This window comes from Myripristis murdjan, chromosome 9 (assembly GCF_902150065.1).
Source record: "Myripristis murdjan chromosome 9, fMyrMur1.1, whole genome shotgun sequence".
Lineage (NCBI taxonomy): Eukaryota > Metazoa > Chordata > Actinopteri > Holocentriformes > Holocentridae > Myripristis > Myripristis murdjan.
In genome coordinates this window covers 25,752,104-26,038,332 of record NC_043988.1, presented here as the reverse complement: position 1 = coordinate 26,038,332, position 286,229 = coordinate 25,752,104, and the positions used below count along the sequence as shown (strand labels likewise).

Genomic DNA, 286,229 nt, shown 5'->3' with positions numbered 1-286,229 from the left:
AGTTTCTGGGGGAGGCCCGTCTGAGGGAATAAAGTGTCCAGTTGCAGACTTACTTATGCATTTCCCCTCATATGCCACTCCGATGGATCTGCCAAGAAGACAGGTAGCTCTTCTCAGGTGACAGGCACTGGCATAGATGATCCCATCGTTTCCACACAGGTACTGCTCAGGCGACGTCACCTCGGGGCAAATCCGATTACACGTCACACAATACGCGTTATTGGTCTGGTCCACAACGCATGTGGAGCTGCCAGGGCACAAGACGTCACGGCACGTTTCTGTCAAGTCAAAGAAATTGAATATTTCTGTTAACAGAACCTGAGATGCCAACACCTCGATAAGCACAGAGCAGCAGTGCACATCAGTGGAAACGTTTCTGAAGCACCCAGTAAAATCTCACAGGAGAAAAAAATCACATTTTGCGTACTTACTCTTGCACTTTCCCTGGTACTGCACATCCAGATCGGGATGACCTTTACATTTCGACTTGAGGAGTGCGCACTCGTCTTTGTAGGTCTTCCCATCGGAGCCGCAGACCGGCCCTTTCCATGTGATGTTGGAGCAGTCTGGCGCACACACGCAACGTGGTTTACTCCTTCTGTTCATCTTGCACCTCTTCCCAGGCCCGCAGTCAACATTATCGCAGGTTTCTAAAATAAAAGTGATGTGTTATACCTTCATGTGACGCCAGTAAACGGGTTTTGGGCGTGTGCCTAAGATCACCATGACGCAATTGATAAAAATAAATAAATAAATAAATAAAAATAAGATTATGTAGCCCTAAGAGATTGATTTGAGCATGTTTATAATAACAAGAGACTAGACGTCACTAAATTAAGCAAAGCGAACTAAACTTCATGGCTGAGTTATTTAATAAATGTAAAATATGTGGAAACGAAGGGATTTGAGTGCACCTCCACCTTTGCAAGGTATGCAATTGGGGGCTCCGCCATTGAAGATCATCCACCTAAAGAGCGTACTGTTGGGGACGTCCTCTTCGGTCCAGGACGTCCCCAGCCTTCCACTTCGACAGCACTCCTCCCTGCTCATGCCAGGCATGTAGAGCACCTGGCACCTCCCGTTCTTCCCCTGCTGCAGCCAGCAGTTCCCAGCTGTAGACACACAAATAAAATAAAAAAAAAAAGCCTACTATCGCATGTTGAACGTCTGAAAGCGCTGACCCAGACGCACTACACACGCAGCCTGCATTATCTGAGACGCGCCCACCCTCCCCTCCTCGCCCTCCCCGCAGTATTTTGTCTGATTTTGTGCGAGACTGTGTTAACACTTGTCTGCCCCATCTGTGACTGACAGCCCTTACAATACAACCACAAACCAAAAGTATAGGAAGAATCTTTGGAGGGGAGGGGGGGCTGTCCTTTATTCTCCTCGCCTGCTTGTTATCACTGGACAGAAAGTGGAGCGTCTAGACAGTGTTAAATAGCAGCCTATCTCTTTCAGAAAACCACGTCTTTAGGTGACAGGGCTAACCACACCGCCGTCTTGAACGCTCCAGAACAATGTGTCTATACCACACATTAATTTGCCCACCAACACACCGGCGGTAAAGTTTTACCAAATTATCTTTAAGAACAGGACTTCTCCCATTCCTATGCCACACTCATTTATTTTGGTCTAGACATAAAACCGACACAGACACACAGATGACCAAGTGCTCATGAAGTGAAGCAGTGGTAGGCTTCTTAAATGAAAGGAGTTTTTTTTTTTTCTTTCTTTTTTTTTTTAAAGCCATTTGGGCACCAAATGCTCCAACAGATAAAACAAGTTTGCAGCTATTTTGTGAGAATATTTGTTCAAAACATTAAATGGGGGAAAAAAAGCAGTCTTTACACACCAATGGGGGTGTACGGGATATTTATAGATAACACACCCATAAAGTCACAGTCTATATGTTGAAGTTTGTTACAGCCTTAACCAGAACATCGCAAGACAGTAAATGCACATACATGAATTAAGTGGTTGCGCTCAGGTATTATGGAGAGCTGACGCAGCCACCAACAACACGGGTTTGGCGGCTTAAGTCTGTGCGCCTTGCGAGGGCTGCAAAACTTGCCATGCTAGTCTATCACTTTGAAGTGTCCCATATGGCACCTGTTTTATGGACACTTTACGCACGCACTGTCTGATTGAGAGCAAGTTTTATCAGTGGGTAGAAAACAGAAAGTCACTTTAAAAAGTTTGTCGCTTCCAGCAGCCTGAGTATCCGACACTCTCATGCCCGCTGGGTGGCTGACAGCATGCCGAAGTTTTCCAAAACGTAAAAAGAATAGCAGAAAATGATGAGGAGCTTACCTTGAACTTTTTGATCTTCCATGAGATGACAAAGCCATATCAATAAGAGAATAATGCCCGGGTGGAGATGGTGTTTCAGCATCCTAAACATGATGGAGAGGCAAAGTGAACCACGTATTTGACACAGGCAGCGCAAAAGTAATCTGCTTAAGGTGGCAGTGTTGAATAAGTGTCAGTCTGAGAATGCAGCCTCTCTTTTTAAATCTATAAGGGGTCTCGGGTTGACTGTCTCTGGTGGGCGGTCTCCTCCTCTGTGGGGGTGGGGAGATTTTTTTTTTCTTACCAAAATTCTTTCAATCCTAGTCAGGTGACATCGTCAGAGGCAACTTTCTCTTGCCACAATAATTTAAGAATATGAAAAATGGATGAAATTGAAATAACCGACCCTGCGACGGACTTGCGGTGGCTTTTTGCCCACACAAGCAAGCAAAAGAGATCAGACAAAATGCGCCAGAGCTGATATTATTCTGTTCAATTCCAAACGTTTCAGGACATTTAATTTACTAACCACGTTATGGCAGTGTGGGATACACAGGTCATTTTTTACGCATGACTCCTCTGGACATGGAATGCGCCTTAAAACCTAACATGATGAAGATGACGATGAGGCTAATAATAATAATAACAACAACAACAATAATAATGATAATAATAATAACAATAATAATAATAATAATAATATGTGTCTTTTCAAATGTATTAATTATAATTAAATAGGCCTGTAGCCTACATATCTGTCCGGACATCAGTCCCTCAAATTAAGACTACTTGGTGATAACTGATATTTTTTCCACCAACTGCAGACAAAAGTGTTAATCTTTTGATGAGAGTTGCCTATTGGAATATATCTGAGCACAGACAATAATAGAATTCATAGTAGCCTGCAGCCTTACTACTAATATTAGAACAGACAGTTGTTTGGGTTTCTCTCCCGGGTCAAGCTTTTAAATATAATCAAACCTGTTTCCGAAGAGGCTTCAGACAGAGGAGCGGGGTGTTACGTTTCATTGAATGAAACACACACACACACACACACACACACACACACACACACACACACACACACACACACACACACACTCACGCACGCACGCACAACTTCCAGCTCCACTCAGTGATGCACAGGCTGAACTCCTTCAGAAGTCCTTGCGCGACCTCTTCAGCGGAACATTGGTTACAACTGGATTGAAAAGACCAGCCGGTGCAAAGTGTCTGCTCTGAAACTGGCACAAGTCACTCAGGGACGGGAAGGTTGTAATCTCTCCTCACCCGGCGGAACATTGCTCAGGTAACCCAGGACCTATAAATTATGAGACCACAACAAATCTTAACCACATCATAATTTTTAGCGCGTAAATAATAACTTTGGGGTGCTTTATCTTATTTAAAGGTATTTAAATTTTTTTTTTCCGATATTCCCATAGACTAATATTTTATCACAGATTTGTGGTGATATTTGCACAGTCGCGTCCTTGTGAAATGTATATTGTGGGATTATTAAGATACAAGATTATTGTTGTTTGATAGACCATTGAGAAATGTAGTGGGGTATGAGCTGTGTGTGTGGTTGGTAGGAAGTTAGACTGCACTTGCCTCTTGTGGTTTCTTTTTCACATTGTTTTCAATAGAAACACTAATTTACAAGACAGACATTTATCATCCAACCGCAGAGATAATCCATTAAGACACAACAGGGACACCTAGACATGAAATATGGTCATCTTTCAACGCAAAATGGATGTTTCTCTCCAAGAGCCACTCATTTCCAACACCCCTCAGAAGAAAAAAACAAAACAAACAAAAACAAAACAAGATATCAAGCTACTCTGACATGTTGCACGTAAAGCATTAAACATACAAATCACAATGAAAAACATAAAGAAAATAGACATTTTCTCCTGCAAATGGTGGTGAACTTTACCCCTGTTACACATTTCTTATCAATGTCTCTTTCTCCCATCTAATATCACCAGAGTTTTGGCTGAAGTGGAGACTTTAATTTATGGTGTTGGACTAATTGCATGCTTGTGCAAAAACAAGAAGTTCTTGCAGTTTTATTTGCTTTGGGCGTGGAGGAGCTCATGCTCTACAGAGTCAAATGTTGTCCTCAAGAAAAAAGAGGAACAAGCCCTTTCACTTTATTTCATTTTTTTCCTGAACCTGCATTTAGGGGTTTGGTAGGGTTCTTTCTAAATCGCATCTGTTACATAATAGTGATTACCTTTAAGTGTTCAAAAGCATCTATCAAATGATTAATGTTCTTACAAAAGCTACAAGCCTTCACTGTTTTCACAATCAAGGTCCTGTGATCTTGGATCATATAAAACAAAACAAAACCAAAAAATCTGTTACTCCTCTGTGCTGAAGGTTTGAAGTGAAAGTGATTTTGTAGCTTGTTTGAAAGAAAGCTTTGGACCTGTGAAGATTTTGTGTCACTGCCAATACTTCCCGTGTGAGTGACAACATATTGCCAAAATATCTAACATTGTTTGGATAGGACATGAGTTTTGAATGAGCAAACATTTGGAAAGGGATGTCATATCTGAAAGCCCACGAGGCTGCGACCAGTCAAATGATCACTCAAATAGATCCATAAACAAATGCCACACATGAAAAGGGCTACAGCTGACTTCTTCTTTTTTTTTTTTTTTTTTTAACTTTAGCAAGCACACTATAGCTACCACTTAGGTCTTAATCTTGGCAACTGTTGTCCATTTTCACAGCTCATTGACTGTAGAAAATGGAAATGTGACTTTTTTTTTTTCTTGTTATCAGTCTAACCTTTTCCCAAAACATCAAACCCATAGAAAGTAAGTAGGCTTTTTCTTCAGGGTAGTGACACAGTGTAATAACATTTGTCCTTGTACTTTTTGTCCTTGTGGCTTGTGTTATGTCTATGGATGTACTGTGGAATTTCTGCGCTAATGTCATAAAGATGTGCAATTATTGAACTTGGCCATTTCTGAATTTGAATGAGTACATGATGCTATCAAATCAAAACTTGCATTAAATCTTAAAAGAAGTAAGTTTTTTTTTTCTGCCATGTGGCTCTTGTGGGCCATGAATTATTGATACATTATTAATTGGGTGGCAATTCAGTATTTGATTAATTCTTTAAACTCATAAATGTTCAATTGATGTTAAGTTTCAGTCATCAAATTATTTTGAAAAGGAAAATCAGTGAAATGTCTTTGAAGAGTCTGAGGGTCTTTGAAGGTTGCAAAACACTTCCTGACATGTGAGCATGTTGTTGTTCTGCTGTATCTGCTTTCAAGTGCTGGCTGATGTCCTGCAGATATGACTGGCATGAACAGCAGAACAACCAGACCCTGAAGTCAGTTTATTCCAAAGGGGCCCACACAATCGTAAATCAATGACTGATTAGCACACACTTGTTTGAAGTTCACTTTAATTATAATTTAGCATACAAAATATTCACCAAAAAAGATACTCTCTCTGAGGGAGAGCAACAGAGCCAAGGCCGGGCATTAGTTGAAATGGTTGCACACATTTCTGATGACATGGGAAAATCTGGGTTGTGTGTTATCCATTTTGATACAAAACAGCCTAAAGTTTATACAGTAATTCGATGGAATGCAGCTTTTTGCCCTTTGAACAGACTGTAACAAACACGCTGCATAGAAAATCTCCCCAAAACATGCGTAGCAAAATGTTCAAGTTTTCAATTTAATTCTCGAGCACAACAAAAGAAAAAAGGAAAGAGAAAAGAAAAACAAAACAAAACAGTGAACCACCACCATCACAACTTGTCGGTAATTTGTGAAATAAACAGAAACCAATGCTATGCAACGAGACGGAAGAAATTATCCTGAAATTATAGTGAGAGCATGAACTTAATGCTCTAAGATTTACTGTACAGGCTACTCTAAAGGCTTGACAAAGTGCAAATAAAGGTCAGTCTTATTTGAGCTGTCATCAGATAGTAAACCATGAGATCAGTTTCAAATTTGACTTACGAAGAATATTGCAGCAATTTGTGAGCAATCTTCCCACTGTGGTATGTGCTGAGTGTATTGCTACATAACTGCCAATCTTCTGCAGGAACCCCAGAAGGACAAGCTCACAAAGGTGGTCAAACACTTCCACTGCATCTCGTTTCGTAAACTATTTCCACATTGTTCCCTGTCCACACACTGAATCCAAATGCTGTTTCTCAACACTGTAGTGTATCGAGAATTGTGAAACGGAGTAGTTTAGTCATTTATCAAATACTATAATTCTCCCCAACAAGAAAGACTGGAGTGTGGGGTCCCAAAAATATGCTACTTATTAGGGACAAATAGTAGATCCCACCTTGCCAGGAATGTATGCTAAAGACTCTGCTGGGTGCTGGAGTTGGCTTCTTGAAAAGAAAAACATTCAGAAAAAACATTCCAAAACAGTCAAGGGAAGGATTAACCCAACTAAGGGAGAGCACGACAGTCAAAAATGTGACAAAGAAATGAATTGAGTTAGGGGAAAAAAACTTAAATTGTATTGATTTTTGGAAGGATGTGATCCAACTAGGGTTCCGAGCAAGGTTAGGCTTTCCAGAGGTATTCCAGCAGGAGAGGAAAGGGGAGAAAAGGAGAGAAGAGAGGCGAAAACAAGAGAGCAACAAGAAGAACTCAACAGCAAATACCATCTGAATGATAAGTAAACAAATGTGTTTGATGCCCTAAGCAAAGTAGATTTTGAGTGCCACCCACGTACAGCAGCATAAAGATACAGTCCCAATATGTGACTTATATCATGCTGCCACCTTGTGGTAGAATTGTGCAAATACACCCAGATGCAGCGGCATTTGCATGTACCTAAACCAGGGTTAGGCAAGCATGAAGGGCATGGAGAGTCCACAGGTTTTCAGTTCCAGCCAAAGGCCACAAGTGTTGATTTCACCGATTAACCTTCAACCAGAGATGAGGAACCAGCCAGCAGAATGAGCTGCTGTCTTTGGTTTCCATGAAAACCTGCAGACTCTTGTCTGCTCTGTGGCACACGGTTGCCCTTCACTTGCCCAGTCCTGCTGTGAGAAACAAAGGTGGGTGAATTTATGGAGCACATTACCCTTGTAATCACTGCATTAAGCAAGGCATAAATAAATAATGATGGACCATGGACAGATGCAGTGCCGAGTGTGAGTTTTTTCTCTTTTGTGTTGCCACCCTATTATTTAGTCTGTAGTTGCCACCTTAGATCCTCATGCAAAAGGATGAGAACATATCATGTAACAGTCTTTGCAGTTGATCTCCATTTTATCTCCAATCAACTACATTATAGTTTATATAATTTTAACTATACTACAAGTTGTTTTGTTTTAACAGCTTTTTGCATTGGTACTGAAACAGCACAGGCTCCTTTTCTTGCATCCACTGGGTCAATAACATAACAGGGAATGCTTGGTGAGTCAATTTAAACAATTAAATTTTTCTAATTTTACAAGTTAAGGACGTACCACCTTGTTAAGGTGCTTTCAGGCACTTAGTCAGGTTAACTTTTCCCTGACGGGCCTGAAGATGTGGCTGCAATCCTTCTGCCTTTACTCAGGTCTGGAGGCCAGAGTCTTACAGGCAAGTACTGCCAATGTGAAAATTTGGAGGATGTCAGATTTAAGCGTAATGTTTGAGAACTACAACTATTTTAATCTATGCATGTCAGTGCAGTTGAACTGATGAATGTCTATTAAGTTTCTAATGAGCTGATTTAAATCCTGATGCAATGGCTCCCTCTGTGAGCTTTTACAAAACAAAAAAAGACATTCAAGGGATGTCAGTCGATGTTAAAACCAACATAGATCAAATTTAAAAACTCTCTTTTTTCTGAAATTTGTTCTGTGCGTGCTGAAGACAGCAAAGGGACACACCACAAGGACAAAAAACAATACTAATGTTTACACAGAGAACTATTGATGATCATAAAATTCCATCCTTGTTCTGCCTACCATGTCATTATACATGGTCAATACAAAAAGTTGTTTGAGAATGTCATACTAGGGATGGCAACATCTGCACCAAAATTGTTACAGTAATATCAAACCATGGCCAAACAAATGTTAAGGTATTTTTTGGCATACTGAAAAAAAAAAAAACATTTTTACATTTATTCAAATTCAGTGCATAACAGCCGTCTCTCAATGTACAATCCAGAAGACAAAAGTTAAGACGTACCACAGTCCTCTGTAAATTCAACAGAAGATTATCCTCAACCTGCAGGATGCTGACCAGAGTCAGAGGTCAACACTGCTGCTATGGAAAACTGTTCCCATTTTACTAAAATGCCCAATCCCAGTGATTGAGCTACTGTCCATTCTCAGTTTGCAAACTGGAAATGGCAGAATCCACTTTGATAACATCCGTCACAGAGAGAAAGCTGGAAGTCCTCTCCTCAGTTCACAGCACACCGTCGTCAGGTGAGTTGTCTTCGCCGCCATCGCCCTGAAGCTGCTTGTACTTTCTTTTGAAAAAGCCAAACTAGAAAGTGAACAGATAATGTTCAGGTAATCAGTTCTTGTATGAATGAAAAAAACTTTAAAAGTTTAAGTGCTGCTCTAACTTTGACTTGAAATGGCTTTACTATGTGCATGATTTAAGGAATGGGACTCAGCACCATGTTACTTGACTTGACTTAAAGGTACACGCCTTGATTTTGGTTATATGGAACATTAGCGCCCCCAGGATGTACATTTTCTGCCCAAACAAGGTTTTGTAACTGTAACTGAGGTAGGAAAGAGCAAAGACAACCGATAGGGGTGCTTGTTCTTGATTTCAAAGCCAAAACAACATTTTTGTACTGTTTGCCTCACACATAGGGGCCCTCTGGATGAAAATCGAGGTGTGTGCCTTTAATTAACGTCTAAAAACCCAGCTCTTTAGGGCACACCTTCTCACCTAATGGATTGTGCTATCCCCCATATAATCATAAAACTAAAAATCTACCTCTATGCTTTCGTCCTCCCTCGATTCACTTTATACACTGTCTTGAACTCCCTTCTGGCACCTGTGCCCTTTGGACCAGAACCAGAGCTTTATGGCATTTGATGCCATTGTTCTCTCCTGAATTCCCCTTGCGGTGTATAAAAATCTCATATGTACATCACTTTGGATAAAAGCGTCTGCCAAATCTGAATTGTAATTGTACTTGCGGTCTCTTACAGGGCTTTCAGACCAGTGGGTTACACAGATTGTTCCCTGAGGTGGAGTCATGTTCTTAGTTATTGGAAAAGTGTGCCTTCACAGATCTTATTGTTGAGGTCCCCTTGCAGCTGCACTCAGGAAGTAAAGAAGTGCTTATGGAGGGCTTATATAGTAAATCTGTGAAGAAGCACTTCCAGTAGACCTCAAGAACACATTTAGATTGCTTATATGGCCAATCTGGGCAACCATAGTAACCATTCTGAATGGTAAAACTCCTTGCAAAAAGTCTTTATGCTACATATCAACAGACTTTCACTACAGTAATTCAGGGGTGATGTGGACATCTTGGTGGCCCAGTATGTCTACGGCATGTACCGAGTTACTGTGGGTCTTGTATCCAGTCCAGGGACCGCAGCCATGTCACCCTCTAACCATAACCATCTCTAATCTATGGCTAAACGTAACTCTCTCTAACCAAACACTTAAACTTATCCACTTATTAGTGCATCCCGAGGACAATGAGGTGGGCAATCAATGACAAGGGGCTGTAAGACCTTGTTAAAAAAAAAAATATGGTGGTCATGGTGTTACAAAATTAGTTACAGTCTCTTTTTACAAGGCCTGATTTACAAATAGAAAGTCGGGCAAAATAGTAATATTTACATTAAATTTGACACAGCCGCGGCAGGTGCAAAGAGGGTTTATGTGACGTAGCTTCCACTTACTGCGCAAACTTATTAAAAACAAAAGTTACGGGCATCTTGATTTGATCATTTTGGTTATCCAGTGTGTCTGCTTTTATTTATGCAAACCTTTAGAGAATCTGGGCCTTCTTGCTTCAATTAAATTAACTAAAAGGAGAATTTACTGCGACTGTATAACATCAAGCTGCACATGTTCGTGACAGTACAGATCAGTCAAATGTTCATAATGACAAATACTGATCGAGCAGCCCTCAACTATGGACATAACTACCTACAAATCCTTAAATTACTTTTTACTCCAGTCTAAGTTGATTTTCCCTCTAATATTGATGAATGCTCACCTTCCACAGTAGTCCGACAGCCAGTGCCAGCAGCAGCAGCCCTCCTATTATGCTGCCCACTATCACCCCCACTGGCACATCCGCCGTCTCTCCAAGCTTACTGACTGTCACCACCACCTGAGGGGCAGGAGGGGACGAGAGGTTATACTGTTATACTGTGGCCTGGGGTATTTCACCTCTCTTGTGGCATACATTATAATTCACTCTCATCATTAAAGACTGTGATTTGATTCAGTATGTACTGCCAATGAAGGCCATCATCAGAGTCTGTCTGATAATTGTTACCATAGCCAAAACTGTATCAACAATGATTTTGCATCCAGAGATCAACTTAAGTCACATTGCATTGGTTTTTGAATTGAGTTACAGATTAAAGTTATTTCAGTGTTATATGTCTCTTTTCCCTCAGCATCTTTCTATACTGGGCACCACAGCAAAACGTTAAAATGAAATATGATCGTACCGGTAACTGCTTGTGGCCAATGACGAGTAGATCAGGCTGGGAGCTCTCGATGTCAGCGCTGCAGGTCAGCTCAATGGTCTGATAGGTGGCCTGTGTTGACCAAAAAATTCATACATATTACAGTATTGAAGCAAAAATATTAGTGAATGTGTAAATAATGAAAATGAACTACACACTCAGGTCTATGAAAAGCACAATGCTCATAACCATTATTTGAAAATGAGGATTATCATTGAGCATATTTACCACAGCAAATGTGCCGCTCCATATCCTCGTTGTAATGTTCACAAAGTAGTCACTCTTTAGTTCAATGTCTTTGAGATTACATTTAACATAGTGGCACTTAGCACTGTCACAGTCCTGTGAATGAAAAAAAAACACAAATAGATTAGATATTAGCTAAAATGCTGTATGAGCTGATGTGGAAGTAGATCCAGTTTAAAAAAAAAAAAAAAAAAAAAACACCCGCATGAGAATACACAATGCTGGATCCCCAACACAAATTGAGAAAGAAAACACTGAATGAGATGAAAGTTCAAAGACTATACCATGCAGAGTAAAAAATGTATTAATGAAAAAATAAACTACTGCATTAAGAGGATGTGGAAACTAAAAGCAGAGGAACATATTGAGACAAAGAAACAAAATGAATGGGAAACATGTGGCGTGCTATAAAAGATCAAATTCTGAAATACATGCATGTTGCTGTGAGGAATTAAAAATACCAAGGCTCATGCATAATAATAGTGACAAAATTAGAGCAGGAGACTATACTGTAAAGAAAACAAAATATGAAAATACGCAGGATGTGCATTTACAGTATTTAATGTGGGTAAGTATGCAGAGGAGCAATCTTTCTATTGTAGATGCCTGCTGGTGGTGGTAGAAGGAAGGTCAAACAGTCACCCAGATTGCTAGATTTCATCCTCTAGCCATCATGAATGTTGTCACAAAATTTAATCTCTCACAACCACCACTACCACAGTTATAACATCTTAACCTGCTGGTGGCGCTAGAGGAAAGGTCATAGAATCACTAAGCTGCCAACTATCATCCTCTAAACCAGTGATTCTCAACCTTTTTGGTGTCAAGGACCCCCAAATTGATCCACATCTGGTAAGAGATAATCTCAGGGATCCCCATCTAATAAGATTTAGTTATTTCATAATTGTCTGCACTGTAGATTGGCAGATTAACAGTGACAAATAACAGTGAAATTAAAATATTCCCCATTTTTCACCAGGTTGAGAACCACTGCTCTAGTCAACACGAGCGTCATAACCAAATTTCACAGTGATGCACCAAACAGATTTTTAGGTCTGCCACTCTGGCCTGAAGGACGGACATGGTGATGTACAGGCCCCAGTTAACCAGCGCTGCCTTGGATATGTGCATTGCTAAGTGATGACCTCATGTTTTATTTCCTGTGCAAAAGCAGGGGAAAATATGTGAACCAGTAAGCGACTGACCAGCTTCTTTATGCCTCTGAGGCTCTCTTCAGTGAAGGACGCTTTGTAGGGCTTCGTGCCAATCTTCAGCGGGTCAACCAGGCTGCTGGAGTCACAGCTTACTGAGCCTCCCTGCAGGATGTGACAGCGTAGCTCGATTATAAACTTCCTCCCAACACATCACACTCCAGAAAGAAACATTCATGCCCATCGCGATACTGTATCCTCTAATATTGTAGATATAGATACTATTCGATGCAGTGCCATTTTTTTGTGTTAAAGCAAATTTTAAAGCTCTAACAAACAGCTGCTGGAATTTGGTGTTTGAATACTCACCGCTTGTGTGTCCAAACCGGTGACATAGAGCAGCGGATTTCCAGCTTTGGTGGTCATAGGTAGAGCTATGGTCAGGTACAGGAGGCTGACGGGGAAGTTACCTGTTGAAATCTTTAAAAAGGAAAAAAAAAAATCAGTAAATATTCCTATAATATATGGAATTGAATGTGGCGATGTTTCAGAGGCAGATTCAGTTGCTGTACCTTCAGGGAGAAGTTAAACTCTTTCCCAATGTCATCTAGGGTTTTCACCATCGTGACCACTGGATCGGTTTTATTTGCCACAAAGTAATTGGTATTTGAATGCCTAGGGCAAACAAACCATAACAAGTTAATATTGCAATGCTTTTGCCATACATATAAATCTTATACTTAACAATTACTGTCAATGATATACTGCATGAGTAAAGCTATATAAAGGAAAGTTTATGGTAAAAAACAAAAACAGAGGTGCAGCGCCTGACAGGTTCATGAATTACCTGGATATAACGACCTCGGCATCATATCTGACAGGAATGGATATGCTCACTTTGTTGTCTGCAGGTCTGTCCTCTTTACCATCACTAAAAAGGATCAGGGTACATTATTACATATTCAGAGTCACATATTATTGATGAGCAGAATCATTTTTAACATTTCTCTTTGTTTCGGCATACCTTTGCGCCTCAAAGTTCACCTCAGCTCGATTTTGCAACTGAGCAAAGTTGTAGTCAAAATTGATCCCGAATTTCACCTGCAGAGACACAAGAGGAGGCTTTGCATTACGGCAAGTGTTCAAACAACAAGACGCTGTGACACCCAGGTTCACATGAACGGACAAACACTGTGTTTATTCTTGCACGTACCTCTTGGTCTTTTTTTAAAGCCGGGTATCCCACTTGGCAGGTAACATGTGTTTTCTGTGTAGAGGCGCATTTGACTGTTGTACCGTCCATCTGTGAATTTACAGTTAAAGATAATATAGTTTTACATGACTGCTTGATTGATATTGCATTACAATTTAGCTCAGGAGTATTAGACTCAGATTAGGTAGTGGGCCACATTCACAGGGGCCAGGTTATTTTTTGCTAATGTCAGCATGACTCAAAGTCTAATTAATTCATCATTATTTTATCAAATGCCCATAGAAACCTCTTATTTTGCTTATTACAGAGAGCTGATGATAACTGGATGCAAATATTTCAACTAACTTTTTTTTCTGTATCATATCAGTATCAGCGTATATTATGAACCAAGAAAATGAAAATGTTTTTGCAGTATTCAGAAGAGATATTTTTTATTCTTTATCTAAGTGGTCAGCAATTGACTGATACTGAACGTTACTGGTGTTTATTTAGCTATTAATTTATTCTTCATTCTCTCAGTGTTCATTTGTAGAATTGGTTTACAGTGTATAATAATGCTGAATATTGTATAATAAAGTTATTTGTTTGAGACAGCGGTTTCTGACCTTTGCACAGTCATATCTGTACAAAAGCTTCAGCTTAAAAATTCACTACATCAGCTGCCATATTGGTAATCAGTAATTTATCTTCTTCGCCTCTTAAAATAAAATCCCCAAAATCCCATACTGGTTGAGTACTAGTTTAAAGTTGTTATTTTGTCATCATTCACAAACCCTGATGGCAAAAAGTGTGGAAACATTTTGAACTCCATGCTGTTGCACTAGGCGACTGAAAGTAACAGTAAACACTCAGTGGCCACTTTATCAGGCCCACCTGTAAAGTCTAATGCAACAGCTCTGCAATAAATTTTACCTTTAAGAAAGTTTATAATGTCCAATTTTTGTTGACATTGTGGAGAATGTTTTAATTTAATTCTGTGTTGTTTACTGAGGTTGTAGTTTGCAGAGGTCTTGTACTGGACTACATTATACTGAAAGGTGTTTCTAATTTTTTGTCCCTATTTATAATACATGAGAGGGACAGAAAAGTGGAAACACCTGAATGAAAATTACTGTGGCAAAAAGAAAACCCGAGCATTACAGGCATCATAAAAGTAAACTTTATAACAGAACAGTTGTATTGGATTGTATTAGATTGTGCAAGTGGACCTAATAAAGTGGCCACTGAGTGTAGTATGTACACTTTGGTGCATCACAAGTAACAAAGCTATGGTGACTAACAAACTTGGTTTAAAGCGGTTAGCTCTAAATTGTTTTGATAGAAACAGAAATTGTTATGCGCATAGAAATGACTTCCTTTAATAAGGAAACTAGTACATTATACAATAGGGCTGAACAATTAATCAAAATATCAAAATCACAGTATGACCAAGTGAGTGCTATATCCAAATCGCAGGAGCTGCAAGTTTTGAGGAAGGTAAAATGTGTGTCAAACCATTGTTGTAAATAAAGTTACAAAGGCGCCCCAGCCCACAAATTGTATTCTCCATGTATTCTCCATTTTTCACTTTCTCACATGAACCAACACCAGTGAGTCTTTCATTCAGGTGCTGCTACTCACAGGAGGTTTGATGGAGGCATAAAAGAGGTTGCTGGAGTGCGAGATCAGCAGCTGAGTGTTGTAAGCGTTCTCCTTGTTGTTCTTCACAGCCACTTCAAACGACAGCTCCTGGTTGTTGTTGTTGACCAGAACGGGACCTGAGCTGCAACACAAGAGTCATGCTTACTGCATTCTGCCGCACCTCACATGTTAACCTGCTAAAACGTGGGGCTTATATTTTGAAAGGTACACATTTAACCTTCTAAATCAAAATTTCTTTCCAAAGTACTTTTAACTGGCATTACTTTGGCCTATGAAGATCTAAAGGTCTAAAAAACAACAGTAATTGAAAAAAAAAAAATACAAAAATGCAAAAAAGGTGGTTATTTAAATTTTATATGGGTTGCTTTTAATAATTTTAAGACACAAAAAATGTCTTAGGCCAAAGTAGCAATTTTCAAAACATGTTTTTCAAATAACTAAAAGGAATTTTGCTCAGAGGGTTAAATAACACATTTCAAAATAAAAGCCCTATGAAATCTATGAGATCATGAGTTTCAGATGATTTAAAGAATTTCTGCTCTTGCAATTGTAACATCAAGAAGAATACTGATTGCATAGTCAATATAGTCAGTTCAAAAGTACAGGCAGCAGAACAGCTCGAATAACAAAGCTATAAAATGAAAGCTTAAATTGATTTAATCCCTTTTTCCCACTGCACTCAAAGGAGAGATCTACTGTAGATTATTGTCCTTACTTTTTTTTTTATGACGTCTGTATTCTCAAGGGAAATACATTTTTTTTTACAACAACAAGCTTGATGCTGTGTATTTCCCCACCTAAAAATGTGCTGTATAAATAAGAATGAATCCTGACAAGACAGACTTGATAGAGGCTTCACTAACAGGCTGCATCACCACCACATGTTTTCTGTTTGCTCTTGCTTCACTCTGATACTCTGACATGGCAACTAAGTTTAATATCTAGGGGCACAAAAACGACAATGAAAAGCAGTTGCAAAACCATATGTGACCAAAAACGTTTGACTGCGAGAGAATATTTTAAGCAATGCTGTCAGGTTCTTTGCAAATGTCTTTACCATATTCTTTAATCTTTCATCTGAGCAACTCACCCAAACATTAGAAGTTTTTTTTTTTTTTTTTTTTTTCCAAAGCTCTGTTGCAAAGATTGACCCACCCTTTTAATGAGCTATGCATTTGCTGTATAAACTGAAGTATTCTAATTTGTGAAGTTATTTGTGCTTGGCAGACTCATAAAAAAAAAGATTAAAATAGAAACATGCTGTCATGGTTGTTTGGGGTTGCCAGGGTGTGACATTTATTCAAGAGATTAACCAGACTGTCACGCCTAGTCCTCGCAGAATTATTTCATTTATATCAAAGGAATGTGGGCCTGCATTTACCCTATGCAATGCCTTATGTTGTATCACTGTAACCATTTAACACTTTGCATATTAATATTATTATTACAATGACAATATCCGATTATAAACAGTGTGGTGATAGAAAAAAGTCACTACAGATATTTCACAGCTGAAGAAGGACTGTGAAACTCTACTACTAAATACTATACTGCCTATTTCAAATAATGACAAACTATAACTGCAAAAATTCATTTAAAAGTGACAAAATGTTGAGAAAGCCTCACCTGTACCTGATCCATCACATGTAATTTTGTTTTAATTTCAACCTCAATTTTAATTTTGTGACCGCAGAGTCATGTAAGCTACGTATCACATTGCAAGACAATAGACCAAACTAAAAATGTTACTAGTACTTTTTACTCAAAGTATATATAAAGTATTTATATACATTATAACTAAGCATGTAAAATTAGTTTTCTTATAGGATGACTTTTACATGCAATCAAGTATATTTTTGGATGAGTAACTGTACTCCAATATCGTATTGTGTACGTGGTACTACTCATATGTCGAAGCTACTCACCTGGGCACGTCTGATACCGTCTTCGCTGCCAGCACCAGGTCACTCACACACACCTCGTCAGAGCCACAGTCTTTAGAGAAGGGGACCTAAAACACGGTGGAGAGGAACAGTCACTGACAGACGAGCTTTACTCTTCAGGAACTCTGTTTTTAATTAATGTCAGGCATTTTTATCTTATTGTTGTTTTTATTTATCATTCTGTTTTCAGAAGAATATTATGGAATGTGAAAGAGGAATATAATGGAAAGTGCTAAAGAAGAAGTCTGTTATTTATTTACTTATTTAATTTAATTTTATTTTAAGTTTACTATATGGTTACTTCCTTGCATGAACTTCCATCATGTTGTTGGGGACGAATTAGCGTCCCAGTGGGGTGTGTGTGTGTGTGTTTGTGTGTGTGTGTGTGTGTGTGTGTGAGAGAGAGAGAGAGAGAGAGAGAGCCTGCGTGACACGCTTTGCTTTTGACAGCCAGTAATCATGAAAATTGGCAGTGTGCACACTTTGTTATTTTAAATCACTGGACGAAATAACAGCTACATGTTTGAAGTTATCTCCATCTGACCTGTTTCCTGTCTCACACACTCCTGTCTCAGGCTGAATAGGTGACGAAAACTTTAACCACACAAACCACAGGAATCAAAACGAAACAAAAACATAAAAGTACAAGGCACGAGCCACATCATCTGAATCAGACTTACAAAGAACTCCCAGGAATTCGGAGAAAAGGCATCGAGGACCGGGTTTGCATCTGGATTCTGCAGGCCGATGCTGACCTTCAGACTGATGGAGTTGACAAAGTCTGGTGCCTCCTGTTGACGAGAGCACAGACACATCAGGACAGCATTTCTGAAATGCCTACCGCCTATTTTGAAACAAATAATGAATCAGGTTCAGAAAAAAGTGACAGAGGCAAAAACAGAGCCAACAAAATATCTTCAGCATCAAGTTGTTGTTTCACACACTGATGACACTGTATTGTACCTCTTTATATTGACTTTTTTCTACCTTTTTTGCACTGGTCAGGGGGTGCTTGGCTGAAAAAGGGGGTTTATTATTGAAAAACGTTTGAGAATCACTGCCGGGCCCAAATCGTCACTGCTGACACAATTTGAGCAGGAGCTTGTATCATCAATCACACTAAATAACACAGGCTGTGCAAGAGGTGGGCTAATTTGGTATGCAGATGACAGGGCACTTCAACATTTCCTAACAAAAAATCCTCTGTGTCATTGCTTAAGCTGCTGTGTGCCAAAGAGTATACAGTCTGTAAAAGTCTACAAAGTCCTACAAAAGACCATCATTTGTTTTAATTTGGTTCTGTTAATCACTTAATAGGAGCAGTTGTGACATTTTTCTCATTCTGAAATGAAATAAACAGGAACGATGGGACCTTTGTGGCACATGCTTATGAGTTCTTCTGATCACATTAAGTTACCCCCAGTAAGTTACTCCATACAATGCACATAATCTCCATTAATTACCTGAACATGGACTTGGTAGTCTTGACACACAGGCTTAGACGATATTCGTTCATTTCCAGAGAGGAAGCGGTCATTGTTGCTACTGAACAGTCCTCGAGACGTCACTCGAGAGGCCTGCAAATCAGCGTCCAGGGTCAGGTTGTAGGATATGTCTGAAAGAAGTGAAAACAGTACATGACACTCTTTTGACATCCGAGATTTTTTCTGGGTTCACAGAGTTTGCGTATTTAAAGCAACAGATAATTGAAATACATTAGAGACTCCTAAGATATTGTTATCTGTAACTAAATTTAGAGTTAGTCAGATTTACCAACGGGTCCGACGGGATTCTTGGGCCTGAACGTGGCACTGAAGCAGAGTCTGGTGTTGAAACAGGAGAACTTACGTCCATTAATCACACAAGCCTTGTTCAAAATGCTGATTTTATCAGGGGTGAAGGAAGCTTTAGCTGTGATGGTAGCCAGACCACGGGACCTGGAAACCAAGTGCAACAACATAACAAGCAATTAAGCGATATACTTCATAATTTGACATGATTAACATCCAAGTGAAGTGTTTGTGTCGATAGATCTGATGCAATAAATATAGTACTGTCCATTTTAGAAGCCATCATTAACAGACACAAATGGTTATCGCTGTTTTTGCTACATCCTTCGTTGGCTTAACTCACCAGAGCTGCACCACTTTACCATGCGCCCCGACTGAGATGTCAGGGATGGTATCGCCATTCAGGTCTACATAGCTGTCAAGGGACCTTCCAAAAAACTGCACATTAGGGTCCAGCTTGGAGCCAAGGATTCTCTGGAAAAGATGAAAAAACAAGGCAACAATTTCATTTTTTACACTTTTTTACGGCTATATCATAGTAAACGTCCTTCAGAAGGTTGTCATCAGGATGTGAAATGTTGATGATGATGTTGATGAGGTTATAGCAAAACCCACAGAGAGAGAGAGCAGGCCAAACCACGGCCACTCACTGCTGTTTGAGACATAAACACAGAGTGTAATACAGTCTTTTGGACATTGGGGGCAGTGCTGAGCACTTGATACAAAGAGTAGAGTAGATGATCATCAATGCAGCTAAATGCTTTAAAATGATGACTACATTGATTCTAAAAATTTATGAGTAACTGGACTATTGTCATTGTTACACAGCCAATAATTATAATGAATACATAATTATAAACTGACGTAAAATGGATGGTTGTAAAAATGTGGAAATTTAAGATTACCACTAGCACCGAGGATATATAGTTGCATAACCAGGAGGGAAAAAATGCCTAAATGGTTTCAGATTTCATTCAGCTAGGCACATAGAAATTTTATTGTCTTGTTTTTTTTTTCTCAAATCAAAAAAAAAAATTTTAAGGGTAAGGCCCAAGGAAACCCCATATTCCCTAAATTTGACATATTTGACATACGAGGGACAAAATATTCTTCGCATCAAGAGTTTGGTTGATGTGACACAAGACCATCTGCACCAAGAACTATCAAACATGTCATACACGTGTTGCGCCACTTTTAGGCTTTCTTTGAATTGAGCGAAACTGTTTTGCTCCCTACCTGTGAGAACTGTTTGTGTAATGTCTTCTTTTCTCCATTGTAGATGTAAATGACCCCCCTCTCCTGATCCTCTAGTGGGGCTCCAACGACCACATCATTGAAACCGTCAAGGTCGAGGTCGGGCACCGCGGAGATGGCCATTCCAAAACGGGCGTTCTCCGCTGGGGAAGGCCCACTGAGGAAGCCCTGCTCATTCAGGATCCCCTTTGGACGGAAAATAAGACACAGAGAATACTGTGTGTGTGAGAGCCAGCGGTCATGCTGAAGTGGATTTACATGCAGAGGAATGTCTAAATGGAGTCCATTTAGGGCTGGCTGATGACAGCAGTAGAGTGCAGATGTCCAACAGCCCTGTGCCATTGTCAAGATATGAAATTTCCATGTCACACAGTTGAGCAGCAGTTGACCGATGCTGTTATTATTTTCCTCTGATCATCATCAAACTTACATACATTACTTACCTACTTACACCAAACATACATAACTGTTCAATAAAGCTTATGTATGTTTGGTTGAGCCTCTAGTTGTGGCTGAACTAGCTGGTAGTAACAGAGCAGCTAAAACAGTCGAGAAGTTCAAGTTATATTTTTTGTAATATTTGGTTTGATGGATATATTAAGTGGATAATTTTGTGACAAACATCTTTAACTTGTTAGAAAAAACTCCAAGCCACTTCCCACTTGATGATTTCAAAGTGAGCATTTCAGTGTTTTTTTTTGTTTGTTTGTTTGTTTGTTTTGTTTTGTTTTGTTTTGTTTTTTCACTCCGATTTATATTTCTCATATACCTTTTACTGAATTTTTTGCCTTTAATGTCCAAACCATTTCACATAACACTGACAGTCAAGCTGGGATATTTAATAAGTTCAGAAAACTGCATCACTTCACTGTAGTGGAGCATTTAAAACCAGGATGAGGCAACACTTACAATATCCAAAATCTTTGACTTGATCCTCACCTAATGTCTTAAAACTAGAAAGGCCAAATCACAGCCAAATGATGCGTCTTTCAGCCTCAGAATTGAGGTTTCTGACTCTCATTTGGGTGTGAACCACTGCTGCTAGACTTTCTACAGCAAATCATGCATGGAAATAGTAGTTATAATATTTATCCTTTTCAATTAGTGGCCCAAAATCCATCAGATTTTCTAGTAATCACCATCATCGATATTCTCTCTCTTTTTTTTTTTTTTTTTACCATAAACCATTCATCCGTATGACTGAGTGAGAATAATGATGCTCTTTTGCCCAGAAAGTCCACACTAACAAATGTTCCCGTAACGACTGGACGTCCTGCTCATGTTTACCTTGGTGATGGAGAAGAGGAAGACCCTGCCCTGCTCTTTCTTCAGCTCGCTCATGAACATGGGCGCTCCGACCAGCAGGAGGTCCGACACCCCGTCTCTGTCGACGTCCAGGGAGCACAGGACACTGCCGAAGTACGAGCCGATCTACAGCAAAGATCGTGCAACTGATGAAGAGCTCATTTCACAGGCGCTTCTCTGTTTGAAGGGCTTCCCTCCTGAATGTCACATCTCAAATTTGTGTAAAAAAAATTGCCACTTTTCAGGAAAAAAGTGCAACCTGTTTTTCGTGTGGCTCTAATCCCTTTTATTATATGATCATGCACACAAAGGGGAAAAAGAAGGGTTGTGCTCAGAAGGTGCATGAATCACTTCTGGTAACTAGAAAAAAAATGAAAAAAATTCTGCGCTTTGCAACATAGCAGGCCAGGACAAAATATACAATCAAAATTATTTATTACATGGAGAACAAGGCACTTTTTTCTATAAATACTTAATTTTTCACCTTTCTCTGCTGGACACTTCATGTGATAAATTTGTTTAATTAAATGTTTTGTCCTTGCCTTCTATTGTGCAGGGTGCAGAATTTTTTTTTCCTAATTATACAATCGTGTAAAATCCAAAGGACTTACAGATGAAATAGAAATTGTATGGTGTCAGTGTTAACAGAGTCAGAATGAAATTTGATGGTCTATGGAATCTGACTTAGATTTTCAACTATTTAGCTATATAACACTAAGTGACAGGCAGAAAAACAAAAAGAAAAAAAAAAACAGGAATAATAAAAATACAACACTGGAGGGCAGCAACAGCTGTAGTGGCAGGGTGGGAGAGTCTTCAGTACCTGTCTTCCTCTTTCTGAGTCTATAATCTTGAACTGTTTCTGGGCGTTGATGGTGTAGACGACCACCTGTCCAGAGTGGTTGGAGCGAGGTGCACCAGCCACAAAATATTCTCTGGAGCCATCGCTCAGTGAGGTGACCGAGTAACCTGGAGGGACGACAGAAGACGAGTCAGAAGGTGCCTGGACATCAGAATGTGTCACTTATGTTACTTAAATAAAAGTAACACAAATGCAAAAAGGGTCTATTGCCTAAGACATGCATTGTATACCCTGCATGACCATTTCTCTCAGAATCAAAACTGGAACAGAACTACAGGTAAAAGCATAAATAAAAAATAATGTCCAGACACTACAATACCATCAATCAAACTAAATGTAAATAAATGATTTTCTGCTTCAAAAAACATTTGAATCTTATCTTTAGTTATATATAGAAAGGCTTCATCTCTGTCTCTGAGCAACAACAGTGCCATCATGCAGCTGAATCAACTTCAAAGTGAACACATTTTAGAGGTAAGAAATGCCTTCGGTCGAATCAAATAACTAACATAAACTGAGGGCAGCATTGGGGTGAAGGTGGCACCACAGATTACACTATGCTCTCATTTCTGCACTGCTTCTTTAATGAAAAAAGCTAAGGCAACAAGCAACCACATATTGGGTTTGGTCGAATACCAGCCTCAGATGCAGAGGAACAATGCCAGTGCCTACCCAGTAATGAGCTGTGGTTTCTGTCTTGAAGGGTTCCCTCAAATGCAGAGGAAGGGAGGATGTCTGCTTTGGATCCTGTTTGGTGAACGACAGTCCCGCTCCACGCGTAAGCCCCCACCGCCCCGAGCATCATCACGTTCTGAGACAGAACAAAGGTAGAGGGTCGATCACGAGAAACTTAAATGATTCTGGGTCACAGTAATCTGGGTCTCTGATCTGCATGCCAGACTGAACAGCTCCAAGAGCCAAACATACTTTCAATCTCACAAGTTTTGGCCTGTTGTCAAAAGGGTTGCTCAACTGATGGTGAATCCCAGTTTAATTATAACAAATAATTAAGATGGAAGCTATGATATTTCCATGGACAAAGCAATGGGGGTGCATTTCTGTTATAGTGACAACACCAAAAACGAGCAAAAAGTACATATAAAACCATTATCTATAGTTAGATACACAGTGAGACCTGTTAACATATAAACTGTAAGATACACAATTGCTTTCTTGCTAATGGATGAAGTGTAGCTTGTTTCAGTCAAATCCAATAAGAAAAAAAAATGTTTTATGCAGACTTAAATATGCTGAAAACCTCCATCAACAGTGCTGTGCTGTGAAAACTGAAGGTGAATTTAAGCATCAATATCTGAAAAAAATGATACTATAAAATATCTCCTATTTCACCGTGACAATAGAGAGACATCCAACAGGAAATCTATTGGAACTACATGCACACCTATGAGGTTAATGATTTTATAAAACTGCAAATATAAGAATGTCCTCGTAACATATCAGTGTCTAATCTCTAAATCTGACGGAGAGTGCAGGTTTTTCTCATTCTGGCTGCATACTGTTCCCGTAATCTGCTGTAATTACTGTAGTAGCAGTGCAACCGAGTTTAAACTCCAGCTCACTTGACCACAGAGCACAGACAGTGGAGGATTATGGGTACTGGGTGAGGTAAGCCGTGGCAGCATGCTCACTCACCTCCATACAACAGCAACACACACTTCAAAGAGATGTTTTCAAACCTCAACTATTCATATAGTTATATAGCTGCGATTTTATTTTTGAATGTGACATAATTACTGAGGTCTGGTGTCGGTCTCGGTGTCCTAATAGATACTTCTCTCCACCATCCAGTGTGAATAAAGGCATAACAAAAATGATAAAATACCATGTCAGGTATACAGTTTGGGAGATGTTCAAGGCAGCTAACTTTGTACCTGTTTGCTGGCGTAGTGAGCACTGAATCCCACCTGGGACATCTCCATCTGAAAGTTTTCGCCCCCTTTCCCGGTGCCTTGTGTGAGAAGAGCATTGCATCATCACCGCAAAACAGAGGTAAACAAGCAGGTAACATATTTCAGACAAACTGCAAAAGCTGTAAGAGTGAAAGAACGCAAACATCTTTAGATCTCGCTTGGGATCTTCCACAAAGACGGGCTTGTTTTGACACGCCTGGGTGAAGCGTTGCATGAACACGCACTGTCTCACTCCAGTAAATTACATATACAGCACATACAACAACAGGAAGGCCCAAGGAATAATATGCACCTTCAATGTTGAAGATGCGGTTCCCCAGTGTTCCAACGATTGTGGAAAGGGCAGCCTCTTCAGACACGTTGAAGAAGTGCTTCTCGACAGGCGAACTGGCAATGGACTTGATTTCCTTTATTAGGTTTTTAGTGTCAATGTTGTTTCTGATGTAGTAACCCAGGACCTAAGGAAAAAAAAAAACAAACATAACAAAAGGGAAAATCAATGTGAATTCAAGATTGTAAGCAGGGATTGAGGTCAAGAAAAATCATCAGTACATTAACACTCCGACCTTGATGATTGATGAATGTCACTCAATTCTTAAAAAAAAAAAAAAAAGTAACCTACAAAGGGCTCAGGAGTTCAGGACATCTCTTTTAACCAATTATAACCCAAAATATGAGAGAATTTGCTCCATCGTTTATGCTTTTGTGTACATTTGACGTCAAAATATTTCTTTCAAGAAGGGCATTTTAAAGCATTTCATTAATTCTGTGGGTTATTGGTGTTGGCCTGAGGAATTTTATCCTTCCTCCGCCTCACTTGTTTACATTGGCAAACAAGTGGTGTGCCCTCCCATTTGAAACTGCGTAGTCTGCATTTAAATCACCAGAAATGTGCACAAAAGGACGGTTTAGGTCAAGGCTATCTTATCAGAATGGCTCACCACTTAAAAAATTCTGGGACGCAAGTTTTCTAAGATAGTGTTAGAGGGTTGTGCAACCAGCCACCTCATAGCACTTGCTGACAATGCTGGTACAAGTCAGTGGATGAAAAAAAATTCCCTCACTTAAGCCACAGATTAACTACTATAAGCTGTGGTAACTGTGAATAAGTGACAGTGTGAAAGGCCTTTTGCAATACAGCTGCTTACAAATACTTTCAGTAGGCTAGTGGTAGCTTCTCAAAAAAAAAGTACAAAAAAATAACCATGTATTTTTTTTTTTAATCTTCTGAGAGGCGATGAGTGATCAATCACATGAAATGCAGAATCCACTAACGATTGCACCCAAAGCCAAGGAAAAATGGGTGCTTATACCCATCACCACTTACAGCAATACCAAAGCGGGTGATTCCTTGTCTCTGACATTCTTCAATGACTGAGTCCCTCTTGTCCACATCATGTGACTCCCCATCTGTCACAACCACCATCACCTTGGCGGCACCTTTACGACCACCATTACTCTGACTGAAGCCTTGCTCGCTAAGAATGGAGATAACAGCAAGATAAATGTAGGCAGACAGGCCAAAGAATAAACACATATATAACACACATACACATACATGTATACGTGAAGAACAACATTATTGCCATACCAACCTGGCATACTCTATTGCACGGAAGGTGTTGGTGGAAGAACCATACATTTGTGAGATCACAGAGGCTGCAGCAATCACTTCCTCTTTGGTTTTAAATTCATTTAGTCTGAATTCAAACTTGGGATAAACTCCATACTGAATGACGCTGACCTGTTGTGATAGAGCAAACAAAGATGTCATCAGTTACAGGAAGACAAAAAAGGAAGGTGTGTGAATTAGATCAAGTTTAGCCACTCAACCCTAGACATATCTAATCTTAAATTTCCTGTGGAAGTGGTTGAGCTGTGTTTGTACACAGCTCAGTGCAGGGTATCAAGTCTAGCCTCTCAAACATGTGGTTACCTGCGTGTTTTCAGGCCCGATGTCTAGTGCAGGTATTAGTTTCTGGAGGAAGTCAGTCATCGGACCCCAAGGATAAATGCTGTTGGAGCCGTCCAAAACTATCACAATGTCCATCGGTCCTCCGCATTCTAGAGATGTCATAAGATAAGATTAACTTTACCGATCAGCATCAGGGGAAATTTACATGCACAGCAGCTCACAAGAAATAGTTAAGAATGGAAGAAAAAGCTTGATAAATGATGAAAGATAAAATAAAAAACTATGACCAAATATGACCTTACAATTGTTAATACATACATGGCATGTAGCATTATATTGCAAAAATATTGCACTACAGGACAGTAGTATTGCACTTTAAATTGCACTGTAAATTCAGGTGCCCTGACATGATATATGCACTTTTCAAATTATACAAATATACAAATATGACTCTACAAAGGTAGTACACATGGTGCGTAGCATTATTCTGCAAAATTTTGCACTGCAAAATAGTGGCAATGTGCCTTGCACTATAAATTAAGGTAATTGCACACAGATATTATTGTTGCACAGGATAACTGCACACAAAGATGGTACAAAGTCTTATTGCACACCGGTGTAACACAGAGATGAATACGATGTTAAATAACCTACAAGCGAATGCTGAATGGAGATAAGAATAGAGTGATAAGATAATAGAGAGATCAGGGATTTCTTACTCTGGACGGCGGGGGAGAAGGCAGGTTCAGGGGTGAAGAAGGGGCTGATTCCTGCACACACTCCTGGGTAGTAGTCCTGACTTCCGCACTGCTGTGCCCAAAGAGGACCACACGTCTGCACCAAAAGACCAGAGGAACAGTGGAGAGAATTGCGGATTTTCTGTGTCTTGTGCTGTCCCTAATGCTGCCTTCAAGGACTCACTAGTTCAATAAACAAGTTCAATAGTCCTAAGTACAAGGTTTTGTGCAGTATAGTTGGTTGGAAATAATGACACAATGGACTGTACAGCAAAAGTATCTAGAAATCAAGCGGCACAAAGCTTGAGAAATGAAAAACAGGCAGTGTAATCAGTGTTACTGATGCTTTATTTCATTTATTAACAAAAAGTTGTAAAGCTCATCAGTTTTAAGCTTAACACCCCTCACACCTCAAATATCAGAGAAACCCGTGATTTTCCTAGATGTATTCACTTTCCTGGTGGGCCAGTAATGTTCATCCATCTCATAATTACTAACACTTGAAGGCTGTATTCTAGTTACGATACTTGTTTTGAGGAAGCAGTTGTAATGTGGAACAAAACCCACTGCTAGTCTGTGAAACTGCCTTCCATCCAAGCGACCACCAACACCCACACCCAGCCTTACCATCAAACCACTGATTGAGGGCATCCGTGTGAGAGTCATACCAAGACTCATGTTCACGTTGATGTTTCTCACATCAGGAATACTGACAGAATCTGTGAATGTCCACAACAAAGGCAAGGAATATACAGCATTAATTATATTACAATTTATACACACTGAGTTTATGTTTGTTGTTTTATGTTTAAATACATTTTAAATACATTGGAGCCCCAAACTGGAATGTAACCAGCATTTAAAAACATCACAAAGTATAACTGAAACTGTCGTAAAGTGTCGGATGGTGTGGAAATATCGTAGTTAATCAATTTTAGAGTGAAAAACATCTTGATGAGTCAAGTCATAAACAAAGCCAGGAATTGGGCAACAGCGTTTCAACATGGGGCACCGTTTAAGTTTTGTTTAGCCACGCTATACACTGGTCTAATGTTTGAGAGAGAGGTCAAAGGTTACACAATAAAAGACCAGACCTTACCCTGAAGACTGAGCTTGTCACAGCTGTTCTGGGACCCTGAGACGGGACACTTGTAAACATCCCCTTTCCTGTTTGAACTGAAACCACTCCAGGGAGCACCGACCACAAGCCTAGAGAAAACAGAGCAACACTAACTTCTTCTTCAATCCCATAAACGCTTGTCGTTTCTGCATGATTTTGTGTAAAATGCACTGCGCACTGTATTTTGCTTAATGGGGCTCGTGCAATGTTACTTGGCGTAAAAAAAATGATTACAGCACCATCTGTAAATGCTGTATATATGCTGCTTATAGAAAACTCCAAACACGATTCCACACAAGTTCAGAGAGCTTACAGATGTACTGTTGAAGCAGGTGATGTCAAATTAATTACATCTGACTACAGATTAATCGCAAGTGCAAACACAAATATGAAACTGATACAGAGGTTTATGTAAATGCCAGCTAGTATGAGTACGCCACTGTGTGTGTCTGGCACTATTATGATTAAGGTGCAGGGGGTGAGGCACATTACACTTTTATATCACAGGAGACAGGAAACAGGATTTTGGACGTTGAGCAGTCATACATTTCATCACGATATTTTAGTGTTACATCTCTCTGTCGTTTACTTAGTTATAAATGTGGTTATTAGCTACACATCCCTGTTTGCGCAAACAGTTCTTATCTCCAGACAGTGACTTACTGTACATGACTACGTACATGACAGTGACTCAGACAACAAACCACACAGTGTTGGGAGGTTCAGTTACTGTTTAAGCAGAAATTACAATGGGTAAAATGTATAATCTAAGAGACCTCAAACATGGTGACGTTGCCAGTGCGATGACATAACACTGGTTAAAACATCACAGGAACAGCTGAGCGCCTGAGATTTTCCCAGTGTCTAGAATTTACAGAGAGGACCACGATAAGCAGTCAACAACAAAGGCCCTGTTGAGCTGAGGGGTCAGAGGAGAATGGCAAGATACACTTGAGGTAACAGGTGACTCACAACTCCGCAAGTAACATGTAAGCACAACAGAAGTATGCAGAAAGGGGCATCTCAGTGCATACGGCTCCTTGAACCATGAATCAAATGGGCTGGAGCAGAAGATCGTGCTGAGTTTCTGAGTTTCACTCCTGTCAGCTGGAAGCAAGTTGGTGAAGCTAAAGTGGGCATGTGATAACCACAACTGGATGATTCAGGTGTGTAAAAACATCGCCTGGTCCAACAAATCCTCACTTCTGTTGTAACATGCCTATGGTAGGGTGGGATTATTAGATCAGTGCTGCTTGGTGTGCATGGTACAGGCTGGTACTGGTGGTGTAATAGTATGTTTTATGGCAGAGATGAAGTGTGTCTAAAAACTAAATTATTATTGACCACCTCCTAATTTCCACAGCCTTCCCTATTTCAGAAAGACACTTCCAGGCGGAAAATTTCCAGTTTCATCATAGTTTCAAGAAAGTGGCAGTGACCTTAGCTTAACCTCAGCCCAAAGCAGCATCTTTGGGATGAGACAGATATCTGCAGCATAAGTGTGCTTATCTGCAGGAAGTCTGCTGTATAAATGTGCATATCTACAGGAACTGTGCGATGCCTCTGAGCTTGTGTGGAACATGATCACAGTGGAGTTTTTTACAGGAAATTGTTGAATTCATGCCTCGCAGAATTCAGGCGGCTCTGCAGCCAAAACATGGGCCCTGTGAGACTTATGCTCGGCGATGCATCGATATTACATTGATGTCATAACATGGGGCTAGATATCATCCTGGATTTGGGATGTCACGATATGGTGATATGGCATAAATACTGTCTTTTCCTGATTTCAAAGGCTGCACTTCAGTAAAAAGATGTAATTTTCTATACTTATGAAACTCTTCTAGTTGTTCTGATATTTGCCTCTTCTTGTTTGATAAAATCCACATAACTAATGACTGTTACTGAGGTATTCAGTCAAAGAAATTGCAATATTTAATTCTGTCTGTATCACCCAGCTCTACCTTGTCCTAACTTGTTGTACTTAATAAAGTGGCTGCTGAACTTATGCACTTGCTTTGCTTTTGGGCATATTGGTTTTTACTCACTGGTGGGGTTATGGTGTGACGTTGACTGTTATGCAAAAGAAATATTAAGCAAAAACTGATTACCTAACCATCCAAAGAGAGAAAGCGTAGGACTAACCAGCAGATTTGCTCTAACTAACGTGACCAGGGTTAAAAGAGCACATTCAGTCAGAAAATAAAATCACTCTTCCTTCACTGAACTGGAAGTGGGTGATGCGCCGCACTTATTACCATTTGCCTTGATGATTGGTCATTTGCTGGATGGTGTAACCAAACTCTTCCCCTGCTGGTCCACCGAAGATCTTGGCATCTGCAGTGCCAACGTTGAAGGACTGTGAGTAGCAGATTCTGTCAGCTGGAGAGGAGAGATTGTTTGACCATGACTGGTAGCTGAGCTTTAGAGCAATACTTCAATAACTTCAGGTTGGTGTCTTTAATACAGGGGTCACATGTTTAAAAAGCCCTCTCAGGATCATTATTTGATATTTAGTGAAATCTCATTTGGAGAATCTAGCCAAAACTACCCTGATTTCTTTTTTTTTTTCTGTGAAGTAAGACATTACCATGTCAAAATTAAAAGCATCCTCAAGGATTCTATATGATGAGGCAAAAGGAAGTCATTTCACAATCAAGATGTGTTTTGATCCTGACCTCATGGAAGATTTCAGGGGAGTGGGGAGAGGTGTGATGCTTAACTCCCGCAGCCAGCCTGACTTCCCCCTTTGAGTCAGGGGGTGTTTTCTGCATCTGAATCACGTAAACCTTTTATCACCATGGTCTGAGTCATGAACGCTGCCCACTGAAATAGCCACAAAACACTTGAAATATACACTATTCACTGACTGCAAAAGCCTCAATCAGTAGACGTAATGGGAGAGTCTGTTGCCATATGCAACCAAAACTCAAACACAGCCCTCCGAACCCCTTCAAGTCTGGAATTCACCTATCCCTCATGAGTGTAACTGCACTAGACCCACAAGCCCGTACATGCAGACTTCAGCTACAAGCCAGGTCCTCTCGCTATCGGCAGGCAGAGGAATGTCTTGGCCACTGGATTCAGCAGCCTTTCACTTGCACAGCCTTCTGCCACACCTTTTCTTTGTACCTGGTGTCAATCAGTGAGCACAGCACCAGAGAGAGCTGCTCACTCTCTTCCTACTCTGTAAACTCCATAAGATAAATGCTTAGAAATGTTTCATTCACTTGCAGAAATATTACAGAATGTGCATTAAAGGTGTCTGGGTGGCTGCCTCTTGAAAGCGTCTGTGCTGTAAGTTGTGGCTAGTTATTTAGAGTGGAGTTAAGCTGTGCATGTTTGTGATTTTTCCCCCTATACAATACACAGTAAACTGCAGTCCTCTTCTTATTTAATCCATATGGTTTGACTGGTTCATATATTCAACAGCAGAGGAGGATATGCATATATAACCACTGCAGCACAGCAGGGTGATGTGAAATCGAACTGAAGATGACAGGCTGCTCAGATCCACTGAGTAAAAGGAAAACATGTTACTGGTTTTATACTGTACTAATACGCACTAATGTAGCGCCCTGAGCCTTAATTAAAGATGCCGGCCTCTGAAAACATGCAACACGACCATCATCATCCACTTGTGCATTCAAAGCTGCACAGCGACACAGTCATAGGCCAAAAAACCCAGACCCAAATCTGCACTTATCGCACAGATATCCTTTATTTAAACAGTGTAAAACCACAGCTTTAGCGCCATGGGCGGTATTTGGAGCATTTCTACTCAGTGCCAAACACAGAAACCTGCGTCAAAACAATGAACGGAGCGCATCATGATGAAAAGCAACAAATGTGATTAGTCGAGTGTGATTTTTTCCATTCCAAGAGAAGTTCAGTACTTACTTATGACAAACATAATGAAAAGTATATTCCTCCCGAAGTTCTCCATCTTGGCTTTTATTCCATGTGTGTGTGGTAAATAAATCGCGCCGCACTTGTCAAAGTTGTGTCTCCACAGGCTTCAGCCTCACTGCTGTAGTGAGTAGCGGTGCGCCCTCTAAATAAGAACTTGCGCTCTGCTGGGCACTTCCTTGTATTACTAGGAAAAAAACACCAGGCACTCAAATCCGATCCAAACTCCGACCGATACTTTCTCAGACTGTGCAGCTTGCAATGAAAGTTGCTTTCATCACGTGATGAATCCAACTGGGTAAGAGATTTTGCACGCTTGAAATCCAGTTAACCCACAGACCCGGGCCTTATAACAGGTACACTGCATATTTATGACATGACATATTTATTCACATCAACAAGACGCCAGTGCAGTGCAATGCCATGCAAAAAAAAAAAAAAAAAAAAAAAAAAAAAAAAAAAAAATTATCAGTGTTAATTTAACTGTGAGGGTGCACACGATGCCGGTGTTGACACAGTCTAAATCCACACCCATCAGAGTTCATTTAACACGTTTAGATAGTTTTGAGCAGCCGCCCCAGTGCCACATCAGCTCTGCGAGGGAGCAGTCAACACTTGTTCACTCATAATATTTGTAACTAAAATCAAAACTGTTTGTTGTGTTTGTATCATCTCTCCTTTTCCTCATATCTCTAATTAAAAGCCCTTAGTTTCTGCAGTCACAATTAGTTTTAGACAACAGATTTATAGCTGGGATAGGCTAATTTAGAAATAAATATGCCAAAAACATATAGTGGGCTATTTATAATCATTAGCTGAATAGCAGTTACATTGGACAAGGAAAAATAAGGAGGTGCATAATAGCCTACCATAAACAGGCTGTTTATGGTAGGCTGTGGGTGGGTGGTGGGATATGGTTTCAGAGAGTCATACTTCTCTGGAAATTCAAAAGGAAATTATGAAGATTTCTTGATAGGTTCACTGCAAAGACCGGATGTTGGAAACAATTGGGGGAATTTTTTTTTTTTTAAATCTGGAATGAATGGTTTCCATGCAAACAGCCATGTATCCCCTTTGGGAAATAATGTTTGTGGATGTGGATGTCCACTGTTCAGTAGTTTAAAAATCACAGGAAATTACATTCTCTAAACTCCTGCTATTATGTGACTCTGTAATTCTATTCCATAACTAGAGTAGTTTTACTTTCAAAGCAGCGATCATTTTCATCAGACAAGGCTTCCCATTTTTCAAAAAGTGGGCGACCGTCTCATTTTTGCCTTTGTCATTAAACCATTAAAATGTTGAGTTCAGTGTCTGATTGTAGTGATGTTGAGCTGCTGGTAGACTGACACCGGGGAATGACAGGGTAATTATCATCTCCTTGACCTAATTATGGAGGCACCCAGAGTCTGTGGGAGATCACAAGTGACAGCACAGTAAAGTGTGTTCTGGGTAAAGACTGGACATCTGACACAATTGTCTAATAGAAGTGAATTTATTAATCCAAAATGATTTGATTCACCTGTCAAAAAAAAAAAAAAAAAAAAAAAAAAAAAACACTGCTCCCTCAAGATGAGAAAAGTATATACTGTGCTTTAACTACATAAACACAAGTGAAACAATCTGTAAACAGGGATGAGCTGAAAATCCTTCGCTATCATGGCTTTTTTGAAGCAGGTCAAGTCAGACCTCAAATCACGATGACTGATTGAATTATACTCTGCAAACTGCCATAATTTGGGTCTTCCATAAAATTTAAGAATGGCCTACAGTAGCTAGCTATAGTTTTTGAGATCGGCTCATTTCATTTACAAACTACTGTACTGGACTAAGGCCATGCAGGCAGCTGAGAGGCACATTCAAGGCTTGTGGAGCCACTTTCTTAGGCTAAGAAGCTTCTTCAGTTCATTCACACTGAAAAGGCTTCTTGGACGAGAAGCAAAACATCTTCAAGAAACTACAAACACGGCCAATTGCCTTGCATAACCATGAACTGGATGTCTGAGGAGCTTCATAGACTTCTATGTGTCCTGAATCAAACAATTTCCACTCCAGCTGTTATTTAAACATAAATGAATTATCCACTCATTTGCTCAGTGACTCGTCTGTCCAGTCATGTAGTGGGCTACAATACTTGAAGTGAGATATTTCAACATTTGGGAATTGGTGAGCGATTTGGACCTACCCCCTAAGAGCAGTCATGTACACTGACATCATCAGGAGGGCAGGTAGGCCACAGATCGTCTTTGTCCAAGAGTTCATTCAGACAAGTGATCTCTCAGGACTCCTAGTAATGTGATTCATTTGACTTGCCCGGCAGAAGTGATTCAGCAACCGTGGGTGGCCTGAAAGAAACAATTTGCAAACTGATTCAGCAACTGAAGGGCTAATAATGTCTTTGCCTAATGGCCAGTTTGCTGAGTCATGACTCATGTTTAAGTCATGTGGTGGGTTGGGCCACCTTGAGAATTCAAAATAAAGCAGTTTAAGTGTTATTAGTGAGTGATATGGAGCAGCTTCTGGGGAGAGATATTTCTGCTGATATTAATGTTGATTGAAACTCTAAAATCTCTAGAATCCACAAAAAAAAAAAAAAAAAAAAAAGTCAGCATTTGGAAACTGAATCAAATCACTCACCTGTGAACAGGAAAATGATTCATCTGTGAGGGGGGCATTACTACTTAGTAATCCAGTCCCATCAGTCATCAGTCCCTACACACTGTCCTTGTCCTTGGACTGTTATGACACAGGAAAGGAATTAAAAGTAGCATTACAGATATTACAATTAAAACTGGCCTGGCTCACTCAAAAACGGCAGGTTTGCAGCAGGTTCTTGCTCTGCAGCATGCGAAAGAAAAAGTTACATCACAATACAAACTAAAAACAAAAACAATCACAGACACAAAACAGTTAACAGCTCATAACAGCAGGACAGACACAGCAGGGGAGAGTACGGAGTGAGTAAAGTGGTGTGTGTGAGTAAGCTGATATCAGTGGCTACAGGTGTGTCCCTCCAGAGATAACATTTATGGGCCCGTCTGAATTGTGCAATAAAGGTTATTGATCTAACATAATGGGCGATCTTGTTCCAGATTTTGTTCATGTTAAATTGTGTTGTGTCTTGGAGGTAGGGCAGTGAGTGTTGGAGTTATTGCTTTCAATCAGTGGGGAGATTATTAGTGTAATAATTAATATTTAGAGTGTTATTATCACATCACATTATATTAGTATTAAAAATCCCCGCTCTTCTAACCAAGTACATTGCTTCATTCATCTGCAACCCTCCTCCACATGCCTGTGCGTCAGGAGAGACCACCCTGACCGCACATTTCCCTAGAATATTCACTAATTACTTTCCCGCCAAAGAAATCTAAGGACGAGTTCAAACAACAGGCCGACCTATTTTCAGCTTGGCACCTATCATGTTGAGGCACAGGCATGTCATTACAGTCCAAACAGAGAAAACACAGGCACATCTACATCCAGGGCCTGAGTACAGGAAAGGCTCCTTTATATATTTTTTACACATACATTATTGTTTTACACATGCATTTTATACACTACTCACAAAAAGTTAGGGATATTCGGCTTTCGGGTGAAATTTCAGGATGAACCTAAAATGCATTATAACCTTTCCAGGTGAACTTAATGTGACCTTCTGTAAACTTTTGAATGCACATGTCCAACTGTTCAATGTTTCAGTACTTTTTGCACAAGTTGCTGTTCTCTAACAAGGAGTTTAACGGCAAAATTCACATCAGGTGTTTGATGCTCCATCTCATCGAGGTCGTATCATTAGGGAACGGCTGCTGGAGACTGGGGTACCTCAAATGGAGTGGCCTGCACTTTCCCAGACCTGAATCCCATAGAAAACCTATGGGATCAGCTGAGTCGCCGTGTAGAGGCTCGGAGCTCTGTACCCCAGAACCTCAATGTCCTGAGGGCCGCCCTTCAAGAAGAGTGGGATGCCATGCCTCAGCAGACAATAAGTCGACTTGTGAACAGCATGAGACGTCGTTGTCAAGCTGTAATTGATGCTCAAGGGCACATGACAAGTTATTGACACTGACATTTTTTGTTGTGGTATATCCACCACTGTTGTTGGCTTTTGTTTCAAGAAATTGTTTGAGATGAGGAAATCACCAGTGTATGCTTCTACTTAAATGCTCTGCTTTCATGATATAATATCACTGTAGCGTGAACTTTTTACATTTTCCACAAATTTCACCCAAAAGCCAAATATCCCTAACTTTTTGTGAGTAGTGTATTTACATACAGAATAAAAAAAAAAAAAAAAAAAAAAAAAACATTGCGAGCTTTGACAGTTTTGTCACCCCAAAGGTTGCCTTTTGGGGAGATTCCCGGACAAAGAGCCTGTCATGGCTTGAAATATTGTGTTTTTTATTCTATATGTAAATAAATCTCTGAACCAGTTCGGGAGCGCTTACAGTGTTGTGAGTTTTCCTATTTAAGCCCACATGTCATTACAATGCACTTTGTGACTCCTCTGAGGCAAGCTGGAGAGTTTGGAGACATTTTATCATTACAGATTATGCCCAGGTATTTACACTATTCACATTAGATTTATCAAAATTTACATTTAACTATGATTCGGTTCATTAAAACTCCGCTAATCCCCTCAGAAACGACTAATTTGAGGGCTAACGTAAACATAAACGGTGTGCTTCCCTATAGAAGACTATGCACAGCTTTGTTTTGCAAAAATAACAAAAAACAAACAAACAAAAAAAAAACAGCATTAAAGCTTTCCAGTGTTAGTTTTCTTTGATTTTTTTTCTGTCACAAACATTCCAGCAGTGCATTGAATGTTATTGCTGCCAGTTTGTCTGATTCTATGCAGCATCCTCTGAAACCTAAGCCTCAGCCTCATCTTCATACTGTGGCAGACTCTGTGAACATAACAAGTCGTGATTTTGAGTAACTTATTTCACTTTTGTTCCCATTAAATAGAACAGGAGGATATCCAGGAAACCAGAATTATAAAGTTAGAGATAACTGTGGAAAGGATTATGGTGTATACAGGTGATAGTGATTTGAATCTGTAAAACAAGGGCTGAATTATAGATTTAGAATAATGATCCAGTCACCCCCGATGACGGTTAATAATAGTTGAAATTTCACAAGATATTCAATGACACTTGTAAAAGTCATCCTGCTAATCCTGCTTCGTGGAATACGCCTCAGTGGGAAACCATATGATGCACCAAACAAATCAAAACAACAAAGAATACTGTCACTATTGCATTAGTAACAAGCACTTCAAAGCAAGACATGGACATAAAATAGGTGACTACTAAGTTGAAATGTGTTTCAAATTTAGCTCTCTTCCTCAGGTCCCTCCCTTGTAGCTTATCAGCTGTTTTTTCAGTTGTTTCAGCTGTGATTGCAAATATTTTTTTGTGCATCATACAGTTTCACACCAGTTCTGTTTCATGTACTCTATCCTACTGGTACCTATTTTTTCCTCTTTTTTCCTGTGGACTTCTGTTTCTTCGCCTTGCAGACGGATGCATTTCTGTGTCGAAATACATGGCCCACATCAGAGTTTTGTATTACGTATTAAGTAAGTTAAAAATCACAGCATATGTGCAGACAGATGAATACAGACACAGATGGAGACAGAAACACACACACACACTCAGTTTGGACTGAGTGGATCACAGGAGCAAGATAATCCCTCTTTCACACCCATCTGCTGACCCATGTGAATCTAAGGCCCTGGTTTCCCCTCATGTATTGTGGGCCAGACAATCACATCCACCAGGCTCAGAGGGGCTCACGAGTCAATGGCTGCACACAGAGACAAGGTGGTCATGTGACTTAGGTGAAGGTGCCATCCAGTCACATGACCAGACATCAGCCATGCCTTCGCCAAGCTCACAAATCTATTAAGATTGATCTGCTGGGAATATTTACAGCCTCCTCCACCAAAGCCACACACACACACACACACACACACACACACACACACACACACACACACACACACACACACACATAGATTTGAAAATATGTTCTTATATGCAAATGAACATATTTCTATACTCAAAAACAGCAGCTTTATCATAAATATAGTGACTGAGTGTGTTGATGCAAATATTCCAGTGTCGGGTGTAGAAAAGTGTAAGAGCTGCTCAAAAGCAATAAATTGGAGCCAGACTTTGTGGACTCCTAGAAATACTTGTTCCCATTTTTGCACCCAAATTATCTTTCATCTGTAGCCTTACCCACTGGCAGATGCTTACAATTTATTTAACCTCATCACAATTCCACGGCATCAAATTCTGAGGCGTGATGCAGTGAGATCGAAATATGCTACTTTACAAATACAAAGGGACAAGCGTATGAAAACATCCCACCCAGCTTCAAATGGTGTTCCCATCACTTTAGTTATCATTTTGGACATCCACTATAGGCATATACACATCACTGCATTAATATAAAGGGTTTAAATCATTTTCATAATTGTTAATCCTAACCCAAGGTCATGGTCTTTGAACGTTGAACTGTTGAACATTTAAAGACTGTGACCTTGTGTCTAAACACTCTACATATGTTGAAGTTCAGCATATGTTTAGCGTTGAGATTTACAGAACAATAGGGCCATGTAGCGAGAAAGAAAATAGCTGTGGCTGAGAGAATGCTGAGTGACTGTTAGTCATTTTCCCCAGAACCCTATAGTAACCGCTAGGAATTTTTAAGGCCGGTTTACTCCAGATGACAAATGCGGTGCCCATTTCTGACAAGACAACGAGGAAGTTCCCCATCTTCGCTTCATGTGGGAGAGGTGGTGGGACAAACCAAGGAACGGAGCGGGGGCTGGTATTCTTCTGCAGCCTTAATTTCACCCTTAACATCAGTGGTGTGAAGGTCAAAACACAAGGCGGTGGCAGACACATTTTACACTGTCATGTGAGCTCTGAATGTGTGGAGTGCAGAGCTGCAGCGAACAATTACTCTTATTATCAATTAACCTTGCAATTACCTCTCTAGATAAATCAATTAATCATGTCGTCAAATCAGCATTTATTTTATATTGATATGAATCTGAGGAAAGCAAATAAATCCAGCAGTTGTGAAGCTGTAACCAGCAAATGTTTTGTATTTTCACATGGTGACTGAAATTGGCAATACCCAATTTCCCCTTAGGGACTAATGAAGTATTGAAATAAGTGATTTCTTATTCTGATCTGAAATTGATTATTGAAATTATACCTCATTTTTGGCCACCTATTTAGTTTTATTTGCTGTGTTTGTCTTGTGCAGGTTTCATACTCTTATACTTATATTTTAGTGCACACATTATTGATATTAAAATGTATTCCCAAAACATACAATAAAATAAAATAAAATGAATGCAGTTGTTGTATTGAATCTCTGGACCCTCTGGGCAGGGGAACTCAAGAGTGACTGAAATGCCAGTAATCATCAAAAACAACTGTTAAAGCAGCCTTAAGCAAGGCAGGGACTCCATAAAGGAGGCAGTGGAGCGGCTTGTTGGAATTTTCTATTGTTTTATTGTTTCTGATGGATCATGGTGTCAGAGGATGCATGCTGAGAGTACATTTTCTGGGCAAAGAATGCTTTAAAATCAACACTAGACCGCAGCCTACAATGTCACTTTTTGAGACAGTGAATAACTGTTGATGCTCAAAACTTTAAACGGCCAGCAGGTGGCAGTCCAGGCAAAAATACACCCTTTTTTTTTTTTTTTTTTTTACAGCCTAACAGCTTTGAACTTTATGATCATACTTCATAAGTGATGTTAGTCTTTTGGAATATGAAACATCACCGTTTTGTAATCATTTTGTTTTGAAAATGCCTGACCCCAGCTTTAATTACCTTCCACCTTAATTCAATTGACTGAACAACTACTTTGCTGCAAACTGTGTTAGATTTAGGGGAGAGGAGCATGAAAACACCACGTCTGATGTCAATCAGTGTCCCAGTATGATTTCATTCCCAGACATATAACATTGGCTCACCCAGGCTGTCTAATGTTTATGAAGAATGAGTCATCGCCTGAGGGTGAAGAAGGGATGTGAGCCATCATATTTCACAATTCTTACACTATAACTATTATCACCATTATTCTGAGATTGTATTGCACGTCATATAACTTATGTAGTATACAGAGATCCACTATTACATTGCTATGTGTTCTTTGTTACATGTTGTTTGTTCCTAGTTGCCAAAAAAGGGGAAAAGGAGTGCTCTTTGTCCACACATACTTTTTATGTGGAATTACAAAAAGCATTGAGATGTGACTAATGCACTCTCTGAATATAAAGCATAATTCACAAGTATAGTTTAATTTAGCAAATTATTATCAGTAACCAAGGTATACCATTAACAGAGATTTTTTTTTATGTTGAACCAGATGCTTGAGGTGCTTTTCCAGAAAATGCACAGAGTCACAGCCAGTAGATGATAACTGAGATGTTGTAATCATCATCATAAACTCCTAAATAAAGCTGGCCTGCAACATCAAGAAGCCAATTTAAGTCAACACTAATTTAAAGCATTATTGTTTACTTAAGTGAATATGTGATTAATAACTAGGACTTCTAAGTATTTCACTGTTTATTCATAGTATCCTCAAGATGTAGAAGACATTTCCAAACATGGTGCTGTGTTGTAGTTATGGCCATGACTTTGTAATCACATTACAGGTGATTGTAAACAGGTGCTGTTTTTGCAGAATGAGATGGGCCCGGTGTGATGCAATGCAGCACGAGCACGAGAAGTGCAGCGATGTCTAAGCAGAAACTGCTGCACAGACACAAAGTCGCCAGATGATGGCAGAGTTTGTATAGAGAATTCATTTGGTTTCTTGGCAGGGAATAGTGCCGCAGGCTAAATATTCAGGGGGGTAGGGAGGATTGCTTTCAGAATACAGTCTGTTACAATTTACTGATTACCTGCTGGACATCTTGTAATATAATCTGATTACTTTCAGTGACTTTGCCTCCAGCCACTTCAGAACTCCTTAAATGGACGATTTATTCCAGTTTACCCAGTAAAATTTCCAGTGATTTTATCACAATTTATGAGCACTGATCACCATAATTTCAAGTGGAGTAAAAAGGTGATCATGATCTCAAAATTAAAACGCCCTTTTCTCTTAAATGAGGGGAATCCAACCAAGTACCTTCCTTTTAAAATATCAGAATATTTATTCTGTTGTACAGTAGTTGTACTGTTTAGTATATGTAGCAGGGGAAGATTTAAAAAAAAAAAAAAAGGTTTAAAGCAGTGGCTAACAAAGTGGGGCCTGGGGACCCACAGGGGTCCTTGAGAGAATTCTAGGGGGTCCAAGGGAAATTACCATTAATTTAATGTCACTGTAATTTCTCTGCCTGGAGGTTAGTACAATGGAAGTACACATAAGGATGATTATTTTGCTTATGTTTCACTCTACACTCCGCTGAGATCAACTCACCTCCTGTCAGTTGATATAGTGATGAGATTCATATGGGTTGTCATGTCATAAGGGTTTCTGTAGGAACTTTTTTTCCCTCCTTAAATGAGGTCTGTGGTCTAATGTGGATCTATTGGGTGGTCCTAGATATGGAAAGGTTTAGGAACCCCTGATTTGAAGGACTGAGAGTTACAGTTGACCTGGACAAAATAATTGAAACACCACATAAAAAAAGGAATTCAGCTTTGAAGTTAACTAAATCACAATTACAAAGGCAGCTACATAGACCAATCATATTAGTTTGGAATGCCAGTTGGCAGTATGTGCCAGCCATAAAAGAGGTCACACAATCATCACTTGTGCATGTGAAAGTTAAGAGCAACATGTGGCAGCTAACAGGGTTCCTGAGGAGGCCAAACAGCTGGTGCCTCAATAGCTGGTGCATTGCTCATAAAAAGTGCTAAATTATTGTTGCAGGAGAACAGATTCAGAAATCATGGCAGCATGTGCCAAACATGGACAAACAGCTTAAGCAGAGGAACACTTGTCCCAAGTTGATGCCCAAGAGAACAGATGGACTTAACAGGATAGGGGCAAAACACCACAAAACTACGGCCTCAAAATTCACCACAGAATTTAATGAAAACTGACAATCTCAACAAAAGCTATACATTGTCGGTTTATGACGAAGGCTAACACATAAAAGTGCATAATCAAGTGTAAAGAGCACAAAAACCTGGAGTCCTGAGCAATGAAACAAGTAAATCGGTTGGATAATTGTGTTACACCCTTTTTACTACACAGACAGGTTTATATTTGGAGACAGCTAAAGGATCCCTGCACCCCACCGTATCTATTGCCAAGTGTTAAACCTGTTCATGGATCTGTAATGCTTTGGGCAGCCATCTCATTAAGCCTGATGATTGCTGTGCACAATTGTGTAACAGCCACATAAGATGAGGCAATTTTACACCCTATGATGAAAATGCTGCTCCCACATTTCAAAATGCCAATGTTCCTATATTAGTTTCATTATCACCAAGATGAAGTTTAACATGCTCCATGGTCGTCAGGGTGTGTATGACAGCTCTCCAAGGAGGACTGTAGCTTCTCTGAAGGTGAAGGGCAGCCCTGCTTGTAACATGTAGATGCTTCTGTTCTTGTTTTTCCCCCATCACTTATAGAATGATTCAGGGGACACAGCACTGGTGTGGGCCCTCCTTGTGCTCCTCGGTCAGTTTCAGTGATTAAAAAGGATGCTCTTCAATGGCATCAATCAAATGTATTGACAAGGGATGTCAGCTGTTTCAGTGGTTTCGCTTTGACAATAAAATGCACACAGGTTAAGCAGGTTAAGCAAGAACTGAGTCACATTAGTTCAGTTTTATTCAACAGTATATAGAGTAATGCAGATGTTCTCATTCGCTCCCAAAAAGACAGGATAATATAGCTTAAGTGGTTGCTTGCTTAATGGCTTTGGCACTGAAATCTGAAAAGGCTGGCATTGCCTAATAAGACTATGGGAATAAAATCAAAATGACTACTTAATGTAATTCTGTACTCACCGGGATTGTGCCACAATGTGTCTGGAGACAAAACCTTAGTCTGGCCCTGCCAAGTAGCTCACTGTACACTGTACTCCTGCACTTATGAAAAAGTTCAAAAGGCTCCAACACAAATATCACATTAGAAAGAATTTATTGCAGGCAAACAATACTATAAATAATATTTACAAACTACAAAACAACATTCCTTTTAATGGGTTCCATAAATTGCTGGTAAACAGTCAAAGTCTGGAGTTAAAATCAATCCTCATCGCAGTAGAGTATGTCACACTGACCGTTTATAAAACTGCAACGTGGGCAGATATTTAAAGCTACATTCAGGAGACAAATTGGATTCAGATGCAGTTCTCAGAATTGTCAAACATGTCCTACCAAATAAAATAACTTGTCTCAAAATGTTAATGCGAACCCCCAAAAGGAAGAGCAAATAAGGGTTTGCCTATATTTACTGGACAGTTTGTTAACTGAATGTGTTTTTGTTAGTTCTTTTAACAGCCATTCAAAATGCATAGCCTTTTATAGGGGTCTTGACCACTTAAGCGAACTACAGCCAGATTTACAATGAACAAAAAGCCTTGAACATGGGGCTGAATATTGGCAACCAAAAAAAGAGACAAATTCACACCACTGGAGATAAAATCTAGCTGTATATGCACTAAATCAAGGAAAACAAGCTGCTCTTCCATCTATAGTGCATCTGATACAAAGATTTTCCATCTCCAACATTTTGTACCGGTGTCCCTTGTAATGACCCCCTGATGTAATCATCTGGCCCTAAGTTATTTTTGCTTCGGAAATAAAAGCAAAAGTTAGTATTAAATTATGCACACAATTGATAAAACTTATATTATCTCATATCTCTCATATATTCAGAAAAAAAAACCTCTCAAACTGCACAGCACACAGCTTCCCTCGTGGCAATAGGTTTAAGAGTGAAGGAAACAAGTGTTTCTGAAAGAATTAAAAACAACAAAAAGAACTTCAAGTCAGAAAAAAGTCTGAATACTTCAACACTGAGAATATTGTCTTGCTGATTGTCCCCCATATTCTATGCCACTTTTTGCTAAGATCGCCGGAAAAACAAACAAACTAAAAGTGTCAGAAAGTGTAAACTATACACAGCTCTTCAGTTAAATTGCTTGCAGTAAAATAAAAAGCATTAATTTATCGAATGCTAGTTTTCTTTGATTCCCCCCCCCCAATCACAAACATCCTGGCAAGTTGAGTAGGAAAGGTACAATATGTGCCTGTTCAGTCTCTCACAGCTCTCACTTTCATGTCATTGTCGCCGTTTCCTCTCTGATTCTAAACAAAAACTCTCATAAGCTTCTTCGATCTCAGGCTCCATCTCATCTTCAAAGTAGCATCTGTGAACACAAAAAAGAGTGATTTTGAGCCACTGATGCCACTTTGTCACTTGTTTCTAGACCCATCAGACAAATGTGTTGCTGTGTAGGGATACACTGCACTTTTGATGCTTTTTATAACCTAGAAATACGTTTTTTATGAAAGCTATATGCAGAGAAATGCTGCAAAGACACAAAAACACATGCATAGAGACAGAAACACACAGTTCTGAGTGAGTGGACAGTAGGAGCAAGCTAAGCTCTCTTTCACACCCATCTGCTGACTAATCTGAATCTAAGGCCCTGGTTGCCCCTGTTGCATTGTGGGCCAGTCAATCACATCCACCAGGCTCAGAGGGGCCCGCAGGTCAATGCCCGCACACAGACACGGTGGTCATGTGACCTGCATAAAGTTGCCATCCAGTCACATGACCAGAGATGTCAGGCCAGGGAGTTTAATTTCTATAGGTTGCGGTCAAAATGAAACCATGACAGTATGATGAACAGGCCAGATAATTCATTGAGGAAAAAATCTGTGGTAGCAATGATTAGCATTTACTTTTCCATCCAGGAAATGAGAAGATCTAGGCCACGAATGAAAACTTTGTATTTAAGTTTTATTTCATTTGGCCATAACCAGCACATGACAATGGAATCAGTTAGCAAGTGACCTTGGTGACCCTGAAGGCATTACCAATTGTCTCTGCAGAGTAGCATTATACAACCAGGCCCACAAATGGGGGGTGGGAGTGGGGGGTGAATGCCTTTGCAATATACACAGACTACTAGAATTATCCCAACTCATCACTCTGATGACACGTTTAGTGTGTGTACTCACGAGTCGTTTCCATTTTCTTCGTAAAGGTCAGGGAAATAGTCCTCCCGCTCCAGGATCTCTTGGTATTTCTCTGAATACTCTGCAAAAGAATGAAAGGCAAACATGCATGTCTGAAAATGTTTTCTATCTAAAGCAACGTTTTTTGGTCATAAGATTCATTTAATTGAGACTGGATCAAAGTCAGTCAAAAGTGCCAGGCAAGCAGATACAGAGGAAAGTATGACTAATCCTAACGAAAAATATCCAAGCAAGGACTAAGTGTATTTCCTAATCATAACGAATAGATGCTGCCTATATGGGGAGATACTGTGCATACAAATGTAAAACACATTAAAAATTAAAGGTTCTTGAAACTTCAAAGATTGATGACAACAGTTTCCACTCTTCCTTTATCAGCCCCCTTTCTTTTGTGCACCATCAATATATGACTGTTATTAAAATAGTCTGACACACTTCATTTGAGTGTTAAAAAATAACTATACTTTGGAAATGCCACAGTTTGAAATTGGTCAAACCATCAAGTGGATTTTAACCTGATCTTCAGTATAAAAGTTTTGCGCATGAAGCTCCTCATATTGTAACCTGGTTTCATACCAAATTCTTGATCTCATTTCTACAACAATCATACACTGATCACACCAGGACATCATGTGTAACACCAGCAACACATAAAGTACATATGCAAGACTTTATTTGTGCCCACACTGGTTCCTTTTCAAAAACATTTTAACTACATTAAAAACACATTTTAATTTAAATTAAAATTGAAATATTAAAATATGTTAATATGTGGCATTTTTGTTCATCTTTCCAATCAAATATTGATATACGTACTGTATATATGACTGTTTTTCTACCTATCCTAGAAATACACCCTAAAATTACAACTCCATAAACCTTTGAGCCACTGTAGGGTATCTTCTCTATTAACTAGACACTGGAATCACCATGTCTTGAATATGTTTCACAGCATTATCACTCACCTGGGTCTGCTGCAGTAAAAGGAGTGCCATCTGCTGTGTAGAACGTAGGCTCATTCTGAGAAGAGAAAATAAATGAATACATAACACTATCATGATAATGAGAGAAATGTACTAAATGGAGAACATGGAGCGCGTCCCACTCACCATGAAGTAGTTGGGGTCGTTGTCTGGCGTGGCGTTGCTGGCTGCAGCAGCAGTGTGGACTCGGCCCCAGTCACTGGATCTCAGCTCCACTAGTTTAAGAAGCATCTGTTTTACATCCCTGAGGACAAACAAGTAGTCCTATCAAAAAATTATACACAGAGTTCCTATTAGGGTGAGACCTGTATACCAGACCAAAACTGGCCATTTATTATGTATCGGATATTCAGTGGTTATGCTGCCCACAGTTGCTTTGGTGGAAAATCCCTGAAAATAGCTACATTAAAAACAGTTGGTAAAACCTGAAATGAAATTTCTTTTATTTGATTTTATAAGTAAACTCAATTGTTTTGGCCCTTATGTATGTAAGCGTTTCCCATCATTGGCTCATGGGTGGGAGTTACTCCTTACTGCCTCAACAAGCTGGTAAACCGAAAATTAATTTAAAAGCTATGTTTTAGGAAGATTTTAACTACCTGAACTACCTGTTTTGGTTTGTGTGCCACATGATATGTAGTGATGATAGCTGGGCAATGTTATTGTCAAACAGGTCATTAAATTATTTTACTGAAGTTTATTCCTCTCATCAAGCACCTTAAATTAAATAGCAGTAGGTTTACAACACTATAAATTGTGCAGTCATGTTTTTCCATACTTAATAACATGATTACTCCTCAACATCCATCTCTCTGCGACTGTAAAACCTTAAGGTAACAACTAGTAGCTGCACCGTGCTTGATGTTGGACTTAACTTCCAAGCAAAAACAACTCAGCAGTTTCACAAGACACAATCACATAGACAATCACAGACCTGCTGCAGGTGCCATCCAGAACAATGTTTTCTATTCTCTGGATCAGTGCTGACATGTCTGATGTTCCCTTCTCTTTCCACGCATCCTCCAGGACAGAGCCTGTCAGCTGCAAAGCAAAAACACACTCATCACCTATCCAGGCTGAGCAGTCAAACTGAATGGCAAGCCAGAAGTATCATGTAAACTGTGACTATAAGTGTTGTAGGCAGAAGCTTTTGTAACCTTAAGTAATTTGACAGCACAGATGAGGTTTGCATCCACAGGACTGGAGAAAAGACAATTCAACAGGTCTTTCAGTGCAGTAAGGAGGATGTCTGCTCGATTCGGAGCCCCTTTTCCACTTTTCACCTGCACAAAGACAGCTGTTCTGAAACTCGTCCAGTGACTGACAGACACACTAGAAATGTTAAATTAAAAAAATTAAAAAAAAAAAAAAAAAAAAAGAAATCAGTCTTACAGAGAACCAGTCAAGTGAGAGGGGCATCTTACCTCCAGGTTAAGGTAGAGCTCTCCCAGGAAGAGCACAAACGAGTGAAATCTCTTCTGAGTGTCTGGGTCTCCTCGCACTGCCACATCCCTCTGCTCAAACTCTGTGCGACACCTAGAGCAGACACAGTGACATAATTAAAAGTGAATGATCAATATGGAAGTGGAGAAAAAGGTAAATTAAAAAAACTTGTGATGCAGATAAGCAACACATAAATTAACCTGAATAAAAACCTTTAGGGCTGAAATAATTCCTCGAAGAACTCAAATAATACAATTTCTAAAAATTCTTGATTCAAATTATCTGCCTTGTAGCTTTGTTTCACGTACTGAACTCTAATGGACACACCAACAATAATTACTGTTACACAAACATAAGATTTGACGGCGTGAGTTGCAAACTGTGGTGGTGAGATGGAGGGAGGCACAGAGAACATAAGTGAAGAGCAAAAAGAGGCAGGCTCGTCTAGAAAACGGCAGAAAGACTGTAAAACTGTAAACACCACCTTCCCCTTGATCTGGAGGATTTTGGTCCTTTTCAAGGGCAATCTGGACTATGAACGTACATTAGCAAATAACCATACAGCTTTTACAACTATGAGTTGTTTTTTTTTTTTTATTTTTAATCAAAACAGTCCACACTACACTCTTAGTGCTGGAAACTTGTGGTGTTTTCCACCCCTTGGTTGTTAATTTTTTTTTTTTTTTTTTTTTTTTGCACCATATTGGTTGTTTTGTTTTTTGTTGGTGCAGCAGTTTGCATGGGGTCAGCATTTTCCTCTGCTGCTGCCTGTATGGTGCCAACAATTTTTACTACTGCAGGCTATATACTCAAAAAAATAATAATAATATTTTCTTCTCATCCGTTTTGGATCCTTGACTTTGAATTTCACATGCAATTTATCAACTGTCAAAAGTATTTTTGCTCCCAGTCCTGTTTACTTTTGACACACATATGGAGAAAACTGGTCAAGTGTGAAAACTGATAGAAAATTCACCTTTTCAGGAGCAGCTGACGGAAGTTTCCACTCGGTGGGCTGATAGTAAGGTGAAGTGACAGGTAGTTACAGAGCCTGGCACCCGTGTAAGAGAAGTTTGGAATGGCAGTAGACTGCAATGAAAATGAAATATAATACTCAATGAGTACATTATTCTACTCCTTCTACTTCATGTTAAACATTCTGTCAGAAATATGAATATTTGGAGGCTTTATAACACAAATTAATCACATTTTTTAAAAAAACAATAAGCAAAATCAGTCCAGAAAGTTTCCAAACCTGTGTATAGATCAGCTCCACCAGTTCCTGCAGCAACTCTTCAGTAGTAACCCAGGAATTGAACATGCTAGCTATGTATTCAATGTCCGACTCAAAGGAACCTGGTGAGGAGCTAAGGTGACCAAGGAAGTCCGCCACCATATCTGCCAATGTCATCTCACTGTAATAGTTCTCACCGTCATCATAAACAGTGGGGTCCTGAAGAACGTGGTGATAAAAACAGAGAAAGAGGAACCAGATGAATACAGATTTTTATAAACATCAGATTTATATAAGTTTCCATCTTTTTCTCATCTTTCTGAAAGCCACCACATTCACCACAAACCCAGCTTTGACTCCAAGCTGACACATCAGAAGGTGTGGGAGAGCCTCTACCATATAATGTGGTTTATGTGGTTAAAAATAAGGACAAAGAACAGTAGCTGTGTCTGAACAAAACCAATGACGGCTGAGAAAGTCTCCTTACTTCATAACTGGTAAGTCCAGAGGGGACAAACTCTGGAGCGTTGGCTGAAAGTTTTGATGACTTGACCAAGGAATCCACATTAGACACTTTGGATGCAGACGAACTGTTGCTGTATGCACTTTGTTGGGGTTTGCTCTGTTTTCTAGCATCTGGAAAGAGGAGAAACACAAATGTGCTTTTTGAAATATTGAGTGTGATACCATCCATCCCCAAATTGGAAATATGTCATTTGACTTGCCCCTTGCACAAACGGGCCAGCTGCAGCACAGCACCCCTCAGCCCAGGTGGGAATCAGTGTCTTCCCCGGGGACAGCTCAACAGAGGCGGGCTGCTGTCACAAGGCTCTGAACCCGGTTAACCTGGCTGCGAACCACCCCACTGCAGACACCTCCGCCCTACACTCACTATGTCCCGTCCACATGCAACACACTTGACATGGAAACTGACGAGTTTGCAATGACTGACAATTTCAATTCTGTCCCCTCTGCTCCAGGCACTGCATTGCTGTTAGCGAGCTAGCGTTACTTAGCCAGCGTTAACTCTATAATCTCAGGTTTGTAGAGAACAAGCTAGTGGGTCACTGGGCTGACAGGCAAACCAGCTAACCGTGTGACATTTTCAGTGAGAGCTTTATTTAGATGCTGCAGTGGCTCACGCCAACCAACAATCCAACAGGTGCATGTCGCAAGGCCAAAATGCTAACTAAGGTTAGCTAGCGCTGTCTAGCAGGTTAGCATATGACGTTAGCGTCAAAATGACAGATTTAAGGCACCACCAGGTTAAACGCGCAAATTGCCAGCATGTCTGCGAGAAAGAACACATTTAAAGAAATTGACTAGTGATTCTGGATGAAGGCCAACATCTGTTTGTGTGATGCTAGTGCTGCCAGTAGACAGTAAACCAACAAGCTAATTCCCAAAATAGAGAAGCGAATGTGAAAGTAGCTAACGTTAAGGGTACCATTAGTTGACAGAGTCCCACCTCCGCCGGCTAAGTCGTTAGCCGTGCTAATGCTGTTCTCGGCTAAAGGCGGTGAGGTCCGCGGCTGTCTCAGCGGTTCCCTCTGGTTGAAAACTGTGGCTCTGCTGTCTCCATCTCCAGCTCCTGAGAGGCCGGGGCTGGCAGGATGTGAGCGGATCCTCCCTGCCCCGGGAGCTCGGTCGAAATTCTCGTTCATGACTGCTGGTTTGTCAGGCGCTCAGTCGGGGTAACGTAGGACCGACAGCAGCATCTGAAAACGGAGGACTCCTGTCAACGTTAAGTTACCAAATCCCTCTGTGCTCGGCGGGCCTGGCTGGTGTTTTACCACAGCACAACGCACCCTATCTCTCTTTCATGTTGACGTTTTCCTGGTCGGATGTAGCGCTACACCGTCCGCTGTCGGTGTACACAACTTTTTCTTTTTTTTCTTTTTCTTTTTTTTTTCTTTTTTCTTTTTTTCTTTTTTCTTTTTTCTTTTTTTTTTAAAATAAGGTCTACTTCCTTTGACAACAAATCTGTTGTCATATTAGTGTTTAAAGTCCAGGTTGAGCTGTCGACCTCTAGTGGCAGGGAGTGGGACCTCACAAGCACACTAACAAATAAAACAAATCCTAAGAATATTTATATTTTTAAGAAACTCATATTAAATCTCGTGTTATTATAATGTTTTGCTATGGCATGGAGAGTGAGGTGATTTGGTTTAATAGATACATCCCTGCACGCTGATGGTGGAAACCACCGGAGATACAATATTATCATGATACTTGAGCCACGATACAATAGTAATGGGATTTTAAACGTTGCAATTTGCTGAATATTGTGATAACACATATAACCTCCCATGTCAGGGGTTATAATACTGAAATTATAAGGAAAACTTTGTCAACATGTTTTATAAAGTTTTTGTTATGTTAATTTCAGTTCAGTCACTTTTATTGCAACAAAATATGATTGTCAAGCAGTCAGACTGACCAACTCTGTCATAAAAAACTATGACAAATAAATGTTGCATCGATACATGGCGATGCAGTATCGATACAACATTGCCATAGAAAATATCGCGATACTATGCTGTATCGATTTTTTCCTCCCACCCCTACTGTCCATTGTAATTCTAAAATGTTTATTACAAGGGCAGGGCAGTCATGCATTTCATGTACACACACACACACACACACACACACACACACACAAGAACACACACACTCATGTATCTCGGACCAGATTCAGGACCTGGTGAACCCCTCAGAAGTGCCTCTCTCCCCCAGCTCACTCAGTAGCTGCCCACTACAAACATGTGTGTTGCACCAGACCTCTCGGTGTAAGTATTCATTAGTTGTTTTTAGCCTCCAGTCATTTTCCACTTGTTTCCAAAGCTGGATCACATTATGCCAAAGAGAATTCCCGTTCCAGAAATGCGGAGACCCACTTTGATAAAAGATTACTGCACCTATTTTCTGTTATTGCCGTTTTTTCCCCTGAACCAGTATCTTGGAGGAAGTTCAAACATTCACAAGTCTTGGGAATGCAAAGGATGACAAATGACAATAGCTTTGGCATTAGGGGGGATACAGGCCATACTCAGCACCACAACTTTTACAGACGGTCAGCAACCTATAGTTTCACTCTTGTGGAGTAGGCTACTATTATGTTCCTTGGTAGACATTATGCATATCCCTGTTGATTTAGGCTACATATAGAGCAATTAAAGACAAATCAAAGGGGGGAAAGTGTTCTCCCAACTTTCCTATTCTTTTACTTCTTAAGAAAATTTTACCCCAAAAGGTGGGATTCTTGCAAGCACAATTGTCAATTTTATTTTCTCAACGATTTAACCTTCCATTTGTTTTATGATGGTTGAGGTAAAAGTTTGTTTGGTCTTAGGTAACTTCCAAGAATTTTGCAAATCTGGCCTTAAAGGTGCAGCAGCCTCAATCTCACCGTATTGCACAACCAACCATAGAGAACACATAATAGTCAATACCAGGCTTGGTGCAGAGCCCGAGTCATGAAATATGTTGCCATGAGCCCCATCTGTCATGGTGTAATGCATTGCAGCTTTCCATAGTATCAATCATTTGTTACGGCGATTCCCTAAACCATCATTAAAGGGACAATATGAGTACACGGCTTATGGTATAGCAAAGTGCTTTTCTGATCTCCTGAATCCTATTTTACAGTAGCTTCCGGTGTTTTAGCTCCATATGACCAGGAATCAGAGTCTCAGGCCAGCTTGGGAGTGTTTGGGAATGAAGACATGGCCCTGCCCGGAGCCTCTCACCTTCTCTCCTCACTCTCCCAATTCTTCATGCCCTCCCTGAGATAGATGCTCAGGGAGAGGCGGGATAAGAGAACATGAGGCCCGGAAGCCTGTGGTGTTAATGTTCTCCCTGTGGTCTTTTGATCTGGCATCAAGGCAGCTGTCATTGATTAGTGCATTTGTAGATGATTACTGAAGGAAGTGGGTGGTCAGACACAGGTCATATCACTGATCTCTCCCCTCTACCCCCTCCCATCACCCCCAACTCTCATACTCTCTCTCTCTCTCTCTCTCTCTCTCCCTCTCTCTCTCTCTCTCTCTCTCTCTCTCGCTCTCTCATTTGTGTCCAACACATGCAGGACTCCGCCATGACCAAAAAACAACATCGCCTGTATTTCATTGGCATTTAAACAGGTGCCCAGTGGTTATCTTTCCATATGCAAAGACTCCTGCCACTCAGGAATGCTGCAGCTACCCAGTAATGGGGTGATAGTAGGAAATGATGTCAGCATCTACAGCCCATACCAGGGAAGTTACCTCCCTCCCATTTTGATGTGGTCGGTCTGTATGTTTCCCGTTTGTTTGGGAACTTTAATCATTAGCGCAATGGTTGCCACATGGAATATCTGTTTAGGCATTAATGGTTGCCTTTTGTCCCCTGCTACCTCAGAGAGCCTGATAAGAATAGACTCACCGTGACCTGAACCAGTCACCAGAGTTTTCTTGTGGCTCGTGAGAAAACTTGGCTTCCTCCTGAAGTCGTTTGTCATTATTGTGGTGCGGTAAAAATCGGTGTTCTGTGCACAGAGGAAGTCAGAGGACCGTGTTGCAGAGGAGAAAATGGTAGTTTTATTTTCACATAATAGAGTTCCTATAAAAAGTAGAGAATGCAAAGGAATGCTTGCCTTTTAAGTGTTTCCCTCCAGTTAAATATTTCACAAAATAAATAAATCATTTCAATACAGTCAAAACACAGTGGTTAAGTATCAAACATTTGCTTTAAATGTGTTGTATTCACTATTGTTTAATGGTTTCACGATAAGCTGACCAAGTTATTTTCTCCATCTTATCCATTTTCTGGCCCTCTCCTTTATGTTACAGAATATCTGGTTTCTCACATGAGAATCTGGACTATAAATAACAGCTTGAGACAGTTTTGCATCTACATAGCTATGACGCCACAGTTCATCAACTTGGACTGTATCTTACATTTTGTCCATATTACACACACATACTCTGGTCCAGTTACAAACCATTTGGCACAGACAAAAGGATAAATATTGCATCCTGTGCCACAGAAAACACAGATACGATCTTCCACACAAAGAACATGATCTCAATCAAAGTCAGGAGCAGAGACCACTTGTTTTCTGAACAGTGTTAGTGCCTTATTCCCAAAGGAGAAATGTCTCTCTTTGTCTTTTACAGTTTGTCAGTGTTCAAAAACTCTCTGTCCAGTGCTGAATATTCTCTCTCTCTCTTTCTTTCTCTCTCTCTCTTTCTCTCTCTCTCTCTGGCCAGATCCAGTTTTCCAGTTCACACCATGATTGGTAAGAAGTGGGTGGCTGTGTTCTTCCTGCGGGTTTTCTTCCCTCTCAGTGGCCTCCCATGGACATTCAGACCCACAAACATCTGCCGCTTCTTGTTCCTCCACTTAGCTGATGCATACGTGTTGTAGCCGTTCTCCTCGATCCGCTCCTTCAGGGTGCAGTCGACGCCAAACTCCCTCTGTGAAGGAGCAGATATCATATTTCAGTATTATAACCCCTGACATGTGAGGTTAGTCATAACATAGATCATTTTCCCATGCAAATCTATTGTGGTTACACACAATGTGGTGTTAATTTCACACTTTTTAACCTTTATGGCAAACTGACTGGTAGCTTTGTGTGCGTACAAACTAGTGTGTGTGTTGAATTGCCGTTCGCTTCTAGTTTTTCATGTGTGTGCCCCGGCCTGGCTATGATCCAAAGTTGACCCAGAAGCCACAGGAGTAGAGATAAGGCCTTCTTTGATAAAGACACAAGAATCTAACACTATCTCTCTCTCTCTGGAGCGTCCAGATTGACCTCTGACCCGGATACTAACCGCTCCATACAGCTCTCCCTTCCTGCTGATAGCCAGATAGTAGTTACTGCTCAGCCCTTTGATGGCCACCACTCCAACGTCCACCGAAGTGATTTCCAGAATACCTAAAACACAGAAAAAGCAATGCATTCAGAATAATCACTGGAAATCTCACGTCATTTCTGCTAGTAAACAGTTTTAAGAATGTCATTTTGAATGCCTCAGTTGAGTTCAGACATGTATTGTATGATAAAAACAATAAAACGCACACTGACAGTAAAAAAAAAAAAAAAATAGTTGAAGAAACACAATGATGCATAAAACACTGCATTAAAAATCAGTGCAAACACATAAACTAGGCCTATTAATCCAATAAAAGTTTGCACAATAAGCAGGGATGAACAGCTGTAAAATGCAATGTACACAAAGTCCTAGAATGAAGTGCTAATTCACAGAAGTGGGAATTCTCATTTTGTGCTATCTTGACAGAATCAAATCCAAAAGAGGAAGAGGACAGAGGAAGTAAAGGGCATAACATGTTTTCTCGGCCCATAGTCACTCCAGATAAGATTGTGCAGAACAATTAACACTGGCAGCCAGCGGTGACAAGCCAACCACCAGTTTTAGATATGGACTTGGCTAAAATCCAGTAATGTTTATGGACACTGCTGACTAACTGGCAACATATTGCGTTCTCCTTTCAGGACATTTACATTAGCGAACACACTGGGTGGGAGATCTGTGTAATGTCACAATTATTCCTGGTGCACATTTTTCATCTCAGTGATATTATAAAGTTACTTTACAACCTACACCTGTGTAACAGATTCCAGCTGTGCAGGTCATTTAGCTTGAAAATTAATAGGTGGATACCAGACAAATTCTCCAGCTGTTTATGTTCTGTTTGGTATGTAGGTTACCAAGTCCCAATGCAAATAATTCAGGTTTCCCAAAGGCTATTAGAAGGGCTAATTTATACCCCAGTAACAAGGGCATGCTTTTGCTGCAGACAGCTATGGTTATTTGTGTGGTCTCAGTATCAGAGGTCAGAGAGATATAACTTCCTAGTGTGTCCTTTGACCAGAGAACCCACTTGTCTCATCTGGTGCTTGTGCATGCATGTGTGTGTGTAAGTGTGTGTGTGTGTGTCTTTGTCTATGTGTGCATGTGTGTGTGTGTGCTGTGAACCTCCCTGGTTCCCATGGCATGTTTGATTTCATGCCTCCCTCCCTGACTTCCTTTCCCCACTTCCTGTGTGGTGTCGTTATTTTATCCTGATAAGCGCACATATGTGTATGCACGCACAGACATATATACACATGCACTCACACACACACAGACACACACATAGACACACACACTGCAGCACGGGGGTGTGAACTGCAGGGAGATGATGACGTGCTTTGATCAGATGTCCCTTCCCTCCTCCGTCTGATGACTGTTTGTGTGGCAGCCGGCTTTACTGTCAAGCCCACTCTGCTGTGGCTGGGGGGCCCGCCGGAGCTGCCAGCTACGTGGACAGTGGAGGATGCAGGTGTGTCCGCAAAGAACAATCCCTCTCTTAAGAAATACAGCGACTTCTCTGCACGTCCGTGAGGTCTTGACTGTATCAGTTTCTAGTTCAAACAGTGGCACCTCGGGGCAGTGAGGTCTGAAGCAGCAAGGCGGCAGTGGGGACTGTGACACAACGGCCATTGAAGATCTGAGAGGGGCTGGTTTCTGTAAGGGATCGGGTGTCGGGTATGGAGTGAGGATGTAAGACAATCTATGGCAGTCTCTGGCTGGTCTGTAAACATGGGAGGGATGAAAGGAGGGAGAACAGAGGAGGACAGAGGAGCCATGACAGTGAGACTGGGGGTGGAGTGAGGATTAGAAAGGCTGTAATGATCACTGATCAAAGTCAGCCACCGGAGGCAGGGGCGAGACAGGTTGGATATACACGCGCACACACACCATGCACACACACACACACACACACACACTACTACTACACATCGATGCACGCACACACTCTCAGTTAATATTGCAGCAGGTGAATGTGCACTTGCACACTCTCAACCTGGCTGTGAAGCTACAAAATATTCATTCACCCTTCCCTGCTTAATCCTGGGCTTGGCCGGTGTGTGCCCGCAAGCAGACAATAATGAGCTTTTTACTGGAAGTATGGGAAAATGCTGTAATAGAAAATATGCTCTTCATTTAGCATGTTCCAGATTACAACAATCAGCCTCAAATGTGACAACGGTGCGTTCCATGAAGGTAGTTTTCTACAAACCACATATGTACGATATAGCCTGAGGCCAGCCAGGCTGGTCCAGCTGTTTACGTGGGGAAACAGCAGTTTTTCTTTTGCATGCTGGTTGCTTTTTCCTAATGTGTGGCTTATTTGATACGCTCTGTTTGGAGTTACAACAGTAAATGGTGCATTGGTTGTGGAATGGAGGCACACAATGCCAGTGAGAATTAAAGGTGGTTTTTCCACAGTGGGATGCCAAAAACCATGTGCTTTGCAGCTTGTATTGTTATTCTTAGTTACACATGGCTTACTCCTTTTTAATAGATGTTCAAAAGCAGTGCAAAACAGCATTTGGACAGATAATGTGGAATGTAAATTTTGAGTTGCGCCATATTCACGTTGTTATAAAAGTGGAAGGAGCGGGGCGTAAATCAGGATATATAGTAATAACACATGATAAGGACCACACTGAGTGTATTTACATAAAGGGGATATTCATCCTATTCCCACCTCCATGAAAACTATACATCTCTCTCCTCAAACCTCCATAAGAGCACCATCTGTTGTTTCCCACGCAAAAGTTGACGACTCTGATTAAAGGAGATGTATGCACATGCACACACATGCGCGTACACACACACACACACACACACGCACACACACACACACACATACATATATACATTCACACTACTTGAGCCACGTCCAGAAGCATTTTGCACACATGGCCCGGCCCCTACAGCGCAAAAACACAACTGGTGGGCTGACACAAACACACACATAATACACACACACACACACACACGTGCACGCACACACACACAGACATAGACACACTAGCACACACACATATATACACAAGCACAATCTTGACAGGCTCACCCTCTCACACCATCACAGCCGTGGGTAATTAACCAAACTCTCTTACCGCCAAGCCTTCCACTGGGTCTTATTTAGCCGTATTTCACCAGTCACCCAGAACTGCTAGTTGTGTATAAATTAAAAAAGAGAAACATGTACTCCACAAATTCAGTTGTGAATCATGGATGTTTTAATTATGTACTTAGGCCCTGTGGATAGCTAGTTAGCTGACTTTTACATAATCTCTCTCTCTCGCTCGCTCTCTCTCTCTGTAACCTCAGCACAAGCTCCCAGCGGGTTGGAAAGCCATGTGGGACAGTTTTGCGCTGGCATCCCCATAAATCTGTGGGAGGCTGCATACTGCCTCTTTAACAGACAGTGAGCAGGGTCCTCACAGGGCCACAGGCAGCACCCAAAACCAGCAACTCCACATCTCACACATATCTTAGATAGAGAACATTAAATATAGAAATACCTATATCCTAAAAGTTTACAGAGCAGTGTGTTGTTGCCTTGCAATTTCTGGCTCAGGACGAGGCGAGCCGCCCTCCACTCATCGCCAAATAACTTGATATTTTGTCACTTCAAGGGAGCATCGAGGGTCTACAAAGGACCTCAGCCCTGGGATCATGTCTAGCCCCAGGGGCCAGAGCAGACACTGGAGCTGCTCTTGTGTAGTATCCCTTACCGTGTGAACCTGATATCAGGGCACATAATCCACACACAGTGTCCCCAGACCCCCTCAGGACACAGCTTTTTGATGGCACCACCATTGATACTGAAGACGCGCACCTTTGATGTGGCCACAATGATGTTCAGCCATGTCATTCATGAACTTGTACCTCTAGACTCTCCCCTCTCTCTCCTCCTGCCATCACCTCCCTCCCTGATACGCAAACAGACCCAGGCAAGCTTGTTCGTCTTTGAGAAGGTAAATATGCTCCTAAAAATGAGGATAAGTTGTGAGCCAATAAAAACGGCATCGCTAAATCATCCTCCAAACCTACATAAACCTCGGGGAGAATTCACACCCCACTATTATGATGAACCGCGCCAGTCTTTCTTGTGCTGTTTCGGTTTCACAACTTAAAAGAAACTAGTAACGAAGATGGCAGTAAAGACATCACAGTGTAATACGCTCGGTAAATAAAGTTGTTTCTGTCATGACCTTGTCAAAACAAACATCTCCTTTGACATTCTGCCTCCCCTTGCCATTTCCCCTGAGTCACTTTGACTGAATGTGTGGTTTAGCACTCCCAAGAGGAGCATTAAACGGTTCCATATACACACACTATATGAGGTTGGGGGACACAGACAGAGCGGGAGAGTGAGCGAGAGAGAGAGAGAGGATTTTTGTATGTGTGTGTGTGGTAGCAATAAGTGAGCACATGTGTCGTCGTTGGTTGCTATATGATCACACACCCACTGGAGCATGTGAGTGCCCGCTGGCTGATAGGCACACACACGTAGCTCAGTGGAAATGCCTGCATGGGAGACTAATGAGAATGCCATTTTCCTGACCGATATGCCGAAACGTACAACATGTAATCACTCTAAAGACGTGTTTCTTGAAGAGAACACGTCAAACTGTTTTAAACAAATGTCTGATCTGTGACTGAGGACATGTAATTTACTTGACACTGGCTGGCAGGCGGGCTATCTGAGTGGGAGAGAGAGAGAGAGAGAGAGGGAGAGAGAGGGAGAAAGAGTCTGAAAGCATCAATGAGACTGACATCCATATCCACCCCCCACCCCTGTTCTTCTGTGGCTGTTATCAGCGCTGTTTACCCTGGGCTGTGAAGACTGCCTGATAATGGCCGGGTTATCTGTCCCAGCTCCTTTTTAAGCCATCTGAGAGCTACCATCATTGTGCTGAATGTTTGGACAGGAGAGATATCAGTAGGATGTCTGGTTTAAAACAAAAAGATGACTCTAATCAGGAATGCTTCATCTAAACTACCAACCAATAGGCACACTATTTGCGGGCCGGTGGTCTCCGGAAATTAAGGAAATAATTGTTTATTCTATAAATTCTGTGATATAACCAAGCAAAGAATTGTTACATGTTAATACCTGTGTATATATGTTGATATCATGTATTATCTAACTTGTGCTAGAAAGAGGGATGAGAGAGACATTTTTTTTTTTTTTAAATAATCAATACCTGATTTGTCAAATTAGGAATAACCAAAAAATTTAGGAAGGCTATTTGGTACCAGAAATGTCCCTGCTTACAGCAATCAACAGGTGCTTCTTGTAATGGAGACTACAAGTTTTAAAATCCAAAGAGACTCCGAGACAGTCTGTTGTGACAAGAAAAGTTAAAAGACTTGATTTTACACAGGCAATTTGAAAAGTTCAAGCTGTCTGACATGTCTCAGCTCAAATGAACCGTGGTCGGGGTCACATTTATCTTTTGCAGCCACAACAGAGGGTCCCAGATCCTCTTTTTTTTTTTTTTTTTAAACTGGTTATTCTTTTATTTTTCTGTGTTATTTTATATTATATGAGTTACTTACTGAGGGGGTCGTCTTTGCTCTTGGTCCCATTGACTGTTCCATTCTTATCAATCCTCAGGAAAAACTTCTGGAAAGAGAAGAGCTTCCTCCTCCGTATGTCCCCTTGTAGGTGGTTGTAGCTGCGCACATGCCTGCCTTGCGGCCCACCAGTCCGACCTAGGGGACCCCCAGTGGTCCCGGGCCTAAACTCAACCTCAGTCTCAGAAACATTCAGCGGGACCCTGAGAGCTCGCGGGATGGAAAGCCTCTGTCTGTCTCTGCGGGACTGATGGCAGACCGCCCCGGGCAGGGAGAAGGAGAAGACCACCAGGGCAAACAGGAGAGGCAAAGCCAGGGAGGAAGGCAGTGTGGACGACTTTAGTCTGGAGCTTGTCCCAGAGCCAGAGTGAGCCCCTAACCTGGCCCCGGAGCAGGACGAGGCAGAGGCAGCCTTACTCCCTCCAGCAGCCCATCTGATCATGGTAGTGTGCTGTGTGGAGGACTAGAGGCAGCCTCAGAGCCTGGGACATGCTGCTGGGGGCGAGGGGAGGCTGGGAGGGCAGGGAGGGGAGCCCTCCAGGGTCCGGGCCGGGGTGAGATATTCCCCCTGCACAGCACAATTGATGTAGCACCTGTATGAAACCCTCAAATTTCCAATTGGCTTATTTTTGACAGTGCGCTTACTTTTCAGCAAGTCACTGTGTTTCAGCTGCTTGTAGGCTGATGGCCAGATATCTAGTCCAGGCCACCGAGTCTTTCTTGGAAAATAAATCAGTCTGGATGAACAATGATTAGGTAAAAAAAAAATTACAGCGATTACTATGCGTGTGTATTCCAGTAACAAACCTGCTTTCCTTCTGTTTTCTAACTCTTCCTAAATTGTTTGTGAAATGTTGACGTTGTTTCTTGGCCGCTCCAGCGTTGACCTTTGTTTGTTCCAGACAGTTACTCACATGAAAACTCCAAAAAATAAAAAGTTCACTGATATCCAGGAGGAAAATTTGCCATGTGTTAAACTCCTTAGCACCGCCGCCGAAATGGAATAAGGTGCACCGCAATGTACTCACTACCTGTTAGAAGAGCAGCTCCACTCCATGTGTGCAAGAAAGCATTTTCAGATTTCACTCTGAAGACGAAAACCAGGATCCGGGACTTAAAGTGGAATGTTTGTCAATCCAAGTGCATGTCAGGTAATCCCTCTTTCTTATTCTCTTCCCCGGTTCCTCTCACTCTCTCCTCATCTCTCTCTCTCTACCCTTCTCTACCCCGAAATGACTCCACCTTCACAGAGCACTGAGGTAACAGTCTGGGAGGCAGAGTGGACTCTCTCTCTCTCTCTCTCTCTCTCTCTCTCTCTCTCTCTCTCTCTCTCTCTCTCTCTCTTGCACTCTCTCTGAGTCAAGTCAGACTTGGTCTCCTCCTCTACCTTGATATTAGGATTCCTGATCTGGTCTCTTCACCTGAAGGGTGATCACAGAAAATGACTGTCTGAGAGGCTGTGTGTGTTTTGTGTAGCTGTGTCACTCTGTGAGCTATTTGATCCCTCCCTCCCTTTTCTAAACTCCCCCTCTCACATATGGGAACAAGTACTGCTCCGTGTGTGAGCGACTGTGTGTGTCTGAGTGAGTGTGCGTGCGTGCGTGCGTGCGTGTGTGTGTGTGTGTGTGTGTGTGTTTAATCGTGTGCATGTGCATGCCTACAGTACATGCAAGCAAATCTAACTTATGAAAGCAGGCGGAGGGACACAGACTTGAGGTGAAAGGGGATATCAGGGTTTATCTGCATTGATGATGCAGGACAGGAAGGAACAGTCTTTGGAACAGTTTTTGATCAGTACCTACAGCTACAGATCGTACTAGTGATTACTCTGTTGGTTAATCAAGTTGTGTGCCGCAAAACAAAACAAAACAAAACAAAACAAAACAAACTCTCTCTCAATGTGTCACTTCAGTGGAAAAGATCTTGTTTTTCTCAAAACAAGTGAAAAAATCTGTGAGTGGGATGAGATAATCCCACTTGTTTGCAACGCTTGTCAACTTGTTTTCTGAATTTTCTTGAATCAAGTCTCAATTTCTTGATATTAGTGGGTTGATCCGCCTTGCTTTCAACATATTTATATTTGATTCCAGAAAAAAAAAAAACTGAAACGAGTGAAACTTCATTGGAAACAAGTGACATTATCTCATCCCACTGGGAGATTTTTTTTTCTTTTATTTCAGGAAAAACAACTGACAGACTGACTATGAAACTAAATGACTTGTTAAGATGAAGTTTTGTTTTGCAGCCTTTATTGTATGGGGCTGCCAACTTTGCAACCATATACACATGTGATTACTGTATTTCAGTGTGTCCAGTTGTATCTGTAAAAGTCATTGTATGCTTATCGGTGTGTTTTTTTGAATCTGTGAATGTGTGTGTGTGTGTGTGTGTGCACGTGCCCGCATGCTGGTGTGTAAAAAGGATAAGCAACACAAATTGAAATGGATCCACTTGTTACTCATTACGATGTGATAAGTCTGACAAGTGGCAGTCCTTCCCAATCTCTTCAGATAAAAATCATATTAAGTTACTATTGCCGGTTTTAGTCTGAAAGAAGGCTTATCACGGGCATCCTGAGGGCCTCTCTCTTTCCCTCACGCTCCTCTATCATAGTGTTTTATCTCTCCTGCGGTGCTGTAATGCAGTGGAGCTCTCCAGTTTCACTCACCAGACCTCTGCCTTCCTCTGTGACTCAGGTGTCTGAGTGGCCTGCAGCCAGCGAGACTCTCTTTTACCAGCCATGCATCATGGGCCCTCAGGCCAAGACAGCCACAGGACGGACACTATTAAATGTGTACCCAAAAAAAAAAAAAAAAAAATTAGGAACTCTTTTTTTTTTTTTTTTTTTTTTTTTTTTTTGGTCATGAAATACACTGTTGAGGTGAATCCAGGTAAAAGCCATTATTCCCCCTTGTAAATCTACACTTATCACAAAGGAGGAGAGAGCACAGATAAAGAGAAGCAGAACGGTTTAGAGGGTTTTAAAGCTTTGAGGCACTTGAGATGTGTCTTTAAATGTCCTTGTGTGGATGTGTCAATTTTAGCCCCACAAATAGCACGGATTGGATCAGGTCATTGACGTTTTTTTTTTTTTTTTTTTTTCCAACAAACCAGCGTGAGAAACGAAACGTGCCCTGGCTGGATGTGTAAAACTCTTATCTATTTCCCCTGATCCCAGCTTTCTCATCTCTTTCATGCGGGGAGCCTGTGCTGTTCCCTGCTTGCCTGCTGCCTTTAAGTCCTCATTTTTACTGCCTGCTTTAATGTCTGTCAACGATGTACGGCCAGAGCTGTGGTCTGGTCTCAGGTCTGGTCTTCACTTAGCTGCCTGGCTTTATCTGGGGAGGGGGGGTTACAAACAAAGCAATCTTATCAGCGCTTCCTTTGTGGTGTCCCTTCCCACTGCGATAACCTGAATCAGCACGGAGGAAACAGAGCTGGGAGGAGCAGGCATCACTTCTATTGATTATTGTTGCAGCAATAATAGTGATTCCAGATTTATTTATGTTATTGGAAATGATGTCCAATAAACCTATAGTCTATTAGAGCTGCATTTTATACATTTTTCTGTTTTGTTTGCTTTCCCTCTAGTTGCTGATATAGCTTGACAACGTTGTCTATGTCTGATTGATCCAGCCAAGTTATCTATGTAGGCCCAGTTTAGGTATTTCTTTCCCCTCCTGCATGTTACTTATTTTTTCTGTCTGTACATGCTCTTACAGTGCAAATAAATGCTCAATATTACAGTACTAAACGCTGCACTGAAAAATGCACATTTTAACAGTTAATTTAATCTTCTTTTCAGTTCTGGTATTTTTCTGCAGTTTGAGTTGTTCCATCCATCTCCTAAACTCTTTCTCTTTCTTTCTGAACCAATGTGCACTGGAAACAAGTGAAAATAGCTCAACAAATTGGGTTATATTCTCATTTGTTTTAAGAAAAATAAGATTTTAGAGCTCAATATGACTGGTTAAAATGCACACTTTCTGCAGTGTACATTTGCAATAAATTCTCCTCTCAGAAATCCGTTATTTTCTGCAGCGCTATGCCTTCCACAGACAGTATGAAAGCTCCCTCTGTATTTACCACCCAGTTAGATACATCAGGAATGTCTTGACCATATTTCGCAATCACAATCATATTCTGCTGCTATCCGGTGCCAGATCACCTTTCAGAACAGAGTGCAATCTCTAGGACTGTGAAGATATGTCTTTAGTTCATAGTGTTCTTTCCACTAAGACAGTAATGTCCTCTGTTGGTGCCTCAGAGGGATGTGCGCTTGCACTGATGCTGCGAGACTCCAAAGATTTGCAGGATTTCTTTAGAGGCCGAAGAGCAAATTCTTTTTAAATGTAACCATGGCTGTGTTTTTTCTTCTAAACGCAATATAAGTGAGCTTTGCAGGGACTGGGGATGGTCTCATCTCCCTCCATGTTCCACCGCTTTAGCTTTTAGTGTATCTTTATAGATCTATCTCGCTGAATTGCATTTCAAAGTTCAAAACAATAGGCAATAGAACAGACAAATGTGCTGCTGATCCCTCGCTACAGGCTGTGGCTCTAGCTGGATTATTATGCTATTCTCCAAAACAAAAATATAATTATGAATAAGGCGGCGAAAAGTCAAATACCGGAAATTCATATGCAACGGCGGAGATGTGATTTCACACAATGCCACTTGCCAAAAACGAAAATGAACCAAGGCGAGACGCACAAAATGAGATTCTTTTTTTTCCCTCCACATGTGGTTAAAATACAGGAATCATCGGGTTCACTACTAGAAAAAACTCCTTTCTTCTTCAAGTTCAAGTTTTTTTTTCTTTTGATTTTTATGGCACTTTCTCAAGAAAATAAAATAATGTGTCAAAAATTTGAAAGATGAATTTCTCATCAGTCAAATTAAAAAACAAAAACCATGCTGTGTTAGGAGTAAAAGTCTGTCTGCTAGATCAGTTTTACAGGACTGTGTTAAGAGAAGCAACTATAGATCAGACATCAGATGGGAGCAAGACGAAGATCTGCAAAAGTGACTGGTGTTATGGCAAAGTTTGATTGTGTGAACACTGAGGAAGAGTCAGGGTGGGGCAGCATGATCAGAGTGGCTCAATTAGGTTTGAATCTGAATACTGGAGTTAAAAGTTAAAAGAGTATACCCTGATATCTGATTTCATTTTGCTAATATTTCTGATATAAGCAATCACTGATGCTGTGTTTTTGCATTGCACTTCCCACAAATCACTCGTCAATCAATTTATGAGCCCTTTTTCCTTGAGATCTTCTGTTGATGGACTTTCTGTAGATGCTTTTCTTCTGTTAGCTCAGTCACGATGGCTGTTGCTGCTTATTCTAACAAACCAGCTCCTCTTCTATTTATTACAAACAAACCGCTGTTGCTGTTGGAAACATCAGACGCAGAGGATTTTCATTACGCTCATTGCAATCCATGAATTAACTCCTTTTACAATCACAAATCATAATCGGACACTTGAGAAGCTGCACCTTGATGCACCGACACCCCACACCTTTTTGGCCTGTCGCTGTTACATTTTAGCATGCGGCCCTCTATACCAGAGTTTGGGTTAAACCTGATATTTATTTTGACAACAGGTGGATCTAACTCTGAACAGCGTGCACCGTGTTGCTCTGCGTCTGCTCGCGGTGTCAGCATTCACAAGTTCAACTGTGGTAAAACCTTATTCACCTTAGTCACGTCATGTGTGTCTGATTTTGGTTGGCCTCGCTGCGAGAATATCGGTCCCTCCCTCTCGTACACTATCATTAAGCAGATGTTTTACGAAGAAAAAAGCACCTCACTCGGCGTTACTTAAGCTCATATCCGTATGTGGTCTATGAGGGAATCAAACGCACAGCTCACAAACAACAAAACTGACCTATGGGAACCATGTGTGTGTCTCTGTCTGTGTTCCCCGGGGCCTGAGCTGTGTGTGTTGGGTCAGAGGAGGCCGAGGCTTTAATAAAGGAACAGGCCTGGTACAGGGATGCCAGTCTGACTGCCGGGGGACATGCAGCCTGATGGGGTCCAGATGAGAGCCACCACACTGGACTTTGTGCTCCAAACCTCCTACCAATTGGTGGACAGATTACGACCCACACTGCTCTCTGCGTTGGGATTTAATAGGTAAGAAGTCAGATTAAATTAACACTCTCCTTAAAGCTCTTCAGGGAAATGTAAAATGTGTTACCTCAAGTTGCAGAGATAATTTGCAAAACACATGCTTGGCTTGTAACCAGTTTTTTTTCTGTTGGTCATCAAATGTAAATATTTAATGTGTCCCTGGCCGTTGAGTGGAGGGGTGTCTGGTAACCCAGATGAGGTTGCTGTTTCCTGCCGTACGGTGAGCAATAGATGTTTGTCATGTTATCTTTCTCATCCTGAAAAGGCCCTTACATCATCCTCTCTGCTGAGTGTCAGTTTCAACAGGGCAGGGGAATTTATTTACAGGTCAGACACTGGAACAACTTATCCACAATGAACTGTCCTCAGCCTTCCTCAGGGCAACATGAGGTGACAATGCAGGAAATATTACAACTAAATATTACATTTTTAGCACCAGAAGGAGTGGTGTGACAGACACAAGGACTCTCTGTGGTAAAGAAATTAAAAAAAAAAAAAAAAAAAGTCAATAATGTGCTATAGTGGTCATAAAAATGCATCATTTTATCATTGATTGTGCTAATGGGACAAATCAGATGACCTCTGTTTTAAGAAAGATGACCTTTTATGAAAAGTCTGTGTTTCTGCATCAGCTAGGTCTCTGGAGCTGTGTGCTGGCTGAGTTGCAGCATCACAAACTAATTTAATGTATGATAACTGATGAACTGGGTATAATAAAATTATATTTAGAATAAAGGAACCTATATTTTAAATTTGCTGGTATTGTGTTGCACAAGCCAACTGTAACCATAGATGAATACACTGGAGAATAATCATTTACCCTAAATTGTGTTATTCAATATAATTATTTATAATTAATTATAAATAACTATATTTATTAATTATTATTATTAATTATAATTATAATTATTCAAACCAGGATTATTAACAACAGAAAAAATCCTCGGAAAAAAAAATGACCCAATAAAAACAAGTGAGAAAAATAAGCTATTTTCCAGGCTACTTCCAGGCAAATAAATAAGTAAGTAAATATGTATATAAGTAATTAAGTAAATACTATCTAGCAAACTCAAAACTGTAATGCCTAAGCAGAGAAACTCAGATTTCTTCTTTCTCTTTTGGGAAAAATCTTGCAGTTTGCTTAAGTTTTGGAAGACAACAAAACAGGCAAACATTGATAACTGGCTGAGGAAATTACAGTTTTACCAGTACCAACACCAATTTACAGCCTGCTGGAAGAAAATTACATCAAGGATATAATTCTTGGAGGAACTCTTAAATCAGTTTAAAATCCATCAAAGTTTTAATTGGAGTTCAAAGTTTTTGAGCTACAGAGTTGAAGTTAATCTGGGTTTAAAGAAGAAGCTTAACTTGCACTTACAGGAAGGTTGAAGTTTAATCAGAATCAGAATCAGAATCACTTTATTTGCCAAGTGTAAACTGTACACAGGAATTTGTCTTGGTGCTGCAGTGCAGAGAAAGAAGAAAAAAATTTAAGTTAAAAGCAAAGAGGTCAACAAGTTAAATACAAGAATTATATGCATACCTGCATATAATCCTGCACCTTTCAGCAGGATTTCAATTCACTGATCAATTCACGATTTATTCCAGATCAAAAGTCTTTCACCCATCCTACAGTATGGATCAGGAATGTGAGGACACATTAAAACTCAGAGAGAACATGAAAGCTGAAAAGATGAAAGGACATATTTTACGTCACTTCCTGGTTGAGGCAATAGCCACTGCAAAGTCATAAACTGAGGCATTTTCTGATATTTTCAGGCTTTTCATGAATGTGAGCTCAATAAAGTGATGGTTACACGCTAAATATGGGCTGAAACAACACAGCAACCCACAGGCATACTTCCCCTGGTCTGCCTGTGGAAAAAAGTGTCATATCCACTGTGTATGGTGGAGGTTAACAAGCCAGAGGAGGAAAAATAAGATTCTTTCCATTGTGCAATGACGACTCTGACACAAACACCAGTAGACAGTTTCAAATGAAGCAACACTCAGTGACATAACGCAGAACGAGAGATGTGGTTAGGTAATGCAACAAGATGGAGTTTGCTTCGTCATGAGAACACACACATGCACGCACACACATGCAAACACACACTGCACTTAGGACATGATGCTCCACATTGGCCCAGTGTTGTGTTACTCCTTCCATTACTGCTGACTAACTCTTGCTCTGGGTTGAATGACAGCAGCGGGGCGTGTGGAGCGGAGCCGCGTCCGTTCGTGTCAGGTTATCTGGCACACAGGAACCTGGGAAATCTGGGCCAGCTGAACCCGATCCCTGAAACAGAGCCTGATGCTGCTGATTCTGGTGTTACACATCCAGCAGCATCTGGCATTCGCAGGTGAGAATGACTGTCGACCTCCAGGGTCATGACGCAAAACACCAACTTCATGCAACACGTTCAATTCACACTTTGCTATAGACCGCAATTTGATTTAAGAACAAATTTCCTTTATTAGGAGATTCAATTTGACCCAATTTTGAAAACTAAGATTCAAGTCAATGATTCGATTCAGGGCTTCTGGCTAATAAACATGTGCACTAATATAAGACTAGACTGAGGAGTGAAAAAAATCCGACAACAGAATTATTTTAGTATTATTTATTCTAAAAAAAAAAAATATATGAAAAAAGTTGCAGTCCATAATATTTCACTAGATTACAACAGGGTTTGGCTTTTTTGTTTTAAATCATGAATGATTCGATTCAGAGGATTTCAGAGGAGGCTGGAGGCTGAAGCCTGAGGGATTCAGTCCAGTTCATTTCCTTTTATCAGTTGAATCGTCACGCAATGAATGAATCGTTGTGCCAGTAATTCAAACAATTTGAATTTTACAAAAAAAAAAAAAAAAAAAAGTCACAGTCACAAAGCACTTATGACACAGAAATCTTACATCATAACATTTATTGCAGGGGACATGTGGAAGACAGCTCAGTCAAGATAACGCACAGTATGTATGACAACAGTAATGCCTGTACAAAATCATATAAACAACGCGGCCATCTTCAGTGGGGCCTGAGAGGGATGACCTGCAACACCTCATTCTCATTGGTCGGTTTTATAAAAGAGGAGGAGCACCACAGGTCGGACCGCAGAACTGTGCAGGTTCTGCAGCCCAACAAATGATCATCGACAATCACAGCACGCTGCCCGAAGCAGGAACTTGTACCCAAAATAGTGTAAACACAGTGCCAGCTTCTCACAGAACAATATATGTGTACAGTATAAAAACATACAGATTATTATCAACAGTATATTGCGATCATTTATTTACACGATGCACGTACCAGTTCACTTGGAAAATAATAGTAAACATATAAAAAAAAATTAAAATCTGGAAAATGTTCAGCTGTTTCTTTGTGAATCATCAGCACCACAGATTGAAAGACAAGCACCATGAACCGTCAAGGAACAAATAGACCGTAATTTCTTTTTTTCAACTTGGTAAAGATGGTACAGGACATTGTGGTATAAATTAATGTATCCACTAAGAGTCCACTGAAAACTTTGCACTCCTGCTATGTTGCAATGCAATCCAGACATGGGAATCATAATATCATTACCACACATATTGTCCATCTGTAAAGTAGTGCATTCATGTAAGAGTGATTACAAACCAACTTAAAGGAGCATGCCGGTTCTACTTTGACTTCAACACAACAGTCGTGATCCTTATCTTTCTCCTTATCCTGATTCACTCCCATCCATGTTCAAATAATCTGAAAAACTGCTCTGTTAAACTTGTAATTTGCTACCCATCGGTAATTCCATCTTATGAATGCTTGGTCTGCATGTACTTTCACTAAAATTATGGCAAATCCATTACAATTTGTGCACCAGAAAGGAACTATGTTTGTATGTGCATTCAGATTCATTCATTCAGCACCTTGGAGGGAGGAAGTCAACAACTGACTGACTGAGAGCTGCATTGTAGACCGAGGAAGCGTGTTCCTTACACGTAAACTAGAAACAGAATCAGCACTCACTATTCGGCCTAATGTACGGCTAAACTAAGCAGCTATAGTCCCTGCTAGGTCACTTACGTCTCCAGCTTTCAGTGTGGGACACGCTTGGTATTAATTCACACACTGTAAGCGATTATAATAGAGTAAAACAGTCATTTTAGAGATTGTACTAAGTGTACACAAGATGGAATTACCAATGCATGGCGACTTTCAATTTCTCGTTTTTGAATGTGAGTGACGTGGGTGGTGTTAGCCTTGACTTTTAAGCTGCAAAACCAAATTTGTGACACATGAGATCACGACCGTTAACAGAAAGACAAAATAGGGCTGGTATGCTCCTTTGAGGGAAGTTAATTAGTGAAATAAATGCTGCAGATTAGAATTGGATCTTTTTCAAATGATAAAGAACATTTTTAATGAGACAATTAGCACCGGATCAGTAATCCGATATGTGTGAATAAACCGAATATCTCCAAGAAATGTTTGTATGATTAAAATTTTAATCTGCATTTGGCAGGGGACTACAGCAGTATGCAAGGTGTTTTACGCTCAGAGAGAAATAATGAAAGCAGTAATTTAATTATGAATAACATTTGTTTTTTTTTCTGGAGTGCTCACCTCGTCATGGATCGATGAGCAGTAAACCTCTAAAACTAGCTGCACTCAAAATGTGTATTGACCACCAGTGTTTGGAATTTTCTCCAGCTTTCTTTCGCAATTATTGTATGTTTCCTTGCAAAATATTCCTTGGAAAACAAGGAGAATGATGGAAGAAAATTCAGTCGACCCAGTTTATTTTGTGAGGATTACCAGTGTTGAATGAAGTTGTGGTGATGAGGTGGTTGTTAGCACCTTTGTTTAGAGCAGCACCATGTGAACATGAGCTACTCTGTTTTTGGATGGATGACTGTAGTGCTGCATGAGAGTAAGTATTATTGTACATTGAATGTGTCCATGGTGGTGTGTGAGGGTGTGTTACCCTGGCTACGGCCCGCAGGTGACACAACACTGTCTCTGGACCGACCTGAGGGAGCAGCGACCCAACAGCTTCAGCTTGTCACAGAAGCGAGAGGACATGCTGTTCTTTCTGCACACTGGACCTGTTCGAGAGGGAAACACAGCTCAAACCAGTTCAAATGCCCTGACACACAGCAAGAACGGCTGCATGTCAACTAAAGTGTATTTATGGAGTGCTTTTGACAAACATAGGAAGCAAAGGAAACAAAAACAAAATGTGTGTGTATGTATCAGTGGTCAACCAACGTGGGTTTTTCAATGGCTGATGCCGATGTTCAGAGAACACGGCAGCCGATGGGCCATATACAAGGCCGATACCATGTTTTTTTTTTTCAATCTGATAAAATACAACAATTTGATAATAATAACAAATGAAACACAAAATTGCTTAACTTAAATGAAAATGTATTTAATACTAATGTCAGTGTCTGTATTGTCTGTTTGCTTAAGAAGAACTGCACTCTGTCTGCAGTGCATTTACTTTAAATTAAAAAACTTACTTTAAATTAAAAAATATATCAAATAATAAATTTACACATGTAATCCTAAAACTAAACTTTGCAAAAAACAAACAAACAAAAAAAAAAACGAAAAAAATAAGAATGAAAAATAAGTAAAGTTTCAGTCAGTATTAGCCAATACCGATTAGCTCAAAATGCCAGATATCGCCATAATTGGTTGACTGTTAGTGAGTGTGTGTGTGTGTGTGTGTGTGTGTTAAAATGCATGCATGGGTGGAAGTGTAGAGTACAAGATCTGGGCAGTCTGCAGTGGTAAGCAGAGTGCAGATCACAGTAGAGAGACAGTGTTGAAAATGATTTTGCTTTTAGGAGAGAAGGGAAGGCAGAGTGCTGCATGCGCACCTGTGCTGCTCTTGCATTCCTGCATATTGCACTTCCTGAGTGTTTCTGGTTTGGAAATCTTCTCACAGAGGCTGTTTGGCATTACAGCCAAATCCCCCTTACTCACACAGTTGACTTCACGCTGCTGCTGACCCCCACCACAACTCACAGAGCACTGCAAAGACACACACATGTACACATACACACACAGATAACTTACGCTGCTTCTATGACTACAGCCTAGCAGTTCATTTTGCATAACATTTAAAATATCTTCAGTGTCCTATGAAAATCTTGGGGATGTGTCCCTGACCTCCTCCCAGTCCTGGGGCTCCCAGTTTGTGCAGGGCTTTAGCTGGCATGGCTCTGTGCTGTTTGGCCTCCGCGGGGCGCTACAGCGCTGAGGCTCTGGGCAGTACACCAGCCGCTCCCTGACTCCCTCGCCACAGCTCCCAGAGCACTGAGGACGACAAGAAGACTCATGTAAGGTATGTAGTTACATACAAAACAGTTCAAATCTCTCCATGTTTACATTTACACATTGTATCTGTGTATCTATGCATGCACCAAAGGGAAGACAGCATTCCTCAAATTTGGGGGGAGGTGAGTGCAGATGGGTGGGGAGTAGGGGTGGGGTGGAGGGGGCTATGCATTGGTAATTCTCTTTATTGTCCTATCCAGTGATAACACATGCACTGTATGTGGTAGTGTCCCATTTTTGGCAATTTCTAAAATACAAAAGATCAAATTGAGTGTAACTTGTGGCTACACTGGTGAAATATATCGTTCCTTGATGTTTAATGTACTAATAAATGGGCAACTTGTTGATCCAGTGTAGAAAAGCAATAAAGGCCTTTGTTGGGAATGTGGACTGGATGAGGGGACTGGATCAGTGTGGATCATGCTACAAAAAAGAAGTGAATTGTGAGAACAGCAATGCACTGTATATTGCTTTAGATTGATGCCTCTGATGCCTTGAGAGACATCATGTTAATCAGGTAACATGATTTTTTGCCTTATCCAGTGAGCTGCATGCATGTGGCAGAGACCTGAGCACATCATCATGAGACATGGGGCCCTATCTTGTGCCACCCGCTATCCGCTGCCACGACCCGCTACCCGCAAATTGCGGATTTAGGAGCTTCCACTATCCCTAAACGGTATCTTGCGCCACCCGCTACCCGCTATCCGTTATGCCGACTGCATCATTTGCGCCTGGAGGTGCGTCGTGGGCGTGTTTCATGCGCTATCCCTAAAGTTGCTATCTTGCGCACACACTTTAGGGAAAGCGGATAGCGGGTGGTCAGGACCGCCCGCTATCCGCTTTCCCTAAAGTGTGTGCTGTTAGGAGAGCGCGCCCAGGCAGCTTCAATGCGCGCCCCGACGGAGCCTCGCCACACACACGGTCGGACTGATACCGGGACGCCGCCGGAATGGACTGAGTATATTACTCTTATAGACTGTTTAGAGGAAAGACTGTTTTAATTGGACACTTACGCCAGCACGTTTTATTGTTTTATCATAAGCCAGCAGCTGTGCTATATTTTTATTTTTAATATTTTATTTGCCCAATCTACCTTGTCAATAAATTAGTTTACACATAGTTACACCTCTGCCTCTTGTGTGTGTGTGGTGTGACCCGGGGATTTTACTCAATCAGTACAACCTTGTGACAGTACAACCTTGTGACACGTCCACTTGTGACACGTCCACTTGGACACTTGGCTCCACCTCCCGAATTAACTCGCCTATAATATAATATATCATATGTATATAAAGCCAACTTGCTTTAGCCTCAGTAGAAGCCCTGAGAAAATCTACCTCCCTCTCTCCATCGCGGGTTTAGGATTTAGGATTTAGGATAGCGCAGCCTGCCCTTAAAGGCAATGGCACCTGGCACATTGATTGGTTTAACTGGCGTAACGCCCAAAACATGCCTATGCATAATATAGCGGGTAGCGGAGGTGTTTTGCGGATAGCGGGAGGTGCACAAGATAGCAACTTTTACGGGGGAACGCCTCTTCCTAAATCCTAAATCCGCAAATAGCGGGTTTAGGGAGTCTGGCGCAAGATAGGGCCCATCGTGTCACTCAGGTAACATGACATCTGAGGAGAAATATGCACATCATGTTGAAATCTGTTCTTCTACATATCTCACTTGAGCTTCAGTCCCAAATGAATGAGCCACATTTTTGGGCAACTTAGCAGAATCTATTGTAACACAAATAAAGAAAGCAATATTCAACACGTGAACCCTACCGGTCCCCAGGGTGACGTTCTCCAGGTCAGGCAGGGTCTGAGGGGGCAGGACATGGTGCTGGGGGGTCTGCTGGACAGGGCCTGGCAGTGGAAAGGTCTGAGAGGGCGTTTATTCTGGGAATCCACACACTGGACATCACGCTGCCTCCTTCCCACCACTGCACAGTCCTCTGGACACTGAGGACGTAAAGAAAGTTATACTGGAATGTATGGCTCAGAGAATGAGAGGGTTATTTAACCCTTAGATGAATAAATGAATGGAACCTACACTCTTCCATAAGTGTGTTAAAAATGACCCGTATTATTATATTCAATGTATTTACAATAATTTAAGCTGATTTTTTTTTCATTCTTTTTGATAAACTATATTAAATAAATAAATAAATAAATTTTATAATTTAAAATATGGTTATTTGTATAACACATTTTAAAGTGTATTTAACTAGTGGAAGATAGATATTCTTATCATCAAACCAAAAATTAAAAAAAAATATGTATATTATATTGATAATGATATGATATAGTATTGTATAAAAATAAAGTGTAAAATAGTCTTGAAAAGTGATCACACTGCTGACATGTGAAGTCTGCTCAACAATAAACAGGCTTTATACTTGATAAGGATCAAATGCTCTCATGAGATTCCACAGGAAATGCATACAGGTTATTCTTGACCGACTTAAGGAAACTTGGGGTAGTGTTACAAAACATCTGTTTTCTTAAAAAGATCAAAAAGCAAATAATAAATTTGAATGGGACAGAATTAAAACCAACATTTCTGAGGAACCCCTTGACCATGAAAAGATGAAATATTTTCATTGCAAAGCTTTTGCAAGAAAAAAAAAAAAACACAGATCATTTTTAACCCATTTATGTATCTAAGGGTTAATTAAGACCTAAGCCTGATTCATTTCATCATCTGGAAAACTGACAAGACTCTGTCAGATTCTGTCACTGCGGGATACCTAAGGTTACGGACCTTGCTCCAGTTGCTGCTTAACCACGTGGCGCAGTGCCGTAGGTGGCAGGTACGAGCCGGCTCAGGTTTCTTAATGTTGGCACAGTCCTCATCATTCTGGGAGCTGCACATGACCGTCCTCCATACCGCACCAATCCCACAGGATGTAGAGCACTGGAGAGAGGAGAGGAGAGGAAAGAGGAGGAGAGGAGAGGCAGGTTCCTCATTGCAACCTGAATTGTGTTTATGCAGTGACAGACTCAGTAAAATGCAAAATAATGCAATATATTGTCGTGACATGACATAAACTTCTCCAGAATTTCGAAACTTACCACCAAACATTCTTAGAGGGAAATTCCACCCTCAGACATTCCCGTACTGTTACTGTACAACAACCCTTAATGTTCAGTGCATTCTAGCGATTATTTTGTGGTGACGTGTTGTGGTTTCACCTTTTCGTTGCACCCACCCTCCCTTAACTACTCTATTTCAGTTAGTGGTATCCTAAATTTCCCACCCTGAATGCCTGTCAACACGCCTCACATGCTGATCTGCAATCTGTTTGCAACACATGTCATGGCATCGTGTTCTGGTTCTACTGTCAGGGCAGAAATTAGTGGGCTATCTCTGCCTCTTCTATAATGGACTCCTCACATGATGATGTTGTTGAAGCACTTGATTCTTAAGGAGGGACATCCAAGCCTGATGTTCACCTTTTAGACATTTGGATCTATGTTTGGCCAGTTTTCATTGAGAATAAGACAAATACACCACCAAACAATTAGGGATATCGCAAAAATAATAACAGTCAAATTTCATGACACTCGATATCTGACAGCAAAAACAGAAAACCCGTTGAGCACACACTCCTTTGTATAAATAATAACTAGTGAACAGAAACTTGGTGTTTCAAGTATTTTAGCATACATGTAATGGTTACATTAGATTAAAAGCACTGAAATTACAGTGTAACGAACCAAGCTGCACCCGTACCTGTGCTAAAAACACTAGTATTAGCATTGTTTTCAAAATTTTGGTATGCTATTAACTTGGTGCCTAAATATCAATTTTTGTTTCATCCCTACAAACACAAAACACAACAGAAATGCAGGGCGCATCACCCATAGTTGTTTTTTAATAGTGTGTCAGGGTGTTTTGAGGGAATTTTTCCATCTAAGTTTGGACCCACCTCACTCCAGTTTCCAGTTATCCAGAATACATCCATGCTAACCGTCTCTCTGGCCATCAGGTTGCTCTGGTCACCAGTGGCGCTGACCCCGGGGCTTCCTGCTCTCTGGTTCTGGTTCTTGGAGCGGTGGGTGGGGCTTTTGGAACGGGGGGAGGGCTTTTTAGAATGAGAGCTGTTTTTTTTGGGATTGTCGGCGAGTTTCTTCAGTTTGATGATTTTCACTGTGGACTGGGGTGCCGCCGCAGTGCTGAATGTCTTTTTTGCAGTAGTCGGGGTGGGGGCTCGTGTTGTGTGGTAGTGAGCTTTTGCCGGGGCGGAGTGCTTTTTGGGTGTTGGAGTGGCGTGAGGAAGTGTCCAGCGGCCGTACGGACTGATGGAAGGGGTGGTGTTAGGGTTGAAGAGGGGATAGTGGCGTGTGGTTTTAGCCCACATATCTGTAGTGGTGTGTGGGGTGGAGTAGGTGTGTGTAGTGGGTGCTCTGGTTGTGTGTGCCGTATGTGGGCTTGTCTGTAAAGCAGGGGCAGTAATGAGTGTATGTGGTGATGCTGTGGTGGTGAGCGATTTAATGGGTGTTCGGAGGGAAGTTGCCGTGGTAACAGCATCCAGGTCAGTAATGCCGTCCTCCTCTGTTGTCCTATCTTCAACAACATAGTCATAACCTGGAGTGTACACCACAACATTTGGTGTGCTTCCATCCTCTTCCTCCTCCTCTTCCACTTCTGTCTTTCCTGCATCAGTCCGTTTTACATCTACCTCATCAGGGAAAGAGTTTCCTCCCTTATCTTCCTTAGTTTCCTTTCTTCTCACTATGACATTGAACTCATAATCATCTGCGTCTATAATTTCAGGCGTTGTGATCTCAGGGGTTGTGACAGATGTGGTTGCAGGGATGAAAGCAGCTGTAGTTTGCCTGCTGGTTGTTTCCTCCCTCACGGTGACAGTGGGTGTAGGTGTAGGTGTAGCAGTGGTGCTCCTGGGAGCCCAGGTAGGTGAGACAGGACGCCTGGTGGTGGTGGTGTTCCTTGGTGGATAGATGCGGCGATATTTCGGCGGAGGCCCAGGTCGTCTGCGGAGACTTGAGTTGGGGCAGCTCTGCAGAGCGCACAGTGATCGGGACCGGGGTTTGGTTGAGAGGTCGCAGGTTGATTTGGGTGCTAACGTGCAAGTAACTGTCCGAGAGCGAACGCCTCCTCCACATGATACTGGGCACTGAGAGGGAGGAAGAGCATTGATCAGGGATCAAGGATGCACGGATATGTTTTTTTGAGGCTGATGTTCATATTCAATATTTTCCTACCACAACAGCCTACACTATTGCTACTATTGTAAGAATCATAACACAAATTCTTGTGCAAGACAGGTTAAGCTTCTCATACAGGCCTGTTTTATGAGAACTGTTTTTAAAACAAAATATTCTTAGTTTTTGTTATTTAGGGAGAGAGAGAGGGAGTGACATGCAGCAAGGAGTGACACACTCCTAGAAAAAAAATCCTATAATTGTCAGTGTCACCTATCAAAGTAAAAATAATATTGGAATGATATTGCTTTTTAAAGGTTTTAACGGTTGTTACCAATAGACTGTCAATATCGGCCCATGCCGGTTTCATACAATAACACAGATACAAAGAAATGCATCGGGACTGGATTGGAGACAAAAATGCAAGATAAACGGGCTGATAAGAGTTATTGAGGATCTGTGGTCTAAGCAGAAAGCTTACCTCTTCCCATAAACCAACAGCCCAGTCCTGCCCGCAGGGAACATCTCTGTTGCATGGCACCAAAGGTTTGGGTTTAAGGAGATGCTTGCATTCCACCGGGTGGAGCACCCTCTCCTCCCCTGACACCGTTCGAACACAGAGCACCGTTCGCTTTCGCACTCCATCTGAGCCACAGGTGGCTGTGCACTGCTGCCAGCCCCCCACCCACCACCTGAAAGACAAGAGATGGAGACGAAGAAAAAGAGAAGGAACAGGACAGAGACATACACACATAGTAAGCATTATAAGGCAGATGAAACCATCTACTGATGTCTGGAAACAGCAGATTGGAGTTGGCGCTGCTCTGGGGGAAGAAATAATCTAACTGGCTGAATTGAACCTCAGTGGGCATAGCTTAAATTTTTCTGGCTAAGCTGTTCTAATAAAGGAAGATGATGCATTGCAAGCTGTGCCAATGATATGAAAAAAATATGTATGTCCTGTCTCTTAGTAAGCTTGGCTGACCTTCCAAGTTCACATCAGCCATACTAACCTGTGGCAGCTGAGGGAAGTTAGCTAACTAACCTGCTGACCCTCAGAATCTATAAATGTTATAATCAAGAAAGAACAAAAAATATGCTCTGAAAAAACATGATGCTTTTATCACTGCCCGGTGAAGTTTCACTTAACCAGCATGCCTCTCCAGCAGCTCTGCATGATGGTGAACGAGCAGGTAAGTAAAATAATGTTTTGAGAGTTCAAACCTTGCAGGGCATTCCATGTTCTTGCACTTGCGGTGCCGGTCCTCCGGGCGACTGTCTGGGTCACACAGAGACTCATCCACAACACCCACATCCATCTCAAAGCAACGCACCGGCTGAAGCTGCTCACCTGGAAGTAGACAAGGCAACACTCAGGTCCATCGAAATGCTACCTTCAGGTTGTATAACACTAAACAAACAGAAAAACGCAAACACAACTGCGATACCTACCAAGACCACACGTGGTGCTGCAGTCTGTCCACGCCCCGTGTCTCCACCCGTAAAGAGGTTCAATGACCTCATTTCCTGTCTCTCGGCTCTTCTTGACGACATACTCGTACTTTATACCTGGGTTCTTCTCCTGATACAGCAACTGGACCACGACAAAGAGTATCATGTGAGGTGTGTGATCTCCTCAAGATTATCACCAGGACTGGGATTATTCAGGACTTCATATTCCAAGTTGATGACATTACCTGGCATCTATGAAACATCCAATAATTGCCAAGGGTCAGCTGAAGTGTAGACATCACTGACGAAAAATGTGGAACAATCATGGAATTTGATGTAATTTGTGCGTGCGTGGTTCTCATCTTCTAAAGATAGATTATGTGCTCATGTAACATTTTTGGCGAGTTGAGTATAAACAGCTCTCACTTTAATCGACCCTTGGCAATTTTGCGTAGAGCACCTTTAATGAAGAATGTTTAGATATTTTGTCGAAGAATAATCTAAAATGCAGTCGTTCTTATTCTCCCAAGAAACACACTGGCTGATCTGGGGACTTTACACAAGCAAAACAAATTGAAAGACGCTCTGATTGGCTGACTGTCCTGGGACTCCATCCTACTGGCCTTGATTTGGCTTAACTCAAAGGAACGGTCCACCCAAACACAATATATATATATATATATATATATATATATATATATATATTTTTTTTTTTTTTTTTTTTTTCTCACTTAACCCTTGTGAAATCTAGATTTTTTCAGTGTGATTTGGTGTGATTTTTCCCTGCATCCCAATACAATGGGGCTGAATAGGTGTTTATTTGTGGAGCTCAAACTGTCCAAAATTTATAAGTGAAAATTAACACTAACACAAATCCCCGACATAATCCACAGCCCTCAGGTGCAAAGAGTGTTGTTGGGAACTATTTTTTCCTGCCAAAACACCAACAAACTGTATCTATCCCCGCACCCACCCCGACATATTAGGCATAAGTTGGATAGATAGAGTAGACAGAAACAATCTGGAGGGACAGATTACACTAGGTCCAAGTGGGGAAATATCATTTTTTATATTTGTGGGTGAACTGTTCCTTTAAGTCCATCGTCTGTGTAGCCACTGAGGCAGAATCTAAGTTGCTCCTAAAAAGCTACGATTTCATATTTTTAAACTGCTACTTAATATTTTAATATGCTGTATACACTTGAAAGTCACGTTGACTCCGAGGCTGTCAACGTGCACGCCTACCTGGATCACGACTGGGTGTTTGGTGGGTCCAGGCGCGGTGAGGTTCTCCATGTTCCCGCTGCGTTCGTAGAAGAACGTCGTCCCGCCGGCCTCATACTCCCCGTTCCACTGGATGATGTAATTACCGTTGAGGAAGTAGTCCTCTGACTCCTGACTCCTCAGAGCCAGGAAGTTACCTGCCTCCTCCACTTCCTGCACCAGGATGTCTCGCGCCCCCTCAGGTATCACACCCACGTCCACGTACCCTGAGAGAGGCGGGAGGGGCCAGAGTCAGAGCACGGTAATGGATGGCCCACCATGGCTGCTGCCACACTCACAACAGCATCCAGACTACCAGACAGTTTCTCTCTGATCTTTAATAGAGGGTGGGCTGGGTCTGTGGGGGTGGTTGGCATGTGTATATGTGTGTGTGTGTGTGTGTGTGTGTGTGTGTATTCGGCGTGGGGGGCACTGGTCTGTCTCTGTTTTTTATAGTATGTGGATGAGGGGCTGGATGGGGGAGGACGAAAACAGCTATGAGTAGGTCTCTGGAGTTTAATGATGTTTGTGGGAAGGTGTGTGTGCGTTTCTGTGTTTGTGCAAAGGAGGGGGGAGATTTGCCCTTAGTCTAAGCCTTTTGAAGTCTTACACATCTGGGCTGGTTATCTGGAAAGGATGCTGTGAGGGGCACACACACACACACACACAGAGAATGAGAGAAAGAGTGAGGGGGAGTAAGGGAGGAAAGAATCTTGATTGTTTTAGAGTCTCTTTCTCTATCAATTTGTCCTTAAGGTTTGTTGATCCTGTCATCTTGTGGGTGGGTAATTCTTTTCCAAACATGTTTTGACAGTAAAATGGGACAAATGGGATTGATATCTTTCCACAAATGCAAACACAGGCATGCACACACACATAAACACACACACACACACACTCGCATGCACTCAGCCAAGTACAGCAGGACAAACAGCTGCATGGTCTGGACAAGAAGGCTGCCATGACAACAAAAAAACAACACAATGGCGTAATGCTAATGAACTGTCCTGAAATGACTTGCAGTGCGTAGAAATAAATTTGAATTATGTCCCTTTTTCACAGCTTGCTGGTGAGGGGGTCAAGTCTTTTCTCAGAAGTGGCTCATTTTTTGTAGAAGGTGTAATGTGTTGTCTGTTTTTTGTTACTACGACTGGATGTTTATCTCCGTTAGAAGATAATTTCTTTGTTTTCCAGCTGAGCATAAATAGGTTCTTTTTTCCACACCATTTGCTTTTTTGCTCGGTGTCAACACTCACCAAAGCTTTCTCCTCCATCGAACGTCTTATAGACCGTTTCACAGCTTGTCCCATCTCCCAAACAGACTCCGCAGCGATCTTCTACTGCATTTGAATCTATGCCATAGTCACAGCCTACCTCCTAGAGTCACACAAAACACAAAAACATCCACAGACACATGATGCCTCCCATCTTGAATAATGGTATGACCCAAAAGGGGAGATTAAAGGTAAAAACAACACTAAACCTTTAATGTAGTTCAGGCTTTGTACACTTACTGGGTTTCAACGAGTCTTTCATGACTTCCCCAGAAATTTCAGCTCAATTTCTATTAGCAAAATAAATTAATTTTATATGACTTTGTTCACGTCTGTGTATCTTTCAAATACTGTGTGTGAGCTTCTCTAGGAAAAACTGAGCAACAGACCTAGATTGGTTTTTCATTTTTAAATTCCAGTCCAACTGAAACAAAACAATCTGCAGTTGGTTTGACTGAAAATGCAGACAGCATTTACTTGCGGAGATAAAATGAGCTATTTTCAACTATCTTCACACAAACTGGTGCATGAACACGCACTATGGAAATCCTAAGATGTCACCACAAGTGTTTAACCCTCTGTTATTTATTTTTAAATGGCCAATCAATCTTTGAGTTAATAATTAAAGATTGATTGAGTTAATACTGCATTAATCCTGAGTTAATGCTTAAAATTTTCTTTGAGTTAATACTGCTTTATTCAGATTTCCAGGACATTTACCAAACGTTTTTAAAATTATTATGTTCCATAACTTCTCAACGATCTGAAAGTTATAGTTTCAAATGTGCTGATTTTGTTTCAGGTTTTTCTCATGACCCTTAGAGTTACACTGCAACACATCTCAGATCCCGCTTCTAACCCTACAACCGCCCCCCCCTCCCAGTCTCTTACCCAGCCACACTACCTTGCACACTCCGTTGACACAGATGTTTCTTGAGTTGTTGTTCATGAAGCATGGAGTGCCGTCTGTCACAGCGTCAAGCATCTTCTCCGAAAAATACTCATTCACCGGTCGACAGTGCAGCTCACAGGGGCTCACTGAAGAGGGTTGGGGTTGCAATTTTAATTCCACTGAAATGCTCGTTGTAAGTATATGTGCACAAAACCACAAATAATGTGAAGCTGAACTGTTTCAGTGACTAAAAATTTGGAAAGACACATATTATTCACGGTTCTGTATACTGTGATTAATATTACAACTAACAGACAGAGATCATGAATCCCGGTATATCAGAAGTGTGGTGATCTCTTCAAACACAACAGTTACCAGTATTGAAAGGATGCCTTTACTTGTAAGACACACAGTGACAGTGCAACACTGGTGTCTTAGCAATGTATATGGCGCCCCCTGTTGACTGACAAATATAATCACACCTACTCAAGTGTAAGCATGCAATGGAAAGCAATACTAGTTTACACATCTTTGGACTTTATATATTTGTGCCATTGAATGCTGACCTGGATTAGCCACAGGGATCCACTGGTAGAGCTGATTCTGGTAAGGAACGGTGTCAAACTCACTGCACAGCATCTCTCTAAAGGTGGGCTTATTCTGCTGGCACGGCTTTGTGTTACAAGTGCGATAGCGCTTCCTTTCCCCTGTACAGTATTTTCCTCCAAACTCCGGTCTGTGGGAAACAGTGGAAAGACTTCATCATCGGTGTGATCGGATCATCGCTTAGTATCGTTTAACAAAAAGAAAAGGATGTCATGTTGTCTTAGAAAATGCAAAACCTCACAGGAAAGAGAGGGAGAAAAGTTGAAAAACGGTGTGTTGTATGAGACAGATTTAGAGTCAGTTCTTACTTGGGGTTGTTGCATTCCCTCTCTGCTGACTGGACACCGGCTCCACATGTCCTGGAGCAGTGAGACCAGGTGCTCCACTGTCCCCAGCCTCCATTCACCGTCTCTGGCAGCTTACCCACAATCACACACTCCCCTGAGATGCACCACTGAGGGAGAAGACACTGATGAAACTACTTCATGTTGAAAAACCTATTTATTCTCACTCTGTTATAACTAAATGGTGGTTTCTGTACATATAATATGTGTTGCATGCGCGTAGATGTTTTATGCATGTATGTGTGGCAAAATTTTTATTAGGATATGCCCTTTGAGATGTGCCATCTTGTTTTATTAATTTATTACATTTAGTCACATTCTACTGTTTCCTCCTGTCCTTGTAAGGCATGTTGAGACAGCTGTGACTATGCACTTTAAATAAACTTACTGTCTTACTCAAAGGAAGTTAGTGATACACTGAATGCTCAGCCTAAGACTCAGACCCATATCCAAATTGCAATTCATAACCCTCCCCAGGCAAATGCAATTCAAATCCAAACAGAACTAAGGCGACTGTAAGCATCCACCTTCTCAGGTCCACAGCGAGTGCCGTCTATCGGCGAGTCCAGTTTGGAGCGACAGGAGCCGTTCACCGAACACCAAAGGATCTGGCAAACGTTCTGAAATAGAGACACAGAACCAGTGACAAATGAGCACAGCACTGTTTGTGTATGTGCGCGTACGTTCATGATACTCACATCAACCTCAGGGCAGAAGGTGGCGTTGGGGCCGTACTGTAGCTGGCACTGGTGGTGCGTGGTGTAGCGGACACCAAGGCGTGCTAACGGGGTCGTGAGGTCCCGCTTGGAGGGACGGTCATCGAGACAGAACCCCCAACCACGACTACGACATGAGAGAGACAAAGGTCTGAGGTTGGATGGGTGACATGTTGACAGAGATGAAATGAGGAAAGGGCAAGAAGTACGAAAGGGACTTGAGAGGGATGGGAAAAGAGGAGCTTTATATTTCAACAGAAAAAGAGCTGTAATATAAACTCTGAGTCTTAAGGCAGGGCTTCATACTCCAGAAAGAAGTGATTTATCAGAGAAAAACAACTTCACTCTTGCTTGAGTTTCCTTTGAGCTTGACATATTTGTCTATCATTCATTACTGCGGATGCTGTGGCCTCATTTGTTACAATTTTGTGCTTATTCAGTGTCTTTTGTATCTGTGCTTTGTTGCTCTCTAAAGCTCTTTGTGACTAAACCTGCTTGAAAGTGTTTTTCAGAAATATATTTGACTTGAAAAAGCAGCATGGGAAGTTCATGTCATTTTTCATGCTCAACTTTTTTTTTTGTATCTTTGTTTTCTTCCATTGAACACTAAACCCATTGTGTTTGATTACTGGACCGTTCAACCCACTCCATTAAAATCTACGCCTGCCTGCCCATTCATCTGCATTGAGGAAGAGTCATTCTGGTGCTGAATTGCCCTCATTTTCCCAGTGATTAGACAGCCATGCCAATTCACACATCTTCCAGACTACTTGTGAATTCCACACAAAGAAAAATAGCTGAACGTGAGTGAACTGTGTTATATTTTCTTCCAATTAATGACTTCAGAGAAAACTATGAGTCTGGTCTTACTCTAGAAAACGTGTGATGTATTCCTTGGAGCAAGGCGACCAAGTGAGAGGGGAGCTGTCGTACATCAGCTGTCTGGACATGATGAAGGGATGTCTCCCTTCCAGCTCACAGTCATTCCCCTGGCCATCGTGATGGATACCAAAACTGCATTCAAACACATAAAAAATGATGGGCTGAAATAGTATCACAACATCAAGAAAAAACATTTATGAGAACAGAGGACTTTTAATGTGACATAAGAAACCCTCTGGCAGCCATAGTGGAGTTTCTCAGCTCTTGCTGGGCAACAGCGCCTGTGAGCAGCTGATTATAGTTGTAAACAGTGGTAAAGTTATGTGCTTTGTGAAAACTGGTATTTTCCCATTGAGTAGTTTGATGAATATTGTGTTTATCTGATTTGCATGCTAGATAATCTATCTTGTATACATTTTTGGCCAGCAGTTGCATGCTAATATTGATATAAACTGCTTTGATAGATTATCCTGCTGGATTGTTGAGCAGCAAGCAAAGCCAAAAAGCAGCTCTGCTTGTTTGGATTAACTGAGATGATGCATTTCAAGCTACAACTCGCAGAGCACTGGAGAGACTAAGAGCAAAGAGGCTACTGCAGCAGCTATGGAGGCCTGCAGATCTGACACCATCTTCTCTCGCCCATCTCCACCGACTCCCCAGCTGATAACCTCATGCCGAACCTCGAGCGACACTTTAATGACCTAAAGCCCCCTCCTGCTTCCCTTAAAGCATTCCTTGAGGTCATAAAAGCAGCACTATTGGCAAACTCTCCATTCAACTTTTGCACAAAGAACTCAGAAAAGACACTAACACAAACACTGCAATATGATATGTGCCTCAACTGATTCCACATTTTCAGTTTAGTCTGAGTTGTATTTGAATGAAGTTTGTAATAATGTATTACTAATATTATAGAGATTAGGGTAATACCTCAAGGCTGGGTTAGACCAAAATTTGTCATGTTTGATATCCTCTGACAGTATAAATCATGACTGTTTTAAAGGAATCACTTTCAACCAAGTACCTGGTATTGTTCTAATAATTATAGTAGTTATAAACAAAGAATGAAAAGGTGGTCCTTCAACTTGAAAGGACAAGTGTCTTGGAAACATCCCTTTCCAAGAGAAACTTTATTCAGGTGAAGCCTTTGTCCAGGCAGTTTAGTTCTGCAGAAAAAGAGCAGAGAAGAGGAAGGATCAAGAAGAAGAAGATTGATCCTGCTATGAGGAAGTGATGACTGATTATAATTGACTGGCCAGAGATTTGCTTCAGTGAGATTCATCTGCTGCAGAGATCATGACAGAGAAACAAGCTGGTCTTGCTTCTCTTTCCCCTGACGGTGTCCCTCCTCCACTGCCAGAGCCAACATGAACAAAGGAGATACACAAAGAGTTAGTTTGCCCCAAACTGGACACCATGGATTTGTCCAACTCTGCCTTCCATATCCTTATCACTGCATCCCAGATGAACAGAGCATCCGGAACCGATTTGAGATGCCCAAGTCAGCTCCACAATGCCAGAGCCACTGACCTGCTCTCAGTCTGCAGAGACAGACATCGGCTCTGTAGAGTGGAGCATTCTTCAGTAGCCTAATAGTTGATCTGTAGGTCTGACTGAACATTACTGAAGTCAGATTTATTCCATCTGTGCTGGCTCAGTCGCTGATCACATATCTTGCTCTCCCACATATTTCTCTACTGAGTGCTTTTCCAGCATCGGTTGACTTCCACCAGTAGGATGTGTGTGAAATCTCCAACCCAGTCCACTGCATATCTCATTTAATCATATTAAGCACATATATATAATCTGATGTATAATATATAAATTTTGCATGACAGGGGTTATTTGTCTTTTGTGTGAATTAAGGTTCTTTACTACAAAGGTTACTAACGGTCCCAAGAATGACAATGTGGTGCATGTCTGTTTGATGGTATGAACTCCCAAACACATATTCGCTGCACTACTAATCTAAATTGTCAGTCAATTCAATGACATTACTGAATGATTTTCCACCCATATCAAAACAATCTTATCAGATATCTGTCTTTTATTGCCTGGTTGCTCGATATGAAGTCATTACTATCATGCAGACAGTTTTGAACTGGGTATTCATAATGGTACCAACATTGGCTGCAAGGAAATTAATCATGCAGCTGCAAAGCCTCTATAGCAGTGGTTCCCAACCCGCTCAGGCACTTTCCTCCTGTAAGTTTTTTTTTTCTTTGGCAGCTATGTTTTTGCTCGCTAGATTGGATTACAGTCTGTCACGTCTGCCACGTCAGGTAGATCTGCTTCTTCGGCCCAGCCAGTCAACATCAAGTTCATAACTGGATCAGGTACAAGCTGATCTTGAAAACTAAAACAAACAAAAAAAGAAACTGCAGGACAGGGGGTCCCGGGGGACTGGATACGCATGCACGCACACACGCACACACGCACACACGCACACACACCTGTGGCCCATTTCATGAGCGATGGTGAAGGCGACGGGGAGGCCTGAATCCTCATTGATGTTGCAGCTGCGGTGTGGTTGGCACATCCCAGACAGGTGAGACAGTCCCAGGGTCTCACAGGGCTGGTTCATTCCTGCACAGATGTCTTTCCTGGGGGAATACACACATATATATACACACGTAAACACACACAAAAGACACACACAGACAAATACGTGTGTACATACACACACCATCAGATGTAGAGCTTTTAGTGCAAATTGTTTGGCCATCTCATTTCAAAGCTTTCTATTAAATGTAAATGATCTGTGTGTGCATGTGTGTGTGTGTGTGTGTGTGTGTGAGTGTGTGTGAGTGTGTGTGTGTGTGTGTGTGTGTGTGTGTGTCTGTGTGTGTGTGTGAGTGAGTGTGTGCCTCACCTGGTGACCAACACAGCTAAGTCATGATGAGCTGGATGTGTGTCACTCTGTGGGTTGAGGTTCTTCTGCCAGGCACAGAAACTGGCTAAAGTTGTGTCTGCGTGGTGAACAATCTTTAACCCTTTCTGCAAGAGAAAAACTAAATTATATTACAAAATACCCTCATGCATACCTTAGAACAATTTCAGATTCAATCTTTAGGAGAAATTCAGCTGCAGTGTCAGTTGCAGGACGGCACCCTGTAACTGGCAGCTATGCCATGTCTTGCTCAAGGGAACTTCAGCAGGATGCTTTCTGTCTCAGAACCCAGGCCATCCAACTTAAGGACTGTCTCCCCACTAACAGCACCATTATGCTGCCCCTTACAAGACAAGGATATGGTTTGTCCAAGCAAAAATATTCTACCGTTTCAAGTTAATTCAGTTAAATGTATATTCCACAGTTTCAAGGGTATTTCAGAGCATTACATATTCATTATGGCCGTGTCGCAAGTGAATGTTACCTCTTCTCCATGTAGCAGAATGAGACGAACCAGGATGATGTGGATGGCATTCCCAATACTGGCATCATGAAAGATCCCAGCTACCTATCAACAGAGAGATCACTCAGTACTAAACATATCAGCAATCACTGTCTTCTTATGCCTAAACATTTAATGACTGAGCACCCATGTGGAACCTGAACTCTACCAGGGGCAGAAAAGGTCAACAGGGTCTTAATGCTCATGTTAGAGACCCCGTTGACCTTCCCAACTCTTTTCAGACAAAGCGGGGAGGAGAAAACAAAAGGCGCTGGCAAATAAATACCAAGTATTAGGAAGGCTGTGAGCAGTCTTGTGAGGCGCAACTACTCACAGACCTTTTGTTGTGGCTTCACGGTCCTAATTTTGTGTTTTTTTGCAGACTCTTTCTCATACTGAGTGAAAAGATGAGATGTCCATCTTTGAAAATGGAGCTGAAAACATGATATGACATACATGGTGATGTGATCAGCCTGTGACAGGATTTAAAAGTGATGGACAGCCAGTGCAGCCAATCAAAAAATTGGCCGAGGTTAGATTAAAGAGGACAGGAAAATGCATTTTTTAAAAATAAATGTCCCCAGACCTCAAATCAAACTAGTTTTCAAACAGACCTATTCTCATCAGATTAGATTTGATTCTGACTCATGAGGTCCTGATGAGATGTGACACGGATTTTGATTCAGTTTGGTTCCATGTCAATTCTGTGAGGAGTTTTTCAGTTACAATACCAGTACCACCTTGCATATAATTTTGCTTTTGTTCAACTCTTCTTTATGATCACATTTTTTAAAACCCAAAATGCATCAATACGTCTCAGTTTCCTTATGCTTGTCATTGAGCAGACATCTGCAGCATGAGGCATGCTACAAATAACATTCAGCAAAAATCTTCACACATCCACTGCGAAAAAAGGCATAGATTAAAAAGTTTATGCCATTATACCAAGATATACAATCTTGGGATTTTAAGAATCGCTATTAGAACATTCATCTGATGTCTGTGAATAATCAGAAAAATCAGTGTTTTAATCCAGCCCCGCTCACCATGTTCATGATGGTGAAGATGTAGGACTCCACGTTGTCGCTGCCGTGGTATTCGATGAGTTTGGAGTCGGCCACCACCATGGTCTCCACCCACCTCTCTCTGCTGACAGAGCGCTGGGTTCGGGACTGAGGCTGTCCCACCCCTTGCTGCTGCTGCTCCCTCTCCCACTCCTCCCTCTCCCTCTCCACCTGGACTGAGTCTCTTGGAGCATCTACAGCATAAAGAATGGAATACATCACTTAAAATACTCCAGTGGCTTACCCTCGGCTGACATTGACGAGGACAGAGAGAAGCATTGAATTGCAATTACTCAAACACATGCATACACACACACACAGAGAATCAGAAATGCACACACACACACCTTTAACTCCACAGGGGCTGGGTGTGTCCTGGGTCTTGGGGCTGCGTTTGTGTCTGTGTGTTTCTGTAGTGACTCTGGGGTAGACTATATGGGGCTCTGGGGTCCCGACAGGATCACTAGGAGAATTATGGACCGGCTCAATGAAATATTGTCCCTCTGGCAGGGTGAAGAGGCCTCTCTGTTGAAAACAAGCAAAGAAAAACACACTGAATAGAAATCAACGGGTGCATTTATACATTTATAGAGAGGTAAATGTACCTCATTGTGGAATAAGAGACTTATAGAGGGCCTATACATTCTTTTGTCTCCATACACAGTTACATGTAGTACACAATTTTGAAGGATGCGAATAAAACATGGTGAGCAAGAGCAAATAATAGTGTGCAGCTCTGTTGCAGACCATCAAGTCTGGTACTTGATACTTGAGGGCGATTCCAATTTTCTGATCCCAAAGCATTTGACACTGTCAAAGGTGAAATACCTGCCTCTACTGACGAGGGAGCATCCTTCCCTCTCTCCTGAGGAAAGGTCAATAGTGCAGCATGGTTCAGTTTCCACTCTTATTGAGCAGCGCAACAATTTTCTGGCCCTAGAGGTGGATGCAGGACTTAATTCAAAACATGATGAAGTACAAGGCTGACACTCTTTACCATATAGAAGCCATATGATTATGTTTCGTGCTGATTAAAGACACACAAGGCAACCTTTTGCATTGATGGCCACAAGTAAGAGCAAGAGATTTTTGCGAGCTCGACGGATTTCATTACCCAGGCTTAATGTAACATGACATCAGTAAATTGCACATTCCTCTGACTGAGATTTCTTAGGGGCTGCTGGGTGTGGAAATGGTGGGGGAAAAAAATCTTTTTGCAACTTCTTAAACCGTCATCGTTAAGTTTAGCTTGGATACAGTGGTAATTCGCAGCTGTTTGGGGAAGAAATTTGTATTTAACTGGAATGTGGACCATGTTAGAATAAACCACAATATGATTATATGTAATATGGATATAATTGAGTGGTTTCCATTTCACGAGTTTGCTGAACCAGCAAATTACATCCATATATGACACAACTGTATGCATCATGGTTGATTCTACATAGCCGGCATTCCAATTTTAGTGGATACAGCTTTAACATTTGATTAGTTACCTTCTTTGCATTGAGATTTTTCACCAGCCACGCTGCTCAACACCTGAAATTTTATCCAATATGGAGAATCTGCAGCACCTCAGTTAGTTGGGATATCACATTCTCATCTTCTTGCAACCCCAATTTCTGAATTTGACTTGATAAAAGGGGTGCATTTACTCACAAAACCTTGCCTTTAAGTGTCTTGTGTAACATAATTCATTACCAGGCTAGGACTCCAATGGAAAAGTGATTGCCTACTGGATAATGTGACAGTTTGTTCTAACATTTATGAGCAGAACAATGAATCCATCATGTAAACTCTTAAAACAAGACAGTAATATTTCAATAATTTCCAGCCCAGTGGGTTAGAGGGAAGAAGTTCCCTTGTTAAAGCCTGCAGAGAAGGTCACCACTGAGTAATTTCCATTGGAGTGGAATCTATAATTGGCCAATAGACCTGAATATGAACCAGGGCATCCTTCCCTCCCTCCCTCCTTCCCTGGGGCGCATTCTCAGTCTGCAGCAGCAGTTCTAGAGAGTTCTGAAGTATGCCATGCATGTTCTTACTGGTATAGACTCTTCCCCTGCTGATCAGAGAGGTCTGCTGCTGAACACACACATAGACACACTCATATGCGCATACACGTGCGCGCTTCCACACCCACACACTATTACACACACGTGTGCATGCATGCACACAAATACATGTACAACGAAAAAATGATTGAGTTCTTTTACCTCTCCGACTTTGATGTACACCCACATGCATTATGAATGTTCTCCCTCCAGCTCAATTTTTGCAAGTTCTCTTACAGTAGTTATGGTGATGGTGTGTGTCTGTCAGCGTGTGCATGTGTGTCCGAACAAGCCCAGGCGGTGCATGGATGAACCCCTCCCTCTATCCCTAAACCAGCTTGCAAAAGAGGGAAATGAGATGTACAATTCTTTTAAGAGCCAAACAGATGGAAAAGGGAAGGTCTGCAAAAGCACAGCTGGTTGCAGGTGCACTTTTACAATATTCATACAGATGCATTCATGTACTTGAGGTGAGCAAAAAATCACTTAACATGCACATGTATTGAGCATTATTAAGAGTTTTGAAGACATCTAAGTTAACAATAAAGTTTTTGTGCAGCTGACTCTTGGATTTCTGTCTTTAGGTCAAGGAGCCAAGCACAGATGTTAAAAATCAGGTCGTGCAATGCTTACAGTTTGTCCAGTTGTGATTCCAAGGGCCTGTCCCACTGTTTACTGCAGCGCCACACTGTTCGGATTACTAGGTCATGCTGACATGTTTTACACATGTCTTTTTCTTTACAGGAAAAAAAAAACAGCTACTCTCCAAACACATTCATTCCGGACTCTCCAGAGCTCTGGATGGGTGTCTTGTTTCTCCATACAGAGAGTTCACAAAGTGCAAATCTAGAGCAGTCGTCCCCTTGGAAAGACCATATTACTGCACCTGCTGCAGTGACTCTCACAGTAAGCAAGTAATCAATATAAAAATAATATTTTCTGTCATACCAAAGAAATGGTCACAACATGAGTAGGTGTGGGAGATGAAGGTACGATTGCTAACTTTGGAGTGTACCATTACGAATTCATCTCTGACTGGTGAATTCAGGATTGTCTGTTTATATCAAGCCACAAGTAGAAGAACAACACAATCTGCACAGATTTTTTTTGACTGGCAGAAATGTGTGTTTGACTTGGCTTGGGTGATTCTTGTCCTTGTTCAAACTTAGATTAGCTGCTTGAGATAAGAAAGGGTTCTCCCACACTGACTCATTGTATGGCCCATGGCCACGGATCCCAGGGCTGCGGTGGACTCATCCACAAAGCATGTCCTCATGTACTTGTGGTCAGTTGGGAAAACTTCCCCAAGGCTCTGAGCAAAAACATTCGGGTTATTTCATTGTTACTCTGAATCTCATTGTCATTTATTACTTTGTATGACGAGTCAGCATCAGGTTTATCTCTCTGCATTGTATCATTTCACTACTGGCACAAGCAAAAACACATTTTGCACATCATGGAGACATCTTGAGTGGATTCTATAGTATTCTCTGCTATCATGTCTCTCTATGCGCTCCTATATGTTTTCCTGAATGTTATACTTTGGACCGAATCCCAGAAGACAAAACCAGGTGGTGGAGGGCAGATCAACCAGGAAGGAATGCTACAGAGAGGCCCAACTAAACATTCAGACCATTGCTCGGCATGATCTGTATGATCTGCATACCAAATGCAGTCCCGCTGGGCAACACTGCTGCCTGCATGGTTTTGCTTGCACAGTGTAGTTATGGTGTTACTCATGATCCCTAAATTACCATGTGCAGATCCTCTGTGATGTCTGTGCTCAAGAAACAGAAGGACATGCAACTTGAAAGGACGGTAACAAGGGCTTTGCTTTTCATTTAAAGGTTCTGCTGCAAAATTGGGGGATTACTCTGTCCCAAATTTTGCACTCTACCCCAAGCAGAAACAGCTCTGGGACGAAGGCCACGGGGCACTTTCGCCACCACGTCTCCCTCTGCCTCCTCCTGCCCTTCTCCTCCTCCTTCCACTAATCCCCCTCCTCTGACCTAGAGGAAGCGTGTTGGGGTGTGAGGTGCCAGAGCCAGGGGAGGTTACCATAACACAGGTCTGTGCTCTAAATACAGCGGCCATGTGGAACTGCTTTACTTCTGTTTCCTGCTTCTGTGGGTTTTGTAGTGCAGGCCAACTGGGTCTGTGGAATAAAGTGACTGCTGTTACACAGAGCCTGTGGCCTTAGCAGCAATTACTAGGACACACGAGGTGGGGGGCAGAACGGTTATTACTGAAATACAATTAATCACATCACTCTTGCACCAAACTGCGCCCTGTGTTTATACTCAGGCAAGAACAACTCAAACCAAAACAGTCGGCGATAGCTGTGGGTCTCGCTGCATTTGTTTGCATTTAATTTTTCATCTCATTTATCTCATACCTTTAAGGTCAAAGACGTTATCGTTTTTCATCTCAAGAGTGAGGAAATATGCATTTAAGCAAAGAAAATACCAAAATAATAGGTCTGAACTTGCACTCACTCGCTCTGTGTTGTGCCTCGGGGGTTAACAACATCTCCATTGAAAAAGCTTAAGTTTTGTTTGAATTGAAAGGTTTCCCACAGAAACAACAAGAGACCCTGACAGCAACCTCCGCCCAGCTATTCTTTCCTCTGTCCTTGCAGTTTCACTTAAGTTCCCAACAGTAAATAATGAGAGTCGGAAAAAATTTGAACTTTGTCAAGACATGATCACCTGCAATGTAGAAACAGCTGACTGTGGTGGAGCTCTATTTGTTCGAGCAAATGAGATTTGGTTTTGTCAGTCGGTGAAATGAGACCATGTAGAGGTGCTAATTTAGCGGCAGGGACCACATTGTGGCTAGTTCAATAAGCATGTAACCGGTCGTCGCCTGACGCCTGGATTGACTCCCATTCCACGCCAAGCTTCATTCAGTCTGTTCAGCCCACCAATCACAGCTCTCAGTGCAAGGGGAACAAATCAGGCTGTAGACAAGGCAAACCCTCTCACCCCTCCCCAACTGGAGGTCAGGCAGGTATGCAGCTATTTCCTAAGCAGTTGTGTTATGCAAACATATAGCAGGGTGATCATCCTCACCGACGAAGGCGGTGCTTACAAAAGAGAAATTAGACTGAAAAACTATGGGCAATAAGTTTTGTACAACTCGAGACAATCATTGGCAATTATCGCAGTTGGCAATTATCGCATTATTGCAATTGGAATAAATTGTTTAACGTAACATTTTCTAGATTTTTGAGGCAAAATAATGCAAAGGTAAGTGAAAGTAATCAGAATACTTTACCTAATTTGTGAATTTTATTGGATTACAATAACAGGAATCTGCAGTGGATTTTGGAAGTTGCTCTGTCAGCTCTCGTAAAGCGGCACATGCTTGTCGTCTGTGTCATTGCATGTTTTATATTGTACTTTACTGTCTGTTTTTTCATCTTGTCACTGCCCTTTGAATAATGCTCAGTAAATAAAGTTTATTATTGTTGCTTCATATTTTGAAGCTGTATGTCTCTATCTGCATCCCTGAGGGTGACTGACCTTAACAGCAGTTTCCCTCCCACATCTGGCTCGCTCTTTGCTGTTTAGCGGCCTCACTGCTATGAACCTCCTTCCACAGAAGAGAATAGCACTTTGTTAGGTTACTGTGGTTTCCCTGGTCAGTTGGAGCAAAGGGACAAACTGGAGCTTTACAAGATTGCAGAAAAATCCTCAATATAAGTTTTAGATAAGGGAACAAAACTGCTGCAGGAATTTAGAGTGACGTAACATATTTTCCTCTGAGGATTACTTGAGGGCATGTAAAGTGGGTCAGTTATACACAACCACAGGACTGGCAGCCGTTTTCATCTGTTTGCAATGAGTCAGACGACATGTACAGTTGCAAGAGGCAAGGCCGTTGCAGCAAATGAAATTTATTCACCAGATCTGTCAGACAGAGGCACTGCAACCCAAACAAACAACACAGACAGGCGGGAGGCAAGACCCTGCAGGAGAGGCATTCCTGCTGTGACAGAATCAAATACACCAAGACATTCTTCATGGCTAAAACTGACACGTCCGATCATTTCAGAGGGGGAAAGTCCTCCTTTTTCCATATATTGTCTCTGACTTGTCGGATTACTACAACAAATAAAGTAATATTTACCCATTACTATCTTAAAGTAACGAGTCAGGTTTTCAAAAACACAAATGGATCCATTCTGAATATACTACTTTTGGAAAAGGTAAAGGCTTTACAATGACTCAGCATTAAAAACTCTGTCAGCAATATATTTCCAACAGTCTTTTTTCATATAGTGGATGTCTTATTTTGGAATGAAACTGTGTGTTTGATTTGCTGCTCTCTCATCTCTCTGCTGACCAGCTGTATTTCACTCCTTTGTAGTTGAAATACTTTTTTGATGAGAAACACTTCAGTAAAAAACCCAACACTCCGAGAACAAAGCCTAATCATCTCTATCTATAAAAAATATGTCAAAGTGATTTACTGTAACTTCAGTCTGACTTAAAATCTAAGCGCAGAACAAAGTAACACTGCATGTTCAAGGATGGAGAGGTTTCAGAGTTTATGGAAGAAAAGACACTGTAACCTAGATAGAGAGAGGGTGAGTCAGTGAGTTAGTCAGTGAATGAATGAACGAAGGGATTAAAGGGTAGAAATAAAAAACAGTATAATATTAAAGATAAGGAAAACAGAAGGGGTGTCGGGGCTGGCTGAGAAGAAAAAGCCATTCGTGGATCTGCAGTGAAGTCGCTCTGCAAATAGTCTCAGGAAGTCTTTGAAGGGCAAACTAACAGACAGGGCACTGTCAGTGGGAGCGGTTTGCTTAGCAGCCTGTGACTGACTAAAGCACATACCAGCTTCCCCAGAGTGATGCCCCTCTCTCCTGTGTCTTAAAAAAAACACATCCTGTGAAAAGGTAATTGAACTTTTCATAGAGGTGTGCATGCTGCTGCAGGTCCCAGGGAGGGGGCTGAACGTAAAATAAAGATCAGGCTTCACATAAATCACAAGGGTTAGGTTGAATGAATGGGACAGAAGTTAAAATTGAGCCTCTTGCCTTGCTGTAACATAATGTGACTCCTTACCAGTCCTTGACAAGCGCTGATGGCAGCAACTCCACGCACATCGGAGTCTGCCACGGTGCCAAGGAGGTGACAGGAATTCCCCTCGGAGCGACGATGCTCCGTCCTGTTCGCGCTCCCGGTCCTCCTCTCCAGGATGTAGTCATTTGAAACCAGGTGACTGTTTGCTGTCAAATTGAATATTAAAACCCGACCTTTGTAGGTGACCTTGTAATAAACCCGTCCCTCTAAATCCTGGGGTCGCAGGTCACGTTTGACTCGCCCACCAGTGAAGTGGTGGGACAGAGAGTGAGAGATGAACTGGCCATCTGCGCCGATTTTCACTGGATGGACGATGGACAGATCTGACTCTGGAATAGAATAGAATAGAATAGAATAGAATATTTAAGGGTATGCCCATTCATATGCGTTAAGGTTTAATTTACTTTTGGTGCATGTCGCTGTGCACTAAATAACAGTCTCATGTGCTCAAGTGATGAATTAACCTACATTCAGCAATGCACGGAAATGCAACTCCCATTAAAACTGCAGCACACTGACCTTTTTCTGCAGAGGGGGAGAGAAGTCTGCCAGAGTCGGAGAACTCTTCGTGGCCGGCTGCCAGAATGAAAACAAAATGTAGCAGAAAAAGAACCCGGCTCTCCTGCGAACATTGCATATTTCATCTAACCAAACTCAAAACACTGGAGAAGATCCTTAGGCATTGGAGGTCCAGTTGCGTTAGAGGCGGCCTGGCGACCACTTCGGTCCTGCACTGCCCTGTGTCATGACATGAATAAGCTGAGAAATCTCCCCTCACGAAGGGAAACATGCGCCGAGGAGGACTGGGAATCACAGAACATAGCCGAAGAGGGGAGAAAGCTCCGAGAGTGCGGAGGAGGGGAGGAGTGTTGTCGGCCCAGTGTCTTGTTTCCTTTGCAGGAGCGCTGCTGCTGCAGGAGGAGAGGAGGACGCCTCACTCGTGACTGGTCACGTTTGCTTGAATGATAACAGTGATGTCTGCAACGGTGTGTAACAGATCGACACTGAACGCCTCCAGCAGTGCATCATCAAGTTAATTTGTTGCCAGTAAAACCTACCGCAAAAAAAGGATCATTAAAAAAGTGTCTCAAACTTGGATCTCTGAACCACCAGGGGCCACTCATTAGTCTCAAGGGGTCCTCAGCAAAACATGGGATTTATACATTTATTTATTGTCCAATGTTGTGGCACAGCCTGCACAGCAAAGTCATGCTCATTTGATTGTAAAAGTTTAAAAATCAGCACTCTGCCCGTGAGATCACACCCATCACCTTTAGATAGATTTTACCAAAGCACTTCAGCTCTATGAGAGGACAGACACTCCGATCTAACCTTGATAACTGGAATATTTGCCTTTTAGATGTTCAGCAGGCCCACGGTGAGATATAGGAATGACTGTTTTGATCATAGGTGTTAATCATATCGCTGTAAAGCAGCTGCAGTTCCATAAAGTCTGTCATTCATTCCTCATATTCAACAGCCTCTGGACAAAATCTCTCTAATGGGAGCCTCATGTAGATCATGTAGGGAGGGCCTTGGCATGGAAAAGCCTTTAAAGTTTGTGCACCACTGACATTTTACATATTTTACTGTTCTACAAAATGACATTTGTGTGTGTGTGTGTGTGTGTGTGTGTGTGTGTGTGTGGGCGCGCGCGCGTGTGTGTGTGTTTCAGGGCTTTGCAAAGTAGTTTATTCCATCAAGGTGAAAAGGTATAAAGGCCAAAGATAAATCTTACAGTGTGCAAACACATTTGAGCTGAACTGCATCACTGACAAATATTTATTCATTCCACACGCTGCTGTTCATATTTATTTTATTTTTTTGTTATTGCTTTTGAATGATGTTTTCTACTCAAAATTGATTTAGTTCTTTCTTTTTGCCAACAGAACTGACTGAACTGCATTCATTCCAATGTACTGGGTTACAGGGTGCAGAATGCAGAATAATATCTTCATACACAAGGCACACTTTGTGGCTGAGTTGACCTCTATTGTGAAACAAGACCTCCACATGAGAAACCCATGTTTTTTAGATATTTGTGGTACCCCCCGGGAAAGATTTCTCTCCAGGATATTTATTGTTTCCAGACAATGTTTGTGAGCCCCCGTGAAAGATGATATAGTGCCTACAGTTTTTCTAAGTAATCTTTATCTGGGGCATTCAGGCCTGTCCTCTGGAAGCTATAGCGTTTCTAAGACAGTAGAAAAGCTCAGTAATGCACTGGTTAGTTGTCTGATAATTATCCCTGGAGTAGCTCTGTCTGTGACTAAATGGCCACTGAGACTTGACACATTCCCTGCATTGTCACCATCTAGGCAGACACTGCAGCAGGCTTGTTAAATGTCTGGAGTCTAATGGCGTCTCCAATTTGCTCTCTCTCTCTCTCTCTCTCTCTCTCTCTCTCTCTCTCTCTCGCTCTCTCCCTCCCTCTTTCTCTCGCTCTCTGTCACTTTGTGTGTTGGCATGTGTGTGCATGTGTATTTAGGCATATGTGGAAATGGACCCACCACAGATTTATCTACCGCAGCGCTTTTCAAAGACCTGGGCAGAGTCCCAGGCGTAAGTCAGGGAAGGTTTGAATTAGTTATTTGTAAAACAAAATATTTTCGAGACTTGCAATTTCGCGGGCTAGCAGCTTTAAACAAGCAAACAATTGTTAGACTATAGGCCACCCAATCTCTTAAAAATGATTGTAGTTGGGAGGAAATCATTTTGAATATGTGGATCCCCTAAAAATAACTTTGCAAACCATTGATAGCATGGTGCACAGTGCCACATGGATTATGTCAGCTGAGTTTTGTTTGGACGACCCCTCCTCCTCCTCAACAAAACCCTCCCTCCGCTTGTGGACAGAGTGAGAGCAGCAATAACAACAGGGCCTTAGTGTCTGCACACCCCCACCCCCCATCCCACCCCACAAATGGGACCAACAAAAACGTTCAGCATAAGTAATAAACACTCTTTGTTGGGCCTTTAACGTGATGACAAATATAGAAAACAGCAGCTATTTCGGCATCGGGAAGTAATGCCTGGCTGGAGCCACCACACCCGAGCACACCCACAGCACAAGGGCAACATTAAGGGACAATTAGTGTGCTGTTAAATAGAGTCTTACTTTCCATCTGCCATGTCTATATAATTGTTGTCAAACTGCAGGACTGGGCAAACTATCACATTTGTTTACAGTGAATAAAGACATAAATAGACCCCTGATGCTCACAATAGTCAATCAATAAAAAAAGAGTGATTTTATTTTTTGGATAAGGGGATTTTGTCCAGATGAATGTGCACATGAAATGTGATATATATTTCTATATGGTGGCTGTGGCAGGCAGCCAGCTGGATATGACATCCTGCTGAAAATGCATGCTTTGCCAAGCAGCCAGATTGCTGTCCTGAAAGCTCCCTGGATTAGGTTCAATCCCACATGAATTCTTCCCTTATCATTTCCAGAGAAATTACCCAACTGACTCCCTGAAGTCCTCCCGTTACAGAAATGTGCAACAGACTGTGAAATGTGTGATCGTGGAAAATAATCAGAACCTTTTGTTAGTCTTAGGTGGGACAGAGAGGCTTTGACATTGGGAGAGAGTTGCAGCATTGCTCATAAAGACTTCCCTTTGTTGTGGAAAATGAGATGTCTGAGGGGTTCAGACACTGAAGTCATTTGTGGCCGCTATAATTATTTGCCAATCTGCTTCATTTTCAGGTCTCTTAGCGGTGGCAGTCGGCTGGGCCTACCACTGATGCTGTCAAGTGATAAGCGAAAGTGAAAATTATTCCAATATTACCTTAAATAAATAAGTCTTTCACAGTTTTTCATGTTCCAGCCCCCCCAAGTTGACTTTCATTGAGCCGTGGAACCCCATTTTAAGTAACTGTGCCCTACAGACTCTGATATGAAAAGATAAACTCTCTGCTAATTATTAAATTGTTCCGATGCTGTACTTGCATACTGACAAATAGATTCAACGGGTGAGATTAAAACATGTTTCAGTAATCACTAACACATTTCTTTCCCATTGTCAACAAATTCCTGGTGAATTATATTATTATGAAATTAGATTAGGCCTATTTCTTATTCTGCTGAGCCCCTCAAGACCTCTGGGGATCCCCAAACCACACTTTGAAAACCACTGACCTGGAGATGAAAATTTGGCATAGAGAAGGTTTCTTTCCCCCGTCACACTGATAATTACTGTGACTCACTCCTGTTTACTCAGCACAAATTCCATGTCGGACTATTGTAAGTTTTGAGTGTACTGCGTCCTTTTTGTATGTCTTTTCTTTTCTTTTCTTTTTTCTTTTCTTCTCATTTTAATGGTTCATCACTTCCACAGACCGAGGACAGTCACATGTTATGGTGATATCGTCTATCTGTGTATCTGCCTCTAATGGCATAAACTGAATATACAGTTGACTCTCCAATACACTGTACAAAAATAATATCTTCCTTATGAGTGTGATTATGAATATTGCGCTTGATTGGACTCTATCCCTGGTCCACGTGTCGATGCTTCCCTCTCTGGACGCAGGGAGGCGCTGTTGAGCACCGGGCGGTGAACTTTGGTCTACAGCTGCTCTAAATGGGCGTGTTTTCTGTCTCTTCTGCCGAGTCCTGAGAGTTGATCTTCAGGAAAGAAGGCAGTGTGCTGAAGGTGGACAGGTAAGGTGATCTGCTTTAACCTAATGATAAAGTGAACAAACGAAGAGGGCTAACACAAATCTGAAACTTAAAGGCTTTTGTTGTACAGCTGGTAGTCTGTCAAGTGTGTTTATTTATGCAGATGTTTGAAATGACAGGGTTTCTTTTACTTACTGATCGGCGATATCCTTGTGGGCGGAGCCTGTGGCTGCCCTGAGACGTGTACTGTAACCTGTTAACCTGCTTCATTCCCTTTAAAGCGCTCAAAGTGTTTACTGAAGTTAAAAAGGCAATATCACAATGGACAATACCCCAGTAATACTCCAGTAAAAATAAAAGTATTTAAATGTCACTGGAGTAAATGTATTAAAGAAAAAATGTTTATTTGTCAAATAGAAAACTAGTCATTATGAAGAGTGCAGTGTTAAATGACTGATGCATTAACCTGTAAAGAATTATTTTGATGGTCTATATACTGCTGGCTAGTTTCAACTCTAGGAATATATCTTATTTTATGTTTTGGATGTTAAAGCTTATTCTGCAAGGTAGCTAGTAACTACAGCTGTGTGATAAATGCAATGTAGTACAGCACAATATATCCCTCTGAGCTTAAAAAACAAACAAACAAACAAAAACTCTCATGTTAAGTTCCAGTGCTTTTGTGCTTAAGTACACTATTTTGAGTAATGTGCTTACTTGCCACCTCTGCTCCTGATATCTGTTTTCCTACAGTAACTATGGGACTGCATGGAGCCTACAAAGCGTGATAGGTGACAAAAGGAAAAAAAGTATCCTTTTTGTCCTTTCCCCCCTCAGGCACAAGGTTAGATTTGCTAGAATTTGGCCACAGGGCTGCATTTGCACACATCTTTGTTGCAGAGAGTAAAGTGGAGATGCAGGATTACTGGGCCTTGGCCCTTTGGGGGCTGAAGATCTGGCTCTACCTCATTGTTGCCTTCATCATGGTGCCAGCCATGTTCGGCTTCTCGCTGGGCATCTCCGAGACCTACATGACCATCCTGGTCAAAACCTTGGAGGTACTGTCATTCACACTCATGTGTTCATCATAGATATACATGCACTAAACTTTGTGTATGTTACATATATATATATATATATATATATATATATATATATATTGAACATGTTGAACTGAATGTTGTTTTTATGTGTTACTGTGTTTTATTCATTATTAGCATTATTATACAAGCCATTCACCTTGCCATTAGACATATTTCCATTAGTGTTTGCATTTATAGACAGCAACGTTTTCAAATATTGACTCTTATTTGATATTCTGATCCTGCACATGGGGAAACATTATATATGTACAACATGTTGCATACGCTGTCCATTCATATTGAATACTCTTGTATGAAACATATTAAATTTTTTACACATTTTCATAAATAGACATATAATGTATGTCTAACATATATGACAAATACATGTATCCTTTTCAATTTTTTGCATCGGTAGCTGCTATTATCAATACATACGCTGAGCAGGTACGGGTATAGATACAGTAAAACCATTTAAGGAAAATATATCACTTTCATATGTGCTCATACTGTATATAAGTTACATAATGCTGAACATGTATGGGCAACACATTACATCACCATATCCAGATGGGGGACATATATATTTGACTGATATATGACTAAATATATAGCATAGGACAACATTTCTCTTGTACAGGAGCACATACACTCAGTGGCCACTTTATCAGGTCCACCTGTACAATCTAATGCAGCTCAATGCAACAGCTCTGCCATAAATTCTACCTTTTAATAAAGTTTATAATGTTCAGTTTTTGTTGACATTGTGGAGAATGTGTCAATTTAATTCTGTGTTTATTATTGAGGTTGTAGTTTGCAGAGGTCTTGTACTGGACTACATTATATTGAGAGGTGTTTCTAATTTTTTGTCCTCCCCTATTAATATACATGAGGGGGGCAGAATAGTAAACACCTCTCCATAAAATGCAGTCCAGTACAACAGCACCACTAACTATGAGCTCAATGCTAAACTTAGAATTGAATGAACACCTCTATTACTGTGACAAAAAGAAAACTTGAGCGTTATAGGCATCATAAAATTAAACTTTATGGCAGAACAGTTGGATTGGATTGTGTTAGATTATGCAGGTGGATCTAATAAAGTGAAAATAAAGATTTTCCTATGGGTACTGTCCACATAAATATGAACACCTCCTGTTTATCTCCTCCTGCAGTGGGCCACTCTGAAGATACAGAAGGCCAATGCAGAAGACCGTGCAGTCAAAGCCTCTGCATCTAATGGTGAGGAGAAGAAGAGGGTCTGTGGTTTTCGGATAGAAAGATGGATAAAAAGCTTTTGAGTTGAACGTGCTTTTCTGGTTAACACTCTGGTTCTCTCTTAAGAAACCAAAGTGTTTGTCACATCCTCTTGTTGTGAAATATCTGGGCTGTGCTGGAACATTTGACTTCGTTAGATATTACAGGTCTGGACAAGCCTGGTGAAATGATACTGCTCTGCATTGTAGAGTAATTGATTTGCCTCTACACATTTTTGGCATGCAGATAAACTGCTTAGACCTCTACTCCCCTGTGCCCTGAGGTGGATTGTTTTAGTGTTATATTTGGTGGTGCTTTGTGTTGCACCATGCCAGGGATCCTGTGCACAGAGCAGTCTCTGCATGGTACTGGCTCTCAGCAACACGAGAAACTTTATGACTGGCAGCAAGGTAAAGTTGCTCTGGGAACTCTGCCTATCTGACAAGACATAAATTACTCAACACTTTATCAGTCAGTAAGCTTATAGTCTGACCCACATGGATGGGATTCCTTCTATAGACCATACAGCCACTGGTTGTGTCAGCATCAAAGAAAGCTCCACAAAATCCACCATATGTCGATGTTATTTTGTTTAAATATGGCGAGGCAGTAGAAAGTGCTGCATTTATCAGGCATCATTATGAAAGTTTTGACCGAATATTGAATATAGAGTAGGTCATTCCAGGTTTTGGACTTTGTCCACATGCTATCAGATAATGTGGAGTCTTCCCAGGTGATGCAAACTCAACTGCTCTGAGATCTGTAAGGAGGGCAGTGTCAGCTCTCTCAAGGACCCACCCTCATTACTTAAAGACTGTTGTATGGTCAGCTCAGCTCTCACGTTATCCTGACGTATTTCAGGAAAAAAAAAATCACAAGGCCATGCTTTGGTGGGCTGTTGACATATTTGCACCGAGGTGATTTTCTTGGAAAGTCTTGGGAAACTTTTTGGTATTTACAGCTTTGACTTATGAAGTTTAATGTGTCGTGTTTGTTATCAGTGGACCATGATACATGCACCATGTATCATGGTGAAAATGGTCAGTGCAGATGGTTCCACCTGCCTTGCTAATTTCCAAGTGACAAAAGTTGTTATAGTGCCTTTTATTCCTTAACAATGTTTTGTTGCTCTTAAATATTTGAGTTGGAACTTTTTTCACATGTGCAACTCAGGAATGATTTCACTCCTTGTCTTGTCTCATTTGTTTTACTTTTATATTATTTAGACAGTGTAAAATGTAATCTCCCTGAAGAAACACATTCCTGAATGAACTTTTTGCCCCTGTAAACTGAAAACATTCTGTCTACTTACAGTACCAACAAAATCTTAAGATGTGCCAAGGCTGATTTATCTTCTAGATTACAACTGAGATAATGACTCCTGTCCTATGTCTGGGTTGGATTTAGGCAATATTTCATCTCTTCTTTTTATGGTGTGTGTGTGTGTGTGTGTGTGTGTGTGTGTGTGTGTGTGTGTGTGTGCGTGTGTGTAAGGCCTTATCCAGAGGGACCATGGCTCAATGGAGAAAGAGTTGGAAGAGCTCAGACGCAGTCGCCCAAAACCAACAGTGGGCGGGGATTTCACCCTCAGTGACTGTTTCTATTTCTGTCGTCGGGGCATTGAGAGCATTGTGGAGGATGAGGTTCATTTACGTGGTTTATATATATAGAGAGAATAAGAATAACACTGTAACAATGATGATGAAGTTAAGTTGGGTTGAAATCCATGTGTATCCATCATTAACGATGAATGTACACATATTTTGTCTTTGTTTTGATTGGCTTTAGGTGACCCAGCGGTTCACCTCGGAGGAGCTGGTGTCCTGGAACCTGCTGACTCGCACCAACAACGACTTCCAGTACATCAGCATGAAGCTAACTCTGGTCTATGGCCTGGGCGTCTTTGTGAGATACTGCATCCTTGCACCTCTCAGGTACAGAGATGCTGCACGTGACTGGCAGACGGGAAAATGCAGTTTTCTTGCAGGCAGAAATAATCCCATAGGTTTAGTTGAATCTCAGTGGGGGCAGGAAAGAGCAGCAATTTCAGTGAAGTTGGAAGTTGGCTAATATTATGAAGCATAATTTTATTGCTATTACCTGAAAAATGTGTTACAGCCATACGTAGTTTTCTAGGTTAATTAGTTAGTGTAGTTTCCAGGTTCAAGCCTGCCATAATGGCCTACAGCTGACTCTGTAATCTAATTAGAAATAATCACAAAATGTTATCATCATAAATGAAACGTGAAAACGGAGTCTTTGCGATTCATATTTTTATTTGTCTTTGAAGTTTGGGAGTTGCCTAACTTGTGCACCAAAAGCAGTGGCACTTTGGCTCCACCCATTGAGGTTTAATGCTGTGTTCGATTTAATTTGGAGATGGGAAGTCAGAAGCTGAAATTACGTCATTTATGACCTCATTTGAGTTACACCATGTCGGAAAAAAAGTGCATGCCACTACATTTGATGTTTTTGCTTGCTCTGTCCACCGATTCCAGTGTTATAGGTTTATAAAACTACTGTTGTAACATGTTAAGTGATCCAAAGCGTATCATGCTGAAAATGCAGTTAAAGTCAATTGTCAGAAATAAATATTTTCTTACTGTGCACTATGTGAGTAGTCAGGTTGGTATGATGTCAGATAATTGAGTTGGGGGAAAATGGGGTTGAGAAACCCTGCCTGAGTTCCTGACCAGGAAGTTGAGAGGGCGCTTTTTTTGCATGGGAGTTCCAAGTTTTAATCAAATGCAGCATTACTCAACCAGTAAGATCATTTCTGCCCTCAGAGAGATCTCTGATGAGTTCAATATTGGATGCATTTCCTTAAGATAAACCTCTGACTGAACCTGAGTACTCACTATTTCCAATTATCTACATCAGTGGTGTCCAGTCATGTACCATGAAAGGATGAGAGTCTGCAGGTTTTCTTTCCAACCAGCCAACAAATCAAGTGATTTTCCTGGCGATTATTACCATCAAACAGAGAGGAGGCACCAGTCAGTGAAATAATCTGGTTCAGAGTTTGGTTGGAAGAAAAACCTTCAGATTCTTGATGGCACATCGCTGGACACCACTGATGTTCATCAATCTTGAATTTTACAGCAGCATGAAGAAACAACCTGCATGTGTATTATTGTCTTCTAGAATAACCCTGGCCTGCATCGGCCTCTCTTGGCTGGTCATTGGAACATCTGCTGTTGGACTTCTCCCGAACTCGAGGTGAATACAGAACATATCTTGCAATAATTATCATGCTTTTACCATTTTTTAAAATCATTTACACTTTGACACAGATTTCTCTTTCCTTATTTGTGTTTGTTTTTATTTTGCATACATTTCTATTTTTAGGATTAAGTTCTGGCTTAGTGAGTGGGTGCACGTCATGTGCTACAGGATCTGTGCCAGAGGACTCTCTGCCACTATCCACTATCACAACAGGTAAACAAACCTTCTCACCTTATTTATACTCCAGCAGAGATCAATAGTGAGCACGTCCTCTTATACTGCCTGATCATTGCCAGTTTTGTAGTAAAACAGAGCTATCGTTTCTGGCTTGTCCTGCTTCCAGACACCTCACCATGCCACTGTGGTAACATAAATGTTTATTTTCTAAAAGCAAAGGCCTTACAAAACTCAAATTAATAATAATTTTAAGTTAGTCAGAGTGCTTAAACGCTTCCCTGGTTGTACTAGATAAATAAAGGAAAACCACATATAGAATACAAGACAATATACAATATATAATTTCCACATGTACCGATAGACATTTAAAATATTCTGCAAATATAAGTCAGCCTATTTAAATTTTAATCTAAATGAATATAATTGTATTAAATGGGTCTAACAATGTATTATCTTAACTGCAGAGAAAACAAACCCAAAAAAGGAGGAATCTGTGTCGCCAATCACACCAGCCCCATCGACATTGTGATCCTGTGCAATGATGGGTGTTATGCTATGGTATGTGAGACCAGCGAAAAATAACATTTTACATTTTTGCATCATTTTATACTTTTGTTTTTTTCCGCTAAACCATATTGTGTGTCTGTGGTTCTTACCGTGTGGTTTCCAGGTGGGCCAGGTGCACGGAGGGTTAATGGGAGTATTGCAGAGAGCCATGGTGCGCTCCTGTCCTCATGTGTGGTTTGAGAGAGCAGAGATGAAAGATCGCCACCTAGTGACCAAGAGGTCAGTTTTCCACAGCCGAGCCTCAGCACACGCCTCTCTGCATGCTTGCAATTACAAGCCTAACAGGGAAATGACAGATTTATTTGGCCAGCGTCTCTTTCTGTACCCTGCCCCTCTTTTTTTTTTTTTTACTGTTCTGACATGAAGAGAGAGATGATGGCATTTTCCTGGCAGTGAAATCTTCTCTAGATTATTGTCGTCTCACATTACACAGACAAGCACAGATATGCCACTGGAAAGTTGCTTCTGAACACTGACTCATAGAGTTTGAATTACACTATCACATTTCATATCTCCTCTCGTGCCAAATTTTTGATTTATCTTTAAAAAGTACACATTTCAAAAGTGCCATACAGTCATGCTTCATGGTACTGTCAATGATTTCCGTCCCCGTTTGCATCACTTCCAGGTTGAGGGATCATGTTAACGACAAGACAAAGCTTCCCATATTGATATTCCCAGAGGGTAAGTGTAACCATGCACACCTCCAAACATAGATCTAATAACACTTTAATGTTCGGCTTTATGTCATCGAGGATGAGAGGCTTAGATCTGTGCCTAATGGCAGTCTGGCCTCTGAATGGTGACAAAGAGGCAGCTATCGTTTTCTGTGATGCTGGACAGGGCTCACAGGACTCACCTGGTCTCTGGTTTCCACAGGCACCTGTATCAACAACACATCTGTCATGATGTTCAAAAAGGGAAGTTTTGAAATCGGAGGAACGATATACCCGGTGGCCATTAAGGTACGTCAATTTGATCTTCCCTTATTCTGACTTTTTTTCTTAGCCTATGGCTTGAAAAAAAACTGCTTTCTTTTGTACTTATTGAACTTTTCTGCATTTTTTTAAAACTTTTCCTCAGTATGATCCCAAGTTTGGAGATGCTTTCTGGAATAGCTCCAAGTACAGCATGATCAATTACCTGCTGAGGATGATGACCAGCTGGGCCCTGGTCTGCAATGTCTGGTATCTGCCAGCCATGCATCAACAGGTGTGTGTGAGACATATGCTGACACACAGAAACACATGCACACACCGCCGTCCTCCCATAACCCTCAGCACACACATGCACACAAACACATACACATAGACAATAAACTCAATTGATCATTTATTAAAAAATGGCAGGAGGGGGAGGATGCTGTCCAGTTTGCTAACAGAGTTAAGTCGGCCATCGCTCACCAGGGAGGGCTGCTAGATCTGCAGTGGTAAGATTATACTTCCTCATTTTTGTGAATTTTAATCATTTCTGAATTATTTTCCATTCCAGTAAATAATGAACTCCACATCCATATTCTCACTATTGAGTGTTAACTTATTATCTACCAAATTTCAGCTTTTAATGAACTAAGAAAATGCATTTTTAAAGACCACATAATCCTTCAACTGAAGTTAAAGCCTGAAAATCACCAGAGTTACATTGTGCAAGGTTTATGCATTGCCAAAAAAAAAAAAAAAAAAAAAAAGATATATAATAACATTTAACACTATGCTCAGTGTCACCGTGTGTCCTCACTGCACCTTTGTGCCTCTGCAGGGATGGAGGTCTGAAGAGAGCAAAGGTGAAGGATTCGTTTAAAGAGCAGCAGCAGAAGCAGTACAGCAGTATGGTGGTGGGAGACGACGCCAGCAGCAGTGACTGAAACAACCCCCTCGATGAGCACAGAGCTGTAGCTGAGTAGGAGAATATACACTGGAACGAGCCTCCAGGTGGTCTGACGGGACCAGATATGGGACTACATCTAAACCTAAAAGGAGGCTGAGTCACACATCAGATTGGACGACTGAGAGGGGGCGATCTCACTCATGCACAGAAAACACAAGAGCAGCTGAACTTCATAAGAGGAGAAGAAGAGGAGCCGAATGACGATGGCACATAGAATAGTTTAATTTTTGCAGCTGCTGTAGCTACTGTTGTAATTGAATGTAAAAAAAAAAAAAAAAAAAAGTTTGAAATGGTGACACTGTGAATGACTTTAGCTACTGGGGTTTATAACACTGGAAGTTAAATGTAGCCACTGGAAAGAAAAACTGGATTCATTACTGTTTCTTTTAACTTCATGTTATTGCGATCCATTCACAAACAGTTCAATCCCTCATGCACTGATTATTTTTTAAATAAACAATAGTTTACAGCTGCTGTGCCCATGGTATGATTAAGCAAGAGCAAAATACTTTTTCCAGTCTTAAATTCAGTTTTATAATTTTTCTCTCAAAATTATTGCAAAAATTTAACTACTTGTTTTATATACTTTGCAGTATTTTACCGCAAAATGATTTAAGTGTTTTTTTTTTTTTTTTTAACACTGATAGGCACTGTATAACACAGTTGTCAGTTTTTCTAAGAGAATCTATATAAGCAATCTTTTCCTCATTGAAAAGATGGTAATAAGCCCTTTCAATTTTTTACACAACACCTCATTACTATTACAAAGGTGAAGGGTGAACACAAAGGAAGGGCCGCGAGGGTTTGGCACTTGAATAATACATTATGATATTGTGCATTTAAAGTGCCATGCCTGAGAAGTCCACGTGAGATGCGAGGGCTTTAAAGGAGAGCACACAGTCGAGACTTTTTAGGTCTGTCTTCACCGGATGGCTGGTCTGAAGTGTCATGCCCACTCTCTCCATTCTTCTGCACGCTCTTGTCTTTGGCTCCTTAAACAAAATCGAGGGGATAAAGGGATTTATTATGGATTACGTGCATTAAAGTAATCCTGATATTGCTTTTCATTTGTTGTCCAAATTCGCAGAGCCCTCACCCTCAGTTTCTTGACTCTCACGTGGAAGATTGTCATCCTGTGTGGCCATAAAACAAACATCATTTAATCACATAAAGACATGGGAACACACATTACCGGGTTGTTTCCAAGGTCACTGCAAACGCTTTAAATTGATCAACCATGTTTTTATCAAATGACGATAACAACACTTGCCTCCATTGGTTCACTTTTCAGTTTTCTTCTCTGTGTGGTTTCCAGATACCTGCAGGAGGGAAGCCCAGTCATGTTTATTTACAACAAAAGGAGAATAAGAGGAATTATTCTTGGTTGTTGTGACAGTTTGTGAGTCGCAGCTTTCTTCAAAATGTGACTTCATATCTGGTGCTCAGTGAACCAGCCAGGAGAAATAAGCCATGGTGAAACATTTATGAGCCTGATTATCGCCCCACATCCCTATCTCCCCCTGCGCAGCTCACGATGGTATTTATTTGAACAGACAGTGTCAACATTAAACTGTGTTTATTGCTAAGCAATGAAAGGCCATAAATCTGAAGTTGTCCCATAACCATTCTTCTCAAAGGCCACATAAAACGCACATATTCACCACATTTACACCTTTATGGAAACGTCTTGAAACGATATCCACAAACGGCAGAATTATAATAGGTAAAATTGTATCCTCCACACAAAAATGAAGACTTAATGGCCGACAAAATTATATAAAACCAAGTTTCATGGCTTTACTTACACTACTGCAAACTCAACTAACCATTTATTAATTTTATTTAGTTTTGATTTAAACCTTTTCCATGTCTTTACTGATATTAGAAACATCATTCAGTCTCCGTTACTCAAGTTCTGGAATTGGATTTTAAGTATAAACTTTATATGTCGTACTCTTATTCTCGTTTTTTATGCCTAAAATGTAATTCAAAGGTAAAAGTAATATATTGTCTGTTATTTCTTTGTGATGCAGTTACTGAATGGCTTTGGTAATATGGGCTCATTCTACCATGCCAGTAAGACTTGGGAGTGAATAAAGATTGTTGTTTTGCACCTTTATCAGATCATTATGAAAAGTAAACAGCTCAGAGCACATAATAAAAATTACAATAAAAAATCTACCCACCGTTTTAGATAGGAATCACAGTTCCTGCTGACTGGTTTGGTTTCCCTCTTGAGCCCATCTGGTGTCCATATTATGGATGCATCTACTCCAACATCCACCCTGCCTGTCGCTCCAGATGAAATAGGCATCTCTATCTCCAGAACTACATCCCAACACCAACAATGAACCCCCCCAAAAAAATACTGGGATTTTTTTTTTTTTTTCAATTGAGTAGTGCTTGCCTTGCAGTCCTGGACACAATCCTGCTGTCTTGGTGGCGATCCTGTGTGACCGGGAAAACGCACAATGCCTCAGGCACTGCACTTTATGGAGGAGTTTGTTGTTGTATCCATGGCAACGGTGTCCCATAAGACAGGAGCTGCAGCGGGCCTCACTAACCAGTGACCTCCCCATGCTTTACTTGACTTCACTTGAGTCGAGTTTAGCTGAACATTTTCAAACACAACACTAAAGAAAAGACTTAAATGCCTTTAAAATGATCAATGCTGATTTCCCCCAATTTTTTCCCCCTCAACATTGCAACCAATTAAGTTTTGCTTGTAATGTATTTTTTGGGGGGGGATTTCACATGCAGGGGTATGATTTTGGAAATGTAAGAAAAAATGTAAAATAACCCTACATTCCTTTTAAAATGATCAAGGATAAGTAGACCCTAGTTTTATCTTTTAGTTTAGAATAGACTGGGATAAGGATGGGGATAGGACAGTTAAGGTGTTTTGTTGTTGGGTTGTTGTTGTTGTCTCAGTCAGCAAAATGTGCAGCAAATCAGGAGAGAAACCAATGAGGAGCACAACACTTTAATCCTAATGGCACAGAAAGAGGTGAATCATTTTTTATTATGCAATCAAGTACAACCATTTTGTCATTTTATCATTTTTATCAGTCACTGAGGAAAACAAAACACATAATGCACATACTTTTTAAAAAATTGTAAGGCACATATTTTTCTATTTCATATTTCTTTTTATTTTCTTATAATATAATTTTTCTCTTGAGAACTGAGAAACTGCCACTAACCTACTTTCCCCTCGGGGATCAATAAAATATTTCTAATTCTGATTCTGATTTGGGCAAAAGACATAAACTATGTGAATAGAAAAGAGATCACTTCAGTACATTTATTAGATCTACATTCAGATTCAGAGATTTAGATGAACTTGTGAGTATAAATACATTCACTGCAGTCCTTCTTAGGATTCCTCTTTCTCATCTCCATGCGTGATGATGTAGCAGAGCGACTTGTAGTCGATGTTTCCCGACACGTCGATAGGAGCCAGAGCGAAGGCCTGATCCACCTGGAGGGTTTGAGACGTGAGAAAGGCCGGTGAACTCAGTGGAAAAGGGAAGGAAAATGTCACAATCAGTCACTTTTTGAACCAAACAGCTGCTGAAATAGAAATCACAAACCTCCTCTGATGTGAATTTATCAGCCTGGTTCATCAGTAGTCGCTTAAACCTGGATTTAAAAAGGCAAAAGAAAGGATACATAAAGTTGTTGGGCTACGAACTTTGCAAAGTTGATTAAAATGAAAGGTTCATTAACTAAGGGATTTATCTCACTCATCCTTGTTGACAAAGCCCGTCCCGTTAGGGTCAAAAAGCTTGAAGGCAGCCAGTATGGTGTCTTCAGGGTCAGTGCCTGAAAACAACACGGACAAACAGCATCTCATGTTCATCAAGGGAAGAGGGCAAATCCAAGTGTCAGTCATGGGTCTTTTGAAGTTCAAAATAGTTGTTGGTTTATTGACTCTCAGAAAGTTTTTTTGTTGAAGCAATCTGAGAAGAAACTCACCGTTAAGTTTCTCCCCAAACAAAGTCAGGAAAACAGTGAAGTTGATGGGACCTTTTCCCTCATTCAGCATCTCATCCAGCTCCTCGTCCTTAACATTGAGTTTTCCTAGTGTACAGACACACACACACACACACACGCACGCACATGCACACACAGAACAAACCAATTTAATCCTTAATTTGATATTTAAACGTTACAGGAAGAGCAGGGAAGCTGGTAAAGCTCCATAATGTTATCCTCCTTTGTCTGGGTGGAAAATGAATGTTTTTGTTGGAGGATGCTGATAACAAATGTTTTTAATTTTTGAACATTTGGTATAAATTAAATGGAGTGGAATACCGAGCTGTGCGTACGTCTCCCTCAGGTCCTGCTTTTTGATTACACCGTCTCTGTCCTGGTCAATGCAGCCAAAAGCCTGAGGGAAGAAACGAAGCACAAATCAAAATGCTTCTGAGAAACTTTCAGCAAAAACAAAAAGACTCACAGCTAAAGTTTTAGCCTCTGTTCAATATGGAGCAGCCAATTGAGAGAAGCTCTTGGTAAGGCTGAAATTTGTTGAAATAGAGTATTTAAAGTTTCACAGTTCATGATAAACATGTCTTGCTCTTCATTCACCGAGTGATTGAAAGATTTTAGCCACACAAAATGTTGTGGGTATTTACCAGGAAATAAAACTCGCTCTTTATAATGAATTAATGATTCTGTTATGTTAGATGATTCTGCTATTAGATGCTTTTCAAAGATTATCATGGCCAAGAGTGGGCCGAATGCATGTTTATGAACAGTTATAAAGAATAAACAAAAATTCCACTTGTCATTGCCCAGATTGCACAGATTTTTTTTTTTTTTTTTTTTTATGGAAAGCCCTGCTTAGGAAAGATACTTAATCCTTCTTTTTTGATTTTGAAGATAGAATGGGGATATACTTTATTTGAGAAATGATCTGCTCCCTTACAAACAGAAATTTGTGCTGGAATAGCTACAGCTTTGTGGCAAATGTCATGTTGACATGACTGTGAATTTGGGGGGAAAATGTTAAAATAATTAGGTTATTTTAAAATACAAATAAATGATTTTAAATAATATATATATTTTAAAGATAGATAGATAGATAGAATTTATTGTCTGACCCAGAAGGTGCCAGAAATTTTCCTTTGACAAGGCTCAAAAAAAAAAAAAAAAAAAAAGAGAGAGAGAGAAAACATTTCAAAATAATTTGCTGAGTGGCCGGTATGACCTTTCAAAAGTTGATACCTCCATTTTGGCTGTGACAGTATGGCGGCAGGGCAACATACCTCCTTGAACTCCTGTATCTGCGACTGCTCGAACATGGAGAAGACATTGGAGCAGGTCTTCTGGGCTCCTCTCTGTCTCTTATTAGCAGCCTTCTTACTTGCCTGAACACCGTGCAAATAATCAAATAGAGTCATGTGATGCTGATAACACCAGATCACTCAGTCTACACAGACAAAAAAGTCACTGAGGGTAAATAAAGCACTGCCACTACAGATTCAAGTTTCATATAGCAGATACTTTGATAGATTTTTTTTTTTTTTTTCAATATTTAGGCGGTAACTTTTCAGAAGAACTACTTTCAGAACAATTACAATGCACACACCAACTAATAACACATGAACAGGCAAGTTTTGAATTACTTGACAAATTATATCAGTTATATAAAAAAAAAAAACCCTGAAGGTTTTGTTGACATACTCACCATGTCTGTGCGTGTGTGTGTGTGTGTGTTTGAAATCTGTTGCCTCCCAGACTGGGTGAGATGCTGGGATGGGTTTTATGTATGGCCCATGTTATCTGCCACCGTCCTATAATAGCCTATGGGAGGCAACACAGCCCCTTACATGGCCGTCCCGTCTCTCTGCGAGTCTCTGAAGGGACCTGATAAGAAGTGAAGTACCCAGGATTCCTGCAGGCTGGAAAATTGAGATAGACAGAGCAAAGAGGGTCTGGGAGAGAGAGTACAGGGGGCAGAGCGTGGCCTGTGACGGTTTCCAGCCACCCCACTGTCAAATAATGTTACCCCTCAATGTTACTGAATTTAAATAAAGATTTGATGTAACTTTCATTTGCAGCTATATTTGTCCTAATCCTGTTTTTTTTTTTTGTTTTTTTTTAACAAACAAACATAAACAGTAATATAATTTAAGTTACACACCATGAGTGAAGAAGCTTTTTCTTGTAAATGTAATAATCGTGACATTATGGGATTTTTATTACACTAAGAAGAGGATCATCGATTTTGAAATGTCAATCACACATATTGATCACCAGCCATCTCTTCCATACACATTCATTCAGACGAGACAACACAGTTAATGACCAAAAATGCGAATGGTTGACAGTTTTGTATTTATTTTATTACATGCATATTTACATAAATATTTACAGTTTTTTCCAGTTACAACTTTTGAAACCTGATCATTTCAAACTTGCAATGAATACCAGTAATATAATAACATCAAGGGTAAGTAACTTTTATTACATTAAGTGGGACATTGTAATGTTATACTCACAGCTGTTAATAGTTTATTACATTATTGGGTAGTTATTACACTAGTAGAGTTTTGATGTTGTCTTACAGCAGCATTTCTCAGTCCAGGAGGTCCTGGGCTTGTTCACCTACACAGATAATTGTTTATTTGAACTTATTACTTTCAGATCCTAGTCTGATTTATCAGTAAAAATGTCATATAGTAAAAAAGTAGTTCATTTTTAAATTATTTGCAAGAGACAAAATATAGACACTCACTTAAAATAAAGAAATTTATCATAGAGCACTTTTATTTACAGTGAAGCCTATTCACATTCAAAACACACTATTCATTACGAAGCACATATCAAAAATTAAGACGTTTTGGCTAATATAGTGTTGTAAACATAACTTAAATATACAATACACAAGACATCATTGCACTCCAGCAGCAAAGACCACACAATTAAGCAATCTGATTTTAACACCTCTGAGTTTAAGTTTACAACAGCATATACAAAAAATATGAACCGGCCAGTTTGCACTGGTATTATATTACATTATCATCAATAATACATTAACCATTTTCAAAATAGGTCAGTTTATACCCAAACACTTATGGGACAGTCAGTGACACACAAGGAGCATGTATTTAGAAATAGCTTTCATGCCACCTAATGTTTCTGGGTGCAGCAGTGAACCTATATTAGACATTCAGAAATGTACTGAAATTGCTACAAGTGGGTGGTTTTTTTTTTTTTTTTTTTTTTTTTTCTAATACTACAAATTGGTCTCTGCAATACAAGTTGTTGCTGGTTTCTTGTCGGTGCATCTTGACACGGCGAGGTCCCCTCCTCACACACTGACACACTTCCCACAGCCAAAGCCTGGAAAAGGCTGGAGCTGCACATCCATGGATGAGGACTCGTCAGCTTTCTTTGGTCAGAGTTCATCCCAGCCTGCGTTGCTCTGTCCTGGTGGGCGGACTGTTCACCGCACAACACCATTACTGTGTCAGCATGCAAGCTGCCATCTTACAGGCCACTGCCGAGATAAGAGCTGCCCCACGGCCGCTCCCCTCCTCCGACTGGATGAAGGTGATCTCGCAGTGAGGTGTTAGCTCCCTGACAATTTTGTGGAACCTGTCTTGGAAACTGGAAGAGAGGAACAAGAGGCTTAGTGTGCAACATCAGTCATATCTCTCTCAACACTTCTTCACCTTCTCCCTCTTTTTTCATTTCACCCTCTGTTGCATTTCCTATTTAAAGAAAGCTGTCAGTCAAAGGAAAAAGCTCTGACACTTAAACATCAGCAAAAACATCAACTCATGAAGCTCATGAGTTACTTTATGATGAAGCAATGTCATTTAATAGTTTGATTATCTAGTTGGGGAGTTCCTATATGTTGCACATGTAGGAATAATACAGATGCAACATGTCTTGTGGTTGCAATGCGTTATAGTCAACTCAACTGAGACTATTCCTGGTAGACAAATGTTATCTCTGCCTCTCCCTGTGGGACTGTTGAGTGTTGGTGCAAAATGGGTCTTCAAAGAAGTCCTTGCTTTTTAATTCATAGGGATGGACACCAAAACCTAGCATTTACCACTGATGTTTTAAATAAAAAATAGAAAAGGGTTCTGAGATCTGTTGTGCTCATCATGTCAAGTCTGTTAAGGCTGCTTATCCATGGGAATAAGAAAAATAAACAATCAGATAGTGTTTTAAGGTGGGTTTTTCATGTAAAGATAGTAAATAACATTTTTTGCATGATTTTCAAATTCTTACATTTCTGGCTTCTGCAGAAAGTGGCTCTAGGAAAGCACATGGAGGCACATTTTGTAAACTGAGAAGTTTTTATTCTAAATCTCAGCTGACCACCGCTCGGCCCGCCCCTCTCCTCACCATGGGTGCAGCTTGTAGACAGAGCCGTCGACGCCCACTGTGATCTTCAGGGCCTCCTGGCTGCGTCGCTCCCTCATCAGGTTGATGACACCAGCGAGACCGGCTCCACACATATGAGCCGAGCGAGTGGAGACGCTCTCACACACCAGACGCACAATGTCACAGTCCAGCTCTGATGGCAGCACACCCAGCGAGGACAGGATGTTGTAGATCTGCTTCCTGTCCCCAGAGTCACTGATAAACACGACAGATAAATAAATAAATAAATAAATAACAGATGTAAACTTTCAGCAGTGCATGTTTCGTGAAGCATATTTCATTATCATCTATTAACGCTGAAAAGATCAACTGATTAATTAACATATATTTCAATATGTAAAAGAATATTTTTACACAATGCAAAACTGTTTTCATTGTATTTTATTACTTTATTGCTTCTATTGTGTTTAATTCCCTCTGTTTTTACTGCTTTCTTGTATTCTATTCATGTGCTTATATTCTTTTATTACATATTTCTTTTTGCTGCTGCAACCCACAGGGATGAATATTATGGTATTTTTTCATAATCAACACTTTATGAAGCAGCAGTTGCTCTAACTTGGTGATTACAGCCACGTCAGGGCTTGAAGAGCCAGATTCTCACCTCTCCACCTGTGAGACGAAACGCGCCTCGAAGCTGCCACGTGTCTTCAGCAGATCTGAGGCTTCACCATTAAAGAGCAAGTCTTCATTGACCAGCTTCATCATGACCAGTCTGACCAGCTCGCCCATGTACTTCCCGCTGATCAGCTTCTCATATCTACAGGCAAGGAGCAAGAGGAGGGCGAGTGAGTTAAAAGACCAGAGAAGAAGTGTGGAAAGGTGAAACAAGTGAGAGGAGACTGGGATAGTGAAGGAAAAAGCAATGATATGTGCGTCACCAAACATGAGCAAACAACTTTCCTTTTCTACAAGGGTTGGGGAAGAGGGAGAGCGGAGCAGGACAGCAACCTGCTCCTCCCTCTGGGCCCGAGAGCTAAAGAGGCTGAGCAAGGCTGCAAGGGCTCAGCAGTTGTCTTGTCTGTCAGTGCGAAAGGTAAACAGCCATTAGGCCTGCAGGCGCTATGGCAAGCACTGCAGAGAGATCATTAATCTGACACCCCCGGCCGCTAACTGAGCGCTGACGTATGACGCCAACCACTCACAAACATCCACAGGAAAAACAGCTGGTACCTTAGCAACCACACAGAGACCAGGGATGAGAGTCAGGTGAGTATTGCCACATGTGAATATCTCACTCTCGACACTCTCTTTGACTTTCAGCCACAGGTGAATTGGAAAATACAAATTTCCTATAGGTGTGAGTGTGCTGATGTAGATTGGTATATGTAGTATCTATATTATGGTGTGTATACTGTATATAGTGATGTAGCAAGGCATATGACATGTAGATGATGTTTTTCCTCAAGGCCTTGGACACATGCTTGTGATAAACAGCTCCACAAATAAATGTGACTTTACATTTTTGACTGCTGTGGCCTACTAAATGCAGCCTACGACTCACAGTTGGCATCCAGGGTTTATTGAGGTCTCGTCCACCACTCGGTCATACTCCAGTCTGAATTCCTCCAGCTCCCCGTTGTCTCCAAATGCCCCCCACTCGGTGTTCACACACATCCGGCCCTCCTCACCCTCCACCAGCTCCACCGTCCGCATCTCCTCCATGTAACACGCATTGCAGCCGGTGCCTAGGACAGAGATGTGCAGATATTGATCACTGATGTGTTTAAATGTGTCTCTGTGTGTCTTTATGGGCGTCTGTGTGCTTGTCAGTGTGTATATAACATGCATTTATGTGTGTGTGTGTGTGTGTGTGTGTGTTGATGGCTACTCACCAACTATCATCCCAACTTCACAGCTGCGATCCTCATAGTAGCAGGAGATCATGGTGGCCACTGTGTCATTCACCATGGCAACCACATCCATCTCAAAGTCCTGAACAGTATGGCAACATCAAAATGTATTCAAAATAATTATCCGGGTGACATGTCTTTGTTAATGTCTTTGTTTGTCTGATGGAGCTTACCCCTCTCCTCTTGATAGCGTCTCTCAATAAACCCACAACATTGTTCCCTTCTGCCCCAGAAGCCTTGAAGCCTTTGGTCCAGTTGAGGAGGATTCCCTGTGAGAAACAAATATGAAAATCTGTTCAGTCTCTATCATAAATATCTGCACTATCAATGAAAAAGCAATCGTTAGAGCAACAAATTAAAACGAATGTGCAGCAGTGAGAAACAAAGTTGAACATGAGGTATTTTTTTCCACGACAGCATGTTGTTATGTAATCAGTCCTTATTGCTGATCTTCTCATTGCATAATAAGTTACCTAATGCTCTAGGTTTCAAAGTGGGATCCAGAGACCCTCAAGGATCATTGAGGGAAGTCAAAGGAGTGTAATTTTACTATAATTAAATTCAATACATTTTTTATGACACAAACACCTAAAAAGAATGAGTGATTATTGCAATATTATGATGATGATTATGAAATTGAAACAATTTAATTCTGAACACAAACCAAAAAAATATCTTTTCATATCAGGATCCCTGGGGCAAAATCACTTCAAAAAATGAGGGTCTGCGGTTTAATGAAAATCAACTTCTGGAAATCTGAAACATTAAAAAGTTTGAAGTCCCTTGGCCTAAAGCATGACGGCCTTCAAAGCACCTTGTCAATGTCCTCGTGTCGTACGGGAAAAGAGAAAGTAAAACCCAGGGGAAGCTTCTTGTGTTTGATTTGATGTCTGTCCAGGAAGTCTGAGATGCACTCGGCAATGTAGTCAAACAGCTGCAGACAGAGAGAGAGAGAGGGAAAGGTTGTGAGGATACTCTAAAACTTTCAGTGTCTCCACAAAATAAAATCCATATTAATTTACCTGTGTGAGTACAAAAGTGTTTACATACTAAGTTCAAAACCATCAGAGTTGATTTAGCATTTTTAGGGTAGCTTTGAATACCTACTACCATTTCAGCTTCATGAGTGGACAAACAATTCTGCAATCAACATTTTTCCAAATCCAAATAACCATCTTTTTTTAAAAAACAAAACTAGACAATGTGCTGTGAGTACGTGGACACTAACCATTTCAGCAGTCCCCGTCATGGCGTCTTCAGGGATGGAGTACATCTGATTCTTGGTCTCCACCTTCCAGCCCCTCTCCTCGTCTTCGCCCACCTTCACCAGCATCACACGGAAGTTTGTTCCCCCGAGGTCAAGAGCCAGGAAATCTCCCACCTCTGACACAACACATACATCTGACTGCATTAATCCACTTTCACTGACCGGCGTAAAAGCATCAGATTCCTGCCATTCACAAACAAATGCAACTTAGCGACATCTACAGGATTTTGTCTGACGGGTTTAGCATCTACCTGAGCCTTCTGGGGTGGAGCAGACGTAAGTGGGAAGCATTTTGACGCTGGCTTCTTTGTGCGTCTCTATACGCAGTCCTCTCTCCATCTCACGCTGCATCCTCTTCATCACCTCTTTTAGCTCCTCTTTATTTAGCCTGAACTCCGACAGCATCTGCTCCACCTGCACGGCGACAAGAGCAGAGTGTAAAATGTGATGCTTTCACTCATTGTCAGATTTTAATAAGAGAGCATGGCATGATGAAAAATGGAAGGGAAGACATGGAAGGAGTACAAATTAAAGATAACAGAGGGCACAGACACGTGGTGTAGACCAAAGAAAGAAAAAGCCAAAATTTAAGCAGTACTGCTACAGAGTTCTTGTGTACAACTACTGTATGTTTTCGACAAGTCACAGGAGAAAGTAATATCTGAATATCTAATACAAAGCATCTGAGCCAGAGCTTCCCCTCAGACACCATGGAGCAATCTGTGTGCAAGGACTAAGGTTAATTCAGGCAACACTTACACCAGCATTAAAAAGCAAAACTGTAGCATTACTCTGAGCAGGATTTGCTATGAGCTCTTCTACCTAAACAGAGAGCGTGGCATGAAATCTGTGCCTTACCATGAAGATTTTTTCAACCACCGAGCTGTAGCTACAGGGCATCTTCACCATCTGGTTGAGGTGAGAGCTGACACACGGCATCTTCACAAGCTTAACTAAATGAGCCTCTCGGTGTGTATCTAGGTGTGTGGTGAGTGTGTGTCGGTCCTGTGTGTGTGCAGAGCCACTGAACTGTGAGTACCATTGAGTAAGAACCTCAGCTGTTTTTATGCACAGGTGAAGTGGGCTGGTCACAGGAGACAGAGGCCTCTGTGCACACACAAATGCCCACCCCCTTCCAAAACTCTGGCCATACAGTATGGGTGCACACACACACACACACATGCACATGCACACACACACACACACACACACACACACGCACACACAGAGTAGTATGACCCCATCCATGATGCAAGTGAAAAGACAAACAAAAGCTACCTATTTTCTTAAGAGGGCTCCACTTTGGACCATGGAGTGAGCTTTATGTCCGTTTAAACTTTGTTTCAGTACCAAACCCAGAAATATTTCCAATATACAAAGCTTTTGGATGGATCAATAGTTTGGACATTCAATCTCTACCTTGACTCTGTGGGCAGTTTCATAATAATTGAATTAAAACAAATAATTATTTCACATTTCAACATGTTAACATATTTTTAGGGAATGGTAGCACAAGACAGAAGTCACACACGTGTTAAAATGGATGCTTTGAGAATGAACAAAAGAACCCATGAAACATCACTGACCTGTTTCTTTCAATACATTCTCTGCTTTTTAACATTAAATTTAATCCTGATTCCTAGATTTTGTGAATTCTATGATATCATGATGATTTTTTTTTTTTTTAAATGGCTTCACAATGATAATTTTGCACACCACTAAATCATCTGATCCGAGTATTATACATGACTTTGTGACCTCCCAACACAGAGTTAAGATAAGTTTGGTAAATTATTGCTTGTTAACATGTGACAGGGTCAGTTCAACCTACTGACATTTTTACAGAATACCGACGAGCAAATCTGAACCATCTGGTGTGAACGTGGATCATTTCATTGAGAAGTATCACGCCAGCTGGATTGCTCACTGATGCCATATTAAGCCCAGTTACACAATATTTGCAAAATTAGTAACACATCTAAAATTAGCAACGGTAAGGGATGAATGACCTCTAAAACCAACAATGGCATGTTGCAGGTGAAGGTCTCTTGGGCTTATCTCCACCAATAGCTTACTGTTAGCTGTGACCCCTGGTTGTGTGTCAAAAAAGAGGCTCCAGAAATAGCCACGAGACCCTTTAGCCCACTGCCCTGACTATAGGATATCACAGTAAACCCACTCACAGTGACACTGACCTGAGGACAAACACACACAGTTATACAAAATACATATTTCTGCCCACTGTTTATATTATGTATGCAATTATCCTGTTATTTGCTGAACTGCTAGAGGAAATCCCTCCATCTGGGATTCTGCAGGTAAAGTGCATACTGTACAATGTGTTTTATACTGTGTTGGCTAAGAAACCCAGCTGCTGGAGTACGAATTTGGACAAGCTGTTATGACTCCGGACAGCCACACTGTGTTCATCATCTGACTGGATTTAAGGTAAGGTGACTAGTGGGAACCTGGGAAGATTGATCTGCAGTAAAGCACTTACCTGAAATGATGAAGTAACTTTAAAGATCACACAGGGACACACACACACACACATGCACATACACAGATTTGGTTTGGTGTGGTTTGGTTTGTGTCGAGTCCATTTATGGATAAGAGTTGAATGTGTGCCAAGTGCTTGTCCATAGCTGATTATCCGGCTAATTTAACCAAACGGGTTGTTTGCACAGAGCCTGATGGATCTCCACTCACCCAGCTGCCTCTCTCAGAGTCAACTTCAAAGACCAAGCCACCATGTTATTCAATTACAGGAAAGGGAAATGTAAGGATGTTTAGGCTTAAATTACATCATACATGGAGCTGTTTATGTCATCGCCTTTTCATTGCTACAGTTGAGCTGATTCATTAAGATCAGGGCTGCAAGGTGGAGTGGGTTCACCTCACTGTGCCCTCAGCTGTGTCATGGTGCAAGAAATATTTACTCTACACCCTGGGGAAAGATGGGTCAAAAAGATACAACAAAGAGAGACAAAACAAGCAATCTTACTGTATGTATCTAGAAATGGAGAAAAAGGTATTCATTGTATCTTTTCACTCAAAGGATTCTGCAGTTTTTGCCAGGTGTAATTTTGTAACGTTTTTGTGTGGTGAATATTTCAAGAGACATCAGTGGACATCAGGATGGCCTTGGGTTAGAAAACATGAACAACAGCCTAAGCAGAGACAGTGACTGGTGTTGCAGCTGCAGTGCAGAGAAATGCTTAAAAAATGCTCTTTCACAATAAACCGAGCGCCAAACTGGAACATGGGCTCTCCAGCAGAGGACATCAGGACTCTGGTAGTCTACACAAGCTGCTATCTACTTTCCTACTTACTTATTTACTTACTGTGACTTACATTACTTACTTACTTATTTATGTACTGACTCACTTTCTTGCTTGTTTGCTCACTCATACCATTTAATGATAGGCTTGCACCCTTGCTTATTATTTAGTGACGTTTACTCTTGCACCTTTAGATACTCAAGCAATTTAATTTTTGGCTGAACTTGCTTGCATACTCACACACACACACACACACGTGCACGCGCGCGCACACACACACACACACAGACTTATTTACTTATTTACTTAGGCATTGGCTTACCTTTTCACTTACTTGCTGACTTACTTAATTACTTACTTAGGCTGCTTAATGTTGAAATACAAAAAGTTTTTTTTCCCTCTTAATTAACATATCATTATGGTATCCATGTGCATGTTGGAGGATGGTAAAACTACAAAACGGGCACATTTGTTGTGGCTGGAGACGTTCTCCACACTCTGCCACTGAGAAATACCAGAGGTATCAATCCGCTTGTCAGTTTGCGCCTGGCCTGGCTGACAGCGCCTGTTGAAAACACCCTTTAAGCCTTTTCAGCCTTTAAACTGTAAACTACAAACCAGACTGATCCACCACAGATGCTCCAGTTACAACCTCAGATACACACAGATACTAATACATACAGCGCAACATAATATACAATCTCTGGACAGCCTATTGTCACATCAACATATTTACATCATCCCATGACATTCTGCTTTCAAATTTCAACACTTAAGTAAATAATGTTTTGCTTTCAAGTTACCTGGCTGGCTGAGGACATTGTCACCCTGCCACACATGGGATGCTCCCCTGTCTTTGTGGAACAAAATGGAAAGTTACGGATTTCCCCTTTAACTAGTGGCTTACTTGATTGCTTGCTTACTTACTTATTTAATCACTTGCTTACTCAGTGATGCAACCTAACAGCTTAGGTGAACCTACCTGATTTGTAATTCAATCTAATGTAATTTAATGGCCATGTAATTCTTGGCTTACTTACTTACTCTGACTGAATTGTGTACTGTCTTATTTATCTGCTTCCTTACATGCTGGCTGGCTTACTTTTTTTTTTTTTTTTTTGCTTACTTGTATGCTTACCTCCTCACATCATATGTTTCAGTCAGTGGAAAAATAAATCTCTTCACTTTACTCCCTCCAAGTGTCAGGACTTTGCACCTACATCATTAACCATGTCCACTACAAGAGTTTGACTGAAAACCCACTGAGGAGCATTCAAATGTTGCTGCTGCTGCTGCTGGACAGACCATCTCAGTGGAAGATCAGCACTGACAAAACTAATGGAAGCAAAAGTGCAAATGTCACTCCAGACTCCATCAGCATGTTGTGGCCAGTTTCTTGGTGAACACAGCATCTGTGTAACTTAGTGGGTTCAGTGTCAGGCTTGACAAAATAGATCAAATCATGCTGGATTTACTTAAAAACCTGATGCGTCAGTATTTTAATAAATGTAAATCTAAGAGGGGGAGTGTCAAACTAAAAGGTATGGAGGAGTTGCGTGTTATCCCTGATGGGCCATGCGCAAAGGGAACAAAATGACCTTAAAACAGAGAGCATTTTCCTTTAAATCATACTTATGATTATTTCAAGGAGCAATATATTTAACCCCTTGGTCAGTAGTGGTGCTATTTAATAACGAAAAATTGCTATAGTCGCATTATATGCGTTTAAGGACATGTAGTGCATCTTAATACACGATACTAAGTTTAATTGGCATCTTTTATTACTTTAATACATAGGTTTACATGAACTTAAAGCTTTGCCACTGATGACTGTATTTTTATAACATATGTTTTTGCACAAAGGGAGTTTTTCCCATTACCTTAACCCTACAGTTTTTTTTTTTTTATTCATGCTCCAGAAGCAGCTGCTTCACATGTAAACCTCTATTTTCAGTCGCTGCAACTTTTACATTTTCTTTGCCAAAGTGTCCTGATCAATAGAAATAAGTGCAGATGGGAAAGAAGACAAAACTAACCCTATAGGCTAAGAGGAACACATGGACGCAGTATCATGCAGGAGCTCAGGGCTTTAACCAAAGCATATGCATTTAAGGCGACAACAAGTGGATCTTAATGAACTGAGCAGCATCAGATTTTTTTTTTCTTTACCTTTTCCATCCTATCATGACGAGGATCCATGTCATACATTTTCTGCCGACCATGGGTGCTCTGCGGTGGAAGAGTGCTCGTCCTTTCCAGGTAGGTTCCAGGTGATTTATTGCGCAGGTTTTGATTTAATTGTGTTGTAACTCTTCGTCCGTGCGGTCTTTAAATGAAGATGTAGTCCTTTGCTGCAAACAGGCCAAACCTTAATGTATTTCCAGCATGTCTCAGCCAAACCATGTTGTATTTAGCAGTATTTTTGCAGGCGAATTAGGATATTTGTTGAAATGCAATCTTTCAGAAAAGCGGAAAAACTTTAATTAACGAATAATTTATGGGTTGATCTTCACTCTTGCGCACAGCAGGTAAAGTCAACATCCATATGGGCTCACTGGACGCTGCCGCGGTGATCAGCTCCAGCAGTCAGTTCACCAAGCAAAGAGACATCAAACATTCAAATTCCCAGCCAAAATTATTTCTTTTCACCATGCGATCCTTAAATGTTGAAACACTGCAAAGGAAATTATTGAGCAGGAAGCGGGAAGACGCTGTTCATCTCACTGGCATTGTCATTTATCATCTGTGGCAACCAAACCTTGATTCCAGGGGAAAATAAAATATTTCTTGCTCTGCCACAACCACCCTGTCAACAGATGCGCCTAAAGATGGGCTCTCTGTCTCCATGCCAAAATGTTTTCAATATGTTGCCCAGGAAATGAATTTACCGGCACACTTCGGTTATGGAAAACACTTAGCCTACCACTGAGTTAAGTGGCCAGGAGGAAATTGTTAAATGGGGCAAAATTAGGCTACCTAGGAAAACATCAAATGGTGGTGCCAGATCTTTGGTAGAGAAGCCAGTTGGTGAACATTACCTGCAACACTGTCAGACCCACCTCCATAAGGAGTACTACTACTATTGGGCTGGTATCACCACTACAGCTACTACTGCTACTACCACTAAAAAAATAGGCCACTTTTACAAAAAAAATAACTGTCATCTATATTGTTGGTGCAGTAATCATCACCACAACCTAATTAATGTGCTGGTCCAACAGTAAATGATAGTTTTGTCTTTATGATTACCCTCAGCAGAGCTACAGAATAAGTATTATTTAATATAAATACATAAATGGGATGGTGAATACAGGGAATAAATGGGCGTACCATGCAGTGTTTTTTATTCTACCTTAGTAACTTAATTGCAGGGTTATTTATGCCTTTTCCTCCAACAGGTGGTTTCTCCCCTGCGGGAACCTTCGTAGCTCGGCGTACGTTCCTACCGGAGACATTATTGCATTGGACAGCTTGAGGATCGTGACGTGGTGATTGGTCGTTGATCCCTATCTTGAAAACTATTTTGCTGGCGTTAGCATTGGTCAGACTAAAAGCATATCGGCATTCCTGGACATTTATACATTTTCATTGCCGATAAATTAAAAACCGCTTTTGTTGGTCCTTAAGCGGAACTGAGTTTTTTGGAGCTGTTTTGTCTGGTAAGGGCCTGACTGACACCAGCTAGCGTTAGCCAACAACATTAGCTCGGCTACACCTTGCTATGTCTTGGTTTCGAAACACATTTAAGTCTGCGTAGACTTTGATATTCAGAGTAATAGGACTGTGTGGCGACATTTTACGGTTTAAGCCGCCCGCTATCATCGCCGTTGTGGAGATTTAACTATAGCAAGTTAGCTAATTAGCGAGTTTTACTGATGCTAGTTGGGCTGCAGTAAACAGTGAGGTTAGCAACAGGCAGGCTTGCTGTGGCTAGCGTCAGTAGCGTGGGGATAATGCTCTCATGTGATTGTGCTTTGTCACATTGATTATCAGGTCGCAGCCGGGACTGATCATGAAGCTCTACAGCCTGAGCATCCTGCACAAAGGAGCCACTAAAGCCAACCTGCTCAAGGCGGCCTACGACCTCTCCTCCTTCAGCTTCTTCCAGCGCTCCAGGTGGGTGCGACCACAAACACAGCTGGCTTTCAGTTTCACTTAATTTCCCCGTTTACAGTTTAGAAAGTGTTTTACCAGTGGTGACATTTCAGTGCTCTGTTTTCATGTACCAGCGTGTCACAGTCATTTCAGTGAGGTTGTACTACAGTGGTATCCTTGTTTTGGTTGCTGTAGTGTCCAGGAGTTCATGACCTTCACCAGTGCCTTGATTGTTGAGAGAACATCACATGGAAGCCGTGCCTCTGTCAAAGAACAAGGTAAAATACAAAGAACACACAGCCCAGCCTGACGGGTTTTTACTTTTTAATCAGTGTCACCGCAGATGTTAGTGTCCCGCTGTGGTTTCCTAGTCTAAATGTTGTTTTAATGGTTCATATATTTTGCTGTAACAGTTTTAATGTTGCTCTCTCTGTACTCAGTTAATTCTAAGTGGGTTTAGGAGTTGTGGTCCAGTTGACATGAGCACCTGATTAATATTTACAACACAATCAGTAACTTATTTCTGTGAAACAGTGTACTGGGATCATCATTAAATGTTTGAGATTGCAAATGTCAAAGTTGTCAAAACTAACAGAAAGTACAAGCCAAAAGCAGCAGTCTCTCTCTCTCTCTCTCTCTCTCTCTCTCTCTCTCTCATTCGGTTTGTTTGCTACTTGCACACCAGCAGATACATAAAACTCTGTAGATTCATGACTAAAACGTTGTGTGCTTACAAAGCCAGAAATATGCATGCACAGTCTGTCTGTGACATTTATAGACCCACATGGTTCTGTTTTATAAATTCAAGATTCAAGATTTTTATTCGTTGCATGCATGATGTACGGGTACAGCAGCAGTGAAATTCAATTGCAACAACTCCAGCACTGCAAGTAAAAAATAGATAAGAATAAAATAGATAATAAAATAAAATAAAAATAAAATAGAAAGTATATATAACACTTCTATATACAATATACAACCTATATACAATATACAATAAGTCCAAATAAGTACAAAATCTCAGTTGTTGAGAAACTGGCTGTACATGCACGAGGCTCTTTTCCTCTCCCACAATGAGCCATGAATGTGTGAAGACACACTCTTCACACCAGACGTTTTTAGATCAGTGTGCCTCATGCTCCGCCAGTCTTCACACCTGACAGTGAAACAAATGGGAAATCAAAAGTGTCGTTCCTCAGATTGTGTTGCACTGGAGGCTCTCCAGCAGCCAGAACAGCTGGTATTAATGCACAACATACATAAACCAACATTACAAGGCGTGGTGGGATAAAATAAAAAGAATAATAACAGTTAAATAAAATGTTGGCCCTGGATTATTGTAAATTAATATAATGATAAAATGAATCACACAAAGTAATGAATTAGTGTTACCTTTTGTTACAAAGCACACAGCTTTGTAACAGACACACACACCAGTGTGTCTGGTTTTCAGCCTAAACAAACAGTGTTTTGCGTTTTAGCAGAACATTGTTTGTGCAGGAAATGACATGCATGGTTTTTGTGCATATGCATCTTTTATGCATCTGGCTGCAGGTGTCTCACTTTTTGTCTGAAAAATACCATGCATGTTAAAGATAAGGGAAGCGAGACTGTAACTATCCGCTTCACCTCCAGCATTGGTGGACAGCTGCTCTACTCTTTACCAGCCACCTGAGGAAGCTGTCAGCTGCTTTTCTCCTCTTTTCTTTTACACTGTTCTTGGTGTATGACACATAAACGCACCGCTTTACTCTCTTAGCATCAAATAAGCCAAACTATCAAAATGGCTCACATATCTCGTAAGATGGTATGAAGCTTGTTTTCACCAAAATGAATACCGCCGGAGCAAAGATATCTCTGGTGCATGCTGTTCCGTCTCACATGGAGAGCGTAACAGCAGGCGCATCCAAAAATCTGGCTGCTTCTCTTGTCACACGCCTGGGTGAATTTACATCAACACACCCTCAGTTTAAACAATACCTTGCGACTGGGAAATGTGATTCTCATGCCATTGTCTGTAGCTTAATTTGCTTTGATCGCCCATTGTTTCTTCTGCCTTCAGAGTATCTGTGCCATGTGTATGTGAGAAATGACAGCCTGAGTGCGGTGGTCATAGCAGACACTGAGTACCCACAGAGAGTCTGTTTCACATTGCTAGACAAGGTGGGTGCAGCTGGCACGTACATTAATAATGAATCTCTGAGATTGTTTACCACTAGTCCTTGTGTTTTGCTGCCAGCTTGAATATTAATTTCTGTCTGTCTTTTTGCAGGTATTAGAGGAATTCTCCAGGCAAGTGGACAGTATAGACTGGCCCTCTGGTAACCCTGAGACCATCAACTACAAAGCCTTGGATATCCACCTTGCTAAATACCAGGTCTGTGTGTAATCTCTTTACCTTTAAAAAAAAAAAAAAAATCAAAGGAAATCAGTGACATTTTGGTGAATGCTAGACTACAGTTGTGTGCTGACAAGACTATCAGATTCACCCGTGAGCCTCCTGTTTTGCCAAATTTCCTTAGTCTAAAGCCACCTGGCACCATCCGCTGAATACGCATGCTTTAGCAAATCTAATACCGGAGGCGTGAAGTTCATGCCAATCCTTTTGTGGCATGATGATAGGGTGATCAAAGAGCTTGTTTGCCAAATGCTGGTGTATTCCTTTTGTTAATATGAATGACATCTTGATGTCTAGCGCCTTCTGAAATCAAAGGGGATGATGCCTGACAGCTTCTTTTTCTTCACAGAACCCCAGGGAAGCAGATGCAATGACCAAAGTGCAGGCTGAGCTGGACGAGACAAAGATCATTCTGGTAAAACACCATCTTCACCTTGGACACACACTGCATGACTCAACAGGCTGAACTGTGTGGACAGCACACAACACAAGGCTGGAGTTAGCAGATGTCTTTTTGTCTTGTGACAGATTTACATAGATGGCTTTTTATATCAGGATTACACTCAAACCCAGTCCTAACCTCAGAGGACGAGGAGGCAGAGTTTTCACTGTGACTCCTTTGACACCACTTGACCACAAATGTCAAATGAGGACCGTGGCATAATCGGAAAGTTGAGACATAAGGCCTTTTGTTGCAGATATATTATGTTGAAAACATCTTTGGTTGGCATCTTAAGCAGGAAACAAAAAATAACAAGCAGCATTAGTAACAATATGCAAATACAAATATACAGATACAGAAATAGAAAAAGATAAAGTGTATCCAGTTAAAAGTGATCACGGTTCTGGTTTGCCTTGAGCCTTTTTTGAGATGATTCTTCAAAGTGGGATATGTTGGGTATTCCAGTGCACGTTATGACCAAATTACAGATGGAATTGTCTAACACCGACAACAAAAAAAAGTTAAACAATAAAAATAAGTGTTTCACGCCTCCCCCACCCATGTTAACAGTGTTAAGGATAGGACAGAAGTGAAAGCAAGGAGTGATTATTTGTATTGATTCTGTAAACAGCAAAATAGGAGAGCACACACATAAAAGGTTATTGCCATTATTCGCCCATCAAAAGGTGGGTCTTAGAGTCTTTGGTTCTCCAAACTAACCACTGGCATATTTTTTCATTCTCACGGTCAATCTTATCGGCTTCTACTGGCTTTCGTTCAGGTTTGAGCTGTTGACCAGCTCACACTACAGGACCATGTCTAATACAAGACATACAAATCAGATCAATTAGTATGATGGTTCCACCTGGATGGGGAGAAAGAGGTTAATTTCCTTAACCCCATACACACACCATCTATCAGTGCCGATTGTCCATTGCAGCCTCCTTAAATTACTGCAGAATTGATCGGGTCCAGTCATCATGGCCAAATCTTGACTATAATCAGCCGAAGTCACATAATGTCTTGAGTTCTTGGCTTTCTCAAGCCATACTCTTGTTGATCATTTCTTTAGAGCCTCTAATTGTTTGGTCTCTGCAGCACAACACCATGGAAAGTCTGTTGGAGAGAGGAGAGAAACTTGATGATCTTGTTGCAAAGTCAGAGCACCTGGGGAATCAGTCCAAAGCCTTTTACAAGACTGTAAGTACCCGATGATACTTTGTCCATTAACAGCGGACTGTCAGTCACTTTGCTGAACAGACGTTCACCTATCATTGTTCAGGATGGCGTGTGACTGTGTCTTTATTTCACCTCACAGGCACGGAAGCAAAACTCATGCTGTGAAATTATGTGATGCTGCCGCCTAGTCCTCCTGGACACGCCTCTCTCTGCCTTTCTGCTTTTCCTACAACTCCCATCATGCACCAGCCACCAGCTCTCAGCACAAAGGACAGAATGAACGCTGTCCAACGCAGGACGGGGCACCAGGACAAAGCAAGGAGGGGTTGAAGGTGGTGACCCGTCTAGATGTGAAATATCTGGACTCTGACTGATGGGGGCTGAAGGACTGATGGGGTTTGGTCAGGGAAAACGTAATATTCAAATTATTTTAACCTTTCAAAGGGTAAACATCGTCGTGGTGTTTCAATACCAGCTGAGGACATAATAGTGTGATCTTGTGTATTGGTGGTGTGTTGTTGAAATGTCTTCAAAACATTTAATGTACTCAGACTGAATCAGTTCTCAATGGAGTTTGATCTCAGCTCTGGAAATTTAGACAGAGGATTAACCCAAGTTTGTCTGTGCTTCTTGCTTCAAGGCAAATCTGACAATCTCATGTTCTGATTTTTTGAACTAATGTCACTGCTGAGGTTAAATCCTTCTCGACAGAGGCAAGCTGTTTTTCTTGCAGGCATAACTTATTCTGCCCACTGGGTGGCCCTGTTTTCTCACTCTTCCATCAGGGGCCACAAGGTTATCTTATCAACGGGTGTCAATGCCTGAGGTCATTCCGGAAACAGTAATATGAGCCGAGACAACAAGCGTGCTCCTAGGGCACCTGAGATTGAAATCCCACTGAATTGTACAACAATTAAAAAAAAATGCTAGATTGGATTAAGTTCCATGATTTTTCTTGCATTTTTAGTGCGGTCTTACAGTGTTAAATTAACACCTAAAACATTCCCAAATTTCGGTAATTGTGTTACTGACTGGTGGTGCAACTTGAAAGCTGATGAGAAGTGTGATGTAAACTATAATATAGTAGATGTTCTCCATAGACCAAGCCTTACTGCAGTATGGCGTTCTTGTAAGTCCCCTGTCCTGTCCATGATTATGTAGTCGAATGAGGACAAGCTGTTGTGAGCTTCTCGGTTTTACACTCACCATACAGTAGCCATACTCTTCTTCTTTTAATGGCCAAGATACATTTAAGCTGGTCTGTAAAACTCATAATCCCACATGGACCTCAGCGGATCACTTGCATTTTTGTTATCATTGTGATCCAAAAGGAAAAAATCTGACCAGCACTCTGACCTCAGATGCCTCCAAAGGTTCACTTCTCTCTCTCTCTGGCCTCTTATTTTGCGCTAGCTGAGTTTTCTACAAAATGGGTGTAATTTAATGTGTGAAAAAGAGATAACGCACACATGTTGAGTGATGCCATTTTAATTTGGGTGATTTCACAGGTCAGACATAGTATTACACACTCCACATTGATCACGCAGCTGTTATTTTTCCTCATTGTCACGTATCAGCGTAGTCGGCTCGCTTTGGACGAGTCTGAATTTGTAGAAATCCCTTCAGCCGGACACGTTGTTCCCTTCGCTTGCAGTCAACAACAGTTGAAAATGAAGAGATGCCTTTGATTCTGTATTATAGATGTTTTCTCTGCTTTGTTTCTGCTGTATGACTTTTGCTGATATACTGAAGTGTAGACTGCATTGACGTTTGTGCGACTGTAACTGTGTGACTGTTGTGTGTGTGATCTGAGTTGAGTTGCTCTTAATGCTTTTACAATATAAACTTCTGTGCAATAGCTCTGCAGACTGTCCATTAATGTCTCTCCTTTAAAGCAGGGAGAATAAACGGCAAAACAATTCCCCTAAAGGACAGTAACTTGACCTTTGTATATTCTGATTAACTCTCACATGTGAAGCTTGTTCAGGGGTGTGTGTGAGCCATTTGTTTAAAGATGGGGTTTCTTCTTTCAAAGTTTTAAACGTGTTGAATTTGAGAGTATATCAACTATCCGTAATTATACTGTAGCTTTTTACAGTTCAACTTTTCACTGTCCAGTTTGTGAAATCAATTAATCAGTCTGCATTACAATTTGTGACCCAGTTATAGTCCACATTCAAAGAACATATTTAAAAGTCTGAACAATACTTTTCTGACTGTATTAACATTTTGTTTTGGGAACTTGGAGTCGCTGAAACACTAACTGTTTACAGAACATGTAATCTTGACTAGATAAACAAGGAAAAATGGCTTCTGGTGTGCCATGTCTGTTTTTTTTTTGTTTTGTTTTTTTGTTTTTCCCTCATTCAAGGAAAACATTTTTCTTGAAGTGGCAATAAAATGTCGAAGGAAATTTGGACGAATGTGTGACAGGTGAAAATGTGACTACACAGAAAAAAGTAGTCTTGTGCAGTTGTTGGAAACTTCAGTCACACCAATATCTTTAAACAGCAATGTGCAGGCTGTAGGCGCTTTTCCTCCGCCTTGCTGCAACAAGGTCAGCTGACGAGAAACTGATGCGTTTACGTGTCGTCGGAAATAACATAATTACGCATTGAAAGAACATCTTTAGGGTGGCTTAGGCACGGGGACAATTCTTAACAATTACGCTTGTCAGTATTGTTTCCTAAAGTTTTAAGGTAAATAGCATTGGTTTTAACCTCATCCTCTAACTATTTTGTGATATGTTGGGTTTAGATTGAATTAGACTAAACATGAAATACTTGACACTTCACTGATCGGTACCACCCGTACGCGAAAAGTAAAAAAAAAAAAAAAAATGAACCAAACACAATTTTATCCATTTTGTTATTACTCCCGGTTCAAACTGCGAGAGAAATTAAAACCTCAGACGTACGAGCTTCGGAGGAGGACTTGAACGCAGCGCCACAGACGCTTCTCACCGCTCGGCTGAGGTGAGAGAGAAAACACAGCATGAACTGATGAAGTCTGACCGCAGGAGCCTCAAAAATGTGGACGGAGGTGAAAGACAGGAACGGGACTGCAGTCAGCGATGAAAACAGCTGAGAGGTAAGAGGAAACAACATTTAAGTAGCTCAACTGGAACTGTGAATACGTGGGAGAAAAAAAGCGCATTTTCTGTTTCCAGTGGTTTTTAGAATATACCAAACCGGCTGTGGCAAGAAAATCTCTCACTGCAGGTCCGCAAATGACCAGCAATCAAATGTTAAGACTGCAACAAACTTGGGAAATCTGTGGCATGCTGCAAGTTCACTTTTTTTTTTTTTTGTAACGCCATGCATAGGCTTATTTTCTTTAACCTATCAACTCTCACCGTTTTCCTAAACTGGTGGATATTTTATGCGCTCAGAATTTGTGCTGCTGCGCGACACAAACGTTTTGGAAATATATGGCCCATTTATGTTGGCTTATCTCGCTCCTGTCCTAGCCCTGCGCACTCTCATTTTCCACATTGTCCGACTTCCTGCAGCGAGTTTCTCACCTCCACACCAACAGGCACGGCTCATAGTGCCGCACGCCTGCCTCTGTATATCTGTTTATCGCACTCTCTCCACATTTTCTCCAGATATTACAACTGGATGACCCAGACAGATAACCACTCCGGCTTGCACAGGCAGGTTTATGTCTGCTGCCCTGGGGTTTTGGTGTGTGCTGTGTCCAGTCCTGCCTGTGCCCTATGCTCTACATCTCCTCAAAAACATGATTGCTTTTTTTTTTTGGTACACTTTCAGATGGCTGACCCAGAGCTCACTTGGCACCACGGTGGTCAACAGAGGAACGGTGAGATTGTATAGACTTCATGTCAGTAGAAATCACGAGTGAAAACCCAATATGATATCTTAATATTATAGTATACCATAATATATCCAAATTGCAGTAAAGTTCCCTGCGGTATGTTGTAATTTGACATTGTGATTTCTGATTTACTTTATTTCATCTATAAGTTGGATAAAGTAAAAATGGTGAGATAATGTCCGGTGCCACAGTGTCATATCAAATTCAAGGGGTGTATAAAATAGCTGCAACTTTGAAGAAACTAAATTCCACTTTCACACACAGATGCACAGACACATTACACTAAGAATGCAAATAAGCAGTATGTGTTTGCTTTAAATGAGGCTCGTCCGTCACCACTGCCATACAGAGGACTTGAAAAACACACAAGACAAGTAACAGAGTTCCAGAGAGGCCAAATGTCCACATCCCAGGTTCATTCATCATAAAATCTGCTTTCGGTTCTGTTATTTGGAATCAAAAGCAAAGGGAAACGACGCGGAAAGTCATGACAGCATACGAAAAATGCAGACAAACTGCACTGGCAACTGAAACTGATGACACCTCACAATGCGATCAGCAGGACAGCTGCTAAATACTACAGTGACACAAAAAAGACAACAGAAGTTATTGAACACAGTCCTCAACATAAACTTGCCAAGTTGGTATTTATGGCTGATTGTTAAAAAAAAAAAAAAAAAAAAGGCACCATAACCCACTACACACAGTTTTTCCAAGAATGACTGATGGCAATGACTGGCCATGTTCCTTATTTAGTGCTTGTAATTCATTTTCTGTGAGGTGTTCCCAGTATTTTGTCCACCCCTCACATATTAATAAGCCACACTAGAAATAGTAGATTGTTGCTCAGGGATGTTTTTGTTTCATTTCAAATCATCATGCTGTAGATCACAGCTTCTCATTATGCGCGGCATGAAATGTCAGGAAGTGACAGTGCACTGATTTTAACATAAACACACAGCAGTTGAGTATCAGCACTGACTTCAGCTGTTTTCAATCAATTGCTTTTGTAAAAAAAATATATATATATATATATAATATTTATAAATATTATTGAGTAATTCTTCTTTCCATGAAGGTTCAACTGCAGCTGCCACTCATGCTTCTAGCACGGAGGACCCTTTTGCACAGGGCAACGGGATCATCCCTGGTGAGCACCGCTTTGATCGAAACCTGATGTCTTATACTGCCTGGACATAAGATTTCAGATTAAACCCCCAGTGTAAATGCAGCACCTTGAGTCATAGGCGAAGAAAAAGAGGAAGCAGGCGCACTACTTGTGTCCTCAAACCACTGGTGCTCATGGAAAGTCATAACAACAGTTAGTTTGGGAAGCCCAGTCCAGGCACTTAAGTAGTAATAGTTTTGAAAATGAAAAAGGCCTTTATTTATAGGGCTAGATACATTTCCTTTCTTCGGGGTGTGGAGACACCACCTTCCTCAGGGTGTAATGGCCTTTTATTTTTCAAAATTACATTGAGATCCTGGACCTGGCTTTCTTTTTTTCTGCTTTTGTTCTGTTAAACATTGGTTCAAGACTGTACCTGTTTGAGCCAATCAAGACCACAGCCAAAGAGAAACAAGAGCCAACAAAGCTTATAAAAATCCATGGGTGGGGCAGTGGGCAGGGTCCAAGCAAATTAAGCATTCTTCAGCTAAATGTGGACTTCAGAGGAATTTGAATTTGAATGCATACTATTTTATTATTTTATTTTCAGAAGCTTGGAAGGACTAATACGTCAATGTCCTCTGTGGTTTTCAAATGGGGCAAAAAAATCAATAATGGTAGTGTTGTGTCTGAGTTGAACCTACAACCTTTGTGTTGAATGACCGGCTCTGTCCAATGTGCCAGAGGCTCAGTTATGGAAACCAGTGTTGGTCGGGTGAAAACAAGGGAAACTTTTGAGACAGTCCAACCTGTGTTGCATGTCTCTGATGCAATATTTTGCCTTTAGTCCCTATTAATCAAGTAACACATGGGTTAAAGACACTGTCTGGAGAGTATTACATCATTCATATTTAGTCTGATTCATTGGTCACACTATTTTGGAAAATCACTGAGAGCTTAGATATTTAGACATGTTGATCCACTGTGTGCACATTTTAAAAGATAAAATGTTGACTAGCAAAATAGATTTTGAAGACAAACTAACTGAGTTTTTACGTTTAAAACAAACAAACAAAAAAAAAAACATGTGGCTGTGTTGAGAGCCATGTCGGCCTGTTCTGTTCCTGTTTCCTGATTTATAATCTCCCCCTTTTAGTCAGAACATTTTTTTTCTTTCCTCAGCGGAAAATTGAGCCACTGCATCAAGTAACTGTCAGGTCACAAGAGCCAGGCTAGATATTTGGAAGGGAACATGAAATTCTCGTGCTGTCAGTAATGGTTGCTAGCATGATGTCTGCAGGATTGTGACTGTGCAGGGCAAAGTGACAGCCAGCCTGTCGCAGGGAAAATGACAAGAGGGCAATGCAACAGGTTTCAAGCATAAGCATTAAGAGAACATGGGTTGTTTTCCTAGGGAGGAACACTGGTTCATTCAGCTCCCAAAGGAAACTATTCTGCTGAAAGCTACTGAGCCGGAAGTGAAGCAGGTCGACCGACTTGTTCAGGATGACTCCCGACTGAAGCTCATACAGTAACAGCACATAGTACCACACTGCAGTTGTGTGTGTGCAGCAAAAGTAACTCATTACATGTACTCATGTCACTGTAATTGAGTAGCTTTTTGTGTACTTGTAGTTTTTTGAGCATTTTTACTTGTACTTATGTACATTGCTGCGTGAGTATTCAGCTGAAGTGCTTCACCACATTCACATTCACCACATTCATCGCATCCATCACAGAGAACAAATGATCAATCAGATGGTCAAACCTTTCACTGTGAAGGCTCAGTCAGCAAAGATGAGATGAATCTGCTTCTACTTTCTGTCATTTCCAAATTTCCAATAAAAAGCGCACAATGAAAAATTACAGATGGTTGATGGAAGCGAAGACCATTTAGACTCAGCTGGCAAAAAGGTGGAATAAGAATGCAGGGAAAAAAAAGGAATAATGCCATTTGTTTTTTGAATCTAGATGGTCATCACTTCAGTCAACCCTCTTCTCATCTTTTTCTAACTGCATGTAAAAGATCACACCTAACAGTTTTGAAAAAGGAACTCAGTCACTTTTACACTGAGCACATTTTATTGAACTACTTTTTTACCATAAGTAGATTTCTACAACAGTACTTTTACCTCTTCCTAAACAAAAATATCAGCAAAGTAACAATATGTTTACCTCTTCCTAAATAAAATGTCAGCAAATTAACAGTACTTTTGCTTGAGTAACAATTCATAGTGCTCCTCCACCAGTGGTGTGCAGGCATGTCAGTGTGTTTACATGTGTATCATAATTGTCTTGGAGCTCATGCACATCTGTGTCTGGTTATCTGTGTGTTTACATCTGTAGGTGCCATTGCAGCTGCGGTGTTCATTGTCTTCCTGCTGGCTCTCTATGCCGTCCTCTGGAGGTGTATGGTTTCACCGCCACAACGGTAAAGAACAGACACAAGCCGTAACTCCGTTTGGCTCCAGCTGATGTTTGTGCTCCTGCTGTAGAGTCATGTGTCTGAACTTTGTATCCCAGCTCATCAGAGGAAGGCAAATCATCCCATGTGATCTGCCGTTTCCCCCACTTTCTTCCACTCTTCAAATTGAATTGCAATGCAGTTTGATGTTTGCTGTCAAGCTTGTGCTCATTTGTGCTTCACCCTTGCAGGAAGAAGAGGAAGGTGAGGGTAAGAGAGCAGCAGAGGACTCCCGTGTGAAGACTGGCCTCCTGGTTGGAAATGTACTGGATCTGTTGAGCAGGTCGTTTCAGATCGCGTTGAGGGATTTAAAGTCTGAGACAGCAGACTCGATTTTAAAAAAACAAATGCACAAAAACAACCCCTTCAAGCTCAACATGAGTTTTGGTTGAATGTGCCTCCTGTGTCCCAAGGGAAAGGTTTTGCACAGAAACCATCTGCCAAGTGGCTCCAGTTCAAGGTGACGTTCCACTGCGATGTCAAACATTTTATTGGCAGGTCAACTTGTGCTGCTTTTTTTTTTTTTTATTATTATTATTTCTGCCTGTCAGCTACTGAGGGATGAGGAGGCTCAGGCCACTGCTCTCCCTGAAGATCAATAAGCTGGATGTTTGGGTGTTTGTGTGTGTGAGTGTGTGAGTGAGAACAACTGTGTTTCTTTATGTAGCTTGTGGTAAATACACAAGAGGATTAAGACCACATTAAGAAAATTATCTCTGAGATTAGTCTCATAATTTTGATTACAAAAAGGATTAGGGTTAGACATTTCTATGACTTGATTATCACAATTGTGTGATCAAAGTCAGAATTCGAACATAAATCCCAGAATTCAGATTTTTTTTCTCAGTATTGACATAAATCTCTTTTTTTTTTCTTATGGCCTTAATCCTCTCCCTTCTTCCAGAGGTATATTTAGTGTAATGTGGACCTTTTTTTTTTCTTTTGTTGCATCTGCGTCTTGAATACCTCCTTGATTTCACCTCAGCAATTTTTAATCATTGTTGAGATTTTTTGTTAAAGGAAGCGCTCTGTGGCACCTCGCTGCTTTTATTTCATTTTACTCCTCTCCTCAGCTCTCTTAAGATTCTTTAGGAGGTTAAGAAATGAGAACTGCGGTGATGCTAACTCCAAATGTGCAATGATGTTTCTATATTCCGTGAATGTATGTAGATAGTTTAATCATTTATCACGTATGATTTGCTGCTCTGTGATAATTAGATTAATTTTAGATTTTTTTTTAATTCAACCACCACTACTATCTAGACAGTATTTTCTGTGGGAATCTATGAGTTGATTTTGATTTTATTTCAATATATATTTGTATTCTCTTCTCTTTATTTCTCTTCTCAGGACATTCCAGCTACTGTATCATTTTTTACTCTTGACAATAAACTGAGCTATTTTTACAGCAGTGTAATGTGTCTCATGCCTCATCATGTCTCACTATCTTCCCTCATTCCCAATGCAGTATTCCCAATGCATACTCAATAAATTGATATTTTTACAGGTGATTTTTGTGTTGCATGAACCTTATTTGCATAAGGACCACACAAATATAAAATACATAAGGCACAAAATAGACAATAACAAATCTCTCTGGAATTTGACACTGAGACTGTCAGCCAACATTTTCAGTGTCACAGTATCTGTTATTTTCAGTTTTGTTGTGACGTTGCCATTTAACACATGTTTTGTGATACAGGAAATTAATGGCAAACAGGAAACAAATGTAGGACAGGTAGGGTAATTCTAGATCTGCCACAAAAACACATACACAGTGCATTTGAAATTAATATAAACTGGTGTCGCTCTCTGGTGTGTGATGTGCATCAGACATGTCAAATCCAAATCCCAAGATAAAAAATTAGTTGCACAAGATGGCCAAAAGTATACATGGACACCTGAACAATACACCCATACCTCCACAGAACAGGGCTGTTTTTCATGTTTTAGGCAAGGCCTCCTAATTCCAGTGAAGGGAAAAATCTTGATGTTACAGCACACACTTCCAGAGAAGTGAGTGTCTCCAGCTTTGTGGCAGCAGCTTGGGGAGTGCCCTTTTCTGACTCAGTATGACAATGTCCCAATGCACAAAGCGAGGTCTATGAAGAAATGTTTTACTGAGGCTGGTGTGGAAGAATCTGACTGAAAAGACATATCACACCTCTGCCCCTGCCCACAGAAGTAGCCTAGCTGGGGCACATCCCCAAATCTGCTTTATTCATATCAACACCTGGAGGTCCAGGACCGCTGGCCGTATCTCAAAAAGTATCCATCCGAGCAAACTAAAAATTTTTACAGTGTGCCTATTGGATACATAAGGAACAACTGGTGAATTTTTCAGAATTTTTTGAGACCCAAGTGCATGGGGTGTCCTGAAAATTTGGTGAAATGACATGGAATGACCCTATTGTGATCAAAAACATTGATCTGAAGGTCAATTCTGAGGCTGTTCTGTAAATAGTTTTCTAATAAACAATAAATATAGCAACTTCTGATCAACCCGTATCAATTGCAGGCTTAAAATAACATACCGGTTTAAGTCCCACCCATTTCCGGTTTAGGCGCCGCCTAAGGTAGTGGTGTACTCGCACATCCCTACTGCTTAGAGCTTGAGGCGTATCAGATTACATCTACTGTGTGTGTTGTGTGTGTGTGTGTGTGTGTGTGTGCATGCCTGTGTGCCTGTGTGCCTGCTTGAGGGGTATCAGATTACACTGTGAGCCGTAACACGGGGCTGCGTTTATCCAACCGTGGGCCCCAAACGGATGGATAAACTGGACCATGCTCCCTTTCCTAAACAGCCATCTACTTGAGCATGGTTTATTCAACGAGGGGCCTTGTTTCTGCTTAGTGTGTGTGTGTATGTGTGTGTGTAGGGGGAGGAGGAATGGGCTGCATGTTTACCTACCTGCTGTCAATCTTTCAGCCTTTGACAGGTAGACCTTTTGGCGTTTGCCTGCCTTGGTGATATATTTGTCCGTTTTCTTGCATATTATGCACAGGGCAGGGCAGAGCATGGGATAGGCAGGCCTGACCTGGACCCAAGTTTCTTGATTGGGCTCGGAGTAGTCGTGCTGGACGTAGACAGGATGGCCTCGCTTCTGGAGCCGTCTTCTGTAGCTCTCCTCTCTCCCTCACATGTGAGCCGTCTCTCCACTTTGGCAAACACGTTTTTATCAGTAAACTTACAACAGCAGGTGGGATGGAAGGCAGCGTCCACGGGAATAGATATCTTGATATCTAGTCAGTGTTTGTAGGTGTCAGCCACATCCTGACAGGCACCCTTCAACCCGAGCCATCGTTGTACGCTTTTCCTGTTAAATATTCCAACATATCATGGTGAAATCTTTTACCCTGTCAGAGGTAATATGCATATAGCACTGTTTATATTTCAATAATCTACTTTTTGGAAGACTTTCGGGTGTGTTTTCCTCATCGTCTCTACTGCTGGATGAAACCATGGAGGCAGCCATGTTGCCGGTGTTGTGCTAAGGTACGTATCCCCAATAAAAATTTTGTCCTCTGTCTGCAGGAGTGGACAGGACTGCGCATACATTCAACGAGTGCGGAACTACGAAGATTTAGTGCTCTAGTTTTATCCACGAGGGTTAGGGTTAGGGTTAAGATTAGGGTCAGGGTTCGTGTTAGCAAATTTAAGCATTTGCTTTGATTGAAAAAACATGTTTTACTTGGCAAAACGGGACAGGGGACACAATTTTTATCGGGAATACCTTGGCATAACACCTGTTTGTTGACGAAAAACAGGTACCGTATTGGTGTAGCACGATCACGTGACAGCCGTGCCACCACCTGCAGACCAAAATCCCATTACGCCCTGAAGGAGCTAGTGCTGAATAAAATGCCTGGTCGAAGGACTTTTGCCGGGTTATGAGTGAAGAACTACCAGCTGTTAGCTAAATATGAATCAGTATTTTTTATGAATTAAAGATCGTGTGATTCCCGGACTTCGGAGCAGAAATCAGTTTCTAAATGACTTTTTGTGGTTCACCTTACGGCCTAATTAGGCAGAAAATAGAGTCACCCTCCATGGGCCCCCATATCAGCTGGGCCCCAGAAAGCTTTCCATATTTTCCCCCCTTATGGGTGGCCCTGGTGGTCAGAGCAGTTCTCAGCTGACAGCTGTGGGTGGGAAGACATCCTATAGCAAAAAGACTCTGAGCCACACTGCTTAATAATTTACATCCATAGTAAAGCGGCCTTGGTTTGTGTCACCACTGCAGAGTGTCTAACTCGGTCAAGGCCATATTACAGGTCTGAAACATTGCATCACTTTCAGAACCAGTTTTACGACTTGTGGGAAACAGCAGAGTGAAATGAACTGGGTTAAGAATGAGGAATGTAGTTTGGCTGACCTGGGAAGAGTGTTGAGGGAGTTGGAACTGAATTAGAAAAGATAAATGTACACTGATTTTACTCTTATAATCCCGTCTGCTACAACTGCACAGCAGCGATCCTCAGGATGTATCCTCAAGAAAGATGTCTTTGATATGACTTGTATCTTCATTCAATCTCATCTCTATGAATTACATCTCCTTATAGGTGGCTATCATGGTGACTTCAAATCCCAAGAGACAAGTGGAACCTGTCAATCTCAACACTGATGAATAAGACAATAAATCACATGGGGATTTGAAAATCCCATCCAGTTTAGTCAGGTTTAGGATGGTTCAATGCCAAATATCTGAAAAATATTAATCCCACTGGAAGTGAAGATTCAGGCTGGATTTAAGATATAAAACACATTATGTACAGAATACAAAATTTGATTTAATTGAGTGTTTGCAAAATACATCCTATAGATTTTAAACATAAACCAAGTATTGCCTGGCATTTACATTTTATTATGAGAACAAAACCTTCAAACCAAAATGTTATGTAGCAGGTGGATGGCCAGTGCTAGTCTGAACCTTGATTTTTAAAATAATACTTTAATTGAATGAATGAATGAATTGAATGAAAATAGTTTACAGACACATAGGAAATTTTATTTTAAATTGTTTTTGCCAATGACACATTGGATCTTGACTCTAAATGTCTGTTGACCTACCAACATGTTGTAACATTACTTGTCCAACAGATGGCAAGATAGAGGATGAAAAAAACAGCCTAAGTCAGCAAGATCAATCTGATCACAAAGAAGTCTGATTGCTAAAAGGGGGATAAACAGGTCTGAATAGTTCTGATCCAGTTATAAGTTTGAAAAACTGCTGAAAGGCAGAACAAAACCAAGAGTAGACTTAACTCTACAGCAGAATGTTGTTTATTGTAGGATCTGTGCAGAGCTTTATTATGTACAGATACAACTGGAGGGTGATTTTTTTTTTTCTTTTTCATTTTTAGGGCCTGCAGGATTTGTCCAAATTTCCCAAGGAATGAAAGAATAAAAATTTGCTGATTAGAACAACACAGCAGTGAAATAGTTCTATAAAAAATACACATGTAAATACTTGATAAAATAAATGTCATAGATACAAAACATTTACATTATTTACATCAAAATATGGCATACATTCTCATTATGGCTGCTGCCTGTTGAATAGAGCACACATTTGTTTACAGTATTTACATTCTTGAGAACTTAAATATGAAATAAAACATACTGAAAATATTGTTACTGTCCACATATAAAAAGTGTTGGGCTTGACTCTTGACTTTACATGGATAAAGTGTCATTGGAGATGTAGCTATCCATGACGCTCCATGATTCCTGCAGACTCACAGCAGACTCCAGGCTGGTGATCTCACTGATGCCTTTGGGTGAAGCTTGTTCAGTCTCAGAGAAATCCTCACCCATGCTGTGAAAGTAACCCTGGTTGGCAACGCTTGTTATTCGCTGCAGGATGGGTCTCTCCCACAGCACTGCAGCTGACTGGGGACGGTAGTCTGCTTGGATTGGCATGCCGAGGGGCGAGAGGGATAGGGAGGAGGACTGGGAGGCAGGAAAGGATGGTGGGTTCAGGAGCTCCGGATGTATCAGTGTGGTCGTTTCAGACACAGGAGGTCCGGCGTCTAGAACCTCAATGTCACAGCTGACGCACTCTGCCACCGTCTGGGATCTGAGCCTCTCACTGGTCTGCACAGAAACACACACAAAAAAATCTTGTAAACTCTAGGTGATTTATTGTATCGGTTCAGATGAAGCAGTGCAAAATGCATAATTTGCACGGCTGCCAAACTCACTCACTCTGTTTTTAATGTGGTTTTATTGTGTTATGTGCAGCTGTTTTATTTGCTGCTATGGCATTACAATTTCCCTGTGGGGATTAATAAAGTTTATATCTACCTATCTATCTATACCAGGTGAAACTTGAGTCAACTTGTGAGAGCTCTCATAACACATGCACACTCACACACATACACAAACACACACACACACAAAAACCTCTCATGCATTTCCATGATTAAACTGCTACACTACGTCAGCACAGGCTATTGGGGCATGTAGATGAATGATTTGGGCTGTGGGCAAACTGTTGCAGCTTTGTTCCTCTGTGCTGATGTTTTGATAGTGGTTCAGGTGTGTGCGTTTCCTGGATGCTGAAGTCCAGCAAGCTCTTGTTGAGGAGAATGTAAACAAGCATGGCTTAAGTATGCATTAGTGTAAACTGTAGGCTAAGTAACAGTGTAAATGTAGCTCTCTTTGTATGCTGTATATGGGTTTACCTTTACATATTCTCAATTCTTCTTAATGCTTATATCTGTATATAATGTAGTAATGTTGTTGCTGTAGGATTAAGCACATATTTTACGAAAAGCACATTTTTTTTTTTTTTGACAAATTTCTTAATCACGTTTTTATATTTCTTATTTTCACTTTCTGTCTCTTATAATTTCAGTCACACTCATATATTTTTCTCTCAAATCTGAACCACTGCAAAAGACCCATTTTTCCCCTCGGGCATCAATAAAGTATTTCCAGATCTGATTCTAATTCTGTGTTTCACTTAGGATGTGATTTCTTTGGAAGACGCGGATGATGCTGTAGAGCTGTATGGAGTTTTTTTTTTTTTTTTGGTAATTTTTTTACTCATTTTTCAAACTTGGTGAAGAAGTTGGTTTCCATCAAAAATGTCTAAACAAACATTCATTTGTAGAATACGAAGGAGGAGATACAATTATGCAAATTGTTCATATCTCTGTGGAACAAAAAATGAGAGTGAAATAAAGCAATTATGGAAAACAAAAAGATGCCAGTGTGATCTCCTGGTAGATTTTAAGGCTATATAAATATGTGGAACCGCCTGTGAGGAACAATTTTCTATACTAAAAAACAAGCGATGAAACCACTTCCTGAAACCACGGTGAGGCGAGGACCTTGTGGCTTGTGCTGCAGATTTTATCTAATTCAGTTGAAATTTCCATGTTCCCCATTTAAAAAGAAAACATGCATGCACCGTACTTGTTTAAGTCTCAACATGACTAGACCAGTTCGGTGTTATACCTCATGAAGGAAGCTGTCAATTTCAATAGTTCTGATGTTCATACCAGCAGGGTAAGATAAAATCCCCTTTAGCCCACTCTTCACCCTGGAAGAGAAGCAGCAAGATGGGACAAAGGAGAAAAAGGAGGAGGACTTAAGTCTTTTAACCGAACCAGGACAAGATGTGTGAGCCAAGATTTGTGAATGAAGTTACTCACATTGTCCTTTGAGGCCACAGGAGAATGGTGCAGCACAGCAGTAACAGGACTGGAATCAGGATCTTAACCAAGTGAACCGTGTCTACCGGAGGAAAAAACAGAACAAGACAGATTAACACACGTTCACACCATCTATTGTCATGCCAGATTCCAGAAAAACTGTAATTAATCCATTCTGCGAGATTGCAAAAAAATGCCCCTGTCCCTTATATGCCCTGTCCACATGAGCACACAGCATGTTGAGGAGCTCACAGTTGGCTTTGGTCCTGATGGTGATGGTGGCTGGCGGACCACGTCCCTTCTTAGTGAGAGCGCTCAGGTAGACGGTGTATTCCCGGCTCTCTTGCAGACCCTCTATGGTCACAGACTTTCTCCGAGGGTCCGCCACCGTCACATTCAACAGAACTGCAAACAGGATGACAGGACATCCCTTAGTTCATGTTATTAAGTGCCAAGGTAAAATGGTTAAAGCAATATGTTTTTATTTGCAATCAGAGCTGATGACTGCCATTTTTCAAAGTTGCCAGTCTGAAACCGTCACTCCATCAAATACATGATTTTCAAGTTAGACTTAGAGGTTTATTCCTGTAGTTCGTGACAGGCAGCCACATTTACATCCTGCATGCTGTGATGAATGAAAGCAAGAGGTTTTCTGGTGAGTGATTAATTCACAGCAAAATTGGTAATTCAAGTGTAAAAACCTGTGAAAAAGCCACAGTCCAAAGTGGCTGTGTACATTTAACTCATTTATTGTAATATCATGATTTGGCATAAGTGTTTTTCTGCTTTTAAAGGTTGCATTACAGTAAAGGGAGGCAGTTTTCTGAACTTATACTGTTATAGTTGTTCTTTATTTGATGTCAGTTTGGTGTCATATCCACCTTAGTAAGTCATTGTTTAGCAAAAAAAAATCTCTTATATTGAGGTTTTTGATCACAGGCATTGTGATATTTAATTTGTCCATATCACCCAGCTTTACCCCAGCATCACCTCAGCTCTACGAGTGAAGAAATAACTCTCCAATCAACAACAGTAATTTTGAATCATTTCCAAATAAAAGCCACTGAAAAATTGATGCTGGGAGCTTCGCTGTGTTTGTACCCACTTGCAGAATGGCCCGGTGCTGCCTCCTGCCCCACTTCCTGCACGGAAGCCAGGTAACCGGTGATGAACCCGGCCTGATCGTCCTCATCGTAAAGCCACTCCAGTGTCACAGAGGAGGAAGTGCTCCGAACTGCTCCGACCAGACTGGGGGACTGCACCGATTCTGAAGGGAGGAGGGGAGGCGGTTTTGAGGGAGGATAACAAAGAAAAACCTCAGAGACCTCAGACCTCAGCCTTACTTGAGGCCTCAGATAAGAGGAAGAGAATGCATCGTGGGGTAACTTTAACATATAAAGGGGTTTTTTGCATTTCGTGGGTGTGTCACTTGCATTACCGTTGCTTCGTCCTCTCTACTTCTTCATTTACTGTGTCTACACGTATCTGTGATGTAGCAGCATGAAACAGGCTTATCTATCTTCTCATCCTGTGTGTCTTACATATTGGTTTCCTGCTAACTTTCGTCACACCAGCATGCAGTTTTCTGTGCTGATTATAAAAGCCAGGCAGTGCTTAGAAATCTCAAGCACTCATTATTAACACTACAACATGTAACTTTAAAAAAAAAAAAAAAAAAAAAAGCACACACGTTTATAATATTGTGCTTGTGAGGTCCTCTATTGAGTACATTCATTCCTAAAGCCCTAGCCCTAAAGTTAAGCTGAACTAACGCAAATCCTCATTCTAATGTTAATCCAAAATCTCTCTCTCTCTCTCTCTCTCTCTCTCTCTCTCTCTTTCACACACACACACACACACACACACACATACACACATACGTAGTTTATACATGTTTCTGATGTGAGTCAAATACACAGTCAGTAGCAGCACTCACTGAGTTCCTGTATATATCCAGTCTGTATCTCTAGTAGTCTGTGTCCATTTTCAGTGCATCCGTAGATATTGAATGTGTACCTATAACCTGCCTCGAAATTTCCTGCAAAATAATGAATTAAGACAACACATGCAACAAACCATTATTGTCTAGCAACAGCAGAGAAATCGGAGAAAAATACGCAACTTTTATGCATTCATCACAACTTATCCATAATGACTGTAAAAACCTACGGGCAGGCAAGAGCAAGCTGTTATTTCCCTCTGGCACTTTCCTCCATTGCAAAGTACAGGGAGTTACAGTTCCCACGATGCACCACTCCACGGTGTAGCCACAGGTGGCATGGTCGTACTCAGCCCAGGTCAGCTGTAAAGCTCCAGTCGTGTTGCCACTCAGATGCTGCTCTTGTAGGAGATTTTCTGACACGGAGTCACAAGATTTAGTCATGTGTCACTCATTTAAAACAAATACTGTCGGACATTTCAATTTATTAATTATTCCTACACTTAAAATTTTAAATGTTGAAGGTGCTACAACAAGTGACAAGCAACAGTACAAACAAAATATGAATTATATTTTCAGATAAGCCTGCGTAAATGATCATCTGCTATTGGCTGATGTTTGGTGCCATCGGGTGTCACCTTCTATGCAAGCAGACATCAACAGCAGATGTCAGGATTTACACAGATGGAGATTTATCCACAAATAAAAAAGCTGGTAAACAGTTGAAAGCTTTCCCATGTTTGTGAAGTGAAGTTGGAGCTGCTCACCTCTGTCCTCTGTCTGTGGGATGGTGATGTGATCTGGGATGGAGGAGCCGGCACGGACGACTGCTTGGACAGAGAAGTCACACCGTCCTGCGCCGATGATGATCTCTGCCTGCGCCTGTCCATTGTCCTTCCACTCAGTCCCGTTCCGTCCTCCCTGCGTCCACCGCACCGTGTAGCCTTGGATTATATTTGATGCTGCCAGGCCAGGAACATGCTGAGAATGGAGGATGGACAGAGAAGTGCACGTGGGTTTGTTGCATCAGTCTCCATGTTTGCAAAATAACTCAACTGGGAGAAAGCAAATCAGCTTAAGGTCTCACCGGAGTCCAGAACAGAGTAACTTTACGGAGGCTGTTGGAAGAGAGCTGCTCGACCCTCCTCCATACATCCAGAGTCACTAATGGATCTAAAGCGGGCACACAGTGATTGTCTATTTAAGACAAACCCAGACAGTGACGATGGGGTCTTCAGTGAGCTAAACAAATTTACATTTCTCACTGTAGGCACTTGGGCTGCACTTAAGGAACAGAGTCTGGCCTTGACAACAATTTAACAACTCAACTTTTAAAATAATATATCTAAAACTAAGAATTTGTCTGAAACTGCAGCAGTGTGCAGTGTTTTTTTTTTTTTTTTTTATCCACATGTAGCCTACTGAACACCACCCTGATAAACTTTCATAAGTAATATTGCATGTCCCAGTTCTGCTCCTTTTTATCCTTAAAATATAAATGTAAAATGTGAGTCACAGGGTTGAATTTAGTCAAGGCCGAATAAAGTCTATAATGCATAATTGTGTTCCCTGGCACTACAAACAAGTCTGCTGAAACCTGGGTGTCTAATTTCTAAGTTCTTCAGTTCCTATGTGCTGATGAGTTAGACTTTGAAGGCTACAGTTCAGAGCTAATCCATCCATAACCTCAAGATCATTACTTTTACATTTGGGAAGACATTCGCAGTTTTAAATATATTCCATCTATTCATCTTGTTTTTCTCTTGCTCTTGAGTAGGATTTGGTTTGCTCTGATCTCAGTTTTGACATGGTCTGGGTTCAAACTCAACTGTACCATGCTATTAATCCATACTGGTTGCCTTAAGTCCTCATTTTGCCTCTGCTGGTACTCACAGGTAGTAAAGGCTATGGGCTGAGCCCAGTCTCCCCAGAGCTTGCCCTTGACAGCACAGCGGGCCCTGGCAGAGTAGTGGGTGTTGGGAAGCAGATGCCCCAGTTTGACTTTGCAGTAACTCTGACAGCTCACCTGTTACAAATACATACAGACAGACGGTAACAACCTCCTCTTCTCACTCTCTTGTAATCATTTCATAATTGTACCGGATGAAACTCACCATGATGGTGCTTTCCTGGTTTGTTACAACCTGGCAGAGGATGTCCAGTCCAGACAGGTTGCCCTGTATGATCCAGGACAAAGTTGAGTTTGTCACCCCTGGCCACACTCTGGTCCACTCAAGGGCGGGGAGTACTGGAGGCAAAGCACACATGAATTTCACAGACCTGCGCCAACTAATTTTATCTTCAAGCACAAATTAACAATTGTGTCACTGGAGTGCCTCACTGTCTTATGGAATAATTTGAAATGCATATCTCATTTGAAATAAATCTACTGCATGGTATGATGGGCACATGTCAACTGAGCCAGTGGGAAACAGAGAGGGGCCATCAAAAGTGTACAGTCACACAGTGTTGTATTCTACAATCCATATTCTGTTCAGAGAGTTGTTTGACCTCTGACCTCTGTCAGAGATGTTGAAGCAGTAGCTCTCTCTCTCCTCTCCCAGCTGGTTTCCCACCACAACAGAGATGTTGTACTCGTCCAAGTGTGGGACTGCCGGGAAATGACAAGACGACTCCTTGCACTTGATAGGTTCCTGGTCAGAGTTCCTGTGTTTTCAAAAGCAAAGACAAGACGAATGACTCAAGGTGAATTTAATGGTAAAGTCAATACGATGGTCTGTACAAGATTCCTCGGACAGCCGACGTGGCACTTTGGTGATGCTGTATCAGATTTGTCTACTTACGTCCTTAGTTTACTTACCTCCTTTAAAACATACCTCCATAAAAACTCAGTTGTCTGTTCTATGGGAAGATGTTTATCAAACAATATAGTACGAGTGCATAGGCTAGCCTTTATTATGAATTCTATAGGAGTTCATACAAGTGGCACAAAAAAGGGAGGGGTAGTACCATGTTATCACCAAATTAGGTCAGGTTTGGGCCAAAAATAAATTTAAAAAATCCTGAGAACAAGGCTAATCAGTTGTTTTTTTCAAATCCCTTAAAACTCATCTATGCACAACAATCTATACTGTATAGAAAAACTGTAATAATTCAAAACAATATGAGATATGATAAAGCATTTATAAAATAATCATTGTTATGTTTTTAAATGGAATGTTTTGTTTTAGATGAACCAAGAAACAATCAAACAAACATAGATTCTGGTCTAAAATCATTGAAAAGGCATCATGCCTGGTGCATCTGGATATGTGCAGTACACTCACGCTATGTGCAGGGTGTGTGTTCGTCTGTAAGGATCAACAAGGTTTGATTTTCTGCCTGGATCCCAGATGCAGTTGACAGTTTTCAAGTCTGTGGTGGAGCAGCTGATGCTCTCTGGCTTCTGAGGTGGAACTGGAGCACACACACACACACACACACACACACAACCAGACACATAATTATACATATACCAAATGCACACAATATACACATAAGCACACACAGATACACAGTTTGTATGTAAAAATAATGTGCTCAGTGCAGGGACTCACAGCTGATGTAGTTGAAGCATTTGTTGGTTTCGGCCGTGGTGTCGTTACAGCTGAACAACACACCCTGAAATAGTCTCGCTGGGATTGTGAGGTTTTTTACAGAGATAGCCTTGACTCTGTCTCCGATGCTGATGAGGGGGTACTGGCTGCCGTTGAAGGCCATGCCGGTGATGTGGACTCCTCTTGGTGGGACGCAGCAGAGCATGGTGCTGGCTCCCTCTCTCAGCACCCGCTGGAAGGGAAATATCCTGGTGTTGTTCTCTGCATCCACTAACTCCTGGTCTCCTGCAAGAAAGAGGAGCAGATTTGGTGAGGTCTGATGAGGGTCTGGCCAGTAGGGGCGCCAGATCCTGGACAAGTAAGTATTCTCTATGAATTATAGCACTGGAAATGAGAGGGGCTAGAAGAGTTATGACTGTCTGTAAATCACAGGCCTTTAAACTGATTCTTATTTATTATTAATCTTATTAATATGCAAGTTTATTGTGGCCTAAGATAATAATAATAATAATAATAATAATAATAATAATAATAATAATAATAATAATAAAACCCTGGATAGTAAATGAGAATTTGGAGCACAAAATGTTGAGAGTTATTGCAACAGTATCTGTTGTGCAACACTGATGTAAAGATTAGTGAGGGGGAACAGAAATGGATGGGGGTGTTGCTGTTGCAGAGAAAACAGCGAGTCATCCTAATCCGTGACCATCTGAGCACAGAAATGGTTCTCAAGATAAGCAGCCCTATGCTTTCAACATAGTTGGTTTCTGGGCTTCACTCACACTTTGCAATGTAATATATGCACATGTAAGGATTTCAATTTATGGCATATAACACCATATTAAATACCCATATATTAAAAACATATTTGGGCCTATATAACTAACATATATTCTAAATGTACAGAGGCATAATATGTTCATATCCAGTTAATTCTGCGTAAGTGACTATTTAGGATTTCTTTTAATCACTTCACCATCTCACCATAGTTGGTCATCCACTCGCTCCAAGGGCTTGGGAGGGACTGGTTATAGAAACGTCGTATCCTAACTGAGTGATCAGCACACTCCAGAGGCAGGGAGGAGGTCCACGTCCAGGAGTATGTATCTGAACCCACAGGGTGTACGCTCACATTGCTCTAAATTACAAAATTAACAAAAAAAAAAAAAAAAGACTGATTTACAGTGCATTTTTTTGATTCATAATATGCACATACGCTAAGTAGACTAGTAGAAAAGTAGACTAATACAGCTTTAATGTGCTGACACCCTAAACCTAAGATTCAAGTACACATAGTCCAGAAAAGCACATCTTTTAGCAGGCTACTCACACTGTAGACAATCGTGAGGTTTTCTGTGCGGCCGATCTGGATTTCATACAGGTTTCTTCCGTCCTTTAAGCCGCTGGAGTTGCTCAGCCATCTCACCTCAAGTTTTTGCTTCTCTTTGACAGCTATCAGATGACTGATGCTAGGGCTTGGCAGTGTCCAATCTAGCCAGTGGACACAATAACACACAGCTTTAAACGTCCACTCCAATTTTAGTCATCAAAATGAGATGAGTGGAGATTCTTACAAGATTTTCAAAGAGTGAGCGTGGAGGTTTCAATGCCACTTGCATACAAAATGAACTCAACTCACCTGTTTCCAAGCAGCATCCGCTCTGATCCCCAGACAAGTTCAGCAAAAACCCAAGCAGGTTGAATAGTAAAGATGCTATTAAACTCATCGTGGTAAAGGTTTCCACCAAGAAATGGACATAGTTGAACTACAGAGTGTTTGAAGCGCTAGACATTCAGCCCTTCACACTAACTGTAAGTCTTGTGAGTCACTGAGAGCAAGTTGATTACTGGCAGCCTTCCTGTTATGAGTGTTGAGTAATAATCTGACATAGGTGACCATGTGAAAAGGAGGAGACAACATCTTGCTTCTGCAACGTGGGAAACAAAAAAAAAAAAAAAGAAGAAAAAAACCACACATGTAAACAAATGTTTGCGACAAGATTTTTATATGTAGTACAATATTGTTAATATGGCACTTCACACAGTTTTGATTACAGAGATTACATATCAAACAGAGAACATATATCAAACAAATATTAATGTTGACAGTGCACAAAGCAATTTACACACAATAAATTACCAACTTGTCAAAAAAAAAGGAGATAAACAGAAAACAACGCTATATAGTATCTCTTTACAGGAATCACTTACAGTATTGGATAGCAAGATTTTTGGCACTTGAGTGAGGAAAATTATACATCATACATCATTTATAGTGTGCATAGGTAGCCTTTCCATAAAACTATACATATATTCAATATTTATACAATAATGCCAATATTTTCTTGTGTCCTAAATGCTTACGGTCCCTCTTAAATACTCAGTTTTCAAATCAGCTGGGAGGTACATAACCATCATACAATAGGAAAGCAGTTTATGCTGTACATAGTGTTGGGTTGTTGTAGGACTACACTGGCATCTCTGATATCTCTTTTGTGCAGTAAGTGCTCATGGGAAATACGTCAATGCTAATGCCGAGGCCCTGAATCCCTGGCGCTTCAGGCCCCAGTGTTTAGGGAACATGAGAAACTCTGCCATCAAACAAGTGCAACAGATACTGAAAGGGACAGTACAAGTAGTGATTTACAAGAAATTTACCACTGACGAGGGTAGCACAGGTATAAAAGCTGATTTGCAAAGAGTTTTTTTTTTTAATACAAAGGCACAATGGTTTTCGATTACTCAGGAGGGAGTGATTAACAGCGACATAAATTCAAAAAAGGCACATAGTTCTGCAAATATTTACTTCCCTCCTTTTGCAGTTCCCTCATCGGATTATACAGGTTTATTTTATTTTAAAGATGAAAAAAAAAACAAAAAAAAAAACATTCCTCAGAACATACAGTACGTCAATCACATTTAGATGGACGCACATGTAAACACACACGCACACACATACACACACACACACACACACACACACACACACACACACACACACACACAAGCCTGTCCACCAAGCATGTCTTTTTTATCAGGTATATTTTTGTCGGTCCAGTTCTGGATCGGGCGGTCAGCATCGCTCGTTCCTCTTTCAGGGTTTTTAGAGATAAACAATGTTCTCCTCTACTCCCTCCTCCCCGTTTTGTCCTTCCAGAGAGAGGTAAGCCTGCGGGGTCAGGAGGGGGGTGAGAGAGGCAGAGGGGGGGTAGTCGTCCTCATACAGCCCCAAGCCCGTGATCCCTGTCCTCCAGGGTCCCAGGGGAAACCTGTCCAATGGCGGGCTGAATTCTGCTGAAGTAAAAACAAGAGAGACGCTCAAGACAAACACCACGAGTTGCGTTAGTGGACAGAAAAAGGATGCACAAGACAGAGCCAAATCTCAACATGCTCTCATAAAACTATTTATGGGATCTCTTATGAACCATTGTACATCACTGATTCTTATGCAGATGACCTGTACGGAAATGCTGTCAGTCAACATGTCTGAGACAGTTTTGCTTCCTTAATTTGATGAGTCTCCTGCTGGAATAGGATGTGGGGGAGGGAGATGAACTGAGAACGAACCACTCAAAAGTGTGAATCACCGGAATATCATCCTAACTCTAACTTTAACCCCTTCCTGACAAATATTAAGACCAAGTGAAACCAGCACTCACAAATCATACAAGAGAATCTTTTTTTTTTAACACATGGGCATCAACAGCATCAAACCAGACACAAAGAAATATGTGGCACATATAGCATCAGGTGAAGTATACAGCCAATCACAGAGGATAATAATTTGTATCATCAGTAGGTCCCCATATAGAAATTCAAGAAATAATTATATGTAACATACATCAAACAATACCTAGAAGAATTATCAGATAATTGACATGCAAGTAGAGACAAATTGAAAAAATAAGGCCTCCATAAATACTAACAAAAACACAGAAAGGCCGAGGGGCAGGATTGTTAGATTATAGTTAAGGTTTTTTCGTCATGGTTAAGTGAAAAAAAAAAAAAAAAAAAAAAAAATCATAAAAAAATCATAAGCCAGGTAGTTGTTGAAGACAAAAGCAAAAGCAAAAGCAGCGCCTGACCACCGCCCTGACCTCTATGATCTTACTTCCCTCTGCTATTTCAGTGTGACACTACTGCCTGTTTTCATCACATCGCTTCCTGTCTCACTCATTTCACAGATTATCAAGAAAGTGATACGCCTTTATTATTGAAGAAATGCGTCTTGTGACCAAGAGACTGCCTTGTTCCTCAGCAATATTATCTGAAGTTACTCTCCCCTTCTCCCCTCTCTTCTCTACAAAAAAAAAAAACACCTTAGAGAACAGTGACTACAAATATGTTATGGCTTCTGGATAAATACATGTGTTCACTGTTCCTGCACATTAATTGAAAGGAAACGTCACATTTGACATTAGTAAACTTACTGTTGTTGGTCTTCTGCGGTTGCGTGGAGACTCCAGTGCTGAAGGGGTGGATGGAGTCGCCCAGCGGACGAGGGCGGCTGTGGTTTGGGTAGGGTAGAGCGTCCGGAGGGGCTTTGCTGTGTGCCTGACTGAGGAGGGTGTTGAGGCTGTTATAGAGACTGGGGCTGAGGCCAAGGTTAGCGGTGTGACTGGGGCTGTGCAGGGGGCCGTCTTGGTTCTTCCTCGGTCCGGTGTGCAGACGCTGGTGCTGGTTGTTGTTGGGCTGATGGAGGTGATTCTGCTGGAGGGAGCGAAGCAGAGCGGCCTCGTTCTCATACACAGAACAGTTTCCATCCAGGCTGCCTGAGCGACTGTGGCTGGACACCTGAGAGGTAAAAAAAAAAAAAAAAAGGCTTAAGATGGGAAGATAAGGCCAGAGAGCCAGGGCAGGCACAATTTGATCCAAGCCACAAATGTTATTACAGACAAGGTTTTGATCTGAACTGGGTCTTCATTAGAGTAAAAAAAAATTAAAAATATCAAACAGTCAGTGTCACTACTGCTGACACTGCAGAGCTTCCTCCCTGACCAAAAATGCAAAAAACAAACAAACAAAAAAAAACACTCTGTGATACCTGCAGTGATTTTTTCTCTCCTCATTTTGTTTGAACATTTAATTATTGTGTTGTTTCACCGCAAATTAATTCTTCATAATACATTCCATGGTTCCCCAGGTACTAAAAATGCCAGTTCAGCTCAACCTTAAACCTTAGGTCAGCCTTAAAGTGCTGAAGACATTAAGAATTTCATTAGTGTGGTTTTAAATTGGGAGTTTTAGTGTCCTGTGGTTTATAAAGTTTCACAACCTATTAAAAAAAAAAATCTTTAAATTTTTGTGCAAAAATATGTCAAATCTAAAGACACGGAATGATGACGCAAAATTTCACCTGTGGGCAGTTTAGTGCAATTATACTAGCCTTCAAAGACCCATTTCATTCAAACCCCAAAACACTGTGTATAAACTGTGTGTAATACATCATTGTTCTGATTCTGCTCAGAAAGATATTTATCTACTTCCTCCTCATGAAGAATTCCTTTGTTCTCTACCTTTTTCCATTCTCTCACTACATTATCATCACTTTCTCTATCTCTGCTACCTGGTATCCATCCAGTGGTATCATAACAGGGAGGCTGGTCTGGCGGTTGTGTCTCCAGCTCTGGAGCAGCCTCTGCTGGGCTTCAATCTTCTCCTTTTCCCTCTCCACGCTCATCTGGCCCTCCCTCAGCCTGTCCAGGTTTTGTTGATACTCCAGCAGCTGGGCCTCGAGCTCCTCTCGCTCACAGCGCAGCCTCTCGGCCTCCAGGAGGCACTGCTGCTCCCGCTGCTCCAGCAGACTCTCCTGCTCGCTCTGTGAAAAGAGGGATACAGTGTCACTACACTGCTGCAACTGAGTGTCTCAGCCCAGAGGTGCATACATTTTGTCATTCTTACATTATCAAGATGGCGCTTTGAGTGAGGTTTACCTGCTGTTTTTCCCTGGCCAGACACTCTTTGTCCCAGCGTTGCTGCTCCTGTTTCAGCTTCGCATGGAGTTTCTGAACCCCGTCCACGTCCTCTCTCTTCCTCTCTAAGCTCTTCCTTTCCAGTTCCTCTCTCCTCTTATCGACACTCCTTTGCTTCTCCTGCTCCTGAATGACAAAATAAACCATTTTAATTTAATCTGTCGTTATATCAAAATCTAGCAAATGAATTCCAATCCACTCTCAACAAAAGTGATGTTGATAAGAGTTCTTTAATTATTAATAACATAGAGACTTGCACAACTCCAATGATAATAATGTGCAAGCATAATAATGTAATAATAATTTGGATGAATACTCTATTAGTACATTCATGTACCAGGTTGTTTAGGAGGGAAGTGGGGGTGCGGAGCTGTGGTCGCTCTCCCTCCAGAAGAAGGAGTTTCTGGACTTCATAACAACTGTCCTGCAGGGTAACAGCAGCCTGAAAACAGGAGGAGGAGACCACACTGATCACACTGACGTTACCACCTGTATAAAATCATTAGGACAACTGATATTACACTAATATTTGATGTTTAGCCTTTATATTCACAGTGTTATTTTTGCTCTTGCCAAGTGGTGATTCAAGTGGTTGAAACCATATATTCACTCATACCGTGAACCACAGATGTTGAAACTTGTGTCTTTCCTCACCTGCAGACTGTAAAGTAGCTGAGTCAGACTCTGGACACACTCTGCCACCTGTGAAAGACTGTGTTATTACAGGGAAACAGCAGTGGATATCCAACTTTATCAACAGTGAAACTACAGTGGTTGAACCTTTATCTGTGTCCCGTTGGTGTCTCCTCTCCTCAGCTCTGCAGCAGAGCTCCACATCGAGCTGTCCGGCCCTGTCCACTCACTGTCTGACACGAGAGAGGTGGAGCTCACACTGAGCGTGCTCAGATAATCCGCTGTGGGAACAAGAAATAAATAGCCCTTTTTTTCTTTTTCTTTTTTTTTTTGCTAGCACACATTAAATATCAATGCTTGCAGATATAATGCAATGTATCCAGTTCAGTCAAATCAGCAAAAAGTTAAGTGGTATATGGGCAATGTGCCCAAAAACAGAGAAACAGAAATTTGAGCTGAAGTCAAATTTATTGGTTGCTGTACACAACATGTGTGTAACTCACGTTCAGAGGGAGACTCCTGGATGCTGCCGTGGCTGTTGTAGCTGCAGCACTCTTGTCCCTGCACAGGAGAGCCCTGGCTGTGTACAGAAAAGGCCTCACGGGTCTGAAGAATGGCGATCAGCTTCTCCGCTGCAGAAGAAGCAAGTGTCTCTCAATATTAATGTCTGTTCTGTCAGCAAGCTCACAGCTCCAAAAATGGCTAGAAACATGGATGGAACTGAAAATTAATACTCATACTGAGCATTAACTGCATGACCACTACATAAACCTGTGGTACCACAGCACTTTTCTTTGATGTTTTATTACACTTACCATATTTCACCAATTAATCGCCCGGGCGTTTAAAAGAACCAGGCGGCTATTCGCTGCAGGCCTTTATTTATTTTTGCACAGACCTGCACCAGGCCATTATCGTGATGACAGTTATTGTCCAACATATTTACAGTCGGGCAATTTAAGATTACGATACACCCTTTTTTCTAACGTTAGCTAGCGCTCTTATTTTGACAGAAAACGGAAGTGCCGCACAGTTATTGTGCGGTTAATTGTTTACTTCTGCAAAAATAAGGTGAATAGCCTTATTTTGGGTTACCTCATTATGATGCAAATAATCGCCCCGGCGGTTATTCGGGTGGGCGTTTAATACGCAAAATGGGTGCAGACCCCAGGCGTTTATAAGAACCCAGCGGCTATTTGAGGCCGGGCGATTAATTGGTGAAATACGGTATTTGTTGTCTGTTATGATGTTATGTGTATGTAATTTTTTAACTCTGCTCAGGTATTTTTATAGGAGGATTTTCCATAGCAAATTCATTTGTCTCTGCTACTTTTATTTAAGTATTACTTTTGCTTTGCTTATTGTTTCCTAATAAAGATGAATACTGGAAAAAAAATTGCCATGCTTTGAAAAGTTTGACTTCAGACAAAGATTTAAAATGAAATCAATTTACATGTAAGTCCAAGAACAGGAGTGCCCTGCCACCCCCCTTTATAACGTTGCTTAAAGTCAATCTGAGAAACGAATACCTCCACCAATCACAACCTCAATAAAAATGAGACTCACCTGTGCAACATGTGTAACCACACTGCTTCCACTGATTTCAAACAGGTCTTGGAAGCAAATATGGGGCACAATCAATGTGCAAATGGCGTGCACTGTTTTGCTTTGTTTTCTCTCATTTGGTGGGTGCGTCAGACGTGTTACCCAATCAGCAGCAACATTTATATAAACCCTGCCATATTAAAAAGGCAGCGCACACATGGATCCAACTATACTTGCATAACACAATTTGATGTTCCATGCACCAGCATTTCCAATTAAATAAACATTTTGCAACATTTCGTCAGGGCTGAATGTGGCCCAGGTAAAACTGGAGTAACTAGCACTTACAGACAACTGGTACAACCTATCCAGGCCCCTTATTAACACGCTGCACATGTGAGACTCATTTTGATTGGTGGAAATAATCATACATCACCTTCTAAAAGCTAGAACGGGTCCGGAGAATATATACAGAATGGACATCCCATAAACATATTGATCAATATCTGCAACACAACTACATCTCTCCCTCTGGACCTTCAGCCTCACGCAGCCCAGGCCACCCAGCACCCGTCCTGCCTCTTCCTCACCTTCTCTCAGGGCCGCTGTGAGCAGAGTGGAAGCCTGTCGTGTCATCTCACTGTCAGTGTCTGGTTGGACCAGGAGGTGGCGCTGTGGTGCAGGTTCTGGTGAGCGGAGGGTTAACTCCGTGAGCTCGGCGTACAGCTGCAGCTTCTCCTCCAGGCTGCTGCAGATCCGCTGGTCCTGACCCAGCAGAGTCTCTACATGAAACAAATGTTCAAATGTTTTTAATTGTTTAACGTTCTGTCTGACGAAAGTCATTATTGCTTTGTAATTACACAAATCACCAGCGTATGAGCCCACAGAAAAGTTACATAATGGATAACAGGTGATAATATTCATTTATTGTACACATCATTTGTATATGTGGAGACATCAAACGTGTTTCTGACCTTGGAACTTATGGATCTTTTGAACTCTGGCCTCGGCGGCTCTCCTGGCCTCCTCCGACTCAGCACTCCGCTCCTCCTCCTCCTCCTCTTCAGGACAACTGTGAGCCCAGGGGGTTAGATAATAAATAACACACACACACACACACACACACACACACACACACACACACGCACACACATACACAAACGCACACTTAAACATACATTAACCAGAAATAGCAAAAAAACACCAGAAGGTGGAGGGCTGCACTCACTGAACTTCAAAAATTGGCAAGGATAGTATCTCAATTAGAGCATGATTTATTGACCAATCAAGGAAAACAATGAGATGGCCAATAAATCATAATTGAATTATTGTTCTTGCCTATTTTTAAAATTCAGTGAGTGCCCTCCTTCACCTTTGTTGTTTTTTAGTCAATCTAAGCAACAGTTTGTGTTTATTCCCACAGCCTAATGGCTTTTTTTGGGACTGCACATCCAACTGCATGGCAATATTTATTAACCCAAAATACTCAAGCATACACACGTGTACAGATATAAACACACAGATTCAGAGTAGACGCACACACCTCTCTACAGCTTGTCGAATGTGCCTCATCCACGCGTTCCTCTCCTCTCTGGTGGCGGTGTGAATTTCATACATCTCCGGTCCCACTGAGGAGGCGGAGATAAGGAACATCCCTCTCTCCTCATTGGCTACTTCCCTAACAATGAGCTTCTGCAGAGGGATTACAGGAGGCTTCTGGTCCTGGAGGAGGAGATAAAGTTAAGAACGTGGGAGAAGAACGTAGCGGAGACGAGTCGGTTCTGATTTCAAAGTGTTCTTCGGCGTGAAGCGTACCACAGCAGCAAACACGAAGCGCTGGTCTTTCTCTTGCAGGAAAACCAGAACGTCGGTGAGCAGGAGTGCTAAAATGTCTGAAAGGAGAAAAGCAGAAAGACACAAGTTTGGGTATTTAGTTAAAGGAATATTTCAACAAAAAAAGATATTTTTTATATATACAATAACCTAATTTGTTATCCTTTTCAAATTATCAAACTCTTGGTGCAATGTAAACCTATTCTTGACTCTCCATGCGTATATACAGTATGTCCCAAACAATGTACTCTTGCAATAAAATACTAAATAAAGCAATTTCAGAAAATGCCTCATGAATGAGCTGCTGTGCACAACTGGCCTGCATGTTCACTAAATCTGAAGACTCATATATTCAAGACAACTAAGGGTGAGTAAAAGGGGTGTAAAATATATAAGTATTCCTTTAACGTCCTCTAACCGCAATAGCTTTCTATATATAATATTGCTGCTGTGTCCAAACCTAGTATTTCCATAATATCAACTTTCAAGAAGCTAAGGCAAACAGTCTTGTCGCTAGGTTGATGACTGTGCATTTGTCAGTTTATGTAATTAGTTTTGCAAAAAGGTTGTAGAGTGTTTTGAAGCCATAGAGGAGCATGTAAATATTCAAATTAAACTAAATGACAAAAATCACCCAAATTGGAGATACAAAGTTTTCACCAAAAAAAAACACAAGCACAGGGACTCTCACACACCTTTCAGTCTGCCCGTGGCCGTCTTCCAGTAGACCAGCCCTTTGTGCTGCAGGACCCTGTGCTGGCTGCGCAGCTCCTGTTTGCGAAACACCTTGCCGTTCTTTAATTTGGCGAAGCTTTTGTTCTCCAGCCGGGCCAGCACCTCCTGCAGCTCCTGACCCCGCTCGTACTTACTGACGCTCAGATCCACTGCAGCGATGACATCACGGATCTGAGCCAAGGCGCGTGACAGGTCAGAGTGCTCCTGACTCCCCTCTGAGGGTGGGAGAAGAAACACACGTTACAGTGAAATATCACAGAGCACTGGTAAGTAAAAAAAATATACATATTAGGCATGCACAGTTGCAGATAGTATATTTACAGCTTTACACAATACGGCTGACACACCCTGAGTGTACTGCAGTATCCTTTCCAGCAGCACTGGGTACTTGGTGATGCGCTGAGTGACTAGCAGGATAAATTCTGGCACCTCCCTCCGTCTGACCAGAGATTTATTGCTCTGTTGCTGTGAGAAAGAACATCAGAACATCAACAGTTTGCTCCAGATGACAGGCACTTCAAGAGCCAAAGCAGCTGAAAATTATGATGTCTGCTGTGCAAATGGCACTCAGCGTTTCAGTCAGAGTTACAGGGGAAAGTAGGCTCAAGAGTAAAAACAGAGCCCTCGGAGCAGAGGCTTACTTTGACAAAGATTTGAAGTTTCTTGTTCTGTTGCTGCAGCTCTTTGAAGACGTTGACGGCCTCCGTGTGGTGGCTGCAGAACTCTCCGTACACCTGCTTCATCTTCTCAGCGTTTTCGTCTGAGAACTGAGGCAGAGGTCAGTCAGAGGGATTAGAGCGTGGATATGGATTTGTGTATAGGCATAAGTGTGGGTGTTCATCTCCCCGCACCTGTTGAAGGAGTATGTCCCCGATCCGATGGATGAGGTGATTCCGAGGGTTTTCGAGCTGGGTGGTGGCCTGCCGGCGTTCCTGCAGCGCTCCAAACAGATTCCTGTGGAAGAGCAGCAGAGGATCCAAGCAGGGGAAGATCCGGGCCACACAGTCCCAGTCCAGCTGCAGCTCCTCCAGCATGCCCCTCCTGAACACCTCCGACATGACCGTCAGCGTCTGGATGTGGTGCAGCTCCGTCTGCATCAGCTCTACATGGGAGCAGCACAGGTGGATGGATTATGGGAACCTGAACATCTGCAGCAAATGTGTTTATTATTGAAGATGGGAGTTTGAACTGTACAAACATTTATGGGTGGTAATAGCTACACTGGAGGCAAAAAACTATTTGTTGAATTAAACCTCAGTGGGTTGAGTGAAATACCACAGTTTTTCTAACAAAGTTATGTTAGATGGAAGCAGACTGAGAAGGGTAAAGGGAAACAGAGGAGATAGCTAATATTATGAAGTCTAGTGCTCTTCCTGTTAATAGAAAAAAAAAAAAACATCAAGCCAAACTATCTCAATTAGGTAGTTAGCTTTGCTGGCCTTCCAAGTTCAACATATTGTCACTCACTTATTGCTATTCTATTCTGGGTATTAACATTTTGTGAGACTTTATAGTTTTTACTGCACCATACCTCGGAGGGAAATCTACATTTTTTGACAGCCGTAGTTACTACCTACTTTGTAGAAAAAGGTATTATACACAAAAAGATGAAATGCGATACATTGTTAGAGTTTTGATTATTCAACATTATGTGGAGTAGTTAGACCTGGACCCCTTACAACATTAAAAGACTTTGACACTCTGAACTAATACTTTTTCAAATGAATGCTCTAAGGTTTGATACATTTACTGCTAATACTTGAACTGAGGTAATGTGTTGAATGCAGAACTTACTGTTATTTGGAGTGTCTTTCTATAATAGCATTGCTACTTTTGCAGAAAAGATTTGAGTGCATTTTCCACCACTGGTGAAGGGGATATTGTATGAAAGGAAGACAGATGGAAAGAAAGAAAGAAAGAAAGACGGAAAGAAAGAAAGAACGGAAGAGCCTGGAACAGTTAGTACCGTGAAAGGAAAGTAGCATTGTCTCACCATAAATGACATCCTGTCGTTTGATGGTGTGTTTGTCGTGCTGTCTGCAGAAGTCTGGGCTGACTGCGAGACTCCACGACTCCGCCTCGAGTCCCAGGAGGTCGGCGGACAGGTCGCTCAGCAGGGGGGCGTCAACTGCCTCTGCAAGAACAAAAATAATGAATCACCTCTGCCTTGCAAAGAAGAAATCATGAGTCTGCTCTGCAATCAATTTACAATTTTACAATTTTGATTAATGCACAAGTAGTATTAATGCACAAATTGAAACATAATACAGGTACTTTTTAAAAAAAAAAAAAAATTCTAAGGCAATTTAATTCTTCTCTTGAGAATTTGAGAAACTGCAAGTGACTCAGTTTCCCTTCGGGGATAATATAAGTATTTCTGATTCTGAATTACTCTAAATTGTAGTAATAATTTATTACCTGATTTATAGCCTGAGTGAATAAAACATGCTGGTACCTAAATGTCACTACTATGTGGGATGATTATTGTGTGTATCAGATGTTGTCATCCTCACCCTCTGTGCTGAGGGGGGGGGTCGGCAGATGGTGGTGTTGCTGTGATCGGTGTCGCCTCATCAGCCAACGAGCCGCTCGCCAAGGCAGTCACACTGGCCTCACTGTCCACATCACTCAGCCGTCTGGGCAGCAACCAATAAGCGGAAACAGATTTGAACATGAAATTGTAGGAAAAGACACGGTAAGTGTGTGTATTTGAGTGCTTGACTGTGAAAGCTAAGGTTCAGCCGATAAGGCCAATACCACGTTTTTAGACTAAAGTTGATGATACCTGATATTTTGTACTAATATTCCACATATTTTAAAGTTACAAGTATTCAGTGATTCTCCCTAAAAATCATATTTTTGTCAAGATGGAAAAGCCTTGGCATCATTTGGCAATGTGATACTGAAGACTAGACTGCTGAAATTCTGCAGCACTTCAGGACAAGAGTGACCCACACCACCTCTTCAATGCTATGGGAAACTCTGCGATAGAGTGGGTCTTTAAATAAAAAAAAAAAAATAAATAAAAAAAAAACATAAATAAAAAATCCATAAATTAATGAATTAATGAATAAATAAATGCAATTTAACATTCAAAAAAGTACAGCTTCACTACAGATGTTACAGTTTGTTTCATGTGGCTGGAGTCAGGGAGGAGCATCACATTGACATATTGGAGAACTCTGACTGGCCGATAAAATGTAATAAAATAAATACAGCACCTTCACACACAGTGCAGCTCAAAGTGCTTCACAATTTAGCCAAGACACTAACAAAAAACAGTTGGAGAGCAGGACTATGCTAGGTTAGAATAAATAAAACAGGAGAAAGAGAAAAATGATGAAAAGTAAAATAATAAACTTTTAGGCAAGACTAAAAAATAGGTATTGAGCTGATCTATCGGTGTAAATCTGGCATAAATGTTAGCACCCACCTGCCGTCTATAGAGACAGAGAGGCTCTTGGCGAGAGGCACTGCTGTCTCTCGCTTGTCTTTAGTCGTGGCTGGAAGCGAAGAGGAGGAGGAGAAGGAGGAGGAGGCGGAGGAGGAGGTGGAGGAGAGGGAGGCTGGAGTGTTGTCTTTCACAGAGTCTGGAGGGCAGGGAGCAGGAAGAGGAGTCAGTCAGACTTTGGAGGCTTTCCCATTCCGAAAACAAATACCCCAAACGTCTGTTTAGTGTTCAGATGCTCTGTTTATATTTAAATGGAATAGTTAGTGTCGTGTAAAGACGCGGGGAGGTCGCTGTTTGTTATGTTTCATTGTTTAACGGGACAAGAGGTTTACGACTACGTCAATATCTTGAATAACGGGACGCTTACGGGCATAGAGCTTTGCATAATGAAATATGCGCGCACAAATACACACATGCATGCTTACACGCACCTGTGCAGGAATCTGTGCTTGAACACACACACACACACACACACACACACGCATACATGGAATATCCAACCCTGATCCCCCACTGAGGAAGATTAAAATTTAACCTTGTAACAGGGAAAGAACAACAGGGAACAAGGTAGAGGGGGAGGTGAGGAGCAGAGGTTTACTTAATCTATAGGAGCAACATCAGAGGACAGGTGGGGGGAGAGAAAAAAAGCAAAATGAAGATCAAGGAGCACTTAATAGGAGAGGGGAGAAGTAATCTCTAACTCACTCTGTGGGAGAGAAAAGGCCTTGCTTTTCATCGTCAACGCATTCCTTTCCTGAGGCTTCTGAGGACACACATAATCATAATAACATCAGCAGTTGCAAATTATAACGTTTGCCAATTTAGTGTGCAATAAAGATCAAGTTGTTACTGCAATATTGTTCAAAATCAGGCAACACTGGATTCAATTTGTGGTTAGACGACAGAATTAAAAAGGAAAAAGATCCACCCTTGGAAACTCTTCCGTTGTATATCATCGATATGTGATGCCCGATGCGTTTCCAGGACTTAAGCTGCAATAAAGCATTTTAATTTTCTGTTGGTGTGCCCACTCCACCTCAACCTGCCTCATCTATTTCTACTTCAGCTGCTGGTGTCCTGCATTTCCTGCGAACTTGCTGCTTTGAATCAAAAGTGGGAATACGGACGTAGACAAATTGGTATATCTACCTGTGTAGCTGTCACACACTGATGCAAAATAGTGAGCCAAGAGAGCCTTTCCACTAACTATTTAGTAGCTGATAAATTTTATGCTATTAAAGGGCAAGAAATTTACATGTTTAGCGTCATATCTACAAAATGCACATACTTCAGGTTTCTGTTAGTCTTTTCCCGAAGCAAGTAGTCATATTTTAGAACTACAATATCATTTTTCCTAAGTTTTATCCAGCCACTGGTTTCCATTCGTTCCACTACGATATGAAAATGAACTTTCAGAGACTTCACACTCTCTTCACACCAGTGTTCCACTGCTGTAATAAAGTCCACATTAATTTTCCTAGAAGCAGCAGTGCGGTTGTGTTTTGATGAAGTGAGTGAAGTGGGTGAAGTGAAACACTGCCTCTGCTGGAAAACAGTCCCCAGGGAAATCTTTGCTTTTCACAGTGAATTATCAGTTCCAAGGTTTACAAATGCTGATAACGTTGTTAGGTGCATAAGCAGAACATTAAAAGGTGGCTGGTTCAACCAAAAATTCAAATTTGAAATTCAAGGGATTATTATTACATGTTGTGAAATTTTTAGTACAACCGCGTAATTTGCAAAATGGTTTGCTGCAATGTAAAACATGGGTAAATTGTAGTAAAACAAAATCACTGGTGTAGGGTAAAGGTACCAAAAGCTGTTTGTGTTTATAACAATGCTTAAAAACAAGTGTTTTATGGTAGATTTTTTCCCCATAAAATTACAATTTGAAATGCTTCATTATTCTCGCTTGTGGTTTGAGGTCACATGAGGAATGTGAGGCTGGACGTTACCTTCCCACAGGCTGCAGCCGACTCTCGACATCCTTTATGGACGTTCAACAAACAATCTGGAGACAAAGATCAAATCTCAGTTCATCTGACCATTTAACCAATCGCTGACAGATTTACCACAACTCTATCCCATGTGCAGATGGCTGCCAAACTGTCCCTCATTTCAGAAAAATGTATACAACTGATGTGGATTTTGAGAGAGGAACAACACCGACTTCATTGCTTTTCCCAAATAAAACATTAAGACTGCACGTGCACAGATTTACACAAAACCTAAATAGTTCAATGACCACAGGACATAAAACAACAACAGTGTAACAGACAGTATAACACTCACTGGAGCACTGCAACAGCTCCTTCCCAGAAATGGACTTTTCACAGGCCACACAGAGACAGGGACCAGATGGAGAGACAGGAACAAACTGGTGTCCGTTAGCGGCTCCTGGCTTCTCTTTTCCCTCCTTCACCTCTTTACCCTTCACCTGGAAAGCAAGTCATAAATATTTAAAATCTTGTCATTCAGCAGACATTTACTGTGGCAGCACAAGTGGACAATTAAACGACTGTGAATGGGAGGCAGGGAGCGGCACGCTGCAGCCATCATGCTAACACACCTGCTTAAGTGGAGTTAGCTGGGATAGCGGGGCCCCTCAGTGGGCTTATATCTGTTTACTTTATTAAGGTCCACAGGGACCACTGCTTTTGTAGTGGTAAGCTCCTCAGTGGGGAGTTAGGGGATTCCTCTGTGTGCACGATACAGGGATGTTTATTTTCTTATCAAACTTTACATGGAAGTCTAAAAGAGCGAGCGCTTGCGGCTTCACGTGTGTTGCATGCGTGTGTGTGCACACTTGGAGACATATTAAAACACGCATGCACGTGTCTGTAAGAGCAGGAGTATACTATGGAATGTGTTTTGGTTCCTCATGCTGCGTTGGGGGTCTGTGCATTATGTAAGAGGATATTTTCACTGTGTCCTGTTGCTAAGATCTGAAGAGAGGGAATTTTCTCCCTCGCCAAATAAAGGCACCATGTGCAGACAATGGCTGCCCAGCGCAGGAATCCTGACCAGGCCAGTCTGAGTGGTTCTAAACCTTTTACTGCAGTGCTCAGGGAGACCTTTCACTTTTTTTAGGTTGTGCTTTTGACATTTTAATCACATGTAACTCTTCAACACTGCTGTCCAGTGGGTTTGCCGTTACAAATGTGCGTTGTGCAGCTGAACTTTGCTCAAACCAGGCAACAGAACTTGGCATCTTGATATTTCCTGTTTGATGTAATGGGGCACCACACAGCACTGGCATCTTGGGTTTGTTTCACTCAATGTAAGTGTGATGTAGCTTCAGAGAGGCGTTGCAACCAGCAGATGTATCATGTAATATATTTGACACTGTTGTACATTACGGAAAAAAGCCATTTAAGGTGAAATTTAAGGGAAAATATGAGTTTGCGAAGTGAAATGCTTTGAAATAAACTCTTGGACCACAGGAATCATATTTTCCACCAGATCGCTTTGTTGGCTCACCTTGGTCTTGCTGCGCGTGCTAGACATCCTGCTTTTGAGGAAGCTGAAGGTCCGGCTGACTTTGTATTTTTCCGACTCAGCCTTGGAGGGGATTATATATTTATCCCACTCCTCATCCTCGATCCTGTTTTGGTGTAAACATTTCAGTCAGCAGCCATCACAACTCATGACATCATTTTGGTCTGGGGAAGACTGCAGCGTTCAAGCCCAACATGGACACCATTCATCACGATAATGATCTTATGATTGTCTTCAATACAGCAAGTTAACTAATCAGGGATGTTGGTCTCATGCTGGAATATTAGAGTGTCAGGCCCGCAGTCTTCCAGGACCCCAGGTCCACAGACCATCACTCTTAAGAACATGCTTGGCATGCTTGGAAGTTTTGAACTAACAGTCGCTAAGAGCTCTAGACTATGCTATTTATAGACTGACCTTGGCAAGATGCAATTAATAACATGTCAGCTATGCTAGTTACATTAGACATTCCAGGTGAAAGGCAACGATGATATAGTGAAGTCGAGAGGAAATATATACATGCAACACCACATCGACCCAACAAAGTGAACCAACACTGAAACTGTTAGTGTAGTGGCCTTCTGAAGATTTATTTATGCCCCAAAAAAACACCTGCAAAGAAACCACATTGTTACTGGATGAGTTGGTGCATGGTTTTACAGCGGGGTTAGAATGGGTTAAGCCGGGCCCTGTCTGCGGCCCCGGCTGCTCTACACATGCATGACAGCGAGGCCATTTTTGGTGGCAACATACTCTTTGAGGAACTCTGTGAGGGTGAGGTGTTGGAGTGAAGCGCTGCTCTCCTCCTCTGCTGACTGGGCCCGCTTACGGAAACCCAAAACCCTGCGTGGATATAACACACCTTAGACCTGCTGGTTGCTGGAGTTCGGTCCATCAGGAAACTAAACGTGATACCAATCCTCTCATTAAAAGTAAAATGTACATCTATGTTGCTACTAAACTCTGTTTAAAGTTGCAATATCTGAAATCGCAAAAATGAGGGCCATTTCGACTCAGCTGACAAAAAACAGGGAAAAGCATCTCATTTCAAGTTTTTTTAAGGTCTCATAAAGTCAGAGGGAAAACTATGGTGACAGGAACTTTTACTCTAAATACTGTTTTAGTAAACAGTACTATAAAATATTAGAACATGTTAATGGCAGGATTTCCACCCAACATCCTTATTTTGTTAAAAATGGATGCATGTAACACGTTGATATTATAAGGGAGTAAAACGGTCGGTCAATCTGTTCAGGCTCGTATTCTGGATAGCTTTAGAATTGATATGATCTAATACAATTATCTATTGATGTAATATGACAATCTAATTAGGGAGTGTGATCTAATGTGATGTTTCCTCTGTTAGCAATGCATGTTTTATAGCGAATGAAATGTATTAGAGTGTGATGAACTGATGAGTCAGTTAGATGAGATAAAACATGGTATGACTGTGTGTTGTCAGCGTGCATGAAACTAAACAAAACAAGCACAGTTTGCCCAACGGTGGAGCAACAGTGATATATATATATATATATATATATATACTGCAAATTCATTATGAGCAAAAAATGAAAATGAGCTAGATGTTTCTAGGGTCTGAAATCTGGGAAAGACCCGAGTCTGCCTGTTTACTCAGGGTTATTTTGAGGTTGCAGTCAGAGCATTTTCTGGCCCCCGGCCTTGTAACAGGAAGTATGTCACATCCTGCCCAGCCAGACCCCAACCACAGGTTTAACACTGGACACACACACACACACACACACACACACACACACACACACACACACACACACACACACACACACACATATCCACATGCATCATCCAAGCCAACGTCTAACTGCTAGTCAACACTGGTGCCTAAAAAGAGAGGATCTCTGTTCTACAATCTGAGTGTATGGAATCACAAACTGTTTTTTACCTCTTTTCCCTTGGAGTCTCAGTTAGGCTGAACGCCCTCTGCTCTGCAATGTAAAGAAACAGGGAAGCTCACATCAGTAAGCCAGAAAAATATTATTAACATTTCATTTCATAATGTATGAAACAATGTTGTTGATTCTGAGTAAATTGGTTTCAGTCAGAATGAAACCAAATTGATTTTGTATAGAGGCGAAGGTAAACATTAAAATCCCTGAAAAAAAGCCCTGGTCCAGCAAACCCCTACAGAGAGAGAGCAAACATAGCAAAGAGACAGTCTTGACAAACCAGATGGCAGGAAAAATGGAAAATCAAAAACAGCAGGCAAACAAAACATGTACCCAAACAGAAGCAAAACAAAAACCCCCGGAGTAGAAACAGCAAACCTCCTTCAGATGGTGTGTAGAGGCTCTGCAGAGCATTTTCCAAAGCCTCTGGATACAAAATGCACCTCCTTAGATATGCTGTGCAAGTGAGTTATTATATCATGCACATGAACATTTTGGATCAAACTGGTTTTAACCACTCATTTTTTGTAATTACATTGTATAACTGGTGAAAAATGTCTGGCATGAAGCTTTGGAGAAAGTCTGCTCTTGATCATCCAGCTCTACAAAATGATGAATATGTCTTTTTACTGAACCAGTGGGTTGTACATCTCAAATTATGATTGCAGCACTCACCGCCAAAAAACAAACCATAACACAGGCTGAGGGCTGCACAATTTTGGCTAAAATGATACACCTTTTTGCAAATTTCTTCAAGATTTTGTTGTGATAACATTTGGGCATGTAAAGACAAGACATGTAGAGGTTTTCTGACAAATTTACTTTATTGCATTTTTTGCATCTTGCATCAATATCTTGGCTATTTTCAATAATATTGGTCATTCTAAATGAAATGAAATGTTTGATTATACACTTTTAATTGTGCAACCCTAGATAAACAAATTCACCACATCACCAGTTCATCCCGTGGTTCACCAAAAGCAACAGTGATGAAACCCTGTAATCTGGGACGTGTTCACCAACCAACCAAGATGCTGTTCGACGCTGCGCTGGTACTTACTAACTTGGTTGAGACGAGAGAGAGATTTAGAGAGAGATAAAGCCTGGAGGAGAGAGCGACCGCTGCCGCTGAATGCTCCATCTGCACAGGATAAAGGATGGCCTTAATGGTGTGCACTCTTGTGCACACACATTCGCAAAAATGTGAGAAGTCGTACTGTAGCAAAAAAGAGCTGACCCGACACACACAAGTACTTTATAAGCTGAGTTGCAATGATTTATGACACCTGTCTGCTCCTTCCTCTGTCAGACATGTGGCATGTGTCCATTCAGCTGGCCCCAGGGGACAAAAAGGTCAAAGAGCCAAGGGGTCAAAGTTCACTCACCTTCTGCCAGGTCAGAGATGGCTGCGTCTCGGTTTAGCAGCGGGCGCGACGGCTTCGCCTTGGGGGAGGAGTAAGAGTAGGAGCGCAGGCGGACCTCAGCTTCCTCTGGATTCTGGATGAAAACAGGAACAAATTAGGCATGCAGACAAAGTAAAACGTTCAGATCCCATGTGGCAGACCGGCAACGGAGGGTTCACCGGTTCAGTCCTGCAGACAGACCAGACCTGGTAGAATGCACAGATTCAGTCAATATGTCTGACCTTTCATGCACCATATTGAGCTGTTGACTCTCCACGGTCTTATCAACAGATGTTTGTCTGGGTGGTGTGTGTTTTTGGGATTTTTATTGTGCTTTCATGCCATGTGTTTTTACTGTTTTTATTGTGTGTTTTCACTGATATTCCTGCTTCAAACAACAGTTGAGTGATCCAAAATCAAGTGGATCCAAGCACATTGGAGACAGGTTCTTAAAAATGTCTGGTCTCAAGCTGCACTATTGCATGCCCTTGAGCAAGGCACTGAACATGACAACAACAATTTGTGAGTTTATACAAGAAGGACGATGATAAGCATAAACAAAGTCTTGTCTAAAGTACATATTATAAACAAAACAATGAGACAAACAGGGTAGAAAACTCTTAATCTGGAGTCTGCAGGTAGGAAACTATTAAATGAACATGTTTGACAGCATCGACTCAAAATATAAAACATACGAGTGTGTACCTTGGTAGACTTGTGCGTGCTGTCAGAGTGTGTGCGGTTGAAGTCTGGCGATGTGTCAAAAGAGTCCCTCTCTTCTCCTGAGCTGGACTGCAGGACAGGCTGAAGCTTTGGAGACGAGGACGGGTAGGAGTGACCCAGTATGTCCTCTTCTCCACTGTCACACTCAAGACTGGGACTGCTTACACACACAAAAACACACACACACAAACAAACATGCACACATAAGCCCTTATATTTTTGGTGCGTCATTATCCTGCAGTGTTGAAACATTAATTGGACGCATGTGTCTCTTTGGTTGCTGCAGGGCTCGCATCCTGCAGCACTGAGGAAACTGCTTGCTCTGAGAGGAATGTTCAGAGCAACTTCAAAACACAAACCGCTCAATTGTGTTCAAGCTTCCTGTCACTTTCCGCACCTTCTCTGCGACTGTACCCACTGTTCTGAATGTCAAATTAAACCTTGTTGAAATCTTAAAGAGATGATAATGACAATGATTGGATATTTTAACTTGGATTAGCCATGGAAATATTTTTTCCCCAAATATTTTTAACAGCAAAAGCACACACAAAGAATTGGTCCAACACTTTGACACGCAACAGCACACACTGTTTTCGTTTTTCAACCAAATTATGGAGTCAAATTGCATTGCCTGCACTGCAGATGGTTGGCTCTCTCTTTTTGTTTGGATCAGCTTTTCACAAAAACTCAATTATCTTAGGTAACAACACACATTTTGAGTGCCTTTTCATCCAACCTGCCATTCACAGTTTTGAAATTTGGAGTCATAAAGGTGAAATCCAGCGTGTCAACAGAGACAGTGTCCTACCTCAGGCCCCGGGTCGCCTCTGGCAAGCTGGCTCCTCTGTGGCCGAAACCAGGAGAGACTGGCGGGCATGGCTGGGTCTGACGCCTCTGTCCTCCCTCAAACAGCCGAAAGGCGGAGGCCAGTGGAGAGGAAGGAAAAGAAGGGGAGGAAGTGAAGGGAGAGGAGGGCGAGACGCGAGGGGACGGCGCCCTGTGATGACCAACAGCGGAGCCTTGGACTCCCCTCTCCCCGTTCTGGGATGGGGACGGGTGCCGGCAGCTGCCTGAGTCAGCGGGACTCCCAGCGAAGGAGTCCCAGCACGGGCTGCCGATCTGGGCCGCAGAGCCCACTGCCTCTTCCTCCCCTGGAGATCGGTATTTTATATCCACATCATCGACCTGGGGCAAAAAAAAAAGTAACGAAAAAACGCAAGTGAAAAAAGGATATAAAGTAACAAAGCAGGAACGATTCCACGGACTCACAGGCAAAGTTCTGGTCTGTAAGTCCCGAAACGGACTATTATCATACCCGGTCATCTTTTCTTGTCACCTAATGTGAACAAGTTTTTTACTGTACACAGACAGCTGATGTTTCCTGGCATTTCCCATTAATTTTCACCCGATTTCACTCACCTGGTCCACCAGCATGGCATTGGCGTACACTTGGTCTTTGCCGTGGATCATGGCTGACAGTCTGGCAGCTGCAGCCAGAGTCGAGGACGGGGCCTGGCTCTCCCTTATCGACTGGCTTTTCTCTACAGAGAGGGAAGGAGAAAGAAAGCCACCGAGAGAGAGAGACAGAGAGAGAGAGAGAGAGAGAGTGAGAGAGAGAGAGAGAGAGGATGGGAATTTTCAATATAACATTTGGTTTCCACAGCAACAGCAAGAAACTTTTCACAAACAGGAAGTGATGTGGACATCCTGGGAAGTTGCATGTCATTGTTCAGGAACAGAAGTCTGAAAGCCTGTGTTGTGTCTTTGTGAGTGTGTGTGTTATGTGCGTCTGTGCAGACCTCACACGCACGTGAATGTGTGTGTGCATGCATTTGCGAGCATAAGTAGACTTCTGCAAACGTGTTTGATCCCCACCCTGCCGTCTATATAGCAGCAGAGTGGAAAAAACTCCTGTCAAGCACACAGTAGCATTCAGAGGAAGACTTTCTGCACAGTGGGGTCACTGTGGCCGGTCCCCTGGTACGGCTGTTTAACAGAGGAAAACGCTCCCAACTCTCAAAACACACAGCTCCCTCTGAGATGTTACACTCAACAAAACACAGCTTCTCCTCAATGGAACTTCTTAGAAAGTGTTTCAGGCATAGCGGAGTAAAACATACACACAAAAATAGGCTGAAGGAGAACCTGCAATAACAATCAAAACAATGAGCCTTTGATGAGGTATTTTAATAACACAGTCGGGTTCTGTGTAAGAGCATCAAGGGAACTTTAATCAAAGAATTTTATTTATGTGACTGACTTGTGTTGTAAAAGTCCATTTCAGTGAAAAAAGCAATTTTACAGCTTTCAGTGTAGTTAGGCGGGAATGAATATTGAAAGGCAGGTTTTGAGATGGTCTGAATAAATATTGTAGGACAAAAACCTCAGGTTGCTCTTTGCAATTTAATAAGCAGTTCAAAATTCCACCAATTTTTTTGAGGCACCTTTAATAAACTCAGATAACACACTTTTCACTACTTCTCACTGTGTGAATGTAGCTGTCTGCTGTGACTGTCGAGTAGATAGTTACTATTGAAAAGGCTATAATTTACTGCCAAACTGAGACAAATGAAACAGCATGACATGTAGTTGTCACTGTTTCATTCCAGGAGGGCTGGGCAACGTATCAATGTGATATTAACGCTGTGATATGAGACTAGCTAAAATATTTCATTTTCAGTATCATGATATAGCATAAATGTAATATTTCCCTGGTTTTAAAGGCTGCATCACAGTAAAGGGACACAATTTTCTAATTACTTCTTTTCTAATTACTAATAACTGTTTATTACAACTATTGTGCCTAAATATCTCATACAAGCACTAGTCATACCTACAATATCGTCACAATATTGTCATTAAGTTACTTTGTTGAAGACACTGTCATATTTGATTTTGTCCACATTGCCCAGGCGTTAATACCAGGTTGTCAATCTCCACAAAGCCCAGGACACTGAGCTTGGCTATTTCAATAGCAAGTACGGAGCTGCTTGCTTGGTTTCAGTATTACAAATTTCCATTAGGACTTTGTGAAGTTCACAAAGTTTTCCAGGTTTACGTCAGATGCCGTTCCTTCAGCCAACTCAAATAAACAACTATCTGTGAGAGGCCATTACTTTTTAACAACAGGTAGTGATGGCTTTTGTACTGATCCCACAAGCTTTGCACCCTCTAATGTGCTGGTTCTTTCTTTCCAACATTGTTTATGGTTAACATGTGTGATCATTTTCAATATGTGATTGATCAAGTTGTCAGTCAAAAGCTCTGTGGTAAACAAAATTATGTAGCCACAGTTATCAAGACAGGTGCTACATGTAATGAAAATGTTGGCAAGGGAAACCTGCCCGGTTTCTAAAAATAGAGGTAACAATTTATTTTTAGTGAATTTATTGTACTTTACTGACAACACGAACTGAATCTGAAGTCACCAATCTGAGTTTTTAACTAAGGTCTTTTAACTTTGACTTAAGAGACAACATCCACCGCTGAATTCTCTTACACTGTTATTCTCAGTGTGTGATGTTATATTACAGGAGTGATATTCTCTCATCCTATATGTCCACTTCAACATCAGCCACTGATTTCCTACATTTTCCAGAAAGATCTTCAAAAACCCTCAGAGAAGAGATGCGAAATCGTTGATTTTGTGTGTAGGTGGAGAAAGAGAGATTGCAATAGCAGAGCGAGGGTTTTTCCAGTTGAGAAAAACTGAATATCATCCCAAGCTCGAAACACAGCAAATCTGGCGACGACATTGCATTCTAATCTATTAAGGTGGAGAATCTGGCATTTCTCTCTCTTCTACGATGTATTTTTCCCTGTATGAGTGTGAAAAATGTCTGTGGAAAATGGTGAGTCTATCAAACTACACTGCAGCAGGCCAATAAAAAAATAACCCACTTCCAAATAAGAAAACTGTGCCAGAAATGCAAGGGTTGCATTTCCAATTTCTGTTTTTGACAACGTTACAGTGTTTTAGGGTGGATTTTCCTGAAAGACTTAGACTTACATTATCTTGATTTACCCCTTGCACGGTGTCAAGGTGCCCCTGAGCAAGGCACTTGACCCAAATTACTCTAATGAAGCTGCTAAGTTATTCCCAACTCCACTAGTGGAGCTACTAAATGTCCAGATTGTGCCTGAATTTGACAGCTCCCATTTATGACTGTGTTTAACTGCATGAATGTGAAGTAGGGCATGGAAAAAAAAGAGCATTTATATTTTGCTAAGCCTTCTCTGGATGAGGGAGTTTCTAACGACGTTAGCAACCGGCAGTGACAGCACAGTACTCATCGAGCTAACCAGCGGAGGCAGTCTCATTATCTCAGTTATTTTATGTTCCTAATGACAGAGCAACGATGCCAATGACGCAAAAACATGAATTTGGCTCTGGTATATGTTGCCTAAATTATTCAAGAAGCCATTAAATGTGAGGCTCAACAGTTTTATTTGAAAAACAAATCCATACTTTATCCCAGTTTCCCAACTGCCAGCGCTGCAGAGGCAGAGAAGACAAGTCCAGCATATGCAGTAGAGAATAAATCAGATGGACAATTGGCTGTGCTTCCTGTAGGCAGCGTCCCGTAAATCTGAGAGGCAAACAGGGAGTCAAACAGACACTGACGAGGACACCAGACGATTCCTGCTCCTTCCACATCAAACATACCCGGATAGACTCAAGTCCATGTTGAACCACCACAGGATACACAGACCACAGTCTGCATCAATCCTGAGTCCCCAAAGCCCAGAATAATCCAGGGAACCACATCATATCTCCCAGGGGAGCCTAAATGTACTGAAAATTACTATAGTCTGAAATTAGTGGAAAATGGCAAGATATCAAAGGCGTCACAACCTGGCTCTCTATTGTTAAATCACTACTGGGTCCTCTTAAGCCCACATAAAAAGGCTATATAAAGTTGAATCCAGATCCATAATATCTGCACAAACTCATGTTAGACCTTCTATTATGCATCCAAGGATTAGTTTTGGTTCACATCAAATCCAAAGAGGGTCAGAACCTGGATGTGGGTCAAACCGCTGTTTGAAAGCAGATCCTGTTCCATATAAACCCACTACAGGAACTTGATGGACAGGCCTAATAGCTCAGTGTCTGGGCCGGGTCCAAAGCCACAGCTGGCCTCCGCGGGCCCTATCATTCACACACCTCTGACCCATAAACAGCGCCTCAGTGAACATTACTGTCAGGCCCTGAGATCTGTGTTTAACATTAGTTAACTGGGAGAATAACAGAGGGGCAGGCAGTTCATATTACTGACAAGTTAGAGCTGACCAGAATCAATCCATCTGCCAGGGGAAGTTCTCTTATCGCCGTGACCGAAGTGCCGTCCTGAGGTTCCCGTTTCAAAGCGAGTGTTGAGGAATGCAGCGCAGTGTGCAGGATTGTTTGTGTAGGATTTTCGCTCGGAGAAAAGGTAGACTGGATGTGATATTCAGAGCACGTCCCTGAGTGAGAGCCAGGCCTATACAGTAGCGCTGCCTGGAAGATAGCAGCAGTGGCAGCAGCACAGAGAGAGAGAGTGAGAGAGAGAGAGAGAGAGGGGGCTCCACAGAGACCCAGACAAAGACAGCAGTCAGTGCCAGGTTTCCAGTGCGGGGCAGTTAAACACAGAGGGTGACCCTTCAACCTGCACACACCCCTGGGAGAGAGAGAGGGAGAAAGAGAGAGAGAGAGAGAGAGAAAGAGAGATCGTGGAAGGCAGGGTGGAGGGGGGTGGGGAGGCGTGGAAAAGCAGGGCTGTCACAAGGACTCTTTCTCAAGGTCCTCTCTGTTTGGGAGCTGCAGGCGCGCTTAAATTGTGAGGAAAACATAGTTAAGATAAACACAAGATCGTAATTGTTAACCGTAACAAACACCGAGGCTTATTTATTATGAGTTGAAGAGGCTTATTTGTTCACGCTGTCACTGCTTTTTATGATGTAAGTTGTGCGTTAAGTGCCACGCTAAACAAATGTCACTTCGGAGAGAGCTGGGAGAAATTAGAGGCCGAGTGAAATAACAAGCCTTTGCCTAAAAAAGGAGAAAAAGAATCACAATAGAGGGTGTTACTGCCGTATAAAAGTGGAGAGGTAATTATTTGACCAAAATGCTCTGGAGGGCAGCTTAAATCGTTAAAACAATTGTCCACCAAGATCCACAAACCCAAGTTGAGTTATGACACCTGCGGCCTAACAACCTGGTCCAAGCATCACATCATGTGCTCACATTGTGTTTACATTTCAGTGCGTCACCCAGCCAGAGGGATCCAGGAAGAGGTAAATCCAGAACACACAGCGATCTGTCCTCGGAGTGAAGAAATAAACTATGGCCTGGTACACCTGAAATCACACTTAACCTCACAGGTGGATTGTTACACTACAGGCGACGGACTTCAGCTACACTTGCAAAGTGGGCGCTCTCAAAACCGCCACCTCAAAAATGCACATTCTGTTACTGTAAAACATTTATGTACAGTGGGTTCTGCTCTCCAAGTGAATAGCAGAGACAATGTGTAAAAATATTTGTGGTAATGTCAGTCACAATTAAGAAGCAATCATGTGGATAATTTGCTTAAAGTTTATGGTGAAAGATGAGGAAAAGACGACTGGAGTCGAGCCATGACACAGACATGGCAGTAACTTGATCTCGCTCTCTGTGTGTGTGTGTGTGTCTCTCTCTTTCTCGCTGTCTCCAACAAACACACACTCTCAGACACACTCTCACACACATGCGATGTTTAACTCCTGCGATTGGATTTTGTACCATTTCATGCATTTAATTTAGTGCCTGCTCTCCAATGACCAACGATTAAACAACCAACTTTGTCTGCCGGTGTCAATTAGGGGAGTTTGGTTAAGTTAATCATGAATTGACAACATGAAGTGGTGAACACAGCACTCTGGGGCCAATGACATTTCAATGACAGATTCAAACAGTTGCACAACAAAAGCTGATCATGACCATCGCATGTCTGGGTGAAAACATGAAGCCAGTCTTACGCGAAGAAGCCCAGCAGTCACAAAAAGGCACGTCAACTCAGCGGGTTTCATTCATGTACACAACTGCGAGCTCTCAAGATGTCAAGAGCGCCGAGCTGCTCAATAAGTGGGCAAATGGAGTGGACATCTGGCATTTTCCAGTGTACAGTCAGATATCAGGTCACGATTTGCAAACGTAGTTACCTCACTCGGACTGACCCAGTGCTGCACTGGAGGCCCATGAGTAAGCATGGATAATGGGAACAGGCTAATTATGACTTTATTGTTCCAGAGTGGATGGTTAAACATGTCTGCAAGGGGGGCAGTCTGAGGTATTTTGTCCAGCACTTCTAAGGTGGAAGTTCACTCCACTGGGTTTGTGACAATACCATCTAAATATAATATATGTAACATATGTAATGATACTGTTGCTGCTATTTTAAAATGCAAATAACCATGTGAATATGAGAGGTGTATGAGTGAAAAAAGGCATGGTTTTTCTGTTAATCTGCAAGCAAACAGCCATCAAAACACCTCCATCTAATATCTGCCAAAAACTACAGCATAATTAGGGTGCAGGGAAGCACTACTTTTGCATGAACAGTTGACATGTCAGTTTTCCAGGGATGCTTGACTGTCAAATGAAAAGTGACTCCATGAACATTTACCGTCCCCCCCTGCATAACCAGGAAACAATGTGAAAATGGAGGCAAAAACGCTGATTTGCATGAGTCGATAACATCAGATTCCTGCACATATCAACCCATCAATCACTGTTCCACCATGTTACCTTTTTTCCCTGTCTTCCTGCGTATCCTCATCTTGGGAAAAGAAGGCCAGGAGTAGTTGAAAGGAGAGTCAGAGTCAGAATCCATGCCTTGTTTCCTTCAAGAAATCTTCGCCCAAACAGCTCAAGGTGTTTGCGATGAATAAAGAAACGGAGAGCGCCTCAATTTACATCCATTTCCTAGCGGCTGAGCAGACTGTGTGGAGTAGCAGCAGCAGCAGCAGCAGCAGCAGCGGCGGCGGCGGCAGCAGCATTCGCTCTCCTTTTTCCAGAGCCCCACTGGAGACACACTGACACTTCAGGAGTGAGCCAGCATGTTCCCCCCGTCAACCCCAACTACCCCTCCCCCTAAAATCCTCCCCTTCCCCCCTCCCCCTCCCTTGCAGCCACACTGCTCCGAAGCAACTCTACAGCAAAACTAGGACCTTTCCGTGTCCACTCCTCTCTGTCCTCTGCCTAACTCCCTCTCTCTTTCTCTCTTGTCATTTTCCTGTGTTTTCTCCTCTGCCCTCCCCTCTCTTTACTTGTACTCTTCTTAAATCTGTGCCAGCTCTCACTTTCGCCCTCTCTCTCTCTCTCTATCTATATCTCAGACAGTGAACCACCACACAGAGTGGAGAGGGAGAGAGAGATCAACACATGCTGACAGGAGAAAAAAGGGAGGGGAGGAGGGGGTATTGACGGCCGGAAAGAGTGACTGAAGGAGAGAGAAAGAGAAGGAGGGAGAGAGACATGAAGTCAAACATAGGAGTGACTTCAGAACCTACAGCAAAGACAAACATGATGAGGGCAGACGGAGCGCTCTGCTCTGGAGTCCAGCACGCCGCAGAGGCGAGCAGACACAGAAGAAATCATTAACTTCACAGGTTCATGATTGTCTCGGAGATATGTCAGCCTGTGGAGACACACACTCCAAACACTCCCAGGGACAAGCCATTCACACCGAACACTCATATGCATAATGCCACGTCCATAGAACACTTTGAAGAGATCCCTTCCCCATTCACTCTCCTCTCTCTCTCTCTCTCTCCCTGTCTCTCTCTATTTTAGCATGTCAAAGCCAGGCTGAGACTTGGGGGAACGCAGGGGAAAGAGGAGGGGGGGCAGGCTGCCAGGTCAGCAGCCTCACCATGGAGACAGCAGTGAGAGCTGCCGCTGTTTTCTTCTTCGCTTTTCCACGTCTTTTTTTTTCTTCTTCCTCTTGCGGGAGTACAGTGCTCCATTTGCAGTGGGAATACAAGTACAATTGGCTGGAGGTTGTGGAGTTGAGGAATTGAATGGGACAGAGAAGCAGTTTAAGAGACAATCCAGGCAACGGCGCTGTGGAAAAAGGCCAAAACTGTGTTTTATGAATGCATATAAATGAAAGAATGCGATAGAGAGAGGGGAGAGAGGATGAGAAGGGAATGCTGTTGTGTGCACAAACTGGCAAAACGTGCAAAAGAGGTGCACTGGAACGAGAGTTAAAGTAGGTTCGGTGTGTGTGTGTGTGTGTGTGGATGTGTATGAGTGTGTGTAAGGGGAAGGGGTGGTGCTGGCACTGTACTGGTGAACATTAATGCTGGCTTTGTGTGGTCTATGCGAGGTTTAATCCTTTTTTTCCCCTTTTGTCTTGTTGGATCCTTTAGCTAGAATCACAGACCCTTATTAATGTTTTTTTTTTGTCGCTGAACCGCACTATCCATATCATAAAATTCCACCAAACTCTCTCTCTCTGTCAGACACACACATAAACACACATGCAAACAAGCTCCACAGCTCCTCCATTCTCACACTCCCTCCACTCGGCTCTCCCCGGGGATCTCAACAAGCTGCTGGAAAACTGCATTCAGCAAAGCCCTGGCAACCCCCATTCAGCCCAAACACCCCCTTTTTCCTATCCTATACCCCTTTGCCCCCTTCAGAGCTCTGGTCTCCACTGCACTGCCCCCCCCCCTCAAACACACAGGCACACACACACACACACACACACACACACACACACACACACACACACACACACACACACACACACACACACACACACACACACATGAAAACACACACAGGGAACTCCTTTCTTCAGCTGTGGAGAGCAGAGCCCCTCAGGATGGAGTGGCCTTTGCTGTTTGTTCACTAAACTCACATTAAAATGCTGACAGGAGGAGGGTGGTGGTAGAGGGACAGGGTATAGGAGTCTGTGTGTGTGTGTGTGTGTGTGTTTGTATGTATTTGGGTGAGTGTGTGTGTGTGTTTTTGGGTGGGGTGTTTGAAATGTGGGGGCATCAGGAGGGCAAAGGTGGGGAAAGGGAAAGAGTAAGAGAGAGAGAGAGAGAGAGTACGTCAGCTGACATCAAGAAGACAGGGGGAACATGACAGCTACACTCAAGATTCCTCATCCCTCACTGAAGCTCTGGCCACAGGACTTGTGTTTGTCTACTCGGTGACGAATTAACAGAAGCCAAGTGGCCATACTGAAAGTGATAAAAAAAAAATGGGCTGGAATCACAAAACATCCTGCACTTGTTTATAAAAATCCAGGGGGGGTCGCTTGTAACGAAACGCCTGACAGCTTTGGAATGTCTAATGAAGTATTGAAATTCCTCAAGGGTAAAATAACCAGTGTAATCCCGTCAGAACGGCATGCATAAAACCTGAGTCACTTTCAGTCCGAGGGCTTGCGTTCGAACATGACGTTGTGTTGAGGGGAAACAGGAGGGGAAAAAAACAGCACTCAAGTGACCACTGTTATTCTTGCTAACCAGACAAGGTGTCTGACAGGCTGATCGAGGTCGCAGACAGACGTTTTCAAAGAATACAGAGAGAATGTTAAAATTCCCAAGCAGCCAGCAAACACATATGCACACACACACACACACACACACACACACACGTGCACGCATACACCGAGAATGAAATGGCTTAACCATATAGCGTGAAAAACAATACCAGCCGCAGGATGTTAAAATTGTAGATGTTCAATGCCAAGTGTTATAAAGGCTGAACCATCAGCTCGTGACCACAGCATTCTTACACTGAGGCATCAGTCTGCTCTGCTGCCATACCAGCCAATCATTAACCCGCAGGATGTTCCCACTCTCAAATCCTTCCCCATCCACAGTGGCTAACCTAGATCAAAATGAAGCCACCAAATTAGGATCCCTTCTTGTTCGCCTTTCACTGCTGGCAGGATGGCCTAAGCTGACTCTCGGTTACACACTAGACTATTCTCTGCATGTGGCTGATAAAAAGGCCTTTTTCTGCACTACAATCATTGTAAACACAGAGCGACAAGACTCCAAAAACTGCAGAGAGAGAGGGAGAGAGAGGGGGCAAGACAAGCCAGGGGGCTGAAATGTGATCCTGTAGTCGGTGGGGATGGCAGACAGTCATATTCGAGGATTGGAGTTGAGTTCCACGTACCGTTCAGGAAAGAAAATGTTTCCTGCACCAACTGACTGGAAGCTATTTGGATAACTTCCTATGACTGAAACACCACCTAAAACAACAACGATCGATTTCAGTCTGCACAAAACATGATCTGCATTAGCCGAGGCGCTGCAGTTTCTAAAATTAACGACTTAAAAAAAAAGCTGCTATTTTGATCCGGGATGTGTATGAGAAAGTCAAAAGTCAAATTATCCCTTACCAGAAGCAGCCTGCGATGGATCGTCCTCTTCGTCCTCCTCATTCAGGCAGAACATCAGCGGCTCCTCGTAGTCCTGAGTGGAGACATTGAAACAGGGGACCTTTCACCAAATAGCACGCACGTTTCCACAGTGGGGCTTTTCATCATGCTACAAACATGCCATGAAAACAAAAAAAAAAAAAAAAGAAAAAAGGAAAAAAAGGGGGGAGTGGGATTAAGTACAAAAACATGAGTGTTTGGGAAGTGCCTTGGTGTGTGCCTATGTGTGTGTGAGAGCGGGACAGAGAGAGATCAATTAGCTAACCATCTGTACCACATAAACCAGCTGCTAGAGGATGACCAGATTCATGTGCGTGCGCCACACCTCCCAAAACACCAATACACGCACCACCACTAACAAAGTCTACTATTCAGCGATGTGTGCCAGGTGCCCAATCCAACACCTAAACAATGAGAGTGAAACAATATGGAGCATTGAGGGGCAGCGAGGGAGGGAGAACTCAATGCCCCGTTCTGGCCAAAATGTTAACACAGAGGTCTGAGGTGTGCCAGTGGGTGAGGCAAATGTTTATGGATATGGAATGGAGACGAAAAGTGCCGTTTTTTTTCCGGGAAAATGGTGTCCGGTGTTTGAAAAAAATGATACCTGCTGTTGCAAAATAGGTGATGGCACAAAATAATTCAAATCAATTCTTTAAGGAATAATAGGAAAGTGTTCATGTTAGACAAAATGACATAACTTTGACAGACTGATGAAGTTCAAAGTTGTTGTTTTTTTAAAAAAATCCTGTCAGGTGTAGCTGATTTATTTAACACAAGTCTCACTGTATGAGTAAGAAGTATTGCATTTGCTGCATTTTAGCAAATAAATAAAGTTTATTTATGGCAGAGTCACAAAACGCTTCACAGTGGAGTTGTTTGGCTCTCTGCTGTCTGCGTGGATTAACATGAAAAAATCCATTCTTGTCTTTTAATAAAATACTCACATTTTCATCTGCAGCTGTGTGACCTCCATTGATATCAGGATACAGCGCTGGAAGGAGAGAAAACATACTCAATGTTGGCCATAAAACTTCAAAAGTGAGTCAAGTATGCACAGATGTTTGTCATAGTTTTTAACGATGCATCCTCTATGGACCACATGCTTTATGTATCTCTGATGTCGATTAAATGAGGTCCCAGTTTTGTTTTCTTTTCATAACCTCGGGGGCTCTTTGCTGTGCGGCCTTGATCTCCATTTTCATTTAACTACCGCGTGTCTCCCAGATCAAAGGACACGGTGTACGATCGCCCACCAGAAAACAAAGCAGCGACATGCACAAATTAGTATTTGGGTGGCGTGATTCGCAGTCTGGGGTCATGTAAAAAAATAAGACAGGAAATGCTGGAGAAGGAAGTGGTAGCGACCCATAAAGGATAAAGGTTGGGAGGGGGGAAAAAAGTGAGAGTGAATCCAGAAGAAAGAGCGAGGACTAAAAGCAGGGAGGATGTAGAGTATAGGGAAACGCTCAACGACTACATGGAGGGCTATAGTCTGACAAAGGTCTTTCTGTGCCTCAGCATGATACCATGAAACATGCTCATTCAGTGGTAGACTGGTCGACTGATGCCAGCTGGCTCTTATGTTGCAACCCAGGGAGAGAAGAGAGACTGAGAGAGAGAAACAAGCTTTAACATACCGCCTCGCCCTCTGGGAGAGACAGGCGGTGGCACTGAAAGAGTCTGAGGACATCTTTCAATCTGTGGTCATCTTCAAAGAGAATCTGAATGACTGCTGAGCCGATAACTCAAGCCGCAGCATTCATTTGAGAAACCATCGCTGTGTATGAATGTCTCTGTGTGCGAATGCATGTGCATGTGTGTGCTTTCGGACTTTCAGACACTTTTAAAGGTCTTTTAACTAACCCGAGGGTGCTGGAGTGGAGTGCCTGCACTGCTCATTGCTAACTATCCTGGGTTACATTTCACATCGTATCCTCCAGACTAATCTACATGACCTTTGCTTGCACCGTTTCTTACGTATAAGAACAAATGAGGCAAAGGGCTGACACTGCACTCACACAGTACCACTCTGAGTGCACTGGTTGAGAAAACAGGACCTGTATGAGAGAAACCCACAGACCACAATCTACACACACACACACACACAAAAAAAAAAAAAATCCATGAAGGAATAAAAGACATTGCGATTGAACAGAGCAGCAATATCTATGGAGACTGACATCATGATGTGCAGAAAAACAAGTGTAACAAGTAAACAAACCAGGGTGACGTAACCAAAAAGAAAGTAAGCACTAAAGATGGTCTGATGTACTGAAACATTTGCTTTCTTCTTTTTCTATTTCGGTTTCTTAACACTGATTTTGTGCAGTTGCAGCCCTTTTTTTGGCAGATGATCATCATGCTCATCTTAGCAGATATCGTTTTTCCATGCAATCATCCTGTCTTTGTTTTTGTATTCTTTCAAGGCAATTTTGTGCCCAGTTCTCAGGTTCATCTTATCCTACATATAGGCACATACATGTATATACAGGCAGATATCTCTGTACACCATTTTTTCTGTATATACACCAGCTACTAGATATTTCATGTTAATGAAAATGAAAACAAAATGTACTGGGCCTGTGTACACTGTCATTTTCCTGGTCACATGGTATCATAATCAAGTGACAGCAAATAATGCATCATTTTCGAATATGTGCATTAAAATGTCAATACATCTGATACATTTGATGCACATTTAAACATTTCCTGTACATGCATGACCCTCTGTAGATCAGTGTATTTAAATATGAGCACAAGTTTTCATATCCTGCATGTATGGTACATGTATGGTATGTATTACTTTCCTACATATTCTCTCTTTTTGCTGTCTTTTGCTGATTGAACGCATACTGATATTTTTTATACACACATTTGATGTACATATATTTTTTTCTGTTTATTTTATTGCATACTGCCAAAATTGCATTCATAAATTCAGTAAATGACTGTGTTGTAAAAAGTTTGCATTACATTCTTGTCTCAGTTTGTTTGCATTTCTACTTCCCTCTTAATGTTGCAATCTATACATTTTCATACTTTGATTCATACGTTTCTAATTAAATGTTCGAGTATTGCAACAGTCATTTGTGTAGCTTTATGTGTCCCTCTTTCACTATGTTTTATTTTTTATTGCCTTTTTCTTTGTTGTGTGCTTGTTGTATCCTTTGTTGTATTATTATTGTCTGCTGTAGTGACCTAATCTCCCCATGGGGATTTTTTTTTTCATGATATCTTCCAGAGGGTTTCACAGACTTGCAGTAAGAAAAAAGTCCACTGGAGGGCAGTCATTTCCCATAAACACTGGATCCTGATCCAGTCCATTGTATCTAGCCATCTTGTATCTTTCTCTGCATGAACTAATAGATTGAAAAAGACAGACATTGCTGCATAAAACAGAGAAGTGGAGACTTGATGTTTTAGTAAAGCCGAGCCATCCAGATCCACCCAAAGCAAACAGATATGTATGATGTATATATAATATGATACCGTTCTCTGTCGGATCATCCACCAGCTCTTCTTTTCCTAGGATGGTCTCTGTCCGTTCCCTCCTGAGTGCTTTGATCTGAGGGAGAGAGGGAATTCTTAGGCGAGGAAATACAGAGGGATTCATAAACATCTGACTGATTGATATTTGGGCTCTATATGTATTTCTTTAGATGTGACATAACACAATGACAAATGTTTTATATCTTGTTTTACAGGTTACAGCAGATAAGTGTGGTGTATATATTTTACTTATATATTTGGCAGCTTGAATGGTTTTGTTTAGTTCAGCTCTTTCAATTTTAGCTATTTTTAATTAACCCTGTGCAGTAAAGGAATCTATCTATCTATCTATCTATGTTCAGGTACATCAGACAAACAGGTACACAACTGCTTTTCTAGGGGCATCCACTTCTTGTAATGTCTTTCAGATGTCTAAGATTAAGGAAACTCATCAGAATTTGGTTCTTCTCTCTACTTTTCTTCATCGTATCCTATGAGAATCCAGCCATGATGCAGCTTGGCTGTAACTTACTCTGAGACAGCACACACTATATGGTTAAGGTGTAAGTGACCGAGTATGCAAGGATGTGCATTAGCTGCCTAGTGTCACATTCTCAAAAAGACTCCAGCTTTATGACAAAAAAATGAAAAATACTGTATTTTATTAATATCATTACTAGTAGAATAAACAGTTGTTGCAGCAGTAAAAGCTGTAATAGCAGCAAGAATAGTAGCAGAAAAAGAAATGCAGCAATCTGGATATAGTAGTAGCAGTTACAGTAAATGTGCAGTACTATAGTCATAGTGTTGTTGCTGTCAATATTAAATAATAATGAGAGAAATATCCCAGACTTTCACTTCTGTAGCAGGAGCATGACCACTGAAATCTAGCTTTTTAACTCACATCCTTGTTTATTTCCTCTCATTTCCCTTAATGTACTATACCAACTATGGGCAATTTAATGCCAAGAGCACTGCCTCAAATTATTCAGAGAAAAATCAGAAATACATATAGCATTCTCAATTTGGTCATTTTTTTTCTTACATCCACAAGAAAAAAAAAAAACACAATTGAGAAAGGTCTGGTTAATGGCAGATCATAATGGACAGATGATAATTATAGTCAACAAAGTGGTTATTTTTAGTTTGACTGAAATCACGACTCAGAAAATTTTAAAAAAAAGATCAACATTACAGGCTGTATTAGAGGAAGGAAAAAACAGCGCTTCAACTGGTTGTGAGAAGGTGCAGCCTGAGGTGGACAGCAGACCTTAGACAAAAGAGGCGCCACTCTTACTCACAGTAAAAAAAAAACTGAACTATTTTATTTTATTATAGGCTACATGTTAAAGTACATGATGTTTTCGACCCCTCTGTTCACCGGGGGCCTTCATCAGGTGAGCTCTGATGTAGCCTATGATAAAATAGCTCAAGTATCATCATCATCATCACCATCGTCACCTCTGTTACCAACATTATAAGCATCATCATCATCATCCTCACTGACCTCTCTGATGAAGTCGTCATCTCTGAGCCTGTCTCTGAGCAGCTGGATGTCGGCGTGCCGGCTCTGCTCTGAGCTCCACCTCAGGTTTTTTCGGACGGTCAGCGTCAGGTTCTCTGTGTCGTGACAGAACCTCAGCAAGCGGGACCGGTCTGCCCACACCTGGGACAAGCCTGCAGGGGGCGTGGCCAGGGGGTTGGGCGGGCTGCAGTACGGCAGGTGGGTTGGTTCAAAATAAAAACACAAAACACAGACTTAGGCTTTTATTATTACCGTGTGTTGGAGGACAAAACATTTTAGGAGATGATATATTGATAAAACAGAAGCTCTACAAATATATTTATCCATTGTAAAGCTGCAACTTCTCTCCGTAAAACTGCTGTCATTCATGTAGATGATGGCCTCGTCATTTTGCAGTTCAAGTAAATAGAGGCCTGTGAAGCCCTGCCCGAGATTTATGGATCCTAAATTGAGCCCAACTGGTTTGACACAAAACATTCCTGAGTTTGACAGGTAACACTAACAGGTGTTTAAAAGTTTATGATTTCACCTAAAATGTAATTCTTATAGTATGTTTACAGCATTTGAGAAATCTGAAGAATGCAAATTATCTGGGATCGTAGCTATCATAAAACTGGGTTGTTTTCTTTGTTAGAGAAGGACATTTTTTCCTATTTGTTGCAAGTGTTAAAGTTTCATACTGTAGGCAAAATGTTCAAACATAACAGTATTTCTTGTCAGCGTCTCCCCTTGAAGGGAACTATTACAGTCTCCATCAAGTTGACTTTTATTCAGCTGCAGGCCTTCATTTGAAGTGATTTTACCTTCGCAACCCTGATACAGGAAAAAAATTGGTTCTAGTTATGAAATTGTTTAGATGGTTTTATGTGTTTTCATTAAGTGTGCTCTGCTGTATGTATCACTGTTCTTGTTTTAATGTATTTTATGTGTGCTTTGTAGCTCTCAATACACCTGCCTGGGGACTGCAGTTGAAATGTTTATTAATGTGCAATATAATGTGCAAATGCAAACTGTGTAAATATAGAAATAAATAAATAGATGGCAGACTTGAACACTGACAAATAGATTTCAAGTGGTGAGATTAAAACATCATGTTAAAATAAACTGTCATATTTTTTGTATTGCAGTTTGTAGTGAATTAAGCTATAGTGAAATTACAACTTAATTCAGTGAGCGCCCCCTTGAGGCCCGTTAAGGACCTCTGGAGATGCCCGGACTGCACTTTGAACCACTGGTCTGTATGTATCGTACTGTGTGAGCAGCTCCAGGAGCTCCGTGTTGCCTGTTTCTCGTGCCAGCTGCAGTGGCGTGACCCCCTCCTCATTTGGCAGACTGACAGCCATCAGACCTCCCGGCTGGCAGAGCAGCAGCTCGGCCAGCCGACACAAACCCCACCGCACCGCCAGGTGGAGGGGAGACTCCCGGGAACTGCACTCTGCAGGCAGAGAGACAGAGAGAAAGAGAGAGAGGGACAGAGAGAGAGTATTCATGCAGAGGATAGATATGTTAAAAATATAACTGCACAGAAGCATACGGTGGGATCTGAAGGGAAATGAGATTTGTAGCAGGAGGAGGGAAAACAAGCCAAAGGAAAGAGTGGGGAAATATGAGAAAAATCAAAGCAGGATATTAACGTGTACAGAATCCTGTCTTAATAACTGCTTCCTCTTGATAATTAACCTCAATAACATTGACTGATCGGTCCCAATTTTTCTACTCTCGTCCCCATTTTCTTTTTTCTTCTGGCACGGCACTGAATACCTCTGCTCCACTGACCCACTTTAACGCAATAAAAGCCTTTCAACAAACTAGTGACAGGTTGTTATTCCTGAGTCTGCCACTCAGGGCGGTCCAACAAGCTCCACGTTCAGATAACTGGCCAGCATCAAAACGACGAGAGTCAAGGAGGTCTTGACGTTGGGATTACGCAGCTGTGAATTTTCTTTCATCAAAACTGAGTTAATCACATATTCATAATGTTGGAATCTTACTTTATGCGTGTGTGGTGTTTGTTTTTTTTTAATGCATTAGGTTACTTATTTAAAATATATCATTTTCAATCACAAGTCAGAATCCACTTTCAGCCACTCCTTCTCAGAGCTGATGTAGGTTAAGACTATTATGGATCCCATCTGTTTTTTGGACAAGACTGACATGCAACCTGAAGATATGGGATTGGCCAGCAGTTAATGCACACGTGAGCCTGTTTTTACTCTGTTTTTACTCTACTAACCAGGCAGTCCTACCGCCCATAGCCTGGTTTCTCTAATAAGCACCATGTACAGTATGTTTGAAAAGACATTGTGTCCTAAACCTATTCAATCTCGGCTTATTTTACTTGGATAGCTTCTGTAATTTTATTATTAGCATCATTACATTACAGAATTATATGTTTCTATTGCTGTTAGGGGCTTCGTAAAACTAGTCTGATGGTTTTGATATTTTGTATTCAAAGTGTCATGGGAGTCCAGGCCTTGCTGAGCCGTACGGATACGTTTCACTAACTGTTTTTCCAGCTGGGACGTCAAAACTCTGATGCTCCGTTTCTCAAAACTGCAGCCTACCCAGATATAGAACATTATAACTTTAAGCTCACAAAATCTAGATAACAGACATCAGTTTTCAAAATGTGAAATCGCATTGTGACAATAAGGATTTGTATGTCGCTCAAATTCTTTAAACATGGCAGCCAAAAACAGAGTCTGGTCTGATAATTCGGTCGAATACAACAACATCAGCGATATAGTGATGTCATAGACAGTGTTATCTAATTATATTGCTTAACTGCAGACATTCATAGGGAGACGTTGCGATGAAACAGACTGCCATAACTATATTAACACAAAATCTGATTTGTTATTTATGTTAGTGGCCTACACACCCACTCAACTCATGCAAACAGATGGTGGCATCTCATAACAGGCTGGTCAGCTTACAGGCCACACACACATACACAAACGCACACTCATACTCACAGATTTATTTAACTCTGCCTATAACCTGGGGCTACTTCCAGATGGAGACGCTCATTTAACCACATTACACACTGCTTAATTGGCTTTGATGAATTCAACAGAAGCACACATGTGACCACAGTCACTTCCGATCTCGTCCCAATGAGCGTGGAAAACGGGAATGATGGCAGAGAAAACAAAATAGGGGTGGGGGAGGGCAGAGTTGAAAAGTTCATTCTCAGCACTGGCTCCAAGTTTCCAGTGCTGACCCACAGAAATGGGGCGACTAGAAAGCCTGTCAATTTTATCTCTCTTCACACACTGCCTTCAAGCAGTTTTGTTCATGACACAGCATGTGTATAATAAGCAAGCCCCTCTCTAGAGAAAAGCCTGACTATCTGCGACTTCAAAAAGAAATGGCAAACTGTAATCATCATTTTTTATTTGTTTATATTTTATATTTGTTTATATTTTCCATGACCTGTTACACTAAAGTTAATAAGCTTATAATCAACATTTCTGTGCTGAAATGGCCAGCACTCAAATATTGAGGCTGCTCTCACCCTCTCCACTGTGGCTACCCAGCACATTCCAGTTGTGAGGAATATCCAGGTTGGCCATGGCCAGGGCCACGCGGCGGTCCATAGCCCAGCGAGAGCTCTCTTGGCCCAGGTTGAAGAGGCTGCTGAGCTCCTTGTGATCCGTGGAGGTCAGACGATGACCGTGGATTACCAGGTGCTCTGCGAGGTCCTGAGAGTGAAGCAGTTAAGAGTAGAAAAATGAGCTGCATCCATGGTCAGCTCAAGTAGCACAAAAGATCCATCTGGAAAAAAAGCTCGGCCAGGATTTTGCTTGTTTACAATGCAAATCCACAAGATTCAAGAATTTTCCTTAATCAAGTGACATATCTTGATACAGGTAGAGTGATCTGCCTTGTTTCAAAGCACTGAGGAAAAAAACATGTTGCACGCAATCTCAAAACAGGTGGAACTGCACAGAAAAGAATGAAACTATCTCTCCTGTTAAAAGACATTTTCAATTATTTACACAAAGCAACAGAAAAAATTCAACACTAGACTAAATGACATTTTTGGCAGTGTGAGCGTGCGTGTGTACGTGCGTACGTGCGTGCGTGCGTGCGTGCGTGCGTGCGTGCGTGCGTGTGTGGAGGCAGTTGTTTGAGCACATCTGTGTGTCACTTCTACCTGAGCATCATCCTGGACATACTCCAACGTGGCTCCGCCTACCCAGGTGAGAGGTGTGGTTTCTGAGCACAGGTAGGCTTGCACAGAGACCACCTCAGCCAGGTTATGTCCTACACATGGAAAGGGAAGAAATCAAACCATAGCAAAATATGGATTTTATTTCAGACAAACTCTACCTCTTTATTTTGACATGTCTGAGACTCAAACAGGCTTATTTTTCTCTGATTGCCCAGAGCCCCAGGCTGGGGGGAGGGCTCCTGAAGTGTTACTTTTATTTAAAGTTATACTTTAATTTCACACTGCTCTTTTTGAAACAGGATTTGGTTGAAATCTGCAAAACCGCAAAACAAAGCTTTTGCAAAAATATGACACAGCCAACTGTTGTGTTATCGGAGACAAATTGAACCAAGCAGGAAATAAGTCTGGCTATGTTTTTCCCGTTTGCAGACTAAAACAAAACTGTCCTTTGGACTGAGGAGGACCACTGGTGAAAGTTTGGGTGGCTGATTAGCATGATCACAGCAATGTTTAAAACCAGTAGCTTCAATTAAAATCCAATAATTGATCAGCAAATGCATGTGCAGTGCTTTGTACATGTTTGTCATCAATGGAACAACTGTGGTGTGGAAATGAGAGGAAAGTAGGAGGGGGCCCAGGGTCACCTCCTGTGCACAGGACCTATAATCTCCGGCTGCACTCCTGTCGGTCAGTGCTGTGCGCTGCAGGAACTTCATGATGCAAACTTTAATTAAAACTCTGACAAACCATTTTTAATTCAGTTTGTAAGACCCTGCCAAATTATGGAGAATAGGGAGAAAAAATGAATTAAACAGCTATAATGTGAACAACCCAACTGCTGTTGAGAGCACATGGGTCTGCAGGATTTCCTGTTGTCTATGTGGACTTCTATAGCAGCGGGGTAATGTTGATATATGGTTTATGGGACTGTTTCACTCCTGAGAGGAAGCTGATAAGATTCTGTGCCCCTACAGACCTCAAGACCCAGACAGTTTGTGTGTGTGTGTCCTGTCTCATGATTCACCTAGTGAGGAGGTGTAAAATGCGTACTCACAGACAGTCACACTGCTGGAGGGAGGGGCGGCTGGCATTAGCTCTAAGCTCCTGTTCCTCATTATAATACAGACAGCAGTGGAAAATCTGGGGCTGTCAGGGTGTGTGGTGCAATGTTTTACTATGGATTTCTCACCTTTTCTCCCTTTTAGAGAACAACACATGACCTCCATGACATGAAACCATGCACTCACACACAAACACATGCACACTGCACGGTCATAAGCAGGCGCACAAATGCACATACCGGGCACGATAAAGCAGAGCATCACATCGCTCTGAGCTCTGACGACGTGGATCAGTGTGGATCCCTCCAGAACGACGAAGACCTCGGCATCCTCTGGCACCGAGTCTAAACCCTCCAGCAATGCAAATACCTTCGCCTGGCCCTGAGAAGAAGGCGAGATGAGACAAGGTGAGAGGGGAAAACAGAGGAAAAAGTACAAGAGATTAAAATGCATTCCTATAGATACAGCCTGATTTCAGAGGACGGGCCCATTCTGACGCAGTGTTCTACATTTCTAGCGGAGTTGTAAAGTACACCAAATCCCCTTATAGCATTCCTCTTGAGAGTGCAATATAACATTCCTCAACTCAATAAAAATAGGAATGTCTTAGTGTCTACTGCAAAGATCTGCCCTGATCCCAAGCACCCAGCACACCTTAGACAGCTGATCTGAGAGAAGAGAAGTTGAAATGGGGCAGGAAAGTATAATAGCTGCCGAGTCTGTTTGGTATCCTGAGAAAACTGAGCGAAAGTCAGATGTACAGGTGTGAAAACATATTCCCCTGGAGTACCAGGGTTATAACCAAAGGATAAGCCATTCAAAATTATTACAAAGGTCATAAATGTTGGTGGATACAAAAAAAAAAAGGCCACATGGGGAAACTTCAAGTAGCAAACAAAATGTAAGAGGCATAAATGTATATCAAAGTTGCCCTTCAGCACCAACATGAACCAATTCTTGGTTCATGTTGGTTAAGGTCACAGTTATAGTTAAATCAGGCATGTGGAACAGTTTGTTTAAGGTTGGGTTTGAGTTTAAGGCTAACCTCATTCTAAAAGTGTTTAATTAAGGCTAATGTAACATTTCTCATTTCCATAACAATGTGATCTGGGATCCGCATCAACACGCAAATTCACCCAGGAGCTGGAAGTTTCATAAGCTTTGCAGACATTAGGCCACCAAGAGCTCTTAGACATATAATTTAGTAAGAAAAATGTAATTGGTGCATTTCTGTATTATTAATTTTGTGCATGCTGTACATGGCACAGATGTGAATTCTTGGATTTGAGACAGCCGAACATCAAAAAGGCACGGCTGAGCCCAAATCAGGAAGTTACTAGCTGACGTAGAAGTAGAGGCGTCAGGTAGAGAGAAAATGGGTATACACACATCCACACACACACACACACACACACACACACACAAAAGAAAATTATGGCATTTAATCACAAAACAGCTCCTGCAATGCACTGAACATCACAGATCGATGATGCACAAGACTGTAAGACTATCTGAGGCTGGATTTTACCTTTAAGAGAGAAAGGAGCCTTGTGTAAGAGGGGTCTCTCTCTATTTTTTCCTGTCTGTCTCTCTCTCCCTCTCATGAGAGTCTATCTATTAGCCTTGTATCACCTCAAGAGCTGACCTGATTTCTCACTCCAAGAAAGTGGAGGCTTGTTTCTACTTCTCTAATTTTCAAACAGACGCTCTCACAGTAATCCTGCCTCCCCCTCTCTCTCTCTCTCTCTGACCTAAACCCCACCTTCAGGTTCATGTACCAATTCAGTATCGCCTGGTTTGGAGAAAAAAAAAAAAAATTTTCTCAGGCTTATCAGCCTGTGTAACTTGTACACAGGCTCTCTAGTGCCTGTGGCCCTGTCGCTTTGACCCTAACCCTGTGGATGGAGCAGTGAGGATTTCCAGAAGCAGAGGAAATGCAGACAGGAACAGACCAAAACAACAGCTGCAGAACAGAATTTGAACATCAATACCATGATGGGGGTCTTTGGATAGTAACCTCAGTATGCGAGGGAAATGGATTTAATTTCTTGTTGTGAAAAAGCTGGGGAATCCTCATGAAATGTTCCTTTAATCTGTGTGACAGAAAAAAAGCCCCGCATACACGTCAAACTGAAAAACTGGACTCCTGGGCCTTTTTTTCATGTCTCCGAGCAAAGCATGTTTCACATTCACATGATTGCATAAAATATGTCCACTTTGATGTTCGGAGAAGCACAATCATACACAATAATATTTGACTCCATCTTTTAAATCCCAAGTGAAAAAAAAACACACAAAAAAGGTACTTGAGCACAACCCTGCCGCTATTTGACTACAGCTTAGCCTCACAGATCCATTCAAAGGCACAACACCATGACAGACATCACCAATTAAACAAACAGCAAATAAAAGTTCCTTTTCAACCTTGTGTAAGTTAAAACATTCAAACGAAAAACATTATTGTAACTGCAGCACAGAGTTATTGATTTACCAGTTATACACACAAATGCCACAATCCTATTGTCACCGCTCTGCTGATGAATAACATTATTTTTCCCCTCAGAAAGTATGATTCAGTATTCAAATAATCCAACAGCAAAAGCAGAAACATTTCATTCACGCACTGAAATGAAAGTGCGGCAAGTTCCTGTTTGACTAGAAGAGAAAACACCAGTCTCCTGTCTTGATGATGCTGATAAGAAACGCCCTCGTCGACCCCACTGCCATTTCTGAGGTCTCATTTATAAAACCACACATACAATGACTCCAAAGAATGGGAAGAAAACTAAAAATTATACGAATCGCACCCATGTATTAGATCGTGACAGAAAATAGTTACAAAAAAAAAAAAAGATAAAATATCACTGAGGCTTGGATGCTCTAAATGACATTTCACAGGATCTTTAAGACATGCTTTAACAAATCACAATTTTTTGGTCATGAGCACAAAAATATGTGCTAAATCTGTCTTTTTTTTCCAATAAATGAAGTCTCTGATCTCTCAGTACATTCTGAGCCAGTTTTGCAGATTTCCCAAGCTAGCTCTTGAGGTTAATTGGAGAGGATGGTCTCCAAACTCGACTGCAAACTCGTGCACATACTCACATACAGAGGCACCTTCCTCCTGCTCAGCTCCATCCGCACAGTCACTGAAAGAGGAGAGAGGCGTTTGAATAGACATGTTTGAGAGACAAAACCTCGAAAGTAAGCATACACCCTGCGGGAGCATGTGATTTCTTTTTTTTTTTTTTCTTCCTTTTCTAATTTTTATGAATTCTTTTTGTTTCTTTGGTATTTTGGTTGTTCCGCCTGCTCCTGATTGACCCTGACAAGAATATCAAACCTCATCTGTGCCCAGTAGAGTCAAGAGGGCATCTGATGAGACAGGTTAATCTTTTGATCCTGACTAGGTATGTGCATAATGAATTTAATGAAGGGTGGTTGTACTTTCCAGGCCGGTGTAGACTCTGTACCAGAACAAAACCACCAAGCACAGGGGCTCATTATCAGCTGAGCCCGAATGAGATTTCCTCCTCATTTCCTGCCCTGATGAAGCCCTATGTAATGTGTACAGTGAGAAATCCATTGTATTTATGTCCAGTCCTCCTGCTCCTTATCAGAGGATCACTTCCTAAACAGGACAAAGCAGCACAGCATTGGTCTTCATAAACACAATGACAATCACAATTTTCTCCATGTGGGGAAAATGGGAGACAAAGTGAGGAGAGAGAGAGAGAGAGAGAGAGAGAGAGAGAGAGAGAGAGAGAGAGAGAGAGAGAGACTACTGACTCTAAATAAAGTCCATTGTTTTCTTTAGCATTTAAGTCCTTTGTAAAGGGTAAAATAGTGTTGGGAGCAAAGACCAAACCAGAACCGAGCAGGAAGAGGAAACGGTCCACGGACAGAGATGGCATTTACATTTTAGAGCGATATGACTCATATAACTCACAAAAAATGCAAGTCACTGTAGGAATATTACTGTGACACCGCGGTGGGTAAAAATAAAAGTTCAATTAAGACCACTGTAATTTCACTAGGGCACCAGAAAATAGCTGGTAGAGGAATATCATACTCTTAGTTATTTTTCCGAAAATGTTTACCTGAATTAACTCTCAAGTTGCATGTTGAGCCATTTACCTGCAAAACAAATCCCGCGCGCGGCTCTTCAACGGCCAGTTTACACACATTTTCCCTCTCGGTGACTTCAAATGTGTAAAATTTGAGAAATGTAATACGGTTGTCATAAGAGGCTTAATTCCTTGATGTACCCACCTTTAGAGGCACTCAGAAACTCCGTCAGAAGAAACCTGCATGTGCGCATCAACGTGGAGAAACGAACGGCTGACTTGGCTTTATTCTCCCTTCATTTATTTATAAAGCACAAGGAGCCAAAGCTGAGAAAGTGTTGAGTCTGTCGCACTGAGGATCCCGGGGTCTGAGCTGCTGGAGGACCGCAGACTTCACTGACTGAGCATCCTGGAGGTGTCTGATCAAATCCTCAAGCTCTTCCTACAAATAAAACACACTTTGTTTGTTTGAGGTTACAGCGGCCTCCAGTGGCCAGAGGGTGCCACTAACAAAACCCTAATGAAGGGTTTATGAATGGTTTATAATGAGGTTAATAATTAAGCTTTATAAATCATTAACAATTCAAAACAAGTTAAAACCGTTTTCATACACCAGTGCAGGTTTACTATGAGGGTTGTCTTATTGTAAAGTGACACCAGCAGGCTAAGCAGCAAGCAGGACGTGAGATTTAACAGAACAGATGCAGTGAAGCAGTAACATGATAGTGAGCCTGCATCGATGTGTGACAATTGTTATAACTTGTTTATAATGACTTATAAATGACTTAGTGTTTACAACCTTACAAAGTGTTAAGAAGTTAATTATAATGTATTCTTAAATCCTTTATAGGTTAGTCTTATTGTAAAGTGGTACCAGAAACAGATTAAATGACCCAGTGAGTCATTAAACCCCACATTTACATTTCAAACTCTCAGCACAGGTTTGAGTAATACATGTTACATGGTTTTATCAGTGCAAATTTACAACACAGTGAGCTGTTTTTTTGTTTTGTTTTTTTTTTTCAAACTGATCACACACTTATGACCATTCACAAATTCCAATATTGTAATGATTTATTCCCATCTTACAAAACAGACAAAAACTGTAAATCTTATCAAAATATAAAGCAGATATCTGCTGACTGATATCATACAGATATACACAATATGAAGCCAAATCAGGGCCAGATGTTTATTCAGGTTGGGGGGTGGGGTGTTAAGGGCGAAGTATTCATCTTGGCCCTGATATGGCTCCGTAACATACAACATATACAATGGAAAATGTAATGACAGTTTCCAACAAAAACAATGCCTCACTTCACATCCATACATCCAGAGATTCTTTATACATAAATTTATGTATAATGGTAAGAACACATTCTCTCTGTTTTCAGTCACTGCGCATTAAAACACCACAGGTACCACAGGTTTGTTGCCTGTCTCTCAAAACCGGCGATAAAACGTCTCTGTGTGGTGCTGAAGTCCAGATTGTGGTGTGCAGCCGTTCATATCATGAAGTTTCTGTTATCGGATGTTCTTTACTGAGGTGATGTTGTAATAAGAGGCCACTTTAGGTCCCTCTAGGAACCTCAAGTGGCCTGAGGCTGTGGTCCCGGGGCGCTTGCATCTCCCTGAGCCAGGCCATTGGGTCGGCTGATGCCCGAGCATGGCACCTCTTTCCTGGGGAGAGACGAGGTGAACATGGTGTCCAACATTCCCAGCACCTCCAGCAAGTCCTGCTGGTAGCCGATCTCTCTCTCCAGCAGGTCCTGCAGACGCTGCAGCTGCACGTCCACCACCGGTGACTGGCCGATCACAGACTGATAGATGTCTAGAATCATCTCAGTCGCTGGCACCAGGACAGGGGCAAATCTGGGGTCAACCAAATTCCTGGACAGACAAAAATAAATAAAATTTTACAACCAACATATGGCAAAATACAGTCAGAAGTTACTCAGTTACATGCATCCAGTAAAACATCATGACATCATTTTTCATTTTGAACTGTTTGCATGCTAGGTAATGAGGTTTTCTCTGAGTCTTACCCTACAAGGAAGTTGAGCAACTGAGAGAGCCCCCGTTCATCCCTTCCTGCCAAAGCATTCTTCAGCGTTCCTCGTCGGTCCAGCTCCTTTATCACAGCAACTGTGATCTCTGGCTTTCTGAATCTTGTCCACGTCTGTTAATAAAATATCAGTGTATATTAGTGTTTAAATTAAGAGTAAAATAACAATACTACCCACTATTTAAATGTTCTTCAGCATCACTCAGAAGAACATCTGTTTACAGATCATGATTTTATTTGCTCTTTATCATCACTTTCTTTATCTCCCCTTTCACTCAGAGTAACAAGTGCTATAGATGAGTGCCTTTCTCAGACTGTAAGGAACCTCATTGAACCATGAATATGGGAAATTTACCTCCAGAGCTGTATCCAAAGCCTTGGATACGTTGAACCTCTTGAGCTGCTTGTCATATTTGGCCAAATGCTGTTTCACTGGCTTACTGACCAGATAATCATCCTGGAAAAAGATGCATGTTTCAACAATGTGAGGAGAAGCAGGGAATAAAAACATAAATTCACAATGAAGTGAGTGCAGAGCTATCTAATTATGCCTGTAATAACCACAAACTATTGGCATAGGCTGTTGAGATTGTAGACAAATTGAGCTCATCTGTTCGACTCATGGACTAACCACTCAAAAGAGCGTGCCAGGCCTTGAACCGTTCACCTCGGCCACTGTATGTCACAAAATGTTCCTTGCCTGTTTCGGGACATAGTTCTTCCCTTTCACAAAAACACGGTATGCCGGCCGCCGCTTCTGTTGGCCTGAGATTTCCTTTGTCTCCTCGGAGCTTTTCCTGTGTTTGATACTCAGAATGCCGTTGGTCATCCCCACAACAATGGACTCATCATCCGGCTGAGAGGACAGATATGTTCATAGTTAGTTTTACAGTGCAATCAGGAATTTGTTATTTCACATACCATCCTGGAGTGCAGTGAGCAGACAAGAAAATTGGTGTGATCCATAGCAATCTTAACTTCCAAAATTATCAGTCAGAGGCATTTTCCATCACAGTCAAGACTATTAAAAAAACTGTACATGCCTTTAGTTCAAGTAGATGAAACTACTGTAACACCATTTTTTCAGGCATCATCAGGTCATCTTTTTTGGCGTGACTAGGACAGGAAGACCTCAACACGTTAAATGTGTTCTTCTTATATCACTGCACTGACTTCCAGTGAGCTTTGGAGTTGCCTTTAGAGTCTGCTGCTTGTCTGCAAAGCCTTAAATGGCCTGGCTCCACAACACGGCTCTCAAATTGATCAAGCTGGGTCTGTCAGGGTTTTGTACTAGCCTCCAGTAAATCAAAAACTGCTGAAGCCGCTTTTAGTCATTACACCCCCAGCTGTTAGAACAGCCTGCTAAAGAACTTGAGGTGTGCCCTGATGTTACCTCTTCAAAGCAGGCTGAAAACTTTTCTCTAGAGCTTTGCACTTGATTTTATCCCTATTAAAGTGTGTACTGGAAAGGATCTATTTGACACATTATGCATGTGTTGTGTTCTCTACGCAATCTGCATTTTTATGGTGCGTTTGCACTGCAGGTGTTTAGATATTGTTTTTAACGTGGTTGTGTAAAAGCTCTCTTGTAATTTACATATCTTGCAACTTAAGTTTGACTTGATACAAGCACATAAGTAATTAAGACGTCTATGTGTTTCACCTAAGAAGAGGTGATGAGTGTATGTGAGGTGGTGGATGATGGTCTTCAAAATTCATGTGGAAATGCATGCCAGAAATTGGGCGCAGTAAAAAGTGACTCAATTGCCGGCCAAATTGTCTGGCCAACTTGGCTGCGTCTGGAGGGTGTACATGAATTTGTGTACCACTTGAAATCTGAAAGAACATAGACAACAACGCAGCACTTCCATCTCAGACTGACCAAACACAGGCCTGGTTCTGAAAGACAGCCCAAATCCATTTTTGGCATATCCAGATTGATTTTAAAAAGTCTGGACTGCCAAAAACTACATGAAATGCAAATTATGCAAATCCAAACCACATTTGGTCAGTCTGTCTTAAAGATCTGAGAAACAAATCTGATTTGCCTGCAGTCTGAAGCCAAAGAGGACCCAGGATGTGGAGACCTGAATTTTCCTACAGCAGCACCAAAGCACTCAGATTTCAGGTACATTAGTCAAAAGAATGGCAAGTACCCAAATGGCATGTGTGCAACTCCAACACATCTAAACGCAGAGGGGTGACATGAGTGAAGGGTACACTGAATGAATAGATTTTCTAATTCATGCACTGAATTTAAGGAGGATTTCAAACACTTAAAATGCCTAAGTTTTACACCATTATCCAGTTTCAGAAAACCTTGGAAAAAAAAGAGTAACTTCTCAAAATGCCATGACTGTTAGTGTAAATAAATCACATGGACTCAGAATGGTGTGAATGCAGCAGCCGAGCAGCATTTCGCCACACACTACATACTGCAGTGCACAGTTTATAGCTGGGATGGCACATACTGTTAGGTTTCTGTTTAGTTCTAACAAATCTGAGACAGGGCAAAGATTGCAAAGATCACGGTGCTGACAGAAATCGGTAAATCTAGGAGCGCTAAAAGCCTCCAGTGAGAAATGCCTCCTGTCAGCTCATTTTCAGCAGTAGCACATCAGGTTCCAGAAACACTACACTCTTGTCCCGACGTTAATAGAGATTTCTTTTTTTTTTTTTCATAAAAAGGATGGGTCTCATGCCAACACAGAGAGCAAAGCGTATAATGTTTCATCTATTTTTCATAAAATCTTTGGAAATATTGGGTCTTTCTGTTGGTTGTTGCAGAAATTGAGCCTATGACTTTGCCGTGTCGGGGACAGTGTCTCTTTCATCACCGCTGCCTCTTAAATTTTAAACACCATCCGAGCCTTCAAATATTCATCACTGTTCACACATCACGACTTCATGCAAAGAAGGGTAGTGGTTAATTTCTTACAGCCAAACCCAGACTAAGGATCGAGGCAGCGTAGTCAAAGTTGTGCACCACTTTATAGTTGGTTGTGTTGTACACCTTCACATGCCTGCAAAGACAAACAGAGGTTCTGATTAGAACATACTGCTTTTAATTTAACAAACTGAGAATTTAACTGCAACAATCAAGTGTGCATCTGCAATCTCTATAGTTTTTTTTTTTTTTTTTAATATTTATTCTGTTTTGTCTGCCAGCTCCCAAACCTATATTGTCTCATACACACCTGTCCAGAGAGGCGGACAGCAGTCTCTGTCCATTGCTGCTGAGACACAAACAGGTGACAGTTTTATGGTGGTTCTTCAGTGACACCAGAGGCTGACCTCCTTTCAGCAGATCCCACACTTTCACATAGCGTCCGCCTGAAAGGAAAACACAAATAATGAGGGCTGCTGCCTCATCAGATGCTAGATCATTAGTTGACACTAGCAAACCTGGTGTATTTTTAGCAGTTTTAAATGCGGAACAAACTCCAGGGGGGCAACGGTGTGGGGGATTTTTATTTATTTATTTATTTATTTTTTTACCCCCATCATAACTCAATGAAATAGATTTTTTTAAAGTTCACACTGTTGGCTTGCTCTCCATACATGCATTTAATTTGAATGTATTTTTATATAACAATCTATCATTTTGCTTTCCAGCATTTGGTGTATTTTTAGTTGTTACCTCATGGTGTGTGTGTGCACAAAACATCCAAGCAGATGTAATTTTTTGAACAATTCAGTGGCTCTCCCTCTTCATGTTTGTTGTGATGTAACCCACCCACTTGTCAACAGGCCTTCCCTTTGTTATAATTTGTCACAACATCATGCATCATGCTTCAACCACAAATACTTTAATTAACAGAAGCAAGACAAAAACAAAATATTGTTGCCATGCGAGATAACAACATTTTAAGATAAATGACTAAAAATGTAATAATAAACAAATATAATAAAGTCTGGGGTCGACTGACTATAATCTCATTTCTGCGTGTGGTCTGACAGTCAGTCAGTGCAGGCTGCAGTGACGAGGGATATCTATTAACATGAAGTGTGCAGGCAGAGCATGACAGATGTGAATGTGGACTACCTGCTGAGACGAGGAGTCCCTCTGACGGATAGAGGAGGAGACTCTCCACCGGCTGGCCATGGTCCATCGTCATCACACTCTTATTCACTCTGGCATCAAACAGTTTCAGCGTGTGGTCGTAAGAACCTGGAGCAAAAACATCAACTATCAGCTACACACACTGCATCCAATGTCAGAGTACCTTTTTGGTTAGAATTTACTTTTTTGCCAGAATGCTCATTTTTCAAATTCTTGTGATGCATTACTTTTTTATAATTATAGCCTGTGTTTTTCTTTCATGCCATTTCATTTTTGTTTGCACAGACTGAAAAAAGCAAACATGCTGCTACTTACAGTTTGATACAAATGAACCAGAGGAAAAGTCTTGTCTTGCATTTTAAAACTTAAATTATAATTTAAAAAATGAACACTTGACAGCACAGACCATATTGTTACTGCATGTTTTGAAGCAGGTAATGCAAAAGTACTCAAAGTTATTTTAAAATTAATGTAAAATAACTTTGTTACACAAGTTACTTTTCTGGTACCCCAAGTAATAAAGTGAAGTAACAAATCGCTTTTTAAACTAGCATCGTCTACCACTGAATCGACTGCCACGTCACTAACTCTGTATCACACTTTATTTCATTCAGGCCTGACACTATAACAGATTTAGCTTCCTCCTCACCAGTAATGAAGAGATCTCTGTTGAGTTTGCTTGTGATTCCACAGCGGATGTAGTCTGTGTGTTCTTGGTAGGAGGTGAGCTCAGTAGAGTTTGGGATGTCCCAGAGTCGACAGGTGTAGTCATCGGACCCTGTCAGGATGTGATAACGGTCGGAGGTGAAGTCTGTGACACGTACGGCCCTGAGGACAAATGCAACCAGACAACAAAGATTCGGTCAACAAGGACGGCTCAGTCTCAAAGTCACATGTTTGTCCGGCTGGCTGTAAACAAACTGTCAGACGTCTTGAGCTCATCAAGGACTTCAGTCGATGGATCACTCGAGAAATCATCACACAACCTGTTGCCCAACCAACACAAGAGTGATGCTCAAAAATTAACCTGCACGGCCTCTGCAAACAGAGCTAGAGAGAGGAAAGGGGTTGTAGATCTATATTAACTGGAAACTAGTGAAAGATACTTGAGACCAACTTGTATATGCAGAAAGGAGCTAGGCGATATAGCCAGAAACTAAAATCTTGATTTTTTTTTACCCCCTAAACTGTTCAGTTTTAATCTAGATTTCTCTCATTTTTCACTACAACTACTAACTGATAGGAAACTTAGCAGGCATGATCATGTGAGTGCTGATTGGCGCATGCATCTCTGGACATGCATGTTCCGTGCAGATGAGCGAAATGTCTGCCTTTTTTGACAGATTGCTCAGCGGCTTTTATAACATAACATAACGTAGTCAACATCTCGATTTTACAATTCAGCCATTTTTCACATGGATTTAAAACATAAATCCAAATTACCTGATTTAATCGTCCACTCTTAATGCATAGTAATGTCTGAATGCTTGGTGTGGAATGGAAAACTCTAGAGAACTATGAGATCAAAGATGGCAAATTAAACTATAATCATTCCACCTTGTTGCAAATCATGTGGCTCAGTTATAGTCAAGGAATCACAAGCCATCTAATGAGAGTCAACGAGCAAATCTGAGCTAAAAAAAAAAATGGGATAATATTTGGGATAATAAAAACGGACAAGATAAAGTTAACTGCTGCTTTGCTTGCTCATGAAGAATAGCATGAGGCGTCCATCACAAAACAGAGGATGTGGGTATATGACTGTATAACACACCAGAGTTTTATCATATCGTATATTCCACATAACAGCATACAATGCAAATGATCAAGGAAAGGAGACAGACAACACACATAAAGTGGTGAGATCACAAAAAGTCGTACAGGCAAACACCAAGAGACATTCCAACAACACAATTCATTCACTTGGTGACGTTTAGGGTTTCAGCTCCTCCGCCAGATCAACATGAGCCGAGCAGACACAGACACCTACTTTGTGTGACCCTTGAACATCCTGAGCGCCACTTTCCCACTGACGTCAAACAGCCGCACCACCGAGTCCTCGCACCCGGCCACCAGCAGCTGGCCGTCTGACCGGAACCTCCCGCAGTACGCAGTGTCCTTAAAACGTGTGAAGCTCTTCACTGGCTCCTGGGAGAACGGCCCGTAGATGTGGATCTGAAGGGAGGACAGTGTTAGAGTGAAAAGAACGCTGCACCTCCAAGCAGTACTTTAGACATTTTTCATTCAACCCTACCAATCTGAATCAGACATTAGAGCCACACATTTACAACCTATGCAAACCGCAAGAGTAATTGCTTTTTTAGATGTGTATACTGTAATGTGCATACTTCATACAATCACTGTGGAATGAGAGTTGTTGTTTTGTTTTTATTGCATCCTATTGTTTAATATTGTTTATATTGCTTTTTGTATTGCTCTTTAAAGTAGTTTTTTCTCTTTGCACTATTTAATTGTGTTATTTATACTTAACTTTTTGCACTGTTTGCACCTTGGGTAAGATCAGAGTGAAACGTTTTTTTTCCCGATTCTCTGTATGTCTGGCACATAACTGCAGAATTGACAATAAAGCATCTTGAATCTTGAACTTTTTTCTCTTTAGTCCAGATGAGGTGAAACCAAGGAAAGCAAACTAGTACAATCGATCACAAAGATTTTGCACAGCAGATTGCATTGCCTCATTATGAATACATTTTGTGGAGGGTGACGTTATTCTGTCTTGATGCCTGTAAAGGAAAGTCTTCCTTCCCAAAGACACCATGAGGATGCCCTCAGGCCTGCATCAGATATGATTAACAATCTATTAATGCAAAGAAAGTGCATCTCGGTTAAACCTTGTGACTTTGATTACTCATTCAAGGCTCAATATAAACCAATATTTTAGTCTTGAACGATCTCTGATTAAATTAAGTGAACACAACTGAGCTGAATTCACACAAAAGAAGCCGACATACTCTGGTGAAGGCTGTCACGGCGTAGTTATGAGGCGCCACAGGGGAGAAATCTATGTTTGTGACAGCTCCAAATTCTTTTATCTGGACTGGAGCCTGCAACACAAGAGGCAAAAAAAAAAAAAAAAGCATTGATAAGAACTGCAGTGAATGACAATTAAAGGATACAGTCACTGGCAACTCCAACATCAATCCAAGCCACAGCAACTTTTTAAAACAACACACAACAAGCTCACCTTGTAGTTCTTCCAGTACAATGTGTCCTGTGTAACTTTCTCTCCCAGTTTAGGGTAGACTTGGATTTTCGTGGGTTTGAATGAGGCCATCTCTGCGCACTTTTTTTTCTCTTTCTGTCAGGATCTACTTTGTCTCTGATTAAGGCGCATAAAGAGAAAACAAAAACATGGATCAAAGAAAATATTCAAAGTTATCACCAAGGGTGCTTAATCAGTATTTAATGAGCACTCAGAGCCGAAAGACAGTACACACAGACAGCTTCACAAAATGGACATGGTAACAAATTTTAATGTAAAAATTTAGCCCGAACCTCAACAAACTAACAGGTTGACAATCCGTGATTAGCAGATTAGCCCAGTAGTTTGAAGCGATTTCTTCATAGGCGTGTGCGTAACGTCCATAACAAAGTGAGGATGTTTATAATCAAACCTTTCCTTATATAAAAACGACTAAAACTTAAAGCTGCACATCTGAAAATGCGGCGACAGATCACTGAACTCCTGCCAACGTGCTCAGCGCAGCAGAAGCTAGCGGCGCCGCAGATTAGCGGATAACAATAACTAACCTTAATCTGCTTCTCACCTTTGACGGATTATTTCCCAGAGGTGCGGATATTAATTAGAGCAGGTTATAAGGCGCTGAAACTAGATGAGAGCGGCGATCCTTGCTGAAGTACACCCAAAGCGGCTCATTTTAGGGAGTTATCACGTTGCCTCTCCGCTCACTGGAGGCCGCCATGCTTGTGACGTAGAAACTTCCGTTGTCAACTTTATTGATCGCCGTGATTACTGCACTTTACCTAATCAGCGATCAACATGTCCATCTACTCTTTTTTAATAACGAAGAATCTCCAATAATAATCACGATCAGATCGCCTCAGTATGTTTGTTCAAATGAAATGTAGTTATATGGCTAAATGTCGGGAAATTAATCATGAATAATTGTGGTTTAATGAAGTAAAAATAAATAAGAGGGAAGTAGAGGGAACTCGAGGCTGTCTCAAATCACTCCAGTTACCAATTTAATACACTAATTATCCCAAATATGATTTCGCCAGTAACTACCTCGGATTTATTGGAATATGTGATTAAGGAGACTCAGGACTATTTTATTTATTTTATTTTATTTATTTATTTATTTATTTTGTACATTTTTGGTGGTCATTTTTGCTCATTGGTTAAGGTTAGGGTTAAGCTTAGTGTCAGGGTTAGGCTGAAGTTAGTTAGGGAAAGGCTGCTACAGAGAATAAACGATCATGCCTTCGCCGTGCTAGGGAAAAACATTGGACCCGAGCTGGCACGCCGTCTATCTCAGTGCGTCACTTCCTGTCTTCCCTCCTTTCTTCGAGCTTCCACCGACTGTGTGACCCGCGTGTTTACACACTCCCAGGTCAGTTCCAGGCTCACTGCACTTTATAAGCTTGATCTGGCGTGTATTTTTCACGGTTTGTGGAGAAAGAGCAGTGTGTTGTTGCCTTCCTCTCGGCCAGGTGGAAGCAAAATGCCGCACATGTTTGTGTGTTAGCCCCCGAAGTGAAGAGGCCTAACGTTAGCTGCTTAGCTCCCCTGCTAGCAGAGAGATCTGTCAGCTAACTTTTAGGGCGTTTACAGCTCGCTGTCCGGGATTATCCACCGAAAAGTGAACGGTGACTACACCCAAACACATCTATCCATCCGTGCAGACATGGAGAGAGAGTGTAAAGACAGCCAGGTTAGCTCCGGTTTCTCTACCGGGAGAACAAGACGAAACGGGTCGAGGTAGCTGCTAACTTTAGCCGACCACCTCCCTCTGTCTAGTTTGTGCAAACTTCAGTCCAGATTTGAGCGACCAACAACGAGTGTGCGGCTATTTTAAGGCGTGTGGCAGCTGCAGATTTTTTTTTCCCCTCTGTGCCAAAAGAAGTGGAGAGATTTGAGAGAGTTTCAAGTCTGGTGAGGCATTGTGATATGAAGATATCCAAAATCCCAATTCACCTTCCAGTGTCGTCTTTAATTGATTTTAAATGTTGCATTGCAGTTAAAGTATGCAATTTCCTGACCTGCAGATTGTTCTAGCTGCGCTGTTATTGCCTCTACACACTTGATCATGAGGAATGGGGAAAATCAATTCAACATCGTGACTTTTTTTGTTTGTTTGTTTAACAATTGTAAACAAACAAACAAATTGAGTTTAAAAAAAAAAAAGAAGAAGAAGAAAAACAATTAATCGGTTTAAATTAAAGAAATTGGTACCACCAGTTTGTTCCAGCCATGTTATTCTAGGTTGTTGCATGCAGTGTACAAATGTGTTATTTTTTCCTATTCTAAAATGGTGTATTTCTACTTAGTGGCGCCCAAACAGTCTTGGAGTTGCATTCAATTGGGTTTGACTGGAAAGTTGAAGCTCTTGTGGATTCATGGAGCCCAGTTTTATTCGTGTGTGATCATGTTAGCCCCCATAGTAGCCGTTTCACTGAAGTGAGTCCGGTTTTTGAAACTTGACATCTCTGATTAACATGACCCACTGTGACCTCTTGGATAGTCAGAGCCTCGTGAAACTTTGCATCCACAAACTAGGGGATAATTCAAAAAGCAGAAGTCACAGATCATATCAAATCAGGCTTCTTGTACAATTGCAATACATATTAAAGTGGAACCAAGTATCGTGATAGTATTGAATTGGGAAACATCGGGAGTGCATCGTCCCAGCCGTAATACGTTTTATTATAGCACTAGTAGTTAACCTTACAATACCATTACATCATTGGCACTGAGGCAATTGGTCAAATATAGCCGGATGGTCGATTTGGCTCCTATCACCTCACCCAGACCACGAGTTTCAGTGGTCACCAGTTTCGAATAAATGAAACGGGGTTTTTCCTGAAGTCATGTTGGTACCTGATCATGTGCTCACATTTGCATGTGTACCATGCCGTCAACTGTCAGCTGCAAACATGTTTTGCAAGCAGTGTATTTTAGGAGTTCTAATTACATGATTAATAACATAAGCATCATTTTAAGCAGACTTACCGTATCTCATCAGTAACATGAATTGTTGCTTTTCATCTGCCTGTAATAACCAGATTGCCTGTACTATTTCACCTCTCTTGATTCTCCCTTGCTGTCTAAAAAAAAAAAAAAAAAAAAAATGTCATTAATCTTACAACTCACTGTATCTGCAAAACTGAAAAATTTAACTTATACTCAGTAACTTAGTAAGCTTCATTAAAGGATTTGGACATGCTTGGATGCAAAAGACAAAATATTCACCTGTTTCAGCCACGTAGAATAACGTTGTCGCCGCTGCCACCACCAAAGTGGAAGTCTCTCCTTCGTTGGCTGATTCGGTAGCGCCGGTTCCTGTGCTGATTACGATACAGCACCACCGCCACCACCACCATGTGCCGTAGTGATGGTTGTGTACCACAGTTGCAGTTGCAAATGACAAATATTAGAGTCCCTGACAGTACAACACTTGTTACTGTGTCCCACAAGAACACTCGTCAAAACTATGCTGAGCTGATGGCGGTACTAAATTTGGTGGTGGTGGCTGATACCAAATTCTTTATGCAGGAAAGACTGTGTGACAGTGGAAAAACTCTTGTACGCCTGTCATATTTCTCATTGATTCTAGTAATCCCTAAGTAATAGAATTAGTGTGCATGTGCATACAGGCAGTGAGTACATAAAAGCTGTGTTGCCCACAACCAGGCGAAACTTTGGCATTCGCATGCCAAGGATTTCTGAGTGACTGATGGCTCAGATGTAAGGGTACTTTTTTTTTTCTCTAACGACTCTGGTTACTGCCTCTATCACAGCAGTTGTTCTCATGACAAGATTTAAAATTAACAATAATTGTGTATCCGTTGTTTTGTTTGACAGATGAAGGAGAATATAATGAACCAGGAGAAGCTCGCCAAACTGCAGGCGCAGGTTCGCATAGGCGGCAAGGTAGGTTGAGATACAAGTTGGCGGGTTGCTTTGAGGAAATGGACAGCACTGCAAGTTTGTCAGGGTTGTTTTTTTTTTTTTGTGGTCACATGCTTCAGATCATTGTTGTCTTCTACAGGGGTCGGCCCGCAGAAAGAAGAAGGTGGTGCACAGAACAGCCACAGCCGATGACAAGAAACTGCAGTTCTCCCTCAAGAAACTGGGAGTCAACAACATCTCTGGCATTGAGGAGGTACAGCAGCATTCACTTAGAATGAGCCTCCTCGTGATTCATAACTGTCTGTACAACTCTCTGTTTCAGAGATAACAGCTTTGACACATACAAATATTTCACACATCTCAAACTGACGTTTGGACTATAAAGAGTTCACAGTTGTGGGTACTTTTATAAACCTGGAAGTCCCATTTCATGTATTTAGTTTGAAGTGTGAAACAGCAATGTTTGACGATCATAGCTCATTTTTTTGGATGTTTAGGTAATCTGGGCCTGTGCTTGTGTATGACAGACTGAAATCAGTTACATTTCAAGATAGTTTCATCACCATTTGTACTTGCTATTAGTCAAGAAGTTATTCAACACTTCAGGCAGATTTATACCTTTTTAAACTGCAAAAATATGGGTAGTCTAAATCAAGAAAGTGAATATTCATATAAATTCACTCTGGACGAAAGTACAGAGAAGTAAATGCATTGGCACTTCAAAATCGTGCAGCAGATTCCTCTGAGTGATGCGGCAGCTTCACACAGGGAAGATCCACTAATCGTTTTCCTTGTTTCTCCCTTCTGTTTTCCCTCACATTAGGTGAACATGTTCACAAACCAGGGAACAGTGATCCACTTTAACAACCCAAAGGTCCAGGCCTCCTTGGCTGCCAACACCTTCACCATCACAGGTCACGCTGAGAACAAGCAGCTCACAGAGATGCTCCCCGGCATCCTAAACCAGCTCGGAGCCGACAGTCTCACCAGCCTCAGGAGATTAGCAGAGACCCTGCCTAAGCCAGGTAGAGGCACAAAGCTACTGATGTGTTTTGAGCAACTGTGTTAAGCTGTAGTGTGTGTGTGTGTGTGTGTGTGTGTGTGTGTGTGTGTGCTGTTGCCCGTGTACTCAATATTTTCTTTTCTTTTTGTACTATTTTGTTACATGATCTTAATATTATACCCTGTCACCCTCACAGCTGGAGAGAACAAAGCCCCCATGGTCGCTGCTGAAGAGGAGGATGACGAGGTTCCAGGCAAGCAAAATCCCCTTTTCCCCCTTTAAACAAAAATTTGCATTTATTTTCTAAGCTAACAGTAGGCCTACTGAATGCTTGTAAGATACAAAAACAGATTACCTCAGAATTTGTCATTTGTGCATAATCCCGCAGGACATAAATGACCTCACTAGGTTTGGTTGAGATGAATTTGCCTGCTTGATTTGCCTGCTTTTTGGGTCAGACATCAAATAATCACAAACGCGTGACATTATTGTTAGTGGCTAAATGCTGTTGATTGAAAATATTTCTGTGTAATTTAAGATGCTGATTTTCAGAAGTGAAGCTTAGTTTGAACATGTCAAATATTTGATTTGTGTCTGAGGTGTTTATTCACTAAATCTCCTCCCTCTCTCTCTCTCTCTCTCTCCTTCCTTTCACCCATTTCTTTTTTCTTTTTTTTTTTTTTAGATCTTGTTGAGAACTTTGATGAGGCTTCAAAGAACGAGGCAAACTAACAACCACCAGTGGACATTTCAAGGCTTTTCTTGACGTTGTATTTTGACACAGTAGCTTTTATTTTATAACTGTTCATCTCCCTCTTTGCTCTATGGCTACAAATAAAAGTTGCTCTTACCGTAATTGTTACCTTGACCATTAGGGATGAAATACATAAGTCATTTTATATGTCAGCCCTGATACCCTGTTGTCTGATTTGCCTTGTTCTGCTGTCCCAGTGAAAAGATTTTATCCAGTGGAATGTGCATCCCTTTTGTCTGTGTCACGCCGCCTCTCCCGCGCTGTGATGCCAACACATCAAATGTATCGGTGAACTCAATCATGTAATAAAAATAACATTTAAATTTCTAAAATTCTCAGTTCTTCTTCTTGTTTTTTACATGTTTGTCGAAGTTTTTAAGATACCAGGGAAGAACTGCTTTAGTTTCACTGCAAACTTTGGACCTTGCAGTTGTTGTTGTTGTTGTTTAATACATAACTACAGTAATTGTGTTTCACTAAGTCCCAATAATTCCCAAGGGGCAGTTCCCACAGGAAAATATTTAAGTTACCCATTTTTCTGAATTAGCATCATTGTCCGGTGTCCAGAGTTGTTTGCTTCCAAATTGAACACAAAGGGCCATAGTCTTAGAAATGATATGCGCATACACACAAAATAACTAAGCAATGTTGAACACAGCGAGAGACAAGCCACTTGGCTCTGCTCATATGCTCACACCATCGAGGAGAGGAACAGTGTAACACAAACGTAGCATGAGAGAGTTTAGACACAGGCGGAAAGTAACTGAACTCAGTAAAGGCATGACCTTCAAAAGGGAGCGCACCCCACCTTGTTATGATGTAAAGAACGATAAATGTAACTCAATTCCTAAAATAAGAAAACTTGAACGCCTCAGGAGGTCGGGGCAACTCTTGCCCCAAGATAACCCCAAATACCAGAATATTTTGCTCCATTGTTTTTATCTACATTTGATCTCAAACCTTAGGCTCACAGGCATTCAAAAGTGTTGATCAGTCCTCTGGGTTATTAGTGTTAGGGTTAGGCAAGCCCCGAGTGGCTAATCGGGAGGACCGGGACAATTCCCGGTGGGCCGGTCTGATGTTTGGGCCGCAAGGGTCAGTGTTCACTTTTTTATTTTTTATTTTTTGGGGGGGGCGGTGTTCAGTCCCTGGGCCGCCGCCGCCTCCACTGGCAGCTTTTTTTTTTTTTTTTTTTTTTGCAAACGCACCCTAGAATAGAATAGAATAGAATGTCTTTATTGTCACTGTACAATGTACAACGAAATTAAAAGTGCGATCCCTAATGGTAATCATTCATTCAACATTAAAAAAGAAAAAATTGTAAAAAAAAAAAAAAAAAAAAAAAAAGGACAAACAAACAAAACACATAATAAATAGAATTTTCTGAAAAAAAAAAAAAAAACAGTAAACAGTAAAAACGCACAGGCACAAATTCACAATTAATTGCACTGTCCCTTAGCAGCATTGAGTGCATTTACTGCAGTGGGGTAGAAGCTGTTTTTCAGCCTGTTTGTCCTGGCCTTGATGCTTCTGTACCGCCTGCCTGATGGCAGCAGCTCAAACAGGTTGTGACCAGGATGGAAAATGTCTTTAATAATGTTCTGAGCCTTTTTGAGGCAGCGGGAACTGTGCAGTTCCTCCAGTGTGGGAAGGGTGCAGCCGATGATCTTTTGGGCTGAGTTGATGACCCTCTGGAGGGCCTTCTTCTGGGCCGCTGTGCTGCTGCTGTACCAAACACAGATACAATATGTCAGTATGTTCTCAATGGAGCAGCGATAAAAGGACACCAACAGTCTCTGGGTGATATTATTTTTCCTGAGCACCCTCCCTCAGGATGTAGAGTCTCTGCTGGGCCTTTTTCAGCAGCTCTGTGGAGTTCACACCCCAGGTCAGGCCCTCCTCGATGTGAACTCCCAGGAAGTCTTGGTCACTTCCTGTCGTAACACGTCCGTGCACCCGGTCAGTGGTGTTAGAAAGATGGGAAATAGAAAGAGCAAGGGTGGCGCGGAGAAGGTAAGAATTCAAAAGAGGAAAGCTCTGGAAACAGACGCAGCCCAGTGTGCTAAAATTGGCAACTTTTTCACTAAAACGAGCTCGCCGTTTGAAACGACATATGAGGACGATGAAACGCGTAAGGCAAGATGTTGAACTTTGCCTGCAAATCACCGTTCAAGTTAATTATCAAGTCAATGAATTGTGTGGCGTTGTGGCATATAACATAACGTTATATAATTTAAATAATAGCATGATGCGACGCCACACAACTGGGAAACTTTGTCTTGTAGCCCCTCAAAGTCAGAAGAAAGATCCAGCACCAAGCACCAGCCATGAGCCCACAAGTCCAGAGTGGGCAGGTAGGATTGTTCATTAAGTGAATATTATTAGAATTAATATAATGAAGAGTATGGTGTAGACCTGCTCTGTATGAAAAGTGTCCTGAGATGCTAGATGATTCAGCACTATATTAATGAAACTGACCTGAATTGATCAGAAGGCTTTGTAAAAATGGGAGATTTGAGCTGAGAATTATGACAATTTTAAAAATATGATTGGGTGTCAGAAGCAGAGCCAGGAGCGAGTAGTGATGAGGGGATTGCTCCTGTCAGTATGGAAGGAACAGGTGAGCTGTTCTAACAGAGTGTGTGAACAAGCAAGCATTAGTTCCAATATAACCACTTTCTATGCCCAAACAATAGTAGTGACCCATTATATTTTTTGATTTTAATAATAATATGTTGTGATCTAAAGTGGGCCGGTCTGAGGCATGAAACTCCAGGGCTGAAAATGAGTCCCACTCCGGCTCTGGTCGTAGGATAAACCTGATGGGTGTGATCCATCCTCAGCTTCATCGTTAACTGAACCTGAAGAAAGTTGAAACCTTATGGTCTGCTTTAAAGCCCCGCACTTCAGCCCAGCTTTAAGTCTGGAACTGGCACCTGACTTGAGTATTTTCATTTTGTTGCCAGTTTAGACTTTCAGTGCGCCACATTTCAGCAGAATATTGCACTTTTTACTGCATTACATATATTTGATGATAAAACAACAAATTATAGCATTACAAATAGTTTGTAAACAATTATTTCTTTCTTTAGCAAAATAGTTTAAGTTGAATTAACTATCAATGTACCATTTATTAATGACCGTTATTGTAAAGTGTTACCGGGGTGCATTTTGATGACATCACATTTACAGAAAATGAAGGTGGTGTTCGTAGGAAAGGCTAACAAAGACAACCCTGTGCACTCATTTGGTGGGTTAGGATTTGTAATTTAGTGTAAAATTTCCCTCTCATATTAGTTTGCATACTCCCATAAATATTCACTCATATTGAGGAAGTTAACTTGCCAGGGCAGGTGTGCGGTTTACAGAGATGAAAAGTGATAACTGCAGTGTGTGTGTGTGTGTTGGAGCATATTCCACAATCACTTCTCAAATTATTATTATCATAGTATCACATATTTTCCCTGTGTAGTAGTATGATGATGAGATATGATGAGAACCACAGCTTTACACAGAATACAGCCTCACCCTCCTACTCTGAGGGTAATTCAAAGGCCGGTTGTATATATAGGAAGTTGGGATTTTAAGGAACTGAACCTGAAACTGCATTCTTAGAAAGTCAAGGTCCATTTCTGTTCAGATGATGCAATGCATGCGTCCATGCATGTCTGATGCATGAACAACCAAGTGACAGCATCCCAGTTGCGTCAGTTTAGTTGTGTCATGCTGTAGTAATTTGTGAAATAAACTGTGTATACTGAACTTATCACTTTGATGAGCAACAGGGCTCGGGTTTAAATAGGACAAAGACGAATGACCAAGTGAACTAATCATTATGACGGTTGGGTAGAACATATGAAAAAATAGCACTTCCTCTCTAGAGTCAGGTCATTAATAGATCACACCTTAAGGTGTTGGTATGCTTATGAAAAAAAGTGTTTTTCATGAGTGATTAAGTGTCTAGTTTTAGTTGTTGGTGGGTTGCCCCGTGAACTAATCAGGAATGGTCAAGGGAAAGTCCAATCCTATGTTTGACATGGTGACACTTTCACTTTTTCTGTGATTGTGTGTGTACATGACTGCACATATATTTACACAGTATGCATTTTTTTTCTTTTTATCTCATCTATTTCATTAGAGGTTGCTAGACTGTATTTCAGCGAAAACAGTGGGCAACTCCATACCACCCACAGTGAACCCATTATCTCTAACCATCTAGCAGGTTCTTAGTAAATCGAAACACACGCGTATTGATTAAATTTGACATGCAAAGTGTGGAGGAAATAGATTTCCATCCCCACAAAGTCCTGACAGGTCTCTTATCTGATCTGGCAATTTGAGTCCAGTTTCAGTCTAACCTCACAAGAGAAATGATGTGATGATGTGTTATTCTAGTTTTTGGGTGAGTCTTTTGACCACTCATGCCAAAGATATAAGATGAGGTCTGGGCAGTAGCAAGAGCATATCATCATCAAGACTGCTCAGGCTGAACTTCTGCTTAAGACTTCTTCAAAGGGCCGGTGTCACTTTTTCCAAACAGTAAGAGAAGCCTCATCAAAGCTACTTGGTGCTGATGGTAAAGTTGCATTTATTATATTGTTAATCCCTACCTTATATGCTCTATTCTGATTCTATTTGATACATTTTATTAGGTTGAGGCCAATCATATGATCAACTATTTTCTTAAATTTTGGGCTTAATGTTCAATTTTCAGACCTCTTTGTAGTATTTACGCAGAATTTCTGGTCATTGTATTTTTCCAAAAAATGTTAAAAATCAGCTCATCGATATTGGAGAGATATTGTCTCACTGTTATTTTCACCAGGTGTAAGAGCATACAGTAAATTAATGGATAATTATCCAGAATTTACAAAAAATAACAGACAATTTTTCAATATTTCTCCTCCTCTTTTTCTCTTTCTCTTGTATTCCCAGATGACTTTGTCACTGTGGATATTTGGGCTTCTGCTGATTAGCCTGCCTGGGGCACATGGATTCAACCTCAACTCCTTTCCTGAAAACTGTATGTATGGACTGTAGTTTTGTGTGTGTGTGTGTGTGTGTGTGTGTGTGTGTGTGTGTGTGTGTGTGTGTGTGTGTGTGTGTGTGTGTGTGTGTGTGTGTGTGTCTGTGTGTGTGTGTGTGTGTCTGTGTGTGATATATGTGTGCTCATGTGTATGTTTGCTCTTGTCCACTTGTATCTGTGTGTCTAAAGTTGTGGTGGCTAAAAAGGATCATCAAGCCACTCTGACCTGTGATGTGAAGTCTGATGAGTCTATTAAATGGAAATTTAACAACGAGTCGTTGGACGATGATGAGGCAAATGGTCGGAGCCTGACAGTGAGCGAGGTGGAGGAAGCGTTGGTGGGAGAATACAGCTGCTGGAGAGGAGGAGAACAGTTGTCATCTGTTTATCTGCTGCTGGACACCGAGGGAGATGTGTCAGGTGAGATCTTCTCTCTCTTTATCCTCTTCCTAATACCTACAAAGCATTAAAGCAGAACATGAGACCTCATGTTGGGTGAATCTGTTTGTGAACATGGCCAAAGCTAGGAATGGCAAAACTAAAGTGTGACTCTGACAGCATTTACACTGTGGAGCTGCTCCATCAATAATATGCCTTAGACTGTGTTTGACATTTCTCTTCACTTTTACATCAAAGCAGACCTTATTTTGTAGTAGTGCTGAAACAAATTGGAAAATACACCCCCTTCTGCATCCCATCACGAATCTTTCCACACACGTTAAAAACTCAAAATCTTACCAAGAATATTTGTCTTATTTAAAGTGAAAATTTCTTATTTCTAGTCAAAATATCTCATTAAACTTAAAATAAGACATGATCACCTCAGAAGTAACTTGTTTTTAGACAATTTTCATTTGTTCACTTGTTTCAAGTGAAAATTTGCTTGTTTCATTGTCAAAATTTGCCTGTGGAAAAAGTGAAAATTCACTTGAAACAAGTGAAAATTAGCTTGAAACAAGTGAAAATTGTCTAAAAACAAGTTATTTCTTAGGTGATCATGTCGTATTTTAAGTGTAATGAGATATTTTGACTAGAAATAAGACATTTTGACTTGAAATAAGACAAATATTCTTGGTAATTCTTGGTAGTTTTTGCAGTGTGCAGTCAAACAAATTTTGTCATCTCTGGCCAAGAAGCACAAAAGTTCTCATATAAACTGAACCATCCTGTCTTATAATTTACAGCAGTTTATTAAATAATTTTTTTTGGCTTCAATGCCAAGACCCTAAACAGTCAAAAAGCCAAACATGCCACAGCAGCTTTGAATAACTTCAGCTGTATGTCTTCACAGACTCCCCGCTCACTTGCCGGGCGCAGTCTTACCACTGTAACTTCAGCTGTAAATGGACCAGCGAACACAAAGTAGTGCGCCTTGGACTGGGCCACAACTGGTAAGACAAAATGTAGAAAAAGACACCAACAGATTAAACCAGCATAGCCAGTATCCATTTAGAAGAAGAGCGTCTGCCTATTTGTTGTATAATGATAGAGCAGCAGGCTGAGAGACATGCACGCCCTGACAAAAAATACAGAAGTAACTGTCATTTGCATAGGTCACATCATGTCCATTTTGCTGCCTCCACAGCAGTGTTGATGAGAAGTCCTGCCACTGGGTCAAGCCTAATCTGCCCCTAGAGGGGGGATTCCAGTTTGAGCTGTATCACTCCCTCTCACCTTATGCTGAGGAAAGCACCATGCTGACAGTCACTGCTGAGGCCATCGACGAGGACTACTCCTTCCTCAGGCTGACCGAGAGATTTTATCTCAGAGAGATCAGTAAGTTGAGTGAAACTGAGCTTCAGTAGGTGGATGAAGGCAATCTCCTTCAAAAATCTCTGACAAAGTCACCGCCCACTTAGAAGAAAAAATTAATTTTGGGGTACCGTTCAAGTATTGGAATGTTCAGAAAAAGGTTGCAGGACGAAATCAGATATTTTAATGTCAAAGAGTTGGTTTGGCCCTGATGATTCAGTGTTTGTACGTGGCCTTTACTGTCAGATGAAGCAAAAATAAAATGTGTGCGCATACTGCCAAACCCTAGCTAACCCTAACCCACACTCAACAGTTAACATTTATTTCCAAAAAAAGAAAAAAAAAATTGCAGTGACAAACTTAAACATGCAAAACAAAAATGGAAAAATACAATACAAAGGAAAGGAGCAATAAGAGCAAACATCATTGGTGGTCTGTGCCTTTTTTTGTGAATAAATGTTAGCAAAAAACAATGTTTATCTAGTCATTTTATGAAAGTATGAGCAACATATCAGTGACTTTTACACAATTATTTATTACACTGAAACCCTGAATAATGAAATTCAAGTGGAAACATTTTTATTAAGATGTTCTCAGACGTTTTTTGAGGATTCTTTACTGAACTATGATTTATGTATTTATTTATTTAGAATTTATTATTATTATCTGATTCCTTACTGACACTTGTGTTACTTTTTTTTTTTTTTTTTAAACTTTGCAGTCCAACCTGACAGTCCCACAATTGTTAATTGTCAGAAGGTGGGTCACCATCTGAATGTGACCATAGAGCCACCGTCTAGCTGGTCCACTCCTTACAGCTTCTTCAATCTGGAGCACCAGATTGAATACGTGCACAGAGACGACGGCGCGGTAAGGCCTTCTGGAAAAACCCACACTCACTTGTACAAACATGTCTGACTCCTGAGCTGCAACAACGTCTAATGATCTCTCTCTCTCTCTTTCTCTCTCTCTCTCTCTCTGTCTCTCCATTGCTGTGTTTTTTTATTGTGCACTCTGCTCCCCGTCAGATTGAAAGTACGTCCTCGACTCTGATACCGTGGAAGATCAGCAGCCTGAGGGTGCGCTCCAGAGATGCCTTGGTGCTCTCTGAGTGGAGCCAGTGGACTCCCTGGAAAAATGTAACCTACTGAAAATATCTAAACCCACCGCTGTCTTGTTCTTCTTTTCCTTCATACTGTCCTGTCCATCTGGTGATCCTCACTGTCTGATTCACGGTCTGAAATAGCTCAGATGTCTCTCACGTGGTTTTCTACACCCAGGTCAATCATTTCCAAGTCATACCACACAGCACCCAACAAATCCCCAGTTTAATCATTCATGAGTTTATGTTAATAGAAACACAGTACACTGTTTTTATTTATTTATATTTATGTATTTATTGGTTCATCTGCTTATTATTTATTTAACCTTATTCTTAATTTAACTTATAAGCTGAAAGAGTGAAGGCACTATCAATACAAATAAGTGCAAGAGAAGACCTCCTTTGCAAATAACAGCACACCTAATGAATGTTCGATCATAAATACATAACATGTCTGATGATGCTGCAGAATTTTAAGATGAAATGCAAAGAGAAAGGAGTCCAGCTTAGTTTATACTGTAGACGTGAAAATCCAATGAGGCGCTTGTGCCCCTCTCATGTCTGTGTCACTGTGTTGATGTGTGTGTGTGTGTGTGTGTGTAGGTTTGTGGTTTGCCTCTGTGTGCTACAAATGGCTATTAAAAGAGCTCTGTCTTTTCCTTATATGTGTTCCTTCCTTCCTTGTTTGTGTGTGTGTGTAGCTTTGTGTAGTTGTTCCTGAATTTTCACTGCACCGGGTTCAAAGCTTTGGCAAAGGTTGAAAATTTGATGTTTAGATGGAAAATATTTGGTACTGGAAAGCTGCATCTAGTGTACCTCTGATAAGGTGAGGCAGATGATTTAATAATCTACTCTTACAATTAAAACAGGTGAAATGAGTGATTTTACTTATAATAAAAATTAGGCAGAAGCACTTATTTTTAGGTCACAAACTGTTCAGTCACTTATGCACCAGTCACAAAAATAACCCCTGTTTTAAAGTCATTAGCCTCTCTCAAATACTTATTTTAGGTGTTTCTATATAGTAATCAGCAGTTTTAATATAATTGGTACCAATGACTTAAAATTCTTACTGCTAATTTTAAGTGACTGATAGCTTTTTACCCTCTCTCATTTAGATACCAAATAATTTAAAGATCTGCCACATTTTACTAGAAATTGTTTTCATCACTTGCCGGTCAGCAATTAACAAAAGTCTTTAATCTGGTTCTACTAGCTATTATTCTCTAGCAACTATTTATTGAAAACTAGTTGCTATTCCAGTTTCAATAGTTAATGTCCCATTGTTGTTCTTTGCTAATGAATGAGGACGTGCAGTTTTTTCAAATGATTTGTCTTTATTCCTTTTTTTCCTATAAGAAATTAACAAAACACCAATAGTTGCTATTTAATTACTAAAAATGGAACAGTGACAAGAAGAAAATAATAGAAATTAGTGATTAAGACATAGTTTCTCGTAAGTGTGCATAATAAATAATAACTAGATTGGTAGAACTGCTTTGGATAACAACGAGTAACACAAAGTAAACATCTACAGTCTGTAACCATACAGGAATCAACAACAAAAAAAAAAAAAACTCCTTATTATAAAACAGAACAGAAAGTAAATGACAAAAATGAAATAAGCAATAAGCATACAATAAATGGGCTGTTAGTTTTAATTAAACTTTTACTTGTAAAAAGAGAAAAGTTCAAGTCACTCAGAAATTCTGTTACATTGATCAGTCATTTACTATCTATTATATAGCAACTAATAGTGACTAGTTAGGAAAATGTTACAAGTGAGTAAAAGACAGATATAGTGGCTATATTTACTGTAACATCTGCTTTTTAAATGATAAAGTGACCTGTGTAAGACTGCTATAGATTGCAGAGGGAAAATAGGTGTGACATGGAAAATTTGGAGCTCAATATACGCATCGTGTAGCCAAATAAAATTCATGCCAAGTGCTAAAAACAGAGAAAAATTCCAAGGCACTCTCTTATAAACAGTAAAATGCCTTTATTTGACTGGCATTGTCAAAGTGACATACTAAAAAAAATACTAAGTGCTTTTGGATCGTTGATGCATCCAACAAAAGCAAAGACTTGTGTTTGCTTTGTAAGGCTCGGCCTCAATATGTGGCTCTTATGTCTGAATACCAGTTGCAAAAAAATGGAGAATTTAATTTATTTCTTTATTTTTTATCACAGCAAGACTAGCAATGATTCAGTATTTCTCAGTGTCTGTTTGCATTGGGATAAAAGACTGGTATTTTAAGTGTTCAAGTTTTGAGATCAGTGTCAGTCTGTGATTTTCAAGCATGCTTGAACCATCACCAAGGCAACGCCAGCCGTCAGCGAGGTGACTGCCAAACTCATCTACTGGTGGCAGGTCATCTTTTGTTATTTGGTGTTTATTTTCTATTCTTAAACTCAGTTAATTGGTTTTGTGACACAAATAGGCGGGACATTGTATTAATCTTTTATTCGTCACTGTAGCTGGTGTAGTTTACCTCCTGAAAACTCTGTTGTTAAAATATAAGTAAATTAATAACGCAGCATATTATTTGGTTTAGATACACCCATGATTGTAAAGTAAAATATCTTTGCTGCAAGTTAAAGGACAGGGTGCAAAAATGAAGCACGATTTTTCTCATTGCAGGCTTTATCTTGCTATGCGCACCTATAGGGAAAAGCCCTGGAGCTTGAAATGACAAATGACACTCTCACTGTAAGAGTGGGATTTACATACAGGCCTGAGAGATGATATGACTCAGAACATCATTTTATTGCTGCTTTATAAATTTTATCACAGTAGAAACTGCGAAATTTTCTTCTTTCACACTCTAAACTTTAATTTACCTCATTGCAGGTGCATGCAGGAAAAAAGAAGCTGTGTAAATGCAAAAACACTGTAAAATACTGCTGTCCACAGCTGTCACCTGAAGACTTGCTGCACTGCAAGAAAAAGAAGAAGAAAAATAAGAAGTTGAGGACAAACTGAGACTGTTGTGTTTCGTGCACTTAACTGGATCCCAGTGTCAGAGGATAACATTTCAAATCTCAGGGAAATTAAATTTGACTTTGTCACCCTCTCAGTCTTCAAATGTGAGAGGGGCTTATAGAAGTACAAGTAAGATCTTTTTTAATGGAGCAAGGTAACTGATTTATAATCATATCTGCAGTGGCATTGTGCAACTTCATTGTGACTTTAAGTGCAAAAAGTGTTTCTTTCATTCAATGAAAAGTCACATGTGAAAACTGGTGTGTAGCTCTCCCTGTATGACCACAATTGTTTCACATGTGAACATTATGCCTGGGCCCCATTTCACATGTTCACAGGTGAGAAAGGAGAAGGGAAACCTCACGTTTCCACATATGAAAACCAATATTCATCCAATAAGCACACATGCTCTAAATTCATTTTTACATTTCATTTTGTTGTAAGGACTGATTTAATATTTCACAATGGTGGTGAACAATTAACTTAAATAACTTGTAGACCTTTTTGGTTTGGTGTAAAGCACTCCAACCATGAAACTAGAAATTGTATACTGTATAGACTTAAAAGTGGCAGCACAATGAGTGGGAGTGAATGGGAGGCCTGTTATAACCAAATGAGCTTTACTGTATTTCACAATGGCATACAACAATAAGTACAACAGCAGTGTTGTCAATAAAGTAGTATTGAAGTATAAGTCATTTCAACAAACAAGAAATTAAAAAAAAAAAAAATTGCTTGCTGCTGGACGTTTGGACCGGTTTCAGCAGGCCATGCACAGATTTTTTTTTTTCCACGTGTTTACGCTTTTTGGAAAGGAGAAGGCCTTTTAGTCAGAAATTCTGGACCAGGAATGTGATTTTTCTTTCACTTTCTCATACCTTGGAAATGTTCCAAAAAGCCCCAGTAAAAGTCACACATCATTTCTGAAGATATTTATAGCTGCAAAAAATTAAAAAAAAAAAAAAAAAACAAAAACAGCTCTATCCACATGGAAGAGAAACTGACCTTCACCTTGCAGCTGCACCATGAGAAGGGAGACAAATCATCTACAATCATCTGGACTTTTCTTTTTGTCTGAACGTCCTTAAATGCACCATAAACTCTACCTGTGCCAGCATGTACAAAATAAATATACATTTTTTGCGTCATTTTTGCCCCAGATCTAACTGTTTATACAAAATTTGGGAAGTGTACGGAAGCCCTAAAGGGCCATACATAAATATATTTTATTTCCTCCGTTTTCTCGTGATAACGAGATAATTCCTCCGTTTTCTCGCGATAACGAGATAATTTTCCTCCGTTTTCCCGTGATAACGAGATAAATTTCCTCCGTTTTCTCGTGATAACGAGATAATTTTCCTCCGTTTTCTCGTGATAACGAGATAATTCCTCCGTTTTCTCGTGATAACGAGATAATTTTCCTCCGTTTTCCCGTGATAACGAGATAAATTTCCTCCGTTTTCTCGTGATAACGAGATAATTTTCCTCCGTTTTCTCGTGATAACGAGATATTTTCCCTCCGTTTTGAATGAATGAATGAAACGTGATAGCCTGAGATTTCCATCATACGTGACATGTCATGCTGACTGACGTCTCCTTGGACACATAAAGCAGGGGTCACCAATCACGTGCCATGGAGGGCCGAGAGGCTGCAGGTTTTCATTCCAACCAAGACCTCCACCAGGTGATTTCACTGATCACCTGGAGCTAATCAGTGAAATCACCTGGTGGAGGTCTTGGTTGGAATGAAAACCTGCAGCCTCTCGGCCCTGCATGGCACGTGATTGGTGACCCCTGACATAAAGCATAAAGCTATTTCAGCCTGTGTCAGGCCTTGATTGAACAGATAAGTGATGCAGTGATCAATACTCTCCTGCTCCTCTGACATTGCTACACTGACTGATGTTTCCTGCAATAAGACAATCGCTTTGTTTTCTCGAGATCTCGATTTAATTATCTCGTTATCACGAGAAAACGGAGGAAAATTATCTCGTTATCACGAGAAAACGGAGGAAATTTATCTCGTTATCACGGGAAAACGGAGGAAAATTATCTCGTTATCACGAGAAAACGGAGGAAATAAAAATATTTATGTATGGCCCTTTAGGGCTTCCGTAGAAGTGGGCGTGTTAGTAGACTATTTTAATGGCATTTCTACTTCATTGGAGTGTGAAAAGGCCATACTGACGATTTCCACACATTATTTGAAACCGTAAACCTGCATTTACAATGTAAGTAAACCACCGGATAGGTCCAGACATTTTTTTTTCAAGAGATCTTCACTCTCTCACCCTCCACAGTCCAAGCGGCGGATCAGAGGTAAAAAAAAAAAAAAAAAAAATCCCAAGGCTACCAAGATGCAAGCTGCGGGCGTGTACGCATGCGCCAGAGAAAACAAACACGGAAGTGGCTCACGCATACGAGCGATCGCCCTCTCTCCGGCGGGTCTACGTCGACGCATGCAGACAAAAGCCCGTGTGTAAACAGAGAGGCAGCCCACGCCGAGCCTCGGAGGTGTCTGTCTGCCGTGTGACTGCTGCAAATGTCTTGAACATGGCAGCGACCGTCCGGACAGCAGCATGGACTGTGTGCCTCTGGAGTGTTTTCATGTGTTTCTGTCGCACCACAGGTGAGAAACAGAGCAGAGGCGACTGTCATGCGGTAAATAAACCGAGCTAGCAAATTGGTGGCTAGCGGCCGCGGGTCGGTGGGCATGCTAACGTGCTGGTCATGAAACTTAAGGTTGGTTTCTGTGTCACAAGTTAGGTCAAAAATCCTGTGAATTCCCATAGATCCCGTGTCACGGTTCCCTGTTGCGACCGCACTTGAGTAATCAACACTTACGAGATCGTCTGTGACAGAGTTGAGTTGTGTTTCGTTTTCCTTTGACCTCTCTGCTTCAGGTCTCGGGGTCAATGAACTGCTGTATTTCCGTGTCATCAGCCCAGAGGAGATAGGGTACATCTTCAGTGCAGCCCCTGCTAAAGACTTTGGAGGAGATTTTGTGAGTGCTGCACCCTTTGAATGAACTCTGCTGAATTTATTTATTTATTTATTTGTGGCCCAAATTGTCCTCTGTGTCTAACAAGCCGCCTCTGCACGGCCTCTCTGTTTTCTCCTTGGCTCCCAGACTTCGTCCTATGATGAGATCTTACTTGTGCCGGCCGAGCCAGCGGACGGCTGCTCGGAGCTGAAGGACAAAGAAATCATCAAGGGACAAGTCATCCTGGTGGAAAGAGGGTAAGCAGTGAGGATGTGAGCTTGAATTCATGTCATTTTCGGTGTGTGTGTGTGTGTGTGTGTGTGTGTGTGTGTATGTGTTTGTGTGTCTCATGCTTGAGTATGCATGCCCCGTGCGAGTGTGGCTGTCTTCTTCTCGGGTTCTGCTAAAGCCCCCCGGTCTTTGTCATCCCTCCCTGTCATCCTCATCATCATCATCACCACCATCATCCTCCTCGTCCTGGCTGCTTTGACTGCTGTGTGTCTGCTCATCGTCCTGTGTTTTTGTGTCTGCCTTCTGCCTCAGTCACGGCCTCCTGCTGCTCCTGCTGTCACTATCTGCTTGTGTGTTTTCTTTTGCATCATGACTGTTTTTGTTTGTGATTTCCTCACTGGGACGGCGCCTGTTGCACCCCTGTCCGGCCTGGAACAGGGTCTCCTCTCTCTGTTGTCCTTCTCAAGACCTCTTCAATTTTTTTCTCTGTTAGAGTTGCTATATTTTTGGGGGAGTTTTTTTTTCTTGTTGTCCTGTTTGTTGTAAAGCCCCTAGAGCAGGGCTGGGCAACCATGTGCCACGGAGGGCTGAGAGGCTGCAGGTTTTCTTTCCCACCAAAAACTCCACCAGGTGATTTCACTGATTACTTCACCTTCAAGCAGAGAGCAGGGACTAATCAGTGAAATCACCTGGTGGAGTTATTCGTTGGAATGAAAACCTGTAGCATCTCGGCCTTCCACGGCACATGGTTGCCCACTCCTGCCCTAGAGACTGTAAACAGTGGTATTGGACTTTAAATGAACTTGAACTTGAACTTGAACAAGACAAGAACTGCAAGGTTTTGTAACATTTGTTTTGGCCATTGACTCCCTGTCTGATTTTATTGACCAGTCTTTATGTGTTTTATTTGATTTTTTTTCTTCACTGTTTCACTCTGGGTTCATGTTTTTTTTTTATTGTTACATGTTCTTTATATTGTCAACACTATCTAAAAATGGAATTTCCCTCATGGGACAATAACCTTTCAGTGGGAAGGAAGAAAAGGACTAAGTGATTTACAGTCAACCCGTGTGCTCTAGGTCCTGTTCCTTCGTCCAAAAGGCTCGCCAAGTGGAGGAGGCAGGAGGCAAAGCCGTACTGATTGCAGATAACGCTGTTGATAATGACAGTCAGTATCTCGATATGATCACCGATGGGAGCACTGCCAAACCAAGCATTCCTGCACTATTCCTCCTGGGACGAGATGGGTAAAAAACACACACAGACACTCAAAACTGACCTTTATTACACACTCCAAGCATTAATATAATCTCATGAATCTATATTTTTTCTCCATCTGTTCCAGGCTGATGATTAGACGGTCTCTGCAGAGGCAAGCGCTGCCATGGGCTGTTATTTCCATTCCTGTCAATGTGTCTTCTTTGGCCTCCTTCCCCCTAAAGCAACCCCCATGGACACTGTGGTAGAGTTGACACACACCTACAACTGTACCCACATCCTCACTTGAATTCTCATTTCATGCAGCTACATACACACCCTGTCCGTAGTGAATAAACACACGGCTTCACACAGACCTCTTTGGTGATGCTTTAACACAAGAATACTGACTGAGCCAACAAAACAAACAGTAGGCACATGCATTAAAGCACACACACACTCACACACACACACACATACATACGCAGGCACATGGGCTTGGAGCAATGCACTTTGACACGCGTGTTTAAACAGACTTTTTGATAAAGCCTGTTTCGTCCACCAGCTTCTTTATATTCTCGTCACTGCCGGACGAACTCTTCAGAAATTACCTTCACTCATTATCAGTTCTCTGGCAGAAGCTGATTGAACTGGTCAGTTGTTTTGAGGATTAAGAGGGTTTATCTTTGATTAGAGGGGCAGACTCCAGGAGTTTCCATGCAGATGTGCTGGTTGGTTCCAAATGAGGGATACACAGAGATACACCAACACACACACACCTGAAGTGCATCATTCTTCTGTCCTCCTTTTATTGGTAGCTGGAGTACATGGTAAAGTGAAAATAACAGCATGAAGTGCTGAAACCACATTGTTTTAATGATTTATTTCCATTCTCTTCCACTAAAAGTATCTGGATCTTTGAAACACTAAGAGCAACAGTCACCAAACTTCACATATAGGTAAAAAATCTCACCCGCTACTCAGGCAACGAAATTATGCCAGTTAGGCCACAGTGTTGCTTTAGTAAAATACACTACTCACAAAAAGTTAGGGATATTTGGCTTTCGGGTGAAATTTATGGCAGCCATTCCCTAATGATACAACCTCGATGAGCTGGAGCATCAAACACCTGATGTGAATTTTGCCGTTAAACTCCTTGTTAGAGAACAGCAACTTGTGCAAAAAGTACTGAAACATTGAACAGTTGGACATGTGCATTCAGAAGTTTACAGAAGGTCACATTAAGTTCACCTGTAAAGGTTATAATGCATTTTAGGTTCATCCTGAAATTTCACCCGAAAGCCGAATATCCCTAACTTTTTGTGAGTAGTGTATTTACATTTCGGTCCATAACTCCCATAAGTGCTAGCAACGATATTCTTTTTTCCCCTGGATTTCCTGGGACCAGACACATTTATTCCTGTTTTTTCCAAATAGTTTTTTTTTTCACCAAGGTCTTCTTACAGATTTTCTTCAGATTTTACACAGACCTGGCCAAAGAAAGTTACTTTTTCAGATTTTCTTCTAAGCTATAATGTGTCCCCAAAATTTGCTTTTAACAATTTGAAGCCAAGGTTCATTTTGCTCATGGGTACATTGACATATCAAACTGGAGGTTGAGACACCTGATCAGGAGTGTTCACCAAGCTCATGTCTCCAAGCATGCTGCAGATCATCACTAGGGAGCGTTATAAATGTGAAAATGTGTAGTAAACAGCTTATTGGATTTGCACAAAATTCAATATTTCACAATCTAGGTTCATGTCTCAGTTGATGCATAAAATATTGTCATGACTGATTAAAGTGGGTTTGAGTGTTTTTTTTTTTTTTTTAAGATTTCACAGCTGAAGTTTTTGCAGCACATCGACTGAAATGCAAGAAAGGTTTGACTCACTAAACAACCAATGGTCAATTCAGAATCCTGTGACAATATATTTTTCTGAACAAACAAAATCAGTTTACATCTCAATCTCCAAAGTTCTTCTTTCTAATGCTATCAACATTTTATCAACATCAACATTTTCTGTTTGACCAAATGTTTGATCAAACGTCACAAACATTTTTTGTCAATACACATGAGTACATTCAGAGTGTGTTTTTTTTTTTTTTTTAATAGAAATTTATCACCAACATTTTGACTATTGAAAACTATTTAATACTAAACAAATGAAACCCCTCAGCTTGGCACATGTGATGTCATTGCCTCAGGTTGTAAGAATGTGTGTGTAAAGCCACGTCTCCCCAGTGGCTCATTCACCTACTCTGGGGGTACAAAGGTCCAGGGTTCAAATCCCCAGGTGGCCAGGTCCTACTCACCAACAGTGAGGTAGTTTATGTGTGTGGCATGTTTTCAAATTTGCCTAATGTGCCTGGACCTCGTAAATTACCACTTGCGGCTGTGTTTTTTGTTAAAAGGGGAATGTGTTTTCATTGTAAAAATGTCAGTAAATTCCTTCTCAAATGCATGAGTTGAGACAGGTTGGCACAGCAAACAGAGATCAGGTGACATTGTGTCCTTTTTAGGAAATAAATAAAAAACAGTGACATTTATTTGATAAAAGGCTGTGTATGCTCCCACACCTTGCCAGGCTATAGGCACATTTTGTTTACACGTGCTTTGTTCAGACTGCCGTGAGTAATAACTGGTGTTTAAGTATTTCTTAATATATTTAATAGTCACAGTGGATTCACCTCATTAAATCAAGATTTGTACTTGGGAGATTGTACCCTCTGAATGTTTGAAAAATATCAAAACGGAGGGGTTAAGGTGTGACTTAACCCTCCCTTTTTGAGGCCACAAATGAGATTTGCCCCTTTGTGTCAACTATCATTCATCTGATTTAATGTTAAATCAAGCCAGCCAACTGTGCATACGCTCTTTAAAATGTGTCCAATATCAAAGCACAGGACCGTCCTGCTTTTTGTTACTTTCTGTTAATTTGGAGCCATTTTTAGTCCAGATTAATTTGAAGGGATTTTGTTGTTGATGTTAGCTCTCTGGTGAACATGGTATCGCTTCACTTGTATCAGATCTGTTTTTCTGTGGTTTCCTAGTTTCCTCAGATGCTTTTTGTGGTTGTAAGTGATTTTAATGGTTTTAGCCCTTTACTGATACTAACAGCTTTCCTGAAACATGGCATTTATGTTTATGACCCGCAGCCTTCTGAATGGTGACCTGCTCAATAAAAGCAAAGATCATTACTTGTTTAATAGAATCATTTTGTGACATGATTATACTATGTACAGACAGCATCCATGTTTCTGTTGGGTATACACTTGATAAAAATGAAAACAAGAACAACAACTTTTTGGTTTGTGTCTTTTTAGTTGTTTGTGAAAAGGTCGAAGCTATTTAAGGAAGTGAGCAACATGTGGTCTCTGTAAGAGGTCACAACAACAATAAATAAATACTAACATGTTTTGTCACACTGATTGTTTTATTTTTCTGTCTTGATCTAACTGGACTGATGTGATTAGTGTGTCATTGCATCATTACATGTGTATGAGCACTAATATGGACTGTTGTATCTGAATTTGTTTCTGTATTTTAATCGGCCTCAAAGTGGTACAGTAAATGTTCAGCCTAACATCTCAAGAAACACACTGTAGATTGGCTGTAAATGGGAGGAACTGAATAAATGCAAAGGATGTTGTGACAACAGGTGATTAAATGGAAATCTGGAAAAAAGCTACTTCTGAACAGTTGATTGATCATATCATATCACATTCTGTTTTACAAGAACTGACGTCAACACTGGAAAGTCACTTTTATTTCAACTACAAGTACAGTAAATGCACAATTTCACTGACTATTGAACATTTACTATAGTAACCTGATGACAGGCCACCTAATACAGATGGAGCACGGTTGATAAACCCTTCAACTGGACATCCAGGTGTGATTTAAAAAAAAAAAAAAAAGTTCCAAAAGAACAGCCTGGAATAACCTTTTAATCATTTTTACCTAAGATGATTAATGCCAGTATTGTCTCAGATTATGATACGCAAAGCAGACATTTTTACAGATTTTACCAAATTTTTAAGCTGACTTCCACCACTTATTTGTTTAAACCCCATAATTATCCACTTTTTTTTTTCTTTGCTTAATGTGGCGTGCAGATGGTGCTATGGTGATGGTGAGAGGCTACAGGTAGTCACCGAATGCAAATACCTTGGAATTACCCTGGATTGCAACTTGACATTCAAAAAACACGTCAAAAAGGTCACACAAAAGGTCAAATACAATCTCTCAAACTTCCGATATATCAGAAACAGCTTGAACATTGAAGCTTCAACACTGTATTTCAATACCATTATCATGTCACATCTCACCTATTGTCTCACAAGCTGGTCTCAAGCCTGCAAAACAACCCTAGCACCAATACATCCAGTGTACAAACAGGCTCTGAAGGCCCTGGACCAGAAACCTGTCCGTCACCATCACTGTAGCATTCTAACTAAGCACAAACTACTAAGCTTTTGACAACATCAAGCTAATGGATGCCAGTCTGTCCTACAAAATACAAAATGGCCTGGCCCCACCACCACTCTCTGAGCAGCAGACTCGCTAGATCTGCCATAGCGGGTGATTTTGCCATTCCCTTAAAGAAAAGCACATTTAGCCAGTCAGCCTTCTCGGTGAGAGCCGCAAAAACACGGAATTCCATACCACCACTCAATCGCAATATTAGAACTCTCAGGTCATTCAAACACATTCTCAAAACATGGCTAAGAAACAACTATACATGCGACCATAACAGCCCTACTTAATCCAACCGTACCCGTCTGTTTGCCTGCATGTCTGTATATGTTTATGCTTATATGCTTATGCTTTACATATCCGCAATTGTCCGTGCCTATGCGTCTGTCAGTGTGTGCGCTGTCATGCTACTCCAGTGTTTGTTGTCTGCATACATGTTGTAGCCTACATATGTTGTGTCCGCAAATGTCTGTGCCCCTACATCAGTCTGTGCATGCTGCCACCCTTACCTGATATTTGTCTGTCTGCACACATGTTGCTCATGTTCATATGGTGAATGTGCTTGTTGTGTTAATGTGCTGCTATGTTTTATGTACCTTTTCTTTCATTTTTTTTTAACCTTGTTTTTAACCAGTTAACTAATCTGCATGCTTTTGTGCTTTTTAACTTGGCTTCTCTTCTTCTAGCTCTTGCCTATTTAACATCACGGCCCAGGGACTACAGTTGAAAATTAGCTTTGGCTACCACTGACACATTTACAGCTGTTGCAGATGTTAATTAATGTGTACTGTCCCTGTTCAAATAAAGTCTAAAAAAAAAAAAAAAAAAAAAAAAAAAAAAAATAGCCCAGGAGAAATGAATTGTATTGTAAAGATTATAAAGACCAAATTCATCAAAATTTAAACCAAAAAAGCATCACGGGGGAAATTAGATATGGAAACTATGACTTTTTTTCATCATGAAAAATAATCTTAATGTTTCTTAACTGTACAAATAAAATAGTCACAATCCCAGTAACAGTTCATCAAAAATGCAATTGATGCAAATTGGATATAATGTATTTTGGAGGTGAAGGTGAGGTGTTTTTGTAGTTAAAGCAGGCTACATAGCCTTTTTTTTTTTTTTTTTTTTTTTTTAATTCCCAAATCAAGATTAAGAATCGAAACAGCTCATTCCTATAAAATAACTCCCCTTTTTCATAATCTGAAAAGCTGATCTAAAAAAAAGGACGAGACATTGGGGACATTTTGACAAAATTATTGCATCAAGATACAAAGTGTTGAAAAGATTCCAGTGACATGAGGGAATGTGTGCGGACACCACGGCGTTTACTGGGGAAATAATAAAGTATTTAGTCACCATTTATAACACAATATTTTCATGCCACCAACCTTTTCGGACACTTGCAGCAGATTTTGCTCCATATAGTTTCCCACACGGCCGTCTTCAGAGACGGGCTCGCCCACAGGTACAGGGACGGCGTGCACAGCGCGTTGGCCCTGGACAAAATGTTTAGTGGGCTTTCTGCCTCGTTTCTAAACTGTGCGCCGCTCCCTACTCCCAGCGACCCAATCGAGTTCAGCATGGCCGGGGACCACAGCACCAGGAAAAAGATAACAACTAACACAATAATCAACAACGACTCCTTCTTGCTGTCTCTTTCTGGGCTCGGTGGCTCTCGCTGGAGCTGATACTTGGCGACCAAGAGCAGTTTAATGGTCATGGTCACATTCACGATAATGATTATCTGTATACCTACTCTGCTGTACAATGAGATCTCGATGGCTTTAGACACTGGGACCAGCTGCTGTATGAGTAACTGGACATAGACGTGCAACCAGCTGTACACGTTGACGCACACAATAATGCGTCTGGTGATAAACCGCGCGTAAAAGAATGGATGGCACACGGCGAAATATCGGTCAAACTGGGCAAATAAAAACGTCATCATGTTAACCCCAAGAAGTGATTGAAAAATGTTAAAAAACCCGTTTTTCTGCGGGAAGCCCCAGCGCACATCGAAGAGACACGTGTAGAAAATACTACAGCCGGTCAGCGTGTCGCATATGCTTGTGTTCAGCATGAATATAAAGCGGTTTTGTCGCAATAGGATGCGTGTGCCAAAGATCCCGATCACCACAGAGCCGGCGACCAGCACGGTACACGTCCCGAATAAGATATGGAAAATGAAGAGCAAGTAGTCTCCTGGGCTGTCAAAATCTACCGACAAAGGAAGAAGTGTTAAGTTGAGAAGGAGTGTCATTATGTGTTAGCAAAAGCAGTCTAGCCGAGCTACTAACTAGACTAAACTGCGCTTGGAGGACGATAACGCCCTAATTTTATTGGCATTTTTGGTGGCGTCTTCCGTCTTAATGTTATGGAGGTGGTTTGTGGGAGGAGGCAGTGAACGTGGCTGACAGGAGGGTCAGGTCCCCTCTGAGTTCACACCCCAGGTTCACACCCCATGGTGCTGAAACCCCAGTTTCAGCACCATGGACAGCTCATCGCGCGTTCGTCTCAGTCAAAGAGGCTTTATTGGCACGGGAAGCAGATGTTTACATTGCCAAAGCAAGTGTGGCATAAAAACAACATTACACATTGGAAATTTTAAAATTACTTATATGACTTATACAGATAAGAAAAATGGACAAAATACAAAAAATTAGACTTGCAATTTAAAAAATGAACAAAAATGTATACAAAAACAAATGAGTGAGAACGATACAAACACTGCAACCTTTTTTTTTTTTTTTTGATGAATGTGGTTAAAGATATTTGTTCTGTATGTATATGCAGTAAGAATAGCTATGCAGAGATCAGTGTGATCGGGCCCTCTGTTGTGATCTGATTTTTATTGTTACAGTCAATGTAACACTGCTTTTTAAATGACAGCATTACAGCCCAAGGAGCAACTCAAAAAATTGACAGCAGAGAAACTGCATCACTCAAACATTTCAGTTATTTCTGAGACGAAGTCTGCTACATATACTCAGTGGCTACCTCATTAGGTCCACCTGCCCAATTTAATACAATCCAATACAACTTACTTACTAACTTACTTACTTACTTACTTACTACTAACTTATTACTTTTCTGATGCCTATAATGCTCAAGTTTTCTTTTTGTCACAGTAATAGAGGTGTTCATTCACGTCTATGTTTGGCATTGAGCTCATAGTTAGTGGTGCTGTTGTACTGGACTGCATTTTATAGAGAGCTGTTTCCACTATTCTGTCCGGCTGATTGTATATAAATACGGAGGACAAAAAAATAGAAACACCCCTAACTATAATGTAGTCCAGTACAAGACCTCTGCAAACTACTACCTCGATAAGCAACACAGAATTAAATTGTCACATTCTCCACAAAGTCAACAAAAACGAAATATTACAAACTTTATTAAAAGGTAGAATTTATGGCAGAACTGCTACATTGAACTGCATTATTCTGTACAGGTGGACCTGATAAAGTGGCCACTGAGTGTATATGTAATAAAATACAAACTGAGTCATAGTGTCTTGTTCACTTTGACCTGAATGAATACTTTGTCTGTTTGGGAGAAATACCAAATATGTCTGACCAGCTATCCCTGTTTTCCCATCTCCCTTTTTTTATGAGTAGACACAATTTTGTGAACACAATTATTTAAGAACACATGATTTAAAAAAAAAAAAAAAAAAAAAAAAAAAAAATCATGATAAGTACTACAATAATTGATTTTTGGAGTACTTTTATTGAAACTTCCATAACTTTGTTGATCAAGACTGAGCTCATTCTATAGTGTCAGCTACGAGCAATATTTTAAAAATGCACTAATTATTATTACTAGCTCAGGCAACTTATTTTTCAGTCGCAGACGTCACTGTGATCACAGTCAAAGAGCACTGACAGTTTTGCACTGGGCCTTCTTATTACAGTTATAAGATGTTAGTTACTACACAGGCCCCGATAATAGTCTGTCAAACACAACTGCAACTGGTGTTTGCTGATTGTCATGGCTGTCATTGCATCTCCGCAGTCATTCTCTATCCAACTGTGTGCTGTTTTATTATTCATAAACTATTCCCCCTTAAAGTCACCAAAATACCAACTACCACTTAATTTTATTAGTTATGCTGTAGGGCAACAGTCACTGAAATATGGCCACTAGAACTGATTTTTTAATCAAGTTTTCATATCTGCCTTTGGCAGTTGTAGGCTCGGTTCATTTTGAAATGTGGAGGCCTATTAAAAAAAAAATAAAAAAAAAATCATATCATATCATCAGTATACTCCAGTACACATCACTCTGCATTCACTCAAATTACTAACATTTGAAATAGACCATCTTCAATGAAAAATGCATTTTATTTATACATTGTATAGCTTGTTTTGTATTATTATTTTAACAAGTCATTGGTAATAATGATTCATGCTCTGAACTAAACACATGCACACTTCACTGCCACAGAGAATGATTGGAATTAAAAAGTGTCAGCTTTTTATCAGGAGTTACTTGGCTTGTTTTTCCCACTTTGTTTAATAAATAATATCTTCTTATTAAACAAGAAGAGTTCGTGATGAAATAGCTTAAATGCACATGGCTTGAATAGTATTTTGATGTTTGCTCTATACTTTGTGTGTGTGCTTAATTGTTAATCGTTTTAAACTGTATGAGTCTACAATGACTAATGTGCATTGGTTTATGTTTTACAGCTGCGTTTTAGTTTACTCATATAAGTTATCATAATTCCTTCCATCAAACAGCCTAATTTCACGCATTAATAGCCTACGCTAGGGGATGCCAGTGTGAAAACAAATCTGAAAAGTTTTTAAAGTTTTTCATAGCTGAAAGGGTAAATGGAATTTGATCGAAATTCAGATTAGACGGGGACAAGAGGCCAAGCGCCATCAGACTCAGTTTGCAGATCGGAGTGACCAAGAAAGCAGCTTCACACACATGCCAGCGTTGTTTCTCCCTCGCAGGCGCCACAGTAATACACAAAAGCACATAGCTGGTGATATAAAAATGTCGCTGACGTGCCTCACATTTTGTCACCAAGTAGCTGGCAGCTTTTCAGGAGCCAGCTGAGGCAGATATTCACGTCGCACAGACTGTTGGCTGATCTCTCAGGATGGACGAAAACAGGTTTGTCTGAACCTCGCAGTGGTTTTACATGCAGTTTGCATGTGTTTTCCTGCCTCTTGCCTTCCCTTCTCTGCACAGCGGACACACTCTGCCCCACACCGTCCTCACCATGGCTCCTCTCAGAGCCGGGCTGCCCCACACATACACCGCTGGTGTGCACACCGCGTTACAACGAGCCATGATGGCGAACAGGTTGGTGGCTTCGTTTCTGAACGTCAAACCTTTACCTGCCATCAGTCTGAGGATAATATTGACAAACGAGGGGCCCCATAACAGCAAAAAGAATATCACGACAAAAATCATGATTTTCAGTGACTCCCTTTTGGTTTCTCTCTCGGCGCTAGGTGGGTCTCGGTCAAGCTGCCACTTGGCAACAAAGTACAATTTAATAGTCATGACCACTTTGGCGAACACAATAATTTGCAAACCGGCGATGCTGAAAACATACATTTTGATTGCTGTAGATTTTGGTAATAAACTAGAAATGAGCCAATGAGAATAGACATAAACCCAACAGGAAACATTCACGATTATAATTACCCGCCTGGTAATAAAGCGGGCGTAGATAAAAGGGTGACAAACAGCAAAATATCGGTCAAATTGTGCAAATAAAAAAGTCATGACATTTACCCCAAGAAGTGCAGGTAAGAAATTTTTTGTTCCGTTTCTCGACGGGTACGCCTCCCTAACGTCAAACAGGCCAAGGTAATACACTGACAGTCCGACCAGCGTATCACAAACACTGGTGTTCAGCATAAAAATGAATCTGTTTTGAAGACGAAGCGCTTTTGTGGCCAGGATCCCGATTACTACAGTGCCGGCTATGAGCACCACAGCTGTGGCGAATAAAATCTGGAAAATAAAGACGAGATAATCCACTGGAGTGCTGAAGTCAACAGAGAGTTGCATAGTATCTGTGGTGTTGGAGTGGAGCATTGTTGTGGTGCACGGTGCCGCTGCAGCGAGAAATTTATAGCGGACAGAAGAGACCGCTGAAGTGTGATGAAACAAACAACCCCACATGAGATATTACAAAGTGACATGGTATTTGGATATGTGGATAAAAGGCACGTTGCAGTAGGCCTAAAGATAATTTCTCACCCCATATACATGAAAATAAAAATACATGGGATCTTTCACTCCAAACAATTCAATCTAAGCAACTGGCTGTGTGTGCTCATGCTCTGTAGATTACAATCCATGAGATAGTAGATTTAAAATGAATCCATAGTAGGCTACCTAAATTAATTATGCCACCATAATTTTGTCAGAGTATACGTGACACATGTTTCGACTGGTAGATGTTTTCCTTCGGAATTAAATTGAAACAGGCTGTCTTCAGCTGGATTTTCAGATGGTTTGGGTTTAAATTATATTGTTTCAAATACTGATATATATATATATATAAAAAAAAACATCTCAGTCAATGTCTAATTAATTTGGTGTTTAAAAGTCTTAAAAGTTTTAAAAGGTGTTAAACAGTTTATGTTATACTAGTGAGTGATTTCAACATCATGCAAACCGTTTAATATGAAAAAACAGCCAGTATAGTTAGGTGTAAATAGCATATAAAGCATAGTTATCAAGGCTATTTTTAAAAACAGATTTTACATGGCACATTGCTCTATATATGGCATATGGCACAATACAAACTCAGCACGCCCTATAGTTTACCCTATACTATTTAGGTCGGCACCCTTATGAAAACGACTTCTGTAGACACTAAAAAGAAATGCGTTACAGGCTTTTCATATGAACATATCGAATTATACAGACAAACAAAAATTGTATGAAATGGTTTATGTCACCGTGGGTTTGCTTTTGCAGTCATCTGCATCATTTGCTTCCAGTTTGGTGTATTTCTTTTGGCTGCTCTCCCATGCATCACCTGTCTTGTCTTGCCTCCGCCCGCAATAGCTTTCTTCATATCAAAATCTGTGGCACATAAGATTTTTCTAACTCTTCTCACACTCCGTCCCAACCAGAGGCAGTGCGTGTATCAAACTTTTAAAATGAAAAACTTGAATTCCCTCGCAAAATTTCCAATTAAAGTTCACATTGGCTATTTACTCCAGGATGTAGGCCTATTCTTGATCATGCCGGTTGTTTCGCTTTTCCTGCTATACAGGCCTAGTATTCTGTCTTGTTCATCACTCCATCGGGATTAAAGCCAACTCTGCGAGAGGGAAAGAGAGAAGGAGTTTATTAATAAATTTACATTTAGCACATTGTCAAAGCAAACGCTCCTGATCACAAGCGCACAGAAGCTACAGGCAGTGTGCTTTTTTGGCCCGTTAACCGGGTCGCATGCAGCTTCTTCAATTTGGGTTTCATCTAAGAGCCCCTTTCACAGATACATGCACGTGGCCTACATAGGCCTACATAGATACATACACTCAGTGGCCACTTTCACAGGTCCACTTGTATAATCTAATGCACTTCGATGCAACAGTTCTGCCATAAATTCTACCTTTTAAGAAAGTTTATAATGTTCAGTTTTTGTTGACATTGTGGAGAAATTTTAATTGTGTTTATTATCGAGGTTGTAGTTTGCAGAGGTCTTGTACTGGACTACATTATACTGAGAGGTGTTTCTAATTTTTTGCCCTCCCTATTTATATACATGAGAGGAACAGAATAGTAGAAACACCTCTCAATAAAATGTAGTCCAGTACAATAGCAGCACTAACTATGAGCTCAATGCAAAACATAGAATTGAATGAACACCTCTATTTCTGTGGCAATACGAAAACCTGGGCATTATAGGCATCATAAAATTAAACTTTATGGCACAACAGTTGTATTAGATTGTACTGGATTTTGCAGGTGGACCAAATAAAGTGACCACTGAGTGAACATATGGCGCAAATTTGGACTCACATGGCATCTCGAATCCCAATTTTTGCCATAATGTGCAGAATTTCCTATTTCTGTTTTCCCCAGACCAGCCAGCCACTGTGCGTTTGCGCCAGTATTTCATCGGACCATGGTCTATGGTGGCAAATATTGACAAATTAGTCTCTAAATGAACACTATTACATGTGGGACCAGAAAGTAGCAAAACTGAAATTCTTCCATATCGTAATTAAATTCTACACGGATGTTGGAATAACCGTTCTATCAATGCAGATTTTACTCAAGTAGGTATTTAATTTGCCAGCTATTCAGCTGCCGTCCAAAGTGTAAATATTCCCCTTTTAGACCGTCAAAATGAGCGCTGTCCCGCGTAACAGAACACCAGCAACCACTGTTTTAGCGGTGTGCTAATACCAAAGACTACAAGTGGGGTGAGTTCACAGATTAACCAGCTAGAAGAACTGTTTGAAATCACAAAAATCCGATGGCACATGAGCTGAATTAGGCCTTCAGTTCAAGAGGTTCCAGCATTATTCAAATATTTATTTAACATTTGTGGTCTTTCTAACATAACTTTTTTAACATAACTTTCTAACATGTGGAATTGTTTAGGGAACTACCATCATTTTATTGTAGAAAAAGGGCACGCAAGGCCGTGTAGCAGCGTCATATAGGGCACAAAGCATAGGCTACTGAAAACGCTGACCACAGTGGCTGATTGATCCCAGGGCTGCCTTACCTTGCCCTCCATTTGGGACAGGCTCTCCCCGGCACTGTTCTATACACGGCCTCCCGCAGCGCCGGGCTGCCCCAAATGTAGAGGGCCGGAGTAACCAGCGCATTCAGACGAGCCATGATGGCGAACAAGTTAGTGGCTTCATTGTTAAACTTAACACCTTTGCCAGTCAACTGCCGGACAATGATATTGACAAAAGATGGACACCACAACGCCAGGAAGCACACAACCACAAACACAATGATGCGCAGCGACTCCTTCTTGTTTTCTCTCTCAGCACTGGGTGGCTCCCGTGCCAGCTGATTTCTGGCAATGATGTATAATTTAATGGTCATTATAACTTTAGTGACAACTATAAGCTGCAGAGTCATTACTCCAAACGCGTGTATTTGCGCCGCTCTGGATATGGGTACCATGTTTTGGACCGTCAGGATAGCGTAGGTGTAAATCCAGCAAAATGCACAGATGCCAATGACAACAGATCGAGTGATGAACCGGTTGTAAAAGAACGGGTGGCAAACAGCAAAGTAGCGGTCAAACTGAGCGAACAGGAAAGTTAACACGTTGACCCCCAGAAATGAAGGTAAAATATAATACGTCCCGTTCCTCGAAGGATAGCCCTCTTGAACGTCAAAGAGGCCGAGATAGTAGACCGAAAAGCCGGTCAGCGTGTCACTGATGCTCGTGTTCAGCATGAATATGAAGCGGTTCTGGACTCGCAGAGACCTGGTGCTGAAAATAGCGACAACTACCGACCCTGCGACAAGCACGGCGCTTGTGGCGAACAAAATGTGGAAGATGAAAATGAGGAAATCCGCGGGACTGTCGAAGTCCACCGACAGAGGGATTGTGGTGTTGGAGAGCATCTTGCTCCGCCAGACAAGGCGCACAAACTGTATTTATAGATGAACGGCGACTTATCAAAGCTCAAGCAAACCTCCACTGACTTCAGATGAATGACATGTTTACGGTTAGACATGAGGCATGTCAGAAGTATAAATGAGGCCTAAGCGGCACGAATTCCCATGGGTTTAGCAGTGGTGGAAAACAAGATGACTACTAATCACTGGCAAGGCGTCTGCATTCTTGTCTCCATAACACTTTGCTTAATCAGGTGCCCCCTGCTTCCTCGGATCCCATTCCACCATGAACCCGTATAAGTCCTGGGCCAGGGACACCCGATTTGCTTTGTTCCACTTTTATTGTCTTAGACAGAAAGATAGACAGCTGAAAAGAATGACAATTTTATAAATAGTTTTCACTCTACCCAATCTTCTCCACCTGCATAATAGCAACTTCTGCAGATTTATTCTTAATTGGATCAAGAAATCTTTTTATAGGCTATGGCTCCAGTGACATCATCTCCAGGAATATTTTCACTTCTTGAGCGGAGATGACATGATGATGATGACTTCAGGCTCAGGGGCGTTATGTTTCCTCTTAGTTGTCCTGTGACCTTGGTCATGATATCAGTTCTACCACCTCTGACAAACGGAAAATGTTGCTCGAACCAAAGATCCAACCGGATTGGACCTTGCGCCGAGTTACTGTTGTGAAAAAGAGGAATTTAAGTGTTGATGGAAGCCAAATATAAAAGCCCTGTTGCGTCATATTTCCTTTAGGTAAAGCGTAGCTTCTCTCTCACTAAATAGGCCCTGAATTTGCAGAAAGCCACGGCTGTCTGCCTCTACACGAAGAGATTTGGATCTGACTGAAGAACCCTCTGTCATCAGTCAGAGTAGCCTATATCCCTGCTGAGCCTCACTGGTGATGAGGTCACAATACTGCTGTATGTTAGATCCACTTTTTTAATATCAATCCATAATTTTTTGTTTCTTAATTGCTTTTCCCCCTCCGTCCATTTCTTCTTCTTCTTCTTCTTCTTCTTTTTTTTTTTTTTTTTTTTTTTTTTTTGCTTGACAATAATATGAAGCAGGCCGACTGACGTAAATTTTCAACTTTCAACTTGTATTTAGAGGAGAGTAGTTTACTGGACTGTAGGGGGTGGTAGAGGTTATCTTATGAGGAACACATGAACCATGAGCCTGTCACCAGTTTACACCCTATAAATTGAGCTGTTTCTGCACAATCCTGCCTGTTGAATCAGTTAAATATCTTCGGTATTCAGTTAAAAAGACTCACACAAGAATCTTCTGCACAATTTGTGCACAGGATAGCTGCACAAGTATTATAAGGTCATTAATTCTATAGCGTCTAAAAATCAATTTCTGGCAACGACAAAGTTACTTTTCCTCTCCTATTTTCGTTTAAATAACCATATTTTATGACATTATAATATGTTGTTATTTCTAAAAACATATGTTCCTAACGAAATCTTCCTCTGTATGACTGGAAACCCTCCATACCTACTCACTACTATGTCTGTCTGACTGCCATTTCTTAGTCTCCTTGTGAACTAACAACACTTGATCATGTAAATACATGATTTTAACGACCTCTAATGTATTTGCAGTAAGCTTAACACACAGAGTTCATGCAAGGAAAGCTTTTCATATGGCAAGCAAGCAAACAAACAGCATTGTGCATGTGATTTTTTTGTTTGTTTGTTTGTTTGTTTTTTAGAGATTAGTTACTTGCAGATAAAACAATGGTCACAACAGAGGTTACATTTCCACATTTAACCCTACCAACTTTTTGCACAGCATCTAGTTGTTTTTTGTATATAAATGAGCTGCAATCAAATGAAATCAAATTGATTGAAATCATGTTTTAGTTTCTGCCAGTTTGTTTTCGATGCTGATTTAGCCTATTCATCTGACATGAGTGTATGTATCACAGATGTTGTGACCGGGCACCAGACCTCTCTCTCCATGTTCTTCCTCAGGTGATCGTCACTGAAAAAAACAAACAAACAAACAAACAAAAAAAAAAACTGATCAGCATCTAGGTGATGTCATCCATTGTTTCAATGAAGTGCGCTGAGCTACAAATTAGGAGGACCACACAGTGAGCAAATTATAGCCCACAAATTTGTGTAAAGCTCAGTAAGACACTTGTTTTTCCATGCAAACTTTATTTAGGAAAACAATTCTGATCTCAAATCGGATAAACTGTGACAACCAAGCCCTGTCTTTCTTTTACTTCACGATGTGCAGCTGGCGTCATGCTCCAACGTCTAATAAATGTATAAATACATATATTTTGCAGACGACTTTTCGCGCACGACTGCAGATTTATTTTGTTATTCTGAAAGAGGAGCGGAGTGAACTTTGACAGCGGGCCTGGTATCCATCAAACTGTGCACAAAAGTAGTTTATTTGAAAACTTTAAAAAATGTATAGCACCCGGTAGAGGGCGCTAATAAGCTGTGTGCTAGCCTATTTCTTTCATCACCAGCACTGTGTTTCACTATCTTATGGAATGGCCAACTTGACAATTTCACATTCTCATATTCTCAGAATCTGCAGAAATTAGTTCCTGTCCACATTGCTGATGCCACCTCAGTGTTTTAAAACGGCTGCTTTGATGATTTAATCGATTCCCAACATAGTTCTGCAAATTTAAATGAAGAAAGACAGTGGGGGTGACCACATATGATGATATATGATATCATAGTTGTTCTGTAGAATATGCTTTCTACGTCCAAGATTATCTCATCCACTAAGAAACTGATGCAAAAATAACCATTTCTCATAAATGCACTCAAACCACTAGGCCAATAAGAGGAACTCATGCACCCCTGGGTTCATGGTGTACAATAGCTTACTTTATTGTATTTTTCATATATTTTTCATAGACCTTAAAGATTTGACGGCTTTTTTCTTCTTATTTTCTTTTCTTGTGCATTAGGCTACATTTAGGCTACTATGATTCCTTTCCAAACGGGTTATTGACCCTTGCATTTCATGTTTTTCTCCAAGAGTTGGTTGACTGGGCGTCACATTGGGAATTGAAGTCACCCCGGCTGACATAACGGTGGTGTCAAAGCAGACATAAAGGAACCACAGAGCCGCTTGTCTCCAGTCTGCAAGATGAAGACCTCTAGTGCAGACACCCTTTCTCCGCAGTGATGACTAACAGCAGCCGGGGTCTGTCGCCTGTGTTGCCCCTCACGAGTTTTGGCAATGTGTTAATGTTTCTTTTCAGCATCGCGCTGGCTACAGCTATCATTTTCCTCAACATGTCAGTATTTCTCTCAATTTTGTTGAACCAGTCGCTGCGCGGTGAGAACCGCTTCATGTACATGCTGAGCACCTGTTTCAGTGACATTTGTTCAGGTGTGACTTACTACTATGCAGGTGTTCTCGATGTGAGGGATAGCTACAATTCCCCTACGAGAACTTTCTACATAGGACCCACATTTCTAGGTCTGTCCTACATGGCCATCCTTGCTGCGCAGGCGGACAGGTACCATGCAGTCGCGGCGCCTTTTAAATACTCTCAGCGTATGACCCGAAACAGGACCCTGGCTGTCATCGTTGCCTACTGGGTCTATGCTTTCATCATTGTGGCTGTCAACAATCTGGTCACAGTTGGAGTAGCCAAAGCAGTGACTGGCATCGGTACGTTCGTGGGAAATATATTTACAGTGATTATTATGATAGGGTTGAATATTAGACTGTTTTTAATAGCCAAGTTCCAGCTGCAAAGGGAGCAGCCCTCTGCAGAGAGAGACAGCAAGCGCTCATCCGTTCATCTCATTGTTGTGGTGGCTGTGTTTTTCCTGGGGGCATGGCTGCCTATATTCATTCATATTATAGTGTGCAATTTTGTTGGTTCAACGTGTTATTCATTTAAGAATGAGGGCACCGACCCTCTTCGCATTTTACCCCGAGTTAACGCTGTCCTGACCCCGCTCCTGTATATCAGAGGGTGCGCCGCGCTCAGGGCGACGCTGTTTACCAAAGTTTGGGGACCCTGCTGTAGACGGAGGTAAGAGGTGAAGGTGGTCGACCAGCCAACATACTGTTTAACTTTTAGTTGATTTCTAATTGGTTTTGCACATTTGAATGGCGAATTATTTTATAGAGCAGCCATTTTTCCAAAGGATTCATGCAGTTCTATCAGCATGGCTGAAACTCAGTTAAAACGTCTTGCATGCTTTTGACATCTCTCTCTCTCTCTCTCTCTCTCTCTCTCTCTCTCTCTCTCTCTCTCTCTCTCTCTCTCTCTCTCTCTCTCTCTCTCTCTCTCTCTCTCTCGACAAAGGCTGCATCCTGGCATGAGAGGACCTGGCCCGAGACACCCTCTCTCCACAGTGACTAACACCTAACATCTGAGACACATAGATCAATGGATCATTTGGATGGTTTTCCAAAATCGCATTTTTTTTCCAGTAATTCATTTAGGTTCTATTATCGTGTTATTTGTGAGGCTGTTGCCACAGTGTAATGATAGAAAATGAAATCGATATTTATCGCCAAAACTTCTTTGTGATTTGTAGTATTTCGATATAGCCAAATAAAAAATGTGCTGGATGTAAAGAAAATGTTTGCCATTTATTTGGCTTGACTAAAACTTTAGTCTGGTCTCAGCTTCATTGCCTAATTGTCACAAGTGACAAGAAACATATTCATTTAGGCCACTTCTCCTAGCAGGACTGATGAATTCACAAAATTTTTACTACCTTATTTAGTCTATTTAATTCATTGGAATTTAAGAAGCCAAATGTGAGATCAAGAGATCAAGATTTAAAATATTGACTTTCTCTCTTGTGCCTGCGTTTTGAACCTGAGTGGATAATCCACAGTCCTGCTTTAGCAGCGGTAAATTATCCTTAACTAAAGAGAAATCATAATAACCCTTTTGCTGTGACATTTTTAGAACATCCTTGTGAGTTTTTATCTTAAGATTTCGGTGGGGTCTTTAATTAGGAGTTGGTATTCTAGAAACTTGCTGAGTGGGGATGCAATGCCCTCAGCACCCTCAACGTCCCAGTGTGTGTGTGTGTGTGTGTAAAGGTTTATCACAGAGGATGTAGTTTTCACGGCAACCACAGAGTGTCAGAAGAGCACTTTAACACAGCGTCATTTAGCCCAACTTATTATATCTCAAGAATGTGAACCGCACACATGTAAAGCATGGAATATGAAACTCATAGCCATTAAACGCCAATCACCAACTCACTGGTCCAGTCTGTTTCTCTAGGACGTACATGATTTGAGAAAATGTATAATTCAATTCATAATTGGTTACCAAAACAGTCATAATGGCATGAACCAGTCAACCACGATGCCATTTATTCAACAAATGCCACATTGTTCAACCCATCAGCAGGGTTATGTCAGTTATGCCATAAGACTTCCTCTATTAGTGGACAACTGTGGTGGGTTATCTTTATCCTGCGTGCTGAGAGGAGGAGCCGACAGATTTCCACACTTCCGCACATCTGGTAACCTTACACACTTTCTGGAGCTCAAACTCCAGCCCTCTCTCTGCTGATGCCACCGACTCCTCATCTGAGATTTGAAATACCTGTGCTGAAATCAGGGGTCCCAAAACTTCAACAGTCCTCCCTGGTCCGTTCACAACCTTATTACACATAGTAGGAAATGACCTCAGTGAAACTGCAGATCTAGATGTATATTTAATAGGGATTGATGCAGGCCATTTGCCCAGTTTACACAAGGCCTGTAACAGCCGGGACAGCCCGCAGCAACAATTATCAAATTCATTTAACAAACATATTCTTGTAGGCTATCCAGCGTGCACTGTGATAATCAGATTTTCTGTTTGTGATGGTGGGGCTGGTTTCTTGAGTTTCAGCTGAGGCGTCATCAAACACATTATACAACTGAAACCACGTAGCCTGCTGGTGAGGTTTGTTGGGGGTGAAGGGAATCACGGGCTGAATCGCATTTAATCTTAAAACAAGTGAAATTCTGTGAGGTAATTAAACTCCTCTCAATGAAACATTAAATAGTGTTCCGTGGTGCAATGTGAAGGCTTGTGCCAACATATTCTGATCTACTTGGAAAGCAGCTGCTGTGAAAACGAGGGAATTTATCTCACTGGGGGCATTTCACTTTATTTAAAGAATAAAATTAAGAGTAAGAGAGTGCATAGCTTGTGAAGATAGACACTTTTTGCAGTGGGGACCTGCATTCAGCAGTAGCCTATAGGACCATGGCTGAGGCCTTAACCAGCGTCTAAACACAGAATAGTCCAACCTTCTCTCCCTGCCTCTCTGCGAATGACATCCAGGAGATAAAGTTGCCAAGGCTTGGGCTGGGAAACTGACCAAGCCCTCCTGAAGTGGGATGTTTTCTCCGCTGCACTCTGGGCTGGTTTCTATTCAAATGTGGGTCAGGGGTGAGGAAGCCTAACGTCATAAGCTTGCAACATGGCGTCCCGAAGGCTGTGAGATGAGCAAGAGGATGGTAAATTGAGAACGCTCCTACCGATGTATTAAGGTATTTAAACGAATATATCTGCCTTTTATGTGAACTGTAAATGCGCAGCGGGGTAGGTTTTGCGTCTGTTTCGATCGGATCGTTTTTCTCGGTGGCGGAAAGGATCGTAAGGATTTCGGTGTTACGGTGGGGTTTTTTTTTTCCACGGCGTGCCAACAAAAAGGGGCTCCATTGGTGCCTATTCCGGCTCTACCAGCCTGCCTGGCAAACCGAGAAATCCCACTTCATTTGCATGGGTTTATCCAATGCTTCTGCGAGAAACCGCAACTTAATTGTTTGTAAATGTTGCGAGGTTTGTATGAGCGTTGTGCGTTACGGAGATGCCCCGCAGTACGACTCTTTACCAAATAATAACCAGCCTGGCAAGGCACATTAGGGCGAAAGAAAGGAAGCTGTCTCGGCTCGTCGTAGCACTTGCAAGAAATGTTGAAACGTTTCCTCCGCTTTGCCTCATTTTCTCTCTCTTACAATCAAGTGTGCTCAGTTATATGTTTATAATTGTGAAGGATTATGCGCGAAAGGTTTCCCTTAAATTGATTGCTGTCATATTACCATAACAGATTACTGAGATTTTTATTCAAATAGCAGCAGTCGCAGTTGCTCCTAATTGCTTGAGATAAACATGACTGACGGTGTGGATTTTCCCGCACGGTATTTTGCCAAATTATCCTGGTAGTCACACAAATCCTCTTTAATTCGACACTTGTATTGATTATAGGTGGAACTACCTTGTGGTTATGTTGGGCTAATTGCGAAATTATTTAACAGGCTTGGCTATAGGGGCCAGTTTAGATGAAAATAGTTTCTTCTTTGATCAGTGTTTTATTGTAAACATAAAGACCATCGATGCAGGGGCTTGTGTACTATATGGACACTGCATAGTTGCACTGCTACACATCGACCATCTTTGTGATCGGCTACAGTGTGGGTGTAATGTTACATTGTGACCCAAAACTGGTTAGCTTTACCCAGAAACAGAGTTGCATAATATTTGACCACACCGTTATTTCAGGTTTAAACTGACACTTTGACAGAGCAAAAGAGGGCAGATTATTTTGTTTGATTATATATATAATTATTAAACTCGATTCCAGGCTGGTCAATAGTCACTTCATTGTTAATATTATCGTGTATGTGCTCAGGTGCGAAGGCAGCCTGCCTTCTCAGGTGATTAGTGTCGTTAAAGTACCAAGGGGCATGGAGATAATAAGGCACAAGAATGTCAGTAATGTGGGTTTCCTAGACTGGTTGTTGTTTTTGTGTAAGCAAATGGCATTTAAGTTCCATAAGCATTTCAAGTATTGGTAAATGTTGTCTGCTTATTTCTAACAAAAAAATATTGTGACTCCACACAATCTGGTTTTAATACACCTATGGCACATTCATTTTTGGTATGTTTTGGGATTAATGGAGCAGTCCGTAGTGTTACACAAGTTAAGTGTGGGTAACAGTTTAAAATTAGCTCTCAGTCATTTTTCCACAGTAAAAGTGGTTAAAAGTGTGTCATTTTTGATGGTAAGAGTTAAGTCATGCCTCAGAAAAAGCCAGAGCTCATTGGTTCTCTAGTAGTTGTAATATTTGGTTGTATGTGTGTGCAAAGTGTCTCTTTTAAGTTGCTCAGTCACATTTTACCTGTTTTGTTTTGCTTGTAATTGCATGTGATGAAATCTGAATTAGAGCAGCCTATCTGCAGCTTAGTTACACCAAGATTTTTTTTTAAAATTATTGTTATTTATGTATCCTTATAATTCAGCAGTCAGGTTGTTTTTATATGTATGGCCAACTAAAGAAGGTGTTTTGTTGTATAAAGCTCAGAAGAGTCAACTATAAAATCTGATACACATTTTCATCTTGTGGAAACATCTTGCAGCCGTTCTAAGAGAACCTGAATGTGTTTGGCCATCTACAGTTACCCAGAAATATAGCTGAGCCATCTGTTGTTGGTCCTAAAGACTAAAAACTGGCAAACAAGTACCAATACAGCTTAAAAGCACAAGCTATTTCAAGACGCGGCTTCATGTGAATACCTTGTCAGTTTATTTTCAAAATCTAATTTACAGAGGCTTGTAAAACTGAAATAGTGCTCCTGTCTAAATACTGCCTGTGTTTAATCGTCATAGTGCTGCTTATGTAACAGCAGTAAGGTTTGAAACCTGGCAGTAGCAAGGTGTTGTTGTTGTTGTTTGTTTGTTTGTTTTCTCTCTCCATGTGGTCCCATAATTCTCTGAGACATTGTTTCTGACAGATATGCAAACACATGGTTGCACTGTCTGCAGGGACATGGTGCTGTGTTTTCATCATTACACATTAGTCTTTCAGTTGGTAGAGTTAATATATGTTTATCTTCACTGATGCTGAAAGATGCTATTTCAGAAAAAAACAGGAAATGTTGGTCTGTGAACAAGAGAGTGCAATTAAGTTACTGTTGCACTCGACAGAAACCATATCTTGCTTGCTATTTCATCACCAAGGCCACCCATCTGGATGCTGTAGCTGCTGTTGAGTATTTAAAATTTATATCTGATAAATTTCATCTGTAAGTGAACAAGTTGACTTGGACCTTTTCAGAATGGCCATCAACTGATCAGTGTGACTAGTTTGAATAATTGCTGTGGACTGCCAAGTGAGGCCTGGAGGGTAAAGTTAGCCTTGTATGCGTTTGTTTGCATGTGTGTATGTGTGTGTGCACGCCTCATGATCCTCATGATCGGCTGGTTGGTCTTGTCCCCCCTCCCATCCCCACCCCTCCTTTCCTTCCCATTATATATATGTATTTATATATATATATATCCACACACACACACACATGCACGCACGCACATCCGCTTGTGTACATTGTGATCATGGCTTACAGTAGCGTGTGTAGGCAGTACATGCAGTAAGAAGGGTACTTAGGCTATATGTTCTGCTGACATGTTGGATGAGGACTTATGGATTGTGCTAGTCTGTCGTATCCATATAGGTCTGTCTGTTCTGTCCTGCTTGTTCCAGGGCAGTTTGGTTTGCTCAGTGGCTAAAGCACCTCGGGGCAGGGCTGTTGTTCTTCTGTAAGGAGAAGAAACAGTCCTTGGAATGTAGTGCTGATAGCCAGAAGGTTGTGCAGTGTTTAAAGGTGGGGGGTGGCAGCTCTGTAAAATGTTTGACTACATAGGATCTTTCTTTACCCAAAATGCCCCCTGTCCTTAACTACAGCATTAGGCACCCAGTCATGTGGGTCAGTGGGCTGGTTTACAGGGGCTTTTTTTTAATGTCATGAACAGAGTTCATTCTCCTAAGACAGACTTCACTCTACCATGTGAATGTCAACATGTTGGTGAAGTGGTTGATTTACTCCACATATAAATAACCTACATAAATGTGGTACTGTGGTCCTGGTCACCAGTATTACTGGCAGCCTGGAAGCTGCAAGTCGCAGAGTTTAACTCTCACGAGGTCCTGAGAAAGGCCCAAGCAATATTATATGACTTGTCACGCGTACTGTGCAATGAATTTATGTTTTCCCATCAGAGACACTTTGTTGTACAGAGGCAAGACAAATCAAAGGAAAATGCTTTTGCACCACAGGCAATACATTTTTGAAATAAGACTAATGAGGGGTGGACACTGGATATTTGTAAACTGGTATAATTAAACCTTTGTGGATATGACTACTGACCTCTGCAGGCACTCTGTACCTAATTGCATAAATATGAGAATGGCAACTGGTAATGTGTCCTGTCTTTTTGTGAAGAGACGGTGTCTATGCATTGGTTTTAATACTTGTTTGTAGCCTTTTAACTACATCCCTCATATCTCCCTGTGTAGATAAATAAAGTTGCATTGAATTTTGCCTCATCATGTTGTGAGGATGGGGCTTGGCCCCTGCTTGTAAAGAGGTGATGGCTGTCCCTGGGTTAGGCCACTGTATAAATCATCCTCATGAAGATAAATTTACAGTAGTGAAATTCTGACAAAGGTTGTATATGCATGCTATTATTGCTTCCATTGGATGTAAACCTGTGTATCTGTTAGCTGTTCTAGGCTTTGCTTTGAATGACACACACACATACATCCCACAGCAGTTATTCATTTATTGTTCCACTGTAGGAAGTAGAAAGAAAATAATATAATACAGTCCTACTTCATCAGAGTAGAAGAGGAGATATTCATACCACATTTATTCTATGTCTTACAGTAGTCAATATGGACACGGTGCACTGGCTTTATGTAGTTAGTCTCTTCATTGGTGTTGATATCCTGCCATAACAAGATCCAGAAAAGTAGTTGTTATTTAGGCATGAGGTTTTTATAGACCATTACATGCTCATGAAATCAGAGAAAAAAGATGGTGGGCTTTATTACAGGTTGAGGTGTGTGTGAGTCTGAGCGTGTTGAAGTCGAGCCTTTGGCTTTGTGTGTGTGTGAGAGAGAGAGAGAGAGAAAGAGAAAGAGTCTTGCCTTTTCTTCTCTAGCTGCACAGCACTGGCACATCTGGGGTACGCAGCAACTAAAGGCCCCCTCCTGTGATGAAATGGACAGGGTTCTTTTCATTCCACTGCACCCTGGGCAGGACTCTGTTTGTGTTCAACATGGCTGACCTGCCTGATAGAAAATGAGTCTTAATTGGAAGGGTTCCACCCGGACTGCGGCAGGGATACTGTAAATGATGCCCCCCTCCTCCTTCTCCCCACCTCAGCCATACAACACTAGGGTCACTGCACCTGTTCACTAGAATTTATATCCAACAATTCTGTAGGATTTTTCGTTTCTAAGACTGGACAAATCAGTCTTTAAGTATTGTCCTACTCACTGTTTTCGAGCCATTATAAAGCAGAAATTCTGTCCAGCAGCTTATATGAAAGGATTACGTCCAGAATTAGATAGATGTCCATTATGGCACTATTGTAGATCATCCTGATGTATTACTGGACCTATTTTAGGACATAATTTTAATGACTTAGAAGTGAATACAAGACCGAATGCCATGCTATGTAATTCTTGTGCCAAACCAAAAGGATTGCTTTACAGTGATCATTTTTGAATCTGATTTATTTCTTTTCTACACATTTGTCATAGTGTGGGCAAAAGTTTTAGCAACTGTTGAAAGCTTCTCTGTGACAGCTCATCAGCATTTTAAGCCTCCCACACTGAAACACAATATTTTGTGGTGAGGTTTCAGTAGGGTGCTGCTTTTGGTTTTAATTAAGAATGCTAATGAAAACAGCAAGTCATGTCAGGTACACTAGAAGAGTAATGTAGCTTTTTTTTACACAGTGTGAGGAGGGAGTAGTGAAGAAAAATAACTACAGCTCAATGTCAGTCTATCTGTTTATCTCTGACATTTTCACAATGATAAGTGTAAGTATCTTGATACATGTGTAGCTGGTACTCAAACTCTGTAAGTTGTATCAAGAGTGTTTTTGTAAGCGACCTGAGAATTCAAGTATGAGTAGTTTATTCTCTTGGGGGAAAAAGTGTTTTTTGCAATAGATATGCAAATACATTTGTGGTGTTACTGCAGTAAAATGTTCCTGCTGTGTTTATCCAGATAGGTGTTACAGGTATGGAGCGGCCCATAGAATGGCCAGGTGAAAAGCGCAGCTATTCTGTTTCATCTCCACGTTGTGTTGTGTAGGCCATCCTTTCACACAGGAGAATTGAAACTCTGATTATTGCGATACCCCTGAGTACAACACGGATCAGCCTTACCCATGCAGCAACCCATCAGCCATGTTGAAATGGCTCTGAGCTGGTTGCTAGGTGTTTGTATTTCAAACTGGCTTTGTACCATCCCCTCCCCCACTCCCTCTGCCCACCAGCACACACTCTGGGCGTGTGTGTATGTGTGCGTGCGTGCATGTGTGTGTGTGTGTGTTTGTTGAGCGTACTGTCTGCGTGCGTGCCGCAGGACCTTTACTTGTATACATGATGGGCTCTTTTTCTCTGTGTTCTTCACATATACCTTACCTGCACATTTCTCTTCTCCCACACACTGTGACCATCTACAAAGGCATTACTGTATGTTGGAGCTGGTGTGAAAAATCAGCTTGAAATAAAAGACTAGGCGGAAATTCTCTTCAAAATGTTACTTATTTGTGTTTTCCATTGGTCTGCAGCAGTTGTAGGGTGTGTGTTTCTTTACTCGGTATTGCGCCACTGGACTTTGCCTCACCTCTGCCCTCTCCACTGGCTGTCTGCCCCTCTATTCAGCAGATTAGTACCACAACAATTCACTGGTCTCACAGTCACCTTCACTGCATGAACACAGATAGGTTTACTAGCTCCTTGTTTAATCCCCGGACTCCTTGGGAAACGGAAACAAAGACAGGAAGCGGTAAATGAAGTCAAACCAGATCATCCAGGTCTCTAGTGTAACCTGTTTAATTTAAAGCAGACTGACATTAATTCTGCGCTCGGAGCAGTGTGACGCTGACCAGTTTTTCACTCTCAAATCCACACGTGGAGATCTCATCCTGATCATACGGACATGTCTGAGTCTGTGTAAATATCCCACTGTGTGCTCATAATGTCTATTAAAGTAGTCAAAGAGACTACGTGGTAAGATGTTGTGTTTTTAAAAAGCGGTTGACCCCTCTATCATAAAGCCGCAGTCAGTTTTTGAAAAGGTTAACACTGCAGGCAAGGTAAGCTGATCCTGTGCCTGTACTTAAGGGCAACATCTACCCTGGTCCCTGGTCCAAGCCCAGAGCTGGCTTTGGTTGGTATGTGGTGCCATATTTGGTCCTAGAATGTCTTGTTTCTCCGGTGTCAATAATTCATTATGGCCCTCCTGACCAGCAATCTTGCCATCTCTCATCTGTCTTGCCAGGTCACACCACCACTCTGTGAGGGCTCAACATAAAGGGATCCGGCCCTGTGGAAATATTCAGTGAGCCCTTTTCTTCACATTAAAAACATTAACTGGGCATTTTATGCATTGGCAGAATCTCTGTCGGTGTAGTTCTTGTGGTGTCATCCTTTTCTCACGTGTTTAGCAGCATTTTAACAGTTCTTCCATCCCTGTGATTGAAGAGATCCCTTTACTTCAGGCTGTGATACTTAAACATTAGAGGTGTCGCATGATAGCCCGGCCGTGGCATTGGAAACGTCCATACAATGTGCAAAGAGTGCGATCCTCTTGCAGTGGAGCTGCCATGATGGTGCAGGCCTATCTGTCCCCTGTGGTATTAAGCCTTTTTTTCCTGGGCAGCACCAGTGATAGGGGGAGCTGGGTCTACACGTGTCCCACCCTAGCTGCATATAGATCAGCCATAATCCATTAGCAGCTCCCTGGAATCCAGCCGGCACAGCACAACACAGCACAGCACAGCACAGGAGGGGCCAGGGGGAGAGGGTAGCCGTGTGGGTGATGGGGGGAGGAGAGAGAACGAGGGATGAGAAGAGGAGGGGGTGGGGGTGGGGGAGGGCTTTTTTTTTTTCTCCTCCTGAGCTGGCTTCTCTACTCTGAGCCCAGCCCCCTTTTACGTTGGTCTGCTGGAAAAGCCTCTTGAATCCCCCCATAAAGCCTGCAGAGGTGTGTGTGTGTGTGTGTGTGTATGTGTGTGTGAGAGAGAGAGTGTGTTTGTGCGTGTGAGTGTGTTGGAGAGAGAGGCTTGACTGATATATGGCTTCCTGGCTGGCATCATAGCAGAGGCCCTTCTTTCTCTACCAGTCCCCCCTTTACCGCCTGCAGGCCTGAGGGCTCTTCACCCTTGTAGCACAACCTGCGTTTATCAGCTGATCTGGGTTGTGTGTTACAGAATGGCTCATTATGATTCATGTTGGGCATGGAGATGTTGGGAACTGTTCCTGGGATGTGTCTGTGTGCCACATAACAGGCTGGTGAGGTGGGAGGATAGAGGGAGAGAGAAAGGACAAGGCAAGCAGAGGAAAGAGAGGGGGAGGGGAGGATCATGGGTAGAAGTGTCAAAGCAGAGGAGGCAAGCCCAGGCCTGGACCTGAGGGTAATGATCACTCCAGCTGATTGTATCAGCCAGCCTGGCGATCGGAACAGAGCCTGTTTTGATACGTCAACCAGCCCTCCTTACTTGGCATTTTTTTTTATTCTTGCGTTGGATTCGTGTCATGTTTTGTTGTCCTCATCAGTCAGACCGAGCAAATTCTTTCGTACATTTAGTCCCTTTCATTGATTGCAGGTCACTATTGTGATACTATCACTGTTTTCTCAACACAGTCTGTGTTTCAGTTTCAGACCACAAATGTGGAGCATTACCCAGTATTTTATAGCCTTCAGATAAGATTTGTGTTGATATTGTTTTATTAATATGTTTTCAGGAGTAGTTGGCAGGTTGTGATGTCAGTGCAGTCTGTCATGTTTTGTGGGGAAAATGAGATTCTCCCAAGTTATCATATCTGCCGTAAGCTTACGGTAACCTTATTTGCTTGAACTCTTGGCATCAGAACTTAGCCTATGGGTTATTTGAGCTGGCGTAAGAAACAAATTGTATGGTGATGCAGAAGTAGTGTTTTATGCAGTTGTTCTTGGTTGATATGCAAAAGTAAAACTACTCTATCTAGAAAAAAGGCAGCGCAGACTGCTTTGGGCGTGGATTTGTTTGCCTGGTATCTCAGTGATCAAAGCATGTTGGCGTTCTAAAGAGCCCTTATTCTGGAGCAGGTTTATATGAACTAAGTTTTGCTGTATTTGCATTCGGGCCTGGAGCTTTTGGCACTCACTTTAGGAACTGTTCCAGTATTTCCACATGTATACTGTGAAAGATAACTCTCAGTAAATCTCTGTGTTGGCACTGCGTGGAAATGGTACATTTTCATGTGTATTTATGGCTCGAGTGAAGAATCTCCCTGCATTACAGTATAATCTCTTGTAATTCGGTATACCCAACTCAGATCAGGGGCATTAAGGGTGTGTGTCCTTTTCCCAGCATGTCCAGGTTTTAAGACCATGTTAAACATGAGTCAGGGGCAGACCCTGCTGCTTCAGCCAAAACATACTGCTAGTGTTACCATTAGACTTGAGCCATGGATGTTTTCACATGCCTTGCATTGTAATTCTCTCCAAAGTTTGTGAATTCAGCCACAGAAAAGAGCTGGAGCTCGATATGTACTAGGTAGTTAATGTGTTCAAAATAGTGCATGAGATTCATCTGTCCTATTTCTTATATGAGGGCCTCTCTGGAGGATCAGGTAGTGCTGTCCCGTCTCAGAACCACACCCTTTCCCCCTTCTTCTGCCCTAGCTCCTGTGTAGTTTTACCTGCTCAGGTGTCACCTAATCCCTCCCCCCGGCCCTGCAATGCCACCGACCCCCACCCCCAGACAATAGGGCAGGGCTGACATTACCATGACCTAATGGAGACTAGTGTGAGCCGAGCTTCCAAAGAGGGCACCCCATCGAAACTAGAATTACGGTGTGGAGATAGGGAGGAGAAGCTGAGAGCAGGCAGCTTAGAAAAGTAGTTATTTTACCCTTTCTTCTTATCTGCCCCTTTTGGCTTTTGTGCCAGAACAGTGGCAATGTGTACAATTCAGAACTTGATACATGTAGTGTAGCAATTTGTTTGAAAAGGAAGAGGAGAGGGAAGGAAGGTTTACTGTTACCTAGTTCCTGAGTGATTATGTCGCGTGCTGTGCTGACAGTTTGCTAATTTCCCCATGGAGGCTAAAAGTGCAGATGTATCCTACTCTATCCAGGATTCATAATGCATGCAATTTGACTGTTGTTGTTAGATCTGTCAGATAGACCCAGTCATAGAGCAATTTAAAACAAACATCTTAAGCAAATATAATTTAAACTATGCAGCTTTCTCAACATTATCAATGTATACTAACCTACATATTTATCTATGATTCAGCATAATATTCCTAATTTTTCCAAAGTAAAACTAATGGCCGCCTCTTCTTTTTCCTCTCAGCTTCAGGTGGTGCTCGTGTAGGAAGAGAGAGAGAGAAGGAAAGAAGGAAGGTGGAAATGGAACTGCCAAACCATGCCAAACAACTGCTGCTGCAACTCAACCAGCAGAGAGCCAAGGGCTTCCTGTGTGATGTTATCATTGTGGTGGAGAATGCGCTCTTCCGCGCCCACAAGAACATCCTGGCGGCCAGCAGCATCTACTTCAAATCTCTGGTCCTCCACGATAACCTCATTAACCTGGACACAGAGATGGTTAATCCCTCTGTGTTCAGACAGGTCCTGGACTTCATCTACACTGGAAAGCTCTTGTCCTCATCAGACCAGAGCAATGAGCAGAACTTCAGTGCCCTCTTAACCGCAGCCAGCTACCTCCAGCTCCATGACCTCGCTGCCCTGTGCAGAAAGAAGCTCAAGCGCAGTGGTGGGAAACCTCTGCCAGGTAAACCCTCCACTCCAGGTCCCCTTAGCCGCTTACGCCTCAATAACCAGCGCCTTTCCTCCTCTACTCCTGCTGGCCCTAACAACCACTACCCTCCCACCCCTTCCGATGCCGACCAGCCACAGCCAGATGAAGGCCTTCGGGACAAGGTCTCAGATGATGAGATGTTTGTCGGCAGCTCTGGGAAGAATGGGAATGGGGGAAATGGAAGCAGTAATGGTAACCTCAGCAGTGGAGGAAGTGCTGGGGAGCCAGACCTTGGACTAGACCTGTCCAAGAAGAGCCCTCCCTCTGCGGGCACAGCCACGGATGCCCTTAGCCCACACAGCAACTCCCAAGAGTCCCCTCAATCTGCCTCAGTATCCACAACCAACAGTGCCTCACTGGACGACTCCTCTACCGCCCTAACAGGGGTAGATGGCTGCGGCTCAGAACCAATGGAGCTCAACCCCACCTCTAAAGCCCCTGAGGAAACCCAGAACCAGCCTGATGGCCCCCCACCACACAAGAAATCCCGGCAGGTTGCCCGCAAGAAGGAATGGCCTAAGAGAGAAGCATCAGGTCTGAAGTCTGAGGACCATGAGAGGCCATTGGTTAATGGGGTGATTGTGGGTCCTAAAGAAGGTCGTTCTTCTGGTGGGGTTGGGGGCGGCAGTGGTAGTAGCTTTGCCTCTGACCAGTCCTTCCAATGTAAAGAAGAGGAAGAGGGAGGAGAAAATGGCCAGGACCACAGTGATGAGAGTGGGCAAAGTGATGGAGAGAGTGCAGGAGGTGGAGTTGGAACAGGAGGGGGACACCACAGCGCCAACTACGTGTACCGCCAGGAAGGTTTCGAGCCAGCATTTGGAGATAACCTCTATGTGTGCATCCCCTGTGGGAAGGGCTTTCCCAGCTCTGAGCAGCTCAATGCTCATGTAGAGACACACACTGAAGATGAGCTCTACATCAAAGAGGAGGGAGGGACCTTTGTGAAAGAGGAAGACGAAGAGGAGGCGGAGGACCTCTCTGCCCCTGTGGGTCCCTCCAACTTTGGTGGCTCTGAAACGCGTCCATTCAAGTGTACAGTCTGCAGTAAGAGCTACAAAGACCCAGCAACGCTGAGACAACATGAAAAGAGCCACTGGTTGACCAGGCCCTTCCCCTGCAACATCTGTGGCAAGATGTTCACCCAGAGGGGCACCATGACACGCCACATGCGCAGCCACCTTGGCCTCAAACCATTTGCATGTGAAGAGTGTGGCATGCGCTTCACACGCCAGTATCGTCTGACAGAGCACATGCGTGTCCACTCTGGGGAGAAGCCGTATGAATGCCAGCTATGTGGCGGGAAGTTCACCCAGCAGCGCAACCTCATCAGCCACCTGAGAATGCACACCTCACCCTCTTAGAAATGCATCAAGCCAAAGAACTCTGGGAATAGAAACAAACCTTTCTCTATTTTACCTTTTTTTCCATCTCAAAAGCAAAGAAACGCACACATATACACATTCACATGCAGACACACGTTTCTACATATTGATTCCAATTTACGAGCCCCTGGCTAAGAAAATGATGTAGCCGTCGGCCAGAGTGAGCTCTTGGCGATGGTGGGATCTTGTTGATGGCATGAACATGACATCATCTATATCAAGTGACGTCTGCTCACCTCTCAGGAGATCTAGAGGGGATGATTAACTCCTCTGTCTCTCACCAAAGTCACTAAGCCATGATGGAGTGGCATGACTTCTGGTCTGTGTTGTAAGTCTGTTAAATGTGAATGTGGGTACTGGTGTAATGTCAAAACCCTCACCTTATACCCCTCAGCAGTCTCCCTCTCTTCCACCTTTTGAGTTTTTCAAATCGATCCTCAAATGGGTAATTTCAGAATCCCCTGTCTACTCCAATGCTATTTTGACCAAAAACCCATGCAAAACGCTACAGGCAATAATTCAACAAAATATTGTTTTACCCAGACAGCTTTATGTCCTTGATTATATTGGTGATGGGGATCTGTGTCTAAGAGGAGGGGTAACTGGGTTTGGGACCATCTCCTTGCTTTAAATGAAAGTCATGAATGGGGGTTCCAGGTAGGATGACATTGGATCAGATTTTAGTTATTACAGACGACACACACTCAAAATCCTCTCAGCAGATGTTCACAGGGGTGTGGAGAGGACGTTCAGTGTTTTTGTTTTTGCCTGCTAGAACTGCTAGGAATGAATCCTGGTTAGAAAGATGATCCCTTTGAGGTACTTGTTTTGCTTAAAGAACTTGTAATGTTTCAGTGAATGTTTAAACTGGAAGGTCTTGGGATGATTCTTGTGGAGGGGAGGGGGGGTTTTGGGTTGGGATTGGGGTGGGGGTAGTTTAACGGGGGGGTTGTAGACTGAACATTATGTTCAGTGGGTACGTTTATTTTTTGTCTGTATAGCTTTCCTCCCCTCAGAAAAAAGAAAAGTCTATTTATATAGGCTTGTGACCTCGCTACCTCTGATTACTCTTATGAACTCTATGTTGATTAGTTGAAAGTTCCTATGTAATTAATTGTAAAAAGTGTGTAGATTACGGTAACTTTTCAGCTAATGCTTTAACCTGCCCATCTCTCAACACAGGTTTTTAATGCGCATAGATTTTACACGTTAAAATTGTGTTTAGCTGTTGTTTTTACTCGTCATAAAGATAGCTTTTTGGGTGCCCTGCTCAATGTGCCCCCACCTCAAAATGTACTGTAGCTTCCTGCCTGGAGCAAATAGTGGTTAGTTAGTTTAGATGTACAGTGTTCCAAAGATCTTATGAATGTTGAGGAGAACAGAGCTGACTAACAAGCATTGCTAGACAAGTTCATAACCAAAGTTATTAAAAAGATGTACTTAAGATATATAGCATACTAAATTATTTCACTTTTGATTTCTTTTTGCTGTATAAAAACAAATTATGAATTATATTCTAAGTCCAGACAAAGAAATCCACTGTTTTGATGGAATTTTGACCAATGACTCTGAGACTGAGGAAAGTTTTTGTGTGGTTTGCAAGGAAAGCTTGTGCTGATTGGTGGGCTGGTATAATGTAAACTTTACGACCTAAAGAAATGGGTAAAGTTTAAAACATGTTCCCTGGACATGTTTTTTTTTTTTTCTTTCGTTTGTATCCAGAGTCCTTATCACTTTATATTCCCTGACTTTAAAAACAGGACTTGGTGACATTGTATGTGTTCTGTTCAGACCAAAAAAAAAAAAAGAAAAAGAAAAAAAAGATAGGAATTATAATCAGAATTTTAATGTGAAGTTCAAGTTTGCTTGTTAGTTTTTTGAGCCAGACTTGTGAAAACTTGTAATAAGAAGGGAGAAGCAGAGATGCACTGGACAGCTGGACAACTCATCAGTCTCAAGCAGCATCTGTTTTTCTAATTATATTCCAGTATACCACCAAATGATTTCATTATTTTAAGATTTACCTAACCGTAAGCAAACGTTAAGTCTAGTTTGGCCCCTCTGATGTCACTGGGTTATGTCGAAACCTGTCCAGTGTATCTAAGACTCTTAACAGTTACACTGTGGAGCATGAACCTTCACTACAAGTTTTTGGTATAGGCATTCCTCTATTATGTTGGTTTTAACTGTCTTCTTGATTTTTATTCCTCCTTCGTCCTCATGTTATGGTCTGTGAAATGTTTGTTATCATAGGGATGCAGCTACAGTTACACAAGCATCACTACCGTTTTAAGGTACCTGCGTCCTGGACTCCCAGACTTGTTACTTGGTTATGTTGGATGTTTGGTGTCTAGCTGTAAAGCAGTTACTCCTTAGTGATTGCATGGTACATTTTTTGGGGGTATTTTCACACTCCCCCCACCCCACTCCTCCCACACGTGCACACATACACGCATACACACACACACTCACACACATGCATACAAACATGTTATTTATCGCCTGATCCTTTTTTGCTTGTGATCTCTTCCAGCTTAAGAGGGAGTCCACAATGCATTGCCTTCAAACGTTATTGTACTTGTCAGCACTTACTGCAGTACAGCATAATGTCTGTCATGCAAAAGGTGTTTTTGTACAACAAGATCTCTAGCCATCTCTGCAAAAGACTTTGCAGCTGCAGTCGAATGCTCGCTTGTTCGACGTAAAGAAGAAAACTACGAACTCCAAACTGTGACCATACTACTACTACTACTACTATTACTACTACTACTACTACTACTCAAATACTTCAGGGATTGTTCTGCATCTATGAATGCAGGACTCTCAGCTACATTTGTAAGACATAGTATTGTATCGATTTCTCTGTATTTTAATCATGGGAAAAGCAAAACACTAGTTTCATATTTAAGACAAAAAGGGGGGTACTTTTTCAACTAACACAAAGAGCCTTGACAAAGGCGAGGCAGCTCAAAACAAGTCTACATTTTAGTTAGTAACACAATATGTTCAGAAATAGTTGCAAAGTTGTACAAAGAACTAAGAAGAAAAAAAGCTCATACCCAAATCCACAAACTATTTTTTAAACCAAAGCACATTTGAATGATTAATGGAACCGTGTGTGGCTCTAAAAAGAAACATATGTATTTATCTCATTGTTTACATAAACTTTTACAGTTTTACAGACCTCAGTCGAGGCTCGGCCAGCCAGAGAGGTGGTTTTGTGTGTATTTTTGAAAATGCTTTTCCACAGAGGTTGCTGCCAAAACAAAAGCATAGCGTCAAACATGCGGCGAACTGCTGCATATTCAATTAGGGGGAGGGATGTGTAGTTTGGGGGTGCTCCCCCCCTCTGCCAGCTGGCTTTGGGGTGACCCTGCGCCCCAGTCCCCCTGCCCTCTGGCCTGTCTTCAGATGGGACAGCAGTGGTGGGGGTGGGCAATGTGTCCTTGACATATTAATCAAAAGGCATTGTTAGTCAGGGTCTCCGGCTCGATGCTGTGTCTCTATGTTTACCCAAATGCACTTGAGGACTATCTCTGCTGCTTGGGTCTCTTAATATGTAGGAGTGGGTGGGTGATGCTTGAAGGGTTTGGGTTATTTTGGTCGTCTTTCATGGTACCTCTCTGATGCTGGCAGTTGAATTGTTGAAACCTATCTGGAGAAAGTAGCTTTGATTTATTAACTGCATGTAAACAGGCTTATCTGGTAGTCTTAACTGTGAATGTTATTGTCATTTTTTCTGCTTTTATGATGTTTTGAATCTATGATTTTTTTTAGCTGCCTGTGCTCTGTGTGTAAAAGCAGCACAAACCTCTGGCTGGTCGGGCCTCATACAAAAGTTGGTGCAAACACTTATTGACAGTGTTCTTTTTTATCAAATGTCTATTGTTGTCAGTGATGAATGTATTTATTTCTGGTCCTGCCCTCACCTCTAAAAAGAATTCGCTCAGTGTGTGAGACTGAGGTGGCGGCAGGACCCCCTTTTTTGTTTTGTTTTCGTTTTGAGGATTTCAAGCTGAGAATCAAAAATGAGACACAAAACATAGCCATTAACCACAATCTGTGAAGTTCACTTTTTTTTTTTTTTTTTTCGGGGAGAACTGTTTTATTTTTTTTGTCACAGAGACTCAAAGAAAAATGGTCTATGGCATTTAATATCTTCTTTCTCAGTTATAACTGACAGTCTGTAGGGTTTTTATTTCATGTAATTCGCCATGGGTGTTTGTGCCCATGTGTTCTTGGGTTCTCACTGAATGACTGCACACGAGGGGAATTGAACTTTCACCCCTTGTATGTGTCTGTGGACACAGGCAGGACATTGTGACCTGCCTGTGCAGAATGGAGGCTACTGTATCCTCTCAAACATGCTCGCCCTGGGTGTTGCCACGCTACTGCCATTTTAGAAACATATTCACACACCAGAAACATGCACATAATCGACACCTCTCTCCTTCTCTGAATGTTAGTGTTCTCTTTGTGAGTATTGTTACATCTCTTGTCTTAAACCACTTGCCACTACTTCCATCAGTTGTACATGTTTTTTGTTTTTTAGTGTCTCTGTTAGTTCTATACATTGGAGGGTTTTAGAAACGGTGGGTGAGATAGCTTTACTAAGTGCACTTTGTATGTTTTTCAAAGCCTCTGGGAAGACCCGGGTGCTCTCATATCGGTTCCCATTAACTGACGGTTTACTGTTTGTCTTTCTCTTACCTCATCATTGTTGCTGTGCTTGTTGAAATATCATATCATTATGCAGTGTTACAAAAGCTTTAAAAACAATATACGAAGCAGGAAGTGCAAACCGAGAGAATGTACTCGGCTCTTAACGTTCAAGTTTTCATCCTAGTTCTTGGATTTATTATTGTTTTTACACCTCGTGCGGTTATTATCACCTTGTATCCTATGACATCTGCCATCCTCTCCAGGCTTGATCTACAGTAGAGGGGCTGGTCTGTCCAGTTATTACGGAGATGCTCCTCCTTACCTCGGCAGACTAAACCAAAGCTAGTTTTAAAATGGCCTCCAGAGCAGCACCGCCGCGTGCTCCAAACTCAAGGAGGCTGTTGAACCCTGTCTAAGCTTTACTGTCCCTTGCTTTATCCTAGTTACACCTCACCCACTGCTTAGACCTTTGACCCTCTGTCATCCCTGTTATTGCACAGGTGACTGTATCCTCTACTCCGCTGCATTTTACATCTTCACATCAGTATTTACTGTACCTCCAGTGATTGTGCAGTAGTAACTACAACAGAAAAAAAGCACCAAATTACCTCAAAACTTTCAGTGTTTACAGCAATATGCTATCTCGCCATTTACATCTCTGCATGTGTTTTTTTTTTTTTTTTTTTTTTTTTTCCTTTCTTAACCGTCCAGCTGAAACCAAAATATCATTTTGGTATAGTGTTTGTACTGGCATATTTTCTAAAGAAATCTTTTATTGCATCTGTTGATGAATTTGTAACGGCACGCTGCCACCTTAGTGTGCGCTATGTTGATGGAAAGACATGATTAGCTGCTAAACTAGTACTTGAAAAGTTGATTACTGGAGCTGTCCATGAAGTGGCTGTATCAAGCTTCTCTCTGGCCTCTCAATAATGTATCAGGATCTGTGCGCTGAGAGGCTCTGCAATGGACATGTAGGGTCTTTGCCGATAAATAATTAAGGACCGACAAGCCCTCCCCCTTTGCAAACACACTTCACATGCAAAGGTGTGCACACCCTGATACACTCTAGCTGGCATGCACATACATACACTCACACACATGCAAACACAGATGCCACAGTTGCTTTTTGTTTAAACTTTAAACACAAACTTGCAGGTTTTCATTTACATACACACTGGTATTAAAGGTGAGATTCCTTGACACCCTGTGGCCACTGGCAGCACCCAGGCTGGGCTCTCTTTAATCTCCACTTATCTCCACTCCTCAGAGAGCTCGTATTCAGGTCAGAGCCGTCACCGCGCACAGCGATGTGGCTCGCTAACTCAAAGTGTCATAAAAGTGTAATACAGCTGACCTCAGCACTCACAACCTTGCAGTCTTAATGTACAGCAGTGAGGAAAAATAAACTGTTATTTTATGATCTTTTCATTAAAAGCTTGATTGAAAACCAAGCCTGTGTTTGACTTTTTCTTAGTTTTGTCGTCCTCTGGGAAGTGTGTCTTGTTCCAAGTCCTGCCTTATATATACATAATGTAATTCTGTCCATAGATTGTATTATATCAGGCAATGTCTGTGAGTCACTGAACACATTTCTGTATTTGCTTTGGTCATCGTGGCCTGGTGCAGTTTAGATGAGTTTTAATTTATGTGTGCTTCAAGTGACAGGGAGGTCACTGAAAACTACTGTTGTGATTTTCATGTCAGATATATACATTCAAACACAGTATCCCTTATGGACTAAGTGGTACACACTTGTATCACTGTACTACTCAGTGGTTCACACTCAGAAGCCAACTGCGATTAGCACTGGGCCCTTCTTCAGTATACCTAGCCCCCTCCCCCATGTTGTCTTTGTCTCTCATGTTCCTTTGAATGCCCAGGCAGGCAAGGTGTGGCCATAGCTGTGGGCTACTGGCTGGTTCATCACTTACAGTAAACACTGACTAGCATAGACCCCCCTAACACACACACACACACACATACAATACACATGCACCACCAACACCCATTTGGTGGTTGGATAAGAAAGGCTTTGAATGCACGAGCCCTTTCTCAATTTGTTTCTCACTGTCATTATTCCCTCATTCTGTATCCAATTAGTGTGTTTGTGTGTGTGTGTGTGGCTTCCCAGAACTTGTCATCTTGTCCTTGATTTCTGGTCTATCATCTCTCTGCCTCTGCCACCCCTCCCTTGCCTTGTTTCACATCATCCTGGCCCAGGTCACAGAGGAGGGAGCTGGCACGTTTATTGCTCCTCTGTGCCATTAGTAATGCGCTGTGCCCCTGGAGGTGTCACATGCTAAATGACCCTGAATGGGGTCGCTGAGAAACAATGACTCTGGTGTCGATAGCCCTGCCCTGCCCTCCCCCCAGCCTAGCCTCTCTCTCTCTCCCATAACATCAGCGCCAAGCAAACACAATAGTGGGAGCGGAGGGGGGTTGGTGGGTACAGGGTGGACCCTGCCCATAGCAAAGACCAGGAGTGCCTATCTACCAGGGGTCATTCAGGAACCTCAACATTTCACACTGGCTTGATTGAAACACAGTTGCTTTCATCTGGAAAAGAGATGTGGGGAAAAAAAATCCTAAAATGGTCTCATGCCCCTGTGTCTCCCCCAGCTTTCCTTATCCCAGTGGGTCTGTGAGAATGAGAAGAATTTACCAGGGTCTGCCCAGGTGGGTCCAGGCTTGCCTCTGCTTGTCTGGGATGGCCCACTACAATCTGAGGAATGTGTATGAGGGATGCTTGGCCTGCCCAGGGTGGGCGAGGGGATGGACAGCGTCTGCTTATAAGTGGTACACACACACACTTTTATCTCCAGTGCCAGATGACCTTCTTGTCAACTTAACTGTAGCTGTGACATGAAGCAGATGGAGTTTGGTCTCATGTAGGTGGCTGCTTTCTGCCTCTGCTTTGCTTTTAAAAGTTTTCGATTCAGTGGAGTAGCTGCAGAGTTTGTCATAGAGATTGTATTCAGAATGTTTCAATTACCTGCTCTGCTGAATAAATTTGTGTATGATTTCAGGACAGACGTACGCGGCATAAAGAAATGAGCTGATTTGTCATTTGACTGAGCACACCGTGTTGGCAGCCTTTCTCTTAGTCAACAGAAACCTGTCTTCTCTTGATCTTAAGTAGGAGGGAGAGTGAGAAAGATAGGTTGCAGCTCAGTGAAGCCGATATACCAGTTGCCTGCAGACCAGATGGTTAAAACCCCCTCAAGAGAGTGGATCACCCACAAGTACAATTTACGCATTCTGATCATGTCTGCATATATCTTCAATATTGTGCCGCACATCAATTATTAACAATGTGTTGAATTAATGCCTCGGACCTCCGGGTTGTCTGTATAACCGTTGTCAGATCCTTCCCCTCCCTGGTAGAGCAGGGAGAGAAACCGGGGACATGTTCATGCACGGCTGCTTTCCCTCTGATGCACAGCCCGGCCTGGATCGGTCCTGTTCCTACCAAGTTCCAGCACTTCTTCTCTTCTTCATCATTGCATGTTTTCATCTCTCTGCCTCTGCTTGTGAGGCCGTTCCCTCCATCTCCACCTGGTTCACTGTGCCCTCCTCCTCATTCCTCCCCAAGGAAGAGTGCAGTGGATCCTGTCCCACTGGGAAGGCACTTGTCTTGGCACAAAAGAGCAATGCTGCAGGCAATGCATATATCTCCATTTGTGTGGGATTTCATTGATTTTTTTTTTCTCTGTATGTGTGTGTGTGTGTATGTGTGTGCATCCACGTTTATGACAGCTTGCTTTAACCTATCTCTGTATTTCATTACATGCTGAGATTTTTCTCTGACAGGCCTGGTCTCATGATGGTGTGGTGCAAGGACTTACCTCCCTCATCAATAACCCATCATTATCGATGGCAACTGAGTAGACATGGAGCATCATTACAGAATTGGCCTGACCTTAAATTCATTGGGTTTTCCTGTACGGAGCGAGTGGAGAACATCCAAGGTCTCTACACAAGGTAGAAGAAGCACTCAAGGCCAAAGCAGACACAGCTTGCATAAATCCACATCTTGTCCATACTCTATATGACGTGCACGGCAGGACTTTGTTAAACTCGTGAAAACGTGTAGTCCTAACTAAAAGGTGTGAGGGTTTGTGTAGGAGAAGGGGGCAGAGAGATAATGTAGCTCCTTTTTTTTTTTTTCAACACCCATGGAAACCACTTCAAAATCCAGAGCCAGGTGCAGCTTAGGTTCCCTTAGTCGCCCCCTCTTTCAATGCAAAACAAAATACAGTACCTATGTATCTGCCCAGCACACACTTCTTTCCCCCCTTTTCTTTCTCCCACTCAAGAAATTAATCTTTTCTGTCTTTTTTTCCCCGCACCCTTCTTTTCACTTCATTTCATGAGGCCTGGGCCTGAATTGAGCCTGGTCTGCTGAGTCACCGAGCGCTTGACGGTGAAAGGCAAGAGAAAGAGAGCAGAGGGAGAAAGAGAGATGGAGGAGAAAGAGCTCGGCAGGTGGTGGGCACCGCCGCAGCTTCAGCCCGCAGAGTCTTTTCAGCTGGCACACAACCGCTAGCCTGCCACAGAGGCCCTGCTTTCCATCAGAATATTCCCCCTCTCTTCCCCCTCTTTTAACGATAAACGAGGAGAACAGGCTTGGGCTGGGATAATAGGATCCTTTCTTTCTGCCTCTGCCATGTGTGAGGACAGGAACAATGGCAGGGACCGGGAGGGGAAATGATTCAAAGTGAGATTTTCACCTGCTCCCTTCAACCCCAGCTCTGCTCCTTTTCAGAGCATGCTAATGCCAGCTCATTTACAGAGTAGTACTGTAAGCTGTGACACACAGCCTCACAAAAAATTGCACAGACCCTTTCTCGCTCTTTGTGACGGACAGTTTAGATTATTGTGCTCTAAGACGTCCATTTCGGCAATCATACTCATTATCATCATTATCCCATTTCAGAGCTAAATAAGAATTAAAGTCTGGCTGACCTGCTTCATGGCACTGTTCTGTTTTTTTTTGTGTGTGTTTTTTTCACTCAAAATGGCGTTGCAATGTTTTTCTTGATGCTATAGTTTCTTTAGGAGAAATCAGAAGGTTTTCAGTTTCCTTTCATCCGTGAAAGTTCTTGCATTCATTCTCATGTGGCCGAGGGACACGTAAGAAGTTACTTTTCAAATCAAGTTTGTCATTGAATACACGTTCTATTTTGTCACATGAATAAGTTCTGTCTCGCTGTCTGGGATAGCCTAAGTCGACTCACTGCTTTTTTGGAAAAACTACAGCCGATTCTTCCCAACCGAACAAATGATTTAACACCAAGAACGTCAGTCTAACAGTCCAGGTTCAAATGTCAAAGCGAAGTTTGGGTGAAATACTAAGCTCTACCTCCATATACAAAGGAGTCCTCTAAGTATGAGGTTATCCACTACTCCCTACTGGCTCTTATTCATTTGCCCTCTATTATGAGACTTGCTTTCAAGTCATAATGAGGGGAAGGATGTCATGAGGGAAAAGGTATTTGTCTAGGAGAGTAATCAGTGTCATGGTGTATGAGTAAACTCATTTGCTCTCTAATCTCCTCCCCTTTGCACTAATTTGTTTATCTCTGCGTGTGTGTGTGTGTGTGTGTGTGTGTGCATATTTGTGCGTGCAACTGTGCGTGTGTGCGATTATTTTTTTGATTATTATTATTCCCTTTGGTGGGTGAGTGAATTAGAACTTGCTCCTAATTTATCATTCACTGCCTGACTTAGACTGTTAATCACAGCACACATATAAATAAACTGAAATACTAATACTGAAGACATGCACGGGCACAAGCACACATATAATCTTGTGTGAGAGACAGCAGTTTAATTACTGGTCATTACTTACCTTCAGTGAAATGTAAATGGTTTCCAATGACAGGACTGACTTGTGACACATTTACAACTATTTTTATGTCTTTACAGAGTTGGTATAAATCAGAGATTGAAAAAAAAAAATATATATATATTTATATGAACAATCTTTCATTAAAAAAATCAGGGGCTTCATTGTGCACAAACAACAAATCACACACCGTACTTGTGAACATATAGAGTTGCCATGGTATCATCTGTGAAGCTTATGAACTGTTCCAATGAATCAGTTGTTTTTGTCAATATTTAATGTGTTATATCCTGCACACCGCATACGAGTGAAAGCAATGCATGTGAAAGAAGAAGAAGGGGAAAAAAAGAATGTTTTCAGTGAGAGCTATAAAGGGAACGAGGAAAATGAATCATCCAGATTAAGCAAAGGGAGAGTGAAGGAAGCCGCGTGTCAGACCCGGAGAAATGTCGTTTCTTTTCTTGTCACACAGCCGTTGTGTCACTAAAGGCGCAGATGATGATGAGCTGCTTGCAGTTTTACGTAAAGGGCACATATTGCACATGTTCAGGTGTTATAATGTTCAAATTCAGCAAAATCTCATGTGGACAAGTTTGATCTAATTTTTGATAGGGTGTATGTTTAACTTTAGGACACACTGGTAAATGGCTCTCATTGATGATGACATCATAAATATATATATATATATATATATACATATATTTAATGTTAACAGTCAGGGGCACAGGTTGCAGGATCATTTCTTTTGAGAGTATAGCTTCCCATCATTATCTGCTCGCTATAGTTTACGTGGTACTAATTTCCGTGCTGTTTATCTTCTCTTGTATCATATGTATTTTTAGGTTATTTCTTGCCTCGCTTACTGTTCTGTCACCTCTCCACCACTTTTCATGTTCTCATCCTTTTCTCACCCCTCTGATTTAACGCCCTACCTCACTCTCCCTCAACACCCTCTGCACTGCCCTTTTACACGTTGCCAATTCAACATTTTCCTACAATCTTCCCCCTTTCCCTCAGCAAACCAAAATAAAATACGACATCCTCCTCTCCTCTGCTCTCCTCTCTTCTCCTCTCTTCTCTTCTCCTCTCCTCTCCTCTCCTCTCCTCTCCTCTCCTCTCCTCTCCTCTCTGTCTGGTTTTATTAAGTTAGTGAGAGGAGCTCCTCCTTCCCTAAACCACTCTGCTTCACGCCTCAGCTGCTGCTGTAATTGGACAGAATTTGATCTGCCCCTCTCTCTCTCTTACTCTCTCTCTGTCTTTTTTCTTTATGTTGGTCCATTTTCCTCCATTTTTCTTATTTCTCTGTCTTTCTGGCAGTCCCTGAATTTTTTGATATGTAGTATGTAATTTTCTTCATTTTTTTCTTGCTCATTTCACTGTTTCCACTGTTCTCCCTTGCACCTCACTGTTTCAATCTCTCCACTTCAATTTCTTTACTTTCTGTCAATAGATAGATAGATAGATAGATAGATAGATAGATAGATAGATAGATAGATAGATAGATAGATAGATAGATACACAGATTGATACATAGGTAGAAAGATAGAAATATAGACAGAGACAGAGAGAGAGGAACAGAGAAACACTGAGTAATAAATTAAAGGTAAGGGCAGTGGGTTAAAGGCCAGTAGGAATGCTCCCTTGTGGTACAGAGCTAGCCTTTGCCCTCAGGCCAGCAGAGTGCATTGTGGGACGGAGTCAGTACGCAGTCACTCCAGGGAGGAACAGCGATTTGGCTGCTTGTTTGGATCCTCACAACATACAATAAGAGACATTTATGTAATGTAAACAACTGCACTAAGCATTGCCAGACTATTTTGTAGCACTGACTTATGTTCAAAGCACAAAGGATTCAACATCAAAGTGTGTTTTGAGCTAAATGGCTCAAAATTGTCTTCTGTGTACTCACATTAGCTGTGACGTTAGTGGAATGCCACCTCACTCTGTACCTCACTAAATTTATTAATGTTTTGTCATCCATCTAGATTAAGTGGGAGTCAGTTGACACTGATAAAGTCACTAAAGTGGGGATAACTACCACGATTCTGCCAGTTGTGCTGCATTCATTTCAACTTGGAACACATTATCAAATGAGGACTTATGGGAAATAAAAAAAAAAAAAAATCCACTGGGCTGCCATTCAAGTCAGAGTTAGAAGTTGGAAATTTGGGCATAATTTTTACATCTTCAGTTTCTCCAAATTCAGTTAAAGTGACCTCCAACTATATAATGTTTATTTTTATTTTTATTTTTTTTATGACATGGTCCGAATTGAAGTATGAGTTTGTTTGTTTGTTTTTAAATGTAAGCAAACACAGCTGCATACGCTTATTCCCAGGGTATCCCCTCCGGAGTAAAACACAGCATTTCTTGTTCATGTTATCATCTATTTTTCTCGATTTCACACCATGAAAACCATGCTGCCTCAGGAACTTCCCAAATGTGAGTTGAAATGAGCGCAGCGTTAGTCTCAGTTCCAGTGTCAAAAAGCCTCTTCAGTAAACTTGTCAGCCCAGCAACTGCATTTTATTGCCCTCAGTCCTCTTCTTGCTTTAAGTTCCTCACCCATTCCTTCTTTAAATACCTGCTGCACCGTTCCTGATGGATACCAAAATAATTCCAATTCTCCAATTTTCCATCGAAAAACCTCTGATTGGACGCCCACACACATTTTTTGTCATTTTGCTCCATTGGTTTCAATGGAGCCGTATTGGCTGGCGTGTGGCTGTTTACCTTACATGAGTATCGAATCCATTTTCCATTGGTCAGACGGCGTACAAAAGTGTTAATTCTGTATTGCACTCACATAAAATGAGCATGTGAGCGTGGCTGAATTGGGTCATTTATACATGTATAGCACTTGGAGTGGATGTAATAACCTAAGAGCTGAGCCTAACCCTGCATTCAAGACACCATTACTATGCTAATGCTTACACAGCAATTGTAGTGGTATTGTTCAGAGAATGCTTTCTTGGGTGTATGTGTGTGTCTGTGTGGGTTTATGCATGTGTGTGTGGGTATATGCATGTGTGTGCATGTGAAATTGCTGCATGTAATGACTGTACATGTGTACACGCTTATGTGTACCGTCTACAGTTTGCAACTGTGCAATCAGATACTTCCGAGTGCGATACCCCCAGAAGATAATGGAGCCCCCAGTGAGTGAATGGCAGTCTCTCTGGGAGCGCACAGATGCATCAGCGCTTTCTTTACTCCCAAGTTTCTCCATGCCCTCCCCCGAGCCTCCTCTCCTCATTCTTGGCTTATGTTGATTGGTTGGTGGCAGAAGAGGATGTTACAGCGTATGAATAATTGAAGAGTCAGAGAGAGGAAGATATGTGTAAACTGACCCTTAGCCGTCCTCACCCTGCAGCCCAGCTCAGGAATCCGCCCTCGACAAGGTACCAAAATATCCTGCTGCAAACGTCTGACATCACACACAGCACAAAGGGTTAAGGGTACAGTTGGATGGTCAAGCTGGATTTGAGAGCATCACACTTGGGGGCCTCCATAGTGTGTGTTTATGTCTGTCTGTGTGTGTGTGTTTACATGCATGAGTATGTGTGCATGCATGTGTCTTCATTCAAGCGAGGAGCTGGTCTGAGGTTGCACTGCACTTACCCTTCCATTCCCACGAGACCACCACATTCTGCAGCTGTACGTGTTTGTGTGTGAGTGTGTATGAGCAAGTAAGTGAGCGAGTGAGTCAGTGAATGAGTTTTATGCCCTCCTGGTTTCTTAGAGGGATCCCAGAGAGCCACAAAAGAAGAGGAGATTATTGACATGCAAGCTTGACCCTATTCAGCTTGTGAAAGCCATGGAGTGGCTGCAGTGAAGGCCAATGCTGCCGATGGGCACCGGAGACCCTCAAAGACAAGTAAACACACCACACACATTTGAGATATACCTTGCTAGGTTGCCATGGTTTCTGGGGAATGTGGTTGGGCAAGTTGAAGCACATCTCTAGTAATTCCACCCTGCCTGGCAGCGATACTGTTTCTGTGTCTCCATGCGTCTGAGTGTGTCTGTGTGCATGGCAGGTGGGAGGGCAAATATGCTGTGGCTTGCAACCTATGAAAGGATTTCAGAAAATACAGATTATTGGTGAACAGACAAGGAGCATGTCTATTTAGTGTTTTTCTGCAGCACTATCAATTTTCCAGAAGTGTGGATGACACATCTCTAAAGAATTAGCACAAAGCGTCACACAAAGGAGTCCGTGGAATCAATTAGAACAAAAAATTCAGGTTATGCTTTGTGCAGCTCAGTGTGAAGCTTTCAAAGTGCTATGTATGTAATTATCATTACATAGCTACAACGTTAATGATTATTGATTAAGTGTGGTAGAGTGGCTGCTGGTCATAAGATCCTGTGTTGTGGCATTTCTTCATGCGACATCACTGGCCAGCTCCATTTGAATCGCTCCTGATCATTATTTTTCACAAGAGAAAAATATCAGCCACTCCTGCCTCAGTGACCTTTTCTCTTCAGCTGATTACTTTGCAATAATCTGATTCATTTACACACTTCTGCGCTCTCTCTCTCTCAGCCACTCACATACACTCCCACACACATACACACACCTATACATAAAATCTTTGTCCTGAAGCTGGAAAGTGGCCTCTTGACTTTGACTGTTAAACCAATAAAAGGCAACTTCATTATCGCCTCACCTCAAGCGATTGGACAGTTACACTGTGGCAATAAGTCCACAGGCAATAAAATCATGGGCTGCCCATGAGGGACAGGCAAACACACACACACACACAAACACACATACATACACCGCATACAAATGTACACACATGCACACAAACAGATTTAATCATCTTCAACACAATGCAAGCATGTGTTTGTGCACACGTACATCTCGGATTAAGGTAAACTCAGCATTTTTCATATTTTTTCTCGAGGAAAGCACATTTTCACCTTAGATTTCTTCCCCTTAAGAGTAGACTCTATGACCCTGTGCATATTGACAGGTTTCGCTACATGGTTCTTCTGTGGCTTCCAATATTTTAAAGGGGTCAATGCGCTGTGTCTGTGATTGACACTTTTAACTCCGGCTGCATGCAAGCGTAATCTTCCAAGCGCGTCTCATCAACACTGGCATAACATTTGTGTGTCTGGTAATTCACTTCCTCTCTATAGTGTGTTGCCTCTGGAGAGTGGACAGATACCCATGTGGTCTTCCTGTGTCGGGAACAGGGTAGGAGGGAAGGATGATTTGGGCTGTAATGGCTTTTCTTGGTGCAGCTCAGCAGTTCTTTCCCCTGGTGGGGTCTCAATGGCCCTGTCCCCTCCTTCGCTCTCCTATCCACTCCTCCCCTCACACCAAACCCCCCTCCCTCTCCTCCCATCCCCTAATCATAGTGACCCAGCCCACCTTGAGCCTATGTGCTTTAGCATACTCAGCAGTACTGCGGTAATCAGTAATCAGCCTATGGGTCTAAGCCTCTCTCCACACCACCACTCCAGTCCCCCTCAGTCATCACATCCCAGTTAGAAGGCCGCAGGATGTGGGCCAAGCACCGCCGGGTCTGTCATCCACCCACCCAGGAACAGGTGCAATGATATCTACAATATGTGGCTGAGAAGTATAGTGCAGTAAAAAAAAAAACAACATCGCAGCTCACAGATAAAATACATTTTGGCTGCTAGTGAGCCTGGTCATCTCACCACATCGCTATATCTAACCTGTCAGCATTCCCACCCTGCAGAGAGACCGAGGATATGCAGGCAGACAGAAAAGTGGTACCATGTGAATATGTAACAGACACACACTGACACATCCACATGTTCATGCATAATATGTAATCACACATTCAGCATGAAGAAAGCACAAACACACAGATCAAAGTAAGTACATGAATCATGCATAAAAATAGCGCCAAAATAATGCATTGCCATTGTCATGCTGAAACCTTGTTGCTCCAGTTCTAGTGATTTTCATGTTTTAGTGTCATTTGAGGGATTACATACATCCCGCTCTATGGGGTGACAGCCCTTTACACAAATAGGGAAAAACAAGTTGGAGTCAGCACACGACCAAAAGAGTTGGACTGTGAAGGATGAGCATTTCAGTCCACTCAGGATCTTTGTCAGAACATGCCTGATGAGCTTGATGGAGATCTTAAGTGAAACAAAATGCAGGTCCTTAAACCTAACTAAATTACGCTCTTTTAGGAGCTTTTTTGACCACGTGCATCTGTTCTGCTCCTGTTTGTGAAATTGAATGTTTTTTTCTGAAACCCTTCCTGTTATGAAACCAGAATTTTCATATTTAAAAGCAGGAATGTCCCTTTTTTACATGCATTATTCCATCATTTTGTGCATCTGAAGGAAAATTAGCATCTATCTATATCGAGGATTGGCAATCGGTGATTGCACCAAAAGAAAATAACCTGAGGGGGTTTCTATCTGGAGACTGACATTGCAGCATTTGCTGTAAAATGCTTGTTTGAGCTTTTACAGCCTAATGAACTTTGTTTATAATCGTGCCAACTGTCTTGCATTTGATAATGACCACATTTACCCAGAAAATGCCTTAGGCACCCATGTTCCCATTTATGGTTGATTTATGGGTTTTGTTCTGGCATGATAACTTCAAATATTAGAATCTTGGCTCTTTTATCTCAAGCTTTTAGCAGCAACTTGCTCATGATCACAAATCTTAACTGTCAGAGGAAAAAAAAAAAGAAGAAAAGTGAACTGTGTCTCAGCGTGGAATTTTCCGCTTGAAACATCAAACACCAGTGCACACACAGAATAATATGCTGGGTTAAATCACGGGTCTTACATAAATGTTTCTACTACCAACCTTTGCAGCAGCTCTGCAATTACATGGTGTCTTGAGGAAAGGGCCAACACATAGACAGAGGGGGTGGGTGTCATTAATGTTGCCATGGCAACCTCGATCACCCCCCCCCCCATCCATTCTACAAATTTCCCCCACTAATCTAGCCAACATACAGAGAAGCGACAGTAAATGATTTATTAACAAGCTGATAGAATTATTACCAATCATCATTCATGAACATTAATTCTTGAAGTGTTCAAATATGACATTGTACATGCATTCATTTGCTGTACAAATAGGCATTTACTGAGTCGGTGTGCACCAGGGTCATCATCATCGTCTTTTATGTGGTTCTCCTTAATTTAAGGCAGAATACGGGATCACAACATCCGCAGCGTTAGATTCAACAATTTTGTCACAAGGTAAGGAGGAGACTGCGGTGTTGAGAGTGACACTTCTGTGTGAGGTTTGTAAGAGGCTTGCTGAAGGCAGGAATAATCCAATTTTCATCTAACACCTTTCAGTAAATGAGATGCTTTTTCATAGGACTAAGAATTCAGAGAAGAAGAGTATGCTATTTCATTGTACATTAAAAAAAAGCATGCTTTACATTTCTTGCATGAAAGAGGTTCTGGTGAATTTAGAGAGAGCCTGTGTGTGTGTGTGTGTGTGTGAGAAGTGGCAGAGATGCTGACTGTTTCAACATGTTGGAGGGCATTATATGACTCGGAGTCTGGCTCTGTTTTAGCTATACTGTCAATGACTCATCCTTCACCTGCAGCATCACAGTTGACTGGCTTTTTTGTTTTCTTTTCTCTCTCTTTTTTTTTTTTTTTTTTTTCTAATGGAAAACTTCAAGCGAGCAGTTCCAGGGAGCCTTGGAGGCTCCAAGCATAGTGCGGAGCAGTTTAATTTCTGTGTTATTTCATTTATTAGAAGGCTCTGTGATAGAATTAATAAAATTAACTTTCCTGATCAGAGGTTTCACAGTGCAGACCTCCAACACATCAAGTTGTTATTTGTTGTTTACTTGTTTCATTCATGCATCGTCTCCTCTCAGCCCCTTGAGCTCAGGGTTGCCAACATGGTCGCTTGATCCTGCTTACCGCAGCGACTGATGGTTGACTGAACGAACTGACATTCTCTGCATCCACTCCCTTTTTCTGTATCTTCCTTGTTCTCTCTGTCTCCCGCTCACTCTACCTCCTTATTAATATCCCTCTTTATATCTTACAATCTCCCTCTCATTTTGCCTCTTTCATAACCTCCCCCCTCTCTCGCTCTTTCCTCTCCTCTGCTGTCTGCCTTGTTCATTAGTCTGACAGGATAGTGCCGTTAATCGAGACGAGTGGAGGAGGGAGGCAAGAGGAGCACAGGTCCATAATGGGAGCCAGCATGGTATATATATTGTACATAAACACATCGGTGCTGCCACTGCAGATGCCCTGCAGGAAGAGAATGAACTGTGTGTGTGTGTGTGTGTGTGTGTGTGTGTGTGTGTGTGTGTGCAGTGGTCATTATCATGACCATAACATGTGTGGGATACATACCAACACTTTCCAGTTTGTGAGGGTCAATCTGTCAGACTCCTGGAGAACATAAACACACACACACACACACACACACACACACACACACACACACTTAAAGTTATACAAACAAATGTATACGGGCACACATGTATACATATATACATGGGCATTACATAAAGGTGATGAATTTAAATGTCCTGCTCCACTCCTCCATGTGAGATATGTTGTACATCCTGTTGAACTGATCAGCTCAAATGGCAGCCATGGTCAAGCAAGGGTGTCTTTTTTTTCAGCTCCCAACTCTCTTCCTTCAGTACAAAACAACAGATATTTCACAGAGCCTGGAGTATTCTGCTTACAATGCTGCAGACCTTCAGGATCTCTGGAAAAACTGCAGGCAAAGAAAACAAGAAGGGAAGATAGAGAAGTAAGAGATCTCAGTAAATGCTGTGAAAAGGTCTGTCTGAATAAGAGTTTTCACATGAAAGGCTGAATTCAATAAGCGTGGATCTCTAAAGGTTGGGGTTTGTCTACTGTATACTGTACACTCGTTGTATATGACAGCAAACATACAAGGTCGTTCCAGCTGTAATCTGATTTTAAAAGAACCCTGAACCCTCAGGCCTCCTGTTATTGCATGCTCCTCCTATGTAGCGCATCTAGTATCTGGAAATGTAACCTCCTTGGCATGTTTGACACTGATTTTATAATTGATATGTTAGTTTTGATTAAATCATTTCCCTTTTAATGGGGGAAATTAAATGCGTGAGCAATCTATTGAGAAATGGAGGTGGCAGAGGAGCGAGATGGTAATTAAAAAAAAAAAAAAAAAAAAAGCAAAAACAAAAACTATGATGAACACTTGTGCACTCAGTCACAAATGCCACCCCAGTGCAAATGGGGATATGTGATGCTGAGGGCATAGGGACAAGTCATGAATAACCCTTCCTATGAAACCTTCATTAGGATCTGTCAGGGCTGCATGATTAACATTAATGTGACCAGCCCCCTTTCTCAAACCCTTCTCTCTTCTCCCCTGTATCCTCTCTCTCACTCCTTCTCACTCCACTCCGCAACCCCTTATCTATCCAGTGTTATTTATGCATACTTTCCATACTTTTCTCTTTTTCCCCTCTCAGTTTTGTCATCCTCTAATCATCCTCTTGTCTTTGCCATCCTCCATCCTTCTTGATCTCTTCCAACCTCATCCCGATGCCAATGCAGGGCCTACGAGGTGTGGATCATACCTTTGCTCTGCTTCCCAACCTCATCCTCTCCTCTCTCTCCAAGCGCATCCCATCCCACCTCTTTCACTGCTCCCTCCTATCCTCCATCCCTGCCTTCCTTCATTCCTTCAGTGTAGATGTTTCTTTTCCCCTCTGGTGTCCCTTCGCTCTCTCTTTCCTCACCTCTGCGATCTCCATTTCCCCTCTCCTTTCCTTTTTATGCAGATGACTCCCTCCGCTATATGCTCTGTAGACCCCTCGCTGCTGAAACCGTGTGGTCCACGACCATTCATCTCTGTCAGACTGCATTAGTGCCATGAGGAGCACACACACACACACATGCACGTACACACATGCACACACAGGTCCCGTGGTCTGGCCTGCCATGGGGGGTGGGGAGGCCATGACAGCGGGCCTCTCCAAAGCTGGCCAATGAATATAGATCACCTAGCTATTCTCAACCACTGGGGCCCTGAGACCCTCGCCGGCCCTCTGGGACCTCAGGCCCTTAGACTGGGCCAAACCCACTCTATCTGGACGTGTACATAGAGGTTTCACAAGTACAGCGCTAACAACTAGTGTACGTATGTGAATTGTGTGAACATTTCGCAGTCTATAAGTGGGCAGCTGTATTAACCTTATGCCGTCCGCACATTTTCCCTGTTGTTTTTGTATATCCGGTTGCTGGACTTCATTGCAAAAATGTCAGTTAGCGCGGATAATTCCTAAACCAAATAAACAATACATGTATGAACCAAACTGATTATATAGCCGATTGTCCTGGCAATTAAAATTCACTTCTAATTCAATTCTTTATTCAAAATTAACAAATTTAGAGGGCTCTTATCCTACACGTACATGTTACGTAGAAACATACTCTAGATCGTACATATGTTTTGTAAGTCCATATCCATTAACTTTTCTTGCAGGAGGAAGCAGTTTCTGCAATGCATTAGAAATTTGCGGTGGCAGGTACACACAGGTACACAAATACACATATGTGTATTTGAAGAATTGAAAGATTTATTTAATGGTCTAACAAAGTCAGTCTTCATTTCTTACTGTAAATAATGTTCTATGCATGTGAAAAGATAGATAGATAGATAGATAGATAGATAGATAGATAGATAGATAGATAGATAGATAGATAGATAGATAGATAGATAGATAGATATACTTTATTGATCCCAACCAGGGAAATTCTGGATTTCATTCATTCATGTAGATGAATTTCCAAATGGTAGAATAGGTTTTTTTTTTTCTTGATAATATGGGGGAATTGTACAAAGGTTTTTTAATACATTTTTAAAATTGTTTTACTGTAACTTTGTAGTGGTAACAGAAAGCAGCTAAGTATTTAAAATGAATGAAACAAGTGTATACGTGTTTTCTCAGGGGTTTTGCAAGGCATTCTGGGAGATGTAGGAAATCACTTACTAAACAAGAAGCAGACAGGGCAGGTTTGGGGAAAGTGATTACAACAAAAAAAAAGTCATTTGCAGTTCATTACAAAAAAGCTCCTGCAGTGGACTGAACATCACAGACCTCTGATATATGACGGTGTAAAGATACCTGAGGGTGGATTTTATCTTTAAAGATACGTTACACACCAGAGTACATCACATGATACATGCTGAAAATGCACACACACCTTCGCATGCGTATGTCTATACACACATGCATGTGAAAGTGCATGCAGTTATTGTGCATGGTATGTATTGTTAAGAATGTATAGAATGTAGTTTGACCTCTGTACATAGAAAAGAGATCAACACAGATGATCAGGCTCAAGTGCTCGGGTATTGGTGTGTACAGGAAGTATATACATGTGTATTTATGTTTGTTTGTGTTGGTATGTGCAGTAGCATATGTGTGTGTGTGTTGAGGGCCTTGTGCTGTATATCTGTGGCACGTGTGTTTACAGATGCTCATATGAACATACATATATACTGTATGTAAATGTAGGGCCCGTGCACCTTCAGAGCGGTTGTGGTCAGCCTTGTGCCACAGTGGATAGGTAATCTATCTTGCTGTATTGTTAGACCCTGTGCTCGTGTGCCCAATCCCCTGCAAGCATGCAGTAGGCACCCTAATCTGCTTGGAGAATTACCAAACCAGCTCTAAGCTCAATGCTGCTATTTCTTAAGAGGCAAAGAAGGAAGAAGGAGAGAGCGTGTTTTTGCACCTTATGTAAAACCTCCTGGGAAATGACACACCATTTGATGACTGTTGTTTATACAAACCTGATCTATGTAAGTTACTTTCACACCTTTATTCCACTTGAATCATAGTCAGTGTTGGAAGTAACACATTACTGAAATTCCACTACTTTTGGCAGTAGCTACAAATGTAACCAATTACCTTTTCAAATGTAATAACACAATTAAAGTTCTGTTCTGTTACGTTTAAGTGTTCTCTTGACAACAGGTAAATGCGGTCTATATTGCCCGGATTTTCAAGTTTCTGATCTAACGTCACCCGACATTATGGCGGTACAATGAGTGAGTCAATCAGTTTGCATCAGACTGCACACAATGGGTGACAGTTCAGCCGATGTGATGAATTGCAGTCTTTGTGCAGGTGTGAGATCTTCCTCCACATGAAAGCAAAGTAATTCTAATCTCATGAAGCACCTTGTAAACTACACACCTCTACAATGCTGATCGCAGAAGACCCCAGTGCTGATAGGCCTATCAAAACACATCTATTGTGTTTAATTGTACTTTTCATCATAGTGATAAATAGGTACAATGATAAATGATAAATGATAAAAGATAAAAATTTGACGGTTGTCTTGTGCCACCCTGTTCCACAGCAACACTAAAATAATTAAGCTGTGTGTGAATTAATTAGAAAAT

The 286,229-nt window shown here is 41.4% G+C and overlaps 20 protein-coding genes across 25 annotated transcripts in view; 7 read left to right on the top strand and 13 right to left on the bottom strand.

Annotated features, from left to right (window-relative positions):
- Positions 1-2,494, bottom strand: part of fsta (follistatin a) — a 6,566-nt gene extending 4,072 nt beyond the window's left edge. Inside the window, exons 1-4 of one of the 2 annotated variants that reach the window (XM_030060816.1) lie at positions 2,314-2,494; positions 915-1,112; positions 432-650; positions 54-278 (exon numbers count right to left, since the gene is read on the bottom strand). In XM_030060816.1, coding sequence (XP_029916676.1) covers positions 54-278; positions 432-650; positions 915-1,112; positions 2,314-2,404 — 733 coding nt within the window. In that variant the 5' untranslated portion in view covers positions 2,405-2,494. The remainder of the gene's footprint in view (positions 1-53; positions 279-431; positions 651-914; positions 1,113-2,313) is intronic. The other variant, XM_030060817.1, reaches the window with a different exon arrangement.
- A 3,211-nt stretch (positions 2,495-5,705) lies between these two features.
- Positions 5,706-32,101, bottom strand: itga2.2 (integrin, alpha 2 (CD49B, alpha 2 subunit of VLA-2 receptor), tandem duplicate 2). The gene is made up of 30 exons (XM_030060990.1): positions 31,981-32,101; positions 30,339-30,462; positions 28,060-28,169; positions 27,588-27,679; positions 26,943-27,057; positions 26,245-26,372; positions 25,904-26,052; positions 25,636-25,786; positions 24,601-24,766; positions 24,270-24,346; positions 23,050-23,188; positions 22,339-22,484; positions 21,498-21,641; positions 20,193-20,396; positions 19,300-19,430; positions 18,940-19,103; positions 18,630-18,781; positions 17,847-17,957; positions 17,149-17,234; positions 15,203-15,344; positions 13,583-13,672; positions 13,394-13,470; positions 13,217-13,300; positions 12,942-13,044; positions 12,739-12,849; positions 12,424-12,534; positions 11,201-11,314; positions 10,955-11,044; positions 10,492-10,608; positions 5,706-8,783 (listed from the first exon to the last, which is right to left on the bottom strand). The coding sequence occupies exons 1-30, from the start codon at positions 32,024-32,026 to the stop codon at positions 8,703-8,705; spliced, it is 3,555 nt and encodes a 1,184-aa protein (XP_029916850.1). The 5' UTR covers positions 32,027-32,101; the 3' UTR covers positions 5,706-8,702.
- Positions 32,102-42,799: 10,698 nt separating this feature from the next.
- paip1 (poly(A) binding protein interacting protein 1) lies at positions 42,800-50,861 on the bottom strand. Of its 3 annotated transcripts, XM_030060518.1 has the most exons (12): positions 50,667-50,861; positions 50,306-50,576; positions 49,346-49,494; positions 48,880-49,077; positions 48,601-48,713; positions 47,606-47,717; positions 47,339-47,464; positions 47,116-47,222; positions 46,308-46,425; positions 46,164-46,218; positions 45,181-45,259; positions 42,800-44,363 (listed from the first exon to the last, which is right to left on the bottom strand). In XM_030060518.1, the coding sequence occupies exons 2-12, from the start codon at positions 50,520-50,522 to the stop codon at positions 44,276-44,278; spliced, it is 1,362 nt and encodes a 453-aa protein (XP_029916378.1). In that variant the 5' UTR covers positions 50,523-50,576; positions 50,667-50,861; the 3' UTR covers positions 42,800-44,275. The 3 variants fall into 3 exon arrangements, with proteins under 3 accessions (XP_029916378.1, XP_029916377.1, XP_029916379.1); XM_030060517.1 differs by having other exon boundaries at positions 50,306-50,861; XM_030060519.1 differs by having other exon boundaries at positions 50,327-50,859.
- Positions 50,862-54,122: 3,261 nt separating this feature from the next.
- fgf10b (fibroblast growth factor 10b) lies at positions 54,123-60,729 on the bottom strand. Its single transcript, XM_030060584.1, has 3 exons — positions 60,270-60,729; positions 54,675-54,778; positions 54,123-54,314 (listed from the first exon to the last, which is right to left on the bottom strand). Exons 1-3 carry the CDS (start codon positions 60,727-60,729, stop codon positions 54,123-54,125), a joined length of 756 nt encoding a protein of 251 aa, XP_029916444.1.
- Positions 60,730-70,621: 9,892 nt separating this feature from the next.
- Positions 70,622-97,627, bottom strand: LOC115365299 (A disintegrin and metalloproteinase with thrombospondin motifs 12-like). The gene is made up of 24 exons (XM_030060236.1): positions 97,467-97,627; positions 96,930-97,276; positions 90,148-90,325; positions 89,783-89,994; positions 88,719-88,802; positions 88,217-88,341; positions 87,798-87,947; positions 85,333-85,476; positions 84,445-84,589; positions 84,274-84,366; positions 83,711-83,856; positions 83,363-83,532; positions 82,809-82,942; positions 81,887-82,007; positions 80,613-80,857; positions 79,368-79,509; positions 79,140-79,266; positions 78,397-78,607; positions 76,679-77,887; positions 75,511-75,663; positions 74,532-74,708; positions 72,586-72,732; positions 72,294-72,447; positions 70,622-71,513 (listed from the first exon to the last, which is right to left on the bottom strand). Exons 1-24 carry the CDS (start codon positions 97,582-97,584, stop codon positions 71,398-71,400), a joined length of 4,848 nt encoding a protein of 1,615 aa, XP_029916096.1. The 5' UTR covers positions 97,585-97,627; the 3' UTR covers positions 70,622-71,397.
- A 3,897-nt stretch (positions 97,628-101,524) lies between these two features.
- Positions 101,525-110,134, top strand: agpat9l (1-acylglycerol-3-phosphate O-acyltransferase 9, like). Its single transcript, XM_030061115.1, has 14 exons — positions 101,525-101,616; positions 102,328-102,632; positions 103,832-103,898; positions 105,408-105,556; positions 105,702-105,847; positions 107,058-107,132; positions 107,262-107,351; positions 107,780-107,873; positions 107,986-108,101; positions 108,511-108,566; positions 108,762-108,847; positions 108,966-109,094; positions 109,232-109,311; positions 109,641-110,134. Exons 2-14 carry the CDS (start codon positions 102,489-102,491, stop codon positions 109,744-109,746), a joined length of 1,338 nt encoding a protein of 445 aa, XP_029916975.1. The 5' UTR covers positions 101,525-101,616; positions 102,328-102,488; the 3' UTR covers positions 109,747-110,134.
- A 3,011-nt stretch (positions 110,135-113,145) lies between these two features.
- On the bottom strand, positions 113,146-115,177 carry myl7 (myosin, light chain 7, regulatory). Its single transcript, XM_030059687.1, has 6 exons — positions 115,043-115,177; positions 114,087-114,162; positions 113,748-113,852; positions 113,516-113,594; positions 113,363-113,411; positions 113,146-113,250 (listed from the first exon to the last, which is right to left on the bottom strand). Exons 1-6 carry the CDS (start codon positions 115,175-115,177, stop codon positions 113,146-113,148), a joined length of 549 nt encoding a protein of 182 aa, XP_029915547.1.
- A 2,064-nt stretch (positions 115,178-117,241) lies between these two features.
- gck (glucokinase (hexokinase 4)) lies at positions 117,242-122,252 on the bottom strand. The gene is made up of 10 exons (XM_030060038.1): positions 122,157-122,252; positions 121,550-121,712; positions 121,260-121,414; positions 120,846-120,965; positions 120,205-120,300; positions 120,014-120,113; positions 119,683-119,866; positions 118,783-118,938; positions 118,140-118,373; positions 117,242-117,389 (listed from the first exon to the last, which is right to left on the bottom strand). Exons 1-10 carry the CDS (start codon positions 122,235-122,237, stop codon positions 117,242-117,244), a joined length of 1,437 nt encoding a protein of 478 aa, XP_029915898.1. The 5' UTR covers positions 122,238-122,252.
- Positions 122,253-127,999: 5,747 nt separating this feature from the next.
- Positions 128,000-135,003, top strand: ykt6 (YKT6 v-SNARE homolog (S. cerevisiae)). Its single transcript, XM_030059853.1, has 8 exons — positions 128,000-128,238; positions 128,573-128,695; positions 128,870-128,952; positions 130,737-130,837; positions 130,947-131,051; positions 131,422-131,487; positions 132,613-132,714; positions 132,833-135,003. The coding sequence occupies exons 2-8, from the start codon at positions 128,592-128,594 to the stop codon at positions 132,866-132,868; spliced, it is 597 nt and encodes a 198-aa protein (XP_029915713.1). The 5' UTR covers positions 128,000-128,238; positions 128,573-128,591; the 3' UTR covers positions 132,869-135,003.
- Positions 135,004-145,694: 10,691 nt separating this feature from the next.
- Positions 145,695-155,027, bottom strand: osmr (oncostatin M receptor). Its single transcript, XM_030059852.1, has 17 exons — positions 154,903-155,027; positions 154,594-154,754; positions 154,248-154,401; positions 153,261-153,545; positions 152,991-153,120; positions 152,222-152,370; positions 151,818-151,951; positions 151,597-151,729; positions 150,791-150,876; positions 150,471-150,684; positions 149,934-150,119; positions 149,701-149,802; positions 148,870-149,031; positions 148,017-148,169; positions 147,765-147,846; positions 147,568-147,652; positions 145,695-146,199 (listed from the first exon to the last, which is right to left on the bottom strand). Exons 1-17 carry the CDS (start codon positions 154,988-154,990, stop codon positions 145,780-145,782), a joined length of 2,724 nt encoding a protein of 907 aa, XP_029915712.1. The 5' UTR covers positions 154,991-155,027; the 3' UTR covers positions 145,695-145,779.
- Positions 155,028-155,310: 283 nt separating this feature from the next.
- LOC115364974 (rho guanine nucleotide exchange factor 28-like) lies at positions 155,311-198,442 on the bottom strand. Its single transcript, XM_030059686.1, has 38 exons — positions 198,431-198,442; positions 196,908-197,049; positions 195,590-195,699; positions 194,948-195,134; positions 192,682-192,865; positions 191,413-191,614; positions 189,906-189,981; positions 187,361-187,407; positions 186,375-186,447; positions 176,401-176,522; positions 175,790-176,166; positions 174,964-175,138; positions 174,241-174,352; positions 172,852-172,894; positions 171,684-171,773; positions 170,913-171,036; positions 169,725-169,869; positions 169,388-169,443; positions 168,138-168,195; positions 167,415-167,571; positions 166,501-166,617; positions 165,975-166,117; positions 164,833-165,083; positions 164,623-164,748; positions 164,329-164,446; positions 163,942-164,196; positions 163,229-163,305; positions 162,957-163,135; positions 162,388-162,485; positions 162,004-162,195; positions 160,372-160,500; positions 160,016-160,149; positions 159,890-159,937; positions 159,573-159,677; positions 159,197-159,361; positions 158,830-159,081; positions 157,694-158,057; positions 155,311-156,557 (listed from the first exon to the last, which is right to left on the bottom strand). The coding sequence occupies exons 1-38, from the start codon at positions 198,440-198,442 to the stop codon at positions 156,367-156,369; spliced, it is 5,436 nt and encodes a 1,811-aa protein (XP_029915546.1). The 3' UTR covers positions 155,311-156,366.
- A 3,341-nt stretch (positions 198,443-201,783) lies between these two features.
- utp15 (UTP15 small subunit processome component) lies at positions 201,784-210,824 on the bottom strand. Of its 2 annotated transcripts, none has more exons than XM_030059908.1 (12): positions 210,652-210,824; positions 210,069-210,203; positions 209,836-209,928; positions 208,854-209,038; positions 207,513-207,691; positions 206,846-206,971; positions 205,998-206,133; positions 205,739-205,823; positions 203,501-203,656; positions 203,156-203,257; positions 202,781-202,914; positions 201,784-202,625 (listed from the first exon to the last, which is right to left on the bottom strand). In XM_030059908.1, the coding sequence occupies exons 2-12, from the start codon at positions 210,156-210,158 to the stop codon at positions 202,325-202,327; spliced, it is 1,587 nt and encodes a 528-aa protein (XP_029915768.1). In that variant the 5' UTR covers positions 210,159-210,203; positions 210,652-210,824; the 3' UTR covers positions 201,784-202,324. The 2 variants fall into 2 exon arrangements, with proteins under 2 accessions (XP_029915768.1, XP_029915767.1); XM_030059907.1 differs by lacking the exon at positions 210,652-210,824 and adding an exon at positions 210,380-210,549 and having other exon boundaries at positions 202,325-202,625.
- Positions 210,825-211,307: 483 nt separating this feature from the next.
- Positions 211,308-216,066, top strand: LOC115365117 (transcription factor BTF3-like). The gene is made up of 6 exons (XM_030059912.1): positions 211,308-211,458; positions 213,930-213,998; positions 214,117-214,230; positions 214,801-215,002; positions 215,177-215,233; positions 215,666-216,066. Exons 2-6 carry the CDS (start codon positions 213,930-213,932, stop codon positions 215,710-215,712), a joined length of 489 nt encoding a protein of 162 aa, XP_029915772.1. The 5' UTR covers positions 211,308-211,458; the 3' UTR covers positions 215,713-216,066.
- A 1,545-nt stretch (positions 216,067-217,611) lies between these two features.
- Positions 217,612-227,585, top strand: il12b2 (interleukin 12B 2). 2 transcript variants are annotated; one of them, XM_030059909.1, is made up of 8 exons: positions 217,612-217,747; positions 220,670-220,757; positions 220,950-221,180; positions 222,052-222,151; positions 222,346-222,536; positions 223,234-223,382; positions 223,541-223,651; positions 226,469-227,585. In XM_030059909.1, the coding sequence occupies exons 1-8, from the start codon at positions 217,712-217,714 to the stop codon at positions 226,598-226,600; spliced, it is 1,038 nt and encodes a 345-aa protein (XP_029915769.1). In that variant the 5' UTR covers positions 217,612-217,711; the 3' UTR covers positions 226,601-227,585. The 2 variants fall into 2 exon arrangements, with proteins under 2 accessions (XP_029915769.1, XP_029915770.1); XM_030059910.1 differs by lacking the exon at positions 217,612-217,747 and adding an exon at positions 218,032-218,088.
- Positions 227,586-228,792: 1,207 nt separating this feature from the next.
- LOC115365770 (protease-associated domain-containing protein 1) lies at positions 228,793-232,040 on the top strand. The gene is made up of 5 exons (XM_030060923.1): positions 228,793-229,229; positions 229,504-229,604; positions 229,731-229,840; positions 230,894-231,061; positions 231,160-232,040. Exons 1-5 carry the CDS (start codon positions 229,154-229,156, stop codon positions 231,278-231,280), a joined length of 576 nt encoding a protein of 191 aa, XP_029916783.1. The 5' UTR covers positions 228,793-229,153; the 3' UTR covers positions 231,281-232,040.
- Positions 232,041-236,869: 4,829 nt separating this feature from the next.
- LOC115364973 (nociceptin receptor-like) lies at positions 236,870-237,754 on the bottom strand. The gene has a single exon (XM_030059684.1). The coding sequence runs from the start codon at positions 237,752-237,754 to the stop codon at positions 236,870-236,872; it is 885 nt and encodes a 294-aa protein (XP_029915544.1).
- A 2,888-nt stretch (positions 237,755-240,642) lies between these two features.
- On the bottom strand, positions 240,643-241,554 carry LOC115364972 (uncharacterized). Its single transcript, XM_030059683.1, has one exon. It carries the CDS (start codon positions 241,552-241,554, stop codon positions 240,643-240,645), a length of 912 nt encoding a protein of 303 aa, XP_029915543.1.
- Positions 241,555-242,768: 1,214 nt separating this feature from the next.
- Positions 242,769-245,076, bottom strand: LOC115364971 (G-protein coupled receptor 183-like). The gene is given in 2 exon segments (XM_030059682.1): positions 242,769-242,794; positions 244,209-245,076. Coding segments are annotated over 2 exon segments (894 nt in total).
- Positions 245,077-248,240: 3,164 nt separating this feature from the next.
- On the top strand, positions 248,241-249,107 carry LOC115364969 (adenosine receptor A2b). Its single transcript, XM_030059681.1, has one exon. It carries the CDS (start codon positions 248,241-248,243, stop codon positions 249,105-249,107), a length of 867 nt encoding a protein of 288 aa, XP_029915541.1.
- Positions 249,108-251,505: 2,398 nt separating this feature from the next.
- Positions 251,506-264,194, top strand: LOC115365963 (hypermethylated in cancer 2 protein). Its single transcript, XM_030061204.1, has 2 exons — positions 251,506-251,583; positions 261,455-264,194. Exon 2 carries the CDS (start codon positions 261,511-261,513, stop codon positions 263,278-263,280), a length of 1,770 nt encoding a protein of 589 aa, XP_029917064.1. The 5' UTR covers positions 251,506-251,583; positions 261,455-261,510; the 3' UTR covers positions 263,281-264,194.
- Positions 264,195-286,229: the final 22,035 nt, after the last annotated feature.

Coding starts and splice junctions, on each gene's coding strand:
- utp15 (XM_030059908.1), bottom strand. CDS start 210,158: ATGGCCTCATTCAAACCCACGAAAATCCAAGTCTACCCTAAACTGGGA. Junction 209,929..210,068: donor TGTACTGGAAGAACTACAAG/GTGAGCTTGTTG, acceptor CTTGTGTTGCAG/GCTCCAGTCCAGATAAAAGA. Junction 203,657..205,738: donor TCCTTAGTCTGGGTTTGGCT/GTAAGAAATTAA, acceptor CTGTCCTCTCAG/CCGGATGATGAGTCCATTGT.
- LOC115365117 (XM_030059912.1), top strand. CDS start 213,930: ATGAAGGAGAATATAATGAACCAGGAGAAGCTCGCCAAACTGCAGGCG. Junction 213,999..214,116: donor AGGTTCGCATAGGCGGCAAG/GTAGGTTGAGAT, acceptor TGTCTTCTACAG/GGGTCGGCCCGCAGAAAGAA. Junction 215,003..215,176: donor AGAGACCCTGCCTAAGCCAG/GTAGAGGCACAA, acceptor TCACCCTCACAG/CTGGAGAGAACAAAGCCCCC.
- LOC115364972 (XM_030059683.1), bottom strand. CDS start 241,554: ATGCTCCACTCCAACACCACAGATACTATGCAACTCTCTGTTGACTTC.
- agpat9l (XM_030061115.1), top strand. CDS start 102,489: ATGCAGGATTACTGGGCCTTGGCCCTTTGGGGGCTGAAGATCTGGCTC. Junction 108,567..108,761: donor CATATTGATATTCCCAGAGG/GTAAGTGTAACC, acceptor TGGTTTCCACAG/GCACCTGTATCAACAACACA. Junction 108,848..108,965: donor TATACCCGGTGGCCATTAAG/GTACGTCAATTT, acceptor ACTTTTCCTCAG/TATGATCCCAAGTTTGGAGA.
- myl7 (XM_030059687.1), bottom strand. CDS start 115,177: ATGACTCTATTTGATTATTTGCACGGTGTTCAGGCAAGTAAGAAGGCT. Junction 114,163..115,042: donor AGATACAGGAGTTCAAGGAG/GTATGTTGCCCT, acceptor TTCTTCCCTCAG/GCTTTTGGCTGCATTGACCA. Junction 113,595..113,747: donor GTTTGGGGAGAAACTTAACG/GTGAGTTTCTTC, acceptor TGTTGTTTTCAG/GCACTGACCCTGAAGACACC.
- fgf10b (XM_030060584.1), bottom strand. CDS start 60,729: ATGATCAGATGGGCTGCTGGAGGGAGTAAGGCTGCCTCTGCCTCGTCC. Junction 54,779..60,269: donor GAGCAAAGACGACCCCCTCA/GTAAGTAACTCA, acceptor TCTGTGTTTTAG/GTATTCTGGAAATCACTTCG. Junction 54,315..54,674: donor AGGGAGAGCTGTATGGAGCG/GTTAGTATCCGG, acceptor GCTCCTTCACAG/AGGGAGTTTGGCGTCGACTG.
- LOC115365299 (XM_030060236.1), bottom strand. CDS start 97,584: ATGCAATGTTCGCAGGAGAGCCGGGTTCTTTTTCTGCTACATTTTGTT. Junction 79,267..79,367: donor CAGCACCACGTGTGGTCTTG/GTAGGTATCGCA, acceptor GTCTACTTCCAG/GTGAGCAGCTTCAGCCGGTG. Junction 77,888..78,396: donor CTGTTGGTTTATGGGAAGAG/GTAAGCTTTCTG, acceptor CCTCCCTCTCAG/TGCCCAGTATCATGTGGAGG.
- itga2.2 (XM_030060990.1), bottom strand. CDS start 32,026: ATGGAGAACTTCGGGAGGAATATACTTTTCATTATGTTTGTCATAA. Junction 17,235..17,846: donor CGAATTCCTGGGAGTTCTTT/GTAAGTCTGATT, acceptor ACCGTGTTTTAG/GTCCCCTTCTCTAAAGACTG. Junction 13,673..15,202: donor ATGCCTCCATCAAACCTCCT/GTGAGTAGCAGC, acceptor GTAAATTCACAG/ATGGACGGTACAACAGTCAA.
- osmr (XM_030059852.1), bottom strand. CDS start 154,990: ATGAGTTTAATAGCATCTTTACTATTCAACCTGCTTGGGTTTTTGCTG. Junction 151,730..151,817: donor ACCAGGAAAGCACCATCATG/GTGAGTTTCATC, acceptor TATTTGTAACAG/GTGAGCTGTCAGAGTTACTG. Junction 150,120..150,470: donor CCCACAGACAGAGGACAGAG/GTGAGCAGCTCC, acceptor ACTCCGTGTCAG/AAAATCTCCTACAAGAGCAG.
- LOC115364973 (XM_030059684.1), bottom strand. CDS start 237,754: ATGACACTCCTTCTCAACTTAACACTTCTTCCTTTGTCGGTAGATTTT.
- LOC115364974 (XM_030059686.1), bottom strand. Junction 176,167..176,400: donor ATGCCATGCTGGTGGACCAG/GTGAGTGAAATC, acceptor TTTTTGCCCCAG/GTCGATGATGTGGATATAAA. Junction 164,197..164,328: donor GATACTGCAGTACACTCAGG/GTGTGTCAGCCG, acceptor TCCCACCCTCAG/AGGGGAGTCAGGAGCACTCT.
- gck (XM_030060038.1), bottom strand. CDS start 122,237: ATGCCGTGTGTCAGCTCTCACCTCAACCAGATGGTGAAGATGCCCTGT. Junction 120,301..120,845: donor GACACGAGGACATTGACAAG/GTGCTTTGAAGG, acceptor TGTTTCTCACAG/GGAATCCTCCTCAACTGGAC. Junction 118,939..119,682: donor ATAAACCCTGGATGCCAACT/GTGAGTCGTAGG, acceptor CCTTGCCTGTAG/ATATGAGAAGCTGATCAGCG.
- LOC115365770 (XM_030060923.1), top strand. CDS start 229,154: ATGGCAGCGACCGTCCGGACAGCAGCATGGACTGTGTGCCTCTGGAGT. Junction 229,230..229,503: donor GTGTTTCTGTCGCACCACAG/GTGAGAAACAGA, acceptor TCTCTGCTTCAG/GTCTCGGGGTCAATGAACTG. Junction 229,841..230,893: donor GTCATCCTGGTGGAAAGAGG/GTAAGCAGTGAG, acceptor CGTGTGCTCTAG/GTCCTGTTCCTTCGTCCAAA.
- paip1 (XM_030060517.1), bottom strand. CDS start 50,522: ATGAACGAGAATTTCGACCGAGCTCCCGGGGCAGGGAGGATCCGCTCA. Junction 48,714..48,879: donor TGGAGCTGATCTATACACAG/GTTTGGAAACTT, acceptor TTTTCATTGCAG/TCTACTGCCATTCCAAACTT. Junction 47,223..47,338: donor GTGCTGTCAAATTACTTAAG/GTTACAAAAGCT, acceptor TTTGCTTTGCAG/CTGACAGGCTCTGTCCTGGA.
- LOC115364969 (XM_030059681.1), top strand. CDS start 248,241: ATGACTAACAGCAGCCGGGGTCTGTCGCCTGTGTTGCCCCTCACGAGT.
- il12b2 (XM_030059909.1), top strand. CDS start 217,712: ATGGGAAATAGAAAGAGCAAGGGTGGCGCGGAGAAG. Junction 217,748..220,669: donor GCAAGGGTGGCGCGGAGAAG/GTAAGAATTCAA, acceptor TTGTATTCCCAG/ATGACTTTGTCACTGTGGAT. Junction 223,383..223,540: donor TGCACAGAGACGACGGCGCG/GTAAGGCCTTCT, acceptor GCTCCCCGTCAG/ATTGAAAGTACGTCCTCGAC.
- LOC115365963 (XM_030061204.1), top strand. CDS start 261,511: ATGGAACTGCCAAACCATGCCAAACAACTGCTGCTGCAACTCAACCAG.
- ykt6 (XM_030059853.1), top strand. CDS start 128,592: ATGAAGCTCTACAGCCTGAGCATCCTGCACAAAGGAGCCACTAAAGCC. Junction 130,838..130,946: donor GTTTCACATTGCTAGACAAG/GTGGGTGCAGCT, acceptor GTCTTTTTGCAG/GTATTAGAGGAATTCTCCAG. Junction 132,715..132,832: donor CCAAAGCCTTTTACAAGACT/GTAAGTACCCGA, acceptor TTCACCTCACAG/GCACGGAAGCAAAACTCATG.